Below are 274,677 nucleotides of genomic sequence, written 5' to 3'. Positions count from 1 at the left end.
CTTTATTTAAATTGCATGTTATGTGTTCATAATGCAAAACTGCCTTGGCTGTCACTGGCGCTGCAGGCTATGGGTAAAGAGGGGAGAGAAAGAAGTGTCAGGATTGTCCTGAGTGCAAGCTCCCATGGTCAGATTTGCAGTGTCACCCCACTGGAGTGAGCTCCGAGCATGCAAGCCAGGCATGAAGTGTTCTGGGATTCCCTGGGCATGCTTGAGCCCACTGAAGTGTTGTCTTGGGAAACACGTGGGAAATCATGCCTAGGCTAGGTTTAAGGAGTACAAGTTCCCTACAACAAGCAGCCCCATAACCTGTACAGGGTCTCTGCTTGCTAAGAGAGCACCAGTCCCTGCATTGCTCCCCCATCCAGACTTCTGCTGACATGAGCACTCTCAGGAGAAAATGTGCTGCTCCACCGGTTAAACCGGCCTAATTCCATGGACTTCAGCTGTCCATAGGATCAGTGGCCCCAAGCAGATCACAGAGTGGTGCTATAAATGCCATGAGAAAGTGAGTGAGAGGGGAGCTGTCAGGGGAGATCAGTCCAGTTGCCCTTCTGCTCTGCAGGTGCCAGCCCTCCTGTGCCTCTGTAACACATATTTCAGGCCAAGTATCAACTAAGGTGAATTCACTTTTTGCAGTAGCAGTCACTGGAGTTTGCTGTTTGGCACCAGCCACAATTAAAAGGTAGGGTGTCTAATTGACCCCTTTTCCCACCACAGTGCTCTTGTATTTAATTATTAATTGCTCCCAAATTTGTGTCATCCACCAAAAGGCGTCTCTTCTCCTCAGGCTGAGAGGGTTTTACTGCTCTCCTCTTGCTTCCCACTGCAGTAAGATAGAGTTTTTGTGGGCTGCATATGATTTCCTTGAAACACTCCAGGCACTCATGGTGCACCCAGCACCTATTCCTCTTTTTCTGGGAAACCAAAGAATGTGGTTTGTTGTGTGGACAGAGCCAGGTTTTCCATGCTCGTTGGGCTGGTGAGAAGGAAAGCTGTATGTTCCCTTGGGGAAGGAGGTCCCTGTTTCCTGCACTCAGCGCTGTGTGCTTGGTGTGTGACATGCTGCTGTGCTCAGCTCCCAGCTGCAGTGGGCAGACTTAAAGTATTAGAGCAGCAGAAGAGTAGTTACAGATGCCTTAGCATGAATGCAATAGCACAGCCAAAAGAATTCTGGGGACAAAGAATTAGCCTCTCACCTTCAGCCCTGTTACCCGTACACCACTGCACTGTCCTTTCTTCCTGCCTTTGAGCTCCCTTATTTCGCACACTCCTATACCAAATGGAGACTCTTTTTTTTAATAACTAGTCTGGCGAAGGAAAAAGGCTACAATGCTGATGTTTGTAAATAGCTTCAGCCCAAAGTGTTCTGAAAGTATCTAATTTTTTTTACGCAAAGTGTATGATGAATCAAAGCTCCTAAGGAGTCTCAAGCTGGCTCTTTCTAAGCTTGGTTTACCCCCTTGTGTTCAACAAATGCTTGAGGCCAACAGAAATGACTGTGTTACCAAATATAATAAATAAAACAACCCGCTGACAGTAAGATTTTTAACAAGAATAAAATATCCCCTGGAATGTGCACAAGACAAGTACTCTAGCCATGGGCTAGGGCAAACATGTAATGAAAATGGCTGGCAATGAGCACAAGATTTCAATGCTCTAGGTACTCTCACAAGAGGGTGTGTTTGTGTGTATGAAACTGATAATTAAATTGGAAATGCCCTGTGTTGACACAATATATGACAATGTTCAGAGTCTAGAGGGCTCCACAAAGCTGTTGTTAGTTGTTGCATGTGATTATATTTGTCTACACTTGGAAAGTTTTAGTAGCATAACTCTGTTTTATGTCTTTTTTCAACTCGGGTTTGTTTTTTATATTAGCATCAAGATGTTTTACAGTTGAATAGCTTAGCACTGAATCAGAAAAAAGCATTAGCATGCTTAAGACTTTTATACCAGTGTAAATGCATCTACCCGAAGGGAGACTTTGCCATTTTGTGTTCGTATTATGAACAGCAGTGAAACCTTCCAAAGGGCAGACACCACCAATTCCCTCATCAAAAACAGCTCATGGGTACGAAACAAAAGTGATGCTTGGTTTTGGTGTCCAAGCTTGAAAAAAGTGCAGAAAAGGGAAACTGATTATTAATGTGCTTTTGTCTAAACATTGTGAACACCCTTGACATGGGAAAGATCATGTTCCCTGTGTATATTGAACTCAATTGCTGCTGGAATACAACAAGAAAGTAAAGATGCCTCTGTCTTGCAGCTTCATCTCTCATCTGGCAGTGAGAGTATTGTCAGAAGTCACCATTTAATTGGGAATCTTGAGGAAGGATGACTCCTTTTTCCTGAAGTCCAGCTTGTTGGTGAGGGGAGCATGGGGTGCTGGGGCTGACCTGGGACAGAGCACAAAGATGGGAAGGAACCAGCCAGGCAGGGAAATGGACTTGGGATAGCCTGGCCTGGGGACTGGGGCCACTGTGGCTTTTGGCTCACACTATATCTGCCCTTTCCCTGCAGCTGTCAGTCCTGATGCTCAGTCTCCTTCCCATTCACCCATGTGCTGAGAGTGTGGGATGTGTTCTCTAAATCTTGACTGGGCAGGAAATTCCCTCTTGAGCTGCAGAGGATGTAACAGGAAGAGAAAAACCCTCTTAGTCAGCATCAGCTTAGTTTTTGATGGATGCATCAATTTCCTCAGTCATGAGAAAACTCTCCACCCAAACAAGTCCACAAGTGTGCAAAGCTGTTGTGTCTCTGGATCCCTTGGGTGTACAGCTGCATCCTATGTTCCTTGTCATCTCTGTCAACTTGGAGCTTGTGGGAAGCATCTTCAGAGCAGAGAGGGTATTCCTGTACTGCAGAGAAGTCAGGCACGAGCTCACAGGGAGCTGCTCGCACCAAGGAGGGTGGGTGAGGGGGTTGGGCGAGGTCTGTTTGTACTACAATTCTTAAGTTAGGTACCTGGAAAGCAAGAGAGATACATTTAGTGGTGACTCCTAAAACTATTGTGTTGTTTGGGCCATTGTGTTCTTCCCTCGTGCCCCAATTACTACTGCGCAATTCCAGATCTTCCATAAAACTGACTGCTACAGTGTCCACTGAGATGCTCTGCAGTTGCAAAGGAGGATGCCTGTCAAATGTGAGCCTTGTTTCAAAAAACTCCCCAGGAGCCCAAATATGCGGTAGCAGGATCCCTGAGTAGCAGATCCCTGAGCAGGTGCAGCTCTGCATAGGTGTGAGCTCTCCCAGCTGGGAGAGGTGCTCCTCTGCTGTTTGGCTTTAGGTATGTCCCACATGCAAATAACTTCATCTCCTTCTGCCACAGCTCCTCTGGGAGAACAGGATTTTTGCAAGTAGTTTCAGGGCCCGTCTTCTTTAAGTTGTGTAGCCCCCAAAGCACAGGATTTCTCATGTGTGTAAAAGGTCTCTCCACCTGGCGTGAAGTATTTGTGGTGACGAAAACCACATTCCAGTATCATTGTCACTGTGGTTTTCACACTGAAGCACACAATGGAATGACTGTCAACCTTTCATCATACATACATATTAGACCTTGTTTTCCATCCCATTCCATGACCCCTTAGTTAAAGGCTGGATCTGGACAGATTGCTTGATTACCTCCTGGTTTGTTTTGTACACCTGCAGCATGGCACAAAAGGACCCTGTGCAATGCAATCACCTTCTTGACTTAAATATCTTTTATTTCACTCTGGTGCAAGCAAGGTTTTGGGAAGAAGCATGCAGAGGGACATTGGAAATCTGTGTGACAGTGTGGGAAAAGGGGTGGATTTAATGTTGTGTTATAGGGGTACTCCCCAGCAGCTGAGAAAGGACAGGGAGGATATGTTCTGTGCTGCATCATCAGGGTTGGCTTGGACCTGTGCCCGATGGATGACTGTATGGGTTTCTTTTCTTTTTTAGGTTTTAGCTACCTTTGCCTGATCAGCCATGCCAGCAGTGCAATATTAATGTCATTTAAGTGAGGACTTGCAGCACATTCTGCATGAGGGTGTCAGGGCCAGTCTGGGGGTATTGTGGGGCTGTTGCCTTCCTGAGCCCAGTGCCAGGCAGGGTGTCCGTGGGCATGGCTCAGGGGAGACCGTGCTGCCTCAGCCAGCAGCCCCTCGCTGGAGGGACAGGTCAAGGGAAAAAAAAGAGGTGTGGGTTCAAAGAGGAATTGCATGGTATTTGCATTCCTGTATATGGAAGTTTCCAGAAGACTCGAATTTCCTGTGAAATGGTTCTCTTGCTAACTTGGCAGTGGCCTGCATGTGTACAGCTTGTCCAGGTGAAGGTTTGGGGTCATGTAAGAGGAAGTTGTTTCACTGTAGTGCATTTATGGTGCAAAAAATAGCTTCTTGGGGTAGTGAGCAGCTCTTGACTTTGTTAGAGGTAATGAGTTAACTCTTGCAAACCTTGTGTCTTGCTCCAGACACTTGTCATAGTCTAAATATATTTCAGTCTTTGCTCTTTCTTCACTTAATTAACACTTATTAACTTAATACTCAAAATTAGCAAACCCTGCCTATACAAGCAAAACCACTCTTCATCTTCTCTGCCTCTCTTAAGGATGCTGCTGCCCCAGGCAATTCCCCAAACACAGAGCAGGAGAAAAAGTTGCCACCCTAGCTCACCACCAGTTCTGCTTGTTGGTGTATCCACCAGCCTTTTAAGAGCAGAGGAGGCTCAAATGCCCAGTGTGTTTGGATCCTGGAGCAGGTATGTGGTCCCCACTCCACCCTGCTGTGAAAGGAGCCCTGGTGAACCACATGGGAAGCAGCTGCCCAGAACTCTGCCCTGGGAAGTCAGAGCCAGTGGCTTGCCAAGTACATTACTTCCTCTGGTGCACAATGGAAGCACCTTTGTGCTCACTGAATTAGGCTGAAGGGCTGATTTCAAAAGATGTTAAAACAAGTGCTTAAACCCAGTCACTGCTCTCTAGAGCCAGGACAGTTCCCCTCACTTTCCTGTGGACTACTGGCCCTCAGGATCCATACTTCTCTCAGCCAAGGGACAAGCTGGCATAGCTCATCAACGCCTTCTGAAGGCAGGCTGAGCATCATTGTACTGTGCTGTGCTGGCTGCTTTCTGGGTTATGGCACAACCCAAACCCTCTGTTTTCCTTCTGTGGTGCTTCATGCTGGATGGTGGCAATGCAGGGACAGAGGGGATCCCCATCAGCAATTCCTCACCCCACAACACCTGCATCCCTCTCCACCAGTGGTTTTAGGTCAGGTGGGTGTCTGAGTCAGTGTGCACCAGGTCTCAGCCGAGAGAGGACAGTGTCTGGTTTGGGATGTGATGGGCAGCAGAGCAGTGGGCACCTTGGGGCCATACACTGGTAAGGCTGTCAAGTGTGAGTGGAGGAAGACAGAGGAGTGATGCTGGAGAGCAGGTGAGTAGCAGGAAAAGTAGTAGAGGTGCTTGAGGACCAGTAGCAAAAAGGAAAGAAGGAAGAAAGCAGGAAAGCTGAGCTGGGTGTGAGGGGGAGGTGCCTTACTCTTCTGCTGGGACCTTGGTGTCCTGGGAGTGCCAGGGGACTGCTTCTGTGGTCCTAACAAAGGACAAGTCATGATCAGGGTCACTTTGGAAGGGCAGGAAGAACTTTCATGTTCTGCTTTGTCATGAAGAGATTTGTAAAACTAAATGGTAATCCAAGGGACCGTGACAAAAAAGATAGAAGATAGGATGGAAGGATCGAGGAGTTTTCCACCATGAAATTGTGTGAAAAGGTGATGAGGAGGAACTCAAAAGAGTGGTGTTGTTGACCCAGGCCTCCCTTTTTGCTCTCTGAGGTATTAGCAGGCCTGCAAAGCTCCAGCCAGGCCTGGGCTTGATCTGTTTTTCTATCCCCATCATGACTCTGCCCAGTGCAGAAAAATGGGTACTCCCCAGCCTCGCTTGATCTGTTGCTGGGAAGCAGCCAGGCTGGGCAGGGTTTGCCAGGCACATGCCAACACTGTATCCTGGCCCAGAGATGGGGTGTGAGAGTATCCAGAGCATCCCTCAGCCTCTTTGTTTTTAATGCCTGGAGAATCCCAGTGGCTGTGAAAGTGCTGCTTAAACCTTGCAATTAACGGGGCTGAGGGTTTGGCGATCACTGCTTCATTTACCTTGTTGCAAACACTGCACCATTGTAAATGCTGCAGTTGCTTTAGTTTGGAAATGCTCACTCTCATTTTAGGACAATCCCTTTCAGTGGAGTAGAACATAAGAGTTAGATGTAACTTGCTAAAACATCACCAGAGTTTAAGAAGTACAAATAGCACTTAATGAGATCCTGGACAATTTGCATTGCTTTCACCCTGAATACATGTGCACTCACCAGTAGACTAGATCTTTTTCCCGTATAACAATTTAATTAGAACTGATTGAAGTAAACATGTCCTGAGTGTTTGAATATGGTAGTAATACTGCATTATAAATGTCATTTTGATTAAATAATGGATTCTTTGCTTGAACAGGATAACTATCCACCTGAAACACAGGGTGAAACTTTAGTTAATAATAAAACTCCCACCAACTTCAATAGAGCTATATTTCACCTTAATTGCGCTCATAATTGCACCTCCACAGTTTGATGACAGAATTTACTGTTTCCTGCTTGGAGGGGGTATACATTGTTGTACACCTTCTAAAAAAAAAGGGATTGTTGACATGCAGCATGTGAGCCTGGACTTCCCCCATTCAGTGAAATGATGGAGCTCACTTGTCTCAGCATTCGACAGAAGCACTAAGAGTTGCCACATGGGTTCTCACTAGAAAAAGATACTGTAAGCACGGCCTTGTGCAGTGGTTCTCAGTTCCTGTGGATCTGGCTGCTCCAGTACTGGGGAGGAATAACTGAGGAAAGCAGGCTGACTGTTAGCAAATTTAAATATACTGCATGAGACCTGACCTCCACTGGTAAAGTATAGAGGGGCTTCCCAGGCTGAAAAATGTTGGAAACAACTGTCCTTGATGAGCAGATGGGTTCAGTAGTCAAGGACCTGTCTGGATGACCTCAGGACATACTTTACAAATAGCATGTGTTTCTGAAAACCTGTTGTTTAAAAAATCTCTTGCTGAAGCCAAATCAATGCTCTTTCATTTGTGTACAACTCTGATATCCAGTTCTTGGGTGTGTATTTCCTCTGGACATCCTGAAGGATATCTGTGGCTCCACTGTTTCTAAACTGAGGTTGGTAACGTGACTATGGATCCCACATCACAGTCTGTGTATGACTGTGGGCAGCACCAGGTGACTGCTGCTGTCTGTCCCCACATCTGGCACCTTTTTCATGTGACAGAATGGGCACAGGAGCTCAGATATGGCGCCAGCACTGAGGTGCTCTCCCTCCTTACCACATTGGTTCAGTGTTCTTTTCATTTCCCTAGCTGAGAAAAGGGGATTAAAACCTGTTTCCCTTTTGTAAAGCTGCCTGAACATTAAAGTTGTGAGCTTGTATTAAACTGTTTCAATGAGCAGTAAGTGACCATGGCTTCCCAGAATAACTAAGCAAGTTTGCCATGAAGACATTTCTTCCCTTCCAAATCAACCCCAAAGCAGGGCTTTTCTAGGTCCATATGTGAAGTGCCAGTGATATATTCATATTCCCTCTGTTCAGATCTGATCTAAGCTCACTGTAAAAAATTAAATACTACCAGGACTTTCAGAGATTGGGACTTTTGTGATTTTTATCTTAGCAGTGCTATTTGTACTTTTATCTATACAATTCTACTTCTGTTTGTATGCTTGTTTGGTGTGGGATGAGTGGAGACAGTCTGCTGTTTTACTGCAGACTTCCCTGCACTTACTAATTTAAGACTGCTGCTCAGACTGAAATTTCCAGGTTGGCTCACGATGAATCCGTAGACTATATACAGCACTTGGGAGATATTTCCGTATCCTGAAATAACAGGAGGTTTGTGATAGATCATTTCATGACTTTGTGGTGTTCCATGACTCATGGGATGGAGGACAGATGTCACCAGACTGTTGTACACCAGAACAGTCACTGCACAACTATTCTTTTTGAAAGCCAATACAATTGAACTGACACACAAGTTTCCGTGCCAAGTAAAAATAATGGGCATGCGTATTTTTTGTGGTTTTATATAAAGACAGCTTTCACTGGTACCTTCCCCAGAGTTCTTGGTAGTGTTCTTAAAAAGCAAAACAAAACAAAGAAACCCTGACCTCCAGATGACCCAGCTTTGAAACTTGGTGAATTAAAGTCTGGTAGCACAATTTGCTTGTTCCCAAGATAGTTGCAATGTAAAGCAACCTGCAAAGACACAACAAAGTATTGTCCCAAGTTTGCAAACTGAATCAGTCAAGTCCCAGTCCGTCAAAATCCGCAGGGGCCAGCCTTACCCTTGCCCTGATAACCTGTGTTGTGCAGGCTGAGGAGGCAGCAGGAAACCAGGGAAGGGCTTGTAAGAGCTGCAAGGGGCTGCAGAGCAGATTTCAGGTGAGCTTGGCTGCCAGAGAAACACCAGCCTAGAGTCTGACTTTTCAGCAAGGGCTCCACATCTAACTGTTTCAGGGATATTTAAAGAAACATTTTCAAAGCACGCCGTTAGAAAGAGCCCTCTTGGAAGAGCTGGCTTCTCATTTTAGTGCCCAAAAATGCAGGCTAAGCTATTCTGAAGACCTAGTTCTGTTTGTGGCTGCTGAACTGTTTTAAAAGCCAAACCCTTTTTTCATATAAACACCAAATTGCCTGATGTCAAGTCAGTTTGCAAGATAAGATAAGAGCGCTTCAGCGAGGAGTAAGTGGAGGAGATTTTATGGAAACTGAGTTACTGCAAATAGATAGCATCAAGAAGAAGGAGGGTTTGTGTGGTGCTGTCAGAAGTGGATAGGGAGTGAATACATATTTTTTAGAGCTGTGGCAGAAGACAGTGAGTGGGAGGTGAGCATTCCCCCACCCCTCTCACTACAGTGGCCAGGAACCCCATGGCACAGGTCTGAGCGAGGGGATCTGGAAGCTGGTGGACGGCAGCAGCACAGGCTCAGCGTTTCAGAGGCAAGCTCAGAGGGCGATGAGAGGAATGGAGGGAATGTGATAAGGCTGGGGGAGGATTTGGTGAGGGAATGAGCAGGGAAAAGGAGGAGGTGTGGGAAGCCAAGAGTGCCCCTTTCCACTGTCTCCCTGTTTGCCCATGCTGAAGGCAGGTTTGGAACTAAAACAATAGGAACTACTGTACCAAGGGATGTCCCTGTTACTCTTATGGATGAAGCAGATACCCTGACTAGTGTCCTTTCACCTATCCCTGATAGCAGGAACAAGGGACAGGGTGCTGTCAGCAGTCACTCATCCTGGACAACAGGAACCTCAGAAACAGCAAGACTGTTGTCATTGTCCTTGTATTTGTGGGTGACTTGGCCCAAGCAAAGATGAAAGTCAGTGGAAATCCCTAAGCTGCTGTGGATATTCCTGTGAAGACAGAGCAGATCTGCAGGATCATACTGTAAAGGGTTTTATTAGCAGAAAACTCTTGCTTTTTGAAAAGGTGGAACAGTGCAATTCCACAGCACAGAAAAAAGCTCAGGGGATCACAAGTAGTTATGCTGGGAAGCTGCTGAGCTGTGCTGGGTGGCCAGGGTGCTTCTGAGTGCTGAGGGCAGAGCAGCCACAGCAGTGCACCCTCACTCCACATCAGATTCGGTGTAACGTTCCTGGCTCCAGCACTAACCCAAGCGTCTGCACATTCTTATCAGCAAGACTTGCAGGTAGCATTACATGTTTGTTCACTTGGAATACAAATATTCCTTAACTCTGAACATCCCTGGCCCTTCTCTTCATATACTAGTCTCTATTGGTGGACAATAGATTGATATATTTATATTTAACCTTTTTGGCTATAAAAATTCCTGCCTGCAGTGACTCACAACCATTAGAATTCAGAAGAAAGCAATTAGAGAAAATCCATCATGGCACATGTAGGCATGAGTTTGTAACTCACCTGCTATCCTAACACATGAGAGCTAATAACCTGGCAATTTTGACATATGAACATAACCCAAGCCCCATACGTGAACAACTGAACATTTTCAGAGATTTAATATGGATTTGGATTGTGTAGCTCATTAACACTTTGAGAAAGCTCTAGGAGAAAGAAAGGTAATCTTTAAAGCCATAGGTGGAGAAAGAGGGATATAAGACAGATAAAGCTAGACAAGATAGACAGTTCTAGTTAGTAGCTGACTGTAGTTTTTTAAAGGATATTCTTTGTCATAGATAGAAACTTTTATGGTTAATTGATCAGTGTTAACTGCTGGTTTCTTGCATTCCATCATACTTGTAGCTGAAAGCTCTAGAAGGATGGTGCTGACCTCCCAGAGTAGATCAGACTTCTCTGCTGGCACAGAAAATATTATGTGGAAAGAATTGTGGTTAGCAAAGATTTTGCAATGTCAGTAGTACCCAGAGAGAGGAGGAGGTGGAGCTCTCCATGAGTAATATGAGGTTTAGTACCAGCAGGTTTAAGTATCTCAGATGAAATTTCCTGGTATTTTGGTGAAGACCTGGGCACCCTGCTTTTTTCTCACAAAAAGAAAGGAATAGTATTCCTTCCTCTGTTACCAAGATGCTGGCCTCCTGCAAGGGAGAGCTTTACATCCCTGTTCTCAGTCCATCCCACAAGCCACCCAGCAGAGCAGCCTCCTGATTCTTACAGTGGTGCTTCCCAGACATCTCTTCCTGCACTGAGTAGGCACATCTTGGGCAACCTTTACCTTTTCAAAACCACCCTTTTCCTCAGAACAGATGCTGACTTCCCACCACTTACAAACTAGCCATGCTCTCTGCCACAAAACACACTAACAGGGGTTTAAGTCAACGTCAGGTAGGTCCTGAAATGTCACACCTGTCTGGGAAGCAGGCAGCTGAATTCTGTTTGTGCTGCAGCAAAGGGCCATGCAGATGGATCTAGGTGGTATATTTTGATTCAGTCAGATGATGTGCTGCTGAAAAATACATGTGATTGGTATTTGGTTTTGAGTTGGAGGAAAAAATGGCAAGGAGCCTGAATTAATTAGTATTAAACCACACTTGGCAGACACTAATTCCTCCAGAGAGTATCTGTTGCTAGAGGGTATGAAAATACCTGTTGAGTTGGATGGGTGAGATGCAGAGATAGTGCCAGGAAGCAGGACTTACACCAAGACAGTGTAAAGAAAGCAGCATAATGTTCTTGGGTGAAAAATCATTAAAAAGCAAGTAGTGATGTGCATGAATTACAGACCCCCTTTTCACCTGGGCACTGAAGTCAGCCATTGTTGAAGAGAGAATGGTTGGCCTGTTCTAGGCAGGAAAATGCAACTGTGATGCTGAATGTCTGAGAGCTCTGGGAAAAAATATCCCAGCATATGCAAGAGACAATATTTTTCTACTGCTGTTTCACCAGTAGATCTCAATGTGCTTTGAAGCAGTTTTTAAGAAGTCCCCAAAGTAATTTCCACTTTTCTGTGGGGAATACAAAGTTCAGGTACCTGAGGCACAGGGAAGGGAGGGTAGTCAGGTACTGTAGTAAATCTTCTTTAGGAACATGATAATTAAAGCAAACATACAGACAGCCTTTGCCTGGCATGGGACCTCAATAAACTACAACCAAGGTACCTGTAATTTATTGCCTTGATTATGAGACAGTCATCTGAGTGTATGAGTGAAGAAGAATGTACAAGAATGGGTCTTTTTTTCCTGCTTACCTCTTCCCACCTTGTGAAAACTAGGGTTTCCAATTGAAGGAAGGAAAAAAAAAAAGGCAAGGTACTAGCATATCTGGCAATAGCAATAATTCCCTGGGCTTTCAGGTTAGTCTTCAACTTTTTGGAGCCTCTTCCCTAGTCAGTCATGTGGGTGTAATCAGTGTTCATATTCACATTCTCATGCGTTTCAGGGGAAATGAAGTGTCACTTCAGCTTTTTTCCCCACAAACCTTTGGTTTTCTCACCACTACCCTAACAAACACTGAAATTAGATCATTAAACCTAAATTGATGTGTTCAGTATTACTGCAATAAAGACAATTTCAACACAGCATTAAATTATGTCACTGACATGACTTCTTATTTTGTTTGCCCATGGAAGGGAACTGTCATTTTCTTTGTTAAAATATTTTTTCATTGGATGGAAATCATTACAAGTGGAACAAAACAAAATGTTTGGATTAAATACAGGGCTGGTCCTGTTTTTTCCAGTAAATGGTTCATGTTTTCAATTATTTTCCCCCTCTCCCAGGGATAATATAATGGATAGTTAGAGATCACCTTCCATCTCAGAAGATCCTAGATTTTCCACAGGGATCCCTTCCTTTGCCACTGGAATTTTGGTTCCCATGAAGCAAACACCAATAAGTAATTTATTCCCATGGGGTACCACAGTGAAGGTGAGTCATCTGCTGCAGAGCAGGGGAATTTTCAGGAGACAGGACTCCAGTTCATAATTCATGCCAAAACCAAGGGTTAACACTGAAGTGTCAGACCTGGCTAGCCCATGGCTGAGGAATGAAATCCAGCAGCTGTCTGAATTCCAGGGATGGTGCTGGGAATAGCTGCGATGAAACAAAGTCTCACCAACTTTGATCTTGGATCTCCTGCACAGGATTAAAGGAATAACTGAGTTTGGGCCTGAGGCACAGACATTTGGGGAAGCAGCAGGGGGAATTTGCTACGTTTTCATGGGAGTTTACTAAGCATATGAGGGTAAAGCAAAGATAATTCTCTTTTATCATCACAATCCATTTCTTTAAACCGTGAGTGCGCTTCGAAGCCCCAGAGAGATCACAGCGAGGACATCAGCAGAATCACAGTGCTCCCTGCATGGTGCTGCTTTGTTTGGGTTGAAGAGGTGATGTTTTGTCCTGGATCAACCTTGTAAATAAGAATGGAAGAAGGCAAAATTTGTTTGTGCAAATCCAAGTATTTTTCTCATTTCCCGCTTTTTTCCAAAGTTTGATGAGATTGGTTCATATAGCTGCCATTTTCCTGGAATATAGGCAGCTGCCAGAAACCCCTCTGGCTGCTGTCAGTCTGGCTTAGGACATCTTTGCAGGAGCAGCTCCAAGACAAGGGAGTGCAGTCCATCCAGATATAGCATTCGATTTCCACTATTGTCAGAGCAAGGAATCATATTTCCCTCACCCCTGCCCTCTAGGTAAAAAAGGCAAATATTTCATAAAGGTACCATAATAAGTCTGCTAGAGTTGTCTTCACAGCCTCTTTCTCCTCCCCAAACTGGAATGTGCCTAAGCTCCTTCTGGTCTGTTTATTCCTTTTTTCTAGCAGCCCTTGGGGAAGGTATCTAATACCTTTTCGTAAACATTATTTATGGATTCAGAACGCCAGAAACATGTCTCTACAAATAGTCTGCACAACATGTCCTGAACCCTCCTACTGGAACCTCCTTATGTCAGTCCTCACTGCTCAGATTTCTTTGTCTTTTTGCTGCAAGCCAGATTTACTGGTGTGGGGTTGTTTCCACATGAGCACTACTAGAGTGACTGATAAGCTGCTCATATGGCTTCCCCTGTAGTGTCCCAGTTGTTTGTGGTTCCTGGTTATTCCTGCTTAGGTCCTAGGGCCAATGTTTAGTGTTTCTGGAAGAAAGAAAGGTCAGTGCCAGCCCTGCAGTGCCTGTGTTACATTGCACAGCACCGTAGGCTGCACCACAGAGGATGAGCTCCCTTGATCTATAGTGGACCACCTCTAACCCAGCACCACTCCCTTCTGTGATGTCTGTATTAATTATCTGTACGTGGGTGTTCTCCCCATGTACCCAGCACTAAGGTTAAAGAACACCTTTGTACCAGAGAACCAGCTGTATGTATACTTTTCATCAAAACCACTTAAAAATTTTCCTTTGGAGGAAAATCACTGGCTTTGTTAGGTTTTTTTGCCCATTCAGGATCAAAACTACAGCATAATATCTTCTGAAAGAAGCTTAGTGGGTTTTGCCTCTTGTATTACCCAAAAGAAAGAGGAAAAGGCTGCTCTTTCATACTTTTATAGTGTTTCCCATTCCCTGTGAATCTGGAATTCTTTATAAGTTACATAGATCTTGGTCTCAATATAACAGTATTAAAGGAAATACCTCACTTCCAGTCAAGAGTTTAAGACAAAATGGAAAACAGTGTGTTCAACTGAAACCATAGGGCAGGAACTGATCTGAGCAAGAATTTTGTTTGGGTGCAAACATTAACAACTCTATTATTCAGTGAGTACTATATGACTCTTAATGACCGTAGTTGCATAAAAACTTCAGTTTTACATTTAAATCCAAGTGCAGTATCTCACTAGCACAGGTCTTGTAGTTTGTCCCGTGTAGTTTCCATATGTGGTTTGTACTGCAATCCTTTCTGTGACTTGGGGGTTGAAAAAGCACAGCATCACTAGGCCACCACTTACCATGGCTTGTCTTCTACTCATCTCTTATGTGGAGTCATTCATTCTTGGACTGTACAGCCTGAGTGGGTCACAGCAGAAGCTTTCATCAACAGCAGACTCCAGAGGTGCAAAAAATATCTGGTGAAATCCTGAGAATGTTGACAGAAATTTGGTGAGCAAAGAATATACTCTGATGGGGCAAAATATCAGTGGGTTCACTGAGGCTGGGATTCCATTCACTTACCCTTAATGGGCCAGCTCAGTCCCTCTCCAAGGCTTCACCTACAGCTCCTCCTCAAACACTGTACTTCTTGGTTTGTCTTTAAGGAAGGTTCTGTTCTCTAGTTCTAGTGTTTTCTGATGCTGGCAGAAAGGATATGACTTCCTGACTTTAGACAAGATGCCAAAGCATGCAGAGGGGACTCTACTGTAAACAATCTCTTAGAATTAATTTTAAAAGGAGAAAGGGATATGGGGAGGAAAAGCAAAATACTTAGAGATGCTGACTTGCCATCTACAGTCATCCTCCCTTGCTGGTGATTAATTATCTCCCCTTTGAGCCCAATGGAACAGATACACACATTCCTCATTTTCTCTGTTGATGGAAAAATTTGATTTTTGGCATGCCTTTTGTAGGATTCAAAATACCTTTGTGCTGTGGTGAGTGTGAGGGAAGGGAGTTTCACTTCTCAGCAGATAGGCTAAAACCATGTATTAAGAGCTGGGCTCTCCACCCCACCAAGGTTGCAGGGAGCCATTTGTGGCTGCCTGATCCCAAATCTCTGACACACGCTAGATTAACCAGGCTGGAGACTCTGTGTCTGTGTATGCTCTTGCCGAAGATCAACATATTCTTGCATAGTGGAAGTTGCTTATGAGTCAGCAAAAACTAAGCATGGAGGAATCAGAAGGAATGGAATTTTAAGTGAGCTAATAACTTTACTGTCTGCGTGCTGTGAACTAAGTGAATTTTGGGTCCTATATTGCAAAACACAAATAAATCACATTAGTTAATACAATTGCAGGCAACCCTTGTACAAGTAGATTCCCCTAGAGACAATCTAAGCTTATTAATGGTGTTGACTATCCCTGGGAAAAAAAATTCTTAATGGCACTGACAGATCCCTCACCACCATGGCTGTAGTTCTAGAAACCTTTGAGAAGGCAATGTGAATATGAATCTGGCCCTCCTGTTTGCTGAGGTTAAACCATGGGTTTGCTGATTGTGCAGCATTTCCTGATATTTGTCATGACAATGAAATGAGTAAAAAACTTTAGCTGGTGATAAATACTGTGGCCAGCCCAGTTCTGAAGGAGTTACCAAAGACAAGGCTGTCTCGTGCAAACCAGCTGTCATTGGATCCAGCTGAATCCCTGCAATTAGAGCCCACGAAAGGAGCTGATTTATTACCCACGGACAGTTTAGTGAACATTGTGGTGCTCTGATCACTCTCGTGTCATCAGTGCTGTGTTTGCCTGTGCATATGTGTCTCCCCACCCTGTGCTCTCAACCTGTAGTAAGATTTCAACATTCATGTTTGGTATACACTGAGCTCACAGATGTTTGTGCTCTTCCTTTGCCCGCCAGCAAAAATTTCACAAGGGGTGGTTTTTTTCAGTACGACTTAGAGTTCCTTGTCTCATGTGACACTCAAAAATGTAATCATTCCTGGTTAGAGCTGACTCTGGCTGTGGGGAGAAGCGAGGAGCTGGCATGTTCAAACCGAGGTGAGGACTCCCTGAGCTCACACATCTGTGGGTTCCTGTGCAGCACATGCAAAGCTGCATTCTCTTATCAGCTTTTCCAGATCCCTTAGTCCGTGAATTCCCAACATCCAGTGGGTCACAGGCTGCAGTGGGTGAGATGTTAGGATCTCCAGGCTTCACTGACAAAGTGGCAAGAGTGATGGGCAGGTAACAAACTAAAGCACAGAAGAATTTCTGTTCTCTTCCTCTCTGCCTGAGCTGCGACATTTTAATTTCTTGCAGCCACAAGCAAAGAGGTGTTTTATGTACCAGGCAGGAGCTTTGTACAGCATGGTTAGCACCAACCTTCCAGGGTTTGGTTCCACCTTACTTTTCTGGGGTGCCTCGAAATGAAATTGTAAGCTCTGATCCTAGTATGCATACATGTCAAGGGAGAGCAGAATGTAATTTTGAAGCAGGAGGTATTAGGTCTCATTGTGCATGAATTTGGTGCCTGCATGGATGCACAGCCACGAACCATGCACAGAGCCAAACAATTATGGGCAGAGAAACTAGAAGGGGATTTTGTGACAGTTACCCAAATGTAAGCCAGGGAACACATTGCTGACTGAAATTATGCTTGAAAGATTTGGACTAGGTGATGAGCTGGATAAAATTATAATTTCTCAGCAGATGTTGTATGGTCAGTTACAAGCAGAGATACTGAAACATCCAGACCTGGTCATGGTGAGAAAACACAAGCAATCTTTCACATGATATATGAATAAAAGTTGTGTATTCAAACAGCAGTTTAAGAGCTCGCTGAAACTGTCAGACTGCTATGGTAATTATTTTGTCACTTTCGCAGCACCTTTTAAGGAAGGATCCTGCCCCTAAAGAGAAATTATTACCTTCTGAAGCCTAACATCCCTCTAACAATCCTTTTCCCTGACAACCCTAATCCTGCTCTGTCTGGTCTGGGCTACATGCTGCAGCAGGAGCTAGAAACATGAGAGCTGTATGCTGGAAATCTTTGGGATGTTGATGAACAGAATGGTGGGTGGTATTATTTAGATGTCCTTGTAAACAAACAAATATGGTTGATTAAAGCTAGATGGCCACAAAGGTTTCTGCCTCTCTCTGCATATTCCACCCTTTGGCAGTTTTGGGGATATCAGGTTTCTCAAAAGGCCAGGTTGGAAATTAGTATCTCAGGAGTTGCTTCACATGTGATTTAGCTCCTGATGACAGGGACATAGCAAATCTGGAGGAAGGCTACCCCACCACAGTGTGATATTGATGTCATTTAGTGTGATGCTAAAGTCCAGCTGTCAGCAAATGCCCACCCTGCAGCTCTGCCTGCCAGCTCAGAGAACTGGATTGCCTACTAACACAAAGGGGCTGGCACACAAACACACCCCACTGATCAACACATCTCACCGTGTGTATTTCAGGTGCACGAGCTGCAAAATCAGACTTGCAGACAACAGCAGTTTCTTGGAGACTGAGCAGCCATCTAGTGTTATTGTATATACAGCATGCTGGTTACTTGCTGAGACCCCAGACACTTCCCTACCTTTTTCCTACACATCTTCCAGCTTGATGTATAAACTTTTAGTTACAGGAGTTTTAGTTAAACTTGCCAGTCCACTGGACTTGATCTCTGAAATTTCTGACCACCTTAAGATTGTGCCTGTAGATGGAGAATAGAATCCTACTATAGTATTTATTTTACTCATAACAACGTTTGTTACTATAAAGAAGAGCAACCAGTCTCTTGGCTTCTACTACTATGTTTTAGCAGTCTTTAATTCTTAAGGAAACAAACAACAACAACAATGGAAGAAAAGAGAGAAAAAACCCAACATTTGAATTTGAACATCAGCGAGCATATTTCAGGAATCTACTGCTATCTGCTGGAGTGTTTTTGAGACTTTCTTATTTTATCAGGAGTAGGAAAGCTTTGTACACATATTGTTAGGGAATAAGACAAGGACAAAATAGCCTGAATTTGTATGTCTCACTTTTCTCATCTAAAGAAAACCATCTTGTTTCAAAGTCCCAGCTTCCTCTTTGGTCATCCAGCAGACAAGGCAATTAGTACAAGGAACTACTTTTATAGTTTGTAGTAAATTAATTAGGTAACTTGTGCAGGCAGGGAGCATGATGAAACGACACACATTCTTGTATTGCATACCAGAATGACAAGTAAAATTCAAAGGTGACAACCCAGGGTTACTGTGACTTAGCAGCAGCCACTTGGCCAACCTGAGAACAGAAACGTCTTTGTTTACAATCTGCATTTTTCTAACTATTATCTGCTCTCTTGCACTGTAATTTCCCCCAGCCCTCTCTGTGCCACTAGGTTCATCTTTCTCTGCACTTTGCATTAGACTACAGAAGTGTCCAGGTGTGTTATGAGGGACTTTCACCTTCTGAAACAAAAGCTGATGGACTAGTGACTTTCTGCACTGTAAGAAGTCACTGATTAAGGAGGTAAATAAATTGCTTCTGGATAGAAGCTACATGATACAACTTCTTTGCTTGGGCTAAATAGTGAATGAAGAGTTATGCCATAGAGACATAAATTTTTGGATCCTGCTACACTTGTAGAAGGCACTCTCAGCTCTGTCCATTTAATATCTTTTGTTGGAGAAATAGTCCAAATTCCTAAGAATCTACTCCATGAACAATTTACATAAGGACTGCCTTATTCCCCTTGTTACCTCAGGCTTTTAATATCAAATACTGATGTCTCAGTCTTGAGAGCAGTTGGAGAGGAGCAGTGACAAGCAGCACATACTCATTCCACAGTAGTGGAATCTGGTGGATCTGGAGGAGGATGTTTGTTGACACCACCTTACTCACGTGTGCTGAGCCGGGCTAATTGCTCTTGTCTGCAAGACTGGACATGAATCTTTTGCACACTCCCCTTCTACGTGTCTGTCTGTAGGATGTTAAAAACAGACAATGGTATGTGTCCAACAGGTTTCAACCACAACTGATTGATCTGGTAGCACTTACTTGAAACATTTTTTAAAGGCATATTTAACAAAGCTTTAACTGCATCATGTTTTGCAGCTGTTGGATATAAGAATGTCACCAAAGAGATGGCTAATTACCTTTCAATCAATTTTTTTCCTGATTACTTTTAGCAATAAACAGGGAAAATAATATTCTAGATTTAAATTACAACTAGTTGAACACAGAAACACACTGCACACAAAGGCAAATAAGAGCTCACAGAGCCTCTCTCCTGCTGCAGGGCATAGTGGCAGCTCCATGGAACATGGATGTGGATGCAGCCACGGAAGCTGCCATGGGAGGGAGGATGAGAGTCCCTGCACAGCAGCACAGCCTCTCCCTGCAAAAATGAATGGCAATGGTGACGCTGAGCCACCCACAGGGAGCCACAATGCCACCACCCACAGGCAAATCCTTTCTCATCCCAAATTGCTGGCAGACAAGGTGTTGGGCAAAGCAGGAAACGGCTAAAACAAAGCCATCCCATTTAAGTGATAATCTGAGGCAAGGTGGAGTATGTGCGTCTCACAATTCTAAAAATGGTTTAAATGATGTTACAAAATAACGTGTATGGACACAGGAGTGAGATGAAACATTTGTATTCTATTATGTATTTTGCGTAGAGGTTTATTCTGTTTGGATAAACACAATTTCTGGGAAGGAAAGATTTAATGGTGGTTTTTCGTTAAATGTAGTAAAGGTATTATCATTCATATCTCAGACAAAATCTTTGCAATTTTCCAAAGTGCTCCTTAAGTTCTAGTGGCATCTTCATCCCTGCTTCCTGCCTGCAACAGTGTTGAGAACCACTGCAGCTACCACCATATTCCAGCCTGAATGCCTTTCAGTGGTCATTTAGTTGATTTTTCTACTTTAATGTTAAAGTTCTGAAAGTACATTAGGTTTTACAGAATGAAAGGTGCCATAGAAAATAAAGGTTTTTATTTGTTTATGCACTATGATGTCTTGAGAATATTTTCAAGTGAAACAGAGGCTTGAAAAAGGTGCATTTTATTGCCACTATGCCTATAAAATAACTTTATTTGAGATTAATAACATTACTCCCTGCTAACATTCCCTCAAAGGGATGCAGAACCATCTCTGGTTAACCTCTGAACTATGCCGTGGAGAACAGAATCACTTTTCCATAAACCACATTATCCAGAATCGGCCTGTCAAGCTTTGGGAATGAGAAGAATGCCATCCACCTCAGTTATTACTGGACTTGTTTGCCTTTCTTTGCTTCTTTTTTCCTCCCCCCTTCCAGGACTCCTGGCGCAGGTCGTGGAGCCAGTTTAGAATAGTGGTTCGTTTGACAAACAAGCGTAGACAATTGCCAGCACAGCATCTGAAGCGATAAGCTCTTTTATTTTGACAGCTTGTGTGTCATTTATGTGGAGCTGAAGTGTTTGTGCTCTGAACACTGGAAATATTTACTTTAGCGCAGTGCCTGTTTTTTGGGAAGGCGCGTTTCCCGTCGGCTGGGGTACGCGCGCTCCCGGGCGGGTTCCCAGCGCTCCGCTGCCCTCTCGTGGCACAACCAGCCGTGTCCAGGGAAATCCGCAGGCCCGTGCTGGAGCCGAGCGCCATGCCCCGCTCTCCAGGTGCCGAGGCAGCGGCGGGCACCGGCGGAAGGGGGCGGGCCAGAACCACAGAGCCCATCAGGCTGGAGAAGTCCTCTGGGATCATCGAGCCCAGCCGGTGACCGAATATCACCCTGTCAGCTAGACCACGGCATCAAGTGCCACATCCAGTCTTACCACGAACACCTGTAGGACAGTCACTCCACCTGCTCCCTTGGCAGCCCATTCCAACCCGAACGGCGGGCTCGGACCGCTTCTCCGGCCATGCCCGGCCTGTGCCCGACGCCTGCCAGGAGCCAAGATGGCCGCGCGCGAGCCCTGGGGCGGAGCGGGCGGCCTCGCGAGAACGGCTCCACCTCTCGCGAGGCTTGGGGAACGCGCGGTTTTTGTTCTCGCGAGGCGGGCGGTGAGGCGGCGCGCGCGGGAGCGGTGCAATGCCCGCCCGCGACTCGGGCAGCGGCGATAGCGGTGAGGGGCGGCCGTGAGTGACCGTGGGCGACAGTGAGTGACCGTGAGCGACAGTGAGTGACCGTGAGCGACCGTGCGCTCGTTGCAGAACCGCTGAGAGCCGACATGGGGGAACAGGCAGAGGCGGCGGTGATCACGCCGGCCATGCTGGAGGAAGAAGAGCAGCTGGAGGCGGCGGGGCTGGAGCAGGAGCGGCAGATGCTGGAGAAGGTGAGGGGCGGCGGGCGGCAGGGTCCCCGCGGGCGGCGGGGTTTGTCGGCGTGCCTGGGTGCCCGTGCCCGGCAGCTCCTTCAGCTTCAAAACAAACAAACGTGAGGAAGGCCGTGCTGTGGTGTATAAGCACCTTTTGATCATCCACCGGGGGCCTTCATTTTTCTCTTTTGTTTTTAAAGGCTAGCGGTGGACTCTTGCCCTTAGGGAGAAGCCTGCTGCATTTTATACTCATTGAAATTTGCAGTGAGAAGATTACATATTTGCTTTTGTCGTTTTGAGCTTAAAAATATGAGGTATAATGCCTATAAAGTGAGGTGATTTGAAAAAGGATAGTAAGTTCACATTTTTTTTTTACTTTCTGGTTTTGTTTCTCAAAGTGTACATAATACTTTTTTCCCTCCTTGGTTAAAAAACTTCACCATCCAAACGGCCTGAGTGGAGTTCTGCAGATCCTTTCTAGAAATAAGCCTGGTTATGTGTTTCTTTCAGTAGCAGGTATAGTTTATGCAGAAGTGATGAAGTAGTTTAGCCGAGAAAGCCCAGCTAACAAGGATGGGGTTTATGCCAGTCCCTGTCTTGGTCTGCACTCCTGCTCTTCCCTGCACACAGGTGCTGGAGCTGCCTTGACCTGGCTTTGCTGCCAGGAGAAGCCTACATGTGATCGACCTGGGAGGCGATGTTTGGTTTGCCTGTGCTGCAGGAAATAAAGACTGCTTCGGGGAAGTGGTGCCTCCCCACCGCAAGTGATGTAATGATTACTATGCTTCATTTCCCTCTTGCTGAGAATGTTTTCAAACGCTGATTTTAAGCCCTGGTTGATACTAACCAGTCTGTTATGGAGTGAGAACATGAGAAGCTTGATGCTTCTAGACCTAACATGATAATTTGTATTGTGTTTCAGAAGTAAGGAAATACAAGCTTGAAAGAACTGTTCTCTTAAATGCCTCCTCGGGGAATTGTGTTCTAAGGAATCACAGAATGGTTTGGGTTGGAAGGGACCTTAAAGATCTCTTTCAAGGAGCTAATGCTATTATTCGGTATGATAGAGAAATTAGGTGAGGGGATTTTTCCTCTTAAGAATTGACACATTATTCTAAGGGCCTGGATCTAATTTTGATTGCTCTTTTTCCTTTTTCTGAGACAAGTTAGAATTTATAAAGATATGTTTTGATGATGCATTATTTTGTGATACTGTAGTTAGAAAGGAATATCGATTCTCCTGGAAGACTCATAATATTCTTTGTTGCAAACAGTAAGTGATGATGTAGCCTGTTGGAACTTCAGGTATTCCTTGATTAGACTAGGAACTAAAAATTTGAAAGTAATACTTCTGGAAGGTGAGGAGGAAACCCTTGTAGAGCAAATTTTCTCATTGCACAGGAACTATTGAGAAAAAGACTTAAAATTTTAATTTCTTCCACAATGACCACTTCTGTAACGATGCTGTAATGCGGGGTTTTTTTTTTGTATTCTCCATTTCTTGAGAACCACAGGACTTAACCTGTAGCAAGGATATAGCTCCATTGTCCTGTGTGCTTTATCACCTTTTCCCTGGGCAATCGGGGGCCAGTCAGACCAAGGGGATTTACTCCTGTAGTTACCACAGGCTGACTGGGGGCAGCTTCTGTGTTTCTCATGCTTGTCACTTCGGCAAACCCTCTGCCAGGTGATTTGTACAACAGTTCAGCAGAGGAGTTTCCAGTTCTTTTTGAGGGCTAACGGTGAAATAACACTGTGCAAAAATGTGTGTATGTAGGATGGTGACAAAGAGTGACAAGTTTTCGACCTTTTCAGTCAAAAAGGGGGAAAAACCCACTGTCATAAGGCTTGAAGGCTTGAGTCAAAAGGCTTTGTGAGATGTCATTAGAGTTAAGTGCTGTTCATTTTTGAGTTTTCTTTTTTGTGCTTGAAATTTTTGAAGTTGGTCGAGGAAACAGTCTTTCGGTTTGACCTAATAAGAATGCTGTGGTCATGCCAATAAAAAGTGAACAATAGCAATTTGTTGAAAAAGTAGGTTAGTTTTAATTGTATTCTCTCTTGGTATTGCCATCAAGAGTTGATCTTTCTGAGCTCAGCTACTTGTCATCTGAAGGTAAAAACCTTTAGTGGAGAGAGCAGAAGCAAAGAAAATCACTAGAATGCAATCTCCTCCCCTAGAGAAATTGTGGGGACAGATCTTCTCTTAAAGAAAAACACAATTGCTGCCTGATTGGAATTACTTGGAGAAAATCAAGTGGACATTCTTCACCTTTTCAGTGTCTCATAGTTTGTCCCATGATTCAGGAAATATCCCATTTCCCTGCCTATCAGTGTATTCAGTTTCAGAAGAGTCCCTTGTTTTTCTGTGTTGGCATGCTCTTCCCCCTGTGTTTCTTCTGAAGGCAGTGACATAGATAAGCATCTTGTAAAGCTCTGCAGCTTGTCTCTGGGTTTCTCTTGGAGATGCTAATTGAAAACTTTTCACTTTATAACTACTGTAGATAGGTGGGGGGGGTCGGTCCCTTCCACGTATGAGCAATAAGACAAGAGGAAACGTCCTCAGGCTGAGCAAGGGGAAATTTAGATGGGACATTGTTGGAAAATTGTCTTCACTGAAGGGTGATCAAGCACTGATACACTGCCTGGGGAAGCAGCGCTGGGGCAGCAGCACTCAAAGTAGAGATGCCGCACTTCTGAGGCATCCTTAGTTCAGTGGTAACTTGGCAGTGCTGGTTAATGCTTGGACTCGATGATCTTGGGTCTTTTCCAAATGAAATGATTCTGTGACTTGTTTGGTTTCTCGGTTTTGCAGGCAGTGTTAGATGAATGCAGAAGGGTGCATGGTTTTTACTTTTTGGAGGTGTTTTGATTCAAGTTTTAAAGAGTAATTTGCAAACTTCTGAATGCACAACCCTGGCTAATTCAGCAGCAGTTACTTTGAAAAGCATGTGTGGATTTTGTAAGCAAAGTGAGCAGAAAAGCAAAGTGTTTTCATATGGGGAATCGACTTGAGCTCTCTAAAACTGTGATACTTTTGTAGCTGTCTGTATATCTTGTTCTTCATGAGGAAATAAGTTGGTGTAATTGTACATGAAGGGATATAATAATAGTAGGGAAGCTGTGCTGAAATTTGCCGGGTAGGGTTTTTTCCCCCCTCACAGATTTTGCTGACTACAAAAAACAGATTTCATTTTGCTCTAAATCTATGAATTGGAGTTGAGGCACCTTTTAGCCCTTGAATGCCATGTGCTGCTATACTGGAGGTGTGTATGGTGCATATGCTGGTAAATGCAGCCTTCAGTTACTTTGATCTTACAGCACTTTATATCTATGTATGTGTCCATACAGTCACAAACCACAGATGTATGATGGCTGGAAGGAAAAGGGTGTGTGTGTGAGGCACTTCAGAGTTAATGATTTTAACACAAGGAACGGGTTCTTCAGTATATTCACAATTGTATCTATAAATGCTTGACATCTCTCTTTGTTGGCCAGGCTCGCACTTCTTGGGACAGGGAATCAAGTGAAATGCGCTATAAGAGGCTTCAACATTTGCTTGAGAAAAGCAACATCTATTCCAAATTCTTACTAACCAAAATGGAACAGCAGCAGCTAGAGGTAGGTGGATTCTTAAGGTGCTGTCTGTTTGGGGTTTTTTTTCCATCCAGCTGTTCGAAGTAAAATTGCATTAGCAATATTAAAATCTACTGGAATCTACTGCACAGGAATTACATGATACTTTACATAGTGTTCAGAATTTATTCTGTAAATTAAAAGATAGACATAGAAGAACATGAGTTATAATTTAAAATCACAGTGTAAAGGTGGCACTGATGCCTTTACAGTTCTTTTGGCCTGAGTGCAAAGAAAGCAGAGTAAGTATTTCAAATAAGAACTGAAGTTTAAGGGAACTAGAAAACATGGAGGGACGATAGGAGGTGCAAAGAGCTGACAAGTAGGAAGTTGAGTAGCCTGCTTGTATTATTAACTGAAAGCTGTGGATGAAATGTACCTTCAGTACGTCCAAGATGCTTAGGCCTCCCTCAAACGAATCAGTAAATTACAGTGATCTGAGGCCATGCTGTTCCCAATCAAGAGCTTCCATAAAACAGTGCTGCCTGTCTTTTTTTTTAATCCATGGGCTGCTGAGTTCATGCCTAGCTTTGTCTTGGCTTTCTTAACTGTACCTTTATGGGTAAGCTTGCAAGATTTTGGAGAGAGGGAAAAGATTAAGAAAAATAACATTTTCCATAAAGGGACACTGATATACTGCAGGAACCTCCCCTCCAGAATGCTTGTCAAGTTGAACTATCAGTTTGATTCGTGCTTATTGTATTGCTAGAATGCGTATTTCAGTACTAAATCTTGCTCCATCTGATAAATACCATGGTCTTTTTCTTCAGGATCCTTTTGCTTCCAGCAAGTAAAAATAGTAGATGGAATGAAAATTTTAAGTTCTTCAAGACATTAAAGCATTTCTTTGTTAAAGGCATTCTAGGCTGCTTAGATTGCTGTCTGTTCTGCAATGGATATGTAGTATGTAGAAGTTGAATAAGTTGAAAACTTACTGAAGTAGATGTAAACTTCAAGAGTTTGCAATTGGGAATATTTTCGTTCAGATCTTTCTAAATTACTGTATTTAAGTGTTTAAAGTATTTACTAACAAGCAATTTAGAGCAGTGGCACTTTCTTGTCCAAATTTTGCTTTGTTTTAAACTACGTCAGAATAAACTTTGTGGGGTTGCAAAAACAAAGTCTATAGAGTACATGGAACTCAGTATTAGCAATGTAACCTATCACTTCTGTAGTGGATTGTACTACTATTGTGGGTGTTATGGAAAGGTAAGAATTACATGTGTGGTTTTTATTTTGTTTAGGAACAGAGGAGGAAAGAGAAGTTAGAAAGAAAAAGAGAGATGATGTTAAAATCTGCCAAGGTAAGATTAAGTAGCTACTTTATGCAATTTTCTAAATAGAAGTTGGAGAAATTGCAATGTTAGTTTTGATCAAGGTAAGTAAAATAAGTAAGTTTGATTGTCCCATATTTGACTTGCAGGATCTATCTAATACACGATATTTATTTTAACTGTAGTAAGACTGTTTGAAAGTGCTTAAAAATTGTATAGCATGACAGTCATTTTAGGGATGTTTTTGACTAGTTTTATTAGAGAAAATGGTTTCAATTTGTCTTGAGGAGTTTTTTTGTTATAGCAATGATTGCTTTGTTCAGCCAAAATACTGAATAAGTAACAAGAAAAAATAAGCAGGAATATTTTTTTGCTGTGTTCTTGAAAACTGTTTAATAGTAGAAATGTTTCAAGAAACTTTCAAAGGTAATGGTTGCAGTCTGATTACATCTTTTTATCTGTGTCATGATAGTTAGAGATGCATAAGATGATGGACCTGTTCCTATGGTTTTTTCCTAGGGTCAAAACCCAGTTGATGGCAAAGAAGAGAAATCAGGTAATGTATTAGGCTTTGCCTTTTTTCAGTACTGGTGGATTTGATTCCCTTAATGTTTGATGCATTGTATAAACTCAAATATTATCTTATAGGTGCAAAAAAGAAGAGAGGAAGAGAAGATGGGACATACAACATATCAGAAATTATGTCCAAAGAGGTATGACTTAACTATAAATAAGTTGTCCGGATTTTTGTAGCACGGCTTTTAATGGGTGAGTCAGTTTCTGTGACATCGATGTTTCAGAGCACTCCATTCTCATACATTGCTACCAGATATTATCAGCCATCAATAGTCTGTCCGTGTGCAAAGATCTATGTAACAAGATCCATGTCACAGCTGTAGAGGCTGGATATTTTGTTTTTCCAAGTCTTTAGGGGAGGCAAGCTGTGGAGAGTCTACGTTGCCAATTGAATTTTCAGCTACCCTTTCTAATTGAAATGTATTACCTGGTGTGTGGTCTTGTTTTAGAGTCACTTGTATGATTAATGATATTGTATGGAAAGCTTTTTAAAGTATATCCAGATTGCAAGATGAATGAAGAGATTACATGAAATACAAATGACAGTAGTCTTTGAAAAGAGCATAAGCATGTTTGTTTTTTTTTTCCCCGTTTGTTTCCAGGAAATATTATCAGTGGCAAAAAAAAGTAAAGTGGAAAATCAGGTATGTTGACATATGTTATTGTAGTTTAAGAGGGCTAAGCTTTTTATCCTTTGTAGCGTATCTCTAAACTTTACCTGTAAATAAATACCTTTGCTAGTTATTGAAGTCCTGAATTAAAGTTTTAGAAAGGTGGTATAAATGAATGCACTTAAATACTTATTTCAGAAATCCAAGGTAAAAACTTCTAATTTATTTTTTAAAAACTGAGTTTGAAGGTATTTATACTTTATAGATTTCTAGTAGCTCCAGAAATAAAGGAAATAGGAATTTATTTAAAATATTTATGTTGGTGTTTAAGACCTTAAGACAGTAATTTTTAAGCAGTCAAGCGTGGATATAACAGGTGAGGTCTCTTTTTGCTTCTGTAGTTCAAGAGCTGCATGCACAGTGTGTATTGCTTCCTAACATTAGAGCAGCTTACAGAAAGGAAAACTCTTCTGCTTACAGAAGGGAAATAGCTGCATTGAATGCCAGCCTCTGTGAGGAAGGTTTTAAGTCTGTTTAATGGATAGAAAATTATAAGCCAAATAGCTTTAGTAGCTGTCACTGCCCTTGAATTCTAAAGGGGAAAAGGATCTATAAAGTCTACTCTTGAGCTGACAGTTAACTCAGAAGAAGTCTTTGTGTCAGTGACTGAATTACTTCACTGCACATTAAGGCTGGTGTAAATTGGGAAGAAGTATGTCTTGGCAAGCTTTGATGTGCATTCAACTTATCACATGTTCCTTGACCTTCCTTCTGCAGGATGAAAGCTCTGCTGACAACCTGCATCCAGAAGACCTGCAGAAAAATGGAGACTCAAACAGTGTCATCAAGGACAGATTGTGTCAAGCTGTACGACACAGTGCCAAGCAGTTTCTTGATCCTGTGCGAAAATTTAATGGACAACCAGTGCCTTTTCAGCAGCCAAAGATTTTTACTGGTGGTGTAATGAGGTGGTACCAAGTGGAAGGCATGGAGTGGCTAAGGGTATGGATACAATTGAATTTGATCAGAATTGCTACTGGTTGGAAACAGGCGTGGAGAGGAAGAGATATTAGAGATCTCTGATTGTAGTTGGTACAGGGAAGGTGAAGAGGAGAGAGTTAGTTATGATCTTTCACGGTACAAGAATCTGCTGTTATGAAAAGTTACCTAACAGCAAATAAAATGTTTCAGTGTAGGAAGGATATTGGTGTTTCTAAGCCTTTAGACTTTCTGGCTGGTGTTCTCCATCTTCCCTTTTTCTATCTATTTTCTTGTTCAGCTCAACCTCTCCTTACAAAGAAGTTTGTGAAAGGAGAAGGACTGTACATCCTATGGAGGGACAGTCTTATTTTTCTCTCTGGAATACCTAGCCCAAAGGTATTCAAACACCTGTTACCTTTGCAGGCTTGACAGATAAGTTTTCAGATAAGTTTTTATTCTCTGTATCTTGGAGTCTTAACTAGTAATATTAACACAGTGTGTTAAAAATGTTGTCTTTAGCCTCTGAAAAAACTATAGGAACTTGCCATCAAAATTACCCTCATACATTTTTAACTTTACCTGTTTCAGCATACAAACCAAATTTAAAAATTAATAACAGTCAAAATAATTTTAATTCTGCTACTGATCTCATAGATTTTTTTCTTTCTGTTTTTCCTCCCTACAAGCATACATTGTTTCAACATGCTTAGATTCACCCCTTAAATGAGTGCCGCTAAACTTGGTCACTCACTTCCTCTTACTGCAAAGTGCCTAGTGAAGACAGACCTCTTCTGGAGGGAAAACCAACTTACTTAGTTGGGCCCTCAGTTATAAAAACCTTTTTATGTATCTTTATTGAATAGTAGAGAGTGGCTAAAGAGCACTTCTTTCTCTTCTTTTGTGAGAGGTTGCTCTGTTATTTGTCAGAGTAGGCAATGTCTGGCCAAAGAACTTTGGCTGGAGCAGGTGCTGTGTTGGCCAAGAAGTGCACCCTTTTCTTGTGGTGAGGTAGCTACAGGAGCTCCGTCCCTACAGAAGCTCCTTGAATAGATACCACTGAAATGTCAGCACAGTCATTTGGTCTTTTGGAGAGCAGAGCTGAGTGAAGTTTTGGAGCTGGGATGAGTAAAACCTTGGGTAATGTAAGCTGTACTTGCAGATGAAGTGCCTTCTGATGCAACACTAAAGTTACTAAAGTAACATACTTTTCTTTGATACTGTTCTGTTTTTTGTGCCCTAGTCAGGCACTTTTCCTAGCTTAGTTGACTAGGAATGCATACATCTGTTGGAAATATCTGGCATTTACAAGGTGCTTGTATTTATTTTTATCACAGAGACAATCATCTTCATCTATAATACAATATGGGCCTAGTAGAGGGTGTCCACAGGTGTAACATTCCTAAAGATCTTTGTTTTTCCAAATGTATGTTGATCATTTTGCTTTTTTTTTTTTTTTTGCATGTGCAGATGCTTTGGGAAAATGGTATTAATGGCATATTAGCTGATGAAATGGGGCTGGGGAAGACAATCCAGTGTATTGCAACAATAGCACTGATGGTGGAGCGAGGGGTCCCTGGCCCATTCTTAGTATGTGGTCCTTTGTCTACTCTTCCAAATTGGATGTCTGAATTCAAGAGATTTACTCCAGAGGTAAAAGAAATGAAGGCTTTTCTTCTTCTTTCTTAGGTTTAAAAGCACAAATTGTTTAATTTCTATTCTAGTTCTTTGCCTTGAAACTTTCTCTATATAGAACACCATTTTAATTGTAGTTGTTTATGGTTACTACAGACTGTGCCATGACTTGCTATGTATTTACAGCCTTCTTGTAAGAGATCTCAGTATTTTTACTGCCTTCCCATTGGCTTAAAATGGGCATTGTAGTCCTGACTTGTAACCTCTTTTTTACAGATTCCGCTAATGCTCTATCACGGAGCTCAGCAGGAGCGCCGTAAACTGGTTCGTAAAATTCACACAAGACAAGGATCACTGCAAATCTATCCTGTGGTTGTTACTTCCTTTGAAATAGCAATGCGAGACAGAAATGCCCTCCAGGTATCCAAGTTCTCTTAGCCCTAGGACTGTGTTGTGCCTCTGTTCTGTTAGCAGTGCTTTTGAAACACGGTAAAAAACCCACATGCTGCCTGTACAGTACATTTCATACTGTAGCATGTATATTGGCATTCACTTCTGTTTCCTTGGTAGTAGTAGCTCTGCAATCCAATGCTTAAGTTCTTCAAACAGAACATTATTCTAAAAGCAGATAGTTATAGCATACCTGCTCTTTTTGTTACCTTTCTGTAGATGATGGTTAAGGATGTTTAGAGTAAAAACTGTACTTAGTGTATAAATATTGTGTTTATCATCACAGTGATTGTTTCAACAAGATGAGCTTCTTGTAGTTCTGTTTTAACCATCTGAGTTTTCTAAAAGGCAGTCACCATGAAGCAGATGTGTGACATGAACTGTTTGGTGTCAGCTCTATTAGTCTGGCAAAGTGAAAAAGAATAAATAGAACCTTTGTGACAGGCAGTATCAAACAGTCTGATTAGTGTTTCTTAATTAATCTGACACGTGTTTTGATGGAATAAAGCTGAAATACCTTTTATTTTTGTAGAGCTGCTACTGGAAATACCTGATAGTAGATGAAGGTCACAGGATTAAAAATATGAACTGCCGCCTTATCAGAGAATTGAAACGATTTAACGCAGACAATAAACTCCTGTTGACTGGCACTCCCCTGCAAAACAATTTGGCAGAGCTTTGGTCATTGCTTAACTTCCTGTTGCCAGATGTGTTTGATGATTTGAAAAGGTAGGTTGCAATCTGATGATGGAAAGCTATTTCTCTTTGTTCTGTTTGAGTACTGTTATGACTCTTTAATAATGAAACTTATCAGTTTGTGAAGAGCTGTTTTATGGTATGGTTGTAATTCAGTATGATTAAATGATGGCAAAGGCTTTGAAATGGGTCTTGCCCCACACTTGGTTTCAGAAAAGATAGAATTAATTGTGGTCTCCCTGGATACTGGAAGCTCAGCTGTGAGCTGACATAAACATTTGTGCTGAGAGATGTTTGTTTATCACAAATGTTTGCTGCTGCTTTGAGATTCTCAAAGGTGCTGGATGAAGCTGTGTGAGGCTGGCAGGCACAGGACCCACAAATCCTTTTCTGCAGCAGTAGGGTGTCAGGTGGAAGAGCATTGCCAAAATAGTGTTTAGACTAATTTTTGGAAAAAGCTATAGCCTAGATGGATTATAATAGATGGTAATAAATACTCCAATTAATTCAAGTGTTTTTACAAATCACATAAGACCTCAAGCTTCTGAATTGACAGGTATATTTGAGAAATTCCTCCCATACACCTTCTATTCATGATGGATGTGAATGCTTTATGTTTTTTTTAATCACAGGATAAGAGAATAGATACTAAAATAATGAAGAATAATAGCTATGAAGTAAGCTATTTTTTTCCTTGCTTTGTTTTATAGCTTTGAATCCTGGTTTGATATTACCAGCATTACAGAAACTGCTGAAGATATTATTGCTAAAGAAAGGGAGCAAAACATCTTGCATATGCTGCATCAGGTTTTCATTTATCCTTCATTTTGTGTTTTTGTGATATAGTTGTAACACTGACAAGCCATGTCATGAAGTGTGTCAAAATCTTGTTTGTGAAGCTGAATTCTGGTCTGGGGTTTTTATTGTGTAACTTCTGGACTTTCTTAGACTTGTGGGGTGTTTTTTTTCAATTTTTGCAGCTCTTACGAATGCTATAGGAATGATACATCTCTTTGGTAGCCACTCAGTTTTATTCTTGAAACTGAATTGAGTTTAGTCAAACTTAATTGTAGTTACCGACTTCCATTCACTAAGAGTGAATGGAACACAATCCATTTTTTTTGTTTTTATTTATTTTTTTTTTATTTTGTTAAAAGATAACTTTGAGGGAACATATGTAACTTTTAGGTGTTGAGCAGAATACCTTTTGACAAACCAGTTATACAATATGGCTGTCTCCAAATTTACACTTAAAGCTCTTTTTTTAAAGTGTGTGGAAGTAAATGCTTACAGAGCTATCATTTTTCTATTATAAGCTGCTGGTGAGGGATCCAAACTGTATCTTTTATGTATAATTGTTGATGACTATTTATTTTGGTTAAAAGTTTGAGCATTTGCAGAAAAACTTGATTTAAGAAATATAACAAACAAAATTAGCGGTTTTGTAATAAGATTACTTTCAGTACTGGCATTTGTAAGAAAGGTCTGTAAGGCAGTTACTACTTCACCCCTACTAAGTGCTTCAGAATTTTTAAAATGTCTTGAAACAACACATCCATGGACATCTTAGTACCAGCATGTGCATGAAAATATTGAGTAGGCATGCATATTAAAAAATTAAATATATGCAAATTGATTCTTGCTTTAAATTGGCAAAATAGCATTTCATCAGTAGGCCTGCTGTGTTGTTGTCTTGTTTTGTTTTTTTTTAAGCTAGCTGTGTTGACAGTTTTGAGTAATTGTAGCATCTGCTCACCATTTCAGATTCTGACACCTTTCTTACTGAGAAGGTTGAAATCAGATGTTGCTCTGGAGGTTCCTCCTAAACGAGAAGTTGTGGTGTATGCACCGCTGGCAAAGAAGCAGGAAACTTTCTATACTGCCATTGTCAATCGCACCATTAGGAAACTGCTCGGAAATAATGAGGTATCTACTGATACGGATGTTCAAAATGTGCTTGATTTTAATAGTTTGTATGCAAAACCATATTGGTACTACTTCATCACTATTGTAACTAAACCTGCTTTTATTCTTAAGTATTTAGTCTGATCTATTTGTTATCTATTTCAGTGGCAATTACGGTGATAGGCCTGTGGCACAGAATTAAAACAATATAAGTGTAAATATATTCTTGATTACTGGTAGCTTGGGAGGGAAAGAACTATTTTCATAGAGTTGACAGTTTCAGCTTAGAATTGGTAAGGTATGAATGTAGCTTTTTAAAATCAAGCAGAAACTTTGGAAAGCTACTGTTGCAGACCTTTATAATTTGGCTGCATATTCTACATAGCCAAAATTTAAGTTGCTGAGTCTAAATAAGTGTTGCATGATGCACATCACTGAGGCCTCTTTTCAGTTTTGAGAATGCTTGGATCATCACAGGCCTTGGATTCTGAAGCTGGCTGCTGTTGATGGCGATGTTCTCATTTCCCACAGGAAGAAGTAGTTGAGTTGAGCTCTACAGGCCGACCAAAACGCCGTAGTCGGAAAGTGGTTGATTATTGTGAAGAACATAATGGTTCACCTGATGACTTGGAAAAATTAATCAGCAAAATGCAAGAGGAAGTAGAAAAAGAGAGGTGCCTGTCTTGAAAATTTTTTTGTTGTTGTTGTACTGTCTGTCTCCCACTTAGTTTGCTTCCAGAGTTTTGCTTACTGAAATTGATCTGAAAGAAAGGCATTTAGTTATTCTAAATATCCTTGTAGCTTTATGGTTTCTTTCTTTGATTTTACCTGGTATTCACTGAGCCTTGATAGCAAGGATCATTGTACCATCACTCACTGGCTCATTTGAGTTGCAGTCAACTTCAGGATACTATTGTGGATTAATCTCAGGCAGCAGCCAAGCACCACTCAGCTGATTGTTCACAGTTCCGTCAGTGGGGCTGGGGAGAGAATCAGAAGGGGTAAAAGCTGGAAAACTTGTGATTTGAGATAAAGACAGTTTAATAGGGAAGGCAAAAGCTGCACATTCAAGCAAAGCAAAACAAGGAATTAATTGACTGCTTCCCATGGGCAGGCAGGTGTTCAGCCATCCTCAGGAGAGAAGGGCCCCATCATGCATAACAGTTGCTTGGAAAGAAACACCAGCACTTCAAATGTCCTCTACTTTTTCTTTCTGTTGGTGGCCCTAAATTGGTTAAAAATCCCTTGGGCATAAGGAAAATCTTCAGGTTGAAAGGTGCTTATTTTGCTAGATTTTTATTCTAGTCCAGTGTAGCCTGTGAGAAAAGATAATTAAATCTATGTTTGTGTTAGATTTATGGTATGCATAGATCCCTTACGTTGGAGACAATACTTACATGAAGAAGACTAAATAGCGGTATTCATTGTGATTCCTGCAATGTGGCCAAATTGGGATAGGCAGAGAGCTGATTCTGGAACATCTTAGATATTGGCTCCCCAGGAAATCTGACTGTGGTCTGGTGAGGGCTTGCTTCTGTTCCCTTTTCTGCTGGGTGACTTGCACAAGTCAAATTCTGTTTCTAATTACTATTGACTGCTCTTTTATATTTTTAATCAGTAATGGCAAACAGTTATGCCTTCGTTGCCAAGTGTGGCACTCTAAGAAGTTTTGTCTGGTAATAGCTTTACAAACTATAAGGGATTTTGAGGACGTCACAGCATGTGATGCCATTGCTTGATTTTGTTGTAGGGTTTTTTTTTCCTCAAGTATTTGTAACATAATAAGGGCACACTTTCAGTTCTAATAAGATGTTGTATCTTTTTAAGGCCAGTGGTAGAAGTCAGCATGCCCATGGATTCGGAGGTGAACCTTAAACTGCAGAATATTATGATGTTATTGAGGAAGTGTTGTAATCACCCCTATCTTATTGAGTATCCTTTGGATCCTGCGACTCAACAATTCAAGGTACACATTTTAAAAGCATTAGATAATTTATCCCAGGCATTAAAAAGCAATAAACTGGCACCTGATGGCAGTAAAGAATGACCTTTTCAATGTATTTGGCATATGCCTCCTATTGAATTCCACCAGCATACTGAATCATTATTTGAAGCTTTCTGCAGCAGCAGTTGCAGGGACCTGTTCAGCTGCTGTGCCCATTAAGTCTTTGCACAGTGGTGCTGTGGTGTTCTTCATTGTGACAGTGCTCTTCTGCTGGTTGAGATTTACTCATTCAAAGAGTCACTGGCTTCCATTGACTCCAGGTGCTTTCGAGGCTGCCTCAAGGTCTCCTCACCAGGGTTATTTTTCAAAACAAATGCTAACCTTGGTGAACTGTTCATGAAGTAAATTGTACACACTGCAGGAGGTGCAGTGGTAACATTTAAGTGTGCATCATTGAAGAACTGAACCAAGTACAACAGAGTTGTCTGCTCAGAGAATACAGCATCCTTCATCAAAAGGGAAAAAAAATCAAAGTTCTATCACAAAGACCAGCTGGCAGTTTAATCTACACAAAGCAGATGGAAATATAGGGAAGTATGAAATAATTTGAATTAAAAGAATCCTGAAGAACTGGAAGTTGCTTGTACATTCTAAATGTAGATGTAGGTATATGTAGTCATGTTTCCTATTTGGTGAGTGATAATAGCACCTCCTGTACTCCAGAGTGTGTTGTTGAAGTGTATCAGTGTAAGGGCACTGCATAAAAAGCAGATTCCCCAGTCAGGGAGGATTCCCCAGTGAGGGAAAATTAGTGTGTAGAAAATGGAGACTGTTTGACAGCTGACACCACGCACAGGAGTTAGTACTTGCTCAGGAAAATGTATTCATAATTACCACGGTGGCTGCTGTTTGTTTCAGACCTTAGAAGTTTCTATATCCCTGCCCTTAACAAGAATTAGATTTAACAAGCTCTCTTGAAGAGGGGTTTATGGCAGGCAGCAGTGTGAAAACTTGCTGTGAATTTTTACCACTTGGCTGATGTTTAGTAACTTGTTCAGCGGTACCTCTCAGTGTCCAGTAGGTGGAAGCCTTTTGCCTTAATTGCAAGCTGGGAAAGAAATAGCAACACTATTCCATGAGGAAAAATTAACAACATTAGGGTTTCTCCTTCCAGAAATGGGGTGAAAGCTAATTAGTTTTAAGAAATAATTATTTGGGCATATGAAATGGTGGGGTTCAATTTAGTTTCATTATGATTTAAGTGATTTAGTGTTGTTTGCTAAAATTAACAGTTGTTTGCTAAAATCAACATTACTTCCAATATTATGGCTTTTAGTTAAGAAAATGGTGCACACTTGTTTCAATGAGATTTCAGACAGCTTTTGTTGATGCTTCTGAGTTGGGGAAGCCATTGGTCTCCTTCCCTCCTAATATATGATCCCCTCTTGTCTGTTCCAAGGTTGATGAAGATCTAGTAAAGAATTCAGGCAAGTTTCTACTCTTGGACCGAATGCTTCCAGAACTTAAAAAGAGAGGACATAAGGTAAAGCTGAAGATTATTGGAGGGATGAAATACAGTCATCTTCTTACAAACAAAAAATGTCATTAAGGAATCTTTCTGGTTTTGTAGGTCTTGTTGTTCTCACAAATGACTATGATGCTTGACATTTTGATGGATTACTGTTACCTGAGAGACTTCAAATTCAGTCGATTGGATGGCTCTATGTCTTACTCGGAGAGAGAAGAAAATGTAAGTACATGAACATGCCCCGTGAGCACATTAGCAAATTCTGCTTTTGCTGTGACATTGGGATATGATTTTGCACAGCACTTTGCCTTTAATAGGCAAAACAACTCTGCTGAAAATTGTCTTCTGCCTTAGCATCTGCAGCTCAGAAATACTGAAGCAGTAAAATGTGCTGCTAAACATTACCTTGAGGTATACCTAAAATGCAGTGCTTCTTAACACCTCTGACAGCTAATGTTGTATTTTCTGTGTTCGTCTTTTTGAACAGGTCTCTCAAAATAAAGCATTAGCCATGTTACGTTTGGTCCATTTACTTTTTTTAATAGATGAAATCTCTTCCAGATGAACCAATTTAATACTGACCCTGAAGTCTTCCTGTTCTTAGTGAGCACAAGAGCTGGAGGCCTGGGCATTAACTTAACTACAGCAGACACAGTTATCATCTATGACAGTGACTGGGTATGTTGACAGATTGTTAACCTAGTGATATGTGTCAAAAATGCTTTCTCTTGCTGGTTATGATAATAATTTATGAACCCATTGTGGTATAGACCATTTCTATAACTTTAGCGAGGTGTTACATGAAGGTAATAGTACCATGTACAGACATTTTGTTTGTGAAATAATACAGCCTCATTTGAAAAGTCCTGGGTTACTGAATGCAACATTAGAGTTAGTTTCTGAGTTTGCCCCTGAGTTACCAAAAGCAGGTTTTTCTGTGTTGTCAATACATTTCCTTATTTTTATTACTTAAATTTGAGTGTAGCTGGACCTTTTATGACTTCCCTGTTTACAACAGCTGCCATATTAGTAGCAGCTCCATGAATTTCCTCTGTGACTTGCCATGTGTTTTAGCTAGCTAGGATTCTGCTGCTCCTGTAAGTCCGGAGGCTGGGCAGGAGAGCTATGGAAGGAAAGGACTGAGGACCTCTGCATCTTCACTTTATTTTAGTAGACAGTGCTGTTGTTTTCAACTTCAGCTAAAAACTTTTAGAATACTTCTTCTTGTCCTCCAACAAAGAAACTCAACTACAACTGAAATTATCATCTAAATCTGTCATATTAATAACCATGTCTATCTGTAGAAAACTGCAGCACGTGTTGCAGAAACAGTCCAGGCTGGTTGGGTTTCTCTACCTGTGCAGCTATAGCAGCAGAGCTTGTCATGGATAAGCTTAAGAGTCAAGAGAGGTAGAGTTCTGCTATACCATGTCCCTTCTGCTTCTGCACTGACACTGAGCTCCCCATGAAAAATGCTGCATGTGATATGTCCTTTAAAAAAAGGATAATGGCATAACTAAATTGTTACTGCTTTATTTCTTTATCTGCTCAGAACCCCCAGTCAGACTTGCAGGCCCAAGACAGGTGTCACAGAATTGGTCAGACAAAGCCAGTAGTTGTTTATCGTCTTGTGACAGCAAATACTATTGACCAGAAGATTGTGGAGAGAGCTGCTGCCAAGAGGAAGCTGGAGAAGCTGATTATCCATAAAAGTTAGTGTCTTTCTCTTAGGACTTCATGTCAACATGTGTTGCTTCTTTAAATCTCAAGCTGTAACAAATTTCAGTATCCTGTTTGCCTCTGTCCAGTGTTTTATAACCACAGAAATCCAGTCCTGTTTGAGCAACTGGCCAGAACAATAGTCCTTGGATTTATGAACAGAATAATGGTGATTTTTGTGATGTTCTTGATTATATGGCTTGTCATACTCAAAAGCCTTTAGAATGTGATTGCTTTGAAGTGTCCCTTTTGGGGGATGAGTTTTTCTTGTACAGATAGGATTCCTATAGGAATCCTGCTTTGCTTCTGTAGCTTATTCTGTTTGTGACAATTGGACTATAGCTCTTTATATATAGCAATTTCCAAACATTAAGCTCAATTGAAGAATTGCAATTCTTATAACTTGGCTTCTGAGCAATAACTAGTTCTATATTAAACTTCAGAGGTTAAAATCTTCTCATCATTCTTGTATTCTCATATTGAGGGGATAAAAGCCTTTTCATGAGGCCATAAAGGGGCAAAAAGGCCACACCTCTGTCTACTGCACAGCCAAGCCTAAGATGTGGTTTGCCTCTGATTCTGGATTATGTTAGCTAGTCTTTGATAATTACTTAATCCTAGCATTAGCCTTTTTCTTTGTAAACCTTTTGCACTTCTGTCTTGGTGTGACTGCCTGGGCTGTCTCTTTATAGGCATGTTATTGACCAGTATACTTTCTTGGTTTGATTTGGTTTTCTTTATAATGATTTGATAATGGTTCAAACGGCAGTTAAAACCTAAGCAGCAAGATGAGCACCGAATGGGCTCTAATAGACGACTGCCGTGTACTAGGGCAGCACTGGAGACTGGGACTACTTGTACTGGAAGGAAGCTAAGTGTCAATGCCTTCAGTTTTGCAGTAAGTTCAATATTTATCTTGGCATCAATTGGTGTATCACACGTAGATCTTGTTGCTTAGGTAGGGGTGTCACTTCAGGAACCTTTGGATTCATGGTGTAAATGTAAAGGTAATGTTATGGATCCTGTTATTGTGAATATCTAAAAAATGTTGGGACTTTGGAGAAGTAAGTGAGGAAGGAATATCACAGAACTAACCATGTAGGGTATATACAGTACAAATACTGGAACTTAAGAACTGGAACTTCTTACAGTGATTTTTTTGTTTGTTTTTGGCTTTCCATCTTGTGCTTCTGTTACATTGAAGGAAGTTGCTTAGGAAACTATATTTTTCTCATATCACTGTTATGGCAACTTGAGACCTGCACAGCACTAATTTAATACCCTATGGTTTGTGAAACTCTGGAAAATAAAAGGGAGAGACAACATCACTAATGAAATGCATTAAAGGAGGACTTGGAGCATGTGTGTCACTGCTGTAGATGTTAATGGGGGAGAGAATCATACAGACTGCTCTGGACCATGAATCTGATTTGCACTTCACAGATAAACTCAGAGTTCTTGAAGGGAGATGGGAAAAGATGTAGGGAGGATTTCTGAAACCAAGATACAGGAAGGAAGAACAGTGTGATGAAAGGAATCAGTGAAGACACATTAATAAAATAGGTACATATGTTGATAAAAATTGAGGAAACTTGGCACAGAACAGCCAGTCTTGCCAGTCTCCTTGGAACGTGTAAGACCGAGCTTGACTTGATCCATGCTGAGCTTTGGTTAGGTAATGATCTTGTGTAATGTTTTTTACAGTTGGACTGACATCCAGATTTGCTGTAAATAGGTGCTAGCATAGTCTCAAAAAAGCAGCTTGAGTCAGGGGTATTATTTTGTCATGTCTGTCTGTTTCATTAAATTGAGGCTGCTCTCTCTTCAAACCACATCTTTCACATATTTCCTGTCTCGTGGTTAATACTGCTTACTTTGTTTTAACCAGCTTACAATACAAAGGGAACAAAAAAAACTTCAGCATCCACCATCTAACTTTATTTACAATCTTTTTCCTGTAAGTAGAACTAACGGCTTTTCTGCTCTGTGTGTGCATGTGGGCATGTTGGTGTTTTAGTTCTTCATACTACATATATATCTACATACATACACATTATAGAAAGGCCTGCATGCAAACCTTCAATGTACCTCTGAGTTTGTCTCCATTAGTGTAAGGTGTGTTTATCTGAGGGCTAAAACAATGAAACCTAGCATTAGTTTTGATATTCAACAGTAATTTGTTCCAGTCTCTGTGTGCTTTCTTAAAATTTATTCTTTCTACAGATCAGTTTAAAGGTGGCAAATCTGGCCTAGCACAGTCAAAAAGCTGCCTGGACCCTCAGGAATTAATAGAATTACTGAAATCCAGAGACTATGAGAGGTATGCAGATTTCGTGTTTTCTTAGACCACGAGTTTGTAACTTGTAACTTGCATGCAGCTATCAAGGGCTCTCTTGTCTTATGAAGTGGCATGTGGATCTTCATAGAGGAAAGAATGTCCTAGGGATTCTGCTACACGGGAAAACTGACTTCTATGCAATATTGCTTCTATGCAAAATACGCTTTTTTCTGTATTGAGAGATTATTTCTTCTTCAACAGGGAGGTTAAAGGATCTAAAGAAAAAGTAATCAGTGATAAAGATCTAGAATTACTTTTGGATAGAAGTGATCTTATTGGTAAGTCTGAGTTCTTATGTTTTCTTTATTCTGTTCAACAGTAAATTCATATTTTGTAAGAGTCTTTATATGTAGAAAGCTGCCATAACTTCATTTCTGTACAGCTGTGTTGTCCATTTGACAAAGGACCCTTTGGTCCCTTTGTTGACATTTTCAATATGGTTTGCTGGAGAAGAAATAACAGACAAAAGTATTCCAGAAAACCACATTCAGGCATGCTGTGCCCTGAGCATACTGTGAATGACAAGCATAGATTAGGAGGTGTTCTGCACAGCACCTTCAAGGAGAGTTCCTGTAATTGATCAAAATAGAAATTATTCTCAAAAAAAATGTATTCCAGCAAACTTATGACAGTACCAATGTAAGTTTTTAATTCAAAATACAGTTAACCTAACATTGTCTAACATTTTTGGGGAAAGAAGTCAAGTCTAATATTTGGAGGGAAGAAATTAAGCTTTTCAGAGTTCCCATGGCTTGTCAGTGGATCAGCTGTTATACCAACCAAACCACAACTCTTTTTTGAGGTTGTCTGCAAATTCTAGTGCTTGATCTGGCCAAGATTCTATTAAAAACCCTTAACTTTCCTGAGAGGAAAAATTCTTGTCCAGTTCATAGATCTAGAATGCTTTTGTATGATTAGTAGATTCAGTATGCCTTGTTTCCCTCAGCATCTTTAGCAGAACAAGACTCCAAGCATAGGTACAGAAAAAAACCCCAGTCATTACAGAATTTAGAACTAAATTTTTTTGCCTTAAATAAGTATGTTGTGTGTAGTTTGTGTAAAATGAATTTGCCTTAGGAAACTTTGGCTATAATTTAGATAATTTAGGAAAAATAAGGTATTGTTGTGTAAAACTGCTTAATGGACTGATAATATACATAATACACATAATATATGTATAGAAAATTGTTCTTAATGAATGAGTAATCAGGTCTGTATCTTTACAAGTTCAGACTGTGAAACAATCTGATTTCTCTTTCCAAGTTGAAGGAGGTGCTATTTATCTTGTGTTATTAGTGTGTAACGTATTTATTGTAGTAGCTTTCTTTCTTATTTGCTATGCTAACCAAAATTATAATAAGGTTGTCAAAATAATAATACAAAATATTAGTCTGGCATCATATACTGAATATATGCTATAGCAAACTGCACTTAGTGCTTTAGAAAGTGAAATGCCAGCTCCCACCCTGGTAGGCCATAATTATTAAATTTATATAAATATAATACTTTTTCATTAGCTTAATATTCACTGGAAGGGCAACAAAGTGGTTGCAATTGCCAGGAAAACAAGTTTGCAAATCTTTGAATTTTTGGAAAGAATATTACTTACTGTTACCTTTTGTTCCTCCTGGTAATGTCACTAAATAGGTTTTCTGGGTATTTTTATCAGGAAAATGAGACTAGTTCAGGCAACTTTTAAAATGGCTTTTATCCATTCACATTTAGCCAGAGATGTTGGATTTTTTTTTCTAAAAGCATACAGCTGAAAAATATTTTCAAACACAAACTTCTAGTAGCCAGCTGTTGATGAAGGAGCAAAATGGTTTTATCAACTTGTTCTCCAGTGCTGCAAAATGGTTTTGTCAGTTTGTTTTCCAAATATGTTTTCTACTACACCTGTTATTGTTGACCTTTGATTTGTTTTAATCTTAGATCAAATGAAGACCTCTGAAAAAATGAAAAAGGAAAAAATGGGTGTCTTCAAAGTCCTAGAAGAGTCATCAGAGTCCAATGCAGAGTGCGTGTTTTAATATGCAAATGTGGCCTCTAAGCAGTCTTTCAGATCTTCCAGAGATGTCACTGGTCCTTGATGCTGACTTTCCTTAAGGCCTTGTTCAAATCCCTTGTGTTCTTCCAGTGAATTTTAACCTGTTCTAGAGCATAATGCAGGTGATAGTTGTAGCTTTAGTAGGCTTTCATAAAGAAGTAAGAAAACGAGCATGTTTCACATTTGCAGCTAGTTCTTGTGCTCAGTGGTATAAACTGGCAAATTTGTTAAAAAAAATCTTCCTGTGGAAGTCCTAAGCCCCTGTTTTTTGGTTGTTTTTTAAAATGTGTCAATTACAGTTTTATTTGGAAGAGAGAGACGTGCGTCTTTGCTAAAGCCATTTGTGTAGCTGCTGTTTTTAACTTCTGCAAATTATTTTGGTTAAATAAATATCTGGTTTGTTCTAAAAGTGTGGATTTTGGCTTCTTAAACAAGCGAAGCTTATCTTGTGTCCTTTAATTCACACTTTTGCTACTCCATTTAGCTCATTAGCCAATGTCATACATTTAAAGAAAAACACCCCCACACAAACCAAACAAAAAAACCCCAGAAACCAAAAAGTAATGAGCCCAAAAAAGCCTAAATCTTTCTGGTGCAGACATTACTTCTGTATTGATTGCTGGTCAGCCTGTGCAGCTGAGTTGCCCATTTGAAGCATGTGCAGGGAGCTACAAAGTTGTTGAAGAGTCTGGAGCAGAAGTCTTAGGAGCGACTTAGGGTGTTTAGTCTGGAGAAGGGAGACCTTATGAAAGGAGCTTGTAAGGAGGTGTTGGTCCCTTCCCCAAGTAACAAGCAATAGGACAAGAGGAAATAGCCTCAGGTTGCACTAGGAAAGTTTGAGATTGTATATTAGGAATTTTCTTCACTAAAAAAGTGAAGCACTGGAATGGGCTGCCTAGGGAAGCAATGGAGTTGCCGTAGCTGGAAGTATTTAAAAGATGTGGATGTGGCACTTGGGGACACGATTTAGTGGTGGATCCAGCAGTGCCATCCTGATGGTTGGACTCTGTCTCAAAAGTCTTTCCCAATGAAATGATTTTATGATTTTAAATTGAAAACCCTTGCTGACACCTAACTCTTACAGGTTAAATATACATGCAATATCCTTTACCTCTTGACTGCCCTTCTCTTCCCAGACAGTACTCCTTGGCATTCACAGACCCACACGGACATTCTGCACTTTCCTCTTCCAGAACACTTACTTACCTTCACTACCCTTCTCTGGACACACTCCAGCACCTCAGTGTCGTTCTTGTAGCATGGGGCCCAGAACTGGATGACTCAGCAGCTTTTAAACTTTCAGCTCTGGTTTGTGAAAATGTCTTTTAGGTGTTATTTAAAAGCTGCAGTCATGGAATTGCAGCTGGAGCTGTCACAGTTGCAGTTGTGCTCATTAACATGGCATAGATAACACAGATGAAAAAAAACCTACCAACTCAGACTTCAGAAACCTGTTTTCATTCACTTTATGATCATTATTATTCTATTGGCCTGATAAAGAAAAGGGAATCTTTCAATAGCTAGAGATGTTTATACTTACCGCTGAGGGAACAGATAAATCTGTTAATGAGTAAGCTGGCTTTGACCTTTGTCTGGTGAAAGCCCTGTCTTGCTGGTAATTGCTGAAGACAAGAGTTCAATTTTTCTGTTCGGTTACTTATTAGCCTGAGTAATGCAGTCCAGCATGTGCTGTCTCCACATGTTACATTCACACACTGTGCTAGTCTCCTTCATGCCTCCTTTAATTCCAGTGAAGAGCTACATGATTTAAGAAAAAATGATTGTGCAGGTTTTGGCTGAGGTAGAGTTAGTTTACTTGACAGTGGCTGGTAAGGGGCTGTGTTTTGGATTGTGCTGAGCACAGGGCTGATAATGCAGAGGTTTTTTTGTTACTGCTGAGCAGGGCTTACACAAAGCCAAGGGTTTTTTGCTTCTCATACTGCCATGCCAGTGAGGAGCCTGGGAGTACGTGGGAGGCTGGGAGGAGACACAGCCAGGACAGATGACCTGATCTGGCCAAAGGGATATTCCAGACCAGGTAACATCATGGTCACTGTATGAAGGGGGGAAGGAAGGAGGAAGGGGAGATGTCTGGAGTGACACTGTTTATCTTCCCAAGTAATCATTATGCATAACAGGGCTCTGCTCTCCTGGAGATGGCTGAACACCTGCCTGCCCATGGGAAAGAGTGAATTAATTCCTTGTTTTGCTTTGCTTGTGTGTGTGGCTTTTGCTTTCCCTATTAAACTGTCTGTATCTCAACCTAATCTTGTTAAAGACTTAATAAGTGACAGCTGCTCCCACACAGCCTACATAACTTTTGAAGACTGATCTATCCTGCTTAACCTGCAATATGGTGCAAAATCAATTTAATCAGTGTTAAAAATGACAGACTGTGCTTTGTACTGTGCTGCCCACCTTTGTGAGACAGTCCCTCTGGCAGGATGCTCACCCACTCAAACTGCCCAACACACTTCACAGGAACCTTTTATGTATTCTTACATGATTGATAACTTCCAAAGCAGGCAGCTCAGTGTGGTTGCAAGGCATGAGTGACCCTATTTAATCTATTTTGTTATTGTTGACAGACTGCAGATGCCAACTGTTTAACTCCTGAGGAATCTGGAAAGTCAGACTACAGTGAACACTGCAGTTGTCAAATATTTTGCCCTGCATCATAAAAGATAAATACATAACTTTTCTCAGCCGCTACATTAGAGAGTGATCAAAGTCCTCAGGTAACAAATGCGAACTTCCTCACCTAATCCATTCCCACATAATAAACTGGATCAACTCTGGTATCCACATTAGAAACCTATACTTTCAGACTACTCCACAAATCTTTTGTAGTCCCCTGCAGTCAGTTTTCCCAGCTGTGCTGCCAGCCTGGCTGCAGGAGCCTGGGCCCTGCACAAAGCAGGGCTTGTGGCTGTTTGTAGTGTGGCACTGGGTGGGAGGGCAGGGAAATGCCAGACACAGGCCAGGCTCTAAGGCCCTTGCCCCCAGAATCATGAGGTTTTCTGGAATGAGTGCTGTTTTGCTGACAGACATTTGTGTACAAAGTAATGTAGTGACTTTGTAGGAACTGGAGTGCTCAGCCCAGGCTCTGGGGCTGGGACACAGCGCTCCAGATGGCCTCAGCAGGCGGCATTTTCCTGGGGGAGCCCTAAGCCCCCAGCCTGCTGAGAAAGCAGGTGCTGTGGAGCAGCCACAGTCCTACTGTGGCTTGGTCCACAAAGCAGCCAGAGCAATTTGTTCCTACAGGGTCACTCCTTCACCCCTGCAGGTCTATCCTTCCCACTACTGCACCGGATTATAGTGCAGACCCTCCTGCCAGCACTGCAGCACAGAGAGCCTTCCCCTGTGGAAGTGTGCTGTGGAGAGAATTAACCCCCATAAGCAGTAGTGAGGGGAGACATCATCCCAGCAGGAAAAAAAATCCCTCCACTCCACTCTCACCTCGAAAAAAAGCTGCTTGTATTTCTGGAGTTCGTGCAGGTGTGTGCTGACGTGCCAGTGGCCCAGAGAAGCCAAGCTTTTCCCAGGGATGATCCAAACAAAGTTTGGTGGTTGAGCTATGGCAGCCTCGCTTGCTTGCCTCATAGAAGGAGCTTGAGAGGATGAACTAAATTTAGCTGGGTTGGTGAATTAGGTTCCTGCCCAACCTGCCCAAAAGCTGCACAGTTTATCTGAACAATCAGAGGCTTATAGCCTTGGTGTCAGTTCAGCTTTACCTCAGATGAAGATTGGGTTTGGGGTTGTGGTTTGAGCTTGGTTGTTTTGGTTTGGTTTTTTTGTTGTTTTGTTTGGTTTTTTTTTCTATTTTCTTTTACAATGCTGCTGTGCTGTGATATGATTCATTGTGACGGAGAGGAAACACAGGTTGCAGCAGTACAGCAGTACAGCACTGGTGAACACAGACAGGACTTTTCAGAGCAGGGACACGACCCTGTCTGTAGCTGTTGCAGATGCAGCCACTAACTCCAGGGGCCCTGTGCTGGCCACAGAGGGCCTGTGTACAGCTACAAACCCACCCTGCTGATTTCCACTGGCAATCCGTTTTAAAGGAAAGATGACACATCTTAGAAACCATTTATTTTTACATGATTAAGAACAGCCAACATCTCATTTAGAGGTGAGAGAAATAACCACTGCAGGGCTCCTCTGTACTCTGCACAGGTCGAGGTTCTGCTCCTCAGGCACCATCAGCCTTTTGCCCAGGGCACGATGGGCATGTGCCCCCTCCCCACATCACCCCCCAAGGCACCCTCCAGCAGCTCTGCCCTGCAGCAGCACCAGGAGCGGGGTGCTGCCTTGGGCAGCCACACGTACTTCCCCCCAGAGGGAGCCAGAACCGGGACTGTGGCCACTCAAACCCCCTCTTCCCTCTCAGATTCCTTGGTTTCCAGCAAGCATCATGTGATCATTTTTCTCACAAAGCTCAGTTTGGGACTGTGGGGAACAAAGGGGCATCTGTGGTGATGCAGTAGCAGGAAACACTGATGTGCCCAGCCCCATCACCATGAAGCAGTGCTGGCCACAGAGGAAGCAGCTCTTGGCTCCTTGCAGTGGGTACAGGCCACCAGTCTGCTCTGAGGCTTGGCTATGCCCACCTGCCCCTTGCTGGGTGCCAGCAGACAGCTGCTCACAGCTCAGCTGGCACCAAAACCAGTATGACTCAACTTGGTAAATCCCTCACACTGTTCTCCAGGATAAACACAGCCATGCACTGGTCATCTCTTCTGCTGCTCAGGGAACCACAATCCAGCAAACAAGGACAACAGCAGAAAGCAGACACTTCTGCTTTGTGGATGCACCCCTTTTATTGAAGGCAAACAGACGGCAAATAACTAGAACACAGAAAAGTTGTAATCTGACTTTGGCCTCTGATTTTCCTGTGTGATTGACAGTGCAATGAAGGAAAAAAAATTCCTGTGTATTAAAGGAAAAAAGAGTGAAAGAGAGGATGAAAAGAATGTTGAACAATTAGTGACATCTCATGTGAACAAATGGAGGATTAATAATGACAAGGAAATTCAAAGCCATGCCTAGCATTCCTTATTGCAAACGACATTCTGCAGGGGGTAGGGATAATGCTCTCCAAGGAAAGTCAGCAGAGGATAAATCATCCACACTGGCTTTGTGAGCAGCTGTTTACTTGGGGAAAACGGTGACCACCTCGTAGCCCTCCGGGGGAATCACCCGTTCCCGCGCGTGCTTCTCGCAGTAGATTTTATCCTCCACAAAGAAGTGTCCCTTCTGCTTGAGATTGGTGCCACAGTCGCTGCACACGTAGCACTCGGGGTGACGCTGCTTGTCCCGGATCTTCACAAACATCCCTCTGGGGAGGAACCAGCACCCCTCAGTGCCCATCATTGTCTCCCTCCTCCCCAGCCACCTCCCACCCAGCCCACGCCCAAACCAGTCCCAAAGGTGAACAGTTTTTTTCTGCTCCTGACAAGTCAAAGTACAGGCCCTGCCTCTGGTCAGGCAGTTGTTACCAGCACTTTTAGAAGCCCAACATTGCTGGCATGGCAACTCTCCTCTAAAGCGTTTCCCAGCATTGACCTGAGTAAGTTACACAGGGACAGTCCTATTACCTGTGGTAGCATCTTTAGCTGGTGGCTGCAGACAGCCCAAAGGCATTTAAATGCCCAGAATCAAACGGCAGGCAGTAGCTTGAACAGCTGAGGAAGCAAAATCCAGGTACAAGCCAACTGGATGGCAAAACAAATGCAGAAATGCAGGGATGAATGCACAGCCAGTACTGCCCTTTTGCTAGTGACTGACATGTGGGAGAAGCACAGAGACCAGATCCTAGTTTTCATCTCAGACATTGCTTAGGAGCTGCAGTGAACAGACCCAGCCAAATGTGGGCCAGCTTTTACTGGAAAACAATTTTCCAGTATTATTCTGTTCCAGCAGCCATCTCTATTTTCTGTAATTCATTTGTTTTGAGTGCTATTCAAGGCCTTGTGCTTTCTCTTCAGACCTACCCAGTTAGTTGAGTAATTACAGGGTTTGTCTCATTCGTATTTTACAGGGTAAGGATTGCCTCTGTAATGAATCTGCCAGTCCAGATGCTCCAGGCATGCCAGGACCATGCAATCACAGTGTAGTGGGTCTCAGCAACAATCTCATAGCCTGTGGCAGGCAGCATCAGAAAAATCAGAGTTCTTCCATGACAATGCAGTACTTGACTGCTGTATAGTCAACTGTTAAGTTAAAGGGGCTGAAGGGAAGAATTTGAGGTTGAAAAACTGAGCAACTCGAAGACATGGGTTTTTAATGCTGGATCCCCCATGTGGTCACACTTAGGAAACAGCAGTTCTGTATTAAACCCAAACTCCAGGTCTGCTGGAGTTGGATTTTACCCACATAAAGAAAAAAAAAAAAGTCTGCATAGACACAGTGGAGATGTGAGGTCCTATAGGAGAGTGGGGAGCAGAACACAGCTCCGCAATCCCCACTGCCTCTGACCACCAAGGCAAGTCTCCATGCCATGCCTGGGAGCACCAAGACAGGAAATGCATTAAATACACAGGCCCTGAATGGAAAGGTCATTTTGTTTCCAAATGCTGTAAACAAATTTCAGGTAAGCAAAAGACTGCAGCAACAACTGCCTCAAGGTTTAACTTGCTCTGGTTTCCATTGATACAGATCTGTAGATGGAAACCCAACTCCTGCCTCCCTGCAGGGAACTGCAAAGTTAGTGTTACTAAAGCTAGTGAGAATAAATGTGCCTTGAGTCTCCTGGATGCACTGGCTAAGTGAAGTTGTTTGGGTGCAGTACCTCAGCCCCTGGCACAGGCATGGGCTGCTCACCTGCAACCCCAGGGACAGGTTTACTTACACAATGCCAGTTCCACACTTCTCGCACATGGGCAGCTTCTGGGCATTCCCAATCGACGAGGCCACCTTTGTGGTGGGGGCTTTGACGCTCCTAAATCCAGATGGTTTGGTAGGGTCTCCTGGGGGTGGAAGGAGAGTGCTTCAGAGCATGTGAAATGCGTGGCTTGAGGCTGCTCCTCCCAAGCAGATGCTCTGCTGGGGGCATGATATTCTTTAACCCCAGCTCTGAGGCAGGGATTCATGCATGGAAAGTGGGCAGGGATTTAGGGATGCGTGGGGAGGAAGGAGAGGAGAGACACAGCTGAACCTCGCCCTGGAAATGTGAGGGCTTGAGACGGTGGGCAGTCAGATGAAAGTATTTTCTCATCTTAAAAGCCCATCAGACTTCAGCTGATGTGTCTCACATGCACAGATGCACAAAGCAAAGCAAAGCCCCAGCCTTGGCAGAACTGAAGTCTGCCTGATGTGTCCTGATCACACACTCAGAGTCAAGCTGATTCCCAGATTTGAGCTCAGAAAGAGGTGGGTGTTCTGCTGGGCTTGGGAGGACTGTCAAAGCCCTTTTCCAATCTGCTGTCTGCTTTACAGTGAAGCTGGTTCCCCCAGGACTCCTGGAAGATTTGGTTAACAAACTCCTTCTTCCGGAGCCCTGGGACACTGTGGATAGATAACCTTGCACTCCCCTGCTGTTGCATTGCATGCTCCAGGTATTTCCCTATTGCAACTTCTCTGGGGCAGGGAACTCCTGCAGGGCCTTTGCAGGAGACATTGTGCTGACCTGGATGCCTAAACCAGCAGTGGATCCTAGATGCAGGATACGAGGCAAGCCTTTAAATATCTGCAGGGAAAAAGGAGCCTTTTATAAAATGACACCAAGGATGGGACTAAGATTATATGACTTTTCCAAGAGGTTCTACACCAGTTAACGAGGGAAGGAGGCTGCTGAGACTCCCAGGATATTTCACCAGAAATACCTTGGACTGTGAGGGACACTGATGAAACCCTTCTGATCAGTGTCAAACTGTCAAACAGTGTCAAGAGCACACTTACAATGGGCATTCCCAGTGCAAGGGGCAGAAAAGCCCTCCAAAGACACACCCTGGTGATCAGCAATGTCAGCGACTCATCAAAGCCCAGGGCAGCATCACTGACAGAAGAGCTGAAAGAAAAAGGTGGGAAGTGCCTACCTCAGCTGCCCTGGTTTGCCTTCAGCTCAGAGGTTTGCACCCATCTCTGTGCAGATGCTGGTCCAGAGGTGCAAGTTCCCTAACCCTCAAAACATAGCAAGAGCCACCTGCCCTCCAAGAATTGCTGCAAGTGACCCTCAGTGGGAAGCAAGCAGCAGCAATCACATTTTCAGACTCTTCCCTATCACTTCTGTTCACTCCCTTTGCCTCAACCAGCACTTTGCTCTTACCAGCAACATTGACAACACTCTTCTAAATCTCTCCTAATCAAACACCCACAGGAAACGCGGCATGTCCCACCCAGTGGAACACTCTCCATTTCTGAGTCCAGGGTAAGGTAAAAGACCAGCCGTGGTGCTTGCAAACACCCACACAGGCGCTGTGCCTGGCCCAGGCTCTCAGCTGGTTTAAGTCAGAGATGCTGTCAGCCCACACAGCCAGCGGTGCCCCAAGGGCCCCATGGCTCAAGCTGCCACTCACAAGCCACTGCCTGAGCCAGGCTGGGGGACTGGCCACCCAGTGTGCCATTTATCCCACGGAACGATCTGACTCGCAGCAGTTTGTGTTTGATGCTGGAGCAGCACGGCAGGCTGGGCCATGGGGCATTATCAGCTCACTGTGGAATAATGCCAGAGCCTCTCCCAGCCCCGTGATTGGGCAGGCAAACCTTGTGCCAGGGAATCCCAACAATGCTGCAAATCTTCAAAGAAAGATAAAACAGAGACTTTTGCTTCTTATCTTCTTCACCACTACTAAGCCCAGGGGAGGACCTTGGCTTCCTGAGAAGTCCGGGCTACTCCTTCCATGCAGGAGCTGAACCCTGAGGGCAAGCTGCAAACACTCAGTATTTAAAAGACTCTTTCAGGTAGGTATTTTAACAGCATATTAAAGCCTCAGTGATTCTGGTTTCTTTCTTCCTATTCTTTCTTTATTTCCTTCATTTTGCTGTTTTCTACAGATCCCTCAGACCCATCAGCACTTGGCTGATCTGTTTCTCTTTGTGGTGAGTATCTCAGCACCAGGCATTTTTTGGATTAAACTGAATGTACCACTGCCAAGCTAATAACACAAAAGACTGGCCTCAGGACAAAAAAAAAAAGTCATTCTTGGAATTCTTTTCCCATTCATTTGTTTATTTTATTTTATTTAAGGGAAGAAGAGAGCACGATTTAGCCCCCAAATAAGTTAACTGGCTTTTTTTATCTTAAACTCTATAGCTCTGAATTGTGCAAGTCCAGATGTCAGATCAAGAATGCCAAGAGTGAATTTTCGGAAGTTAAAAGCTATGAACTGTTCACTGTAACCCAGCTTCTATATTTTTGCATTCAGCTGCAGAAGGGAATACTTCTTGTGTAGGGGGATGGAATTCAGAAGCACTAGGACTCACTGAAGAGCACTATCTTGTGATACCATCTAAAATGGTATTTAATCAGTGAATATTATCTTAAAGGGGGCAAAACTTTATAAACTATAGGAGGCTTTGTAACTTCAAAAATTCCTTCTTGATAACTAAGTGTTGCAAGAGTTTATTTCTGGAGCACTCAATGATTAAGCAATGATATGGGTCCACAGACACTGAGACTAACCAGTGAGAGACTATGAAGGAATCAAATTAGTGACAGTTTGTAGGTTTCTGTAGAACTTTGCTACTTTGAACAATCAACAGCTACATGGAAAATAAAGTTTTAAATGTTACTCGGCAGAAGGGAAGAGCACACTCAGATCAAGTGTGCAGTAGGTACTCACCTTTCTCCTCTGACTCCAAGATCTCTTGCAACACAAGAAATGAAGCAGATTGTCTGGGTGGCTCATTTGACTCTTGATTCTCCTGCAGCATCTTGTAAACCTCAGATTGTTTGTCTATGGCAATGTTGCCTGGGGTCTGGTTATGCTGATCTAAACTGAAGAAGGAACAGAGAATCCTCTTGTTAAACAGATGAAAACTAAAGGCAATCCTCTAGCAAAACTTTCCCAATGCATCATATGGCTGAAGAATGAACGTGCAGAGCACAGGCACGACAGGAGGCCACAAACACGGAGGTGCTGGATGAGCTCAGGGTGGGACTGGCACGCTGGGCTGTCTGCCCACGCTGCTGTCAGCAGCTGCTCACAGACTGCCCCCGGCCAGGGTTCTCCCTGCTCCACAATTACCATACACTCCAACTAAAACTTTCTGCCCAGGAACAGACAGCTCTGTTAATAGGAAAATAAAGAATTCATGTGCTGGGATGGGAATCCTACGTGGTAGCTATATCATCCACACATATTCCTTGCACGCATAAACTATCTTACACTGCTACCATACATCACTGTGAATCTCAAACTAAATAAATCTTTGCAAGTAGCCTATGAATTGCTCGGAAATGTCACCTTCACAAAGTAACAGCTGTAGGATCTAACTAGAAGATTCTCTGATTGGCAGTAATTTAGTCTGGTTTTCAAGTGAGTGTTACTATTTCCATTTCCTAGGTGGAGGCTCTGAGCCACAGCCCATTTACAGTATTTTACTAAGGTTAATGAGCAGGTCAAGGGCAGAGATTTCTGCAGGCTGAGGCTAAGCTGTCCTGAGGTGCTGCCACCCCTCACACCATGAGGGATTTGCATCCTCGACTTAGAGCCCAAGGTGCTTCGGGGGCAGCTTTTCACAGTGCAGGGGCTCAGAAAAGGTGGTCATTGTGCCACTCGAAGGGTCTTTGGGGACAAAAAAAGAGTCTGGAGGCAGTACCTAGGATATTCTCCACATGCAGTGGGTAAAGGATAGGCAGGAGGATATTTAGAATATTCCTTGGGAAAAGCTTTCCCAAGTGTCTATTGACACTGAAATAGCGGAGGAGATTGTTGTGGACAGGTGAGGAACCTCCAAACGAAAGGATTTTAAAATAGTAGTCTGGACAAATATACAGTGGGAATTCTTTAAATCAGTGTTTTAAGGTGCCAAATGCTGGACTAAAGGACACAGGAAGTTCCTGCCTGCCTTGTGTTCTGTAGCTGCAGTAAAACATATGATAAAATGAAATAGCTGACAAATCTCCTCTGATAGCTCAATTCTATAATGTAGTCTTACAAATATAAAGGGTCTACTCGGTTTCATCATTCTTGCACTCTGTGATTGCATGAAAAGTACATAAACATCCTGAGATTCCAACTAAATTGCAGAAGGAAATCTTTTTCTTGAGGAGGCAACTGCATACTTTCCATGCCAATGACCGATGGAGACATTTGGGAGTTACTCCACATAATAAACTCTTCAAACATCAGACGTAAAATCATCACGAGTTATAAAATGCTATTTCCATAAAAAGAATTTCATGAAATGTTTCCATCTTTAGCAATTTTCAGTGGAGCAGGAACCACATTAGACATGCAAACAGTAGAACCTTTGAAGCCTGAATCTCAGTTATTGAAGCTTCTTACCCAAAATAAAATAATTATGTGCCCTCTATTAGACAGAAGATGTCCCATGCTCCACATTACATTAATCTCATGTAAACTCATATACTCCCAGTGCTCTATCCACCCATAAAAACATTATGCAAGAAGCCTTTCATTGCAGTTTGCATACTAAGAATGTCTCAATAACATGCATCCAAAAAGCAGAGGCTGAATCATCTTAAAAAGCATTAGAGTCAAACAAAGCCATCACATTTCAACCATGCATTGTGGCAGTGCAAAACACACACATCAGCTCTCCCACGTATGGACCCTATACATTCACTTGCATATACAAGACATCCAAAAGGCTATAAAAAACATCAAACTCAGATTTGTACCAGCAGAGTAAAATACCTTAAGCTGTCAGGGCAGAAGGCTATGCTGCTTAAATTAAAAAGCATCTCCAAAAAGCATGAGTATCTTTTGAAAGGGCAAGGCCACAGGCACAGAAATTGTACCTGCAAGATATTGAGTCTCTGTATGCCAGCTGATTTTTGGCACCTCCTGTTACACACGTACTTTATCTGTAGCAATCACCAGCAACTGCTGTCCTTTTCCATACACACGAGTTTCCTCATGCAGAAACTTTGTAGGGAACAACCCCAACAACATTTATCAGATCTTAGACTTACATAACCATTACTGGATCTCATTGCTGCTACCATGGGCAACTTGCAACACTGACTAATACTGGATCACTGAGCCTTAAATATTATCAAGAAGATAGCAGTAAAAACTATAATGACACAGCCTTGCACAGAATCTTCAAAAAGCACAGTTTATTTTTTACTAATGATATTTTACTATTTTATGCCAGTCTATTTTGCAAAGCTCACAAGGCTATGGGAAGGCTCCGTGCTTGGAGCGCCCCTTTTTGCTGTTAAACAGTTGCTGATGTCTGGGGCTCCTTTGTGAGCACTATCAGCTCTCCAGGCCAGCACAGAGAGCTGGCAGTGTGACACTTCTGGTGTGCATGGTACTGACTACAAGCCAGAGCACTGACTTAGAGCAACTAACCCCACTGAGTAACAAGGCAGGAGTAAATCCTCAGCCTCTCACTACCTCGTGACTCATGGCACATGGCAAAGCTTGGCTGTGTTGGCCCAGGGGTGAGGACACCAGCTTTTCTGCTTTGAAGTACATGGTTCCCAGAAGGGAACTTAGAGCAGTCCAGGAGCCATGAGATCTGGCTGTGTCCTCTTCTGCCCCATGGAAGCCTTGGGATTGACCACTGTCCGGGGCCACATGTCACACAGCTGCAAGCTGCTTGGTCACATGGCAGAAAGTTCACAATTCATCCTTGATTGGACTCCTGTGAGACAGCTAAATGTGCTTTCTGTTTCACCTGTCCTGATACTAAAGTCCTCCCTGGAAAACCCAGAGGCTGTTACTTAGAGGTACAGGCCAGGGGGCTCCCAAGTACCACAAAGATATCAAACAGCACCCAGGCCTTGAAATGCTGAGGCTCACCACAGGTCCTGAGACCTCAGGGCATGCTGAGCATCTTCCACTCCTTTGGGCAGAGGTAGCCTGTGCTGCAGCAACCTCTGCACAGAAGCAGAACATAGACTGGTGCCTGCCAGGCTGCTCCACACTCCTGAGTGTTGTCAGCCAAAGACGGAGAGCATGGGCACCTGCTTCAGCCTGAAATGAAACATGCTCAGCACACACCCACAGCCAACGAAACAAAAGAACAAAGACTGGCAGCACCTATCAGTCACAAACAATAGAAGTCATTTCAAGTGCAGGAAAAATACCAGCTTTCAGGATAAAGCACTCTCCTACCCTCAGCAAACCCATCTGCTGCAGGTGGATGGTCCAGAAAAGCCACCAGTTTCTGTCAGGTCCCGCGGTGTGAGTGTGCACGGGGCAATGGACATACTGACATGCTAAAGACATCTTTTGGTGTTTCCCGTGGTGTTGGGCACAGACACAAGGCAGAGAAAGCTCCTGTGAAGAGTCATGCACTAACATTGGAAAGGTGAAATGTAAATGCTGTTTTCTTGTGACCGGACAATGCCATGAGCCACAGACGGGGACGAGGGACTCATGGACACCAAAATGCAGATGAACAGATGTGCTGAGCTGGCTGCAGAGGCCGTGGACAGGTTACCTGGGGAAATCAGGGCTAACAGAAGAGATCTGCCCCTGCAGGGTGTCCATGATGTTGCTCTGCGAATAGAGCTGCAGGGGAGAATTGAACTGCACGTGCAGCACTTTGAGTCCCGGCACCTCCACTTCCACAGGGCTGTTGGGGCAGACCTGGGCTGCATGCTTCAGCTGCTCGGGCCCCACTCGGACCTGGCTGGGGCTGGAGGAGGTGCTGTGCCCACGCCGCAGCTCGGAGCTCTGCAGAGGGTCATACACAGAGGCCACGGGAGCCTGCATCGCACCCACCGGCGATGGGCGGCTGCCAGCCCACGCATCCACACGGGCAGTGGCACGTGGGGTTGTTTAAGGTTTGTTTGGGGTTTACATTGCCAAATTGAGGCGAAAATGCAGAGGAGGAAGAAAGGAAAGAAGAAAGAAATTAATGAAGGACAAAGCGAAATACTTCAAGCCATCAAGCAGCTGCAGAATACCGTCTGAAGGACACACCACTGAATACACAACTTTACAGGCTTCTGGCTAATGCTGTGCCTCTGGTCTCACACTCCAGGTGTGTCCACACAAAAACTAAAAAGCACTCCACTGATAAGCAAATGCATGGGTTGTAAAAGCAATGAAGAAGTGGCAGGGGTTTCATTGTAAACTAACTCCCTGAGCACGCAGGTCCTACTGTCCAGACAAGGAATGCCATTGTCACTGCTGCTCTTCTCAAAGCCAGCCTTGGCATCCTACTGAGCAGTAATCTCACCTCCCATCCCAAACGAGATGTGCTCAGCAGTAGGACTTCTCTGCCCCCACCTGCTTTGTGACATCAAATCCAGTGGAGATATTTGCTTTTATTTCTATGTGTACTACAGCCCTGCGTTTATACTACACACCCGCTAAGGATGAAGCAGATACTAAGTCTCCAGTCACATCACCATGTGCAGTGACAGGATCAAGTGCTGGGTTCAGACAGGCTGTGTATCTGCAGGGTGCAGGATGAGGATGCAGATAAATGTCAGGTAAACCCAGAGCAAGGTCAGGCTTGTACCAAATAACTCAGCAAAACAGATGGGCAGGAATTTAAAGGCAGCTGGAAGGGTGTGTGAAGGGAGAACCTAGACATCTTGTGCTTGTGCACTGGGGAGACCGGGTTTTTAACAGCAGGCTGAGGTCCCTGGCTCTCACACAAACTCAGCAGTAACTTATTTGCTTTTGATGACTCTGTAAACTAAAGCATATTAGCATAAAGCCTCATCCAGTTTTCCCAGCATTTCTTTGCAAGTTGCTGTGTTTCAGCAAGGAAAAGATGAATGAGATGTCATGTATCCAAAATGGAGCAGGGCTGGCAGTGGATGCTCCTGCTAAGGAGGAGCAGAGTGAGCCACAGCCCTAGAAGGAACCCACCTCTTTGCTGGTCCCTGCAAGAGAAAGGGATCAGCTACGATTTTCCAGCCAAATCTACCTGGCTTCCAGGGGAAGCTCTCACATGGAGAGGATGCCAGACTAGACCAGGGATGGTATCTCACTGCCAGATGGCCCCATTTGGTTAATGCAAAGTCAGATTTTCCTTGTCCTTGCTCTGCTTTTGCCCAGCCCCTGAATGAAGGCTGCTGAGTCTATCAGAAGCAAATGAAGAACAATCTGTCACCTCATCTGGCAGCTGCAGCACTGTAACTGCCTGGAAGGGACCATGCTGCAGACTGGGCTGCCAATACAAGGAGCTGGTTTCACTCACAGGCAAGTTGTCAGGCTTGTGTTAAACCACAATCAGGTGTTGTACCTTGCAACAGCAGAGGCTGAAGTTACTTTTGCCTCCCCAGAAATTTAGTCAAGTACTACCAAAAGCACTGGTCTTCCAGCTTTTATTATAAAAACAGCCAAAGCTGCCTAGGCAGTTTGATATTGCTATGCATAGATTTAGGGCAGTTAAGCAACCTGACCATCACAGACAGAAAACTTCCAGATAGCTCCTGGTTTATTACGTCCAATGAAAAAAAGGGGAACTTTGAAAATCTAGGATAAAATAATGCTTTGGTGAGGCTCAGTTGCAAACACAAAAATAAATAGGCCTTTTTAAGGTTGGGACCCTTTCCAATCTCATACATAAAACCCCTCACATAGGAATAAATGTTTCAGCTACTTTTCAAAACTCCTGTGAAAAAGCAAAGTTTAATAATAAAACACAGAAATATCTAAACTGAGGCAGAGCCTGTCTATGAATCCCAGGCCAGCTGGGAACAGGGATGGGTGTGCTTCCTGCACTAGCTGGTGCCTTTCCTGCCCAGCATTGCAGTGAAGCCAGCACAAAACACTAACTTTAGGAAGTGCTTGTAACAAGCTATCAGGCACCTGTTCAGACCAGCGGGCTGGTATGTCATGCTGAACGCACACGGAAACTGCTTCGGTCTCTGCTAAACAAAGAAACACAACAGCATTAATGTCATGTCTGCACCTCATGAAACGTTCCCCACTTCTCTGAGCCCTGTCCCTGGCAACATCCACGTTTGTGCCTCTTCTACTTCCACTGTCCTGAAAGAAAGCTTTTCTTGGTTTAACAAACTGGTACCTCTGTAGTGAACTCGTGTCTCCTGAAATCTTTCCCTGGAGGCCCGAGGAGGGAGGGGAGGGGAGGGGAGGTGAGGGAAGTACTTACGGCTTGGTGGGCTCCAGGGCCCCAGGTGATGTTTTTGTCTCCACCGCACTGTTGAAGGTCTGGATGTTCTCTGAGGAGTAGAGGCCTGCCGGGCTGTTGTACTGAGCAGTGATCACCCTGGGGGCAGAAGCTGTGGCAGCAGTGAAGGGCACTGCACTCCGATTGTGTGCACTTCCTATGTGCCTTATTTCCTGCATGCAAAGGAGCAGAGGCAACAATCAGAGGTGCTCAGGCATGCAGGTGGATGTGACAGGGCAACCCCAGAGCCACTGCAGTGGTGGCCTTCATGTGTGGTCTCAGGTGAGGAGCAGGTGACCATGACCACCAAAGCACGTGAGCATCCTCCACACGGCATGAGGATGGCTTCAGGATGACCTTCAAGACATTCCAGTGTCGACCTACTGGTAACATAAGAGCTCAGAAACACTGCCAGAGCTATTAGCTCAAGGTGCCACACACCTGGGAACTCCTGGAAGCCTACGGTAAGCCACAGGACCAACTTCCTCATGCAAGACTACAGATTTTAAACGTTCCTTGCAATTCCCGAGAGCAAGTTTGATTTCTATGGAAAAGTGAAGATGAGGGGCAGAAAGAAGAGCCCCTCAATGACATCTGAAATTTTGGCTTCCTTTAGATAAGACAACCCAAAAAAAAGGGATTTGTCCTTACTACAAGTGCTCTGGGGAGCACCTCTGTTCCTTCATCTAAGACCACTGTTCATAGCTGTCTCTGATGAACAACTTTGAAATTTCTGGACAAGAAAATCCACAACAACAGTGTGAAGATGACTTTTAAAACAAAAGATTGTTTACAGGCAGTGACAGCTAACTTTCAGCAACTTCTTCAGTATCAGAAGTACCATTCAGAAATATCACCCAGAGGTTCTGGGTTTGCTGCAAACTGGAGGCTTCCAGAAGTAGTAGTGTATACTTAGAAACACAGGTGACAATCTAATAAGAGAAGAGGCAAATCCAAGTTAAATAAGATTCGACTGCTCATAGGCAGTGCTAACAAAAATGAGGACATTTCTAAGCCCTACCACCAGTTCAGCAGGCTGAGAATTAGCAGCCTTGTGGCAGAGATAACAACATCCAGGGCTTATTTCTCCCCAGAAAAGATGCTTGACCAAAGCAAGAAGAAATTATAATTGGGCCTCACTAGATCAGGCATAAGAAAGGACTAACAGCCCCAGAGGTGGTTGAGATATCGAGGGCTAAGAGATGGCACCAAAACATGATTTTTGAAATGTTTCAGCCAGCCATAGAGATTGGGCAAGGCTTCAATACAGGGCTAACAGCCAATGGCACAGGATGAAAGGGGGCACTTCTCAGCCTGCTGGGCCCATGGGTCCCAGCTCTAATTAACACAACTAGTTCCCACTCCCACTCCAAACAGGCACTGACTTCTACAGCAATGATGTGAGCTTTTACTGCCCTACGAACATCTCACAGCATTTGTTTGATAGAGATACAGTTACAAGATAAACACTCATTAGAAAAAAAGTATGACTTAAATCCCCCTACAGATTTTATTTAAATCACATTTTTGTCTCCAGACTTCCTTAGGCAGCTGGCTAGCCTTCCCAGACTGACAGATGGGAGTCATCTCACTTCATGGCATTTGAATGCTATTTATGGCATCAAGCAGAGCATAGAATCCCTTGGAGAAGAGCAGCTTGGATCCAAACGCCCTCATGAGTTACAAGTCATTTGAAATCAGTGGGGTAGCTCAAGATGTTCAGGTGTGGAGTGATGGAGGCTGCTCTCCCACAGTTTCCTGGCTAATATGTATGGATGTTAGCCATGAAACTTTCTCACACACCAAAGGCAAAACGACCCCAGAGTAATTAGCTAATCTCCCTTTGCTGCAATCTCATTCAAACCACATAACAGGACTTGTGAAAACAGTCTTTCCCATGGTAAAAATGTGGATTTTAGAAAAAAAATTACTTTAATGTGTATATCAAACCATGGGGAACAGTTATATCTGCATAAATACATATGGTAGCCCACCATTCAGAGGCCATGAGTGGGAGAGGATTACAGATGTGCACATAAATAGTTGGCTTCATGAAAGACTGAGGCAGAAGGTTTAGGCTAAGGGGGTTATATTCTTAGGTCAAACAGGCTCCAAGTTGAAGTCATGTCACAATATGCACTGAGGAAGCATTTAAGCGTTAACCAAGAATTAAAGAAAGGGAAGTAATTTATAGTTTGGTTGGGGCTTTTTTTAACTCTGGTTTCCTAAGAAAGTAAGGTGTCTCAATTACATACCCAACATACACATGGGCATGTTGAATCTTTGAACGTGTCAGCCAAGCTGAATGCAGTTTGACAGTGATGGAGGCCTCAAGGATCCTTATCTTCCTGCAAGTGCTGAGAAAACAGGGCAGCTACAGGAGAAGAGAGACTGACATCACATTAGTGCCTTGACTCCAAGAACTGCAACACACACTCCAGCACAGAATCCACATAGGAGCTTTTGTCCTTCTTTTGGCCACCAGGTAGGTTTTCTGCTGTGTAACACCAAGATCATAAGTCAAGCTTTCAAAAGTTTTGGGGCATCTCCAGGAACTCTCAGGTGTATACAGGTCACTGACTATAAGGGAGTTTATAACAGTTAAATGGAGAAATTGGTGCAGAACCTGGTGTCTGAAGATTAGAAAAATCCCATCTGGAGAACAACACAGAAGGCGAATAATCCAAGAGTCTACAGACAAGTACTACAAGAGCAATAGCATTATAAAGGGCATTGGGATAATCTAAATTCTCCAGCACTTCCTGTTACACCATGCTGTTCTTTCTGCTCGAGCTGTGGAAGGAATTTGCCAAGAACAAGTGCCTTCATGATCCCAAGATCAAAAGATAATGTGTTCTCACTGTCAAATATATTTATCTAGGGATTTTCCAGAACTGCCAACCTAGGTCTTGTGCTGTGCAGAAGTTTTGTCAAAGCCACAGCTCCTGGAATCATGTTTATGTGACAGTCTCTCACTTAATACTGGGGAAAAAACAGGGAAGTGACACTCCCAAAAACTTGTCCACAAGCAGGCAAGTGGAAAATGTTAGTGCAAAAACCCAGCTACACTGCACGTATGTGTGGGGACAGCACCTGGGTCATGTATTTGAGATGCCTAGGGTTTGCAGTATCTCTGAGGCTGGGACAATCCCAGGATAACACAAGGAAAAAGGGGCAAGTAGCATTAAACAGCATCCCTGGCTGGAGCACAGACTGCAAGAGCAGTAAGCAATGATCTGTTTGCAGAGGAAGAACTGGCAATCAGCTAAAAGGACATGATCTTATCCAGTCAGGACATGACCTGCTCTTTCTGGGAGAGTAGTACAGAGAAGTGTGATTAATGTTAGATCTCTTCAGAGACACTTTCTGTTGGCACCTGCAGGCAGAACCGGAAGCGCTTGCCTCACTCTCCCTGCAAGCTGTGGCACTACCTCAGTCCCCTTACACCAGCCCTGTCATCAGTGAGCAGGGATACCACAGTGGTTATTTTGGTCTGAAGCTGGGGTATGGAAGCTCCCAAGCTACCAGATAGGATATTCAAGAGCATATTTTACCACTATAAACCGATACTATAACAGTTAAATTGCTTTGTCTGTACAGACATTCATGTCTGCCTTGCTCCCCCTTCCTTCCTTTGCAGGGGTTGTCTCCAGAGGGCCCAGCAGAGTGACTAGACCAAACTAAACTACATGAGCAACTGCACAGACTTCTCTGCCAGCTGCTTCTGAACTTTGAAACTGAAGTGATTCCTTCAACAGCCCCCTCCCTATGTGAAACTACCCCTTCTGTAACAGCAAGCTCCAAGTGGCTTTGGACCACAACCCCACGTGCTCCCACTGCAAATGTCCTCATCTCACAGAAAAAAAGCTATTTCTCAATCCCAAGGACAAATAACCCTAGTATCAGGTCAGACATGCACATCTCTGCCAGGCGAGTTTTCTGGGTGCTGGCTGTTTGTGGCAGCAGCCCTCTCCAGGGGCAGGTGGGACACAGCCGTGTGCTGCAGGCAGTGCAGCACAGCCATTCTAGCTGGGTGCTAAGGGCATCCCATTGCCACCACTACAGCCTGCCCAGCACAGAGCTGCCAGGCTCTGAGGAGGGGGAAAACATCCCTGTGCCAGGGCAGGAAGCAGATCAGCATTTCCTACTTGCACCAGCTGCAGGCTGCGTCATGGGGAGTTATCTGGGAAAACAATGGCCCCTTCCTCTCTCTCAAATGAGGCCATCCTCAGCGACACTGACGTCCAGGCTGTGAAATCTCCACAGCCACGGCAGCTGTCAGTTCTGTGCCTGGGGCCAGCCAGTGGCTTGTGATATGGGTGTCTGCTTCCTCTGGACAAACAGGTCCAATAGTGGAACTGGGGCATGCAACTCCAGGGAAGTTCCCAGCTGTCAGTGAGGCAGAGAGACAGCCAGCCCAGGATGAGCCACCCCTATTAGCTGAGCTGGGACTCATCCTATGCACCAGTGGCACAAAGCCATCTGGACACCTCCATGGCCTCGTGCCCTCGAGCAGGTTGGGAGCAGACTGGGGTGAGGGTGGGCTCTTGGGTCCCTTCCACCCTGCAGTGACGTGGCCAAGGCCATCCTGTGCAAGGCCTGTACTGACCTCACCACCACCAGAAACAGGAAAAAGCTGGAGGCTTTTTGTACTCACTAAATAAACTAAACCAAGATGTGAGGGGTCAAACAGCCTCTCCTGTTAAGTGGGGTTTTCCTCTCCCCACGCCATGGACTGAAGGCATTCAGCTGGGCTCGGCCCTCTTGGGGACTGGCTAATAATACCCGCTGCCAGGGCACACACAGCACCCTCACTCCCCTGCCTGCCCCTGCCCCTTCCCTGGCTACCTCTCTGCAGTCTCTGGAGGAAAGAGAGGTCAAACTTGGAGCAAGAGGCTGCTTGAAGCCAAAAACTAGTTTCAGGTGTGCAGTAGTGATTTACAGACTGGCCAGCTCTTGGAGTCAGGGCATTCACCTCGTGTCACAAACAAACAAATCAGCACTCAGACACCGCAGTTGCAGGGAAAAGCAAAAGCCCTCACAGGCGCCTGGAGCAGCCAAGTGAGCCAGCAAAACTTGCTGCCTCACAGGGCCTCAGAAACGTGGGATGTTTTTGGATCCCATGTCAGAGCTCAGGGCAGGCGATGCTGGATTGCACACCTCGAGAGCCACGCCAAAAGGAACAAGATGAAACATTCTCAGTGCAAATGTTTACTCAGCTCTAAGAAAATGGGCCCCTGACCAAACCTCAGAGAGTGAGAGCACTCTGGCCCTGCGGGCAGCAGAGAGTAGAGACTGGCAGGCAAATCCCCAGAGCTCCCTCCTTGCCCTGGCAAAGCCACCCAAGGAGCAAAGGCCAGCTGGTGTGTCTGGGCTAAGGCTGATTGTGCCAAACACACAGCAACAGCTCAAGAGAGGAAATCTTCATGGCAAATTCTACCCTATGCTATCAGCTATGTTTCATCAGCTGTGATCACAAGTATGAAGAAATGCCTTTACTTTCACCTCTCCCTCTGTTATTGTTTGGGGTTTTTCAGCTATGGAAAGATCTTTTGCAATGCTTTGAAATCTGATTAAAAATTAGGAAGGGTTTGGGATTTTGTTATTGTAGGGGGGTAAAACAACAAGACTAGCTTCCCACATCCTCTCCCTTCACGTCCCTGACACATTCCACACCCATGCAGTAACGCCTTTTAACCAAAACCAGCAGGTCGCGATATGCCAGCACAGTTCCCAGTCTCAGTGTTGTTACTTTATTGCTTCATGCATTGCCCACACATGCACAGCCTTATCAAAGGCCAAGGCAGCCACACACCCAGTTTCTATAGCCCCCGCCTGCTTCGTATCCAAGGAAATAAAATACACAAGACGGAAACAATGACATCACTCTGCAAGAATAAGGATGAGCACAGGACAGACACTTTTAAGAAACTTTGGGAAGACAGAAGTGGTTGTCTGTTTCTCTCATCCTAAAAGTACCCTGAGTCACCCTCAGAGCTCCTCCAGCTGCTAACCTCTGTCTGAAGGTTATTTCTATTAAAAAAAAAAATCCTTATGTTTGAAAGCCCTTACTTTTTGTGATTAAGAAGAGCTGCACTATCCATCTCGAACCAAGAGTGCTCACTGACACTCTCCAGGTCTGATGTTAATACTTGTGCCTTATTGCAAAGCGTATACCTAGCCTTCAGGAAGCTGGACAAGTTTTTGGAGACAGTCTGGGTATTGAGTGCCACTGAAGCCAGACTCTCTCAGCTCTTTCTCTACATTAGCTCACTCAGCAAGAAAAAGAGACCTGGACCTCACTGGCATCTGTGTCTTACAAAAAACCCCAAGACAAAACAAAAATACCCAAACAAACAAAAAACCAAAACAGACCCCAGGTCTGACAAGACCTGGCACAATCAGAGGATACAGAGTTTTATTGTTTATTTTACCAAGAGGCGATACAGCCCCTTGGGTACAGATTTTACTGCATGGCCCAAGATCACCAGAGGGCACGGATGACTTGATGTTGTGCTGGTCTCTGGTCAGTATCATAAGCATTAAAATTACCTTAGTCACCAAGTAACTTGTTCTCTCTTGCTGTGACCACTTTTCTCAAGAGACATTAAGCAGAAGGGAGAGGCAGACATGTTATTTTAGTCTTTCCCACTATAAAAAGGAGGAAAAGATCTTGATGGGAAAATGCCACTGAGCAATCAGCCCTAGGGTCTGGGTTATAAGTGCAAGTGAACTAACTGAGTAAATATGCTAAGAAGACTGTCATTTCCTTCCTCTAATGTTGCCATGGGCACCAAAACAAAGCTAGCTGCTGAGCCATCAACACCAACAAGCTGCTGCACCTTTTGATGAAATGCAATTTTGTCATCACTCTTGCCTCAGTTTAAATTAATGCAGAAGGATAAGGATAATGGCAATGAAATAATACTAAGACTGTAGCTCTTCCATGGGCAGAGATCGGCTTAGACAATGAAGTCAGTATTTGGACTCTGGACTCAGGGGAATGCATGGGAGGTTGTAGAATGCCTTTTTATTTTCCAAAGGCAAATAAAAGTATCTTGAACATACATTCCAAGTAAGGGAAAACACTTCCATAGGCATGACGCAGCACGTCACCAAATATCAGCCTCCAAAAGGATTACACCAGTAAACAGAGCATTTCAAATGGGGCAAAAAATGTGTAAGAAGGGATCTTAAAATACGTAGCTAGTCTCAGACAAGCTCTTAAGCACTGGCTCCTGAGGCAAAATGAAAATTAAGTTATTTTGCAAATTTTTTTGCAAAGATCTAGCAGGTACATCAGTAAAACAGGAAGACAAAAAGAAGGTGGACAAGCATGAAAAATGTCTAAGATACCAAAGGTAGGAGACACAACATCTAACAAACTAATTCTAAGAAAGATGGTAATATATCTGAATAAGTCATTTCCTACAGCAAGGGTTTTAAAGACTTTTTTTTGAGCCTGAAGTAAGGCTCTTCACAGGTATGATTTTATGTCTGCATTCGAAGGACTATGGGCAAAGCCAATGAGAATGTTGTCAGAGGACCCTGGACCAGGACTTGAACAAACCGCTTGGACTCAGCACGTCCTATTTTCTTTGGTAAGTGAATTAATAAGTATTCTGCTCTAGACTGTTGCCAAGAAAAGCAAATAGACTGTTTTCACTGGCCAGCAAGTCAAAAAACCTGAACAGCTCAGCTTTGCCTTCGAAGATTCCGCTCTACTCACAGCTTCAACCAGTTCTGCTGGAAAAATGGTATCAGCACCTTTGTGGCAAAATTTATAGCAATTTGCCACGTTGGTATACATACACATAGCATTTTCTGCACTCTGCTACTGCTGATTTGCAGCAGGCCTGGCCAAAACCTCCGATATGCTGCAAAGACACAGCCCCAGAGTGACTTGGCCAACACTTGCCACATGTTCTGTCAGGAATCAGCATGATCCTCTGATTTCATGATCCAAGCAGGAAGACCTCACACAAAACTTACTTGCTGTAGTCAGCTACTGAAAAAGGAAATGGGAAAAACCCCCAAACAATCCACCAAACCAAAAGCCCCACAACCTTACAACTTGATGGTATTCCTGACACTTCAGTACAGCAGATTAGGATGTTCAGGGACTGCTATGCCTTAAAAGTAAATAAGAGCTTGTGGTTTGGAGACATGATGCATCTCCCCTCATACTGCTGAATTCCTGTCTAAGTATGCAGCAAACGAAGCCCTTTAAAACTAAGCCCAGTGCTCTGAACAGCAGCAAGCTCCACTTACATACACAACTGAAAATGATTTAATCTGCTTTAATCTAAAGGAAGGGAATAAGAAAAGGCAAGATTTCTGTGAGTTAAAATGTTCCTTTCACACCAGGAAATAACTGTTCTAGCATCAGCCATCAAAGGGGTCAAAGCCTAATTTTCAGACAACCATTGATTCTTAGCACAAGATTAGGACAATGGTCACTGCTCAGAGAGAAGCTCTGTAACAAGAATTTCTCCACACTCAGTTGTGCATCAAATTCTCCTCAATTCAGTTATAGGCTGCTACCAGTAAATTCAGTAGTACTATACTTACAAACTAGAAATATCAGGATATCTATCCAGTGGCTACAGCTAGAACCAGGACTAAGACTGAGGTTAGGGTTTAGGAGAGGATGTTTTCCACCACCAGCATTACTGCTAAATCCTGACCATCTATCCAGGCTGGACTGGGGGAAAAAATGTGGTGGGGCAGTGAGTGACAGGGAGGCTGCAGCAGTGGGTTTCTTGCTGCAATTAACGAAAATTAGCAAGCTACTTTAAAATCCTGCTTAGGGCACGTGTTGTGCCATATGTTTAATTTTATGGCATTTAGCTAAATTCTTGCTAATGGCTGCATTGGGAAATTGGTCTCTAGGATTGAGTCTCCTGCTGAATTAAATGACAGCTCTCTGCATCCTTGCAGCAAAGCCCCAGAGGAGACTCGGCCTCACTCCTTTGGCAACAGACAGCCCTCAAGTCTCAAGGCTGAAGCAGAGCCTTTCCAAATGGGCAGCAGAAGACACTGACCAGACCTCAGCTCAATAGTGTCACAGACAGGTGTCACCACATGGCTCCAGCTCAAACTAAGTCCAAATGGCTCAGTCTCACACTTTGCCTTGGCAGAGTTATGAAATACCCGGAGAACGCTGCATGGAATTCTTGGGCCAAGCAACACAGAGAAACTTGATGAGAAAGAGAACATGGACAAATCCTAGGCCAAGGTCTGGGCAGGGTGTTGCTGCACATGTGCTGCTTTAGATTCAGGTCCTTTCCAACCAAAACAGCCATGTTAGTGCTGAATTAATTGCAGAGTCAAACTAGTTTTATAATCTACTATTTTGCTAGAAAGACTCACGTGGGATGTGTGCTTGTGCCAGAATCCACCGGGGCCACGTCACTGCCCCAGTGAAAATCCACAGGAATGCCACTGATTTTAGTGTAGTTATTACATATTTTTTTCAGTGTAATCCTCTAAATCTAGGCCAGGCAATGCCCTTGCACAGATTGCTGTTATTACTATATTTACTTGACAGAGGAAGCAGACCAATGAAGAAAGGCTGTCAGCAGGTTACAAAACCAACTTCCTAGACAGAGGCTGCATGATCTGCCACACAGATAAAAATGTAAGATGCTGGTGTATTTCTCTTCCACTTTCTCCACAGCTAGACTGCTAAGAGCTTACTGAGTAAGAGAAAAAAATCCAAACCAAACCAACAGGAAACACTGAGTGAATAATATTCCTCACCCCTCAAATCTTCTCTATCCATGAAAACCAATTGGCTTAGCACAGTAGCAATGATTTACTGAGCCACATCTCTACAGTGCCTCCCGTGCCCTGTGGTAGGTGTGAGCATGCACATGGCAGGAGACACCCCTGACCCAAGCAGGTTACTTTTGGTACCCAGTTAGCTCTCCACAGCAGCAGGCTTCTCACCACAAGAGAGGGAGTCTGTCTCTCAAGGCCTCCAAGGACCACATGATCTCTTGATAGTATGGGCATGATGTTACCCCCCAACATGATTAACAGAGTAGTGTATGTTCAGCTCCTTGAAGGATCAGGCTCAGAACTTCTCTCACAGGAATAAGAGGGAACAAGAGCAGACAGGACTTACCTGTGGCTCAGAGGCCAGATTCATCTTATAAGGATGTGTCTTTCCCTCCTCGCTTACAAGTGGTGACCAGACTTTTGCCTCCGTTCTGCAACACAGAAATTTTGAATCGTTAATCTGTTTCCATCAGTGAACACCACTATTATCATTATAAGACTCAGAGTTCATCAATTCCACAAACATTTCTGCAGTCTCTCATATGTAGCACAATCCACATCAGGAGGAATCTAGACAGCCTCATTTTAGGTACACAACATAGATGGCTTAGATATGTGAGGTCCTTGGAGCAAGACGAGATCTCAGCAGTGACTGAGCTTATCCTGTGTGACTCCACAGGCAACACATCAGGCATAGGCTCCCACCTAGGCTGTCAAGCTGGGGGGTAGCCAAAAGCAGAAGCTGGAGATATCCCTTAGATGCAGATCCCTTAATTAAGTGGGACAATTAAGATTGCTGTGTGTTTCAGCTTTTCTGGGTAGCCTGGAAAAGGAATGATTCTTGTCTGTATTCACTGTACAGAGAACATTTTGTTCTTGAGGTTGGACTGCCCTGGAGATAAACTAGAAATATTTTTTCATTTGAGTCTCCCAGATTTTCTTCTTATTTATAGTGGTATCCATGTTGAACAAACAGAAGCTTTTTGGAATGATGAGAAAAAAAATAAAATCCCCGCCTGCAATGGGACTAAGAATTGAGATGACCTAATGTGACAGAGAAAGTCTACGTAACCTTTACTGCTCTGTGGTCTGACCCAATTACTCATAGTAGTCTGAAACACAAGTCAAGATCTGCAACTAAAACCAACTGCTTTTGCCATCATCATTGTGGAATTTTGCTATGTCCCAAAGAATGACAAACCACTGGTAAGGAAGAAGTGGAGTGTTTGGATTTGCTTGAAATACATGGTGGGAAACATATGGTACCTACATTTCTCAGAAGTAAAGACAGTAGTTAGCATCTCAGATGGATTAAACAGTGCCACTTTTCCCAAACTTTTAATAGTAGGGAATGAGTGACTGCAGCACTGTTGAATGAAAACTGCTGTTCAATGCTAAACACTGCATCATGCAGCAACCAGATGGCTGATAAACTCTTAGGATGAGGTCTGAAGACCATGTCCTGTCCTGTTGACAGGTGCCCTTTCTGGAATCTGGAACTGCAAATAGATGGACTTCCTAGGTATTTGTGGGTCAAGGACTAGCTATAATTTAAGTACTTTGTTAGCAAAACAGGAATGTTTCCACTGAGAATTAACTGGATAACTGGAAAGAGATTTTCCAGTTAAAGAAGAAGGAAGAGACTAGAAAAAGAAAAGGCTTCTAAAACTGACAAGGATGGATAAACAGGGTATAGAGCTACCCACAATATGTTCAGTCTGGTGTGCACTATTCCTCTATAAGCCCTCCAAAGTCACCTGAGATGCACATATACATTCCAGATATTTGCTCCATAAATAGTATTTTAATATTTGCATTCAGAGGACAGTGGGAAGAGATGAGAAGCAGCATTCTCAGTCAGGAAAGAGGAAGAGCTTTATTGACCTGCTGCTCCCTTTATTGCACTGTGGACTTCAAAGAGAAGAAACCTGAATGAAGTCTGCTGTGCTGTACCTCCTTTCACAGGAAAAGTACAAACACCTAGGTTACACCTGATATCTTTTATGAGTAATTCAGGTATAGCAAACCTTTGACTCTTGGTTATTGCCTCCAAGCCCAGCTGATATCTGACAACCCATGCCACTCAGATGCTGCAGTCTGGCAAGCTGGGGCACAAGCAGACAAGTATGACTGTAACAGCTGCGTGGTATCAGATCCACACCAATCTGGTCATCACCTTATCACAAAGGCTGCTGTTACTGGATGTCCAACATGCCTCAGGTGAGTACAAAACAACCATTCTCTCCTTGCTTCTGGCAATTTGTGCTTTTAGATGCCTGAGGAAACAGTAATTTCACCCAGTTTATGGCTACTGAGCCTCACAAAGCCACACCCATGTCCAGGATGGTTTTATTTTCCACACCTGAAGACTGTTTGCACATAGGGGAGCAGCCTGCTGACCAATACAAAGCCTTAATCCTTGAAAGTGTTTGGAGAACATGTATGACCAAGTTTCATCTCCTCTGGAAAAACAGTGGACACAGCAAAGTATATGGAAATGAGACACCCAGCCAGCCAGGCTATAAACAAAGGGACACTGGCTGGAGATGAAAGAGCAGCTCAGAGGGCATTAAACACTTCAGCTGATTTCTAGCATGAGGCATCTCTGTGCCAGTTCTCGCAGCAGTGATCCAAGAACTTTTGAGGTAGCATTTTCTTTTACAGCAGTTTATTATAAGCTTTTAGAAGCACAAGAAGGCTTTATTCACATTGAAAAATTTAAGCCTAGAGCAGGCCAGTGTATGAATACAGAACAGAAACTTCCCCTCAGGCATTTGCTTTCATCCCAGTGCCCCTCAATCTGTCTGAGGTGCTGGTGACACAGCACACTGGTCTCCAGAGGAGGGGAGGCAATTATGTCCAGCTACTGCAGCCCACAGGGAGTTTGACCAGATTTTTCTTCTTTATTTATAAGCAAGGCAAATAGCTCAAGTTTGTTCCCCAGACTGCTGCCATTCTGCTCTGTCACTGGATAAAAATGGAAGCAGCAAGGTCACTCCAAGCTTTACTTTCAATCCAGTCTAGAAGTTATCCAAACAGAAATGTTAAATAGGCCATGCATCTGCCCCTCTCAGGCAGGGAAGATAAAGCTTCCCTTTGTCTTCACAACAGCTGCAAAAGAGCCCCTCAGCCACTCTCAGCAACGCATTTATGGCCCCAGTGAAGCGGCAAAAAGGACACAGCTTTGCTCTCCCTGCCTTTACCCAGCAGATCTTTCAAGGCAGGTGCCCCATCCCACTGCACTAGCCATGGAGCCCACGGTCTCTGGGTCTTAGGTAGGACCACGATGATCCCAGCTCTTGGGAAGGGTTTCCTGGCACTGCTTCTTGTGTCAATGCCTGTAATTCTACTGGTGTGGCAGGAGGAAGAAAAATACCACCTAAAAATACATCTTATGTCCCACTGCTGGCCCAGGGCTTACTTTCTGCAGTGTTGGAAGTGTGGGCACCAGGCACAAACAGCAGGGCAGATTAGACTCGCTATGTTTGTATCTTATCCATGTTTTCATACCTCAGTTATATGAAGGAGGGAACAGGTGTCAGAGCAGACAGCTAAATCCAGCCTTGGTAACAGTACCTTCAGTTCACACCAGGCTGCTGCTGGTAATGGCTTTCTGGATCATTTGTTCCCAAAATTTGAGGGAGAAGGCCCCCAGCCGAAAAAAACAGCTCCATGCTCCCCTCAGCAAGGCTGTACCCCTGCCACTGAGTGTGGCCATGCTAGCAGGGCTGCCAGACCTGCCTCTCTACACTGGTGGAGGGGTTGGATGTCCAACAGTCTGCTGGGGAATCCCACCCTGTCTGGTGAAAGCCAGACGCTTTGGCATCCTTATCGGATCTCACAAACTCCTGATAAGCTGATGAATATTTATATCATAGTGTGGTTTCTAGTGCATATTCTTTCAAATGAGACTTCAACAGAGAGCAACACTCAAATGGTGCAGGAGACAAAAACCATGACATGAACAAGCTTGAGAATGAGGGTCAGGCAAATTAACTGCAGGCTTATGTTTTTGCAGTTTACATTTCCATGTTGTTTCCTTACTACAGGATAGAGAGTAACTAAGGACCAGGGAATGAGCCATGCATCTCCTGTTTTATCCAGGCAGAAACAAAAACCCAGGATCAGAAAGAAATTTCTCTGATGCTAGTTTGGATGCAGAGGTACTGGTAGGAAAAGAAGGAAGGAAACCACATGCAAGTTAAGGCAGGAATATGGAGAGGTATTTTTGAAACAACATTTTTCAAGCAGCTTGGCTTGAACATGATGTAATATAAACATTACAAGAGCCTGGATTTTGCTATCAGTGCTTTGCATGCAAAGTTGGGCCATAGCTTCAAGGGAAAATTCAGAGCTGGAAAATGAGGGTCTAATTCTTTGTGCCAGGAACTGTGTAATTTCCACAAAGACGAAAGGCACATCTACATTCATTTACATCTCATTTCAAACACTGAGATGGACAAAAGTAAGATACCAAGTAGCACATAAACCTCAAAAGACTGGAAAGCTTCTTGCACAGCACAAAGTTTTTTAGTTGAAAAATAAGGAAAGACCTAAACAATTTATTTTTGACAATCCTCTCACCAGAGTTTTCGATGGGCATTTTAATGTTTAGAAACTAATGACAAGAGCTCTCAGACTACCAGGAAGGTACCTTTTAATCAGCCCTTTAGCTACAACAGCTGTCAAATACAGGCCCTTGGCTTTAAACATGACTAGCCACTTTTAACAACCATCCACTAAGGGACATATTCAGCTTGGCAAGCAAAACTGTACTCGGGCTGCCTACAGCCTCCTGTCAATTCAAACAGCAATGACAGTCACAACTTCCTAGAGACACGAGGCCCCAGATGCATTTCTCCATGCATGGCCCTCTTGCATTTCAAGTGTCTCCTTATACAACCACTAAAACCAAAAAGGCAATTCCGATTAAACTTCTGTTGCTTCTTCTGTGTATCTGAAGCAGGTTCATGACAGCTACAAAGGCTAAGACACACTTGACTGCTCAGACTCACACTGTTCTGGCACCAGCCAGCTGCAGAGTTAACTGTTACTGTCAAAGAGATGTAAAATCACTGCAAATGCCAATCTTGATTTGCCAAAATTACTTTGAATGTTGTTAGTAAAAGCTGTTGGCATGCACCTGTGAGGGCTGGAAGCACCACACTGGCCATGGAGAGGTTGGGAACAGCCACAGAGGGCCAGGCAACCTGCATGGCCTTATATAGCTGCACACTGAGCAGCTGGCTTCTCCCAGGGCCAAAGGAATTATTAGTAAATGACAGAACTGGAAAACTCTTCTTGGCAGGGAAGCAAAAAAGCAAACATAAATGAGTCAATGGATTCCACCAACTTCCTAGAAAAGAAATTCAAGCCTATTGTGGCTTTGTGCAACTATTCCCCACAGCTCAGACCTGGGAACACACAGAGAAAGCAAGAGTACAACCAAACCTACCACATAAAATGTAAAGGACGGGACACACGTGCTCTCTTCTCCATAAGTATCTACACATGATCCTTTCTGACAATCCATTTAACAGGTCCTGGTATCAGATCTGACCTCCCTGATCCTACCACTAGTCAAACAACACATACATAGCTTAACTCCTTGGCAGCAGTTTCAACAAATCAAAAGACTATTTTGCAAACAAAAGAGGCGCATTAATGTATTATAAGCTGGCAGCAGAGTGGCTTGAAATTTGAGGAAAATGACAGTAGGAGCAGAACAAAACATTACATATTTGCAACCCTTTTTCACAAATATTCCCCTCTATCACCCCCAAACTGCCTCCAGACATAAACGGAAGGACAGACTCACTACAGGAACGCTTAATTTGTTGAAAAACAACCCTATATAAATATACACTTTACCTCCAAGTTGCTCAGGGCTACACAGTTCCACCACCCATCTGGTGACTACAGCCACAGGCAAAGATCCATTTGTTTTAGAAATAATTTTCACCTGTGCTGCAATGAACACTTGTCTGCTTTTGTACATCTGCAGCTACAACAGAGCTGTGTGTCAAATCCATCATGAGCACTTCCACTGACATGGGTGATGCCTGGGTCGTTTGACTATCATGTGAATTTTATGGTAGGAGTATTTGTTCCTCCTGCACCTTATTTTCTTTGAATGTTCTTTGTCAGGGGAAGCATCTTACTCAAAATACACTAAATTTCCAAAGAAAGTTGATAGTTGTCTCCAATTTGTCAGACACATCTTGCTGCTTATGCCCATTAATGGAGAGCAGCCCCAGGCGAGGCTTTGCTGAACCCTAACATGTCAGTGCAGTCATGTTCACATCCTAATTTGAAAAAAAAAATCATCAGGAAAAAGAAGTGTAGCTCTTCTCAAAGATTCAAAACTTCATTTTTCCTATAGAAAGGCTCAAAAAATCTCTCTGTGAATTTCTCAGTTCAGCAACCAGGTAGGCTTGAGTTGACTGAAGCACTGTCTTGAGATTGATTTTATACTGCTGAAGACCATAATGGAACCTTTACTTTGGTTTCTTGGTAACTACACTTCTCTTGAAACAAAAAGCAAAAGGAATGAACAGAGGCTCGGAAAAGAGTGGGAGCTGCTAGACACAGTGAATTCAGTGGGAATTTGTTATCTATGGCAACATTGTTGAACACCCACTTTCCAGGTAGAAGACAGACCTTTCCAACTCTGTTCACAAATCAAACAGCAAAGCACCTGGCACTGCCACTCAGTATTCAGAGAAAGCAATTTGTGGCTCAGTCTTAAATCCTAGGAAATTAAGAGATTTGCCCCTTTGGGTGAAAAAGCAGACCAGGCATGTTTTCTTCAGCTAGAAAGTTGATACGTTTTTAATGGTGACTTGTGTTAGACGAGATTTCCTGCCTACAATCTGATCTGAAATATTTTTGGACTGTTACCATCACTAAGAAAAATAGCGAAACAGGAAACATTGGAATGCTGTTGATATACACAATCAAGCATACAGTGCAAACAGCATTTCCTTTACCAGAAGCGTTTTTCAATTCTCTATATTTACACTTCTCTTAAATAATCATTAGTAAGCCAAACATGAAGACATCCTAACTGCTTGGCTATCATTAAAAGAGAAGAGAGTTGCCTATTTGAAGAATACACATGTATAAAGCCTGTTTTGAGAAAAGAAGAGCACATGAAAAAGACAAGCATAATACTTACATGAAACACTCTCCTAGCTTCGAGCTACTTGCAGCTTAAAGGCTTTCTACAGCAAAGATACCTCCATTGTATATATTATCCCTTAAAGATTTGTCTTGCACTAATTTGCCCACTAGGCTCTTCAAACCACATGCTCACATTTATAGCACAGTCACAAATGAAGTCTCCACTGTCACAATGGTGCTGATCCTTTGATGAAACTGAAACACCTGGTGTGAGCTCAGACCTGTGTCTCAAATCCACCTGTCACAACCTTGTTGCCACACTAAATGCAGGTCAGAGAATATTTAGCATGGGTAATCATTTAAATAAGTAACCATTAAAAATTCATCAGCTAGCAATTTAAAAATCAATAAGGATTTGTGGTTTCACAAGACATCTCTCCAATGGCGAGTAGAAAAGAAGGAGTAGAAGACTTCTCACTCCAGAAAACCTAGCACAGCTGGGCACATCCTCACACCAGCTGTGTGATGTTCCAACCCACAGAGGTGTTGCTCTGTCAGAACAACAACCTGTGCCAGCACAGCTCCTTGGCAAAACTGATTCAGCTACAACTGCACAGAGTGGAGACCAGAACCAAGAGTTGGTGGTGCTGCAGTGCAAGTGATATACATTCCTTTTCGTACTCAGCTAACTACTTACAGAATTACTTTGACAGAGAAAAAACTTCCAGCTCTGACTTTGATTGTATTGTGAGCCTTCCTTGCCAGCTGTATGATAAGTCTAAGTGACAGAGCTGTGCCCACCAAAGCTCAGGAAGCCCAAGCCATACCACTTGCCCAGGTGGCACTCATTTTCCCCAAGAGCCTTCCAACCTCTCCACCTCTGTGGCCATGCCCTTCCCTTCTTCATGGAAGAGGGCTCACCACCACATCAGTCCGCTTTCCTCACCCACTTCCCCTACCTTAAGTTGAGCAGGAAGATGCAGCATGGCTCCAGGTATTTTAAAATGCTTTCTGTCACCTCTCTAGGCATCATCTCAAGACCTTTCCTTTTAAGGCCTTAGGTTGCAAAGTAAAGAAGTGCTCCTGCCTCAGCAATAGAGACTACGTAGCACTTCTGACCACTGTGTGAAACTGCATTTAGACCAACATAATTATGGGGGCCTAGAAGGAGACACTGGGCCTTAGGAATAAAATATTCTCAACACAGTACAACCAGGAAAGACAACATGATGCACACATATCTTCCATAGAGCAACAGGTAGTAATATCAAACTCTAAAGTGGTATGAAGTCAGATCATTGCTTTCACATCCTTGCAGTTTTTACACTCTTCTTGGCCTTCTGTCAGCAGATCTCAGTGATCAGTACAGCAGCAGAAGCATCTAACACACACTCATGCTACCTCATTGAAAGAGGGTCTTGAAAGAGTTGAGTTGTGTAAACTGAAAGCCCCTACACAATTTTACATAGCTGCAGATCCAGCTAGAAATCTCTCCCTGGGCAGCTTCCACGCCCAAGGCCAATGAAATGTGCATAGGGTAGCTATAAACTTAACGACTTTGTAATTAACATTAGCAAACACATTTTACAGACTCAATGATCTGTAAGAGTGAACTTGCCTGCAGGCTGAAAGAGCCCTTGCCTCCCCTTCCTCTTTCCCAGCCAGAACCATATAGCACTGGTTTGCCAAGTCAAGCAGCTGGATTTTGGAGAGGAAAAGGAACACTCCTTTGCAGGAACATTACATGCTGCTAAGTTCAAGGCCAGTATGAGAAACTCTGGGGTTAACAGGCTGCTGCAATGCTCACTACCCATTCACACTGCCTGCACTGTGCTCTGCTCTTCCATCTGCGAATTCCCTTAATGAACCGTCAGGAATTTTTTTTGGCCAAGACCCATCACTTCTTCCTGAACTGGGAAATGCCTGCTCAACTCCTGGCATTGTCTGAGCCACGGTAAAGACTTCTGTTTATCAGAGAAAAGTCCTGAACAACTGAACTACTGTGTCATTTAAGGCATGCTTTTGCATTCCTTTTGAAAGCACTTCCCCTGCATCTGCCATGAAACTGATGGATGATCACTCTGAGGGAAGGCAGGCACAGGAAAAACTTGCTCCAGAGCAACTAGAAATGCCACACTGCATCTACCATCTGACTTTGAAAAGTGTCAGTACCTGCAGCTGCAATTCACACCAAAAGAAGGATAAATCCCCAGCATCCTCAAAAAAACCAGGCTCCAGTTCTTTTAAGTAGCAACAGGTCAAGCAGAGCCCTGCCTTCCCATCTCTATTTCGTCTCTATACAAAGATGGTCCCATGGCTGGGGAAAGGAATGAAGTTGTCCATTGCTCCACAGTTCAAGATGGTGGGAAGGCTGAAGCCAGCCTGTGCTCTACACTAGTGACAGAAATTGTGGCTCAGCTGTCACCTGCCTTTAGTTTCTCAGGACTTGGAGAGACTGATGCCTAAGAGGAACTTCGTCGCACCCTGGGTCATCACTGTTTAAGACTGACAGTGCTGTTTGATCAAGAGGCTTCAAAATGTACAACATTTCTGAGTCTGTGCTTGGCAAAAAGCAGGCAATTAATTGCTTGGAACAACATAAGGCCTATATTTTAATTGCTAAATGAGTGCAACAGAAAGGAAGGTCATCTCTGGTTGCACCTTCTCTGCCACGAGTGAAGTTTTCATGAGACCATCTTTGGTTTCTTGCTGTCAGGAGCCACAGAGTAAGCTGACAGACCCTGCCATAAATTATCAGCCAGTTCCTCACTTGGAAAGTTGTTTTCCGAAGGTCAAAGTTCAGCAAATGCAAGCAGCATTAGGATTAAAGGATGAAATGCAATTCCCTCTTGCTAGCCAGCACCTGCCAAACAAAGTACTAAGAGGTCAAATTAAACCAGTCAAACTAAAACACAGCTACTGCCCACCCCACAACGCTCCCTCTCTCCAGCCCCAGTGTTGCTCAGCTACGTACCTGCTGACTGTCAGAGTCAGCTCATCTGCGCAACTCTTGATTTTGTTCTGTGCCTCAAGGTGTGTCATGTTGTCTGTGCTCACTCCATCAATGGCTATGATCTGGTCTCCTATACACAAGTTGGCTATTGCAGCTTTGCTGCCTGGAGTCACCTAAGAGAAAACAAAAAGAGTGAATGGACTTTCCAGGGAGGAGATTTCCATAGCAACCTTTGAAAAAGAGTTGGAGAAGTTGTGTTTTTTCCCACTGGTACCTGGAAGCAAACAAGTTAAAATAAATGAAAGTAAATTCTCAGCAGAAATCTATCTAGGTCTTTTAGACAGGGGATTTTGTTTTGGCACCCACAGACAGAAGTCTGGAGTGAACAACAGGTAAATAACAAAAATAGTATTTTCACTCAAGACAATTCTCATGCTAGAGAGCAAGATCATACAGAAAGCAATTATTTTCTTTCCTGGACGGAGAAGTGCTCTCTGAAACAGAAGGTGCTGAAGACAAACAGAAGTCCAAGTGTCTAAGAACAGAGGTGACAGAAAACACTATCAGAGTCATTGCAATACCAGTGCCAATCACAAACAGCTTTGCCTGCATTACAGTCTTGCTTGTTTTCTTCCTTGAAGGAAAGGTTTGGGCTCAAGATTTTGGATTGCTTCTTCAGTTGTAACAATATGGTTTTTCCTAGGAACAGGTACAACACACATTTACTGACTTCAGCAAGATCAGTCCCAAAGCAGTGTGTGATCTATGCAGAGTAGAAGGGAGAAAGGCAACAGAAACTTCATCTTTAAACCACAAGCTGCCAGTAGTGTCTGAAAAAGAAGAAGCACCAACCTCCCTGCCTGACCACAGCTCACCTTGGTACCTTCTGCCATGCTGCATCCCCCTTTCCTCTCCATGTGGTCCCAGACAGAAGACACTAAGCAGCAATGCCAACAGTATAACACTCCTCATGAAAAAGATCCCAGCTAAAATTTGGCATTTTCAAGCAAATCAGCTAAACAGCTTCTTCATTTCACACTACTTTTAAAGAGGTGTCCTCTTAACAACTGAGACCTCTTTGGGCCAAAATTATTGCCTGGGCAGAGGGTGAATAACATCATGTTTGTGTCTTTGCAAATACCATAGAAGATTTTGTGCAGTTTTAATGAGTTTGTGAAAGGAGTGTAATGATTTCTATGGGCTCTCTTCCATTATTTAATAGGCAGAGGAAATGAGAAGGGTGGACTGCTCCCAGACACGAGTACAGATTAAAACATGCCTTGCAGCTGAGACATACCTCATTTATGAGTCCATTGCAACTGGCATTCATTCTACACATTCATGCTAGGTTTCAGCATGCTGGAAAGCAGCTGAGCAAACCCAGCAGAGCTTTCAGACATAAATACCATTCACAAGATTTAGAGATCCCTCCTAACTAGGGTTTGGTTGGCAAATCATTGCCCCCAGGGCAACACTCCCCTCCTAGAGGTGTCACACATTCGCAGCAATCACTGTTTTCCCTGGGTCAAAGCTGAAGCTGTTCAGCCTATCTCCTCACAGCTGCAGTGGGCTATTTTCACCAACCAGAGGAAAAATCTCCAGATATTTTTCTTTTTTCACCTTTCTGCTAGGAAAGTATTTCATGGAAAAAGCAAGGACATAGATGTGGCTCACAGATGTCCAAGCTGACCAAGGTGCTCAATGTTAATCCAAAGAGCTTCAGATAAGTCAACCAACAGTGAATGTCTACCTGCACACCACTTTGAATGCTGCATGCAGCAGTCTCGGGACTGACAGAGGAAGTGCTGATAAAAATATCACACAAAGCACCAAATGGATACAGAAAATCTGATTTAAATGTGAAGATCATCACCTGCCAAGCTGCAGCCCTGAGCTGACCAGTGACCTACCAAGGCCATGGAGTGCAATCTGCAACCACTCCACTGGATTCAATGCCTTGACAGAACCTCCTGTAAACCCTGTGACAGAGTGTGTGGTTCAACCCCAGCCATCAGCCAAGCCCTACTCAGCTGCTCACCCACTCCCCCACTTGCACAACCAGGGAGAGAATTGGGAGAGTAGAAGTGAAAAAACTTCTGGGTTGAGATACTGACAGTTTAATAGGGAAAGCAAAAGCCACACACACAAGCAAAGCGAAACATGGAGTTAATTCACTCCTTCCCATGGGCAGGCAGGTGTTCAGCCATGCTTAGGAGAACAGGGCTCCATCATGAGTAATGGTTACTTGGGAAGACAAACAACATAACTCCAAACATCTCCCTTTTCTCCCTCTCTTTGTTTACTGGGCATGATGTCATGTGGTCTGGAATATCCCTTTGGTCAGTTGGAGTCAGCTGTCCCAGCTGTGTCTCCTCTCAGCCTCCCATGCATTCCCAGACTCCTCACCAGCATAGCACTGCAAAAAGCAGAAAAGGCTTTGGCTCTGTGTAAGCCCTGCTCAGCATTAACAAAAACATCTCTGTATTATCAACCCCGTGCTCAGCACAAATCAAAAACACAGCCCCTCACCAGCCACTGTGAAGAAAACTAACTCTACCCCAGCCAAAACCAGCACAACTCTGAAGAAGTCCTAAGCACTGATAGCTGCCTATAGTCCCACCAGATCTGGGAGCTGTCATTATAAAAACCATAAGACATATCTCTACGGATATCATTATATCAAAAGGAGACTGCAGAAAACTCAGTGTGGGTCCTCTCCTGCTCTCTGGACCTTAACTGAGTCACTTGGTTTCTTTATTTCCTCTGCTACCAAAGAAGGAGAGAGACACATTACTCACCCTTGTAAGGAACACCAAGCTCAGTTACGGTGACCATGATTAATTTTCAATCAGACAAGCTGCCAAAGGGTCAAGAACAACAGTGGATTAACGCCAGCACTGGAACCCTGCTGGAGACTCAGCCATACAGATTGCATTTCAAGACTGATAATTATACAATATGTGATAGGCTGGTAGAAATTATGTGTATCACCAGGAACAGCTAAGCCACAGCAGTCAGGGACACTGAAATACTGAAGCCTACTGAAGAACCCCCAAGAGCTACTAGCAAGAGTAGCTGGCATTCACAGCGACATCTCAGTGTATTGCCAGTACTCGTGGTGTCAATTCCCTTCTGTATCCACTTCAGAGAAATTTGAAATGTGAGCACTATTCTCCATCAGATAAGAGCCACTGGTAGCACAAGGGCCATTCCATCCACTCAGCTACTCACATAATCCTCTCTCCTAAGGACAAGCTACAAGGTTGCACAAAAATAAAAGAGAAGCATATCTGCCAAAAGTAAACATGCTTTAAAATCCAGCTTCTTCACGTCTGGAAATAACTTGCCCTGAAATGCAACCTTGCACAGACTGCTGCCTACAACATCCAGCTCATATTGTCTGCCAGGACTGTTCACAGCAAACATGTCTGCACACGGGCAGGGTATGGAGGCAACCCATCCCCCACTCTTTTAGGATGATTTATAGCTACCAATAATGTTCCCTTCCCCCCTCACAGTAAGGTCTGGGATTATCTCAGTGCTGTCAAGCAAAAGGCGTTTCTGTTATTAAGTGAGGAGCACAGACCTGCCACTGTGACGTTTTTCTGCTTTTATTTTTGTCACATCCCTGCCTGGTCCATGGGAAGCAGCAGGGGCAGGCATGTGGCTGGAGGGAAAGCAGGCAGACGTGCTCAGAGCACTGGCAGCTATCAGCCAGCTTACACACAAGGACTCCAAAAATTAACAAATGCTTCAGACTAGCAAGGATCCAATAACTTTTGCACCTGAATCTGCTTTGCTCCTGCTCTCGGATGATCTAAAGCTTTGCCCCAGCCTCTCTTACCCTTCCCTCTTGACTGAGCACGAAGCAGAGACAGCAGGAGCCAAGGGAATGGGAGGCAGTGCCCTGCACAACTCGTACAGGTGGGTGACACGGTATTGAGCAGACAGAGCTGCACTTCTGCATGGATAGGTGAGAACGGCTGAAAGACTGCAAGGAACAAAACCAGAAAACACAACCTTGCACAAGTCACAGCTTGTGCAAAGGCATAGTCTCTTGTGTCCTTCAAAAGAGCTGCCTGACTTAGTTTGGGCTTCCTCCACTGGGGTTGAGCAGATGGGAACATGGGCAGACTCACCAGGCACCGGGAACCTTCCAGCTCCAGAGACACCATGCTTGGGTGAATAAAGCTCTGCACACCTTATAACATCATGCCCAAGGGCTTCCTTGAAAGGAGCCAGGCCCTACCTTGAGGTGATTGCTCCCAGGCAATTGGGTAACACTGCCATTAGACCATTTTGCTGCTGAACAGACAATGCCGAGACAGGCAGAGCAGCAATGATTCATACTGTGTCCAAAATAGGGCCCAGAGTGTGTTTATGGTGATGCTCTGTTTGGGTGGTGTTCTGTGCAAGAAATATGGGCTACTATAGAAATAGACCAGACACATCAAACTATGTCCTTGATACCAGCTCAGACACATGCACCAGCATGTGGAAGAAACAAATAATCCCCACAACTTGTGGGTTTGATTGTGCACTCTTTATTCATGCAAAACCCAATGTAGTAGATAACCATTAAGACCAGTTATAAGCTGTTTTTAAATAGAGGCCCCACAGATTCAGGATTGGCTTGGATAGAAGAAAAAACTACATTACTTTTTTACAGTACGAAGTGAAGCTTTGTGCACATGTGCCCCCTTGCACATACACTTTGGGCTCCACCTTGCCAACACCAGGACTTTGCAAAGCTCAGATGACCACCTCCCAGGCAGTTTGATTGCTACTATCTGCTTGCACTGGTGGCCAAGCAGCAAAGAAGGTACTAGGAAATAGTAACTCTTCAGAAAGTCTTTGGGCAAGTGCATTTACAATAGAAAACACTTTGATTTAGTAGCAGGAGAAACATTTGTCTGCTTATGCAGCTTTCAGGACTTCTTCATAAAACTTCTGTCTGTCCCAGAGCTTGCCAAACACAACCACATTTTATATTTGATGTAATTCCCTCCATACATGCTACCTAACAAGCTCTGCAGTCCCTGGACAGGGATATATGGTGCCTTTTTTCCTCCTGCAGGCAAGGATCCAAGAGGCAGCAGTGGGTATACTGAGGGAAGCTGCTACCCACAGCAAATGAGAGGGAGGAAGGGTGGGAAGCATTTTTATAAAAAGCAGCATAACTCAGCTCCATGTGAGTCAAGATAGATGGGTGGGTCTAAAATTCATTCAATTTTTTCTGGCCTCCCCTCATCCATTCTGGCACCCTACACACTCACTCTGTCAGCTCTTCACAGTTTCTCACAGACCCTGCAGCCTCCGGCATCACTCATCACTCCACACCTAAACACATTGCAAGAAATGATGAAGAGATAAGAAACAAGAAAATTAACATCAGCCAAGAAAAAGATCTGGAGAAACTGCACCTATGTGTGTTTGAGAAGAAAACTCAGCTGGATCGTTGCTGGAAAGGACAGATATGAAATAACATACTTCCAAGGCCACCAGTGACAACCAGACATCTCTGACATTCAGTTTAATCCTTCCCACCCACACACACTGCTCTTGTACCATGAGTAATGTCCTCAGCACTGGAGTATTATGCTAAGCAGTCAAAGTTTCTCCCAGCAAAAGCATGCACTGGGTCAGCAGAGATCAGAGGCTATGAGAAAATTCAGACAAGCACATTCCCCACCTCTTCTCTTTAGGGGACAGGGAATGATATGCCTTACAACTGGCTCCAGTAGAGTTCCCGTCAATGCTGCTCCCGTTCTCTGCACCATTACAGCCCAGCAAAGCTGCAGCCCAAACCTCACTGGCTGCTCTGTGCTGGCCCAGATCACACCATCACCAGAAGACAAGAAGGAGAAGGGGGTCATACCTCTGGCCAGTGAAACCCTTGAGCATCAGCCCACCCCAGTGGGGTCTGGGCTTCCACAGCACAAGCACCTCTGGCAGCTCAGCCCTTACCCTCCTGCCTGCCTTCATGCCCTACCCTGACAGCCAGAGAAGCTTTGTTAACACAGAAAGGGGAAGGCATCAGACACTGCAGAGAGGGCTCTGTGACCTCTGTAAGATGGTATAAAAAGACATGGCTGAGAGGATTTGCTCAGACAGATGCCCAAATGGTGGTCAAGGAGGGTCCCAGGCTCACAGCTTCTTTTGCAATGTCCCACATTAAAACAAATAAACGATATTTTTTACAAGGCCTCAAAAACAGCTGAGTCTTTCCTGATGGTTTATTTCATCCTCTAAATAAATCAACACATCTTGTAATGAGCAAACATCTAAGATATGGTACTCCAGAACAACATCAATTATTTATACAGTTTAGGGCTCCTATAATTTCCCTGTTGATACTGAAAAAAAAAATTTCTCCTGTTATTTTGATGTTCAACCCTTGAAATCCAATTCATTTTACATACCATATATATTACTTGATGGACAAAGTGATTTTTGAGGGTGAAAGGTGCCAAGGAGCCTGCAGCCATACATAACTTGACATCTGGGAAAGAAAAGGACTTTCTTCCTCCCAGAAGTACATTTGCTTTTGTCATCTAAATCTTGGAGCTGGTACATTCACTCCAAAAAAGAGTTCTCTCTTTAGGCTCTTCAGGGAACTTGCCCAGAAGAAGATGGGTCAGATATCATCAAAAACGATTATACCAGTTACAAAGAAGAGGTACAGAGAAAAGGGAACTCCAAAGTTTGGGTGACATCAAGCTGCTGCACAACCAATGACAAATTACTCTGAATATGTGAACTGAGGAAAAGACAACCCTGGCTCCTAGGAAAGACAAGAGTCCTGCTCCTGCATGTAGCTCTGGTAGAAGGCATTTGATTAGTATCCCAAAAATTGTGAAAGTTTTTTTCAAGGTAAAAGTGCCCCCCACAACCTCAGGAAACCAGACTGGAAATGATCAAACCTGTCCTGTGCCCCAAAGCACTTTGCCTTTACCCCAAGAATATTTGCTGCTTTACCCTTGCTACAATTAAGGAAGATCTCTTTTCATCCAAACCCTGGCAGTTGGGGAGATCAGAAAAGTCTTTTCCTCTTCTCAGCAGCCATTTGTTCCTTTGAAGCACAAGATTTTCCAGCAGCTGCTCGGGAAACTGCCAGGATTGATGCTGGTTTCAAAGTCTGTAGGGCCACAACCTCTTCACACCTGGCGTGCTCTGACAGAGCACACAGGACTTCTGCAAGCAAAGGCATCCTGCCGTCCTCTAAACACCAACCCAGCCACTTCTGCAGGGCCAGGAGCTCTGGGCAGGTGACACTAATGAGTTCCACAGGCCCTTATCAGCTATGCAGTTCTGCAGAAGGGCTGCTGCACCCACAGCCAGGTAAACATCCGAGCAGGAAACATAAAGCCATAAAACCTTCACCTCCCTATAAAGCCCAGCAGCTTTCCCCAGCTGCCTCCCTCTTCCCAGCCAACCTTAGAACAAGACCCCAGCACAATGCTGAGATTTGCAGCCACGGGCACAAGAGCTGGACTGCATGGCAGAGGAACTGCAGTCATAGGTGTGCACGATGGGGACCAGCCAAGGCTTTCCAGGCTGAGGAGGAAAGCCAGCCCAACCCTAAATCCTATCCCATTCACCACACCCCGTGTTTCCTTTGGCAAAGGGCTCCACTCTGGGAGTAGAGGGCTGCCCGGAAAGCCCCAGCTCTCCTCATGTCTCAGAAAAATAACAAAATAACCCGCAGCCACAGTCTTTTCCACCTGGGGAAGAGGCTGGAGCCCAGCCCAGGGCAGTCACTTGTGCCACTCAGCTGAGCCCTGGCATGCACCGGAGGGAGGACAGTCTCCACCCATCCCATCAAGGAATGCCATTAGCAGGGTGTCCCGTACCAGCAGGGCTCTCTCTCACCTCTGTTTCTGGGATGCCTTTGCTCAGCTGCTTCCTACAAGGGTGACTGGTGACAGGGTAGGGACATCAGCACCAAAGCTAAACCTGATATCTTCTCACACCACAGGATTCAGTCCCATGCTTGATTTTGGACCATCAAGTCAAATTTCACCACTAAATCAAGGTTTAAGTTTATAAAGCTGGTTCAGAGGGCCATGCTTAAAAAGAAAACCAACACACTCAAACACCTAATTATGATCCAATTCTGTATTTTATATAAATTCAGTTTTTAAGATACTACAAATAGATAAAATACCAGACTAAGCAGGGATAAATTCACATAACAGTGGTCGAAATCATCAACAAGCTGATTGGGATTTCATCTTTTTAATGTATTTGCATAACTGGTCTGTCTTGAAGCCATTTTTTCATTGGAAAACTGGTTTTATAAGAAAATGTCCAGTTTTACAGACTCTGAGACACCCATCCTTAACGGGGCTGGGAGGTTTTTGACCTGACAAAAACAGCAAACATTTGCTCTGCCCATATTTTGGGTCAGATGTTTAAGATTGCTACCACAAACCATAAAAATCATCTCAATAACAAGGTTTATCAGACAGTTCCACGTACTCAGCTGGAAACAAAAAGCCTCAATGTTTATCAAAATCAAATGCAACCAAACAGGCAACAGCTCATGTTACCTGAGGAATGGAGGGGGATGGGGTCTGTCACTGGCACTGCTTTTCAGACAGCTCCACTTCATCAGCGTCTGCTTATACAACATGCTGCTGGCTTCCTCCAGCAGCTCCCAGCCTCAATGGGATTTAACTGGGAACTACCCTGTGTATAGATCAGCTCTAAAGAAACTATTATCGTGTATGTATTGTGTCCATTCACATCTCAGAAAGAACTTTTCTCAAATTCCACCCCACTGACTCACTGCAGAATATCACACTAAGAGCAGTAAAGACAAAGGCCTTTCCTACTCCTGTAGGGCAATCCAGCAGGCTTTGGCCCAGGGTTCATTACACTGATCAACACAAATTTGTTTTTTTTTTTTTCTGACCAAAGATTGCAATAAAATGTCCACCAGAACCCTACAGTTTCAGAAAGAAATGTAAGCCAAAAACATCTCTGAAGCATCCATCCTAAAGAGACGGGAAACTCCACAAGAAAGTCTCACGAGCAGCACTTGTGAAATCCCCACTCTCAGCCCTCACCAGGAAGACCAGTCCAACACAATCAAGAAACCAGAAGTGTTCTCACAACAAGGTAACAAGGTGCTCGTGATGTATTTGAACCTGAAGCAGTTTTGACCACATATTTCAAGTGGAAAGTGAGGTAGGGCAGCGACATAAGACAAGGTAAAAGCAGTTCTGGAAATGCCACAATCTTTCATCGGCTGCTCCTCTAAGGCACAACCAGACATTGGTACCATGCAGCCACCGTCAGCCAGAAGCCCTTGGCCAGGCTGCTCTAGTGGCTCCCACGCTCATGGCACCAGTGCTCCTCATCCATCTTGGACCCTGGACTGCAATTCCAAGCCTCAATGACTTCCTCCAGAGAACAACTCAAACGTTGCTGCCTCCCACCAACAAAGCTACATTCAAGTACAGCTGCTCCCTCGCTGACTGGGGAGCTTGAGAAGCCAAAAGCCACTAGCAAGAAGCTGAAGCACAATGGTGATGAGGGCCATAAATACCAAGATAAGCTCTAAAGCTTAACAGCACAAGGATGATGGTGCCAGAAGTCAAACATGAGCTCCTGGCAGGCAATGCAGGCTGAAATTAGGCACCTGTTTCAAAGAGAGCTGCAAGACACCCAGTTCAGGTCTATGCCTGGATGGATGTCTCTCCTGGCATCCCACCATGCCAGCACATTGAAAAGCACAGGGATCCCATCAGTGCATCACTAGGACAGGCTCCACTGGCTGCATGGGACGGCACTGACCCCATACACAGCACACCCAAATTGCAGTGCTCTGTGTCAGGATGCTGCTGCTCCCCCACGCCAAGGGCAGGCAGTCCAGCCCTGTGCACCCCTGCTTGCAGTGCTCCTCAAGAGCACATCTGTGCACCCACACACCTCCCACACAAAGCAAACACATCAGTGCTGAGGAGGGAGAGCTGCAACCTCCCATGCTCCCAGGGTAATGCCCTTATTACAGGTTACAGCCTCCCCACCCTCTCACTGGCCTCTGGTAACCCCCCCATCTCATAGCACAGTGGGACCAAGGCCCTCACAACCCCTGGCAGATGTCAGTCCTACGGCCAGTGCTCACCCCGTCCTGTGAGGGAAGAAGGGCTCCATGCACGGAAAGGCCTCTGGTGAAAACAAAAGTATCAAATAAAAAAGCAAGAATATCGAAGTTATAAAGGCCCCATAAAGTCATCACACGAGGAGGAACAGACTTTTTAGAACAGGTCAAAACTTGATCAGATTTTTTTTATTTTTACATGGTAAGGGGAAGACTAGCCAAGAAATTTCACTCCTGAGCCGAGGAGAGAAATCCAGGAGCCTTATGAGCAAACCACAGGAAAGATTAATGACTTGAAGTCTGGGAGGGGAAATTAAAAGTATCAGAGGGGCCACAAGAGAAAGCCCTGATAAGAACTGCTAATTGTCAGCATTTACGTCACCACCATCAGAGAGGCTATTTTATTCCATTTTAGTCTCCAGAGTCACAATTTCTCATGAGGTGGTTATTTTTCCTGCTTTGCTGATCTATGCTCCTTGGTATGTGCCTATAAGCATTGACAAAGGCGACCAAGAAGAGGTAAGAGCAGGTAGGGCTTTAGACACACTTCTGCCTGAGAGTCTTTTGCTGGAAGGAAATGGCAATAATTACCATAACAATGAAGTAAATATCACTTCCCTTACAGTAAAGCTGCTTTCATGTCCCAAAAATGCTTTAGAAAAATGAGGTATTATTACTGTAATTGAAAGAGATTACACAGAAAACTAGTAACTCACCCCCTACCCCCGTGAGCACAATAGTACTTGTGAGCTTTGCCCTTCCTGCAGCTGACAGCTTCCCCCGTGGCACCTGGGCTCCTCCACGCATTGGGACCCTATGGCAGGAGATCCCATGGAGGCATTTATAAAAATTCACAAGTCTGACCATCCTGGTCTTCTTTGAGGACAGCTCACGTAAGTTCAAGTTCTGGCATATTCCACTTCCCGCAGCCCTTCCTCACCTGAGGCGGGCGGGCACTTCAGAATTGTGCAATGGTGGCAGACGCCAGAGCCCAAGGCTAACAGCAGCTCGCTGGATGCCTCTGTTTTAGCCGAGGGACTGCTGGAACGAGGAGCAATTCCTTCATTCCTTTTCCCATAGGGGAGGCCTGCAGCCAGCCCTGCCAGGAATCTGTGCAGTGCACTCCACGCAACCAGGAACAGGAGTTTGGGGTTCAGGGCCCCACACAGGAGCCCGTGGCTCTTGGGACACATGCAGGGACAGGATTTTAGGGCTCAGGGCCCTACACACCAGCCCGTGGCTCTGGGGACTCGTGCAGGGACAGGATTTTAGGGCTCAGGGCCCTACACACCAGCCCGTGGCTCTGGGGACTCGTGCAGGGACAGGAGTTTAGGGCTCAGGGCCCCACACGCCAGCCCGTGGCTCTGGTGGCCCGTGCAGGGACAGGAGTTTGGGGTTCAGGGCCCCACACAGGAGTCTGCCCGTGGCTCCGGTGGCCCGCAGGGCGCGGCGGGGCAGGGCCCAGCTCCCGGCCGGGCCGAGCACCTGTGGGTGAAGGTGGGCACAGGACAGGTCAGATGCAGCGAGCACCGGCATCTTACAGGCAAACGCTGGGGAGGAGGAGGGAAAAGCCATGTACAACGCTAAAACTGTTTCGATACAAAATTTTTGCCATTTCCTAACTAATTTCTCTTTAAGTGGGGGGGCAAGAAGAACTTCGATCAGAGACGGGCAGAGGCACCAAATATACCTTAACATGGCTTCTGTAAACAAAGGCTCCTAACTATACATGGCAAGCAAAGGCAGGCGAGCCTTCAGCCCACGTCGGTGAGATGGGATCCCACAGGGTGGGCTGCCAAACCTGAACCAGGGGCTGAGAAGATTCCAGCTGCCGGCAGGATCCCTATGCAGGCTGAGAAGAGAGGATGGGTGGGAAGCAAAGACCCCGGTCTGCTACAGGTAAAGGGGCTGCGTGTGCCACCACTGATTTCTCCGTAAACATGAAAAACCCAAGCAAACTACAAAACGGAGGGGGGAGAAAAAGACAACATCACCCCCGGCGCCGGCTTTGCCGCTGTCCCACCTGCCAGCCCGAGCCGACCCCGGCCGCCCCCAGCACCGCCCGCTGCCGCCCACCCTACCCGGGAGATGGCGAGGGGCTGCTCGAAGTCGCGGCCGCCCACCAGGCGGAAGCCCCAGGGCCCGGGGCCCGAGAGCACGATGCGGTGCGTCCCCATGTGCGCGCTGCACCTCACGGCTGGCTCCGACAGCCCCGCCGCCCGCACCGGCCCGGCCGGGCCCGGCCCGCCCCCAGCCCGCCCCGCCCGCCGGCCCCGCCCCGCCCCGGGGCAGCAGCGCCCGCTCTCCGCCGCCTCCCCGGTTGGGAGCCGCTCCACCGCGGTGCCGGCATCGGGAACCTCGGCGCCCCTCACCCGCTCCCTGCTGGACGGCAGGACAAGGCTCTGGCACGCAGCCGCAGGCAGGAATGCCCCGGTATCTCCCAGGCAAATGCTCTCTAGCCTGGAGCAATGTTAACTCTAAAACCTGACGGGGGCGATGGAAATCAGCGGCCCTGCCTGCAGTTTCCCCGCCAGGGTCGGATGGGTGAGGGAGGAGCCTGGGAAGGGTATTACCTCTCTGCTAATTTATCCCAGGTTCACTGATTTAGACAGCGTTTTGTTTATCTCTAGCCCCTTAAGCACGGTACCACCAACAAAAGGAATTCTTCTATACAAGTTTTTCAGCCAACCTTCTTATCTGTGATTCAGGAAGAATGGTTGTTCCAGTTGCATGTTAAGCCCTCAGTAATCTGATGGTGGACAAGTGGGAGAGGTTGATAACAATAAGGGGCACTGGCATTTACAACTGGAGTGAAGCATTGCTGCTCATTTAGCTAATGAATACAGCTCACCCATAAACAGAACACCAACGAGCTGCAGCTGGGGAGCATGGAGCAGGCAGCAAGCACAGATCATGGAGGTCACCCAGGTACTGGTCCTACAAAACACGGCCACAAATAATCCCATTGCAAGGCACACCCTTCTACATTCCCCTTTTGTGGCTGTGCCCTTTTTCCTACATTAACTTCTCTTCTCACAGGTTATTTCTTTCCAGGGTCTGCGTATCCAGATTGTTAATCTCATCTCTAGGACAGAGAAGTAGTTATTCCACCAGATCACTGGTGTGGCACTCGTGGCAGTGAAGAAAGTGACACCGGGAGCTCCTTTGCCCCAGCAGTGTGTGGGATCTCCAGAGGGCTGTTGCACACTACTGGGTCACCTTCCCCTCTCTGGTTGCCCAGCTTCTGCTGTCACTAGCACCTCTACCTTCCTTACCTTAGATTAGGTTAGAGAGTGACATCACTAAATACCAATGTTCAGCAGACACAGATAAGTTTCTCCCCTCCTTATCTAGCCTGCTGTAAACAAAGGCTAGCAGTGCTTGTCATTGCAGCAAAGCCACAGTCAAGCTGCCCTTTGGCTTTTATATAAAGTGACCTGTGAAACAAAAAAGGGCTTGTGTCTGTGTCCTTTCTAAAAACATGTAAAGTAGCCTGAGGCTTTTGCTGTCCAGGTAGTTTGGTTTTAGGATCGGCTTGTTTACAGTTTGACTTCCTAAAATCATTGTGAGTGTAGCCATGACGTTTATCTGTCTGCCAGGCCATCCAGTCACATCATCACAGAGTTTGAATCCATTGCTCAATTTTGGCATAGTCTGAGATGGAGGTCTTTAACAAGTTAAAACTCCTTGTGAAATACCAGTCTTTAGGGTGAGCACAGTCCTGCACAGGCACCATGCAGGAGCCAAACATGTAGAGGTGCAGGATGCATTTTTTGGGTAGTCCTGTGTTACCGGGCCCCAGTGAGCCCACCCAGGCAGCTCAGCTATTGCCTTCCCTCACTCTTCTCCTTCAGGGACTGTTCTTTTACACAAGGCACACCCAAAAAGTCCCAGGTAGGTGGGAGCAGCTATTAGAAGGCAGTCTTAAAGCTTTTGACCTGAGTCAGAATTAAAAACGCATATGTAAGCCCAACAACAACTGACATCCCTTCCCCCACAGATTGGCATTTTGAGCTTCTTGTGTGACTTAACCTGGGTGGTCTTTTCATCTGAGGTCACAAAGACTCTTTGTAAACCAGTGGACAGAAGTGTACTCCTGACTTCCCAGGTCTGCGTGCATGCCACAGCAACTGTACCCTGACACCATATTACAGTGAGATCTGTGTGTAAAAGCTTCTCCTCTGGTTTTACATCTTGGTTTCTTTAAGCAAAAGCCACAGCCAGCCTACAGCTCAGGAAGGACAGGTGAGTTCAAGCCAAATCACAAGCAGGATCCTCAAGTGCAGGACAGTGGAGAAACCCATGGCAGACACCTACACATCAATATGGATACAAAGCCACAGCAGGGCACTAGTACAAAAGTGCATTGCTACAGGAACAACCAGAGTAGATTTTATTTAATAATTTGTACAAGGAGCACAATAGTAATTCAGTAATTCCATTTATTAATTGCCAAATAGTAATCCACTGCAATAAGAAACAAAAAATCAACACAAAAATAAGTTGCAGTTTGTGTGGATATGTGTGTTGTGTGTGTGTTTGTGTTTAACTTAAACTGGCAAGAGCAAGAACAGAAAATTAACTTTTAAATGAGTATGTTATATACAATCAATATCAACATGTTACTTTGCTGAATAGATTTATTTGGTGTTATCCAATCTTACCAACAGGCCTAAACATTGTTGCAAATAACTGGAGGGCAAACCCAAAGCAGAACAACAAACCCATAAATAAGATGCAGGATTCAAGAGATCTCCTGCAGAAAATAAACAGTGGTGCTTTGTGATATATCTGAAACCCTTTCATAATGAATATTTTGTGCTAAAACTCTTTTTGTGAACATACGTAAAATTCCATCGCTTAAATTAAAGTGGAAAAAAATCCCAACCTTTCACAACTGCCTTTTTTTCCCTCCCTTCACTCAATGTGTTTAAATTATTTCTCTATACAAGGTAAGTACATTGTCTGTACAAAGTCAAATATACATATTTACAGTCAAACTTCTGAGACTTAGAGTCTTCTCTTCCGCTGACCGAGACGGAAGACAAGCCTGCTTGATTTCAAACCCAGGAGCATGGCTAGTTTATCAAAACGTTGCAAGTCGTGCTAACAGTTAGTTGTAGTTTACTCTTAATAAATCTGTATAAAAGCATCAGCATAAAAATAGGCATTTTATATTATTAAATACGGCTTATGACAAAATAGCAATCTAACCCTTTGCTATTTGTACGGCAATTGTAGGAAGCAGAGTCTGATAGAATTGGTTTTGTTTATGCTTTTTCTTAATAACAAAAAGTCTATCAAAAGAGTATTCATAGTGGATTTACAGGCAAGCATACAGCCAAGCCATGTTGTTGGTTTTTTTCCCCCTAAAGGAAATACAAATCTATGTAACTGGTAATAACTGCTGAGAACAGCTTTCCAAATTGATTATACTTTTTTTGTATGACTAAGAGGCAGCCAAAATGCATGTATTTATTGGACCTACCATCAACACTGTAACCAAAATGAAAAAAAAAAGGCACCCTCAGTGATACATTGCTCAGATTTATCAGAGCCTCTAAGATTTAATGCTGGGAAAGAAGTAAAGTCTTCATCCCAAAGCACATACTGGAAAAGGTGTGTGATCCTTTAGGGCCAGCGACAGGGCAAGAGGAGCAGAGAAAGTGAACAGGCGTAGGACTCATAAACAGGATTTGTCCTCACGGGGGTTCTGTATATTGGTTCTATTCTTTGTGCAGAAAAATGTCACAACTAGGCTGATTTCTCTTTAAAAAAACAGGAATTCTGTTCATTTTGCACACAATGCACTCACACACACCCTCCCTGCACAAAAGAAAAACCCTGCAGAGATCAGTAATATGCTATTAAAGGGTTTGGGATTTTTGAGCACTTGCATTATGCTTTGGCTGACTTCTCTGGATTAAACCACCAGTCCCAAACTCCTTTTCCACACAGAGCTCTGCAATTCAATTGTATCAGCTGTCCTCTGCCTCTGCTGGGTCTTAAGATGCATGACATGATGGAAGGGTTTTCTATGGAAATGGAAGGCAGAATCAGGGCAGCAAGCCTGGCCTCCTGAACTGTGCCAACGAAGGTGAGCGGCTGCAGGTCTGAGTACTGCCCCAAAGCACTACCCTATCTCAACACACAAACAAAACCTATACCATGTGCTTCCCTGAAGCCTTCTCAGAGGTAAGTACTCCGTACAAATTAAGATTATCATTAAAACTCTTACTGAGGAAGGGAGAGGAATACACAAAGGCAGCACTGTAAACTAGAAACTGTCTCTTCTTCAGCAAACGAATCACACCCTGACTCCATAGAAGCAGGGCTACACATTCAACTCAATAGTGTACCACTTAACCACATCCTCCTAACACTTCTCATTTCTTGTCTATTACATTCATAAATTGTCTGTTTCTTCACTGTTTAAAAACACCATCTGGAAAGGAATCCCGTCCTTGTCATGGTGGGATCACTGTTATTTTACAGGTACAGAAGCTTCACGTAGTTGCCTGGGAAGGTGCCAAATTGCCTTGTTCTCCTGGATGTACCTGTTGCAAAATAAAACACAAGGAAGACAGAGTAAGATGGAGACATGCAAGGAAGGCTTTGGAGTTTAAAAAGGTAGAGGTGGCAACCTCTTCTGCCTGCAGGCATTGATTCCTAATACTAAATAGGAGCCCTAGTCAAAGAGTCTTTTGGCACAAACCAGATCACAACTCGTTCTGCTACTAATCATCTTTGGTTATCCCCTTTAACAATTAATAAGGTGCTGGTGAAAGCTCCTGGGCCGGTAGGTTAGAAGTCAAACTCCTCTCAGTGTAAATGAGCTTATCTCCCTTAAGAAGAGATGGCAAGCCTAGATATTAAGTGTTGAGATGGAGAACACTGTCCAGACTTGCACTCCTTGAAGGTAAAGGATTTTGCTAAACATGCACTTGAGGCTGGATTTTCAGGGACTGCAACTCCTATCCAGGTGTTGCCTTCACCCCCTACTTGCCACTTTCTGTAACTAGTCATGGCTCCCTGAGCTTTGGAAATGCTACAGAAATCCAGTTTTACTTGGTTCCCTCTGTTGCTCTGCCATCTGTGTAAACAAGAAGGATCAGGATGAAGAGAGCAATGGAGATGCTAAGATAAAGGAAGTACTAGAGACCTAGCAAGGAAAACAAAACTCCAACACCTTGCAACCTAATTTTAATGTTCTTGGAGGGAAAAGATGGAAAATTGTGGAAAATTTTAAGTCAATTTTTTTCACTATTTTGACCCCACAAATGAAAGCAACTTCCAGACACTCTGCAAAACTGCTCATCCCAAATAGCTCTGCTGACAGGCAAGTGTCATACTCACCCACAAACCAGCCATCATCACATTTCTCCATGACATCAACAATGTCACCATCCCTCAGTTCCAGCTCATCATCATTCTGAGGAGTGTAGCTGTAGAGGGCTTGGTAGCTAACTCTAAAATCCAGAAAGATACTACATGTTAGCCACTGGATTTCTTTAACATCCCTTCAGGAGATGTTCCCCTTCCCCTAATTCTTATTACATATTGTTGAATGCAGTCTGGATCTGTGTCTGCCTTTTGACAGGTGGAAGCCAACGGCATTGAACTCACTGTTGTCAAAAGGTCATGGTAGTAAAAAGTGTCATGCCTACATGTATAGGATATGTGGAGAGCTGCTCCCTTTCTGCCATAGTTGTCTTTTTGTAGTTGTCTGCACAACCAACCAGAGTCTTCCTAACGTGTAGCACCTGGACAGTGTCCAACTGCAGACACCCTACTGAGTGCAAGCCAAAACCTGGATACACTCATTCCAGGGCTACATGAGACAGCTGTTCCCTTGCCCAGGTACACTGGCAGAGCCATAATTGACCAAATGGCAGAGAAAAGAACTTTAGAAAAAGGTATTGCCTATGCTACTGCACTAAGGTTGCTGGATAAATCATGGCTGAAGAGGTATGGTAGAAACAAAACCCAAGGCTGAATCCTGCCCTGAGATGTCACCTGTACCTGTATTCATTGGAAAGGATCCTTATGGAGTGGAAACAATCTTTGGGCAAATTTAGGGAGGCTTGGGTGCCCTGCCTATGGAGCATGACAATAGAGCTGATGTGAGATGTTCCCACTCTGCATAAAGCAAAGGCTCCTTTCACAAGCCAACTGCTGAGAGCATCAGACCCCAGCACAGTGCAGGCTGCTATTCCCAAAACATCAGTGTAAGGCCCCACCAAACTTAGAGGCAGCTCCACTGAACAGCTTTAAAAATCTCTCAGCTACCAATCCACCTGTGGAACTGGTCAGCAATGCACTGAGTAGCTTTGGTGTTGGGACTCACACCGTACTGTGAGGAGCTAAGAATCCACGTCATATGATCAGGTATAGCCAGTGGATATTAACTTGCTGCCAGCTTCAGGATACAAAGACACTGAGACAGTCTCTGTAATGGAGACCCAGTCCAGGATCACGATGTCATTGTTTCAGCTGACATTTTAATATTCAAATTCATGTTCAATTCTAATTTAATTATAATTGATTCAATAGAATTCAATTCTAATTTCTTCTGAAACACAGAGAGCTCTCATACCTCCCTATCTTCACCCCCAGTCAAAAATATGGGCCCTGGAAGAGATGGGAGCCAAAAGAACTTACATGTCTCGTGGTGTTTGACTTCGCTCAGGGCTGGCTCCTTGCTGCTGTGCTTGAGGTTGCTGAGAAATGATGAGAGATGATTTATGGTCATTAGAGGTCACCTTGTGGCGAGAGTCAAGAGGCTGAGAAATAGTACTGCAGTAATGAACAGACTTTTCTGCAATGTTTATGATTTCATTGCAAACAGCTTCCTGTGTGGTAGGCAGCATTGACATCCAAGAACACCCAAAGGATAGTCAACAGGGGGAAGGGAGGGGAAAATATAGATAAGAAGAGATGGGACATTCCAGTTGCAGCATATAAGTCCAGTAAAAAAAAAACAAAAAAAAACCAAAAAAAAAAAGGAGTTGTAGATCCAGGTAAATATCCAGGTAGTGGAGTGCAGAAGGGATCCAGATGTAAGCATGGAAAAACAGGCAAGACACAGAAGAATTTGGCATTTAGTTTGAAGATTTGTAACATACATTTACACATATCTTTAAAAGCAGCAGCATAAGAGGTTGCAATTAGTTATGCAGTGGCACCATTCCAAACGCTATGAAGTCAGTTCAAGAATGCAAGGTGAGGCTGAGCTGCTCCATTCATGCACTTGGCTTCATTTAACTTATACCCAGGGTCTGGCAGCACAATTAGACCAACTTCTCATTGGCTGTCATAGTTTTCCTAATTGTTAAATTCACTTTCTTCTGTTGCAAACAAGCAATATATGCAAAGAGATAAATATGTACCTACTTTGCAACTAAAAATAGTGCTGGCATTTTATCTCTTACTGAGGTGTTACTGTCTGGGTGAAGAGTGTCTAGGACTACACATCTGAGTTAAACAGGGGCCTTACCACATAGCTCTTTTCAGACTCTGTGAGATCTGGTCCAGCTCTCAGTGAATGGTGGGAAGGCTGTGTGATCACCAAGCAAATGATAAGGAAGACATTTTAGCAGATGTTATATTGGTCAGAATTTTAAAAATGTAAATGGAGTGCAGACAACAAAAGAAAATGAACAACTCTCCCCTCCCCACCCCAACACCATACTTTTTGGACAGCGAGATCCTTCATTTACACAAGAGACATTGAGGCTACAGTAACACAACAGCACTGCAGCACACAGAATGCTGCCAGGGAAAGGTGACAGCAAAACAGAAGCTAGGGTAGGGAATCAGAGTGGAAGGTTATGGACACTGCTACAGCCAGAAATGGTACCACAGTATCACACTGCATTCCTGTAAGGGAAAAAGAACACAGACAGGAACACATACTTGGGAGCATCAAAATTGAAAGGCCAAAAGCATGGTGGAAGGCACCTGTTGCTATTTCTAGAAAAGCCCTCGACAACTTTGACACAGCAACTTGGTTTCTTTTTAAAAAAAAATACAACAGCTCAGGTCCTCAGAAGGCACAATGTCGTGTAGCCCCAACAAAATCACTCTACCCTGTACCAAGCAAGGATCTGAAATGTTTGATTAATTCCCACAACAAGGCAGAGCTGCAGGTCAGAGGAGGCCCGGACTGAAAAGCCCAACTCCAAACACCAGCACCAGTGAAGCTGCTGGACTCTGCCCTGCCTCACTCCCTAGTCACAACCCTTCACAGGGACCATGTGTTCCAGGACACATAAAAGGAAATCGGTGTTTGAGGCTGGAGGTTTTATAGGGAAGGGGAAGATCACTGAAAAAGCCATACAGGTATCCACAGCCTGGTTTTGCACATTTTTCCATATTCAAACGCCCACTGAAAGCAGGGTGCATGCTGTGAGCAAACAGCATGAATGTCCGAGCTAGTGTAGTGCCTGCAGGGCTGCATGGCAAAGCAGATTGAGATGGCCATACAATACAATACAATTTTCAAACTAAATTTCACAGGCCTCAATTTTAAGCTTTGTGCCCTCCCCTTTATGCACCTCAGCAGTGTCCTCCAGTAAAAAACCTGCTTTTTCATGGCACACTGAGACAGAGCAGAAGCAGAGAGCAGAGAGATCTGTAACACCTTCAGCACAGGCATGCTCCAAGACTTTGGAGAAGTGCAGGGTGATGAGCTCATTCCTCTCAAAGCTCCACTCAACCACATCTTGGACATCTGGAGCTGTGCCCGTCACTGTATTAAAGCAAACCATCTCTTTTCTCGAGGACTGTGACCCACTCTAGGCCAACCCAGCCCCACAGCAACTCCTTTGTAGTCAGCTCTACTGTCTGGCGCTGGAATCTGGGATCGCTGCCCTATGAAACAATGCTCTGTTACCATGTATATTTCTAGAGAAAGAAGCTTAAATGTAAGTTCAATGTACTAATTGCAGTGGAATTTGCATTCAAAGCATTTACTGTGGAGCCTGAAATCCTCACAGGACTCCTGGAAGTCCCTCCTGCCTATCATCAGCCCTGAAAGGCAAATGAAAAAATAACACATTTAAAGTTCATACTGTGCAGACCAACTGGATATAGTGCATCAAATCTGATGAGACCAGAGCTAGCTCAGGTGATTAAGTAGCTGGAAAAAGCACTTTCCAGGCTGAGGCAGCTGTAAGAATGTTTTAGGGTGTTTTTTTTTTTTTTAATTCAAGAAAGTGCTTCTCTGTTCCATACCAATAAATTCACTGCTGAAATTGCTCCATGAGCTCCTAAGACCACATGGTCTATTTCCCATTGATTACTTGTGACCTCCTTGTGCAGCTTTTCCTCCTAAAAGCATTAATATCTTGAATTAAATTAGTTATTTGAAAGCTAAAAAATTGACACTGCCTCTGAATGTTCCACAGTGCAGGTTTCTATGTGTATTACCAGGAGGTGCAGCATCAGAATCCTGGTCACATTGACTTTCCTGGCAGGATCCTCATGGGACTGCCATTTAGTAGCTGACAAGACACATGAAAAGTGGATCCCCTCTGGCCTCTGCTCCAGAGATCCATGCAGCTCCTACCAAAGCACTTCAGCAGAGCCCTGCAGTGAGGTGGTGAAACACCCCACAGTTAGCAACTATGCAGTATTAGCTAAACAGGATGAAAAACTGACCAGACCAGATCCCATGATTTTGGACTGTAAATGTATCACTTCACTAATGTAAATAAGTGACCCTGATAGCATGATCTATCTGGCTTTTTAATTTTTTTTTTTTAAATCAACCAACCAAACCCAACATTATTCTTTCAGGGAAGAAAGAGATTAAAGGGAGAAAAGAAGTGTTATAGGTCCAAATGCTCTTCAAACGTGGGTTTAGACAGTCCATGTACTACCTACAGTGGTGGCTCCCTTGTGCTAGAGGTGGTTGAGGAATTGGGAAGTGTAAGCTCCAAAGTATAAAAGACTTCCCCCAAAACACTGAGCCAGCCCTGTAAGTGTTGAGGGTAAGGCCCTAAAAGTGACCAAGTATTCACAGCAACTTCTACCTGCTCAGCCACACTACGTGCTTTGTAAAGACTAATTGAATAAACTTAAGTGCTTAAGTCTCTATGTCTCCATGTCTACAGACTGTGTATACAAATATGCAGTACAGTCAGTCTCAAAGCACAGCTGGCCAGTGTTTCCACCTCATATGGAGTTTGGAGATGGACCTAAAGAGCACCACAAGTTTGTAAAATTACCATTAAAAAGTTCTACATTAGGAGTCTAGAAAAGCTCTAAGACAGCTTTTAAATGTTAGGAAGAAAGACGCTGGGACTGCTCAACAGTGCTCTCCCTGCTCCTAGTGAAGTTCAGTGCATCTATCCACTGCAGCTCTTGTTTATGTGTCTTCCATCCGTTTCAGGGGGGAGTTAAAGAACTGCATAAGCAAAGACAAAGCTAAACAGAACAGAGTAATAGACACACAAGACAAACAAACAAATTGGTGTTCCCTCAAAGGAGGGCACAAAGAACCAAGAGCAGGGAGGCCTCCCCAGCCCAGGAGAAACAAAAGGAAAAACCCTGCACACACCAAGCCCAGCTCTGGTGAAAGCAAATGGAAATCCAGCTGAAGAGCTCTCACAACGAACACTGAAAAGGCTGCAGAGTGGAGCAGCCTGACCTGAAGGCTGTCATCCCTGACCCTGGATCAGAAGTTGGAGGATGTGTCTACAGCAGAAAAAGAGATTTCCCTTGGAAAACAGTTACCAATACCTGCTGCAGGCTGGCCAGTTCTGCCTTAGACAGCAAGCACTCGGCAGAAACATTGCCATGCTGAATCTGTGGAGCAACAGAAAACCACTGGAGGAGGTAAAAGCTGACCATGAACACGGTGCAAAGCAAGGAACCCGTTGGTCTGTGCTGGAGAACATGGGGTCTGAACTCCCACCTCATATGCTCCCCTTTCTACCAGCCAAAAGCAGGTGAATTTACCACTCTGACAGAGTGGTTCTATACAAGTGCAAAGGAGCAGATGGGTCCCACCAACATCCCTCATGTTGCTGATACAGGAACAGCAATCCTGTCCTTGTCCAGCCAATCCTGCCTTCCCCCCCCCACAGCCACAGTCCAACCCCAGGGCTAAAGCCACTGCACTGCTCACACTCTTGCTGGCACCACTGCTGACTGTCACTGTGCTAATAGGATCTCTGAGTAGAACAGGAATTAGAGTGGAAAATTCCTGCAGGTCCCCTGAAATAAATTAATTTGATAGGTTATATTAATATGTATTAATGACATATTTTACTATAGTACTGAAACAAGTTATCTGTAAGTTATACTTGAAATACCTTCACATGCTGTGAGGTAATTATATTTTCTTTTTAGTTCAGACTGTGAAAGCAAGCAAAAGGAAACTTCAGAAAAGTTTAAAGAGGCAAGGCAATTTCTATTTTTACTTAATGTAACAAGTAAGAACACAGGCCTTATACCAGTCCTATACCAAAGGGTCTTGAACCTGCAAATAACCCTGGGTCAGAATTTCATAACTGGAGAGGTTATCCACAATGAGGAAAAAAACCTAAAATTCAAAATCATAAAGTATCTCAAACACCAGAGATGGACACTAATGGAAGGAAACCCCAAATGCAATGTCTCATTTCCATGTCTGCTAAGTGCTTTTCTTATTTGATTAAAATCAGTTGAGAGGTACAGATTTTTGAAGGGCCTCCAGGGTATACCTGAAGTTCGGCTGAAACCATCAGCCTCTGTATGGATTACTCAGATAATGAGAAGCCATTTGCAGATATAAATACCACTCCTGCTCCCTAAACAACTGTAGACCTAGAGCTGAAAAGGAGGTCAAGGCTACTGCTAATGTCACACACAGTTTTAACTTGACACTGACAATGCTCTGATTGTCAAGGAATATAAAATATAAATATTGACTTTGACTCCAAAGAAAGGCCACGGGGTCTTATTACAACCAGGTGGAACACCCAAAATAGAACTGCATGCTAATCATCACTGGAGAGAAACATCTTTGTCTAAACGTGTCTCTTTGCTCCTGCTCTTTTGTATCACGTATCCAGTGCAAGCACCAGCAGGACCAAGCAGATCAGAGCTCAGGAGAAAGGTCAACACAGGAAACTTCTATGAATTTTTAACATGAAGCAGAATATTATTCTATTGGATTCAGATATTGAAAGAGAAGCAAGAGGTGGTTGTTCAGTAAAAAGTTGTGCAAGCTTCAGGTGGAAGAAAACGAGTAAGAATAATAAGAAAATTTCAGGGTTTAAGCTGTGCCTCTCTCTTAATCTAATCAAGAAAGTAAGTAACATTGGCAACTACTTCCCAAATTCATCCTGCATGAGCAGCTTGCCTGGTTCACTGATCAAGCCGAAGACTGCTTCCCCAATACCCATCACGACAAACTCAGTTCAGTTTTTGCTAATTGTAAACTTTCTGTTTCAAATATTGCCATCTTGTGGAAGCTGCCTCGAAGGACGGATGAGGCACCAGCAGATGTAAGCATTGCTCATTCCCACACTCTTGGGCATCCCCAGCCACAGTGCTGAGGCTGGGCTTTGCTGCACAGACCCTACTGCATAACTTTTTAAAAACGTTTGTAGCCCTCAGCAATAGAGCTAAGAACCTCTGAATCCTACCTGAGAAGACCAGAGCAGGCCCCTGGTATTGTGGATACCAAGTTGTGGTAAATGCCTTATCCCCAGCTCTGAGATGCTCAAACCTTGAATCCTAATATCAGGTGGTTAAGCAATACCTGAATCAAATTTTCGTGTGCTACACCATTCCTACTAAGAAGGGTACCAACACTGTCTTATAGTGCAATCAAGCTATAGGAGCTCAACGTCAGAACTAAGCAAGCTCTGAGTTAATCTTTTGGAAGAACTGATAAACAGATCCTCAGCTGGCACAAACAAGCAGAAACCTAGACTTGATCTATGTAGATTTGCAGCAGCTGAAGATTTTGCCCATGCCTGCCCTGCTGCACAGCCTGGAAGTAATTTTTCTTTTTTTTTAATAAAAATTCTAAATTAGTGGAAAATTATCTCACCTGTGTAATCAATGAGTGGCTAAATAAGCATACGACAAAACAATGGCATGGCATGGAAACAACTCTAAGTAATGGAAGAGTAATCAGCAAAGATGATTACCTGTGGCTTATTGACTCTGCGTGTAAGTCTGGGAGGTGGCTGTGTTGTGACAGTGGAGGAAGAGAGGGTAGAGGAAGAGAGAGGAGCAGATGAAGAGAATACTTTTGAGTCTGCAGTCTTTTGAAGAAAAGAAAAATTGGTCAGCTTGGCACATACTGTCTTATCACAATCACTGCTAGTGATAAGAGCATCTACTATCTAGTAAATTTGAAGCACACACAGCAACAGTAACTCCATGCAAGGACAAGTGCAGTTTCCAGTTGGTTTGTCAGAGCTGACTACCTCACTCTGTTTTAACATGCAGGTTAAGTCTAAAAAATGCTACTAAAATATATCTGGATGGTAAACAGTACAGTCTTGACACATCTCCCAGAAGACTGGTTATAATTCAAGCAGAAATCAAATTATTTGTCATAAGTTTTCCCAGTGTGAAACATGTCATCTTGGAAACCCTGTTTTCTCATTATTTAATGTTGGCTAGATGGGGTATGTCATGGAAGCTATTGCAGTGCATCCAAGACATTATTTAGAATGCTATGATTTCAAATTCTCCAAACTTACACTCATTGGGGTACTGTAATGTAATTGGGCTGGCTCTATCACACAATGGGCCCCAGGGCAACGAGGAGCTGCAAAGTCAAGCATACATCCTATACAAAGACTGAGGGCTGAAGATATGTTGTAGAAGCTGCTCGAGAGTTCCCACTGTGCTTCCTCTATTTGTAACATACAGCTACATATAACTAAAAACTCTAGGGGGAAAGCATCACTAGGTCTAATTCTCATTTGTGGCTAGAGCCGTTCATATAATTTTAGAACTGCAAAGGTAATAACTTCCTCTCAATACATAGATAACAGTCAAGACTCCCTTAGTCATGCACATCCCAGACTAAGGTTCACTAAACCATAGGCTCCAGGATCAACACTCCAGGGGACACTTTTTGTGATTCTAGGAGCCAGGCTTATGTTTAAAGTGCTTTTCAGTCCTTGGCTTTAAGAAAAACAAATTTTATAACCAAAAATTATTCACTGCACACTGTAAAATTTCTGATTCACAAGAAATTGCCTGTATTCTACACAGTGGGCCTGTGTGATGCTTTCATCTGACACATCTGGTAACAGCCACTATGTGGGATAATCACCTCATTAGATTAGACTGATTGTGTCAGTCCTGTGTTATCTACTCTAAAATAATTTCCTGTACACTGCTCTGCTCTTGAGCTTCCAAAACTTTTTGATCTCCTATCAAGTGAATGCCACTGGTGACCCCTGAAAAAATGTCTTAGGATCATCAAAATGACATGTGGCAGCCACTGGCTCTGCTTTGCCAGCAGAGCAGCACAAACCTCAACCCACCAGTTAAACAAAATCAGCGATTCAGAGCAGCACACACACATGCAGGAGAAGTACCTTCTTTTCCCCGCTTTGAAACTTTCCCGTATCACCTTTCCTCATGTCTCTTTTTTCTGTTTTACCTCCCTGAACAATAGCCATGAGCTCCTGACACAACTGGTTGTCCTCAGAGGAACCCACAGGTCTCCTTTCTGGGCTTGCACGCATGTCTAGCTGGGATGGTTTCAGGCAGCGCTCAACAGAGATCTTGGGGACAGCATGAGCACTCTGCTCAGCGTGGCTGCTGCCCTCTCCTGTCTTTTGGAGCCAGGCTTGGCTGGCACTGGTGTCACGCTGCTCTGCGAGGATGCTTTCAGGGCTCTCCACTGCCCAGTGAGAGGAGTTAGAGTAAGTCACGCTGGGAGAAGGGGAGTCAACAAACTTTTCTTCGCTTTGTGGAGTGGCCTGGTAGAAACTGCGGGCAGAGGATTGAGGTCTGGATGAGGAAGAGGGCAAAGGGGATTTAATGGACCTGGGAGTCGAGGAGCCAGAGAGATGAGAATGGTGGAGGCTGACTGTGGGGGAAGGGCTGGCTGCAGCAGAAGGCGAGAGATAGTCAGTGTGAGAGAGGGAGGCTTCAGGCGGAGGAGGCAATGGAGGAGTTATGGCAGGAGTGGTGCTGGGAGACACTCCCACGGTCAGAGCAATCCACTCGGATGTGACCGCCTGCACCTCTGGAGACAAAGCGCGGCGCGCAAAAGGCAAAGGCGGAGGAGTTGGAGTATGGAGCAGCTCAGAGCTGGGAGACTTGAAGGAGACAAAAGCAGGAGAGAAAAAGAAAGAAATGAACAAAAAAATAATAAAGGAAATACAAACCCAAGCAAAAGTAAAAGGAGAGAAAGAGCAAGTGTGGAAAGAAGCAGATCTGTGACCATATGCGTAAGTTTTCTACAGATGCTGTGCTCTGTTGGAGAACATGCTGTTCACAGCTACTCCACAGAGTCCAGCCTGTATCTGTGCTGCTAATACCTTCCTCCAGCCTTTGCCAGGATCCCAGACACAAAACACCTTGTGGCCTCTGACTTCTTACCATAAGCCCTAAGTCCTTCAGGGAGCGGTTGAAGCCACCATCATGACGGCAGAATGCAGCATTTGACTGGCCTGGAAGCAATAGCTGGGGACCTAGCAACTCACACTGCGGATCCAGCCAGAATTCATTGCTGCAATGAACTCTGACTTTATCCAACTCTAGCATGAGCAATGTCTGCTCCTCAGGATACACACATTGCAGAAGCTGTGCAGGAGAAAGGGATCAAAAAAGCCACCTGTGGCTATTTGCTCTTCAGATCACTTTAACAGGTCCTGTGTTTATAAGGGCAGAACATACTACCAAGTCCTGCCCTTAGCTTTTACCACCAGCAGCACTGGTGAGAACAGCTACATTAGCACTGGTCAGACTGTTTCTCAGTCCTCAGCCAAGTCAGGCAAAAAACTAGAGGGAGTACTGATTTTGTAGGGGAGGAATCAAAAGAATTGCAAAGGAAACTAAAAAATGGTGGATATGATCCCTTCCACCAAAGGGAGAAGCTTTCAGGAAGCTTGTGGAAGATAGGCCACATCTATGGAGAGGCTGCCAAGCTCATGGAAAAGCTCAGCTGACATCTACTTTGACTGAGAATCCCAAACAAGCAACAAGTTTTTCCTCTTTACTCAGTGGCTAAGACTAAAACCACTCCTTTTAGGTAAGATCCAGACAGACAACAGGCATGAGTCATGGCATCTTTTTTCCTAACCTTTCTGTACCATATATCCCTTCCTCCCAATCCCAATTCTCCATTTATATTTCTTGCAGTCTTGACCTTGTCTTAGTCCCATGGTTGAGAGGGAGATGCACCTTGTGGCCATGACCCAGACATGTATGCTGTCCTTCCTCTGGCATGAATATTGGCAGGATGGGAGCTAAACAAAGGGATTTAGAGACTCACTATCTCCCTGATAAGTTTGCCATGGCAAACATTCTGGTATTCCCATATAATTAATTACCTGCTGCCATTTTGATTTCTGCTTTGAACTGCATTATGGTTTATAGTGAATCTAATATTCATGGAAGATCCCAGACTGACCTGCTCTCAAAATGTGAGTTCATTTAGCAGCAGTTTCAAATAATACAGGCTGTTCTCCTGACCCTGTCTCCAAAAACCTTGATCATGAGTTAGATCCTACAGGGGCAGGTATACAGCTTAATTCAAGCTGACTGGGATCAATATAATGACTCTTGCAAACCATAGCACTTCTTAAAACCTTACAGACTATGACATTTCTAATGTAAAACTCCCCTCATCACAGTAAAGGTGTGTGAAGTATAAACACATAATCAGGAGAAGCTGGATCACTAATTCATTCAATCTCTGGCAGTGAAATTTAATCCCATGGCTGTGAACTGCGGCCCTTTCAACCTGGCCTGGATTCAAGCTACATATCAGAGATAAAAAGCTGAGTCTCCAAATCCCCAAATGATCCGTTCATTAACCTTTCTGGTAAATGAAACATCACCTTTTCCTGCAGTTGCAGCTTACTGCAGGGAGAGTGTGGCTTTATGGCACCAAATTCTAGTTTTAAATATAGGTTACTTTCAGCTATTGCTTCTTGCACAAGAATAGCACTATCCCAGTGTTTTGCAAGGTGTTGAACCTGGCTGCATCTAGTGGCAGTACCTGTGGTGAAGCTGTCATGCTGCGGCTGGGGGACAGGGACACTGGTGGGTCAGGATAGTCAATGGCATTTTTGACCACTGGCCGTTTGAGAACCTCCACGTAAGTGACAGGGAAGATGCCTTGGCGACTGGTGCCAGAGATTCTTCCTTCATACCAGTTCTCATCCACTCGTCGAATCAATGTGATCCTTTCACCCTGTGGGAAGGAACAGCAACGTGGCTCTGATTTTAACATGTTTCATCATTCCAATGCAGATTACATTTTTAATCTTGGTGCAGCTGACCTAAAATAATTGGTGGTTCTCAGCCTATTTCCAATTATCCTAACCCTAAACTCGGGGTGGGAATTATATTTTTCAGTTCAGAGAAAGAAAAAAATTACAGATCTTCTGGTGCTGACTTGGTCTGCCTGCAGACTCAGTTACACTGACATTTTCAAGACCCTACTTGCTAAATACAGTTCAAAATGGAAACCAGCAGCTTCAGGCTGACCATGAGATTTTCAGGTGTATGAGGTGTATAGAAAATATGCACATGTCTGCAGTTTAACCTAGGTCTCTCTAAGGTCTCTGCAGTTTTGCTGACAAACTGACTTCCAGAGCCTTAATATATACTGCAAGCCTCACCTTCATATATAATTAAAAGAGAAGATAGAGAAGATCTAATCTGAGCATCAAAACAGAAAGCTGGTTGAGATGGAGAAATTCTGCTACTTCATCTAAATATGGCTGACTTTGCTCTGAACAGCCATTACACAACCCCTTCCCACACCTTCACTCTGCAGTCAGGTTTAGCCAGTCACTTCAATACCACAGAACCTGGCTAGCTCAAGAATTTGGCTTGTAGTATGGGGAAGGTGAATCCAGTTTCCTTCTACTCTAAATCACTACTATCACGTAACTGTGTGCACCTCCACTGAACCTAATCAACCTGGAAAGACCTGTCACCAAGTATCTAATTTGCCAGAGCCAGGTTTGCAGCCCTTGTATTCAAAGTATCTTCTCAGTTCGACCTAAGGAAACAATTGGCACTTCTTGATTTAGCCCACCTGCAACAAAAACTGCAACGCACTACACAATGACTGTGGATTAAAAACATGGGTGATGAGGAGGAATCCTTCCTGAATAGAGAGTTCATTTTACTGGAGCGTTCATCTGGAAATTGCAAGTGCTAAAAAACATCATCATGTCTGGATTCAATTAATCAACACAACAGAAGTCCTACCTTCCTGAAGGACATTTCCACTTGGGTATCCCCATTGAAGTTAAACTTAGCAATAGCATCTCCATATTCCAATACTTGCAATGGTAACGGTTTTTTGGGTTGAGCCTTCTCAGCTGGTGGAAGGAACTAGAATGAACAAACAGAATCAGCTAAGTCTCATACACAAAGCCCATAAACTGGTGTCTGGCAGAAAGGGAGTGGACAAAGAACACCTGCAAGGAAAGCAGCTACCTCTACATATGATCGTGGGAAGATGCCAACTCTGCCATGGTGTTCACCTTCGAGCCAATTCTGGTCAATCTGCTTGTAAATGTAAACAATATCTCCTTTTTGCAGCGGAAGTTCCCTGTTAACAACACAAGCACTCCATCAGAACTTCATTGGAGGAGAACAGATGTGTTCTTTTTCTGTCCAGCAATCCCTAGGTACCAAGGTGTGCATAAGCATGTTGATACACATCATGATCCACCCAAAGCACAAGCTAAATGTTGAGGATTACTCTGTTCATATTGTGATGTGCAAGACCTCTCTTGTTCTTCGGGCATTCTGTCAAAAAAAATTGGCCTGTGAGGGCCCTACTAACCACATACTCTCCAGAAGCAACAGGGTCAAGCTCAAGCCAAATATGACACTGGCTACTTTCCATGTTGGATATGATGAGCAGCCCTCAATTCTTGTTTTGAAACAGTCATGTCACAAGTGCCTTCCAAAGAGACACATGATTTTAATCTGAGCTAGTTTGCTGATTAGATTAACATACTCACATGGCAAAGTTGATCCTGCAATGATTACACTGACGGTCAGCCTGTGGTTGTGCAATCACTGGCCTCAACTGGGCTAAAAATTGGAATTTCAATCCACAGGCTTCAGTGCTAAAATTATGAATGTCTGTGGCTTGAAGAACTGTGGCCAGCTCATACTAGGCTCATAAACTTACTACTTGGGTCCCCAGAGGAAAATAAACAACACAGCCTTTTCTAAGACAATTTTTACAAGCTCTGCTTTACTTTTGTCTGGCACTCTGGTACGTTCTACTCAAGAGACACAACAGCTACGCCTAATCTGCCTCAGTTTTATTATAGGTGCTGAGGAGATGCTATTTAAATTATTACATATCATCGCCTATGGAACATATAAAAAATATTCTCAGGACATTAGCTCATGAGTCAAAAACCAGCAGGTCCTTTACTGAATTCTGTTCTTCTTTCTTCCCTCCCTAGCAATGTTAAAATGAGAGCTTCTCCAGGCTTATGTTGAGAGAGAGGCTTTCCACACCTTCTCTTCACAGCAGTCTTCCCAAAAAAGAACAAGTAGTGCCATGGGATTCATCCAAAGGACCACAACAGGGCTTGGAGGTACAACAATGACATCTGAAACATCTGCTGATGTAGCCATAGACGCCAGGAGAGCAGTGACCACTCTGCACACTTCTATGTCCTGAATCAGGAAAATGCCAAGTCAGGGGCTCACATGCTTAAAGTTAGGCATCTGTTTAACTTCTGCTCATGGGCTATCCTTCCAACAGTGAAAAGGATGTTCCTCTCCTGTGGCTCCACCCACCCACAGGGCAGAGCATTCACTTGTTGCAGTAAAGAATGTAGGTTTGTCCTAAAAATCACGTGGGATAGAGATGCACTAAGAAAGAAGACATTTTCCTAAAGGTCCTTTAGATGCTATGACCTGCAAGGTTCATATTACTTTTCCCTGCCTTACTATGGATAACTTGCTTTGAGAACTGGAAAGACACCCTAAAACGTGAATCCAATTACATGACACTTCAAAAATGCTGCATCATAGGGGAAAAAGGAGGAAGAACACTCCAGGTAGGAACAGCAGGTTGTGTACTCACTTTAGTGTTTGTGCTTTAAAGTCAAACTTGGCTCTAGCAGGTCTCATCTGGAGATTAAAAAAAAAAAGAAGGCAAATCAGTATATTAAATTAATAATTAGGTTTTTAACCATCTTCTGAGGAAAATCACCCAAACTCTTCTAAAGCTAAGATTAGCATGGGGAGGAAATTGAATGCAGGTATTCTGCTACAAGCTTGTGTGCAACTGATACTACAGTCCAAATATGCTGGATGGGCATCTCCCACAAAGTGCCAACTTCTGGCACAGCAGTAATTAGGAGCTCTACAGGAAATGGATTTTACAGCAGTCAACTTTTAATGTGACTAACCCTGATGAATGAAAGCTGCTCCAGTAACTATAGTTACTGGGGCTCCAGGACCAAATATCTCTTGACATTTGAATGGAAAAGCAAAATATACTAGCTCAGAAAAACAGTAGGGTATTATTTGATAAAGCTCTTATTATTACCTGGCTCTGCTGAACACTGCAATGTGACCCATATACTCTGTATCAATTGGCAGGAAAGAGACAAAGGTGAAGAGGAAATATGAAGAAATTAGGTACATGTTTAAAAAAAGTCTTCAGTGGCTAAAGAACCAAAATGTATGTTGACAGCAGGCCAGGGCTCTAAAGATTTACTTGGTTGATTTTCTAACGGCCACAAAATATTCAGACAATTTTAAAGTCATTTTGGTAACAGAGCATAAAATACAAAGCAGTCACATTGATAAGGCTCCAGAGCATTTGAAACTAAAGGGCAGACAGGTGTACTCCATCCACATGGTGAGCACCTCACCCACCACTGCAGTGCAGCTCCTCTGGGGAAACAGAGCTGCTGTCAAGAGCCCAGCAGCAATCCATATGGGGCAGGAAAGACATTTGGCCACAACACTTGGACACAACATCCAGCCCTCCAGAAAAGTGCCTTGGGCTCATGGAAAAAATATGTACCTCTTCCTTTGTCTCTTTCAAAAAGTCCAACCAGGTTGTACGTAGTGAAACATGCAGACACTTTTTTCTGATTGCTTCTAAAGGACATTAAGCATATTTCAAGAGAAGAAACAATTTCTAAATTGTAATATTTCTAAAAAAAACCAAACTATGTGACAGCCGCATGGCCAGGATCAACAAGACATGAAGTTTCTAAGCATAAGGCACAGACAAGAAGACAATGTAGCAATATGATGCAAAAGATGTAGAACGCCTTTGATTGACTAAGTAGCTGATATTTAAAGGCATGCATCACAGGTGTGCACCAGCAATTCTCAGCAGGCATGCTTTAATATATGCAGCTTGGTATAGAGATATCAATTAATTTACCAGGCATAAAAGTCAAAGCAGATCTAAATGAAGCCAGAATGGGAAAGGGGAAGGTGGAAAAAAAAACAACAAATGACATTTCTCTGAAGAGCTAATGTCGGCCTAAAGCACAACATTGTGAGAGGCAATTATTGCTTTGGGTCAAGCAGCAGACTGAGGTAACTAAAACAGACCTCTGACCCAGATTTCCTCTTTGCTGTATCGTCTACATTTAGGAGGTCCCCAAATCGTTCATTAGTGATAAACTGATGGTGCGTTGGAATAACCCCTGTGTGCCTTCTAGCGGCAATATCAGCTTCTTCTTGCTCACGTTTAAGCCGTCTCTGGTCCTCTAAAAGTTTCTGCCATAAAATTGCATAAAATGGGCAGTAAATAATTTAGTTAAAGGCATTCAAAAGCTGCCATAAATGTGACTTAAGATTCATGAGGTCCCTGCAAATAGCTGGAGCTTTACAGTTCAGTATCAAATATTGTTTCTACTAACTAAATAATATCCTTTCGTTTTACAAACACAGAAGGTACATCACCATATGGCATAACTGAAATCTAGCTCATACAGAGGATCTGATCCAAAGCTCATGGAAGTCAATGAGGAGTTTTTCTAAGTTTTGGGCAGGTCTTAGGAGCTTCTAAGAAGATTGCTGATAATGCAGAGAACTGATCCAAACTCCCTTCAACCAAAAAGAAGTATCTCTCCTTGACTTCCAAGAGACCTGAATCAGTCCCATTGAGTTCTGAGACCAAATTCTCCTAAGCCTTGCAAGGAGCTTGGGAGAGTGCCTAACCACATTTAGGTTCTCCCATACTTCTTTTGGGCTCATGTAACACACTTTGTAAGATAAAGTAAATAAACACCTAAGAATTATTTTGGATTTCTAAAGTCTCTAGCACATTAAATGGAAACATACATTCTTGTGTATCTGCACAGAAGGTTTCTTCCACCTTCTGAGGCTGACTGTAGGCTGAAGAGTTCAGCTGTGTGCTAACTCATTTGAAACCAGAAGGTCTTTCTGAATTCAGGTTTTTGATCTTACATGAATTTTCATGCTGGATTTTGGAAGTGGGGGAACTACTAACTTTCACAGGAGAAGACAGCAAAAAATTTTTTTCACATAGGAATAAGAGCAGGTTTTACCTATTTCAAAGCACATATAAACATCATCTGAACTCAGAACGTTGACACTAAAAGCAAAACCCCCAGTCAGGAGAATTTAATTCCACCTTCCAGGAAAGTAAGCACTTTATAACTTCTTTAACTCACTTGAATACACTCAGTATTACAGTATACAGTCAGTATAATACACTGCTTAAAAGTCTATGTGGCTTTCCTATTATTTCAGCTTGTCCCACTGTTACCCAGCCATTTCAAAAAGAACTGCTACATTCTGTTGACAACAATTTCAGACACCATAAAGAATTCTAGTTTGCACTGGGGGAAAACTTAACACTCTGATAGCTTAAAACATCTTATACTTGCTGTTCAAAACTTGAGGACCCCCACAGGAAAAACAGTGTTTTCACCAGTTTGATTAATACTGACTCAAGTGGCTTGCATGAAGAACCATTACAGATTACCAATCTTTTTCTGCAAGTACTAGGGTGTTGTACCACTTCTCACATACATTTCCAACCTTTTTATATTACTTAAATCCCCTATATGTAATTTTGCAATTGATAAGAACTATCAGGTTTATTTGAAACAAGCTGAACTGGATTATACACATTATACAACAAATCAGTGGCAGAGAGTATTGAAAGTAAAACATACTAGTTACTACTTGTTACTCTAACTTCCAGGACACATAGCCATGGACATATAAGCTGTCCTTATGTAAAGCTGAATGCTGTATTTATTGCTACGACTGTTGCAAGGCCATAAAGGAGGGCATTACCTCTTTATCATCATGCCGCCTGCGGAGAATTTCTTCTGGAGTTTCCATGTAATCAACTGGTGCAAAATACCTTGGTGATTCTGAATCTACTTCAAAACAACATAAGGAAGTTAAAATACACATGGATTTATCTAACATAACCAGAAAGGAAAAAAATAGATATTTTTAAACAATTTGTTTCCATTATGCCAGTAAGCATTCTCAATTGCTATTGATGATATTGCCAATCAGATGTTGAAAATTTATCCATTTTCATTTTTTTCCCTTTTGGGCTGTACATGTGAACAAAGATCCAAGAACAGGGAGAAAATAATGATACAGGAAAGAGTAAAGACATAGAACAACTTTGTGAAAAAAAGATTCACTGCCATCATCATGATTTGGCATTTTACTGTTGAGAAAAGTTTAATACACACACGCACACACACACACACACACACACACACAACTAGACCTTGAGAAACTACTCCTTAAAGCAAATCATCTGGGTTTGGTTTATAATTCCCACGTGTGTAAATGATACAGGACTAGAAATATCTCATGTTGAGATTCTTGCATCCCCAGAGCTGCTTGAGAGATAAACTGAACCTGATGTGATTGGAAAAGCAGCGGAAATCGTTTCTCAGAAGTGCAGCTGTTAACAAGCCTTGAACAAAACTGCTCAGCAAGACACGCGAAAGGACATTAGACACACTAGGGGGAAAAAAAACCAGAGAGTCAGGGAGTGTGAAGGTGGGACGTAAAAATGCAAGGGTTATGGAAGAAAGGAGGAGAATGGAAGAAAGAAGACAGATAAAGGGACACCGGTAAAGAACACAAAAACCACCTCCTAGGTACGTCCCAAGTTCACTTTGCGGGTTGTTGTTTGTGTCCAGGCTGTGGTAGAGGGCATATGAAACAGGGTTCCCATTGTTTAAGGAATCAGGAGTGTCAGCCCGGCCCACGAAGCTATCCCGGCTAGATCCCATGCTGGGGAAGTAGCTAAGCCTCTCCACAATGTCAAAGGAGGACAGGCGCCTGGGAGCAAGAGGCCCGCTTCTGGAGCAAGCTTGGTGCTGGGAGTGCTGGCTCTTGTTTCCTACACTCCCCTGCAGCTGCATGGGGTCGTCTGGGTTCTCAGGGCTGGGCACTGCCAGGCTTGCCAGGCAGTCTGGGGGCGGAGTTCTGCAGGCTTTGTGTTGGAAAGGCTTTTTCAATCGGAATGGGAGTGGGCTCATTAGGTACACATTTCTGGGGAGCATGTGCCTGTCCCCATAGACATCCCCTTTAGAATCAGGGCTCCTAGAGGACTGCTGCTGTTCATGCCTTCGGATGGTAGTGAACCTGGTGTAGGAAGCCGGGCATGCGCCTTTGCATCTGTTGGTTTTATGCTTCTGAGGCCCATTCAGGTTGCTGCTGCTGCTGCCACTGTCATTGGAGGCATTTGAGAGAAGATCTATCTCATCAGTGCAAGCTGAAAGTGTGTCCATAGGGATGACATCACTGACATCCGAAGCCGTGTCCTCCACGTTGCTGCAGGAGCGGGAGGATTTATCTGCAAAGCTGGCAACATCCTTCTCTTCTTGATGTGCTTTTGACAAATCCAGAAGAATCTCTGCAGAGTATGCAGCGCTCAGACAAGTTTTAGACTGAAGAGAAGTGGTGGGTTTGGTTTGCCCAATGGAAAAGTCAAGCGAGGGCATTGATCGGGATCTCTGGATCAGCTGCTCAAAGGCACTGATACGGGAGGAAACGGTGTCTTTGGGGATCTGCTCTGAATCCTCTCGACTAAGGCTGTGCTCTACCCTGTCCTTGGCTTCACTCTCAAACTGAGATGCAATATCCTTCACGCTGCAGGAGACTGTGTCCAAATGGATCCTGGACCTGTTGATCTGGTGCATGTCTTTATAGAGTGTTGTAAATTCCATCCCACTCTTTTTGGAGGCAGCAAACAGGTAGCCTTTCCTAGAGTTGGTGCCATACTCCTGCAGGCTCATGGTACTGCCAGACTTGATGGCATACTCTTGCTTAGACTTCATCAAGATATTTTCTATGCTTTCCCCTATGTCTACCATGAAAGCCTTTTTATTATCAAACAAGGCAGTGGAGCTACGAAGGTTTTCGCAGCTTTGAGCTTTCTCATGAGACAGCAAGATACCCGTCTTGTCCTGCACAAGAACAGCTGGAGCTGCTAGTTTGGGTTTGAATTTGGAAGGGAGGATTTCAGTAATGCAGGCTTTGGCAGCTGATAAGGGCTTCTTATGTTTACATGCGTGACCTAACATACCGGTATGACTAGCGTTAAAGGTTCGGCTATTAACTGAAGAGGGTGCGGTCATATGAGCATTCCCACCTTTACGATCCACTGGTAAGCATGCAGAATAAAATAAATACAACCTGTTAGCTTAAGTGCTAGAAAGCTTTTGAGAAAGGAGAAAGAACATGCTTGGATTTCATAAAATGCACCTTAGAGAAACAAAATTCCAAAACATAAAGAAAAGCAGGAAGAAACTGCAAAACAAGCCACGCTTACAGGAGTAGGTGAGTGCTGCTAACATTTCTAAAATGAGAGGCTTGGCCAGAAGCAAATCTGGAGCACTTTTAAGGTACCCTCCTAAAAAGTGCTAAGCATCATGAACTTCCAGGGAAGCTGTGGCACCATGGAAAAGGGCAGCTGAACTCTGGGCAGGATCAGGGTGTCAGCAAGAATGCAGAGACACTAACATTGCACAAATGGCTTAATACCAAGCCTGTAATCACACCTACTATGGTCTCACCACAGTGCTTGCCAAACAGTTTATTCCTGGGAGGGAGAAAACAGTCGGAGGCTGATTGTGCTAGCACAAGCGCACCACATCAGCTGACCTTGCCCAAGAGATGCCTGCTTAGACATTCCCCATACTAGGAATAAGCTGAATGTCCTTCAGACAATGTGGTTGGCAACGGTTGCTTTAAAATTCAAGGAGTCAGATCAGGACATTCTTTTTTTTTTTTTTAATAGGATTCAGTCTGGTTTCAGCTTAGACTGCAGTTTTTAGGTCTGTTTCCGATTTGAGTTCAAATTCAAATGTCAAAATAGCCATTCAGATTCAATTGCAGTTTGGGGAACTGTTTGAACAGATTTTTTTGTTTAGATCCAGTTTGATTCCCTGCCCTACAGGCCTGACAAAATGCTGAAAACCAGCTGGAAGATGGAGACAGAGAGACCTTTTTGGTATGATGTACTATTTTTAGGGAGAGCAGTTCAGAAACCCAGCACATTCCTTCTCCAGTCCTCTCCCCATCTCAAGCCATTTTTAGGTTGAAGCTGGCTCAGAGATACATTCCCCAGTACAATTCCCTGATGGGAGTCATGCTCTTCCTTGTCTCTTTTTGAGAGTCTGCAACAGGGAGGGAAGAGGAGGAGATTGGTCTCTTCTGGCTCACATTCCTGGAGCCTGCAGGGCTGGTTCAGCCAGCAATTGCTGGTTCAGTGTCAGCAGGTTCAGTGTCAGTGCATTCTCTGCACACCTCTGGCAGGCAGGAGGCTGTGGAGCATAGGGCACCAGCTACACCAGGGTAGCCAGGCCAGCAGACTGACATGGCCTGCTGAGATACTGCTGTGGGAAGAACAGAAAAGGCAAAGAAGGGCTCTAGAATGGTAAGGAAGTAGGAGCAGATGGATAGCAAGGCCAGCCTAAGCAGCCTTGAGGAAGAACGTGAGGGTGTGGGCTGTGGCTGAGGTGCTGAATGGAGGGAGCTGGTCTCTCTAGAGAACAGGAACCTGGATCAGTTAAAGGCATCATTAAAAATATTGGCCATTTTGGTCTGAGAGAAAAAAAGGAGGGAACACTGGGGATGGCAAAGAGGAAGGACAGCATAATTCTCAACTGGCTTGAATAGTACTCTAAATCTTGCAACAGTTTGCCCATATCACCTGGCTTTGGACACTGTGCAGAACAGAGGAGAGGTTAGTGTTCTAACCACCCACCTTTTGTGGAAGCAGAGCTTGAAGGTCGCTTGAGACCACTCAGCCCCTGGAATGGGATATCTCCACCCTCCAGCACACTCTTGTAAATCTGCCTTTCATTCTCCAAGGCAGCAGGGTCCCCCAGAGCTAGCTCTGACTCCCTCTTCACTGCATGGTAGTTGGGTGAATAAGTGGAGCTGGAATACACAAAAATAAAAAGGAGAGGGACACCAGGAGGTCACACCTGTTTGCTGAGAGCTTTCATGTAAAGTAAGAGAAAACCACACTTGTGAATGCAGAATAGACTGTGTATGAAGAACTGGTGCTGATGAAGAGGTTATGAATACATGGCAATAGTGTTCTGCATTTGGCACTACTGAAGCATCCTCTTCCACTTGAGGGAACTCTCCAGTCTTAGTCCCCCAGGAAACAGGCAGCAGGAAAGCACTCCTCTATTTTACAAATGAGACAAAGTCCCAGAAATGATGTACAATTTCTTTGCAGACACAATGAAATTCACTGGCTAGCTGGAAGTACACCAAACCTTCCAGCTTCCAGGTCTCTCTCCTTAAACACCAGCCATGCCTGTCCCATGCTTACAAAGCACAGCTGCTCAGGAAGTCATCTCACCCAGTTCTGCCTCCCAGTCAACACTACAGCTCAAGATTCCCCAAGCAGTTTCTGAAGCCCATTGGTGAGGGACTGTAGAGAAGCAATAGTAAAGGGCTGTAGATTCTATACTGTTTTAATTGGCAGAGAAATTCCCAAATGCACACAGTTCTGTTCAGCTTTGCCAGAGGTTTCTACTATAGGCAATAAAAAATACTGGACTCTGGGTTTACCATGCATATATATAAACAGAATGCTAAAATTAGTACAATTTAAATTTCTTAGGTTTTTAAAGACTGGAAATGTATTGCAAATCCCTTTTCTAGTCATGAACCTAAGCACAAGTATGCTCAGACATCTGATTTCTAGATTTCCCTGTTTTCTCTCTAAAAGAATGACTGACAATGCCATGGTATAAATATCCTTTCCAGGTGCAAAAAAACTTACTAAGCAATCAGGCAGACCGTTTTCCTAAAAGCTAAGCTAATCTGATACCAGTTCTCGTACTCAACCAGGCTCTTCAGAATAAGATGGAGTCTTACACAAAGCTATTCTGGGGCCAAAGCATGATGGCTGCACAATTTGGAAAAAAAAAAAATACAGATTTTCCAATTAATAGAAATATTTGACATTCTGATTTCCAAGGGTGATTCAAATTTATGAGAATTTGGAAATGTTCTGTTTGCTGCGGATAAATTTGTACGTGTATCTGTTTATTTTGGATAGATGCTGTACTTCTGGGATAAAGAGAAAGCTTTAAACACATCAGAGGACTGGCTATGGAGGTGGAATTACACAATGTCTGGATCACAAAGATGACTTTAGTTTCTGGACAAGGAAAGCCAAGTCATATGCAGTCCCACAGATTACTTTCTGGAGGAAAAGCTCATGAAGAGCACCACAAAAGAGAAAGGGAATACTGTCAGTTTTTCAACCTAGACAATACTCAAACACATCCATAGCGACAAAGCTATTGTTTATCAGGGTTATCTCTTTGATAAAGAGTGCATCTCTTTGTCAGGTACCTGAGGAAACACAGCCAGTTGCTGCAGGGAATAATGACTGTCCTGAGATTAGTTGTTAACCTACTTGTAAAAAAACAAAGGGTTAAAACAATCCTCTTTTTGGACTAAACCTGGGGGAGATAGAGGAGGCATTTGGCAGAATCTCTTTACTAGCTGCTCCCTTATTCAGGCCAGCAAGCAGTACTGTATTAGAGCCAAAGCAGCCTGCAACATCAGGTGAATGAAGGGAGAGCAACACTGCAAAAATCCCCCCAAAACAATAAACTCCAGCTATCTTTTCTCTCTGCTCTCTAATGGCAGGGCTGAGAAAAATGTGCAACTCCACTGGGCCTCACTCTTGTGTCCCATTCCCAGCATACTCAGCTTGTTTCCTCTCCACTGGCATTCCTGAATGCTCTGTGTGGCACAGATAGTGCTGCCATGAGCAGAAACCTTACCACTTGCTTGCAAATATAAGATATTTATGCTAATCTCTGAGATTTCCATTTATTTTATTGCTGTCTTCCTACCAAAACAAAACAGTTCAGCAGTTGTGTGGGTTTGCCAGCAGAATGAACACAGACAGAAGGAAACTGTGTTGAAAGAAGTACAGGAGACCTCTAAGGCCCCCAGAGGGGCAGTGAACACACATGGTATTAATGGATATCTGGAGGAGAATCTGCCTTTTTTAACAAACCATCCTCATAGAGGGGATCACTGTGCCTATGACCATTGAGTATTTAGTACAATTACAAGGAGCAGGAGGCTCACAGTAGGGGCTGCTCTGTGGCTCAGATAACTCAGGATGGCTCAAGTAACTCAACACAGCTCAGCATCTTGCTCTGGATTTTGTGTGTGTGTGTTCCTCTTCTAAAACAAACCAACTCCATGTACAACTCATTTACACAGAATATACTGTTCATTACATATCCCACTGAAAGGGAATGCCCAATAGATCTTTGAGAAATATTGTTACTACTACCACTGTTCCCTTCCTGTAGGCTGGAAAATTACTGCCTTTCATTAACTGCATCCATCTGATCTGGTGCATGCTACATGGAATACCTAGGAGCAGCAAATCTATCACACATGTGTAACAAACAATTTTTGTGTATTCCACACAATAATGTTACTTGCATGAAGATACAGTCAATTTGCAAAATTCATCAGATGAAGTTAAAGGTCTGTTGTTTTTTTTTAAAGCCACTGCCTAGCACAATCAGCAAATCTTATTTAGACAATGTAATCACTCATGTAATCACTTCAAAACTCATTCTGGATCAAAAAGCAGACAATGTACCACGACTCACCTAAAGCACACATATAATTCTTATGGTACATGCATTTGTCTATATCCATCCCCCAAAAAGCCAAAGCATTTCCAATGCCCAATACCTTGTCCTAGTGACCTCAAATTGTAAAAGAGACATCAACAAGCAATTGAAAAACTTACTAGGAAGAATGGTCTGTGGAAGTTTCCAGAGGAGCAACACCTGCTGTATTCTGCAAAAGTCCAAACAAAGGAGTCATTGATATGCACTTAAATGTGAAGAGAAAGAAAAAGGCTTGCTTAAGTAATTTTCCATCTATTGCTTCAATATTAGCCTATAGGAAACATTGAGGTTTAAATCTAAATGCAATTTAAGCTGTCAATGCCTTTGCAGAAAAGCAACAATTTCCCTGAGTTCCTTCAGGGCAGTGACAGGTTTTTAGCACAGCCGATGCCTTTTCACAGTGCCTATTCTTTTGTCTGCAAATGAGTCATTGTGAATAAAGCCAAAAGCAAGAAGAGATAACCAGCTGGGCCATGACCAGGAGACACATGCTCATAATTATTTCCCCAAGCTTTCCCCCAACCGGTCACTGCCCGCCTTTGCTTTAAAGGTGTATTACATTTCTGCAGCACAATACATTCCTCAGCATTCAAAAAAATATCAAAGCTCTAAAAAGAAAAGCGATGTTTCAGTTCAGTTTCCTTACTTAAGAGAAGCAATGCCAGCTGCACAGGTTCAATAGCAAAAGCCAGTTCTTAGCCGCTTGCTTTAAATCCATCTAACGCTTCTTAGACATATTATTGAAAAATTGGAGGCAATTTTAGAAGCAATTCTCTATTTGGTGTCCCCTCATCTATGTGAGGATTTCTATACAGGAAGAAAAAGCAAATCTTGGGTTTGAAAAAGCAGCTTTTCCAAGTCCTCGTGAAATGCCGCAGCTTCAAAAAAAAAAAATCAGCAACAGAAAAAGAAAGAAAAAATGGCGTGCTACCAATTAATCTATCATTTCATGGTTCGAGTCCTGCAGACCCTCGAAGCAGCAGCAGCAGCTGACCTGCCCTAGAAGGCCATGGCAAGGTGCAGCATAAGGAAAATTGTGTAAAATCTCTCAGGAATATCCAAAATCTTGGGCAGGCGTGAGCTCCAAGCAGAGAGCAGGGCTTGTATGGAGGGAGAGTAGATGGCAACACGCTTGAAAGGCACGAGATGATGACGTGACACGCCAACCAAGAATTTTAAGCTGATTGCTGCTGCTGCCTATTCATGTGAAAAATAGAGAGGGTTTTTTTTGCAGACACTGAACTCTAAACCTGAAACGGGGACTGGGATGGGGGTGGGGGCAGCTGAATGTGAACGTGGTGGTGGGGTGAGAGGGGAAATCACTGTATCTGAAATGGATTTCAAGCTGGATTCTCAGCATCACATTCTATTATTTCTGACAGCGACACAGCAAGCCATGCAGTCAGAATGCTCAGAACCATTATTTATCCCAACCTCATTTAATAATCATCCAGCAGTGAATAGATTAGAGCAGAGAGTTTGGAAACGGGGATTGGCAGCATGAAAAGAATAGGAAATACCTTCTGTGGCTTTTTATGTGGTGCTTTATAAAGCTTCTCCATTTTTTCTAAATCTGCCTCTAACTCAGTCTGGTAGAGGTAGAGGTCTTTTTCTAGATCACTCTGGTTAAAGAAGGAGAAGAAGAATGGGAAAACAATGCTTAGGGTTAGGGGAAACCAAAGGAATGTTAATTTTGAAAAAAAAAAAAAAAAAAGAGAGCCTTTTTAATCAAAAAAAGAGGAAGGTGGCATGGAATACACAGAAAATCACTAGCAATTAATCATGTTTCAATCATCACAGAGGAAATAGTTTTAGGCAATTAACATTAAAATCAAGAGATGCACAGGCCTGCTAGAATCTATTTCTACAAACCATAAAGTTATAAAACCACCTGTAAAGAAAAACAAAAAGATACTGTAATAATATGCAATATGCTGTTAGTATAATTATCATTGTAAGTCAAGATAGCAAAACAACCACTCTAAATTATGGCTGATTATGATTTAAGAATTGTTTATTAAATCAATTTACTAGCTACTTAATTGTTAGGCTAATGAGCTCAAGCCCAATTAAAAAAAAAAAATCACTCACAAGCACACAAAACTCAAGCAATGCTACAAGAAAAAAAAGGAAAAGAAAACCACATACACACATATATACGCGCTAGATGCTGTAGTGCAACGTACGTGAGACACAATTACCTTTCTATCCTCTCTAGTAAGGATAGAGCAATCTCCAGGAGTATAATCCCAAATCTTTTTTGGAGGCTGATGGAAAGCAGAGGAAGGAAATGAGGAAATGAAGATAAGGAAAGACATCACAGAGAATATGGAAATTGGATTAGAACAGAGGGGAAATACAATAGGGAATTTGCATCAACACTGAAAAGAAATTATAAAATAACAACAAACCACAACAGAGAAAGAGAGAGAGAAAGAGGGATAAATCTGCTATAGCATAAATATCAAGAAATCATGGGAGGCAAAAGGGAACATACATGCAGTGTGGAAGGGGCTGTTTTCAGTAATGTTTTTGGAAATTTTTTTGCAAGTTGCTCTAAGGGATTTTGGACTTTCTAGAGGGTGCCCACAGCTGTTGGTTAAAGCATTCTTAACAAAAAAAACCAAAACAAAATGGGGAGAAAAACCACACAGTCATAAAAAGCATTTGTTTTGCTCATTCTCCTTTTCAAAAGGAAAGGGTAAACCAAGGGCCTTTGACAAAGAAAAGGGAAAATCTTTCTCACTTCTGTCAGCGTATGAATACATACCATGTGAACAAATGGCTGATTTTCCCGGGGTGGCATTGTGGGGCAATGAGAATGCAGAGTTGTTATTTTTTATTTCATTGGTTTGGGGGTTTGTTTGTGGGGGATTTTTGGTGGACAGAGTGGGACACAAGAAAGTTTGGGAACTAGTTATTTAAAATTCATCCTACAGCTGAAAGTGCTGATTTCAAAATGGATTTTTTTCCTGTTTGGATGAACATGTAAGTACAATGCAGGATTATTCAAATTAGAAGAATGAACAGGACTCCAATGACTGGAGTGAGCAAAGCTACAAAAACCACGTTCTTTGGGCTGTGGCAACAAAGCTCAGAAAAGGCTTTGCCAGCTATAAATTCTGAGATAGCATCCTGAATTCAAGTGTCTGACACCCACGCACTATTTATGGAGTTGCATGTTCAGGAGCTGGCACAGTTCTTGGGGAGCATGGCTGCATGGGCTTGTAACAAAAGTAAGTTCAAGGCAAGCCTCATAAGAGAGAGCAGCACTCAATGGAAGTGCCCTGAGCAAGGTGGGGAACTTGTCACCAGAACAGATGGTCTGCTGAACATGAGACAGATTGCCCTGAGATACCCTCTTCTGGAATGAGGCCAAGGCTGCATGACTAAAAGCACAAATCCGTGCTTCTAAAGAACAGGTATATCCCCATATGTAGAAAGGACCAAGGGCATAAATGCTCTTCTTTCTTTGACATATATTCCATTAACTCACACTAACTTAAAGGACCACAGAGATGACAAACCTTCACTCATTGCAAAAGCAGATGGCTATTAATTACATGGCAGCAAAGATAAACAGGTTTCTTCTTACTGTGGAAACCTTAAACCATGACAAGTTGTGAGGAGTTAAATCCTTATATTGACAACACTTAAAAGCCTCAGTGATGTGAGATTTATCTTTTACTGCCTAAACATTAGGAGGTCTCATCTCAAACAATACTGAAACTTCTTCAGCATAGGACGGAAGGGCTATAGCTATAAAACATAGTTTTCTATGAAAGACTGGACTACTCAACCACTGTACATCCTTGCTTTTCAGCAAAAATTACACTATTTTTATGATGTGATCAGACTGAGCACACAGCTCCAGGTAGCTGCATTCTGTGCAGAGGAACTTTGTCACTTCTGTCAGAACAAAGACTAGATTTAAAGGAAACCTGCTCTCTAGTGTCTCTGTGCAGTTGCCTTTGAAGACAGTACTGAACCTTAAAACATACTTCTGTTGTACACACATGGAATCTCAGCAGCACTCAAAAATCCTGTGCGTGGGTATTTGACTACTGACCTCAAGGGGAAAGCAGAAATGACAAACCACCACTATGTTTGAATACATGTGAAAGGCTGATACTGACCCCCTGGTGCAGGAAAAGTAGCTTATTAAACAGTATTTAATAACTAAGTTAATAGTGTTTAATCAGTAAGAACCAATCCATAAAATGCTTTAAAAGTCACATTTTTTTCCCAGTAGCCCCACTGATGTGTTCCCTCCATCTAAATGTTCTTTGTCCTATTGAATAATTAAGCTTTAGTTCATTTTTTCCAGAGGGGAAATCAAGGCTTTTTTTTTTCTCCACACATAGCAACACAGCTCCATTTGAAAAGAAAGAACACTATTCTCAGAGTCCTTTGGCTTCAGGGAAGGGCAAGGGGTATTCAACACAGGCTAATGTCCCCCATTTTATGCAATGGGCAGCTACATGCATAAGGAAATAAGCAGGAAACAAGGTCATGATATGTTTATGGACAGCTGGAAATGACTGACCTACAGTTCACAAGCCAGGGACAGGAATAAATCATTCTCCTTGACTTAGAGCTACCTATTAGCCATCCTAGATCTTGTTAGGCAGAAGGAGAAAAAGGGCTTTGAATAAGGACTTTCAAAAATGAGAGCAGGGTATTATTTCTAACATTAACAGCAAAAATGCAGTTTGAACTATGGCGTGTGAAAAAATATTACCTGGTTGATACATAGTGCTGGAAGGTGGGGAATGTTTGTAAATGGCTTCAAAACACTAAAAGTGGCCACAGAACAGCTGCTTTATGTTAGTACCAGGATGACATTATGTACAATCACATCTTTAAATGAGTAAGGCAGCTGTTTCAAATTTAGGGCCTAGGAAAGAGATGTGACAATCATAAAAAAAAATAAATTAAAAAAAAAAGGCAGGTTGACTTCATTGGTCATTGCAACTATCAAACTTACCGGTTTCCCAAACTCCAATTCCGAAAAGAATTTATACCAAGGTTCATTCTTTAAATCTATCTCTTCTGGGCTTATATCCCGAGTCTAAAGGAGTTGGTGATAGGGGAATGGAAGAAAGAGAAGGATAACATTATGCAGAGAATACACAGAAAGGGACTGTTAGAGATGCAGATCCCATGGCTTCCATTCTGAAATGTAGATATTTAGCCTTATAATTTGGAATTTCTATAGCATGTTTCTCATAAAGGCTATGAACCGCTTTGCAAACATCAGTTAAGCCAAACAGCATCACTGTGAGCAACATGAATATGAATGAATTGCATTTTACAGGTCAGGAGACCCTCACAGAGAGGGAGAGATGATGCAGCTTGCTCAGAGTCACAGGGAGACTCAGTGGAAGAGCTGAGAGTCAAGCAGTCCCTCAGTCCTACTGTCGGACACTTTTATCAAGTCCAAAGCTGCATGTACCTTATTTTTTTTTTTCATCTTCATTTGGTCAAAAAAAAGACCTTAATCAAATAATACTGCATCTTTAACAGCACATGAACATGTGAGAAACCCTGTTCTATACACTGCAAACAGAGTGGAAGGTGGTTTTCTAAATCATACGAGACACATGTCAGAGAGAGTGCATCCTCAAAGATCTTTGAAAGGATGGACAGAGTGACAATATTACATGTTTCTTCACAAATAAATGTTAGAGTATCAGACAAAACTACAATGAAGAAAAATCAGACAGGACAGAAAACAGTACAGCTGAAAAGTAAATTCCCTTTCATTCAGACCATCTGTCTTAATGAAACAAAAAAAAAAATTGAAATAGTTGCAGTTCTTTGAAAACACTGCTGTTGAGGTAAGACAATAAAAGTCCATTGCTAAAGCTTCTGAGGTGCCACTCCACAAAAGACATCTACCTAATTCTTGCATTTCAGCATACCTAGTCTAAGAGAGAGTGGATCTCAGTGCATTAAAAATATAAACACATTATGTCTGCTGTGCCAGTATGATCCCAAGTGCTCCATCAAAGGAAGAAGGAGCCACACAGATGCAGAGTATCCTCATAGAAATAATTTTGTGATGGGTTTACTAAGGCAGTTGACAACAGTGCTAACTTGGATGTCCCATATTCTGCCATAGTCATTAGCATCACACAAAGAAAACCTCTAGGAAAAGAGCTCAGGATTGATACTGAATGAGAGGCAATGCAAGATAAACAGTTACATCATGTTTAAGGCCCGATGGCCTGGAGAATGATTTGGTTATTTCTTCAAGGCATAAAGAAATCAATACCTCTATTTTTTATTTACTGCACTACAACTAAAAGCACTCAACTTATATAACTGCATTTACATTAAAACAAAGCCCCCTGATGTCAACAGGAGGCTATTCATTGCTCTGAAATGGTTTTGGATTGGTATTCTGATAGCCACAGCTGTGGGTGTGATTACCAGGAGATACTCACAAATCTCCTGCACCTCCCTCAAAGATGTCATCACTAACCACTACAGTGCTGTTATATTTAATGAGACTGATGGAGACTGCAAAGCTGCTATTCCAAGGCCTTCAAATTAAAGCTCATAAAATAACATTGGAAGTAACACAGCTGTCACTTTCATCTTGGTTTTGTTGAGCTCTGTACATACAAATTTTTTCAATTATGCTGATGATGGTTCTGCTTGTGGCTTTTAGACTCTGATTCCTCAGTTCAGTACCTGATGAAGTCTGAACACGTAAAACAGTGCCACTGGTGATGACAGACCTTTTGCAAATGCTTAAGTACACAGATGAAGTCGGCCTTTTGCCACAAGTTTTAATCTTGTCTGTTTACCGTGAGACAAAATTGATGTTTAAGTCAGCAGAAATCTGGCTCCAGGACGGACTGCAGGAATGGAGGTGTCATACCATGCTCAAACCACTCCTCATTGGCACTTCTCTAATGGGATGAGCCAACACCCAGTGGTATCAAGAGGGAGTCATCCACCCATTGCAATAGGCACTAGGATCATGCTCCCATCAGGAGCAACTTTGTTGAAGTCAATGAAGGGACACAGGTGTGAAAAGAAGTTGGTTGCAGGATCTTCAAAAATTGATGGACCTTGATTACACTTGGAAGGAAAAAAGAAAACCCACCAAAATACTAAGGAGAAGCATCAGGTCCCACATCAGACTTGATTCTTACATTTCTATTGATTTAAATTGCTATTCACTCTTGTGTAAAATCCTTGGCAGGTTTTTCAGGAGCATTCCCTTATCTATTCCATGCATGGATCAATGTCTGAGCTGTTGAGGTACAAAGTCCAGTTTACATTTGGAAACTCACATGCAATTAGCACTTCTAATTGAATCCTTCAAATTAATGCCTTTATAGAACCATTATATCTTTATACACTATCTTTATACACTACTAACATAATTCAGTATTTTCTAGCAGTTATAGTGTCACACTTGCACCACAGAAGGACATCTTCAGTGATTTGTGGTGATTTATATAGGACTGGCTAACGAGGTTAGCATCACCTCTCTGCCTGTCCCTTGTCAAGTATTTTCAGACAAGGCTGAAGAAAGAGACTTTTGTATGTCCCTAGCTGTCACAATTCACAGCATTGCTTACTAATTCAGACTGAAATTGGTAACAGCTCACTTAATATGCGAGGTTACATTCCACCATAGCTGGAGAGTTCACATTCAGTCCTGTCACTTCACAGAAGTGGTGAGATCCAGCTGAGGAAAAAATCACCCCAGGGAAGATGGCCATGTCCTAATGCATCTCAGAGGCACCCACTGAGACACACTAAAGGCACTCAAAACTACTTTCATGTTTAAAGCATCAGAGGAACATAGAAACTGAACCTGCCTTCTCTGTTGCATAATGCCTTCAAACCTCCTGCATCAGCTAATGCTGTGCCCTAGAAAAAGTACAGCTGGCAAAACAGCTGTGGAACAGATCACAGTGTCAAACATGGATTAAAAACTAGGGTTAGTGATCCATACTTAACACGGAAAACAACACGTCCAAAAGGAAAGAAGTCTCTCAATCCCCCTGGATCTTGCTTTAGAGAGAACAAAAATGTTAGGAAGTTATGCAGAACAGTTTTCAAAAAACATCACACGAGCACCGCAATATAAGCCTAAGGAATCCCATCCAAATAGAACCACACAAGCATTTAGAGAGTATTTCATAATTTCAGGATAAAGCCACAAACAAGGGTAAATCAAACATTACCATCTTTTCGTTGTTCAGAACAGAGGACTTCCCTGGCTGATAGTCATAAATGCTCCTGGGTTCTGCACGGTATTTTCTGGTGTCCACCTTCTTGTCTGGAGGCTCCCAGTCAGTCCTGGGGAAAGAAAGATCAATGAACTCAAAATACTGTGGTTTCTATGGAGGCAAGCACTCCATTCTGACAGATGCTTTACCTCATTAATTATGGTTTAATCAGGGTACTTTTTTAACCTAGGAAAAGAGACTGCTACAAGAGGAACAGTTGAGATAGGGCTCTGGACATGTATTTGATTATCTATTGCAGGCAGAGCTGGATACAGCTCAGCAGCTGAAATAACGGGAGCAGAGGGGGGTTATTCTAAGGACTTTCAGTAAACTTCCAGACTTTAAATCTTTAAATTTTTTCAATCTTTTCCCCATTGGAAACAGCTTAATGATGGGCTTCAACTAAGCTCACAAATATAAACACATCCAAACTTTGAGCAGAACTCAGATTAAATTCCCTTTGCTAAACTTCTGCCTTTTAGCCACATCGCTGACTACCTGACTACCACTGCTCTGGATTCTGAGGGCACTCTGGATTCCAAAAGGAGTTTTTTCTAGAGACATGAATGAATTATCTCAGGCTGCTCTATTTTCATATGGCTAAGAATAGTCCATTGACTATCCAAACCACTATAATCTTGTGCAGTGCCCATACTGACACAGCTGAAACAAAAGTGACAAAGCATTCAGGGTCCATATCCTACAAGGTCCTGCTAGTCTGAAAACTGGTATCATCAAACACCTAATGCAAAATAACAAATGCTCTTCAAAAAGTCAAGAAAGCAGCCTTTTTAAGATGGTAAACTAATTCTGATTTTGCTTGGCATGTTGTCTTTGATGGGCAATGCATATGTGGATTAATCTCACCCAGAATTCACCAAATCAAAGTGAGGCATCTATCCCAAACTGCTGCTCCAGGTTTCATCTCTCTTACCCTTCTGATCTGGTTAGGACAGAAACAAACCACTGAGCTGTCTAAACTCTCTCCACTGGCTGAGGAGAGACAGACAACCAATTTAATTTTTTTTCTTTCTAAAGTAAGGCAAGATGACAGCCAAAATGACTGGCATACAAACAGTGTACAAATTTCAACAAGGATGATCTTTCCTGACCAGATTAACTTGATTGCTTAAGACTCCAAGCACAGAGAAAATTCTGGTGAGGCACTGGTTTACCACTAGATAATAGTAAGCATTAATTATGGTAATCTTTCCATTTGCAAGAGTTTTCTCAGAGGGCAAATACACTATGTCTTCAATTCCTGCATCTATACTTTCTATCAGTAAACTTTGTCTCCTGATCCAGTGACCTGAGATGCTCACTAAAGCAGTAATGTCAAATAACAGCTTTGCTCATTTGATGCAGCAAGTGAAAAACACTAAGAGCATGTAGAAGGTGGTAAAGGAGGGAGGAACAGTTCAAGAGCTGGGAAAATTCAGCGGGACAGAAAATATTCTTTGCTCATTCTGCTTTCCCTTCATTTGGTAAATGCATTCCTTTCTGTTATTACCATAATAAACTAAGTAAAAAACCAGGAGGGAAAGACCAGAAATGACACTGCTGACCAGAACCTACTTGCAAGAAAGTTCATGTGGGTAAGACTCCTCAGAGATGGAAAAAAGTAACTAAGTTTTTACCAAGATTCAACATAAATCCTAATTTTGCTTTTCCACAATTATCACTACTTGCTTGTATTCTGAGGTGCCTTTACAGTGTCACACTGAACCCAGAGTTTTCACTGTGCCTATGTGGTAGGCACTATATAAGCATGACACCCAACTCTTCACCCAGGCAGGAGACTCTGTGTGATGCCTGATAAAAAAAGACAGAATGGGGGACTGGGCTGTGACAATGAAGGAATCCACTGCCACCTAATAAAAGATTCAGAATAAAAACTATATATCCAAAAAAAGTTTAACTGGAGTTGTGGACCTAAGGCTTCCACTTTTATCCCTTTCCTAATGACAGCTTTCAGATATTCTTCCAGAACTGATCTATATACAACTTAGCTCAGGTCACCTTTCTGGGCTTGATTTCAGTGATGAGGTACGGTTTGGCAGTGGCAAAGTGGCAGATCTCTTCACAACCTTCTCAGAATCAATGTTGTCCATCTCACTCTTGGAGCGGGGAACTTGGGTTCTGCCTGTAGGATAAATCACATACAGGAATACTGGTGACCTGGATAGGAGGCAAATAAATACATGCTTTACATGCCCTTTCTGTCTGACAGAATAAACAAGAAACATGAATTACTTACTGTCCTCAGAATAGGAATAACGAGGAGAGCATGAATCAGAATCTTCATCTGAAAGACAAAAGCATTTTCCAAGTGAGTTGAAAAAGCCCCAAAGAAGAAGCACCAGAGACCCTTTAATTTCTTCTACTAATGCATTCACCATAATTTGAGTGATATGCCCAATACTTACCACAGGGAGAAGATCCTAAAAAATAAAATTCCAATGAGGTTTAAATTGCATTTGAAAATAATTCCTAGATTAGATATAAATACTAATATACTACTTACACTAATACCTTTCTCCAGATAAATGCACACAGTACTTTAAAAAATAATCCCTTTTTATCATAAAGCTCCTCTATAGCAAGGGTTATAGATCCACTTTATCAAAAACTGAGAGATAAATAGAGGATCCAAAAGTCATATGATTAAAATCATTCATTAGGTGCTAGACACAATGATACAGCTGAGGAGTCCAGCTAACAATCACATATGATTTTTGTATTTAGCTATTAGAGAGCATCCAGATGAGCAATGAAGGAGCAATAATCCAAAGCAATGAAGACAGTGAAGAGCCTTGAGGTGAAGCCGTATGAGAAGTGGCTGAGGTCACTGTGTCTGTTCAGCCTGGACAAGAGGACACTGAGGACAGACCTCACTGCAGGTACAGCTTCCTGGGAGGGGCACAGGAGGGGCAGGCACTGATCTCTGCTCTGGGGTGACAGGGACAGGACTGAGGGAATGGCCCGAAGTTGTCAGGAGAGGTTTATGTTGGATATGAGAAAAGATATTCTTCAACCAGAGTGTGGCTGGGCACTGGAACAGCTCCCCAGGGCAGTGGTGACAGCACCAGCCTGGCAGAGCTCAAGCAGCGTTTGGACAATGCTCTCAGGCACAGGGTGTGACTCTGGGGGTGTCCTGTGCAGGATTAGGAGTTGGACTTTGATGATCCTTGGGGGTCCCTTCCAACTCAGAATATTCTGTGATTCTGTGACTGCAAAGAGAATTGTGAGCTGACATATTACTAATACCTCTGCAAAGAAACCACTAAATGCGACAGAGAAAAAGACATAAAAACAAAGAAGATGAAGCTAGAATAAACTAGATTAAAAAACATTTTTAAAAAGTGTTATGTGAATTTAGTGATGACAATCAAGGCTTGAAACAATTACCAAATTTTCTCTCAAGGAGGACATCAATCAGATGCTACAGCCAATCTTATCTGCTGGAAAAAACCAATTTGGCTAACTCAGCTGACCTGAAGTTGCACTCAAGCCTTCATTAAGCCTTTCAGAAGGTTCAGGATCATCTAAACTTCTAGCCTATCTGCTTTAGTTCTCTTGGTGAATGAATTAGAAGGTTAAAATTCCAAAAAGATGGTTATTGAGTCTTACTATACTTATCATAATCTTCAGGTTAAGAAGGCCAATTCCCATGTTTTAAACCTTAATGAGGAAACTAAATATTTATATTACACTGAACTGTTGACAAAAATGACTTGTATTCTTAAACACAAGTTTGGTTTACTCCAATAGAAAAATACTTGGTAAATCATAAAACTCTCAGCAGTCCCTACAAATACAGATAAACAAATGTCTAAAACTACCTTCACAGCTATTCACCTCTAATAATCTTATTTAGTGTTGGTAATCAATAAAAGACAATTTCATTTACTTACTTGATGAAAACTATCAATATTCATTACAGCTCATCACTCAAACAAGAAAACCATACAATAAAAAATTCACTTCAGATAATGGCTATTTTCCAATTTCTTATATTTTAATATCTACAACAATGAGGAAAATAGGCATGTTTGTCTCTGAGTATCTTACGAAGCAGAGTGTCAACATTTCTTTCCTTTTTACACAAGAAACACTGAAACAGAAATCTGGAATGCTTTGATAACGTTAAAGAGTAAATTAGAATTGAGTATTAAAACATCTGTTTCTCAAAACTGCATTCTATCCATGGAACTCTTCTTCACAAAGCAGGTTATCACAAGTTTGTAACTTCAAATCTGATTCCTTTAAAGAAGAGAGGCTGTTTCCCTCTGCAGGGTTGGATTCCATTTCATAGTCTGGACATATTCAGTATGTTTTTAGAAATGCTGAATATATTTTTGAAGGGAGCCCAGATCTTGATGTATCTAGGAGATCTTATGCATCAATCAATTCTGACATTAATTGTATGAAAGTGAGGCTCCAAACCATCTCTGTATATACCCTGCCACTGATTATGGATCTTTGAAGTGTTTTCTAAACATGAAACGTGTACTGCAACCCCTCCAACTCATCTACATAATCAAATCTTTTGTATTTCTTATCAAGGAAAGAATCCAAGCAAATATTAGAGAAATGTTTCCCAATATATTGAAAATAAAAATTAGTGTTTAGTCCAATAAAATTTCAACTATATAAACCAGCAAATTACTTTCATATGCACATTTCTAAGTACATAGGAGACATTTATGGGAGAACAGACTCTTTAATATATTGTCATCACGGGGTTTGCAAACTATTTTAGTTCAGATGAGTAAAATGGATTTTCAAACCTCATTATGAACAAGGAAATATTCTCTGTAAAACTCTTTTATCCATTAATTATTGAAATTGTTTCTCTCTCACCCATGCCCACATACAATTCAGCCAAGAGAAAATAACTTACCCTGCATTATGAGTGGCAAGACAGGGCTCTTCACCTAATACACTTCACTAAGAAATTATCAAGTATCTTAGATATCTGTATGACACTTCATCCACATTCGTTTTAACAATGAAATACACCTTATATTTCCTTGCCTTCTTTGAGTATCTCAGCTCATATTGCATGCTTTCTTCTTACACAAAACCCAAAAACATTGAATAAAATGGTTAATTAATAGTCTCACCAGGGTTGGCTTGAGGCACAGGCTAAGTAGGCAAGTTTCTAAATTGTAGGATCTAAAGTGTCACCAAAGCACCAAGTCAACGAGGCTGTCACCAACAACTTCCCAATCAGGAAATGTCTATACACCCAATGTGTGCAGCAGATTCCTGTGTTTCTCATATATAAATATTTTGCACAGTCACACAATTATCACTGCAACAGACACTGCTTCACCATTCCTCAAGTATGACTACAAAGTATTCTGATTTGAATATGAAGTCTAAAGGAATCTGCTGAGCACATGAAGAGATAAAGACAGTGTTATTTCAAGTTGCAAGATGTACTGATGGGACCAAACTCTGCCCTTGCCTAAATATGCCAAGTGCACCTAAGACCAGCCCTGAAACTATGTTACCAAGTTATTTTTATTTTAAAAGACTATACAAAGGGACTGATCCAAAACTCACTGAAGCAAGCAGCCTTTTTACTAATATGCTCCAGTGACATTCTGGGTCTGGCCCTTATATATGTTAATGTTAAAAACCAGAAGCAAATAATTAATGAAATGTATTGATTTGAAAGGGGAGGGGGAGAAATCTCAGTCAAACCCATCTTTACATGTAAAGTCAGCAATCTAGACATGTTAAATAATCACTGCACACGCAACTGATAAGTGCATAGAACCAAGCAAACCCCAAGTTTGCAGCATTAGTCAAATACTAGTTACAAAGCTGGAGGTGCACTGCAAAACCAAAAAGCCATCATACAGTCAAAGCAATGCTTAGAGTGCAGCAAATCATTATGAGGCAGCATAAAGCTCAGCAACTAGAAAGAACTCCAGGAAGAAAATAAATTGATAAGGCAGCATTTGTGCAGAAAGTAGATATATATGGACCTTTATTATTACCTTCAGAGATAGGACTAGGAGTAGACGCAGGAAACTGGTATGTAGGAGAATAAGGATTGTCTTCTGCAGCAGAGAAAAGCAGCGGATTTTGAGACTATCCACAATGAAGTGGAGGTTCTGCTTCATGCCCCAACTTCTATCACCATATGATTTTATTCCCTACTTTAATAACACTAGGGTAAATGGTATCATACTTTAAAAAAAGATTAATGGATTAGCAAAGATTTAGTTATTTTATGCATCACACAAGAAGGTATGCTGGGCATAACTGAATTTCCAGGTAGTGTAACAGAAAACTAGAACCTCAATCTAGTTAATATTAGGGCACTATAGTACAGTTAACTCAAAGCACAAGACAACAGATACTCTGACTAAACTTCTGGTACCTTCAGTTTTTTGCTGGATTTCAGGAAGTTCAGGAAATGTGTAGGTAGGGCAATAAGGGTTTTCTTCAGGATTGTCTAAGGAGAGGAACGTGATTTGCAAAAAAGAACAGAGAGGACAGATTTTAAGGGGAAGAAGGGTGAGCCAAGAATCCATTCAAGCTGACTACAGTCCCTCTCATGCTGATGTTCTAGCATGACACAATCTAGAATGCCTCTTTGTTCACTGCTGCCTTGCATGTCTGGGCCTTGTGAGAGATCCTGGAAGCCAAGGCAATTGAACTCATTCTCCTCCATCTGAGCATGGGCTTTAGCTGAGCTGAAGAACCTCTGTTAGGAGCAGCAGGATTAGGAAACAGTTGAACTCCTCCTCGTTCCATCCACTACAGCACAGCATTTATCTATGCATAAAGCTCATCAGGACAGCACCTGCAGCAGCAAATACAGCTCCAGTTTTGCATGCTCGACATTTTGTTACAGAAGCACAGATCTGAGCTGTGCTTGCCTGCATGTCAGGCTGCTCAGACGGTTGCAAGTGCTACTGCAGCCATTTCTCACACAGAGGAAAAATGTGAATGTATCAGCAGTCAGGTACAGAAGTGCCCCAAGGTGGGAATCCCCTGAGAGTTCACCACTACGAAGTTTGTAAGTGCTCACCACAATTCTAGGTTTTCAAAGCAGAAAGATTAGGGTTTTGAAAAAGCAGAGTTCAGATTCTGAACTCACCAAAAATTAACAGAAACCTTTCCACTGGTTTCAGTGAACTTCAAATCATGCTTGTTGCACAGGTACTAAAGTGTAACCGTGTAAAAATTTTTCTCTTATGCACAGAGGAGCTTCAGAGATAACCTACTGTATTTTAAAAGTGTGTGGATTGGGTTAGCTGGTAAAACTGGAGTTCAGGGGTCTATTTTCTCATGGTATGGAATCATTGGCTCTTTTGGCCTCAAATTGTAGAGTTGATTTCATGAGGGCACTGCAGTTCACCTTTCAGAACAACTCAGGTATTTCTTTGGACTTCACTGTTCTCCTACCTTTGACTTCAAAGATTTCAAACACATTGGTTGAGTTCTGTGGTGCAGAGCAAACACTAATTAACATAAAATGTTTTTATTCAACATCCAATACAATTCTTCACATGAATGAAACAAAATGTCATCAAGGTGGTCTTTTAAAGTAAATAAAAACCATCTGTACTACAGTACCTCTATTTAGCTTGTGGATCTGTTTGAACATCGTCTTGTACCAGTCCTTCGATCTGTCTGTATTCTGTTGGAAAAATAAATATACATAGAAATAATCAACAGTGACTTTCCCAGCCTTTCAAAGTTATTACAAATCTTCCAGCAATGAAAAAAAATTACACTCTGTGTGAAAGCTGTACGGTATTAATATTCTGAAATATGAATTATTTCACTATATTTCAGATATATCATCTCAAGTGATGTTTCACTCAAGTAAGTAATAATGTAAAAGCTTTGCAGAGGCAGGTTGTAACCTCTCTAAAACTGCAGATTGTATGAAATGTTTTGTATATTAATCGGGTTTGACATCTAAAATTAAGCAACTTGCCTGTTTTAGTCATACATACCAATTTCCTAAGTACTCAGTGGACACTTAGAAACACTGAGTGTTTAAGTCATTCTAGAAACTAGTTGTAAGAATAGGTTAATAAATCTTTTCATAATTTCCCTGAACACTGAATGAATGTAATCACATTTAAAAGAGGTATCTGCCTCTAAGATGGCTAAAATGAGACAAAACTCTCCTGCTAAATGGGAAGGAAACAGAGGAGCAGAAAACATAATTTTCAGATATTATGAGAAGAAATACTAATTTTTAATTTTCTTTCCCCTGAAGCAGCTGAAACAGGTCATAGATAGCAAATGGAATAGTTAATCATAAAATATATTAGAACTTGAATTCTATCTTCCCTTAAATCTCTGCAGCTTTAGTGAGGTTCCTCAGTCCTAAGGTAGGCAGAATCTAGCCCAGGTTTTGTTTATCAAGCACATGCTCAGTGCTGTCTTACCCTCAGTGGAATCCCAATATCATCAACAGAGGTATCAGCCATGTAGTGAGGGCTCTTGACAGTGCTTCTCTTTTCTTCCACTGCCCTCTTCTCGCTGGCCACAGTCTCCTGAAGTGGCTTGTCCCGTAGCAGTGCTGAATCAACTTTATCAGAAACTAATCTGTCTGGCACTGAATCTGCAAATGACAATGGGGGATTTTTACCTCATCCCAGCATTTCACAACATCACCATATTCTGCTCATTTAAGGCAAAAATTCTAGCAAGTAGTTGATGAGACAGACTGTGTCACTGCTGGTTGTGATTAGCAGCTAGACTGAAGGAAATCTCCCAAGAAAATTCCTGATGCCAGTACAAGCAGGTGAGCATCTCTCAGGTAGTTACCATCACACATCTCTTGACAGTCTCAGTTGTCATATAAGACAACAATTTTGATTTCAATAATTGTTTCTTTTGACTAAATTAATTACTAAGTTAATTAGTAACTCTACAGTGTCAGTCTTCATCAAAAATCACAGTAATACAGTCTCCTGTACACCTTTTTTTGCCAATTTCAACCTAAAGGAGCATGGTGTGTGGTAGTGGTGCACTACTTTATAACAGATTGCATTCACCTGTCTGACAATCCCATTTGTTGCAGACAGGATATGATGTTTCTAATTCATTTCCATGCCCTAATCAGAGTATGTGAACAACAAATGTTGTTTAAGCATACATTTATGCACAGGAGTCTGCATAAAGATGGAGGGAAATAACTAATTTCTTCAGATTGCCTTGCTTCCAAACTGGAATTCCTTGAGACTGCCCAACTGACACCCAGAATTAGCAGCAGGCATCACCAAAGGACTTCAGGTTGTTCTGAAGCTCTACTTGGCTCTGCAGAGCTGCAGTACAGTGACCCTTAGACTCAGTGAAGGATTTTTTCCTATGTGGATTTCCTGCAGAGAAAACACCTGCAATTTTAGTCTGCCTCATCAAGACTTTAGCAAATTCTATAATTTTTACATCACTGCATGCATTGAAGAGAGAAAGATAAATTTATTCACATGCACATCACCATCCTGCTCAAAGCCATTAAATGTGTAGAAATCTGATAGGGGCAGACAGTGGAGGAAAGGCTCGTGCACAGCAATGCATTGATCTGTTGGTACCATGAGCAAACACAATTCTGCCCTGCAAAACTCAGAACTAAAGGACTTGTTTTAAAAGGTTGGTAAATTTTATTACTTAGGACAAACAGATGAGTAATTTAGGTGTTTGGTATATTTCTCTGCAGTTTTTGGGCAGTGTGTTTGCTAAAGGCACCCCACAAGCTACCAAAGCAGCAGCTTTGCTCCAGCAGAGACAGCAGCTGGGGGGTAGCAGACCTTTCATATCATACCTGCCAGGCTACTAAGCCTTTTTTGCTGTTCTGTGGTAAAGGAAGAAACAAAACAAAAAGAAATACAGAACAAACGTGTGAGACATAAACAGCAAGTGCTCTGGTGCTGCATTTCTGACAGGCAAGAAATACACTGTAGAATGATAGCAGCTGCTGGAGAGAATCTGTTTGCAAATATCCTGCCAAAGTGACAGCCCACTGTCCCTTCTTCACATAGCAGCCTTGTGGGAGAACAAATTTCATGATGCAGTGACCAACACATTTGCAAAAAGCACTTTTATTTAAATTTTGGTTTTTTCATAACATCAGAGAATAAAACATTGGACAGAAGACAATTTGAAAACCAGTAAAAATTCACAGAGCCACGCAACTTGATAACTAACTCTGTTACCATTATCATGAAAGTATATATTGTTGGTGCTTGCTGAGTCTCATCACATATTACTGAGCCACAGATTCAATGATTTGTGCACAGACACAGCTTGAAGGCTTTGATTCTCAAAACAGTCCCCTTGGTTAGAGGCTTTTCATTAATGACTTCCCAGACTGGAGTATTTGTGGTATCTCTCAGCAGGTTTGACCACCCTAAAGTTAGTGCTTTCTAAAAGGATGTCCAAATGACTTACCCAAACCACAGCTGGGAATAAACCAAGAATGCTTAACACTCTGTTCTCTGCTTTTTTTTATTCCCTAGCAATTAATTTTTTTCTTTAAAGCATGAAAGCCGTTTGAAAAAAATAAATTATTTTACTGACATAAAAAGCACAAACACTTTTGAAAGCTCTTATTGTTAGAGCCAAGATCAAAAACCTTTAATATATTAAATACAACTGTTATAAATTTATGATAAACCATGCCATGCAATGCCTGCACTTTGGGGTGGCATAGAACACTTGCCAAGCAAGTCTGCCTTAGTAACAAACCTGCAGGTGTGTGCTGTTTTCTAGAGGAACCCACCTTCACTAGGTATTTGTGCTAAGTGGATCATCTCAGCAAGGGAGACTGGTATTTCTCCTCGGTGTAGCTCCCCCATCAATACCTCTGAACTTTGACCTTTAGCCCCAGCCCTCTGCTCTGCTGACCACTCTTGGCAAGCTGCTCCTGTACACAATGTTCACACGATAGCTGCCAACAAAGGGAAAAAAACCCTACATGCACTGGGTAAAGGGAAGGGTCTGCACTCTGAGCCAGAAGAGTAGATGGGAACCATCTGCAGGGCTCACTGAGGTAAGCAGGCCACCACGAATAGGTTGCTGTGAGAAATGCAAGTGAGAAATGCAACAATGCCCATCTCCGGAACGTGGGAGGAAAAAATGTAAGTGACAGTGGTGTCACCAAGGAGAACTCTGTTGAATGAATCACTGAGCTATTCTGACAAGAACATGTAGTTTAAGGTGTCAATGCTTGAGAGTTTTTTCCACAGAGAACACCATGAATTAATACACTTTTCATGAAAAAACTCATACGTACATTTTACACAAAGGGGAGATTTCCTTTTCCTTTGTATCTCTGTGTAGGAAAGGGAGCAGCTGATGGATAGAAGCAGGAGGAGGTGTCTGCTATTTCACTCTCCTGCCTGACCAGCCAGACTGTAGCCCCAGGCACACACCAGCTAACTGAGGCTTTCACTCCTCCTCTTGTGCTCTGGGACCATAAGTAAAGGCCAAGAACTTGCAGGCTTTTCAGACAAAGGGTCAAGCAGAGGGATAAAACTGCTGGCAACAGTGAAGGAATGATTATAGTTGCTCTCAGGGGCCCCCAGAGGAGGCAGCACTGGAGGAGACTAAGACTTGAAAAAAAGGGGAAGAGGAAATAAATATTTGAGAACATGTTTGGTGCAAAATAAAGGTGTTGAAAAGAAAATCTGGTAGAAATAAACAAGAGGATCTGAAATTACTTGTTTATAAGTATGAATATTATTCAATTGAGATTAATGAGATCCAGGAGAAAAAATTCTGAGATCTTTCATCCTAACTTGCTGAGATCACACAAACAAGAAAGGATATAGTGTGCTGCCCTGTGTTTCAAATGCCATTACCTGTTTCTAAGTCTCTGATGGCTCCAAATCAAAGGGTCTTACAAGCAGTTTAATGAACTAGCAAAGAAAGTACAAAAAAGTAAGAAGTAATAGCAAGAAGTAGTTGATGTCTGGTACAACAGTCACTTCAGAGAATAAGAGAGCTAACTCCTTAAAAAGCAATCAATAATCCACTGAGGACAAAGGAAGTCCCATTATCCATCTGGGAGACCTCAGACTTCCTGCATTAAAATGACCTTGAAATTTCTAATTTACAGGGTATTTCAGAGCACACAAAAGGATTTTTTACTAAACATCATCTTGACATGAAGGAATTGATTTCATCACAAAACATAATTGACCATTCAGGGGAAGGTGGAACTTAACCTAGTAACAATTTGATAGATGCCATGAGAGCAGCCAAGTTTTGAACAGATAAGGTTCATAAATATGAAACCAAATATGAATCATATCAGCCAGGACAGAAATTCAATAGATAACTAAGAGCTGAGGATCATTTAAAAATACTAAATTAGTAGAAAGAAATCTGAATGCTATGCTGGGATAAATCCTAGATAGGAATGGAAGCATAAGAACTGCAGGAAACCCTCAACACAAAAAAAGATGGGAAATGTGCACCTACAAGAAAGCAACATATACTGGGGAATGAAAGAAAATTACAGTGGAATAAAAGCATTAACAGAATGCTTCAGACTCAAAAATAGGTTTGAGGCACAAGAAGAATATACAGAAACTAGCAATGATGTAGTTCTTTTACAAAATTTATTACAATAGTAATAAAAGGGCAGGAAAGATGACACATCTGATTAGTATTTCCATTCTGCATTTGAAAAAAAAAAAGCAGAAAAAAATGTATGATGTCTTACTTTGCCTGGTGGAGAAATACTTTCCACTACAACAGTAACTAAGAACTATGCTGAAGGACAACTGAGGTCAGATAAAAATGAACATGTTCATATAAACCATAGTAAAAGTTTTAGAGCAGTATTCTGCTCTAAAGGGAGCAGCTCTGGAGATTGGGCCATTCCTCCTCGGTATGTCTTGGAACACTCCAAGGAAACTCCACAGGACAAGGAAGAAAGCAAATGTTGTGACAACCTTTGGAAAAGATTATTCTGATGGCTGGGACATCTGTCTGTCAAGTCAGCAATAATGCCATAAAAATGATTTATATGGGATCTCCTAATAAATACATAGTTTGACACATACAATGTCAATCAATGCATATTTGTGACTATGATGCCTTGTCAAACCAACATGACACATGCAAATTATAAATTGGACTAATATATACTGAAAAACAGGGATTAGAATTATATACTTCACAGACATGATCAAATGGCATATCTGGCCATGATCTGTATCACAGAAAAAAACACGATGAGAGAAGGCTCTTCAATCTATTAGGGTAAAGTATCACGTGTTCTAATGGTCAAAAGCAATATTTAGACAGGACAAACTGTTTACCATGAAGGTAATTAGTAAACAGAATAATTCAGTTCTCTCAGAGCCAGTGTGCATGTACATGGTACAACTTTGTCTCTCATGCTCTTCAAGTCTACAGAGGGAAAATATCCTTGTTAAAATACTCCAAATTTGATGGAAAATACTAAAAGTATATCGCACCTCAAGAAAGTCAACAAAAAGCTTTGAGATTTAAAAAGGCTGCCTCAAATCAGATTTTCTCCTCTTCAAGCAGCTGAGGAATTCAGACATCCTCATTCAGAAGCACACAAGCAAAGCTGTTTCAGATGCTAGCAAAAAGGAGGAAATAATCCACTCATAACCCCTTTAATCTGCTGGGCTACAGTAAGAACACTATCTTCAAGATCAAAGACCGAAGCCTGTTTTTAAAAGGCACTGATAAAAATCTCATGAGGTACTGCAAAGGAGCACATCAATGCTGTAATTAAAATGGCTACAGTATGACAATGCAGGCCTTGACCCCATGTTCTAATTTTTTTTCTTCCCTTTGAAAAGGTAAGCCACAGCAAGTGGCTAGATTCCTGAAGTTTCCCAAGTCCACTAGAAATCAAGGCAAACTGGACTGCATTTCTCTGGCCTGTCACAAGCTACAGTCTTTAGCAATGCACAATGAATTGGGAAGCTGTGGTAATGCCAGCCATCAGGAGAACTAAAAAGGAGAAGCAAAGTTTCCCTCCAAATCCAGAGGCAGAAAGACAGAACTATCCATTCAGCTTGTGTGAGAAAGGTTTGATTCCTGGGAGTTCTCAAACAAGGCTGTTTTGCTCATTTGTTAATCCAGAGCTCAAGGATTACTGCAATATGAGTTTGAGTTGATCCAGTTACTGATAGAGGAAAAAACTGCCAAGATCAAACTTGTGGGAAAGTAGATTATGTACTGTTGGGCAAATTCTACAAATTCAGTGGTCAAATCTCTCCCACAACAATAGAAAATACAGCTGCTTTCACACTGGAGTAGCTGAGAAGTAGCAAATCACCTTTTCAAGCTACCTTGCTCCTACAGACAGATTGATGGGAGCATACAACATTTTCCACGACAAGACACCTGACAGCTGTTATCTTGCAATGGCTTATTCATGTATCTACAGCCCCATTAAAAATCTCTCCCCAGCCTCAAAGAGCTTCTGATCCACAGGTTTTAATTAGAAAAAACTTATCACTCTCACTTGCCTGTTGCATGTTCCAGTCATTAAGACTTTTTTTGAGGCAACTTTGTTAGTTCTTAGTAGTCTGGACCTAATTATCAACAGCACACACATTCTCCAGTTCCTTATAATAGCATAACAGTTTGCTCATTTTGAGCCAAAATTATTTACATGCAAGTCTCCTTACCTCGATTGTGCTGCAAGAGGACAATCGTGGGATTGACGATTGTGGTAGAAGGATAGGCAGAGGCAGACTTGCTGATGGAAGTGATGGAAGTTGAATAGTCAGTGCCAGGCTGGGGCACTTCATTTAGCACAGGACCTGGGTCCTGAAAAGAAGAGCAACACATCATTAGCAGCATGAAGATGGGTGCTACGTTGGGAAAATCTGGAAAAAACCCCAACATTTTAAGCTGAATGAGAAGCATAATCACAGAAAATTTTAGTAAAAAAGGCATAAGCACAAGTATTACCCTGCTCCTTGTACATACCCTGCTCATTGTTAATGAAATTAGTTTGCTAAGGCAGTACTATAGTTATTTGGTGTTGGGTTTCACAACTCCAACTCCAAAAGAGGGCACTAAGCTCATCTAGCAGACACTTTGGAGCAAACACAAGGTGTCGGAAATGAGCAAATCTGGTTGAGGGGAGAGGGGAAAGATGCAGACATCTTTCCTCTGATACATCCACACACAAACATCTGTTCCAAGAGTATTCCTTTCATAGCAAGTCAGACATGCAAAACTCATGCAATTCTGGAGTGAAACAGTATTACTGCAGCTGGTTTGTTAAGAAAAATCTAAGGAATTAAGTTGGCACTATCACTCTGGAGATAATGTGACACCTACCTGATTAAAGTAATGACATAAAAAGGCCTCAAAACTGACAGAGAGTAACAAGTAGGACTCTAATAAGGAAGATGGCTTTGCTGCTGGAGCACAGGTAGCAAGCTGCACTTGCTCTACTAAAGCATCCTGCTCCATTATTTGCTTATTTCAAACCCACCTCTGATATCACCACAGCTCTGTCTGCTCTGTAGAACTACAGGCTGTGTCAGAAGGGAGACTTTGAAACCTAGCTCACCTTTGAAAAGCCTCAGTCCATGGATATTGGACTTCTGGTGGTGGGAAGGTGGCTAAGATAAAGAAGGGATGATGACTAAAGACTGTGCGTGCATCGGTTTAGACTGAGATTCTTCAAAGATTCTGAAGGAATTTGGACACACAATTACCCTTAATGGGGACTGAGCATCCAAACAAAGAGAATATGGGACAGCAAACCAAATTCCAGCACTCCTGCTGCTCCACTGTCAGACTCAAATGCTGCAAGCCACTGATCCGTAAAATCAGCTCAGCATTCAAGGGTATTTTCATGATTTTTTTAAAAAACCCCTGAATATGCCCAGAATATTGCTCCAGAAAAATTCCTACTTCCAGCTTTTCTGGCTAAGTGCAACTGCAACTCAGTGCCCTTCATACACACCAGCACCAGACAAAAGGACTTCCAGCATCAGGCAGGGGACTGAACAGGGGCCAAAGTGAGGCCTGGCACCAGAGCTCAGAGATAAATCATAGTGACAATTTGCCATGATCAGAACAAGCACCTACAGCCTCTCCAGCCTGCAGGGGAAATGGGGAAGAACAATCTTGTTCTGTTGGATGAAGGTGAACTTGCTTCAAGCAGCAGCTGGTCAGGCCATAGACATTTCATGGGGACAGAAGAGAATCAATGGTCCTTAGGAACAGAAGATGTCCCCTAGAGAGAGACCAGCCCCATTTTGCTGACTGCAATAATATTTCATACAATGCAATTAGTAAAAAAGAGGAAGAGTCAGGGAAAAGTGAGAGAATTGGCTTTGAGCTTCACTTTGATAACTAAAATACAAATAAGAATCCCTCAAAGAAGAGGGATGCTGGATCAGGATAGGCTCAGCAGCCCCAGTGAAGTCAAAGAGGGTGAACAAAGACCATTTAAATCATTATGGAAAACAGATTGGTGACTACATGCTTGAACTGAGCATGTCCAAAAATGTTTCAACTCTCATCTCAAGAAAGTCAGGTATAGCAAAACTTCCACTGCTCCTCTATGATTTGGATGCCTCCTGATTTTTTTTTCCTGGAATCTGCAGATAGACTCCATTAAAAAAAAACAAAACCAAAACAACACAAAAAACCCCTCCAAAACAGAAACAAACAAAGAACACCAAACAAACGAAAAACAAAGTAAACCCAAAACATCAAATCCAAACTTTCATTCATTGCTCTCTGCAATAAAAAACCAACCAATTTTAATAAAAGTAGAAAGGCCAATGCTGAGAACTTTTGAAAATATCATCCTTGGTTGTTTTTTCCTTTCCCCTAGCCCACATGCCTGTTTGCTAGATCCCCATAGAGTCAAAGGGCAGAGGAAGCATCATCATGAGAGAATGTAGTTTCTGCTGAACTTCTTGTCCTCACAAGCAAACATAAAAAAGAAAAGATGGCCCTAAGACTTTCAGCACGAGGAGAGTAGGGTACTTTTTGCTTCCCCTGCAACTTTAACTGAGAGCTACTTTTCTTCCTTGTCCTCGAGGACTTTTTAAAATAGGTGATGAGCTTAAAGAAAAACAAAATCTAACTCAAGAAGAAAAAATACTCAAGAAGAACACAGTAAATTCCAAGTTCAAAATCTTGTGGACTGAATTATTCATATTTTTCAAAGACAAGCAATTCCAAAATGAAGACACTCTCTGCTTAATCTATCACATAGCACCTCCACGCTTGAAGGACTCTTAGTACAGTAACTGATAACTTGTAGGTCATTGGATACTGGCAGCAATCTTACACTGATTTTATCAGGGATTTGTGTGGAGACCATATGGTCTTGTGGCTCTAAGTGGAACAGAAAGCCAGTCCTAACCTTTAACTGGCCTGCTGTTGCTGCTTTAAATATTATTCAAACACAATTAAGGATGCTATAAAAAGAGTTTGAAAAGATCAGTTAGTTGCAGCTATTCAGTTTATGCAGGATTCATTATTCTGAGCAAATCCTGTTAAGACTCTTAAGGTGTACATCATCCAGCAGAATGGGCACAAAGGGAGATAGTCAAATGTTGTGAGAAGTCAAAAGAAAGTCCAAAGCTGCACAAGGCAGGCAAAATGCATGCACTAGCACAGGACGCAAACAAGGTCTCAGTTGTCATGCTGCTGGCAGGGAGTGAGTCATCACTCCTCCCTCAAGTTTAGTATTGCAAGGAGAAAGTAATTTTAATCCAGGAATACAAATTTAGGAAAAGGGCGAGGAGGGTACTTGGCAAGCTTACTTTATGTGAGATGACTCCAGTGATTTCAGGCTTCAAGCCCCTGTGCAAAGCCCCCGTGACTGGAGGGACAAGTGAAGGTGGTGATGAGAAGAATGGCAGTTTCGGGTAAACAGAGGGTAATGTGCCAGATGTGGAGGGTGCTTGGTTATGGTGGGAGCCCCTCTGGAGATGTGGGGGAATGAAATCGTCTAGAGTTGGAAAAGTCAAGGGTGAGCCAGGAGAAACAATCTCAGGGAATACGGAGCCTTGCCCGAAAGGAACCAGAGGCGGTGGTGGAGTGCTGGAACTGCCTTCTTGTTGTCTGTCTGGATTAACCTGGAGGAGGGGGACTACTATAACTCCAGGCTGAGCTGAGGTGGTGGCAGTGGCATCCTGTAGGAAACAAGGTGTTGTTATGCATTGGGGGAGATTGTTACTTTAGTCTAATGCAGCCATATCGTGTCGTGCAAGGAATGTACCCAAAATGATACAAAGCCCCAGCAGATCTTCTTTCGTTAAGGAAACATACTTCTTCAGGCTTGCAGCCCTGGCCTCTATGAACACAATCCTTTTTCCTCAAAAATCTTTATTCCCCCTCACCACCCCTCTTCTCCAGTTCTGTGTAGTGAGGCTAAATCAAACCAAAGAATAGCTCAGCATTCACCATCACTTGAGAAGCTCTAACCATTACACATTACAGAGTTTGCTTCTTTTACATCTCCCTAAATTAGAAAGAGCCTCACCAGTCCAACCCAACTCCCTACAAATACCACACACACACACACACACAAACACACAGATCAACATTGAGGGGACGCATATGGGGTGTTAAATATTATCAAGTAAAAGACCACAAGACTCAGGGTGGCACAACAAGTGCTGAGAAATTAAGGTAGGAGGGGAATAAAGCATTAAGGGAAAACATTGTAATGAACTAAAGAACTGTTCGCTCGGCTGAAAGAAAACAAGGTTATGGAGAAAACATGTACCATGCTGCGTCCCATTGCCTTGTATGGTGGCTGTCGCTGCTGGGTAAGGTAAGGCTCTTTTCTCATCCTGTCCTCTGTGGCAGTTGTGCTCTGGGGCTCTAGCACTCTGTCCCTCACAGCTTGCGGAGGTGATGACTGAGTCCGGGAGGGCTGGCCTGCACCATAACTAACTGCGTCTTTGCTGAGGACAATGTAAAAGTACGGCCTGGGAGGAATAGGAGGAGGAGGAGCAGCAGGAAGAGACTTTTCAGTGTCTGTTACAGAGGAAACAATGTTGGTGGCTGGTGCCTGAGTGAGCTCAGCGCCCAAACTGGTGCTGGCTGCTGGGTCATGTGTGGTGCCAGTGGAATTTTGAGATGCGCCTGAGCAAGTGCTGTTAGATAAACAAGCTACATATAGTTTGCTGACCTTTTTATCCGCCTTCGTCTCATGACTGGAATTCATTCCAGCCTTACTACTGGGATCTGCCCTGTCAGGGTTGTGTTGTATGGATGCTGCACCCGACGAGGAGTGACTTTCCAAGAGTGGCTGCCCAGCATGCACCTCATCTTTGGGGCCTGAAGAGGGAGAACGCCCTGTTTGCCAGCCTTGCTTCCCACTGGGGATGGCCCCATAGGGGGTAGGTGATGACAAATAACAGCGTGCACTGGTGCTTGGTGATGCACGCTGTGTATAAGGCTTGGGTGCATTCAGGTACACACAGTCCATGATGGGCACTGGCAACAGGTTGGTCGCTTTAGTGTCAGTGCGAGGACGCCATGCAAAGCTCTCCTCTTTGGGAAGAGGAGGACGGGGAGGAGCAAGGGCCTGATCAGGCAGAGTCAAGAAGGTAGGAAGGAGAAAGGAAGCAGCATCAAATGAAAGGAAAAAGGAAGGAAAAAAAATTACATTCTCAGAATGAATTTGATCATTAGACTTGGGTTAAGCAGGTTTTAATACAGCAAGAATAAAAAGCAAATACAGTATCTGGAAGGCCAGTGCAGAACTCACTCACATCCATCATCTCCCACATTCTTTCTTAGCACAGCTCACTGCAGCACACAGACTTAACCCAGCCCTCATGTCCCTGCCCACATTAACCTCTCTGTGCTCAATAATTCTCACTACTGTATTGTTTCAGGAGGCTGGCACAGCAATACCCACCATGCCCCTGGGAAAGCCTCAGTCAAGATTTAACATCATGGCTAACTAAATTCAGTCTCATGATTGCATAACTAAACACTTCCTAGCACTGGAGACATTTGAACTGCAAAGCCAAATTCAGAGATCTAGGCCATCTCTGCATGTTAAGTGCACTGCTGAAAAATGAACATTGCCAAGTTTCACCAATGCTAATGAAAGCAGACATCATGAGAGTACTGTAGCCTACCACAGCTGGCTAAATAAAAAGTCAGCATTTCTTCTTTCTAAAGGCCAGCTCTTTAATTCTCTTAAGGATTTTTCCATCCTGAAAATGCTTTTCAGAATAATTAAAGTTTCTTGAGGACATGAGATCATCAGAATTTGCCTCCAGAATCAAGATCACCATGAGAGAAATCCTGCTTCTAGTAAATAATAAGAAAAGCGTTACTGGTTTTGGTACTTGGCAGCATATAGCTTGCTAACTCCAAATCACCTGCCTACTGCAACTCTAATTACAGTGAATTTTTTCTGAAAGCCAAACTGTTTTGAGATAAAATAAGAATATAGAGGTTTCATTTTATTTATTGCTTTCTTGCCAGTAGCTGAAAACTATGATCTACTGGAAAGAGGAAAATACTCACCTGGTGAACAGCAACTCCCTGAATTTTTGCAAATTAACCCTTTGGAGACTGTGAAAGTAGGTTTTACAAACACCCTGTTGTCATATCTTTATGGGCAAATGCTGCCACTGCTAAAAATGTCAAAACCAGAGAATGAAGATGTCTTAACAGCTTTCAACATTCAAATCTGGAAAGAGACATCCTTTAAAAGTCATCCACACACGACAAGTTGTGGCAAGCACCTATTCTTGTTACATGGATATAGATGTAGAAAAGCTTCATAAAATTACAGCTGCTGTTCCAATATCTGCTGTCTTCATGCTGCCCCTCTGCCCCTCCCCACTCTTCCCTGAAGCATAAGGGAGTGAAGTGGGTTGGTCAGAGATGTTCTAAAGGGCTTCTGCCCTTAGGTTCATTCCTTTCAAAACTTCTTCCATTTCGGCTCAGTTTGAACAGGAGTTCTTGAGACTTCTGTAACAAGTATTATGTGCACCAGTGCCCTCTCTGTTCATAACGACATCAGGAAAGGACCACAAAACAGCTCTAAGTACTGAGCAGAAATGGGTGTCTCTTTGGGGTGCTGCTCCTTCCCACACCTTCATTGGAGCTGCTCCTTCTTCCATTTTCACTTATGGTACCTGGTCTGTAGCATTGCTAAAGGGACCCTGATGATGGGAGCAGTCACACTGACAGGGGACTGGGCTTTAATGGGACTCTGTTCCACAAAAGAATCCAGTTTCTAACGAAGGGTTTCCTTACCAGCTTCCAGACTGCTGCTGTGTGGACTGAGCACCTCCCCCCCCCCCAAAAAAAAAAAAGGATTACATTGCACTTCTCTTAGCAGACTGACTGCAACAATTTACCTTTAGGTACAAATAACCTTTCCCTTATCGGCTCCTACCAGTTACAGTGTTAAAACTGAAAGGCATTTCCCCAATATCTTATTTTTAAGGTAGGGTGCAACTCTGATTTCAGCCTGCAGCGATTTCTAGGAAATAAACCAGCATAAAATACAAAATAATTACAGATGATTACTTCACCTTTTTTTCTTGCAAATAGCATTGTCCTCCTCCTTCCTCCACCCAGGAAACACTGTGGTGTGCCTGAATACATGAGCTCCACAACACTTCGCTGACATCGGTGTTGCCCCCAGTTTAAAGGTAGGAAAAGCTGAGGCACAGCAACTTACCCATCTGCATCCAAGTTTGGAGTTCAACTCAGGACTCCTGATCATGAATCCAGTGCTTGAACCCTGGTGATCACCCTCAGGGTCACAGAAGAAAGGCTTACCTGTGGCTTGCTGTCTGAAGAAAGGTTCGGACGCACACTCCTGTAACCCTTGGCAGCCAGAGAAGACGGCTGGGCATCCCCATTGGCATCAGTGTTAGACGACGGCCTCCAATCATCTGCGAGGGGAAAGAAAACTCAGATCACAGATTCCCTCTAGTTGCAGGATAAGTGAAAGGAGGGGACTCTTTTCTTCTTTTCTCCCCCCCTTTCTTTTTTTTCCCCCCAGGCAACAAGAAACAATTCCAATAAAGCAACAGAAGTAACAACAGAAGCAGCCAATGTTTATACCTGTTTCTGAGTTTTCTGACTCCAGACCTAAGTGTTTCACAGGAGAGGGGGACAGAGGAGGTGGGGGTGGAGGAAAGGCATAGAGGAAAAGGGAAAAAAATAAACCATTACATTTCCAGAAAACATGTACCAATTGAAGTTAAGAGTCAAGCTACTTCATTTCACACATAAAATGCTTTCTGACAGGGCTGCGTAATTACCATAGAGACCAGCCCTAAACATGATGTCCTCCTTGTTTCTGACCTTTGTAAACACAAGGCAATTCATTCAGAGCAATGAAGAAACAATTGTTCATTGACATTCTTATTTCAGAGGCGAAACGGCTGCCCAGCTAGCTACTTTCTAAAGCTGCAGCTTGACATCCAGACACCACAAATTACTGGCAATGTAGGCACCCTGTATTCAGATTATGAAGACATATCTATCCTTAACAATATCACTATATGTGATTGAGATAAAGGATTATCAACGAATAGATCAAGTTTTGCAGACTAAGTGCATGAAGGGAGTTCTAAGATACCACTTTACAACCCAGTCCCTGCAGCTATATGCAGTGGTCTCATCACATATTTACCGGCTTCCCACTGGGCTCCTCCCCACTCTGTACCCATTCTGCTGTTTAAGTTATATGCATGAAGCTCTCCCAGCTCCAAAGTGCATTCCATAAAGCGATTGAGAGAGTAAGCAAAAGAAGTATTAATGAACTGATTTCCATAGTAATGGGCCCATTGCTATTCAAGCTGCTGGAAATTTATGAAGCCATCAACAGAAAGGAGAGAGGCAACAGCAGGGGGTAGGAGTGAAGAAACAGGGAAAGGCAAGCATAAAAAGAGGGTAGGTCATGGGTGGAGCAGAACGGGAGAAGACAGAGCAGAAAGTGACACATTAGGGCTAGAATTAATGGAATTGCCCTTTCTCCAACAATACAGTCAGAAACGATGGATGCTTTGCTTTCAAGAACACGTTTTACCCCCTCCCCCTTAACAGCATCTTGCCTTTGAGAGTTCATCCTCTTTGCCAGACCCACGACACTGGCCAGGTTTGCTATGCTTTGCCTGTCTCCTACAATTAAGTAATTACACGTCTGCTATTGAAAGACGCAGAGCTCTGTGGCCACGCTGTCCGGCTGGGGGGACGCTATCCCTGCTTCCCTGACAACCCAGCTGAATGCTGCAGAGGCAGCAGCACCACTCAGCTTCTTTCTGTTCCACCTCATGCCTGGCATAAAAGGAGGTGACACAGGCTGCCCTGGGGGTGGTGGGGGTGGGAGGGGAAGAAAGAAAAGAACTGAGAGGTTTTGGTGCTCGTGACAAACTTCAGTCAATGACTGAGTGGTCATGAAACCTGCACTAGAGTCAGTCTCTCTACTGGTCTGGTCTTTGCAAGAGGTTTCCAACTATGCTATGGAATTCTGGGCTTTAAACCACAATCATAAAGTAAGCCCAAGACCCTGGACTGACAGGTCTTGAAGTTACTGTGAGTAACAAATTCCAGTTAACCTTCTACCACTTACTTTCAGGTTGCTCAGCATCCTGAGGACATGGTGAAGTGATATTCCGATTCCCTTCAGTGGATGGAGTTGCCCGGAGGGTTACAGCTCCTTTTCCACTGCAGACTTTTGTGGGATCCATTTCTACAAGAAATGCACATGCACAGAAGAAACACACAGAAAATGATGATGCAAAGCTATCAGGATCCATTAGAGCTTTAGAGTAATTTTGGCATGGCTGCCTCCAGGTGTATCAATCTAGTAATGTTTGTGCAGATGAAGATTAGCTCCATAAAGCATTGAGAAACCAAAGCAGTTCTATATTCATGTAATTGATGAATGTAGCAGTTAAGTTCTGAGTTGGTGCAACAGAGCTAAGAAAGGAGGGGGGAAAAAGAGTGTTTGAGCCAAAGGTTACAGGTCCATTTGCTTTATTTGTTCTACTCTGTACAGAGATACTGCACTAGCAAGGACAGTCTACATTTCACCTGTGGCTCTTCTATAGGGATGTCCCAGTGACATAATGCACACACTTTGTGTGCCAAAGCTTAAAAATGCCTTCTGTGGAGGATTGAAAGATGAAAAAAAAATAAAACTTTTGACCACTGGAAGATAAAATCTTGTAATGATGCTGAATATGATCTAAAGGCAAGGCACTGCAAGCCACCTCTCTGCCATCTCCCCATTTCATTGCAGTGGTTCACCTTCTGACACAGGAGCCCAAACCCCAGAAAGCAGGAGGAGATTTAACACAAGCCTATTCAGATCAACATGTGAGCCAGATATCAGATCATGCCAGCATCCTTGCTGAGGAACAGTTCAGCACAGCTTCTGTGCAGGCTTACCTTTGTGTATTTCAGTCCATGATCTGGGTTTTCTCCTCCTGTCATCCTATTAAGTAATAACAAACCAGTACTTCAAAGCTACATCTCTTTCTCGTCCTACTTAAAATCTTTCTGGGAGAGTTGTTTCCTTTAAGATACCTCTGGAAATAATAAGCCTGAAAAGTGTCTTGTTTCTCTAGGCTACTTCCATGGACCTCCTCTTCTCATGCACTATTAGTGACCCTGCAGCTGCCATCAGACTTCTCTTACCTACACAGAGGTACCAGCCCTACCATGACTGCACAGGGAGTGTGAAGGGGTACTGAGTGCATGCTGCATTACAGAAGTGACAACACAATAATTTTTATTTTTATGGGTTGAGGATCACACTATCTCTGCATGGGGAAGGATGCAGCTCTTCTCCAGGAACTGCTGTTATAACAAAAATGATGCCTTCAGACTGGACAGAGGGGGCAAAAGTGGTTGTTTATTGTCCAGACCACAGCCCACATTTGTGCAGATCAGTATTCCTTGGCTGATTTCAGCAAGGTAATGTCCCACCAAATTCAGACCAGTACAGTGCCTACAGACCACAGGAACACTTTGGCTAAGGTTGCAAACCATGCAAACCACAGCCAGTGAGGCCACAATATGGGGAAACATCAATATGCCAGACAGACGGCGGCAGTAAGAGGAGAAACTCAATGAATGCCAAACTCCTGGCTCTCACAGAAAGCCCTCTGTGCTGGAATCTGCACTGCTGAAGCCCTTACATGGGTTTAGGGATTTCACAAAAAGCATGGTTTCAGATCCATACTTAGGGCTATAAAAAGGATGGAGTAAGCAAGAAATCAGAGAATACTTTCCTATAGTTCAGCCTTTAGCTAACTGAGGCAGCATGGAGGCAGCCTCTGTGGGGAGAAAGACTATCCACCCAGACATATCAAAAGCTGTTTCATCCTTTAATATACCACAGCTAATCACAACTTAAGGTGACCCACATTCCTGGTGAAATAGAAGTAGACTTCTCTGACTAATTTTTACATGATTCAGGTAGGGTCAGGATTCCTTTTGCTCAAGAGTGCAGTCCTGGCTATCATTCCCACCTGCACAGCACAACACAGAGCCCAAGGACTCCATGGACTCACTTTCAAACCACAGGACAAAGGCTTAAGCTCTGAGACTCCAGTTTTAAGAGTGTTGTAACTGTAAAGCATGGACATGATGCTGGGAATCACTGGGCCTGATATAAATGTCACAAAGAGTGTAGGGTAGCTGTCCTCCTACAACCCTATGCCTACACTTGCTTCACAGGCACTGGAGAGAAATGGAAATAGAGTTCAACATATATGACATGTCAAAACAGTATCTTCGTCGTATTGGAAGAAAATCAAATTTGGGAATCAATGCATTTTTTTTTTATTTTCCATACAACAGATTAAACCTGTATACTGAACCAAAAGAATAAGAGTCGGAAAAAAAATGCTCTGAACTAAAAAAAATGTAAATGCTTTGAATATATTTGAAAATAGACTCTTGCCAGACTATCTCACCTTGGGAGATGAAAACAAATGTCTAGAATGATGAATTCCCTCACAAATGACAGAAAACAAGAATCTGAATCTCTCAGTACAGAAATCCAGCAGCTAGTAATAAACAGGACATTAACACTGTACTAGTCCAACCAAGCACACGTATGACAGATTAGGAGAGACAAGCAGTATCAGTCACACTACTCTGACTGTCCAAATCCTACAAAGTACAAGCATAATCTTGTCCTTCTAGTGGGGAAGCATGCACTGGGGAAAGGGTGACAGACAGCCTCACATCCTTACTTATTCACATGTGGATTAAATTCAGTGCATGTACAGAAAAACAAAACCATACTACCAATGTTGAACTATGCTTGAACCATTTGTTTTCATAAAGACCAAAGATATGCAGGAAACATTCGTTGGTTCTTCAGGAGTTTAGTTCAAAATGAGTCTATAATAATAATAACAACTATACTTTTCATAACTGAGCATTAGTAGAAGAGCTTACAATGATCCCAAGATTCAAGCAGACATAATTACGTCTGCAGAAGAGCAGTATAATTGAGAACAGTGTATTGTGCCATCAAGAGCTAACTGTGTTACCTACTGATGAAATCTGCAGCTCTGGGAGGAGTGAGAGGAGCATGAAGCTGAGAATTAGCCAAAGCATGTGGGTGAAGCAGAGAGACAATGACAGAGAGAGGAGAGAGACAATGATGGCTAACTAAGGTATGGCAGGGGAGGAAAGAAGAAGATACCTGTAGGCAGCACTAGGTGAGGAGAACTTTTCACTTTCTTCACAGGGATTATTTTAACGGCAGAAATAGAACGTGTACATAAAGGGACGTCAACAGCTGCAAACACAAAAGTGTAAATGGCACATCCAAAAAGGAAAGAACAGAGTTTGGGAAGCATGCCACAAAATTTTCTAACACACTTGGAGACACAATTGCTGGAAATTTCAAATACAAAAGCAGTCTAGAGAGCAATGATGCAACTGTTAAAAATATCCCTTCATTTGCCCTAATTCAGGATGTGTCTGTTTTATGCAGCATATAGAACTGCTTACTGAATGGACTAATGCTGACTGCCACTATGCTGCAGGCAAAAAGAATCTGGAAGCATTAGTTTTTAGAAGCCATCAAAAATTTTTAGTGTAATCACTTAACTGAGGTACACTACATGCAAAAATAAAAATGTTAAGTAAAACATTAATATGGTTCAGTAAAAACAAAGTGGAAAAAACAACCTAATACTGAAAGGTTGAGAGAAGAATGTTAAACTAGCCACATTACATGAATTCTGAATTTCATGGCTAGTTTTTTACAAGTTCAACAACAGAAGGAAGTGAAATAATCTTGAAAAAGGTCCCATGCTAAAGGGTAGCATTCATATAGACATGTCAGAAAAAAAAATCCACCCATATAAACAGTAAATTGAAGAGATTTCTACCTGACTTCAGCAGGTAGCACACTAATTATACTATATGTGGTAACACTGGGGAAAACCATATGTAGCACTATGCAAAATTCTAGCAATTGTTACAAAGCTGTTCAAATCAACGGGTACAAAGAGGGGTCCTTGTGAAAAAGGCAGAACTATTCAGAGGTGAAGTTCAACAGGAGCTGCCAAAATAAAGATCTTGTATATCATGACTCTACCAGAATAATTTAGGTAGTGTTCTCGATTTCTGCAGAGCCAGAATTTTCTTCCATAAAACCTATTTCCTGTCTGTATTAGCTGGAAAATGATAGATGTCACATTCCACGCCATCTCTCTCATGCCTGCAAAATCAGGAGTAAGAGGACCCACATTTCTAACATTTCACAGACTAACCCTGAGCACTGGGCCAGCTTGAGGGAGACATTGACAGCAGGGTGGTGTGTACACCCCCTCTTGTGGCAGATCTTTCTGATACCCGGCAACACCGGAAAGCACAGATTTCACAACCTAGAAAAGGAGTTCCAAGCAACAAAAGCCTGGCCAAAGAGCCTGACAGACTTTTTTCAAAACTCATAAAATCATTAGTTTTTAATTTGATAGGATTGTTAAAATTTTTTTTTATAAAATAGGAACCCAAATCAAACCATGTTTTCCGTACTTCTTCCTGAGTAGAGACCCTGTGAATATAACAGATCCCAAATCAAACAGCCTGTGGCTTAGGAAACAATCCTGATTCTGTTCTGCTTTGAAACAGACTGAATTCATCCATCCACAATGCAGTCAAAATACTAACCACTAGAAAAAGGCATCAAAGGAAAAGAAAGGAAATTAAACCAATAGAAAAATCAACCCATACCCACATACTTCCTGCCAAAACAGACACAGTCACTCTACAAAACTGAATGCTATAAAGCACACTGCAAACGTGCTGATTTTAACATGAAGACTGGTTTGTTTCGATTTTTTTTCATCACATAAATGGTTGGCTCCTGCCTTTTAATCCCAGACTCAAACCTTCACCTGTCCCTGAAGTGAACACAGTTCACACACAGGCACCACAAGCCCAGGCTGTCTCAGCTCACTGAGCCACCGATTCGCAGGTGCTCACAAGTAGTGTACAGCTCTCCTCAAAACAGCACTACAAACACACAAAGAGGCAAGTCCAGCCTGCCACTTTAAAGAGACAAAGAACACTTGTTGAGCTAAGAAATGCTGCTACTAGCACGGTGCAGTACAAGGCTTTTCTTGTGTCAGTCGCCAAGTGAACTCAATTTGGAAGCCCCCACTATAGTGAATTTCTGGGAAAATCAAGCACATCACCAGCTAACATGCAGGAGGAGCTGTGGAGGTGTCTCTGGAGATTTTAACCCACCTTTTTCTTGTCCATTGCTGCTCAGCCCATTGACAACAGTTTTTGCAACATCAATTTCTTCATGTTCTAAAAGAGAAATGAAGAAGTGGTTTTCAATAAAGATTTTTGCAAGTCCACAAGGTCTTCAGCTGACACGAATAAAACTGGCTCTTGTAAATTCAGGGAAACATAGGAGACAGTGTAAGAAGGAAGCTCCAAAGGTCACCTAAAGCCCTATTTCTGAACCATGAATGAAACAAATTTACCTCTGTCACCCCTGACAAATGTTTGCCTAACGAGTTCTTACAAACTTCCAGCACCACCCTAATACAACCTGTTCCTTGTAAGGTTATCAGTGCTTACACTGAATTCCCAGGTCGTGTTTTTCTGGACTCTCTTCAAATAGTTCACATTTTTTTCAAAATGTTGTGCCAAAACCAGGACATGATACCCCAGCTGAGACATGCTAAGATGCTAAAATTAAGTGGGAATATCATTCTACAGATCTTACACATGGCACTTCAAGTCTGGCATCTGCTTTATTTTTCACTCTGATTTAGCCTGTTACCCAGACAAGCCCAGAAGTTTTCCTCTTCCCAACCAGCTCCCATTTCCTGCTCCCTTGTTTTTCTTTGAACAGCTGATTTTTTCTATCCAAATGTCAAACTACGTTTTCATCTCTACTAAAATACATCAAATTCATATAATTTTTTCAGGTTATCAGCAATTTTGAATTCTTATATTCCACACTGAAATAAGCTAAAAGGGCCTACATTCAGTTCAAGATGCTTCTAGCTACTTTTTGGGCCAAAATTCAAGCAATAAATGTGAATAATTGCATCAGAAACAGACAGGAATATTACTAGTAATAAAAAGGCAAGCCAATGAGTGCAAGTAGAAAATAACACAGAGACTTACCAGAGCTCATTGTGGCAGAGGGACTTGCCTTTTTCACTTCTGGATTTTGTTTATGTCTGTTTAAAGTGAAAGGCAGAATGATTACATTATGTTTCATGTCTGCCCAGACAGCACTGGACACAATGCTGAACATTCAACACAAGAGTCAAGGTAACAGTCATAGTTTCTTAATGCCAAGTGGACTCATGTTAAGCACCAGACACATTTTTTGCTGATAATGATCAGAAATTAAATATTATTTCTACCCAATACAACCACTGCTTCCAGACTTTAAGTCTAATCTTCATATGAAAGTGAAAGATAGTAATTTAAATCTAAGAGTCTATAAAGGGCAAAGTGCAAGTCTAACTGGTTTCTAATATATAAAATGTGAATCACCTTTTAAAAGAATTTTTAAAAAAAATCAAAGCGACACTAAAAGCTTTAAACTAAAATCTTCAAATTAGAGCATTCCCATATTTCAAGGCAATCTGCTGCTCCTATCAAAGCTAGTCTATCCTTTGAAAGATGTAATAATGGAGAAGAGATGCACTTGTTAAAATGCATATTATAACTTCCACAGCAATCATTTCCAGCTGTGCAATGCTGCTGATATTTTCAGGATCAGACTCCTGTAAGTGAAACATGAAAGCTGGAAGCTTATTCTCCTGGTACCAAAGGCAGTGAAATGGCCAAGCCCAGAGAAAAAATACCAGATGGGATCAGAAGAAAGAGTCAGGACAATTGTGAGGCCTATCTGTCCTCACTCCTGTGGGGACTTGATACCTGCAGCAAACAGGTTTCAATGTCACAGATGTTGGTTTGAATAACCAAAGAGCATTTTTACAATAAAAAAAGGTGTGTGTTTGACAAGATCTCTCAACTCTCTAAAGGTCCTAGGTTGAATTTAAAGTCCTTTAATTTTGTGTTCCAATCTCCACCTCTTCCCCCTACCAAAAAGTTAGCCCCAAAGAAAGTGGGATCAAGTGTAGCTCCAGACCAATTAATGGCTTTCATGACACAAACAGAAATATCCATCTGAAATCACAAAATCATGCAAAACCAAGAACCCCAATCTGAGAAGTATAGGAAAAATTGCTTGGGGAAACAAGGAACTAAACAACACAGTTGGAAATACTTTTTCTTTTACATGAACTGGAGGCAGCAGTGGGACATTGAAAGAGGTGAATATTCCCTTCAGGGAATTGAATTTGTTCTCCTGCCACAAGCATCCCCTTTCTTAATCAGCATTTGCTTCATGCCAGCCAGAATATAATGAGCATGTTCAACAGACACTCAAAAGGAAAGAAAACCCAACAAGCAAGTATAGTAACAGATGAGTCTATAAAATGAGACAATATCTGGGCTCCTCAGCAAGCCCCCCTAGGAACAGCTGCCAACACTTAATTGTTTAAACATTTCCTTCACTAAAATACTCACATAAGATATACATTGTGGGTTCATGAAGGCTCAGCAGGATTCAGCCTAGCACCAAGCTGATCTTGGTAAAATCCAATATAATGTGGGGGGTGTAGTATAAAACCAGTCAACAACAAAAAATGAGTCCAACTTGATAGGCTGGCTGTCTGATTTTGCCTGCCCATACAGTATCTGCTTTTTGTTTCTACCATTTCATATTAGAAGTGAGTCCCTGAAATAGTAATAGTTGACACAGCCTGAAAATGTAGATGAACATACTTAGTAATAATGGTCCTTCTGATCTCCATACATTTCCATTCCAGAAAAATGCCTTAGTTCAAGCAAATCAAAGAGAAACAGTCTAAAATTACATTATCCAGCTTAAGGAGATTTGTAGCAGTATCATGCTCTTCTAGACATAGAAAAATGTTATATATTAAACTCACTGGGATAAATACCAGTTCTTCCACAGGGCCAGGAGAAAACCACAAGAAGGGGCAATACTGCAGTAAATCTCAACTCAGCTTTAGGATCAACCCCTCTCTGAAGCTGAGGAGGTTGCTGATACCCAGATGTTTTAACTCAGCACTGGCTCTCCCCACGGGCTTCATGCAAGTCAACACAAAATTTCTTCCACTCAGCCATTCCCAAGAGGTTGCAGTGCTTTCCTCTGGTATACAAGATTAAAAAGGAGTGGGAAGAAAAAAAATCAGTATATTACGTTTTCAGGAGAGGAAAGAGGATTTACTGGCTATAATGTCTGGGCAAAGGCAGGGTCCACTGCTGCTGCCATGCCAGAGCAACACTTCCCCTCCACATTGGCAGTATCTGATGTGACCACATGCTTCACCCTTTCAAAAAGTCTCATTTGTTCATAAACAGTGACATCACAACTGCCATGAAACTGATTTCAGTGATGTCTTTTTGATTCAAGTCTTAAAATTGCTTACAGTGTGAAGCACTGACCTTCACTGCATTAAGAAAACCATTTAGGAAAGAATTCACAAAAGAATTCACCAAAAAGAAGCATAATTATTTAGCATTAATAGATTAAATTACTTTTTACAAACAAGTGATTTGAGGGTAAAAATAAAGTGGTAGTTAAAGAAGATTGCTAAAATTAAATGGAAGATGTATACAAACTCATTAAATCTAGATTGGATCTGGAAAAATTACTTTTCCACATATCCCCACACTTACTAGCAATTATGGAATTCAATTAAAATAACAAGCATCCAGTGTTCACTTACTGTGAAACTAATCAGCTTCCTTCAAGCACTCAAACATGTGCTTAGTGCAAGTTCCCATACACAGAATGGATTCAGTGTGCTCAGGGTGAGAGTAACCAATCCTGAGTCTCTGCATTGGTCTAACTCCAGAAACTCCATTAACTCCATTTAAAAGTTGATTTTGATCAACTGAGAATCTGCACACAGATCTGCTCCATGCCAGCAGAAATAACTCCTGTTTAGATTGACAAAATTACGGTGCATGTTTGGAGTTGAGAACATGATTTGGCACCTTATTGCATCAGGGCTACAGAATTATTCTCTCTTCCATATCCTTGACCAAACCACATACTGAAGTCCCATTAGGCCTGTCTCAGTCCCAAAGCTGCTCTTGGGATCAGATGGGCAGTACAGCCAGATAACACATCTGGCTCCACGGTGCCAGTGCAGCCAAGTATTGGCCTGTAACAGCTGGGGAGGCACATGCTGTAAGCCAGTGTGCTATGCACGTTTGGATGGTATATCCTTAGGCAGATTAGTCCCTGCCAGGCTGGGCAGGCAGGCTGTCCCTGGAAACAGGTGGGAAATAATTTGCTGCTCCCAGTTCCCCTCAAGAACTTTCTGTAGACGTGGCCAAGCCATTCCTGTAGACACATGCAGTACTTTAGAAGGGAGCACTTCAAAGAGAACCAAGAATGAGGACCCTCATGTCAATGTTAAAATCTGAGAACTCCCTACTGCCAGATCAGGCAAACAAAAAAAGAAAAATACTTGAAAAAGTACTCCAAAGCAAAACACCCAAGTGTTTCCTTCGAGCTCCCTGCTCCAGCCAGCTAACCAGTGTGTCCTCGCCAGACTGGAGTTAGTGCCTTTCCTGAAATGTGACAGACATAGCAACAAAGGCTTCAAAGCTGCACACATGCAAAACACAATGAAAAGCAATGAATTCCTCAGGGCATAAGCCAGCAGTTGTAACCCTGAACATGCCAATGTCCATACGTAACATCCACCAACTCCTTGTCAGTTCGGTCCTACCTCTAGACAGATGTTTAACTTTTCCTTCCTCCCTTTCCCCCCCAGCACATTTCTCCAAGGCTGCAGTCCCTTCCCTACTTGGTGTGGAAAAGAGAGCAGTGCGTTCAGAAGCCTATTTAGGAGGAATGCAGATAAGTGGCAACCACTTCTGTACAGCCTGTCTGGATTATCTCACATGCTCTAAAGGTTTGAATACTCCCCCTACAAAGGCAGGGCTAACAAACAGCTCATTAATAGTTCTAAGCAAGGACACATGCTCTTAAGTCACTGGTATCTCAGCTAAGAGTTGCAGGCAGTGGTTATTTTTGATGTTCTAATGTGAGTGTGGGGAAAAATAACTTCCTTTCTTCCCTTGTTAGTACTGAGTGCTCCAGTGGCTCACATAGGATTTTAAAACAATTGCTAGACATGAGATAAACATTCAAAACTTATTGTGCTTATATATTTCTGAGATGTAGACTACTTCATTTTTCTCATTTTCAAGTTTTTTACATTTTCTAAGTTTTCTCGCTAAATACAAGAGCTTTAAGTGTTTTGTGACTGCATTTAAATGAAAAACTGTAAGCTTTCAGACTGAAAGAATGATTAGCAATCACAAAACTTACTTTTCACCTGTTCAGGTCTTACACATCACTTACAGCACTCATTTGCTTCACCCCAGCTCAGACATTTTTCCACAATGCCATCAGTGTCCCTGACCCAAATGCTCCTCTTCAACGAGCCATGTCAGCAATATGGAGTCCCAAATCTGGAAAGTGGGCAAAGAACTGCACTGCAGTGCCTCCCACCAGCAGGTTCCTCTGCTTAAAGGAATTTGCTGGAAAACACATCTCCTGTGCACTTCTCACCTTGCATGACATAAAATGTGACAAGAAAAAAAATAACTTTGAACAGAGCAGGCAGCTCAGGTTAACCTAGGCAATCAGCTCTCTCTTCAACTATCATTATTCTTTTATTCTGGAATACTGAAATATATTGTCTGTCATTTTTATTTTAAGGGTTAGAGAACATCATGTCATTCCTTCAGAAGACATTAAGCTCCTAAGAGCAAAAGTCATGAAAATACTATGAGTAAGCACACAGTGCACAGAGAATAATCATACCAATTCTGTACAAGACAACAGCTTCTACACATTCTTCAGCAAGTGTTAAGACAGCAGAGAGAGAGGACTGAAAGCTCACTAAATGAAACAAATGGTATGATTACACACCAGCTTGGATAAGGTGTTCTTATAAATAATGGAACTTACAGCTGTTACAATAAACAAACACAGCACATTTCAAATGCAGTACTGCTTCCTTTTTTTCTTTAAATATAGTGTCTGTCTGTTGCCTTCCAAATGAGCAAAATTAAGTTATCTGGGACAGAGGTGCCAGTTTTTGTGCAATATATGAGGAATGTGCCTCTCTTAATAATAGGAAATGTAAACTAGGAGATACAGCTTTAAGAATTCAGAGATACTTTTGAACTAAGTCATCAACTTCAGAGTAAACAAAGTTTACTGCAACCTGAGTTAACTCAGTTCAAGGTCGCCACTTGTGGAGCAGGGGGCAGAAAAGAATCTCCTGGGTCATCCAGCCTACTCCCATGCTATTGCAGGCAACTGTGTCATACAGCCCTGTGCAAGAACACTCCACATTCCAGCTTAAAACTGCTGAAGTTTCCCGCCTCCACTGCTCTTCCTGGAAGCCTGCTCCAGAACTCATTCCTCATATGGCATGAATGCTGTTTCTCATCTGCGACCTAAATTAAATTCATGAGCAGTTACAGCTAAATTGTTTTGCATCAACATAATTTTTCTGTTTAAGCAGGTCTTTCTCTTTGCACTCACCCCATCCATGCATTTTTAGAAATCAATTGCACCTCTGAGTCTTGATTTTGCAAGCCTTTAGACAAGCATTCCCAAAGAAATTGGCCGGCATGCTGTCACCCATCTCATTAAAATCTGGCGAATAGTGAAAGACTTTAAAAAGTCAACAGGCCAAAGTCTAAACTCAACTTCACAAAGGCAGCGAGCAAAGCCTACAGCTGAACAGCAAGGCTGAAAAGGTAAATCATCTCTTTTTGTCCATTCTAACTCTGACCTGTATACTAAAATGAATTCCACGATTAGTGCTAGTTCAGACAGTGATTTGATGTCTACAGGAACCCCCCTGCAAAGAAATAGACTGCAATAATTTCACACTAGCCACTAAACCTTCATGAAACAACACTGACTTATACCTGGAAGACTGCGTGCATGAAAGGTGGCCCCTGCTTGAGCCATCAATCTCCTGCTCTGCTGCAGACTCAGGGCTTGGAAAATGGCTGTACAGAAGGTTGTTTGGCTCACAGCATACTTGACATGCGGTTTTATCACCGGTTCCCTCTGGATAAGTAACTGCTCACGTCCCTGCCTTGCAGTCAAAAACATTTCTTCTCCTGCAATAGACTCTAAATACATTCTAACCGGGCTTTGACTTCCTCCTGAGTCTGTCGTGACTGCCCTCTGTCTTCAGTATTTGACGGCTGCGATATGGTGACAGCAGCCCTGGCTCACGTACCATGGGTGTCAGCTGAAGAAACAAATGCCTTTCTGCCACACCCATACGCCCAAGCAGCTCACATGAACATTTTGATACTTCAGAAGAAAAGCAAAATTTTCCAGGATATTTTAAATAAAGTCTCATCTCCATCTTAGCAGAAGACACAAAGCACAGCACTTGACAGCAGCAGAAGTTGAGATTTCTGTTCAGATTTATCTGCAATACGTATGATCACATCTCATAGATGGAAGCACTTTACAAACAAGCCGATGTACATCCTATAAAAGGAAGCTCACTGGGCACAGCTCTCAGGCTGCCAGCTCCGGGAAGGCTGTAAACAATCTAACAGCATACCACAACCCGGGACTGTTCAGGACACTTAACTGAGATTCACACAGGAATTGGCATAAGGAGCACACAACTACTGAAACTGGAATTTATTTACAGGTAAAGGTAATTCGTTCCATGACACCCGATTTACCTTTGTTGCAAAAGGAAAATCTTTCAATCTGCAATGACCGCACCTAGCCAAGAAGATGCTGGTTTTATACTTCAGCTGGAAGAAATGGAGGATTCATTGAGTTCAAGCTGTTGTGAGACTACTTGTAAGAGCTGTGCAGCTGGGCTGCTCTGGGTACTGCACCTAACTCTCTGCAGATCTCTGATATGGGGCCACTTGTGCTTCGGCAGAACAATTGCTGTAAATAAACAGACCCAAATTCCAGAAGCCCTAATTATGTATAACAATGAATCCATTCAGCTGACTGCAGGATTGAGGGACACAAACAATGCATTGCATTTACTACAGTGAATAGCATTCTATAAATACAAATCAATTAGATCATCTAAACAACATCCAGAAGCTTCTCTTGCACGATTTTGTGTAACAAAGACTAAAAAGGCTGTCTTCACCTCTATCACACACTCTCAAATGGTAAACTAGTAAATAAGAGGAAGTTGCATTAGGCAGAAATACTAATTAGAGAATGACTAGTGTCTCAAAGTTCAAATCCAGTTTACAAACATGTCACAAAGATTAGGGCAGAGAGAAGACTCTGATGAACCTTTGGCATATAAACCAGATACTGTAATGCTGCAGACCTCCTTATATCATTCCAGACACATCCTGAGATTCCCAGTTGTGTAAGGCAGAGGAATTGTGCAGGCCTGAATGAGTGCTCACTGTGGCAACCACACCAAATGTTAATTTTTAATTACAACCTCTTCTAGCATTAGCAGTCCAAACACTCACTAAGCAATAGCTAACACTTGTCAAGACATATAGGTGATAGTCTTATTTTACACCAAGATGGAAGATGTGGGCCTCTATCTTATACAACATCCACTACTAGCTGATCTGGCATAGTGTAACAGGGCCTTACAGGTATCAGTCTTACAGGTTGCTTTTTATAGTTTCAAAATAAGAAAAATCAGTTTGAGAGTTGGTCTCATTTACACACAACTGCAACAACCTCCAGAGAACCACACAGAGCTAAGTCTAACCAAAGCACATGGGGAGCCAGGCATACAATACTGCCAACACATCTCTGACAAGCCTAGTTGGAAGCAAGCTGAAATGAGACAGGGTCATTTTCTTTAGCTTTTTCCAACCTGGAAGCACTGCTATGCTAACAAAACTGCCAGGGGACTAATTCATCTGCCTGGATATCAGACACAAAATGGTCTCAACAAAACTCAGAAGGCTGGCCACTGTCACATAACCAAGGCCAGGCAGCACACTTGTGCCTGCCAGGGAATTCAGGCTGGAGCGCTGGCTTGCGAGTCCTGACGGACTGTGCTGCCTCTAGAGTCACCTAGATGCTAGAAGGAAGGACACAGTGACTGCTTCTCTACTCACTATTAAAAACACCCACAGAAAACCAAACTGATGGGTGAAGCAATAGTATGACATTCCATGTGTTTCCAGAAATATCAGACAGTTACATTCCAGAAGCCAGTCCTCATCTTTACTTCCCTCTGACTCCTCTAGCCTCAAGTGATAAATTCATATATTGCTGAGAACTCTCCATTCTCTTCACTTTCCTCTAAGTAACTGTCTCAGAATCTGCATTCAGGAAGTGCTTTCAATCTCTCCTTCCCACAAAAGTAATTAGGAGAAAGATCCAGTCACTAGGGTAAGGAGGCAAGGACATGCCCATTTCCCCTAATGAGACCACAATCCCATGTAATGACTACCTTGACATTGCCTCTTTTCAATCAGCAACTGGAAATACCTATCCAAATGAAAGCAGCATTCTGAAAATCAGTGTGCACTGCCCACCAGACCTACCCACTCATTGAATATTAGCATATGCCAAAGTCATATAAAGTCCTGGGAGTTCAGCTCACAGCAAGCCTAGCAGAGGTAGATGTGACTAACTGACTAAAAACCATACTGGTGTCCTTACCTCGATTCAGGCTTTTCAGTCAATGGAGCCATTTTCTTAGTCTCTTGATTTCACTCCATAAGAGGCACGAAAGAGTTAAGAAAACCATTCACTGGGATGCCCAGTCACTTGGCTGCTGAAGTGTAAGAAATTGGTGGAGGCATCTCTCTTTCTCTCTGGCACCCTTAAATATTTTGCTCCTCCCACTGCTGTGCTTTAATTAGCCAGCTGCTTCTTAGTCACCCCATCCTGTCACTAGGCTTGCTCACCAACAGCCACCCCCACCCAGCCTGCCTGTCACTCCCCTGCCACTGTCATCACCGAGGACACTGTCTCTTCCTGCAGCTCTGGAGCTGAAGAAGTGAAAGAGAAAAAGGTTGGAGGTGACACTCCAGGGTAGAATTGGTATGGGACGCATTTCAGAAGTGACAGAAAGACCTTGAAGGGATTAAACTAATGTTAAATTACAGGGAAAGTACTTGAAAAAGCACTTTTCTGATTTTTTAAATCAGGCAGCATCCACTTGCCAAGGAAATAAGATTTTCATTAGCACTGGACATGGCAGATCCTATTTCAGTGGCTAGGAGCTGAAGGAGCAGCTAAAGTTTCTGCTCTTGGCAGTCGAGATTTGTAGCATAAATACCTGACATGACACAAGGGCAAACTAACTGCTTGTATGGCTATGATGTATTATATGCCCACTCCATGAGCATTGTAACAGGCATCAAAGAAGCTTCTGAGCCATCAGCTGAACTGGGGTGTCCCTAGAGTGAAGTGTCCCACCACAGTGTGGCTTGGCAACCTAAAACTTGCCCTGGAGTGGAGGTGATGCCAGCTTGTAGGAGAGCAAGGGTGCACTCACACATCCCCAGGCCTGGGCAGCCCGTTGGCAAGGAAGGCAAACTGCAGCTGAGAACTGCCTTTCCTTCCACAGCCAATGTCTACAACACAAACAACTTCCAAAAACTTCAACTCAGACCTTGGAGGTTGGAGGTGGTAATTTAATAGTGGAAATAATTTGAAGGAGGCCCCCCTAAGCCTCTTGGCACTATCCTTTGTCCCCAGCACTGGATTCCATGAGTGACACTCCACCGCGTCTCTGTTTGCAGCCTGTCTCTGGATTTTGATTCCTCAAACACACACGTATGGGCATTGATCTGCTGCCAAACTTACAGACTGATAAAATGTACTGAAAATTATGACCAGATGAGCATCCCAGCATTCAAATGAGACCTAAAAAGCAACACAGATGGCAAGAGCTGCTGACTGCAGAAGGGCATAGAGCAAAGTTGACTTTGCAGGTCATAGCTTACATTACTGATTCTTTCAGCAAAATGCTAGTAAAGGACACAGAACAAAGGTCTCCAAATACCTACACATATAAACCCACACTGATGCTCTGATGCTGACTCAGGTTTGTCAGCAATACAAGCTCTCCTTTTTCCTCCCCGAAACATCCTTTAGCATCCAATACTTACCTCCCACCAAATGAAGCATTTCATTGTAAACCAAAATAGGCACAACTCTGACTTGGTATATGGGCTAAGGGGCCAAAAAGGGCTGGGAAATGGTGCTCTATTTTACTTCATTTAAGACCAATCCCAAATCTCAATGTGAACATGGTACTGGTAGCTCTAATTAGGGTAAACAAAGGGCTCTGGAGCCCACATTTACTACCATATCCCAAAGACTAATGTTGGGGAGCTTGTACCTGAGCTTTTGATTTCATCTACCACAGCAGATACCAGACACTATCAGCAAAATTCAGGCCTGGATCTAGGTTTAGAATCCAGTCCCTTTACATTTGAGGGGTGTTTGGTTTGGGTGGAGGAGGAAGGGGGTAATTTCAGACATCAGAATAAAGGGTGATAGAAAATAATATGTAGGTTTTGAGTGGTCAGATCCTACTCTGCTCTTTACAAAAAAATGCAAACCAAATCAACCAAACAAAAAACCCTAACCCCACGTGGCCCTCAAAAACAAACCAGAAAAGCCAACAAAAAACCCCACATTGTCCAAAGTAAGCTGTGCAGTCATTACCAGTTCAAATTATTTGAAACATACTTATTTACACAACACAAAACACAGTTTACACAGTATGCAACAGGAGATACACCTCACAACCCAAAGACAACCTCCTTGATCTCCTTCAAGTCTGTTGTGGAGCCTGAACATGAGAGCAGCTCAGTTGGAAGCCCTATTTGCTGTGTAGCAGAGGTTTATAAACAAGCCCCTGAAAGTTTGTCTTCAGGTAAGAAAAATGACTGTGATTAAAAACAAACATACTGTAAAAATAACAGCTAGTGAATGAAAGCATGGCACCCAAGGAGAGGCAAAGTAAGGAACATCCAGAAGTTGGCTCAGGTCCAAAGTTAGGATGGTCAGGTTACGATGGGGTTTGAAACATGCCTGGTGTTTGCAGAAACCAGCTTAGAGGATCTTCAAACAGCTTGGCAAGGAGGGAGGAGATTCTGTTACAGACTACCACTTGATTGGAAAACGGAATTTTCACAAAATTCCACTTGGGTCAAAAGCAGCAAGCTTTGACTAGCTGCAGAGCCACAGAGCTTGGTTGTTTCTAAAGTCAACCTTGACTGCAGGAAAAAAAGCTTTATGAAGTGTTGATGTTTTACCATCAACCCACTGTACTAATATAATGTGCACTGCAATTTTCCTGGCATCTGCTGCTGCACAATCTCTGCTGTGTTTTTCCCCATAATACCATGTCTTTGTGAAAGATAGCTTCACCGTGGTGGCTGAAGGAAATAGCAAAAAGGAACAAATTAATTTTCTCAACAAAGGAAGTCTTTGGCATAACAGAAGCAGACACTGGTTCTAGGATATTCTGGACGCCTGCTGTAGTAGCCACTGGACAGAGCAATTTTACCAGTTATAAACTACCCTGGAAAGTTTTGTTGCACAATCCATACATTTTTAAAATATTTTTGATAAATATCATACAGCTATACTAGTTCTTTTATGCCATCCTAATATGATATGGGACTAGGCTTTCCAGCTACCAGAAGAAGGCGGAAGTGCTGTGACATACAGTTTAGAAAAGGAGGTATTTTTGAGAGCTCTGGGAAATGCTAAACAAAAGCGATTGAAGTTACTTCATTCTGCAGATGGAGCAGGAAGGCAAGCAGACTTACATCATGCTAGTGCTTTTAGTTCAGTCCCAGGGTTTGAATTGCAAAACAAAACTCAGCCAAAATAACACGTTGCTGCCAGAGTTCCACCCAGCACTGTCAATGAGCACAAACTCATTCACCCAACATCCTCGCCCTGCTTTGTTACAAAACCACCAGGTCCTGGTTAGGATAGTATTACAGCACCCTCCCTGCTATAAAAGATGAGCCCTACTTGCCCCAAAGCTCCCAACATACGGATCCCCTTGACCTGAGCCTGAATTCTGCAGCTCAGTCCTGCCCAGCTGAAATCCAAGGGAAGCAGCACCACTGCAGAACCAAATACTGTCATCAGCAGTCCCTACAATCTGCCAGGCTGCTCCTTCCAACTCCACAAGGACTCGGGAAGTGCTTCCAGCTGAGTCTGCATGGCATGAGGGGTTCAGACTTTCAAGAGAGAATGAGCAAAATTCCTTGGAAAGATGATTTTGAACTTAATCTGTCAGTAGCATCAAGTCTTCAGGACAGAAGGGCCAGCAAGAGATCCTTGTAACAACAAGGTGTGTATTAATCTAGTGAGAGCACATAACCTGCTATAGAAAGAGAAGAAGAGAGAACACAAAACAAAGTGCTCAAGAATCTTCTAAAATGGCTGAGAAAAGCAAATGCAGAATTTGTCTTCCTTGCTGAAGACTGAAGAACTGGCCTAGTGTCCCTTTTGGCTGTTGAAAATAAGCTATAACGGAGACTAGTGATTCCTCATCTAAAACAGAATGAAATACCACCTGGTAGGAACACAGTTTACCTGCACTCAGAATCTACAGCATCTTAAGGCAAAGTTCAGTGAGAGGCATGGCACCTGCTGCTGTTGTCTTCTGACTGCAGAACTCCACGGGAGCTGGACAGACTCTCTTACACCAGCACAAGCTGGGAGTGATCAGCTGCTCAGCAGGCACCTGAGCAGCACTTTTTTTCCAGCTCCTACTGATCTGCTGACCTATTTTAACTCCCATGCATAAAATAAAATATAACCTTGCTCCTCTATCTAGAATAGTTGCTGACCCTGGTCAAAGCAATTCTGTGGAATTCAGAACCTGCTAACTGCAACACTATAGGGGCAATACTTGGGGCTCAGCTATGTTTACTCTAAGGAAAGTCCTAGGAAATGAATGGCAGTTACAGAATGCTAGTGACAAAGCATGCATCCTCACCTACACATAAGCATCTCCAGTCCTTTGTACCCTGTGCTGCCACATGCACTCAGCAAAATGGAAGCAAAACTTGCATGCTGGGAGTTGTGGCATATGTGCCAAACTGGGGTGTGGGACACAAGGATTATACTCAATGATCACTGCATTGCTTGTGGCAGGAGAACCCAGGCTTGTGTTCCTCGACTACAAAAGGACAAAGGCACTTCATAAGTTCAGTTTATGCCAGAGCTGTGCTTACTGACCATGAAGGTAACAGAATACACCCCAATCAATATTAAAAGCTTTTGTAAAGGCACCAGCTGTTCACCACTGCTCTTAAACTTCGTGCTGTAGAGCTTAAATTAACTTTAAGATACTGTCAGGAGAAAAACCACCCCCTATATGACACAGAAGGAGGCTGATTTTTGCAAAATTCTCTCACTTTTCTTTAGACCCAAAATACTCAGATATTAGCATAATCTCTGTGCCAGCACCTGAGTTTACTGCCTCTTCCAATAACAGCGATTTGCTAAGTTGCTGAGAGTAAAAAAGGAGATATGAGTGCAGTAAAGAAGGGAACTTGTAAAAGCAGAAAATTCAAACTATGATCTCTCTCTCTCCATCTCAGTATTTTCTTGCAATGCTTTTTCCTGTACCCTAAGTGCTAAAGACAAATGAATATCAAATCAGACTACCCACAGCTGATCTTCTGTTCTCCAGGAACACAGAACTACAGAGCCAAAAGAAGCAACATGTCTTCCAGTAGACAAGCCTGGGCATTCACAGAAACTAAGTCCCAGCAGTTCTGTCCAATGTATTTGCTGTGTGTGTCACTAATAAGCAAAAATCCAGCCCAAAACACCAGGCTGAGGAGAAATTTGGATTCTAACTTAGCCAGCTGGCTGGAATTATTAACCAGTTACATTTGTAACTATGAAAGCTGATGAGAGAGTAATCATATTTCACAGTTCACAGCCGAGAGTAATTTCCTTTAGGAGTTAATGATGGTTTAAATTTCCCCTTCTTTTTGATTTCTCTCCAATAAACTGTGACTGTCACAGAGTTTTGAAGGCCTTACTTTAAGTTTTCAAAGGGCAACACTTTGGTACAGGTGTATTGAGAGGAAAAGTGCTTGAACCTCTCCAAGGGGAAGAAGAGAAAATCTGATCTTCCCTCATCCCTCCACTCCCAAACACACAAACATTTCTTGTCACAGCAAAGAAACAGCAACTGGATGACTAAGCAATGATAATGACTTCTGCTCAGTGCACTGCTGGGCTCTGATTAGATTCTTCTTGGCCTCTAACCAGATTTAAAAAAAAAAGTGAAAAACAAAATGCCAAAGAAAACACATTGGCCGTTTAGAAAAGGCAGGACTGATCCTAATAGGATGAGTACAGTGCTCAGTTAAGATGCTCCAGGGTCATTGTCCAGAAAGACCAGATCCTTCACTTCAGTGACTTGGAATGAAGTAAACAAAGACATTGCCCATCAGGCCACGAGCAGCTCCCACGGCCCTTTGCATCAAAAGTTCCATAGCCCAAAAATACAGCTAAACAGGCCTTGGGGAACATCCACCTCTGGAAAGTCCGGGGGTGTTGAAATTTTCACATCCTAAACTAACTGCCCTGTGCCAAACAGGCAGGAGCTATGAATGTATGAGCAGATTGGGAAGACATTAAGGGAAACGTTTGAAACACAGACCCTTCCAGAATCTCTGCCTCATCGATGCTCCATCTGTTCCCAAAAATTCAATGGAAAAAATGAAAACTCCATTTTCCTGATTTCTTTAAACTCACTGTTACTGCTCTGGTTTCTGGCACAGTGCTGCATCATTAAACTTCTATTACAGTCTCTGATGGGCAGAGCCAGTGTGGAGGTGGTGTGACCAACCAGCTGGAACCAAAATTACATTCTGGGCAACACCTTCCTCTAGAAGACATTCTGCTCTGAGCCATAGGAAAGTTGTGAAAGAAAACTTGTTACACCTTACAGCAAGCAGTTTGTCAGAACAACATTCAGCACCCACTCGAAGCAACAAACTGCAGAACTGAGTAAGGCAGCAGCGATTGACCAGCAGGTTCTGGGAAAGCTGGCCATCAGTAAGAATATCTTTAGAGCAATTCTCCAACACATTCTCTGTGTGTACACTAAGGGCACTTGTTCTCAGTTATTGAGCCTTGGACCTACTGCAGCATTTTCCACGCTTTGACTCCCTTACCTATGACAACAAATGATTCAGTCAATATATATCCACTGTGCTTTCACAGATTAACTTTGTTTCCTGGTGCATTGGCTAGATATTTTCCTTCCCCTTCTGTGCCTTTGGTCCATCTTGACAGGCCTGGAACTGTTTGGCATTGCAGATCAATGCATACTGCATTGATGTATTATGCATTTTTCTCTCATATAAAAAAGTTAATGTAAAAAGGGCCATTTAGGGCTCCACCTAAGCTAGAATAAGTTGTTCTCCTTCGAAGTCCCATATGGGCTACTCAGGCCCTGGTACTCAATGCTATGAACTCCCTGAAGAACAGATGTGCTATGCCTTGATGCCACACGACAGCCAGTAGGACTGAGCAGGCATCATGAATAAGGGAAGAAAGAAATGCAGATGTCATCACTTGACTGATGACACAGGTCAGCCATAGCACAAGCATGAGGCACAGTGACTCCCAGGCATGCCTCTGAGAATCAAGGCTTCTTGGAGATGCTCTTTCTCCAGATCAATGACTGACTGCGTATTTCTGCCTGGAAGAGAACCAAGTACCACATTCTCTTCCTTCTAAAGCAGTCAAACTGAGGGGAGGGAGCTTCCATCCCTTTTGCAGCCAAAGTACAGGCTCATAATTAGGCTGGGTGTAAAACAGCCCATTGTTCCAGTTCAACAGTGGGGTCAATGTGATTTTGCTCATAAGGAAGTAGTAGGAGAATGACACAAAATTTGGCTTGATACATCCCAAAAGTTTCTCCAGCTTCGTCTCCAACAGCTTGAACTTTAATTCCTTAGAGAGAAGTAATTCATAAAAGACAGCACCATCAGCCTCTGCATGTTCAGCATACAAGAGACTGATGCAGCCTCATTGGAACAGTTGTTATCCCCAAAGGAGATGAACTTAAGCAACCCTTGAGAATCATAATGCCATATGGATGTGACTCTGGCATAGAGACAAACCCCAGATAAAGAAAGAAGCACCCAAAAAGAATTCTATGTGCCATTTCTGTAAAGCCAGAAATTCAGTCTTTGGTAACTGCTGTTTTGACCTCTGCCTTCCTGATCACAAACAGGCTCCCTAGAACAGTTGTCCTAAGGAGAAATTCCAAAATCCCACTACCTCCATCTGTTTCTAACCTGGAATAAGGCACAGAATATTTACTAGCACTAGCATCAAAATAAAGATAAAAGGATGTCACAAATGCAGATAATAAACAAGGAGGATGCAACAAATGCACATAGTAAATATTATGTCACAAACACAGATAGGAACACATCTGATGGTGGCAAAGGTGAATTTAATTCTTTCTGGGACTACTATGTTTTATCTAATGCATCCATGAGTCACCACAAAAGCAGTGTTTGGAGATTGTCTTTCAAGAACTGGAGCTTTTGACTGGCTCACATACCAAACAAAGGCTCAGTAATACAGTGGTACTCTTTCCATCATATAGCTTTCTGCTGCACAACCAAGGTGGGCTGCTGCTAGGATGAAAACTCCTTCACTGCAAGTGATAGAGACAAAAGTGATTTTGGTGCCTCAAGTCAGGATAAGGTCTCCCAGTGTAATTTTGGTGCCTCAAGTCAGGATAAAGTCACTCAGTAATATGCTCCTTCCCCTCACTTTCAGGCTACTCACACCAGTCAGCTGGATGAACTTTCAGGCCCAGCCTAGGACAGGATCTTCTGACAACAACTTGTACTCTGTCTTCTCTTCACATGCAACTGCTACATAACAGCTCATACCTGCAGAAGTCAAAGAGAAAGAAAATGCTTAGTGCCATTAGTCCTGCCGTTGAACACATCTACAGAGAGGGCTGTACCAAAGCAATAAGTCATTCATTGAAATAATGCTACTTTTAGATGTAACAATTACCTCTGCTTACCATGCAGGAAGCATAGCATAGTTAGTATAAACATCAGCCTGCCCAGATCCTCATCCTAGCATCCTCTGTGTGAGAACCAGTATTTATGGTTGTCTCCAGGGAAGGCTGAAACCACATCCGTTTTCCTGCATTTCTGTTAGAGATTCCCCCTCAAGCAGCAAGGAAAGCTGAATAGCACAAATATTCACCCCTCCTTCCAACCTACAGTCTGTTTACCAATGTAAATTGCTGTTGATTTCAGCTTCGTTTAGTATACTAGGTTGCAAAACACAAAAAGAAGTAAACACACATCTATGCTGCTATCTCTGATGTGTGAATAGGTTTGTCTGATACAGAGCCTGGGCTGGGAACAAGGGGAATCAACAACCATGAAATGTGACTCCCCACTGCCAGGAATAAAGAAGGAAGGGTAGGTAGTAAATGTAAATTAAGAAACATACACATTAGGTTGTCTTCAGACAAATTCCTTAGTTAGATACAGCTAGACAGACACAGAGGCAGAATTCACACAGAAAACTTTAATGGTTTTTTTGCATGCACTGATAGTTACTAAATGAAGTTATTTAACTCTAGTTCAATGTAAAGTCTAAATGCTAAGTCCTGACACAGATTTGATAGGCGGCTGTGCATCTTTATTGTTTCACTCAATAACATTAACAGCAGTCTGCTGTAGTGAAATGCCTTTGCAGTTTGACTTATAAGGTAAGTATTGACACCCTTCATCTTTAATCATGTCATTCATCAGGCTGAACTAGTCAGCCAGTCACCCTGAGCTCCTGCTGTACCGAGAGGGGTTCTTCCAGAGGGCAACACAACTTTTCTCTACATTACCTTCTTCATACTTCTCTGTATTCAAGAACTTTAGGAAGAGGTTGAGGACACCAACTAGTAAAGTTTGATGCCTTTGCTGGATGACTGAACAAATCCTCACGTGTTTTATTCAATCTGAGGGGAGTGAAGTCACATTTCTTTCAACAAGCAGTGCAGGACCAGGATCTCCAAGGGCCCTGTACTACCAGCCTGTCAGCTAGTAAGCCTCACCAGTTAGATATTCTCATGGCAGCACACATGGGGCAAAAACAAGACCAATGATATGATGTTTTTACAAGCCTCAAGACTTCTTTTAACACACATGAAGACCCCAAGTAATGAGCCTAGAAGAACCATGACAGTTTTTCAATAAAACTAGAATAGTCCTAGGAAAACACAAGCTGAAACAAATTAGTTTTCTGTTGAGGATGGTCTAATAGTTCTCTATCTCCAACAAGTAGAAAGGGATCAGTGAAAGGACACACATTTGAAAGGCCTATTGCTAGTACTGGAAAGAAAAGTTCCTATAAAGATGTCCAGAGTATGCAGCAAGAGAGAGTTAATATTCCAGTGGCAAGGTCAAGCCCTGGTTTTCCTGCAACACAAGAAGCTGTCCTGCTGGCATTTACTGCAGTTTGTTTGCTTTCCCAACCTGCCTTGTCCTTGTGAGTTGGCAAAATGCTGAAGCTGGCCAGAGTCCCAATTACCAAAAGCTGCCCAAAGCAGAGAACTGTTATCACATGGACTGAGAGCAAGACTGAGAGGGGGAGGAGAGAGTAAATGGCACAAAACCCAACGGATAGAAACTTCTCTGGTGCTCAGAATTGCTACAAGTAAGGTTCTATCCTGGCACATAGCCAGGGAGCTCAGCAAGTGAATACAGAGGAAGGTTATGACTGGTCTGTGCCCCAGTCTAGAAGTAACACCTAAACATTTAAACTTTCCCCTTGGAAATATGCCCCACTTTAGCTCCTGGAGGACCGTAAGAAGCTGTTTTTACTGAATAAAATCTATGCAGGACTCACAGAAAGATTCAGTTTAGAGAAAATTTATACCCACTGCTGTTGGAGTACTTCACTTTCTGTCAATGGCAGCAAAATTAGGGAGCTGGAAGTGTCAGAGAGAAAGGACACCATACCAAGAAGTTTTCAACATGTTTTAATTTTAATTCTGTTAGCAGTCAGCTGTGTTCTGGCTTTGTCTGTTTTTAAGAGTTTGATTTCCACTATAAAAGAAAAGTCTGATGAAAGTGTTTCTAATAATACAAAAGGTACTTGGATACTGCCTGCACAAGAAGCCAGTGACCAGCACCAGTGGTAACTGAGCTGCTCAGTGAGCTCCAAAAGCAACTTCCACATGAAAACTGAATGAATGCAGCAGGTGAGCAAATCAAACAAATGGAGAGAAAACAAAACAAAAAACAACCCACAAAACCAAATTAAAATCTCACCATACTGGTAATAAGAACATTTCCCTGCAGAGTTTAGAGTTTTTCCTTCTTTTTTTTTTTCCCTTTAATTTTTATAACTAAGGGATTTTCCCTAACTCCAGACACATCTTGGGTTTAAAGACAAATCACTGTGGCTTAGAGCAAACTGCAGATTGTGTAGTTCTGATGCATTGAGCAGCAGCCTCAGTCTGTCCTGGTATAAGAGGCTTTTCAGAATGACATGGGAAGGGAATAGCAGGAACACCATGGGCATGAGACAAAAGTAACAAGGTCTACAGTTTTACCAATGTTTCTGGAGGCTGTTTTATTCCATGCTAAGGACTGATACACTGGCTGACAATACTGTGGTAGTGCAGAACCAAGCTCTCTTGCTGCTTCTCCCTTTTTCAGATCAACAGCCAGGCACATCTTAAAAGACTTGGACACAGGCCACACTCAAACCACATCTCTATGGAGGAAGGAATGCTGCAAAAAGGAGAGGTGAGAAACAGGAGAAAACGTCTTGTTGCAGACAGTGGCCAGGCATGATCCAGCAGGACAGATCTATGAATACACTGATGAGCCCTGATAAGGACACCTAGTCCCAACTAACCCACTGAAGACATGAACATCAGCTCAGCATGCTGCTATTCTTGCAGTAATTTTCCACACTTAACAGCCTGAGCTCACACACAACCAAGCAGACAGCACAGCTTCCAGTACTCCCTTAGGCAGCAATGGAAAACTCTCCAAGTGATCTCACACCTGAACACAACAGGAGGGCAGAGCACACACACACAGCCTCCAGCTCAAGAACTGGAGGTGCCAAGCAAAAGAAACATAGGAGTCTCACATTGTTTTCAAGGTAAAAGGAGAAAGGGCCTGACCCTGCTTGACTTCATCATGTTGTTTGTACAGTGCTCTGTGCTTTGGGCACTGAGCTGCAAAATCAAAGCAAGTACAATGGCAATGAAAATATAATCAAACACATCAGTGTGGGACCAGCTTTGCAATGGAAAAATAAGGAGCTGGAAACTAAGATCAACAAACAATACTCAGATCTAAAGGCCATTTAGAAAACAACAAATTCAAGCAGCTCTGTAAAACTAGTAGGGTAAAAATATTATATTTTGCCATTGTTCACATAAGAACAGACAGCCCCTTTTCAAGGAATTTAAATGGACAAGACACGTGAAGGGGAAAAAGATGCATGGATGAGTAGTGATTTGACCTGATCACACCAGAATCAGTGCCAGGAACAAACTGTGACTCCAGCTTTCCTAGCACAATGCTCTTTTCATGGTCTATACTGCCTCTAAGGCCGAAAATTGACACCCACCTTTTGAAGGCATTTTCCCTGAAAACTGCTTGTCACCATCCCACCTGCTGGAGCTTATAACTCCCTGCAGTGCTCGTAGCAGAGGAGTCCAAGTGAGCACAGAAGGCTGAATCCACCAAGTTAAACTGAACAACCAGTGACAATAAATTAAGCTGATCTATTTTCTCAATGTTGATCACACAGTGCTCACATGCACCCTTCAGCTGGCAAAGCTGCAAGTGAGGCCAACCATCAGTACTGGTAAAAAAACAAGCAGCAGTGTCAAAGGGAAGACAAGGGTCCCTGTCCTCAACCTGAGCAACTCTTTGCTAAGCTGATGCTTATCCTTGGTCTCAGATATAGTTATGGCCTTCCTCTCTGGAAGTCCTAAGACTTGTCATTCAGCTCAGAAGATATATCAACAGATCTTTTGGAAATTTCTTACCTGAGCCACTCCATCACAAGAGTTCTAGCTCAATAAATACCAAAATACAACAAAAATGCCATCCTCAGCTAGTGCAGCAAAAATAAAATTCGGATAATATTTTAACTATGCCAACTAAAATTATTAATAATAGTAGTAGTAGAAATAATAATTATCATCATAATCAAACTTACTAATAAGTCATCTCTAATATCCTTGTGTTTTGGATAGTTTATTAGATTTTACAAAACAAACGGCCTATATGCTATGAATATGGACTGCTTAGGGACAGATGGCCAGAGCTCAGCCTGTCCCTATGGACTTCTGAGAATGGCTCAAAGAATATTGCTTTAGGCTAACAGAAATACTAAAGACAACAGTGATGCTGTTACTAATCTACATGCAAGGCCAAATCCTGCTAAAGCATGTCATTCTCAGTGAAGTCAACAAAAGAGGCACAAGTACGTTTCAGGGTAGATCCTGATTTCTCAAGATTGGCTTAGATTTTCTCCAATATAAAAATGAACTTTTCTGTCTGGTAGACCTTTCATCTTCGTGAGCTTATGCAAACCAGTGGCTTTCTTCACCCACTGCTCAACAAACACGACCTATATAGTATGTGACCTCCAAATGCAAATTCCTTACATGGACTACCTGGGTTCAACTCTTTTGAGAACTGCCAGCACATAACAGATTAGCTTGAGCTGCCTCCTCAGAAGAGGCTGCTGCCAAAATTCCTCTTTCAGGTTTGTTCAGTCCGTGCCCACAAGACTGCTTTTACCTGTCCAAATGATCCAGCAAAATCCATTTCCCCTTGTCTCCAACACAGTTCAGGCAGCACACACCACCATGGCACAGGCAGCAGGGCCAACCTGGTGAAAAGCACCCCCGTTTGCTCAGGTGTGGCTCTTTCTGCTTGGGCATACAAGCAGGCAGCATTCCAGCAACACTTTGCAGAAGAAAAATTGCCCAGAAGCAACTAATACATACAAACCATTAATACAGGCTTCCCCCCCAAAGATACCCCTTAAGGCATGCAGGAAGCTGGAGAGAATGGTAAAGTGGCAGCTCTCAGTCTAGCAGAATTTAAGAGCACATCTGCACACAAAGGGAGAAGTGGATATCTGCACAGCAGGCATCCCTGTTTCTTCTACATCCCCATCTCAAAACTGAGGTCGGGAATAGAGAGAAAACAAACATCCAAAGGAACAAGGTCATGGTATATCTCAACAATCACCAAGCCTGTACGTGGTACACTGATCCGCTCTCAGATCCTTAGAGATGCAATTTCAGCAATACACATTTGATTACCCCCTACAATTCACTTGATACCTCTTGAAAAGAAAAAAAAAAAAAAGGTGTCACCAACATGTAGATGGTGATCAGAAAGAACAACACCGCAGTGATGCCAGAGCTCAGGGCACATTCTCACTTTGTCACCATTTTCCATTAGCCAGTACTGTCAGCTCCAGAGAGGTGAGATATGACTTCGCCCAGAGTAATACCATCCACATACAGAGGTTACTCTCGACTGACCCCAACCTAAGTGAGATTAGAGTCAACCCCTCCCCTTCCCACCTCTTTCACCACCTCTATATTTAACTGCAGATTAACTCATTTCCTCTATCCACATGTAAGATTAAAGTGCACCAAGTGCTGTCAGCTCAAGCAGAGCCTCAATGCATCCTCATGTAAATCACCACTCAGTGCGTGTTTTAAAGTATGTCAAGGAAGAGAATGAGTCACACCTTCATACTCACAACCACACTCTTGCTGCTCAAGAAGTAAAACTGGCTGGCAGCCCAGGTCCCCAGAATAGTAAGAGATATCTCCAATTCTAATCTTTCCGTGTCTGTTACATAAATCTCAGAGACATAAGAAGTACCACTATTTACCAACGTGTTTGAATGAAATGTGGGTCAGTGACCAAAGCAAAGGGTCGAACACAGTGACCTGGTCTTCAGGCACTGCATTGATTACACTCCTCTAGGAGGAAACAATAGACCCTCATTCCAGAGAGGGAAAAATAATGTAACAAAATCTCACCGAGATCTCATGCTCACTACGTTCGGTTCAAAGAGGCTGAGAACTACAAAACTGACAAGAAAAATGAAACGCCAGCAGGGAAGCGAGAGAGAAATAGAAACCAGTGAAAGACTTCTCAGCCTGCAATGCCATGAAAGGCTTTGAATACGCATGAAAATACTTCCCTCAGACTGTAGCTCTCCACCCAGTGTGAGGCAGACTCACAGGAAGGAGAGAGGTGCTCTACACTGCGAGGGGCCAGCAGCCATAGCTCCAGGGCTGCAGGGATCCCACCCCTGCCTGGCCACAGCACTGCTGTGCTCCGACCCCTCAGGGCTACAGCCACCAGCCACTCCCATGGAAAGCAGGTGCCTTTTGCATTTGGATCCTCCCTCTGCATCTCAAGACACTGCAACACAAGACAGCATTTTATTTCTATCTGACCTCTCTGCAAATCACTTGGAGCCCTGCGTTTATCACAGCTTGAAGCAAACATTAGGAAGTTGCAAATAAAGCTGGGACTTTAAATCCAGCCACATGAGTTAAGTCCATAGTGCATATAATTTTTCACACTAACAACTATGGTAATGAATTTTACCTCAATGAACACAGAAAGGGTGAAGCATGCAGAATTGAGAACAGGAATAAGTTTCTTGCCTTAGATTTTATATCAGTAATCCTTTAAAGTAAAAGCACTTGTTTTCCTCATCTCCCTAATCTTTCTTGGTCTAACACTTCAGCAATGAGACTCCCCTTAAAATCCAGTGGCTAAAAAAAGAAGCCTCCCTATTTTTGCCAAGAAAAATAGAAAATCAATGTGGACAGCAAGCAGGGAAACATGTAGAAGAGCTACTGGCACTCACTTCAGCTGAACAGCTGGAATAAATTGTCAATTCCCCTTACTGTGTCCTCCAACTGCACTGCCTGGCAAAGTGGGCTACTAAAAAAGAAAAAAGGAAAGAAAATGCTTACGACAGGCTTATGACACATCTCAAAAGCAATCACTGCATCTCCATTATTCAAGAAACTCTGGAATGACAAACAGATGGAAATGAGAAAAGAAACAGTGGAATGACAAAGAGGATTCAGCCATAGATTGCAGGAGCAATGGGGCATGTCAGGCAGATGTACCATTGCCAGAACAGAATCTCTCTGATCTAACACAGGGAATGCATTGCCTGTGAATGAAGTCAAAACATGCCGGGCAAAGACAGACACAACTGTTAATATTTGGTGCTGCTATGCACATACCAAAACATAAATGAACATATACCAAAATTCAGAGAATAAAGAGTGAAGTGGCTGAAACCTCCCATGAAAAGAAAGATCTACCTTGCAGGGATCAAAAACTACCAAGGTAGTGGTGATTCTCTTTCAGCTCAGGCATTCCCAGAGGGCCATAAATAGATTGTCATGATTTTCCATTTATTAAAGAATGTATTTTGGGGTGAACATGTGTCAGTTTTGTTTTCTGGCAGTATGAGATCACTATACAAAATTTATGGCAAACTTAGAACACATCTAAAAATCAATAGCAGGCTTCTAGTGAGATGAGAAGCCGAAACACTGAACAGATGGAAAGGAGAAAAGGAACAATGCACTGCATGGGGTCACTATCAGTTCACAGAAAAGCTACGAGACACACAGTCCATGAGCTGTGTAATACATGGGAAAGGCCTCTCTGCTTTCTCTGTACATTGGCTCCACATTGCAATGAAACTGCAAGCGTGTCTCATGGAAGCAAGTCACATTTCTTGCTTCTCTCCCTGTCTGCCTTCTGTCCCTGTGCTTACACACCACTGCCCCGTGTTTGCACACATGCTTATTTTATTTTTCTGCTGAGACTTTAAAAATTGAGTTCTTTTTTGTTGCTCTTTTAGAGCTCTTTTTGTTGCTCTTTTTTGTTGCTCTAGACTTAGACCCTGAAAACATGGTCAATTCTTGGCAAAGCAAAGGGTAAAAGACTCTTGATCAGGTCTACAGGAAAAGAAGAATACTTCTAAAGAACAAATTAATGTTTCATGTTTCTTTAAGCTTCATGTTGTTTGGATGTCTTTATACTTAACAGAAGAAATGGAAATTGATTGTAAGCACTATGAGATAAATTCTAATCAGATTCCACTCCAATTCTGTATTTTGTGACTGAACTGCACAAGTGACCAAGTGGCTGGCAAAGTTACATCAGGTATGACTGTGGCAACGTTCGTAGTCAGGCATCCTTAAAAAAATGGATGAAAACAACTAACAAAGAAACATCTTCTGCTCAGACAGCCTTTCTGAAAGTCTAACCCTCAATCAATCATCAGCTCTCAGAGGGTCAGTGTTTGGGCCAGACCATGGCAAGTCACAGCCACTTCACACTGCCGGGTACTGCTACAGGACGCTGAAGGGAGAACACAGGAGACAATCTCAAGGCTGCTGTTTCTGCTGGCTAATGCACCAGCCTGCCTAGGGTGGCAGGGTCTTACAAACACGATTTAAGACAATTCTTCCTTGTCTTAAGCACAGGAAGGGAATAGTGGAAGGAGCAGCCTGAACCAGGTATGTGGAAGCTGTGGAAGTCCAGGGACCACATCATTACCTGGGCTGGGATTCATAATGATCCAGGCAAAAGTCACAGTAAGAATCAGGAAGACTCTTGAAGCAGCAGCCCAGAAAACCTGACTCGTTAACCAATGTATAATTAAATAATACCAAGGAACTTTGTAAGATAAGACAACTGAACCAAATCAATATTTAAGAGAAAAGGTGACAAATATACATTGAGGTTACAAAGAAGGATTAAAGGACTATTTAGCTGAAAAAGATGGAAGTGTAGAAGAAAAGCTGATTAATTTCAGGCTGCAAGTCAAGTAATGAATGAATAATTGTGAAGCTGATTTATCCTGCTCCATGCCAGAAGAAGGCACTAGGTGTAATAGATATTATTTAATAAAAATAAATTGTAGAAGGTGGCATGAAAATCAGCCTGAAGAATTTATTACCACAGGGCAAGAAGGGAACACTGTAGGGAAATATCTTTACTGGCTTTCAAAAACGATTAGACAATTATATTAACATAAATAATAGCTACAACTGGCAGAGCTACATGAAGAGTTACAAGAATAATCTGCCCAAAGGCACCTCTCTTTTCCATTTGCAGCCCTATACTTGTGCCTTCAGGGAAGGTCTGCTCTTTCTGAGTCATTGCTGGAATTAAACAGGCTGTAAAATCCCTATTTGGCCCTTACATGGTTTTGTGTGTGAGGGATGCTCAAACCATGGATTCAGATTCTCAATAGTTTTGGGATGTGCCAATGCCAGTGAGCAAGGCTGAAGCTTTGTCTGGTAGCAGGACTGGTAATTATACTCCTTTAGTGAGCTGGAAAGCTAATGAGCACACCAGCAAGTTGCTTACTTTAGCTCAAGCATCGTCCTGCTAAAATCTGCCCTAGCTATGACTCAGTCTGCTCTTGTGAATGAAGATGAGCACCAAAAAAACCATCTTTGGTTTTCATACCCAGACCTCCCCGAAGCCCACAAGATTTGATGGATTCATTTCTCATATAATGGCCTTAAAAGCCACCCTGTCTTCAACAAAGCCCCCATGCTAAAAAACAGCCCAACTTTTCCAATAACTGAAATAATTCCAAAATGTCACTGCAAAAATAATGAATTCTTCACTCGTACCTCTATCTGAGCAACAACATTCAGTCTTTAACCAAAAATCTCCTGGGGAATTCTTGAAGCTTGAACCCATTCAGAATTGCCCTCCCAGACCTCCCAGTCTGATAACACCCTCGGGCACTGCAGGTCTAGTACAGTGTTGTCAGCTCCTACAGTGTGTGATGTTTTCCTACAGCCACACTAATGGAAATGGGAGATGGCATGAGACTCAGCTTCCAAGTAAGATAAATAAAAAAACAACCCCCAAAATAAAAAACTTATGGTAAAGAAAAAAACTTGGAGAACCAGGAAAGATCGGAACAATGCAGCAAAGAAAAGTAATTCTAACATGTATTCTTGCATAATAGAGATCGCTTAATTTGGGATGGGGGGACCCACATTCTGATTCAGGAACATCTGAAGTGGCAATACCATACCATAGAACACAGGACTTCACACAGTCCTGCAGGCTTAAGAATACTCTTAGGAAATACAGATCCTACTTTAGACATAGGTCTACAATACAAAGGACAAAGGAGGGGAAAGTCAAAAAGAAGCTGAAATGCTAAAAAGCTAAATGCTTGGTGACATTCCTCAGGAGTCACTGCCTTCCTTTGACCATCACATGAGTGCTCTGGGTGCTGTGACAAGGTGATGCACTCAGTTGAGGACGCTCCAGCAGAGCTCAGTCAATTCTGTCTGGGCACACTGAGAGCCAGAGCAGCAAACACATCAGACTTCTGCTACATACTGCCAGGTGTTTGGCATAGCTGGAAAAAGCCCAACTTGAACAAAATCACAGGTTTTCTTCAGGCTCTTAGCACTGAGCCTGTGGTGTCCAGTGTAATTTCAACAGCTCAAGAGGAGGAAGAGTTGAATCCTCACAGGAGACACTTGCTTTCCCATCTGTCTTTCGTCAACATACTTGATCAGAAATTCTGTCCTCCCCGACACAGGAGGATGTGCCTTGGTCAGCCAGAGAAACATGAGAATGGGATGTTGAGCTCAGCACAAAGAGTAGTAGTAGTAGTTCTCCTTGGTGCAGCTCCTTTCACAGTTTACTCTGTGGCAGGCATGAATCAGAATTTGATCCTGCCTCACAGGAGGGCTTCCTTCCCTGTGAAGTCAGGGGTTACTAATCCATAGCAGGTTAAATGTGGACTGAATGCAGAAAGTGCAGTCATGCCAACTCTTGCCTTGACTGTGATTCCCATAATAGCTGAGTTTTTCTGCAAAATTTGCATCTCATGCAGTAAGCAGGAATCTTAGGTTTCAAGTAAACAAAAACCCAAAGTTCTGGGAATGTCTGCTCTGCACAATGCAGGGTTATACAAAGACTCGTGAGCAAGCTCTGAGCTAGCTGCTAGCTGGCTATGGCAGCACCATGCTCCTGGGCACAAGGAAGGCTGCTGCCAGCCCCAGTTGGGATCAGCCAAGTGTTTCATGGGGGTATTTCCAGTGTAAATCTACACCTGGCCGAGGCAGTTTTTGCCTCTCACATTCCTACAGGCTGACTTCCCTTAAAGACCCTTTTTATTGCCTCTGAAGGTCCAGGTTGGGCATCATTCTTCAGAGCCAATAACTACTTCATTTTCTGCAAAAGTGAGCACGTGCTTCCACTGCAGAAGAGCTGCAATGGCTCCAGCTTCTTGCAGAGTAGGTACAGCCATCCTCCATAAAGAGCTAATAATTTATTTTTCTTTTTAATTAGTGGGCCATATAAATATTTAAGAACCTCAGGCTTCTTTTTGACTACAGAAAATAAGTTTCAAAAACATAATCAAAAATTCAGAAGAAATAAACAAAATGGCAAGAAAAATCCTGGTACTATTTAAAAACCCACATACCTAGTAACAGATTACATACAACAACCTTGCTATTGCATTGGAAGTCCTTCTATTCATTTGGATTCTATCAAAATGCAGAGAAACATACACTTCATACCTAAATACCTCACAAAATGTGAGCTATAATGGTAACACAGTTAAGAATGGAGCACATCTGCTTAGGTTGTACAGAACATCCCTCAGAATTTCTGTCACGTGAACATCAATGTTTCCTTGTCCTGCACTGGCACATTGGCCTCTTTACATTTTAGATGGTCAAAGAGTATAACAACAGCATGACCTACTTTCTAGGTATCTTTGTACCTACTCCAGGAGTTACTTTCCAAAATAGATGCTATCCTTGCATCTGAATAAGTGGCCTTTTCTTGTCTTTCTCATGAGATAATATAAAACTTTGTATCTGTGAACAAGCCAAGCTTTGATTACTCTCCTCTTGTTTACAGCTTTGCATGAAATGCAAGACCATCAAGTCAAGTTGTTTTTCAAATTCTGTAATCATACTACACTTTCAGAGTTAATCCTATAAACTAGCTTCTCTGGGCTTTCAGAGATTCCCTAATATGGTCATTAAATATCTAAGAGATGAGGACACCTCACAAAAACCCAAATGAACTGTAAACTCCTTAGACTTCTCATTAAAAAAAAAAAAACGTTAGAGACAAAAGATATGGCAGATTACAAACTGGCGCCAAGACACAACCAAGGCACAACTAAGGCTGATGAGAGCAGCAAAGATGTCCTGGATAGCACAGACAGAGCTGTCAAATATGGGTGCAGAATTTTGAAATGGAAAAGGGATACTATTTGGAAGACTGACTAAGACAAGATTATCCAATACTCTAGTGATTTTTAAAATGGTCCTAAGGTGACATTACTCCATGTTTTTCACATTTAAAAAATCAGAAAAGTATTAAAACCTGAGAGAAGTACATGAGTAACTCTTTTGGCATTAGACATCCAGATCAAACTCAGCTTGTTTCTTATTTAGTGCTGCATAAGATTCTAGCTACTCTTACTGATATCTCTGCAAATATTTGTACATTTAATACAAGTCAAAACTTCAGCCTCAGATAGTGTTGCCACTTACAAGACCACATCTTGGTTAGATGAATTTTCTATCAACTCTGTGATGGATTTTACGAAGAACCTCTTCTCCTTAAGACCCAGGAACTGAAATTTAACCTGGACTTCATGGAACTTCATTGGATAAACCAAATCAGAGCTGTGAAGAATCAAGTGTCCTTTCACCCATCTGTCATCTCTCACACCTGCCCTTTTTTAACACTGGCTGAGAATTTAGCAGACAGTCTCCATGTAAGCAGCTCACTTGTCCTAGAGAAGGGGCTGCTTAGTAGAGCTTGGCCATGCACTGAGAAGCAGAGGATGATTTGGTTCAAGCAGACAATTTCCTCTGGATGGTAAGAGCTGAAAAGACCTTTGGAACTTAACCTCATAGCAAAAGTGACCCATATTTCAGAAGACCAGTAACTCATCTGCTTTGTATTTGACTATAATAAAAGAAATATTTTTTTCTATCCACCCATTCAGATAACACAGGGCTTGGCTTGATTAGAGCAAAGCTCAGTTAGCTATAATGATGCTGGGCCAAAACATTTTCAACAAGTTGTTTAGACATTATTAGTTTTGTCCTGAAAAGAGCAAGGTACTCACTTGTCTTGGAGATTACTCACTGAACAGATGTTCAAGCACTAACAAAGACACACAGCATCCAATTGCTAAGCCAGGATCTTGGGAACTTCCACTGTACTGTACTCCTGTTCTCAGCAAGCATAAGCCAGCACTTTCATCACATTTCCCTGCAATTAGAGTAAACAGAACTGCTCCCATCATGGTAGGAGTGAAATGAATTAGGAAGATATCCCAATTCCAAAGATCAGTATCAAGAGGCACAAAGTGTTACAGGCTCAGTTGTTTGTTTCCTGACAGCTAAAATCTGTGAGGCCTGTACACAGTGAAGGTGACTGTGATGAACTGTTATGCTGTCATTTGTAATGTGTGCTCACGGCAAAATATTTTTGAAACAAGTTCAAACTACAAGAAGAACTATTTCATTCTAAATTCCCCATAGCTCACGTTATAGAGCTCCAGCTGTATTACTTGCCAAAAGAAGCTGAATAAGTTTTCACAATAATTAAAAATTTTATCTTCATTTCCCACCTTTTATTGAACCAGACACTTCTTGTGTTTTTTGAAGTGGGGAGGGGGTCAAACAGAATAGTCTTAGGAGGCTCTGTAACAGTTAGAAGTTGCTTAGACCATCCATGTACATGTATGCCAACTGCATGAACAGTCCCCGTGTGTTGAGCCTTAGCTTCATCCCAAAGTCACCTCCACACTGGAAGAATTTCTTAACCAGGCCCACAGATTTCCACAGCCCTGTGAGCCAGCAATTACCACACCTCTTTTTCTTGTGGATGATGTAGTGACAATAAACCTTTTGTGTGCAGATGAAGAACATGGCCATGCTCTATGGCAAAGCATCCATTGATTTCAAGGCATTTTTATGTAAGCGAATTCTTGAGCCCCATTTCAAAAGTAATAAAGCAGCAGCTCTTTGTTTAACAGGCATAAAATCAAAACCCTTGAAAAAGGAAGGAGCTGATGAAATGAAAGTTGATCTGCTGAGGAACTAGTATGAAATATGATCCATTACTAACTTTACCAAGGTTGTGTCAGTGCAGTTATAGCCCTGCTCTGGGATCCTGCTGTTTCTTTTTAGAGACTGAGGAAGGTGGAGTGATCTGTGTCCAGAAGGTGCAGTTTTCCCATAACTTACATTCACAGCATGCACACATCTCTGTCACTGCATACCAATTAAATGTTCTTCTCATGGACCTGACATTGTACAAATTAATCCTCTCTTGCTTTGTTATCAGGAAACCATGTAGCAAGAAGAAAAGAGGAATGCTGCATGCACTTTGTGAAGAGGAAGGGGACTTAGCACATTTTAATGCAGTTTAGATTACATCTCTCAGAGTGAGTTATCTTAGTTGTAGAGAATGAGATCTCCATAGAAGACTGACTGATTCACTGAGGTCTCTGGTACATGCATTTCATGGAAGGAGACACAATTCTACAAGGCAAACAATTTCTACTCTAGTAACTTCTGTGAACCAAATCTGGAGGTATTCTGGCCTGTTTCATTCTCCTTATCATCAGCGTAATTCACAGGAAAGCATTCAGGAAGCCTAACCACAGACAAGCAAAGGACAATTCTAATTTAGAGCTTTCAAAAGTCTAAAGTCCATACAACAGATGATGATTCAACAGATTTGATACTGGTAACTAAAATAGTATCTGCAGTTAATTAGCAGTTGCAAGTTCCCACAGCACTCCATGTTCCACAAAACACTGCAGGAGCTCTTCTGAAACAGAAGCCTAAGCTCACTTTCATCTTCTACCAAATCTTATCATTCCACTGTGTCACACAGAGAAGTGTCCTAGGGGTTCTATCCAGAGGTAGGTCTGTCACTGCCACAGGCTGGCAATAGGCACCTCCTTGGGAGTTCACAGCTTTTCCACTCTCCATTTGCCATTCAGAACTCTGTGCTTTCCTAGCCCCAGGGTTCCTCCTTAGCTCAGACTGAGTAGGACGTATTTCACATCTTTGCTGAAGTAAATCACACAAATGCTTTGCATATTTGGCAAGCAATGTCCTTCCCCAACGTTTTCTATATCTAGATGCCAAGTCATGCTGTTTTACTAACTCAGCTGCTGAAAATTAGAACAGCACCTTCTATAAAGCCTGCATCACTCCAAGACCTTGGTTTGAGGGGCTGGACATTTTATTCTGAGAGGGTGACTTAAAGTTAATTGCCTCACCATGAGGCCCTTTTGGCGGCATCAGCAGCCTTGAAGCAGTATTTTGTCACATACTCCAAGTATAAACCAGTGCTCACTCTTGGCTCCTGCACACAGAAAAGTAGCCATGTTGCAGCATCTTGCAGCAAGTTGCCTTCCACCAGCATTCTTCAGGCCACAGAAGGCAAAAATCAGTACAATGCTGGGGTTTACCTATGACCATTCATTATGCTACATCTTGGAACACACATGGTAATTGCTCAGAGTTGCAGAGAGGCAGTGCTTGATTAGGAATTGTTCCTGGCAGGTGAAAACACTGTTGGCAATTAGTGGGGATTGCCATGCAAATTGCCAGCGGCAGGCAGCCTATTACCAGATATAGGCCTGTGAGAAGCACTGTGAAAACAGACTGAGTGCACTGTCACCTTCAGGGCTGGCTGCCAGTTCCAAATGTCAGGACTGTGCTACTGCAGATCTCAGAATCCTGTCCACTGTAGGAGCCACTTGACATCTTAATAGGCTTGCCAAAACAAGAAGCATTAGCTATTCAAACCCCTGTCTCTCTCTTGCACCAACAAGTCTCCTGTATTTTAAACACTGCTAACAGCACTTACTGATGATGCAGAAGGGTGATCAGCACTCAGGAAAGCAGCCTTGCTTCTGTCAATGCCAGCATGATAAGTAAGGTGAAGAGGAAACAAAATGAAAATATTTAAGCCTTATTTAGTCTCAGCAAAACCTCTGGTAGTTCAGCCTGATCTACTGCCAACCCGCTACATCTGGACTTGGTTTCTGATGAAAGCATCTACGGAAACAAATAAAGTGATATATTCCAGTCCTAACTAATGAGCAAAGCTTAGAAATAGTCTGTCATGACAAATGGAAACTATTCTGTTACAAACAGCAAGAACTTCCACAGAGATGGGGTAAGAGAACTGCTGTAAGTGCTGAAGTCCTGGAACTCTCCTCTTAAAGATAATTACAAGGGGAAGGGCAACGCTGCATTTCAGACAGAACAAAATTATAATTTCTCCAACGTATGTCATCTCAACAACTTCATAGCAACTCTCATCTGAAAAGTCCTTCTTGCTGTGACTAAGCAACAGTTGTCCTTGCTCTGTCAATGGAGAAATTTGAAGCAACAGCAGGATGCTTTGTCTCAAGTCCCAAAGGAAATCACAAGTGACCCAATGAACTAAGTCTACAGTGCACTAAATTGTCAGTAGACTCCTGGAATGACAAAGAGCATCCTTAATAACAAAGCAAACCCTCTGCAGGCTCTGCTTCTCTAAATAAGCAAAGTGATTTGGGGGTTTCATGTCTATAATAAAGATAATAGGAGTTAATTGATATGCTTATACAGCAAAGTGTTGATTCCCTTCAACAGACACACTCCATAAGTGTGCCTTGAGGAGCACATAAACAACGTAATGAAGAAATTAGATGACTCTGAAGAGAATCACTCTCTACACAATAACTGCTCTATGACAATAGGATCTTGAAACCAGTCCAGGAGTGAGCAGAAGTCACCTCTGTATCACAGCTTTATTGGACTGTGTGAAACAAGTTATCTGCCCAGTGTCTTGTGAAGAGGAACTCATCATACACGCATGGAAGCACCTTCCATCCAAACGGTCCCTACCAGGAAACAACTCGGGTCACATCAGTGAAGTAATTCAGCAGACAAGAGTGAAATCCACCTCTGCTACTAGACAAGGACACAGTACCTTACTACAACTCCTTCTTCCCACCTCACAATAAGTTAATAAAAACAGAACACCAGCCCTCCTGATGGAATGATAAATTGGATCTCCTAACATTCTCTATGTTAAGGGAAACACAATATGGCTTGGATACCAAGCAGGTACAGGTTTCAAAAAGCTGAAAAACAAGAATATATCCCTGCAACTATTTAGCTCTGTGTCCATGATCTCTTTCACCGAACAGAATTAAGTAGTACTGTAACTTTAAGGATGTAAACAGCTGCAATTATGGGCTTCTGAAGAAGGACACCCCATATGCAAATGCCATTTGACTTACTAAATAGATTTAACTTTACCCCAGCTTGCTATGGAGACTTATTATTTTTGAAAATTCACAATGATAGCTTTTCACAACAATTATATGATGTGTTCAGAGCAGAACTGTCCCTTCCTAATTAACAACTTTACATATGCTAGAAGGTGAAATCCCACTCAGGTCTAAGTAACCACTGAAGATATCATGCACTCAAAGCATTTGTAACACAAAAAAAATCTAATGATTTTAAATTCTCAGAAACTTTTGGTCTTGCAGAAAGCTGTAGTTTTCATTATCTCTTCATGACCCAGTACTTTCTATTTCCCAGCATGACCAGCTGCTCATTGCTTTCCCACTGTGAGAATCCTCAAAAAAACCCATGTTGTCAAAATGTGACTTGCAAATCAGCACATACACATACAGGACACTCATAAATCCTCATTCAAGATGCTATGATTCTAAACAGGGACATTTCAAATGAACTAACATGAGAGACAAATAGTAGTGGTAGGATCCACTTCACCTAGCTGGAATTAGTAAAATGTCAGGCATGGGGACAGTTGCCTCTGTAGTCAATGGTGAGCAGCAAGGGCTTCGAAGGGACAAGTAATACTGTCCTACAACGAACACATAAGCTGGAACAAATTGGCAGGGCTTTTCTTTCTCTACTCATTATGGAAAGAGCCTGGAAACTTAGGGGTTTTTAACAGAGGTGTGAGTTTTCCCTAGGAATCACAGCAATAAAATCTGTCACAGCCTCAGGTGGCAGTCACCAAGATCACGATATCTATCTAGATGTGGATCACACCACACAGGCAGCAGCCCATATTTACAGGGCTGTTCTCATTCCCTGCTACATGGAGACACTTAACCCTTTACAGAAAGAAAGGGAACAATTGGCACTGAAGAGCCACACATTTCTTCTCCCATCAGAACAGTATATACAGAGCTGGCTAGCAGCTGGGTAGCATTGGCTTAGTAATAAACTTGAATTTATGGGTTTTAAAGTTGTGGTTTGTATTTGGAGTAAGATCGTTTGAAGCCAAGCATATCTGAGGGAAATACCAGAGCTAAAGGGGTCAATTCCAGACTGGAAATATGATTGTACTTAAAATATAGATCAGGCTATGCTGGAATATTCAGGATCCTGTGGCATTAAGATAACTAACCAAATAGGAAACAGCACAGTTCCTTGGTGAAAGTGGAAAGTCTGGAATGGTGAAACAGCAGTTTCATAACAGGGTCACCCTTTCGCCTTCCCAGAGTTCCCATGGGGACTGTGCAGCTGTGCACTCAAATTAACTAAAATCCTGGCACCCCTCTCTGCTCTGACAGAGACGAGGTCACAGCCCATCTCATAAAAGCTGTGTTAGGGTCTATGTTCCTCAGATGAAAAAATCCACACCCTGGTTTCAGGCATAGTCCTAAGCATGGTCACTAACTGGTGGTCTCTGGCTGCATCTTTGGAGTACTGGGAGATCTGGACAGCTGTACAAATTGTAATAGCATAGCCAATAAAGTGTAATGCATTTAAACATAAGCTGCTTAACATATGCTGCACTGGACACCAGAGCTGGTAAGGAATCCTCTCAGCTGGCTACACAGTTACCAGAAAAGTGCAGATTCACTCATTTCCAACCTGCTTTACTGCTCCTGTGCTAACAAACTCAATGTACCCTTCACTAATTGTGAAATCAGGTTGCATTCCAGGAACAGTCAATATCAGCTGTATTTAATAGGCCGTTCTGGTGGATCCTGTTAACAGATTGCGATGTCGATAAATAAAAAAATACACCACCAAAAGAAATAGATTATGTCCATGAAAGTTTTATGTACATTATTGATCATGTAAATCCAGAGACAACATTACAGAATGGAAATGGAATGAGCTGCTTCCTGAAGTAACGTTTTAGACCATGACCTTTTTTGCACCATACTCGTCTATTTAAAGAGATGGCAAAAGCCCTGTGTCACAAGGCAATCCCACATTTGCACAGAATAATTATGCTGCATTCTTTAGTTAGGATTTGATTTTGCAATTTTGCATATAAACAGCCTTTTCCAAGTAAGTCCACTGACTGCAAGGCAGTCACTCATGTAGGCAGAGGTTTCTCTTTCAGGCAAGGGTTTTTAGGCATCTGTTAGTACATATTTGTATGTTCCAATTAAATTGAACGCTTACTATTGTAGTCTGAACTTATATAACAACTATTTCAGCTCATGTCACAATAACACTTAAAATAAATTTTTATTTTTATTTCTGTTAACAGTTTTAGTATAAATTGAGCTATGTGATCCTAAGCTACAGAGTGGTATTAATTTGAGCTCTAGAATGTTAACAGGAAAAGAAAAGGCAGTTCATTGTAGTAACAAAATGCTTCATTATCAGTCTGCAAAATACACATGACATTTAGAAGACTGTGATCCTCACATCCTTTTGAACTTTTGCAAGGATCTGTTACAAAATGCCATTAGCAACTGACAGATTCTTGTAGCATCGGGACAGAAATAAATTGGCTCCCACCAAGAGTCTCATGACCTGCAGCATGGTTAACACGGACCCAACACCCTCCTGCAATGACCCAGTCCTGCACAGCAGAAGTCCTCATCTCATGTGAGGCTCTTAAATTCATGAACAACACATCATCTCACTAAGCTGGATTACTTGGATTTACAGATATTTCTCATCGAGGTAAAATACAATACAAAATTTTCACTGATGAGAAAGTTAGTTCAAGTTAATGATGCAAGTGGACACTTAGGTAGTCCTGGACATCTTCAAACAGCTGGACAAACATTAAATTAGCTTTGCTGCATTTGTATGTACATGAAGTAGGTACATGACAGTAGGCTCATTTTTATATTTGGAAAATGCAGAAGCCGAGGCTGAAAAATATTAAAAACCGGTTCTGTTTGTTTAATCTTGCTTCCACTGAAGTCAATGGAAAAATTGTCAGTCACAGATTTGCATTTCCACAGAATCCCTTTCTATTTCTGTGGTAGGGCAAAAAGCCTAGTTTTAAGTACCTTGACCCTGTCAGGCAGTGTAATGGAGCCTTAGTGGAAATAAGAATTAGGCCTCCATCAGCTTGAATAGGAATAGATTTACATAACTGCTCTATACTTTTGAAAATTCTTCCCAAAACAAGCAGATTATTTGACCAATATGACACAACAGGCTTGTGACAGTAGAACAACTCAGTTCATCCAACATTAGTGAGCACTAGACCAAACCAGTCCCTCAATATGTTTCTAGCTTGGAAGAGGGCTCAGTTAACACAGAAATGTTTAAATTATTTTAAAGGACATTTTAAAAATAGAAATGGTATACAACATTTGATCCAATGCTGATGACCTATTACCAAGCTGCTCAAAAGTAAGTGCTGTCCATGACAAGCTGCTTTACGGGGAGAACAAGATAGGTATGCAAAGGGTTCCCACCATTAAAAGATGGTAATATCAACCAAGTTATTTAAATAGTGTGTATAGAAGATGGACAAAGGCAAAAAGGCTGAAGGAATCTTGTAGAAATAGGATTCCAGAAAGAATCCTGGCTAAGAAGATGGGAGAGAGAGCATTGAGGCTATCTACCCTTCCTGGATACCAACCCACTGCATGCACTCTATATGGATACTTAATTCCTCTAGTTTCCAGCATGATTAAAAGTGAGAAATGCCCTGAATGTGAATATATATGTATGACTTGGGGCTGAAACGCTGTCTCAAGAAAACCACCCAAGTTTGTTTAAAATTCTATCAGCTCAGTAGTTGCTCCCCCCGTCCTCCCCCTGCCCCCCCCACCAGTGGTTACACTTTAACCATGTATGGAAGAGTTTCCAGAGGTCTGAGCCATTAAAACCTACAGAGAATAGAAGAACTTGGCAAATATGAAATAAAAGCGTTTTAAATGACTCTGAGACAGTCTGCTTCCCCTTGCTACTGAAAATGTGATAGATGTGCTGCCATTTCAGTGCAGGAGGTCACGATCTGAGGTTTTAGACAAGTCTGTAAATTTAACTACACACAATGTGCCCCCAAAACTGTCCGAATACGGATTAGCACATCAAAACCGGCAGGGAATCTTTTGATCTTATTTAAAATAACAAAACAAACAAACAGCTACACCAACAAAAAACCCTACACCCCAACACTTGTGCTGTGTGTAATCCACACACAAGCTTTCTGCCAAGTATTCTTGTACATGCCAAAAACTATGATTATTCTTGGACAATTTCTTATTTGCAACCCATTAGTGTGCACGAAACAGTGATGTTATGCCATTTTTAAGAGTTGCTGATCACAAGAAAACCTCTAACACATCTCCTCTCACAGCACATGATTTATGGGGAGAATATTATAGCTGACTTCCTCTCCCCTATAAGAAATAAACATTTAAGAAAGAAAAAATAAATCCAACACAACAGTAAGAAAAGACGCAGGATACAGGAGACATTGTATAGAAGCTTACAAATGATAAGCCATTACCCAGGAGCATGTGTAATTTACCATGGACAACATCCTGCCCCTGGTAATAGCGTAAGGTGCAAAGAGAATTAATGGATATGTTTGCTCCCTTCCTCCATATTTTACAAGACTACCAGATCTGCCTTTAGAAAAACAGATTTTCTGATGATGCTCCCTTACAAACCTTTTAGGATGTTCCGATTCATAGAGTTGCTAAGTAATCACAATTCAGTGTGAACATAATTCAGGGGGACTCAGATTCTCACAGAGCTCATCAAAGAACTGGAATTCAGGAAATCTAAACTTTATCTCCAGTCTTTTGCAATCATTCCACTAGAAAGCAGCATCTCATTTTCTCATTACAAACCAGAACTAAAACTGCCCATCTCCTTTTCAAAAACTTAAAAACTTGATCAATACCCTATAAAAGCTTTGCACTTCTATCTGTATTGAGTACTTAGTCTCTCCACCTGAAACCAACCAGATTTTGACATTTATTTTTCATACTCTCCTGGAATATTCCAGACAATATTTGTATCAATTCCATCACAGAATCATCATTCAAGAGCAGAGACTTAGTGCTGTATCAACCCAGAATTATTGATTTCAAATGTTGTTAGTCCAGGTCTCAGTTCTGTTGCTGTAAATCCAAGTCACAGCCCTCATCATGGAATCTAATCTGGGCCACTACTTGCAGCCATACAGATCTCAAACAGAAAGTGTGCCTTTGTCTGTCCAATCACAAAATAATTTAGCAAGTGTAACACAGAAAAATATAGGTCCTAAGTGATTCCCACTGATTTGACTTCTGACAGCATCATTAATGACTTCTAAGAACCTGACCTTCTCTCCTACCCCAGCTGTCCTGACTTTGTGACATGAATAATTTGGGAAGAATAAGAATACTCTGAGCATTGAAAGAAAAATGCACCTATACCTTTTTATTACTTCATGAATGACAACCTTTCGATGCATTCTACTCTTCAACAAATCCATTAATTTAATGAAATCTTTAAAGTATCACTTCTACATTAAGTAGAAAATCACATTCAAGTAATATTGTCTATAAATCTTTTACTATTTAGCCCCCTGCCCATTACTCACTGATGAGGACAAACTTGATGTTTACCCATTTTTCTTCAACTTTTTTACCTCAAAAATCAGAATCAGCAGAGTTGAGAACTATTTTGTCACATAGAACATATTAGAGCACTGAGTGAGGAAGAAAATTCTGAAGAGGTATCTGAGAGCAAGCTGCAAAACAGGTTAGCAAAGATTTGAGTGCCAAAAGCTTCTTATAGCCTGGCAAAATTATGATATATAGACAGACAAAAAATCCCCAGACTTCACAGTTTATTCTCTGTGAAAATTAAGTGGGTCCTAAAAGTCTTGGTTTCTCAGAACATACAACTGTGGGAATTCAAAAACTAATCAAGTCAGGGGCTGGATGGGATTTCTTACACAACAGGACAGCCCTGAGTTATGTGCTCTTGGTCCTGGGGAACCTACCACATACAGAGCCAACTGATCATAATGAAATTAAAAAATAATTTTAAAAGTTACATTAACACATGCTCACGTGCTAAACATTACTGCAGTGTGCATAGTAAGGGACATCAATATATAAATCTGTGCTTCCCTCCCTTCAGATATTGCCAGAAATTACAATAAAAAATAAGAGACAAATCTCTCATTTCTATGTATTGATTGAAGAGAAGAAAAACAGACATGCTCTGTGTGACAGACATGACTCTTTTCTAATACAGCTTTCAGGAGTTCTTGAATTAAGCATATGTCTTTTATATGGATAAATATAGAAAAAGCAGTTACCTGAAAGGTTTTCATATTACAGTATTTTTTATCACAACATTATCTAAAGGTCCAGTCAAATCCTATCCCTAATGTGCTAGATGTGTATAAGTCAGCCACCTTATCAGACTATACAGACAATTGAAGCATCATTACTCCCTCTCATTCTGAGGTAGGGAAATTATATGAAGACAGAGGAAATAAAATGCTAGAGATCACACAGAGTTCGATATTAAGCTTACTCCTTTTGGTGAGCCAAAGCTCATTTTCAGCTGCCACAGGGGAGGCTGGACAAGGCTGCTGTGCCCAGTTATGCCTCCATGTAGTTATTTCTCTCACTTGCTGGCCACAGACTATAGGTGTGCAAGACAGTAAATCATCATATGATGGCCATATAGAGAGGATATTTTACATAAGAGGAGACCATTCAGTCACCTCAAAGGAGTCTCAATGGAAATCTCTCCTGCAGAGCAGACAGCAAGCTCTCTACAAGGTGCTTTAAAAGCTATTAGGCACACTCTGGGTTCTGGCTCTTCCTCTAAATGACTGCCTCTGCTGAACCGTATGCCTTAGGAAGTTGCAGAATAACAAACTTTGTCATTTAAATGTCAAGAAAATATTCTGGAAACACTTAACAGAAAACTGAGTCATGATGTTCAGGCTGTTCAGCCTCCTGAGCTCAGACCATTAGCAGCCATCTCAAGTCACTGATGGGAGAACTGGGAAAGCACTTATGGATGCTGCAGAGTGGGACTCTACGTGGGAGCAGCAGCAGACAGCCCTTTATGTGCAAGAATATATAATGTAGCTCCAGCCTTTCAGGATGACCATAAATTACTAACCAAGATGATGAATACCTAAAGGAAATATTAAAGTTTAAGTCAATTATAAGAAAGATACAAGGTTACTATCTTCAGCTATCACCCAAATCTACCTAAATCACTGTGGTTTTTAAATGATCTTGGATTTACTATAACCTCTCTCTGCTTAATTTAATCTTGGTTTTCCCAACTAGAACAGAGGGGCTGTTCATAGCCTGGAGCTATGCCAGAATGAAATCCAGATTAGCTGTAGTTTTAATTTCTTAAACCAGAGCATGTGGAAGAACTCCAGTACCCAAGAGCAGTTGCTGGGCTTTCTCCACAGCACAGGCTACTTGTGGCCATGCTGCCATGCCAGTCCCAGGTGAGGTGAATATTGCAAGGACAGATGCAGGTGATTACTGGAATAGAATAAAATTGGAAAACCAGGGTGAAGAACCTGCCCTGATATCAACCACAATGCCTGTCTTAAAGTCCAAGCATCTGCATGCCCACAGGCCTCAAACTTTTGAAATGAAAGAAATTCTCCCATATTTTTGCCAGAATAACTAAGAAAGACCTAACCCTAGGTCTCATTCAAAATGTTTGAAATGTGTTACTAATTATTGAGTCAAATCATCAAGTTTGAGTCTGGCCCTAAATTGTTCCAGCTGCAACTGAGAAATCTAGAATCAAACCCAAACGATAAGTTTCAAAGGCTTAGGGTCAGCCTTGACTTTCTGTTAAATTAAGACAATCATTTAAGCCACAAATTAATTAAACATTAAGCAGGCTTGAAAATGAGCCCATCTTAATTCCAGTTTTAGTTAAAAAAAATCTGAACTTGAATTTGCAGTTTATGCACGGCATCTCTTACTTTTATTTCAGGATATTCATTTGGGGAAATTTAACAGGCAAGAGATGCCTATCTGAGAATGGAATTGATCAGGAATGCAGTTACAACAGAAAGAATTTCAGCAGACCATAAAAGAGAAAGAGAAGAAAAAAGAAAAAGCCCACTACAAGAATAGTCCAGCAAAATGCAACTGTAGTGAGTTTGGGCTGTTTCCCAGTATTCCAGGGGGAATTCTGCTATTTGCTGAGTTTAGTGAACATAATCTAGTGCAGAAGGAAAAAAAAAAAAAGTGCCGCCGCTTTCACCATTTTCTCAGTTCAGCTTCATATGAGAAATCATATAAAAGACAGAAAAACTATTGTATTACTATGAAAGCACACAGAAGCTTGCAAAGCAGATGTTCTCAGCACACATAAGAGGGACTGATTGGATTCTGAATAAATCTACACAACCAGAATGAAAAAAATAAAGTCACTCAGCAGGCAGAGATAAATCAAGAAATAGGGGACTAAAAGAGTAGTGTGGAAATAACATCTGTACTGATAACTCAGTCTCATTTTGTTAAACAGTAAAAGGGAATAAATGCTTTCCACTATACTCCATAGACAGCACTATTTGAGTTACTTTCCTCCAAGAATCTCAATATGCAACTTCAAGGAAATTAAAAATCACTCAGAACATACACAAACAGTTAACAGGAAATATAAAATGAAGTAATTGAAACAGAATCTACCTCCAAAACCAGCAGATACTCCACAAGTTATTTATAGCAGAAAATTTATAAGAGATTGGAAAGGTCTTAAACCATCTGAAGTTTTAAATACTTACTTCTTGCAGCCAAAATCACATTAGTAGAATATCCAGGAAAATTTTTAAAATATTGCATTAAGGAACTTGATTAGCTGAGAACATGATTTCCTTTGGATTGTCCAGCCATAGGCATTTACCCATTCAACAGAAGCACAGTGTGACACTGTAGTGCAGCCTTTTACATAGGGATACCAAAGAGGGGGAGGGAGGGGAAAGCCCTTCCCCAAAGACTTTAGTTCAGCCCACTCATTAAAATACTAAGAGTGGAAACAGCTGCTGTAGAAAGGAAGAGGATGTCCAAGCAATTTTCTGTTAACTTTCTTAGGTGTAAACTCATTTCATTCTGGAGTCTCAGTAAGAAAAATATTTTTTTCTTTTGAACGTTACTCTTCCTCTGGCATTGCTCTTTAAAAAAGTGACTCCAGCTCCACTTAATAATACAAATAACAGTGGCTAGTCAGCTCTCCGTTTTCAAAATCATTCCATCTCACTAGGGGAAAACAGATCCCTAACACATCTCCCTCTCCACCATGCAAACTCCAGTATAAGAACACGTGTGCTTTACAGCACTTGTCTTCACACAATGTAGTATTATTCTAGAATGACTTCCCATCAAGAAGTCCCAAGCAAACAGCAAATACAAGCTCACCGATAGCAACATTGAGAGTTGATAGCATGTCTCTTACAGATTAGCACCTCAAAGTTAAAACTAGATAAAGAACAGAGGAAGGAGGTAAGAACAATGGAAGCTCCTCATGTGTGTTTGATCGGGAGACTCTGGATAAACAAGGATTCTTCACTCTGAGAAAGAGCTGGTAGAGGGGAGATGAGAGAGAATGTTCTATTAAATCATGAAAGGCACCAAAATTGCTAATCTGGGAAAGGCAGCCCATTCCTCCTGGTAACAAGAACTAAGGGACACTGAACTCAATATTTAGGCAGAAGTTTTAAAACAAACAAAAGGAAGTTATTTTTCACATCATTCACAGAAGGATTGCAGAGTTTGTTGCCCATGATCTTGTGGAGGTCCACTCTGTGAGCAAACTCAAAAAATTAAATTTTAAAAAATGAAAGAACAACTCTAATCCTAGAACTTTTGGCCTGGGAAGCTATCAACCACAAGTTACTGGAAGATATGGATATGTCAGGTGTGATAACAATTTGAATTTGCTCTCTGCATTAATCCTTCCCCTAAATCAGTGACACTGATCACTGACAGAGGAGAAGTCTACATGAGAAGGATCTTTGAGCCACAAGTGTGCCCATTCTCATATTCCCATTTATCAAGTTTTCACAATTCTCCTTAATGAGAAACTCTCTGTATTATTAGGTTCATTACACAGATGGGGAATTAACTATGTACATCAAGGCCCAGGGTAGCACACCTTTTTGGAAATTTTGACTGGTAACCACAATTCAGAAGTTAGGTACTGTCCTTAAAAGTCATCCTGAAGTGACTTTGTACTTCTAAAGGGCAGCACCTTTCAAACCTCTGCACTTGTGACTGATCCCTGTTAATTCCAGTATACCTACTCCAGTATCTGCTTTCATGGGCAAATGAAATGTTTACCAACAGGAGCTTTTCCACAAAGATTTCAGCAGCCATGACTCCTATTTTCTGCTCTCTCTCTGCCTACAGGTGCAAAAACTAATGCATGCTGATAGTGAAATCTTACTGCAGCAAACCTATTTTAAATACATATGTACTTTTTATATATTATCAAATAGCATTTTTTGATGTAAGGCAAACTGGGTAACTAGCAAATCAACAGTGCAATCAAGGTTGTTGTTTTGTTGTTTGCTTTTTGAAAAAAAAAATCATATTTAAAAAAATCCTCTCAGAGTGGCCATTGTGTGCTAAAAGAGTAACTGCCCACAGGCCTTGCTGGTACAACAGCTTGTCTGAATTAATACTGAAAAACAAGACACTTTTATGCAAAATAAGTAAATTGACTTGAGATTCTTTTCATATCAGGTCTGAGAAAAGCAGACAAAAACCTTTGTCTGTTTCCCTTCTCTGCTCCTAATTTTAAACAGGGGCTTCATAGCTTTTTGTCTGTCTCAGTGTGTTTAATGTTTCCTGGAGGCCTGCAAAGGCATGCAAAATATTTTAGTTCAAGGCCTCTATATGGTTGTAATAGGAAATAGATGTCTCCCTTAAAGAGAGAGGTTAGTATAGAAACAGATTATCTGAATGACAGCAGAGTCTTAAGTGTTTATTTCAAAGGGAAGGAAAGGACAGATAAATATTTACTGTTTTCTGTCCACATTGTAAAATACAGACGCTGCCCATTTTCAGTTACTTCTTGTCTAAGTAATCCAGGTTATTGTCTGTTCTGTTCTCTTGGTCAGAATTTGTCTTCATGTTAAAAAAAGTTCTGATCATTGCTAGATACATTCTTTAAGCTGCAGAAGAGTTTAACAAAGAGAAAGCTGTTTTCTAAAACCTGGGCTAGTCAAGACCTTTATGTTTGTACAAGATGCGTGGCCACCAGAACCGAATCACAAACTTTCTGATCTACCTGGGGAAATTCCTGTGTAAGGTTTCACTGAAATATCCTTTTGGAAAAAAATCTGAGAGTTCCAGTGCTAACAGGTTGAAAAATGGTGGAGACACAAATGCAAAGAAGGGTTTAGTTCTTACTCCTATCCCCTCTCTCACTGCACCCAATCTGAAAGGTGTCATCCCCTCCCTGGCAGGGTAGAGGATGATAGAAAAAGAACAGATGTCCTCTTTCCTCCTGCACAGACCTTAATCAATAATCTTCAGGTCCTGAGCTTTGATCCATTTGTGGCAGGAAGCTTTGAGTCTGAGTCTCCTATTCCTGACAGGTCCATCCTTTCTCCTTTTCATTCCCTTATGTATCTACTGCTAGAGAAGCAACAGAATTAGCAGTAACTTTGGGCCAATTATAATTTCCTAGATGCAGTCTTACCTTCCCTATTTCACAACTGAAACTGGTGAGATCTCTCTCTCCCACCCCTTCTTTCTGTCTTTTAATTAAAAGTTGCATGGAAATCAAGAGAAATCCAGAGGGGCTTAGAGCAAATCTTATTATCTTCCTTTAGCTGCAACTACACTCTTATATAAGATGACATTAAGGAAATGACTGATGGAGTTAAGTGCAGTAGCTGCAACTCAGTGGAATGCTGGTTATCAAAACAACAGCCAAGGGGCAATCATACATTCTGTTCATTAGATGAATGAGAGATCAATACCAATGGGACATATTCTGGGATGCTTCTGTATGCACAGGCATTCCTCTCAATAAAGCAACTTTATTAAAATCCCCTAAATAAGCAGACTTCTGACAATTCAATAGCTGGATAGGAAGTCCCTATGGTGTTACAGAGGAAAATGATCATTTAATAAATGCTGTTTTCCTCCAAACAAGTACCTTAGCACAAAGCCTTCAAACACAAGGGCTTTTACAGATCAGGAAAGTTGCTGTCATGTTTGAAGGTGCACATGGATAACCTTCAGCAGGCCTAGCTGATGAGAGTTACACCTGCGTTATGAGTTGAAACAGCATAATAAATTTTTGCAGCAACTGCAATCTAATAAGATTTTCTCTGCAGTTCCTCAGAGTTTTCATCTTGTCTCATTTTAAAAATACGTATTTTTTAAAGTAATAAATCAAGTTTGGGATACCAGTGAATTTCTCCCAATCCTATTTTATCTTTATCCTCTTTTCCATTGGGTAGAGCAAAGAGATGAAAAGGAAAGGAGAAGAAAGCTATTTAGACTGAGGAAACAGAAGAAAGGAGAACAATTTTTCAAGGAAAGGAAGGGATTTCAAAGCTGAAAAGTAAAAACTTTGTCTCATTCTGGAAACATAATGCAGTTCTTCTTGACATTAAAACAGAAGATTTTCTTTTGCCACATTTTGTTACAGTTTACCTCACCAATTGTTTCCTTCTGAAAACATTCACAATTACTCAAATTGAATACTGAGAGGGAGAGGAGAGTTGCACTATAAATGGACTAGTTGGCCAAAGGCACCAAAACAGCAACCTTAGATTTTTGGTTCTGGAATGGCACACACTTTATTACTAGTGATGCTATTATTTCTGGAAAATTCAGTGGTTTTATTAATACCTGTAATTATTAACTTAAGATACATAAGACTATTAACTTTGGCTTTAGACCAATGTTTCTATGACATAATCAAGGTGTTCATGGGATCTTTCCAAAATTCTGCCACATTTGACTTTTTCAAGCCATTTCTACAGTCTGCCTTGAAAAACAGCTTTGTGTTTCCACAGAGAAAAAGATCACTGAAAACTGTGGATGAACAACATCTATCCTGACCAGTCTCTCACCACAAACCCCTAAAAACTGGTAAAGGGCTACTGCCCTTTAACCAGCATCTGTAGGCTAATCAATGGGTCTCAGAAATCAGACACAACCTAGATTCGATGCAATACTTTTGGACAAGCTCTCAATTCCCACTTTCAGCCTAACATGTACTAACACATTCCTCAGCAGTGGTATATTTTAAAGAAATAAGCACTTTCTCAACAGAGAGCAGCAAAACTGTCTGTGCCCAGCATTTTCATGACTATGGAAGATAAGGTTCATTTTGACTGAGGTCACCACAAACTGCAAGGCTTAATCTGAAGTTCCATGGGATATTTTAACACCTTCCCTGAGCAAAGAAAATTCATATTTCTCAGATTCCATTTAAAAAAAAATGGACACACTTTATGGAACCAAACTGAGATTGACCTAACTTGGAAAACTGGCTGGCTGAGGCAATGGGATCAAGCATCTTAGATGCTGAGCAGAACCTCAACAGTCTCAATCTGTTCACTGGATTGTGAAGCCTCTCCCTTCCCACTCCCTTCCCCACCCACCCTGAAAGCACTCTGCTTTGGGAGTGGCTTTTCTCACCAGGGAAGCAAAACTTTCTTTTCATGTGGTTCACGGAAAGTTTAGCTGGTTTTCTTTCTCCAGCCCACCTAGGCTGGAAAAAGACATTAGTCCCAACCAAAATCCAGTATAATAACTCTGCCCATCTGTGGACAGTTCTTTTCAACTTGCAAGGAAGCAATCCCACAACTGCAATTTCTTGTGTCTCATTATGATAATGGTGGTGTAGCATAACCGCGGAATGAGCTGTACTGGAATTGTCTGAATATATTGTACAAGCACTTTCATCCAAAAAAAGGAAAACAAGGATTAGATCAATTCTAGAGGTCCTCTAAGTATAGGAAGAACTGTCTGTAAATTCAAGGGTAATAGAGACAATGGGCTGCACAGGATGAATTTTATTTTAACTTGTCTTTAATGATACAGCATGGGATATAGAAACTGAGCTGTGGAGTATAAACAGTACAACCACGGGGCATAATGAATGGATTCATTTCTAATCCAAAGTCTGCTATCAGTAACATATATTATGTTACTGCTTTCAATGAGCTTTGGATCAGTCTCCCATGAGCACCATGTAAAGGATATGAAGTCAGACAGCAAGAGAAACAAGGACAGCATAATTTCAGCAATGTATGTGGGGGGAAAATTTACTTTCCAGAAAAATAGGACCTGGGAGATGCCACATATTATCAGATCACTGATTTACATAATGCAAAAGCTTTTATCAGTACCAGAAGCCTCAGGGCCACATACAAAAAGCCAATCAGCAATTCTCGGAAAGCTGCAGCTTGGTATTCCTCCTGTTTGACAAAGGCACACAGTAGCTTCCCCATGTCTGCAAGGCACCATTTTTTCTTTTCTGGGTAAATTTTCAGCTGGATTCGTTCTCAGTTCACCTGATCATGTCACATCAACATTAGAGCTAACACAAAGTAAGGGTGAAGCTGGGATAGGGCCATATTCTTTCAGTAGCAGCCAGGACTTGGATCAGTTTACGCCAGTCCTGAAAGTACAGATCCACATAAGAACTTAAAAGATCTTTTTCAGTTCACTGCAACAAAGTAAAAGCCAAGAGAACAACTCAGGTTCAAGAAACCAGGTATTAGGAAACAAGTAAGATTGTACTTCCAGAGTAATGCACTTGGCCCTTCTAAAGAGTAAGAAATAAAGATCTGAATTGACTCCCAAGGAAGAGAGGAAGGTCTGGAAGCCCTAACCTAGCACCATTCCTCTTTGGCTGGCTTAATGTTCTCCAGGCAGATCATTTTCCTCCTGATTGCAGGATGATATCTCCCCCTCCATGAAGGACACACCACTTCTGATAAAAGGTTCTGTATGTTTATCACCTGTTCTGCTTTCAGCACAAAGCCAAAGAAAGCACCCAGTTCCTTTCCCTGGGATGAGTCAAAGGCAGTGCAGTACCCACAGACATTCCAAATTTACATTTTCATTGTAGACCAGAGAGGTCCCTTGGTCACAAAGCTGCAGTCTGCCTGTGTCTTTGATTTGGCTGAAGCCTCATCCTAGTTCTGCCTCCTTTTCTCTCCTGTTTATCACTGCAGCCCTGGTGGTCCCTGCACACTGCACAGCTGCTCTTCCTTCCCTCCTGCCTAAGCTAACTCTAAAATGCCTCCTTGGGCCAGATGTTTTCCACGTGTGTCACCCTCTATTTTCTTCCCCACCCCCATCTTTTCTAAGGCAAGTAAAAATCTATCTCCTTGATCCTTCAGAGCCAATCCTAAAGTATCCCTTAATCAACTTGTCCAGCTTAGTTCTGTTTTTGCCTCTGTTTTTTCCTCCATGATAATACATGGGCAGGAGACAAAAATAAACCTTAACCTTGGTACTGCCTTTAGTTTCCATTTCACCTTCAGATGATCAGCTTTGGCATTTTTTTGGCTTTCTTTCTAGATTAAATTTTATTTCTTGGAAATATCAGCACGATTAGTATCTGTATCACTTGCCACTTTTCCTTCTAATCATCCTTCTGTTTATTAGCTGCCACTGAAGGCTTATTTACAGGTACAGATCTTAAGTTTATAGGTACTTCACAGGTCCCATCCCCCTTCTCTCCCCCATCTGTCTTTCCTTGGCAACAGTGCCAAGACATTTATACAAATTACCATCATTCTGCTTCATCTCTCAAAAATCGGTTTTGATATCAGCCCAATTCAAGCCAGTTTCACAAGCTCATGTTAACTGTAGATCAGACCTAAACCAATAAAGTCCAGCTGGACCAGTACTGTAACACCACTGTAAACTCCAGTACTGTAACACCCATTCTAAGGTACTACAACTTCCAGTCACTCGTATGTAGAGATGGTTTTGCAGGGAAGGGATGGGTGCAGCGTTTCCATCCCCTCCTGTGCAATGTTCTGTTTCTCTACTCACTTTAGGCCAAGTACTGAACATGGTCATCAGTGTACCAAAGGAGCAGTAGCCACATTCCATGGCCAGTGGGCCAGCCCTGCCACAAGGAATGGGTGAGCATCTAAGCCAAAACCTGCCAAGAGAGAGACTGGCAGAAGATTCCCAAGCACCTACAAATCTGAAACTAGAAACTGAAGTCATGCAGATTTTGCCTAAACCACAGACAATCCACAAAATACCTGTCAATAGGGGTTTCATTCTTTAAAATCCTGACTCTGGTCTTGGTCAGAGCAGGGAGTAGCCGTGGCTGTGCTGTTTCTGCATGCCCTGCAGCCCTGGTGCTTGTCCCTCACAAATGGCCTAGAGCTGGCAAGAGGGGACAGGGCAGACAGCGTGACCAGTCCCCTCGCTTCACTGGCAACCGTGTCAGAGAACAAAAGCTGGTGGCAGGACAGCGTTTCTGACAGCATTACTCCTGAATTTGCTGTCTCTGTAAAAGTAGCTCTCCAGCATGTGATTTCCCACATACCACAAGGGCTCCAGTAAAAGCTATTGCATTCAGCCAAATGTTTAGTACTCCTCTGATATCTGTATATTAAAAATTACTGTGGGGGTGAGGGAGAATAGTCTTGAGAATATTAAGTGTAGCACTGGGTGAAGAAAAGTTTTGCTTTCCAAATGCCACATGCAGATTTATTGCAGGAACAAAATGGGTGCGTAGGCACTGAAAAGCCCTAGGCAAAGTCCTGCACTTCATGTTCTGCACTACCCAGAGTCTCTCTCCAGGACTTGAGCTGTGTCACTTCACTTTCTGGTGAAAGTTTTCATAAACATGCAAAAGTTTACATTAATGCTACATATTTTTAAGGTTTTATACTCGGAGTCTTTCATTATGCCCAGATCTCAGATGAAACTTCAAGGCACCACCAATCAAAATTGGCAGAAACTTGCCTGATTTTGTAATACTGACATGAACTACACTAAGAACTTGGACTCATTCATTTTAAGAGGTGAAAAGTCCCCCAGCAAGATGGTCAAGTTTGTATGTGATATGAGATATGGCTGTGTCAAAATTGCTGGGGAGTCCTGCTGCTCCCAATACTGCCAACAGACTGCAAGGAGGAATGTAACAAGTGATGGCAGTTCTTTCTCAGCACCAACTATTTCATGGCTTCGTGTACACTTCCACTTGGACAGGTTTGGTTTCAAAGAGCAGAAAGAACATCAGGGGTTTTGAGGGTGTATTTTTATTACTTGTCGGGTTTTTGTGGTTTCTTGAATTTTTTTTTGGTTTTGGTTTGGGGGGTTTTTTTGGGCTACTTAGTGCCCTAGACAGCTCTGCTCCATGTCTGCTCATGCTATAACACCACTATTTTTCTCTTCCTATACAGTTCACTAGACTTAGGGATTTATTTGGATTTCGTTTGGCAGGAAGCTCATTATGCACTGTTTCCTGTAGCTTCCATATAGAACATATTGCAAGCAACAGATAAAAATATATGTACCACTCTTTGGTTTTCATTCCTTGATAGTGCTGTTAAAAATAAAAAGGAAAAGCCGCGAAAAGTCTCGAGAATTCAATATTAATCTAGGGAAAAGAAATTCAGTTCTGGAAGCACCAAACAATAAATGAAGCTTCCCAGGTGGAGCACAGAGAAGGAAAAAAAAAGGTGTAGAGCTCCAAAGACCAAAAAGTAATAAAGAACCTGCATTTTGATCAAGACATACCAAAGAAACTATACAAACTGCTTTTAAAGGCAAACACGTTATTCCATTTTGTCCCATCCTCAATACCTGCAAGACACTTTCTATCAGATCTGCATACTGAACACATCGCTTGAATGTTAAAAACTGGCAAGAGAAAATTCTCCTATCCATTCCTGGCCATTTCATATTCAAGCTTATCTCATAGTTAACAATTTCTTTTCCATTCTTTACTACCTCCTAAACTCATTATCTTGCTTCATTTCTCATTTTCACTCTTTTTACACCTTCTGATTTGTTAGTTCCTAGACCTGTAAATCCCCTTCTCCAGTCACCAGCTTCTAAGAAATCACTTTTCCTTCAGACATTTCTCACCCTTCCTCCTCTAAGCAGCTGTTCTCTATGTTATTATCTAGGCAGGATTGAGACTGGTGACTCCACAGTGCAAAGAACAGGTCTTATTTATGTTTGTGAATCCTTGTCTAACTTTATGCTGCTGTGTAAATGTTTAATAGGTACTAATGCATTTGCTGGAACAAGCTGTGTGCTAATACACAGTGAACTGTTTGGATACAATCCTTGCTGACTGTCAGAAGCTTCTGGAATAAAACAAAATGCAGTTTTTCGTGACACTGCACTTTCAAAGCTAAAGGATCCAACAGCTGAAGTAGTCTAATGAGCCATCACAGTACCGGAAATGGCCTTATCTACTCTTTCCATGTTTGAAACAGGATAGAGTTTGAGAGCTTAGCATTATGGATGTGTTTGCATTCAGCTACAGCCACTGTACCTTATCTCCTCTCTGTTATCTATCTCCAGACTCCCAAGGTCACAACATTTTAAACAAATCTTCCATATCTTCGCTTTCTCCTTAATGATGGCTGAAGAGCATAGAATGGTCTTGTCCTCTTTTCACACTGGTCTTGGCATGATTTTCCTGTGGGCTTGACTGTATCATGTCCTGAACTATTTGTGAAATAGAAACCCTACTGGCAGATCAGATGCACAGTTTTCATTTCAGGCACCAAACAGGAGCTGAATGATTCACCAGCACAAGCACATCACACAAGCAGCAACTGCTCAAGCAATGAATGAATGAATGATGTCTTGGCCTCAGGGCCAATGAAAAGTAATGCTAATGGAGAAAATGCAACAAGGACAGCAGGAGTGTCAGGCCTATGTGTCATCGAGTCTCATGCTAGAACTCATGGAGACAAACCAACCACATCACAAATTTCCACAATTTGTGTGAAAGGAAAACTTTGGGGTTTGTTGTTTCTATATCAGGTTGTTCCTAATGGTGAGACTGGTGATGACAAGTCTTATCCCATAATCTTAACAACTTGTGCCCTGTTGCCATGAAATCCAAGGATATAAAGATATACTGTTGTGGTGTGCCTGTAGGGGCTGTGAAATAAGGAGTACTGGGGGGTGCCCATCCAGCCATCCACTTCCAATACTGCATCCTAGGATCAGGTTCCCTTTCCTATTAATTATAATACAGTTTCAATAATAGTACTCTTGATGTCTTAGCCTTGAAAGAGAACTTGACTAAGAGATGAACTGAGAAGGTTTTCCCAGCTGGCAGTGTGCATTAAGAAAGAAGAATAGCTAAATCTGGTAGGAGCAAGTTCAAGCAAAAGACAACTCGATTAGGAAAAATAGCAGTGAAACCTGTTGCACTTTATACAGTTTCTTCTGTGACATAAAACATATGTCACCACTACAGTCTTGAAAAGGAGACTGGACCAAGCAGTACAGAAATACATTGCAGGACCACAGCTACATCAGCCTGGCAGTAGAACAGACAAGCTAATAACTATCTCTTCTCTCATGCTCAAGATTATGCATGGCAAGATTTCAGTACTAGTCAACATCTATTTACTTGTAACCAACACAATTTCCAGAGTTCAGATTTGGTGTAAATTATGATCTGCTTGGGAGGAAAGGTGTGCATAATTCATCAAGTGGTGGTTATTACAGATCTAAAGAAAGGGGCAGGGAGGAGAAAGGCTGCTTGTTGCAAATGAGTTAGGAACAGAGGTTTTCAGAAAGATAAGTACAGAAACACTTTAGAAAATCTGTCCCTATATGACTGAAAGCTGAATTCTTTACAGAAATTCCCACCCAGTTGCAAATGTTCAGCACTTGCACCAAAACCTGTCCCCAGCTCTCTACCTGCTGTAACTGGTGTCAGGAACATTTCTACTAAAGATGTAATAATTTTCATGAACTTTCCAGCTCATCAAGTATCAGGGCTCACATGTGAGAGGATTTTCACAGGAGAATGTAAATCTTTTGGTGAAGCCCTCATTGTTTGAGGAACATTATTTTCAAATTATATTAACTACTGCATCATGAGCTGGGAAAGTGCTACAATGCCTTTGTGCTTAATGCAAATGAATTTGAAACAAAGAGAAGATGGAGATCTGTTTGTTGTTTTATATTGCCTGTAAAGAACACAGTTTCAAGTACTCAAATAAATAATCAAAAGAATAGGAAACTGAGCAATTAATCTTACATGATCAATTCAGAGCTCACAGCTTGTAGGAACGCTGAACCTGCTGCTGAAAGTGTGCCCTCCACCCATGAATTAGTTTTGTCAGGGAATACACACCTAATTCACAACAATGTGTTTCTTTAGAAACCATAAAACTGCTTTCATAGATCTTTTGCTTTGTCTCTGGTTTCTTTAAAATGCAATCAATTTGGACTCAGATATGATTTGAGTATTTTGCATTCATTCTGGTATGAACTAAATTATGATGCCTTGTGTGTTCACAGAAAAGTCATGTCTTCTAAAGGTTTGTTTCAAGGATGAACTGGTAAGCCTTGGGGACTAAGAAGCCCTTTAAAATTGGGGTCAAGCTAGGCATTTAGATTCAAAAATAATAAATAAATCCATTTGGAGACAAAGGCCTATTGTATACCAGTCTTCCAGGAAAACCCATGGGTGGCTGAGAATTACTTGGGAAAACTTTGTGGAAATGAATTCCGACTCATTCTCAGTTCTTTCTTCCACACTGAAAAGAGGGGTCTGTGGAGGCAGAAAAACACTGGTGAATTCATCCAGGGTCAGGGAATATCCGGCATTGCAAATGCAGAGCTAGAAAATGTTCACATTTCCTGTACCACTGAAAGAGAGAACCAGAACCTTCCCTTCCTATGGCTCATTGAGAACCCAGGCCACCACCAGCTCCAGCTATAAGAGGGTAGTGTATACTTAAAATGTACAGAGAGGAATAAAAATTGCAGTCAAAGCTTATGTGGTACAATAGTTCAAAGGAACCACTTCCCACCCTCTGTTCAAAGGGAAGAAAAAAACCTCAAAAATATGATTAAACCCAAGAAAGAGTCCTACTGTTCCTCATCATATATTGCTTTCTGTTACTAAGCAGGCACTGTCAAGCTGACATGTACAGCTCATTAGAAATTAGAATTTTACTCAGGAATTTTGCTTTTATATATATATATATTTATATATATACATAAATCATTAGGCTACATGGCACTTTACATTTGTTAAAAAAATTATTATGCTGTATTATGGGCATTTACAGTGACATTTATAGAAAAACACTATTCTTTACTCTTAACTTTGCAATCATATGTTAATAATTATCACCATAAAAGCTATTTCAATTATTCCAAGTTATACAACCAACTAGACAGCAAAGACAGCTTTGAACCTTTGAACATCGGGTTCTTATTTATCATATTATCCTATTTTTAGGTCAAAACTTTACACATTTTGCTGAAACCACTTTCTCTATGTTAGGCAGTTCTCCTGGTAAAATTCCTTCAGGTACCCAGTTGCTGAGGAGGAACAGTACAGTCTTGATTCAGTGCCCAACTAGAAACCCAGACATTCTTGCAGAGAGTGAGGAAGACTCCCAGACTTGGCAAGGGAAGGAGACAGTGCTTCCCTTATGCCACATTTTTTGCTCAGGAGTTAGAGTATTATATGTGGAATCATTAATTAACAGACACTTTGAAACCAGTGTCCACCTGCTCTTAAACAGCTCTGTTCTTGTTCTTCAGCCTCTGAAACATCTGCCATCTATTATCAGAGAGCTTAAACTCGAATGCCACTTACAACAGTGTACAAGCAGCATGATGGCTGTTGTATGCATTAACTTGAATTCTCAAGCTTAGTTCTGATTCAATGCAACTCTCTGGAGAAGACCTTTGAATTGTGTTTGAAACACTGCATTCAAAAATCACGGAAGTAGTCATATCCTGCCAATAGATTTGAATGTTACTTTTCTGGAAATTTCCATAGTGCAATTTAGATGAACACAGAGGAGAATAACATACATTTGCATACCTTTGGCAGAGCTCGGAGAAACAGAAGCTGCAGCTCTACAGGTATGTTCTGGAGTCCTCCTGGAAAAGAAAAAAAAACAGCAAGTGTTATAGAATACAATAATCTTATGCAACTGTTAGGAAAAAAATAAACAGTAAAATGCTCTCTCAGTTTAAAATAAAAGAAACTACCACCCTGGGGTAAGCAAGAAAATTTGACAATTATTTCTAGCCCATCAGTTCAACTAGCCTTGTTATCTTTTAAAGCTCACAGTCACCATTTGTCTATGAATCAGCTTTCATAAGACAAGATCCTCCATGTCTATATGAAACCCAAGGCAACATAATTTGTGTTTATCATTCTGTAAAGAGAAGCAGTGCCAAAATTCTGCAACACCTACTTTAGCTGCTGAAATCCAGAGAACTGAATGTGCTGCTGTTAGCATTTGGAGACAGGAATATGTTTTGATCTAATACATCTTACTCAGACTCACTTGGTGTCAAGAAGGTACTAGATTCCGTAACAGGTTAAAATAAAGACAAATATGAAAACACTCTGCATGCAACTTATGCAAAGTAACTTCTACTCATTGTATTTTAATGTTTTCAAGAGTGTTTTAAACTTTCTAAAAATACCATAGAAATCTGGAAGAGCTAAATTTTCCTAGCTTGCCACAAAAATGACAGCTTGACTGATGTATATGAATGTTCTAATATTACTTTTACTATGTTGTGTTTAATTCAAAGTTACTTGAGAGGCAGGATAGTACAAACATTCTCATATACAAAGAAATCTGTCTCAGAACTTTGGCCTTTACTATTTAGTCGGGTGCCTTCTTTGGCACTTGCCAAGGACACAGCCTGTGGATACCCCTTTGTACAGACACAGTGGGTGTGCTACTACTCCAGTGGAAGGTCTCCCTGCCCATGGTGTGGGGCTCAGAACTAGGCAATCTTCAAGGTCCCTTCCAGCCAAACCATTCTAGGATTCCAATATTTTCTAACCTACTGGTCCTTTTTTCAATCACAAGACTTATGCATATGTTGATATATTCTTACTGGTAGGCCAGTCAGTGAAGAATTTTTCCCTCCCTGTCACAATGTTGCTATGGGGGGTAAAATGCCCTTCAACTTTCCCACCTCTTCCTCTGTCTCAGAAAGCAACATGCCTCACTGCTTTCTGGCTCCCAAGACTGGGGCTAGGAACACCTTAGTGCTCTTCACCCTGTCCTCAGTTTCTGACCCTTGTTTCCCTCGAGTCAGTACAAAAACCCCACCACTCTGGATAGTGTAACCCGCAGCCATGCCATAACACCACTGGGCATACCAGCCAGGTATCATTTGGCACCACTGACACCCTAAAGCCTCTTCTACCAGCACACATTTTGCCTGCATGCCTGGCCTGGCTCTCTGTCTTCCTGTGTCATTCAGTGCTTAATTTCTCACTTACTGTCAGTAAAGTGGGAAGAGGAACCCTGTTCTACCCATGTGCTGGCCTCCCTGCAAAGGAACTCTAATAACAAAAAAAAAAAAAAAAAAAAAAAAAAGAGGCACGCTACCAATGGCACAGCTGTATTTTCCATTTCTGTCCTATACTTACTCTAGATCATACCTATCCAATGTCTATTTTTTGCTCTGATGCCAGTGCTGTTAAGGAAAATACAGTTTCACCTCCACCCTGTATTAATTTCTGAGGGGCAAATGCTGACTACACGTTGCCTATAATGTGACAGACTGTTTACCTGCATAAAAGCTTTTAAACTCAAGTCATGCCCTACCCTCAGCCACACAAATAAATGGGTCTGGAAAGAGAAACAAAACAAGACAAAATAAAATTCAGACCTCTTCAGAAAATAAAGTCCTGGGTGGTTTCTGCTAGAATATAGAGTCAAAAGCTGAGAACAGTGAGTGAGACACATATAGCAATTCCAGCAGGATTGCTCAAGAAAAATCATGGATCGTCCATGCACCACAAAACAGCCACAAACCTGGATATAAGTATACTGGAGCAAACATTATCATGAATAGCAGCAATTGTAGGTGTTGCCATTAGATAAGTAACTCTGACATGAACCATTCTTATCTAATGTTAATTCAGAGTGGCAAAGGACTGTTCTTTCCATTGGTCTGCAATGAAGGAGAAATTCTTTGAAAGTCCAATTAAGTTCAATCAGTAACACATGCTTCCTACGGATATCCCTGAAGATCAGACACACATTGCAACTACATTCCAAACAGCCAGAAAGGCAGTAACAGCAAAATGAAATTCTGCTTTTAAACTGATTTACAGCTTGAAGAAACAGTATCCAGGATGCCACCCATTCCCTGTAAAAGGATCTGGTGAGGGCAAAATATGCAGAGATTTCCTTTCTGGCAACTACAATAGTCTTTTTGGTTAGGTGGCAACTATGCAGCCTCCAAACAATTTGAGCAAAATGAGAGTACAGTGTATCCAAATTATCAACTTTTAAATTAAGGAGCATGCAAAATGGAGCCAAATCAAAATTTCTAAATTACTTAGAAATGTGAAATATTTGGATATCCAGGTTGAAGCAGCAAAAATACATATCCTAAATACCATCACTAAAGATGATACAGTACTGGAAGTTGCTGCAAGTAGGAGGAGCTATTCTGGGCAACCTTCCTTCATGAAGAAACCTCATTCATAACTATCAAATCATCTTTTGCTGTACCTCCTAATTATTGTTCACTGTGAGCTTTTCACTTCTCCCTTGTGCACTGTTCAACCTCCCAGATGATGCTTCTGTTAAGCACAGATGATACCTGTTAAGTATTCAAGCATAAACCAGGTAGAAGACCTGGCAAACAGAATGTATCTGACAAAGCTGGGTGAGACATGGTGAGAGCCCTGGAATAATCACTAGAACTTTATGAAGCTGAACTCCATAGCTCAAACATGCTGCCAAATATGATCCACGTTTAAAAGAAACCAACAAAACCAAACAACATCCCCCCCCCCCAAAAAAAAACCCACACTGTACAGAATCACACATTTATTAGAAAACAAAGACCATGTGTATCCATCCTTCTACCCACAAGAGTCTAACACAGGGCCAACTCTTGCCTGCAAAAAGTAGTTTGGCACATGAAAGAATGACTTCTGTACCACTTGAAATAATGTGATGGCTGTCATTTTCCACACACTGCCTGTGAAAGACACATGCCTGGTTCTGCAGTGTATGTGACACATCAGAGTCAGCATCCATGTCTGTAAAACCTGAGTGCTGGGGAGAAGGGAGGAAGGAGATGGAACAGAGCAGTGTCACTGCCTCTGCCATTTTGGAGCACTTGTACCTTTTCATCACAAAGCAGTCCCTGTGCAAGGTACTGAAGGTTTTACTCACAGTATACAATGAGAATAAATAATTTTCTCCAATTTAATCGCTAACTTTCATTGCCTTTTTAAACAAAAAGCTAGGAAGAGCATCAAGAAGCACAGCAGTAGTGTTTATGTTGAAAGGTATTAAAATGAACATGAACATGCCTTTGGAAAAAATTACTTATGTAATGCAAAGAACAATAGAAGATCCCTAAAGGAAGATGAAGGGACACTTTTTCCTCCCCCTCTAGCCTTGTGAGCACTGTAATCTTAACAACCATAGTTCTTCAAAAGTGGGTGTAGGACGATAGGGGGAAGAAAGGATAGCATTGTTTATAGTACAGCAGGAGCCAAATGAGGAGAATAACTTCTGTGCAAGAACGGAAGAGTGAAAGGAAATGGGTAGGTAAAGACAATTGTAGGATTTGTACAGTACAGAAGAGAATCCCTTCCATGTAGGATGCAATTTCTTCCATGGAAAAGATGTTTCATCCATGAAGCCAGCTGACGTAACTCCTCTGGAATAGTAACCTTCCAATGTTTGTTATCTGTACTTCTGTTACTAGACAGGTTGCTGTTCTTATAATTAGCACTTTATCAGCTAAAAAGTCAAAACATTCCTTGCATCAATGTATTTAGTCTTTTGTCACCTTAATGAGATGGGTGTCAATTAAGATTGAAAGGAGTGTCTGGTATGAATCATAAATACTTTAAAGGGTTCTCAAAGTATGAATAATCAACACTTTCTGAAAATAAACTTCCTGGAATAAGTTTCAGGGTCACTTCACATCAACAAGCCTTTCTGATATCCTGGCCATTCCCCCTCTTTTATAACTAACAAGATGGAGGTGCTTAAGGCACCAGACAGCTTCTTTAAAGGAATTATACTTATAAACCTAAAAGGAGGGAGTTGTTTTTACACCAGTTGTCAAGTACTTTAGACCTCCCTAGGAAAATTACATTCCACCTGCAGAATGCTATACAACAGTTTGAAAACCCATTGAAAGGTATAATAAATCCCATGGGATTAAAAAAAATGCCAACAGAAGCCCCCCCCACTGCATTCATCTAGCACCCACACAAGCTTCTATACAGACAGGTTAAGGAAAGTGCTTGTTGACCTGCATAAGTATGACATTAAGTACTCAGTCCACAATCAGGAAAAATGAATTGTGTCAGGACCAGAAATACATGCAGAGCCCATATTTTCTGACTAATAGCTTTATTTTACCACAATTACTTCTATGTGGACTCTTTCTCTACAGCAGCAGAGGAGTCCAACCAGGCTGCTATTTATACGTGTTTTTTTTTGTGGACTGCTTCAAGGTGACCATGAATAAAAGCAAGTCTGTTTTCAATAGATTTAAGTCAGATAGAGAGGGATCTGCTGCTAAAAAAAACTCCTAAAGGATCCACACACAGAAAAGTGTTGGAAAACAATTACTTAAAATGACGGTATGTTAATTATTGTCCTGAAAGTTATTTCTTTAAACTTCTTTACACAGTCTAAATAGTCACACTACTGTATGGTTCTCTCAGAAAAACAGCGAGATCATCTGGACACATGTTGCAGCAAGGCAAAAATACACCAAAACAAAGTGAAAAAGGATCCCCAGGATTTGATGGAGCTGTGACAAGCATCCAAAATAAACACATTTCATCATTAAACTTCATGTTATTTCCAACTGATTTTTGACACTAGAACTGACTTTTAATAGATGCGAAAGAGATAAATGTCTCATTACCAAAAATAAATTTGTCTGTTAAGGATGACAGAGAGAGGCAAAGGCATTGCACTGCCTATTATGGTATTGAGCAACAGATTTCACTCCCTCTTCTATATGCCCATTTATTAAAAATGTGGCAAGCTTTACGAAAGAATTCCTGAGCTTCTTTGGTCCTCTCTTTAATTCCACCATAATTCTTTGTATATATAAACATGTCAGGTCTGGAAAGAAGTGGGGCGTGGACATAATTTACCACAGAGCTCCTTTTCTATTCAAATACTGGTAAGGAAACAATAAAAGACAAAAGGGGAATAATGCAAAAAAACTAAAGCAATGAAACAAATGTGCCTGCAATTCTCAGTCCAATCACCAGATGAAGTTCCTTAGAACAGCAGCACCAACATGTTTTTCTGCCTTTCTGACTGCAGAGATCTTCTGTCTGTGTCAGAAGTAGATGCATCAGCTCCCAATGAGCTGAATCACGCTGCATCGCTGCCTGTGCTCCACGAACATGCGAGACACTACTTTAATAGGAAATGGGAGCTGGCTTTAGCATTACCAGTTGTCACACACGGCCACAATGCAGCGAGGCCTTTGTTCTCCTCCCAATGGGTTACCTTTGTAAAATCCCCTCCTAAGGCCAGGCAAAGTGGTAGAATTTATTCTCACAATTGATCTAACACAGACAGACCTCTTGCTCTGTCAAATACACACATGCACACACGCTCTCATAGATAGCCATACTCACAGATTTTTGCCTTTCTTCCTGTTCTCCTTTGATGAGGTAAAAATCACTCCATAAAGCAAAACTGCACATCTGTGCAATCAGAACAGTTTCTGTTCAGACCACTGTTACACTCTAAATAAAAAAGCCTGGAAAAAATTTCCTGGAATATTGCTGCTTATGAGGTTCAAAGCTAGATGTACATGTAAAACCAGAAGCATAAAAGCCATATCATACAGAAAACGGGATTCTGTGTTTTACTCAGCTATTCATCTACCCTTTAAAGCAAATCCAGCTGAAGCAATTCCTCACTGGCATGCAGGAGGACTAGATAGCCTAATAGGTCTCTTCCATCTCTAAGCAATTCGTGCCTTGCATGGCTTATTTTTATTGACTGGCTGTTTGTGGGCAGAAGCATGTGCCTCATGCAAATGCCAAGACCACTCTTGCTTTGGGATGCTATTGCGTAAATGGAAGTGAATCAGACTTAAAACAAAAAGCATGATTTATTTCTGAAGGATTAAGTCCATATCATCAAGCATAGTTTTTACATATACAGAAAGAAGCTTCAGCAATACCACCCTACCATTTCATTAATCAATCTAGTCCTTTCTGGGCTTTACTGCTCCTGCTTTACCACACCTGATACCTGAGCTCTCTACAAAGATTAGAGTTTTAACACCTTGAGAACACTTTGAGCAGGGATTCCCAGTGCCCTGAGGCAGAAGTCTTGACACCTGACACAACCAGCAGGACAGAATAAATACGTGTTCTAAATATTTGAAACTCTTAAAAGTGAAAGAATCCTCCTCTTCCTTAAAACTATTTCCTTTGTGCACATTTTTTATCTCAGCAGAGATTGGTGGTGACATTTCAAGTCAGCAGGAGGAAATGCTGCATTTGTGGCCTTAGCTGATTAGGTCCTCAGCTAGTACAAATTTGGGCAGCTATGTGTGTTCATAACCTAAGAGGAACACCACTTCTAAGTATGCTTTCTGCCTTAAGGAGTTACTGTATCATCAATCTCAAATCACAACATTTATTAAAATGACATTTCTGACCAAAAGAGCAAGAATGGAACTTCTATTTGCAAGATGAAGTACAGAGGGAAGGAAAAAAAAAAACATTCTCTTACCTTGAAAAAACTTATTATACATTTCAGCACTAATTCACTGCATGAGATTCTTGCCCTATTACCTGGAAGCAAGAATCAGCCTGGGTGAGAGCACTTAAGAAACAGAGGATTCCGAATTTCTAGTTTTAACTACCTTCAATTACCAGGCAAGCTGTAGTTTTGGAAGTTAAGCAGCAAAACTTGACTACAGGAAAGGAAAGTCTGCTTTCACTGCTTGGAAACGTTCCTGATTTTTTCAGTGGGAACATTCAGTAGTGGACGTTAATATTTAACTCTGTGTTTTTCCAGTATTACACCAATCTTTCTCCAGGGATGCAGAGAAGTCAGTGGCATAGCTGAACTGTTATTACCCTTTAAAAACAAGAAAAGTGACCACCACAGAAAAAACAGTATCAAAAAGTCCAAGAAGAAATTTTCTGAAAAGATACTTTCCATATACATATCATAGAAGAGCTCAATGAATCAGCAATTCACATAGACAGTAAGCAATGAAAAAGGAGTAAATAAAAATCATTAACTGTCATATTTAAAGCTGCTCAGTACTGCTTTACTTGGTCACTTAATTTTTCTAAAAGTGCAGTAAGTCAGTCTCAAGAAAATCTTCAAACATTAGCCAGTGAACACCTGCTCTTATCTATGCCATTGCTGCTCAGCTGCTGGGGCAAACATAACAAGCTCAGTGGAAAATGTCCCAGATGCCCTACTGGAAGGAATTCCTACTGTCTAGTTCTCTCTAAACTTGTTATGAGACATTCCCTTCTGCCTGCCCACTTTTTCCCTGAATGTTTTCCAAGTCCATTTCCTTGTTTTTGGAGTTAGCTAGAAACAAGACCTTCAAACCAAATGCCAAAAGGAATCTGTCCATGCTCACAGTGAGACATAAGCAAGGAGCAACTGCGTGTTCAGAGACAGTAGCACTGAGGTCTGCTGGTGAACACATGCCCCACATGTGCCACAGCACAGGGATACTTGCAGTTCTTCAAACACACTGGACAAGAGAATACAGTTCTGACATTTGCTATGGAAACTGGTGATGAGTGATAGAGCAGTGACCATCATCTTTAAAAAAGAGACGAGCTGTTTTGGAGCTTCAAAGACTCTGGATGGAAAATGCCTTTAATGGCAGAAAACACAATGAGCAAATAGAAATTGGCATGTATTTCCAGATGCCCACTTCATAGTAATGAGATGCACAGGGGAAAGCTGATACTCCTACAGACAGTAAAAGCCTCATCATATCAGTGCCTTCTACCCCCACCATTCTATTCAGCATCTTTAAGTGGGAGGTATTCTGCAGCCTTTCACACTTGACCTCTTAATTAAAGCATGATAAAATTAACATTTCAGACGCAATAGATCTTTTAACCACCTACATCAGTAATTAAACTAATTCTCAAGGGAGCAAGAACATTTGTTATGTGTAATGTAACTTTAGCTGGGGTACTCCAAAGAAGGAAAAAGAGCTGATGTAATAAATGCAGTCATTTATATTTTAATGGAGCCATTGTAAATGAAAGAAGAACACCTGTGACAGCTTGAGGCAGTCCCAGCCAAATGAAATCTTTTGTGTCATGCAGGGACAGCACACTGCATATGGCCTCCTCATCTCCAGCTGCAATATTGAATAACTTAGTGAAGCAGACAGGCCTTATGCCCTCTCTGACTCTCAGATGCACTATAATCTGCTTTCAAAACCAGTGGAACTGTACCATATATATATATATATGAATTTCATATTCATTCTACACGAAAAGCAAGATAGGCCAAAGTAGGTCTAATGTCTTTCTTCTTGGCAATACACACTTTTGGACTTGTGAAAATCCATGCAGACCTTCAGACAAGTCTAAGACACTACCACAATACAAATAATTGAACAATCTTATGCAAAGGGTTTATGTAATTAATGATGGAAATGACACCACATCAGAGTGGTAGAATTGAATATTCTCTTCAACCTGATCTATAAAAGATTAAGCAATAAGAAAAAAGGTCGAAGAAGGTAACAAAAAATGTACATGGAATAAAGGAGATATTGAGGATACTTGAAGAGCTACCACAGCACAGACAAGACTGACTGGTGACATCTCAGATGCATGTTTTAGGGCTTTGGTTTGTGCTTGAGCCTGAAAGCATGACAAATATTATTTCAGTTGTCAAATATGGTCCTTGTTCAAAGGGTGTATTTACCCAGCTGAGGCATAACTGTTGAGAAACATGGCCTGGCAAAGGTCTGGGCACTGACTAGGTAACCCTGCTAAGGATTTGTCTTAATTTGCACACAGGCAATCCATCCTCAGGGAGCTTCAGTCCTCCCCCTCCCAGGCATCTCCCCCATCCAGGGTTTAAATAGTGCTCAGATTATAAGCACACAGCATGCATGTGACATGCTGTCTCTCCCCAAATCCCAGTCAAATCCACACCAGGTAAGATCAAAATTCCCCCCAGTCCTTCCCTGCTGTATTACTAAGTATTCAAACAAACAACAGTCTAAATACTCATCTTCAAATTTATTTGATCCCATGACTCATTCATTCACAGCTACTCAGTTAAGATTTATTGATTGCCTGTCAGAATAAAAACAAACCAAGCCAAAACAAAACATACCAATATATTATTTCAGAAAGAGACCAACAACCTGGTAATCTCCCTGACAGAGAGGCCATTGCTTCATCTGCTTGGAAGTCTATACTTTTGCCTCTGCCTGGGTTTTATCAAATGAGTGGCCACCCCTCCAATCCCAAGGGAAGCATTTGCAATTCTGCCAGATGTATTAAACATTCTGTTTACTGCAATCTCGTCAAAGGCCAAGAAACAGGTTCAACAAATTTAATCTTGCATATTTAAGAATTGCTCTATTGCTGCTCATCCAAATTTCAGTCACAAGAACAAGTCATTCTGGTTGTTGTGCATTCTGCACCAAGTTATCAAAATATTGAGTCCAAGCAAAACATCATGAAGAAAAATCTATTTCAACTGTATTTTTCTTGGCCTACACTGTTCTCTATGATTAATCTTTAAAATATTACTGAGGAAATGAGACAGCTAAGTGGTCATTGTCTTAAGTACACACTGAACATCTTATAGCACAGCCAGTTTATTCCAGTTCTACTATGCAAAGCATCAAATCCTGAACACACAACGGCTAAAATAATCAGAGGCATTCAGTCGTGAATAAACAAGGCCAAAGCAGAACATGAATATAAAAAGAGAAGATTTAAAGCCTTTAATAAACAGATTCTTATCAGCCCATGGAAGGCAAAATTCATTGGGGAAGTTTCTGTCATATCTGGGGCACCATCTGGAAAACTAAGGGAACATTTTCAAACATAAGCTAACTTCTTATATTAGCAGCACTAATTGGAGTATGTATAGGCTCAAAAGACTGAATTTTCAACAAGTACAGTTAAGAGTACCTTCTTCAGTCAACGGCTTTACACCAGTTTATAGTGTAACACTGTATTGTTATTACAATAGACACATAGTTCTACTTCTCCTCTTTCTGTTTTTACTTGCCAACACTAGAGTTTCAACCTTCAAATACATCTCTTAGCTATAGATCCCACACAAACTTCTATCTTCATTATAGTGTACCCAGTACCTTCCTTCTAAATTTTATTGCCCTAAACTTACAGTAGTGCGATTACACAAAGTCACAGAACCAGCTAGGTTGGAAAAGACCTTTCAGATCATCAAGTCTAACCTATGACCGAACACCACCTTGCTAACTAGACCATAGCACTGAGTGCCACATCCAGTCTTCTTAAAGACCTCCAGGGATGGTGACTCCACCACCTGGGCAGCCCATTCCAATGCCCAGTCACTCTTTCTATGAGTAATTTCTTCACAGGCTTCTTCATTAGGCTTCCTAATGTTTAGCCTAACCCTGCCCTGGCACAGCTTAAGGCTGTGTCCTCTTGTCCTGTCACTGGTTGCCTGGGAGAAGAGACCAACCCCCACTTGCCTACAGACTCCTTTCAGGAAGTTGTAGAGTGATGAGGTCTCTGCTGAGCACCCTTTTCTCCAGGCTAAACAACCCCAGCTCCCTCAGCCATTCCTCACAGGATTTGTGTTCCAGACCCTTCACCAGACTTGTTGCCCTTCTATGGACTCCAGCATCACAACATCCTTCCTAAACTGAGGGCTCCAGAACTGGACACAGCATTTAAGTGCTAAGTACAGTGGAAGACTCACTTCCTAGTCCTTCTGGCCACACTATTCCTGATACAGGCCAGGACACCATTGGCCTTCTTGGCCATGTGGGCACACTGCTGGCTCCTCTTCAGGCGGCTGTCAACCAGAACCCCCAAGGTCCCCTTCTCCTTGGCTGCTGTCCAGCCACTCTGCCACCAGCCTGTAGCACTGCATGGGGTCGTGGACAACGTACAAGACCTGGCACTTGGTCTAGTTAAACCTTGTATCACTGAATTAAGCCCATCTATCCAGCCTGTCCACGTCCCTCTGCAGAGTCCTCCTGATCTTCAGCACTCTTGAAACTTGGTGTCATCTGCAAATTTGCTAATGGAGGACTCATCCAGCTGCTCAATGAAGATGTTAAACAGGACTGTGCCCAACACTGATCCCTGAGGAACACCCCCAGTGACTGGCTGCCAGCCTGATGCAGCACCTTCACCTCCACTCTCTAGGCCTGGCCATCCAGCCAGCTCCTGACCCTGCAAAGGGTCCACCTGTCCAAGCCATGGGCTGCCAGCTTTTCCAGGAAATGGTGTCAAAGACCTTGCTGAAGTCCAGGTAGACAACATCCACAGCCTTCTCCTCATCCACCAAGTGGGTCACCTCTCCACCAGGTGCATCAACTTAATTTTTAATTCTTATTAAGAATTAGATGCAATATCATTAATACCTTAAGTGTTGTAATTTCTATAATTCCTTAAATTGTTTCAGGTAAAACAATTTTCAATACAAATGTACCACGGGAGTACTGCCCACATGATCTAGATTTTACATTTGCAGATTTGACTCTTAACCCCATACAATGGAAATGCACCAATGCCAAGAACTGATATCTTCATATGTTCACCTCAGTACAGAGTCAATTATTTGTGACTCAAACAAATCCTATTAATTATATGCCAGAATGATGTAGTCCTTATATTCACAACACTGAATATTCAACTTTTATGTTTTATTTCAAATTTTATATTCACATAAGCAAGAAATTTGTGAAGAAAAAACTGCAGTAATACAGTAATGTCAAGAAATAAGTCAATTTTTTTTCATTATAAGAGAATTTTTGAAAGTTTCAGATATTAAATGACATGTGAAATTTGTTCCTAAATCTTTTGACATATAACAGTAGCCACTGATTAGGAGACAATTTAATAAATAAAAGAATTTCAGTGGTCTGATTAAAACAAGATAGAGAAAGGTTTATATTACGCCAGAGGATCACCTGCTCTCCATTTATTTACACATAGGAAACTGCTCCAGCTTCACAGAGGGAGGGTACCATGGCATGAGGAGCAAAATTCATCTCTCCACTGTGTCTGGAGTGACTAGTTTCCAGCAGATGCTTCTAAGGTCATGATTTCTGTTAAAAGCATCCCAAAAATATGTTAGAAATGAAAGGGAGACTAATGCTCCAAAACTACATTGGCAAAAATGCTGCTATCTCCATCCAGAGACACTGGAGTGCATTAGCTTTAAGGTCATTAAATTTCTGCTCTGTTGGAGAAGGAACAGGGCAGGGGACAGTAAATCATCCACTTGAGAAACTCTCCCAAAAAATCTTCTGGGACCAAAAGGACTGAGGCTGTCTATAATCACTGTATGGAATGCAATCACCCTGAAAATATGGTCTGAAGGAAAAAATATCCTGAGATGGACCACAGAGAACATTTGAAAAGTAATCACTCTGTACAAGGCATAGCTTAAGACCTGTAAAGATACTCTAGACAAATCTGCTTAGGATTTCATACCATCCTCCACTGAAACAAACCTCCACACCTTACATCCTACCTGGCAGCAACTCTCTTAAGCTGGCTGCTCTGGTTCTATCAGCCTGTCGTCCACACAGTCCAGAGAGCCCTGACTACCCACCTGGGTCACCAACAACTAGCTCTTCCCCATCTTCCCATACTCTTGTGTAAGGAAGCCAAAGGACAGGGCTCTCTTAGGAGACAACTGCAAACTGTCTGTGATCTACTATCACAGACACCATTACAGCTCATGTCCCTTTCCCCATCCATGAACCCAGCTATCAGGAGAACAGCACAGCAGGAACACACACCGTGTTCAGGCTGCTGGACAGGGATGGGAGTCCTGCACCAGAGACATGCTACAGGATGAAGATTATTTTGCTAGTCTTGGAACACCACAGAAACATAGACTTTTGGTGGTGTCGGATTTGGAGGATGGATGGACTGAACTTTAGTCAGTTGTTCTACAGTAGTGTAAACTAAGCCAGGTCAAGGGTATTATGATCATTTCAATCCTGTTAGGGAAAGGACAAATTATGTCTCCCACAAAGAGATTGGGTTTTCAGAAGGGGCTACAACTCCATCTGTACAACATGCTTGTATATTACATTTCTGAAGGTCAAAGAAGAGAGAGTTGTAGGTACATGGCCCCTTCACTGATTACTTTGCTAACACAGCTACGGAGAGCAGTGTAGCCACAGACAGCTCAAAAAAATCCGGTAGTCCATGCTAAGAAGTACAATGAAAGCTCAAGACATTAGTCCATTCAGAATGCCTGCTATGTGACCTGGACAGGGTCATAGGAGGGGGCACAGAGGGACGTCAGAGGAACACACACAGTTTGTTTCTCTTCTGGCTACTTTTCTGAATATCCTTCATCTTTTCTCAAATAAGAAAGGGGGGAAAATAAGTAAGTTTCTTGCCACACATCATCCTTGGAAGGACACAGTGATGTCACTACACTTGAACATGATTCTATGCTAATATCCTAATTAGATCCCAGCTAACCATCAATTCAAGACAGCCAAAATTGTCAACCTTTCCTATCAGAGACAACAGCTTAGGGACATTAAAGTGCAATTTAGTTTCCTTTTTACTCTGAGGCTGCCAGAAACTGAAAATTATGGTTGCAAAATAGCAGTATTTTTCATTTAAATCCCAGGGCATTAATTATATAAGTATTATTATATACTGCATTTCATCGTCTCTCCCCAGCAATCTTGTTAGGCTCTTTTAATAATGCACAAGCATCATTTTATTCCCATTAAATGGAGGAAACCATGTTCAGCACAACTACAGATGTCACTGTGAGGTGTTCCGGCACAAACGTGACAGGCATCAACCTCTACACATATCCAGTGGCAGGAACTGGCCTTTATTACAATTGCATGTCCAATGATATCAGAAAGGATAAAATATTTCATGAGGACAAGGGCAATGGTGTCCCAGTCAAGGACTTGTCATCACTTCTGATTAGAAGTTCATGAGCACAAAGCCTGTTTTCATTTTAGAGATGCAGACTCGGTGATGCAAGTGAGAAACAAAACTAAAATTAAGGGAGAAAAGGAGGAAAAAGATCTCCAAATTTGAAAAAGGAGAGCCGTGTAGTCACACTTCTACAGTGAGAAAGAAAACACTGCTAGTCTCCTTTAGGAGCTAAGTGTACAGGCTCAAGAGAATGGAGAGTGTTTTTTCTTTTTTCTTCCCCCAAGCTTTGTTTTTCATCTAGATTACAGTTCATTAAGATAGAAGAAGGAGCTAAAGAACAGAGGAGCAGAAAGAAGTACATTTTCCCCTCTACAGCCTAATAACTCCTGCCTGGTTTCAATCTTCTATAACTACTGGGTATCATTACATATTCCCTCAGGAAGTTAGGACAGCTCTAATTAGTCTGTGATAGTGAAAGATACCTTCAACTGCTATATCCTTTCTATCACATCCTGGAGGCCAGCGGAAATTTTAGCAAACTAAAGCATGGAGGGATTTGACCCAGACCAGCAATGCCTGCATTCCTATTAACCCTAGTGCCCATACCCACCAGATGGGACTACCAAAAATTCCAGGCACTGTGACAGTGAGAGGACACTAGACACCAATTAAAATACCCATAGCTATCTATCATCACTGTGAGCACTAGAGCAGCTTAGGGAAGGGAAATGCTACTGTAGATTAGGCCAGCTGCTACAATGGATGTTTCCTGGTTTTGCCATGCTAAGTTAAAGCTACAGAAGAAATACAACAATAAAAAAGAGGTTAAGCTTACAATTTAGTTCAGAAGCTAAGAAAATAAAAGCTTTTCCTACTGCGCCCACATGCTCCATTTTATGACTGAGCCAAAGCACATAAGTTCCCTATTTTTATAGATGAAGAAACACAGGAACAGAGCTTCTAATTTAGTTACAGTTCATACCACCTCCCAAACCCTTAACATCACACCCACATGGGCACCTGGAGCCAGCCTTCAAATGTAAAGAAGGTGATTCCATTTTGCAACATGATCTATTCAATTATAGCTGAAGAGACCATCAAATAAACAGACTATTGGCAGCCAGAGGCCATACTTGTCACAGAGGTAAGTTGGGGGACCCTGTTGTGAAGATCAGAGTTCAGCTTCCTTGGTAGGAAGCTTTCTGAATAACTTGCACAAGTCACTAAAATATATACATAATGAGACACTAAAAAACGCAGTGCAAGTTTGATTCTAGGAGAACAACCATATTTCAACTCATAATTTTATCTGTCCTGTCCTGTGGCTCTGCACACACTGTAACACGTATGCTCATGTATGTTGCAAATGGAACCACCATAACAAGATGAGGAAAGACTTCCAAATCGAGTTATTTCAGGAGGTGATGAGTTTTTCTTTCAGTTTTGGTGATGAGTTTTTCCTTCTTTTTTTTTTCCAAACCCACAATACATCCAGCATACTGCTGAACTGATAACAACATACTACCTTAAGAACACCACTGCTGTGGATGGTTTACATGTAGATAAACTTAGATCCAGGTTGCAGATGTCAAATAAAGTGAGAATAAATGAATTGGAAGAGGTCTGAAAAACTGACATTCAGCAGCAGCCATTGCTATGGTTTGAGAGTACAAGAAACCACTCAGTAGTGTCATAAGGAAGAATTACACAGCACTGTTTTAGGCTCTGTGCTTTCCACTTCTTCTCAAACTTACACTTCATAACATGATCCTACAAAGAGGTAGGTAAAAAAAGACACTTTCATTTCATACAACCACTGATAAAATGTTTATGCAGGACAATATTTGTTTGAAATGCAAGCTTTTTGGGGCAATAACTAAATTTACTTTTGTTAAGAGTCTGAAAAATGGAAGCTGTGGTCCCATGTCCTACCAGCACTACTGTAATATGAATGTGTAATAAAATAATTGTCTCCTTTCTTCCTATGAGGTGCTACATCCATCAAATGCAGCTATATGGAAGTGGGAGATACAACATCCTTTCATCCTCACCACCCTTTGTAGACATCCAGGCTGCAATAAAAGACAGTTTATCATTTCACTTTTAGCAGTCACAGGGCAGTTAAGTTAAATGACCTGGGGAAAACAGGTCTTGAGGAAGTCTGTAAGCTACTGAGAAAATTAGCCTCTTTGACTTTGTCTCTACAGAGAAGATATCATGGACTTTAAGATAACAAATAAAGTTAAATACCACTTCCTGACTCTGGATCTTGTTCTTGGCACTACAAAAAGAATAATATCCACAGATCTTCACAACAATAAGGCTTCTTTATTGGTGGTGGTGTTCTTTTTAGAAGCTGTTTTTCCATGATACACACATTTCCCACAGCTCATACTGAGGTATCTGATCAGGTTTTAGACTCTTATCTTACAGTCCCTGTCTCTTGTTAGAGAGTTCATCTCTGGGAATAGTGCTACAAAAAGTGCTGAAAAGAGAAAGACATTGCAAAGGATCTTGTGTGAAAAGTATTTTGATTTAAGTGTTTTAAATCTAAAAGGCTTTTCATTCTGATTCCCCAAAAAATCATTTTAGTTCATGTCTAATGGAAAAAAAGTTGAAGGTAGATGATTATAGATTAATTGCTACTGCCAATCAATCATTTGAGCTCTCAATAGGAAAGCATAATGCCTGTCAAACAAATAAACATAATATTCAGAACACTCAAAGCATGCTATCAAATGGACAGATTGCAACACTGCATGTATCACCTAACCTAGCAGACACACACAGGAGTTATTCTGTTCTCAAGCTGCAATGTCATTTACCAAAATACTTTCTTTGTCTGAGCATCAAATATCTTATTTGTGAGGACTTTGGGCTAATTCAAGATCCCAACCAGCAAGCAACCTGATGCCTGATACACAGTGAACTGGACTAGTCACATCACAGCACAACCTTTTGTTCATACAAAACAGAAACCATCTTGAAGGACACATTCATCTGAGGGCTTAGGCATTAAAGATACACTTCCATATTTCTAATGGTTTGCTCTTCATCTACCTGTACTTGCATCAGATACTACACAACTTTAATTTCTGCTCATATTTATTTCTAAGCCTTTAATACTTGGTTCATCTCCTGCCTCCACATGACTCTAGGCAGTAATAAAAGCTGGAATCTATTGTAGCCCCTAAAAACACTGTCTTAAAGAATTAAAGCCTAGGAATCAGTCATCACAACCCTTTCCATTATATTTTTTCTTCCCCATTTACCATGCTCAATCTACCACCACTTTGCCTTATAACAGTCACAATAAAAACCCAGTAAACATGCAGTTTCCATATCTAACCATTTCAAGGGTTACTTAAACTACAATAAATGTAAAATTTCCAGAAGCAGGCTTACAATAAATATTCAGACTTCCATTTTTAGCGTGAGAATGGGTCTGAAACTTTTCTTGTACAATATATTTTCCTACATTACAAGAGTCTCTGCATAAACGGAAATGAAATATTCATTAACTAACTGTACTTGGTTTGTAAGTGAGCAGAAAACAAAACTGCCTATTGTAGAAAAAAGGAGACATATCCAAGAACCTGGAATGAAAAACTTTAAAGGGGATATTAATGGGCTTACATTTAATGGCTTACTAGAGCTTCAGCATTTTCAAGTGATAGCAGCATGCCATTACAACTATGAATGTAGTAATATTTTCCCAGCTGTATTTACCACCTTTGCTAACCACTGCTCAAAAACAGGTGCTTTGTTCTCTCCATGTGGTACATTCTCAGAAGAGTGTTATTGACTTTTTTTACTCAGGATATTCAGAGAGGTCCAAGGTATTTGGGAACCCAACTGTTATTAAGAATCTCATGCCTTTCAGCACCTGTGAAATTCCCAGTAAAATAAACAAGGGAATTTGTCTTGACATTTCAAACTTAGCTTTTGAGACAAAACAGCTCTTTGAAATTTGGGGCTTAAATTTTATGACGTGTGCTTCTCTCAACACCAATGTCCCTAACCAATTCCACTTTGTTGTGTTTTGCTACTCATTATCCCCCTTTGTCCTAAGAAAAGAATATGCTAGGAATATCATTCCCAGACAAAACACTAAGTTAGAAATACGAACCTCTGCTGCTTCAGATTAAAAGACTGTCCATCAGCTCTAAGAACACAACAAACACAAAAAGCTCTACCAGGTGGTCCAGCCCTGGGGAATATAGAACCACACTTTATTACTGAGAGCTACTCTACCATGGCATTGCTGCATGTTAGTAAAGGTTTCTCTGACTTATCTTCCTTTACCACTTTTAATGATAAGTGTTCTTCAGCATCCAGTAAATTTCAGGTGTATTTGACAATGTAATAATTTCCAAGGATTACAGAGAAAACCAAATATTTGATATTTAGAAGTAAATAAAGAAAAACTCCTCTCAACATGGTTTCTGATAAATTGTTTTGCATTAATCCTCAAAGAAGTCTTAAGAGAGAATGAAAAAATGACCAATGTGTGATGCTAGAAGATGTAAGATCCAGACAGACCACCCAAAACATTCCTCTTGGAAGTCACTGCTCACTTTAAATAACCTTGCTGAATGGTAAACACATGAATCAGAGATAGATCAATCTCTCTCAAACTTGTTCAGCAGCCTTGCTCAGACTGTCCTTTATTACGTGCCCAACTCTGGTGTTGTGACTATTGTGCATTTTAGTTCAAGACCACAATAAACATTTTAGTTTACCTAAAATTCAATAAAAGCCTGGCTCCGTACACCACCAATGGAGGAGAATAAACATAATGTCTGTATAGCATACCTGTCACTGCTATTTGAACAGAGCCCAAAGTGATATCCCAACAGGTCATAAGATTCTCAGCCCACATAATCTGTACAAATTTTATTTCTGATATAAGTGGACATAACACCAAAGTCAGTGGACAGATGATGGACAGATGAATTTAAAAGTTAGCTGAATTTAGCCACATGCTTGAAAACAAACTTCTCCCTTGAGCAAGAACCATCTCAATTGACTGTTGAGAAATTAGTGCAAATTCTCTGAAATACATAAAGTTGATAATCATCATATACCTAAATGTCTCCAAAGATCTAAGTATCAAAATGTCTAAAAATCACACTGCTGCACAGCTGAATTTTTGAAGACCTATTGAGGATTTACACGACCCAATTCTTCAGCTTCTGAAGTTTTTGCATGTTTTCTCATTTCTCTGCTAGGAGAAACATGAAGCTAAGTAGCAAGTTTAAAGAATAATTTTAAAAAATTTTCAAGAAACTTCATTGGAAACAAACAGGAGTCCCTAAAGGACTGTCTACTGAACATGTGCCCAAAAAACAAACTTGCAAGAACTCCAAGCTGAACAAAAGTAGTCCAAGGAATGAGAGTGTTTTGAGGAGATACTAAGGTTCGAGCTGATGAGATCTCAAGCATGGATTTCTCTGACAGTTGCTAAGTCTTTATTCATATCAATAGAAGAAGTGTGAAATAGTTCCAGACTAAGGCCAGCTGGTGCTGGAAGTGGCACAGGCTACATTAGTATCCTATCAGCCTCACATCCACTCCAGCCCAGCATTGAAACACAGCTCACAAACTGGTGACTCACAGCACGTTGAAAAACAAACATCAATAACAAATTCAAAGCCTTTCACCTCTTCTTCAGTAAACTGAATTGAATTACTAATTTCAAAAGTCGGGCAAGAATTGTTGTGCTTTTGCTATTGTTTTGCCAAGGCCTTGAGGGATGCTTCCAGGCTGGTTCCCTGTCTCCAACAGGCAGCTATACAAAGGTGTTTAGGCACCTGGAGATACATGAAGTCTCCTAACAAGATCTACAGTGTGAATTAGGATTCTAATTTGCTTAGGCAATTCTGAAATCCCATTTAGAGTCTAATGGTTCTTAAGCAAATAAATACCTTGAAAATCTGACTCCAGGTCACTTAAAGTATAAAGATTATAACAATGGATGTCAGCAGTCAGTAAGTAGTCTCAACACAAAGGCTGCATGTCTTGCCAGAGGTGCAATTTGCCCTTTAATTCCAGAGACAAGTCCCCTAGAAGAAGAATAAAGGACTTTTTAGAATATATATGGAGGAGACTGGACAGCCTTACTAGTGTGTAACCATTTGCTACTTATAGATTCTGCACTTTCAAAGGATGGCATAAAAGACTACTCTTTCTAATTATATCTATTATTAAGATATACAAACACCACTTTTATAACATTTCCTCCAAGTTAATAAATCACATCATATCAATTATTACCAGGGAGGATTCTCTAAACAAATACCGAACAGTGCTTCACACAGAAAAAGACTGAAAATTATTTCTTAAGCATTGAACAGTGTCAAAATTTAGATAAAGTCAAACATTTATCAATGTTTGATTGATGCCTTACCACCCTTTGGGGATCCTTCCTTTTGGGAAGCTGTCCTGGGAGCAAATATCCAGCTTCTATTCCCAGAGTAGTACAGTTCTATCCTATATCCTTACATCAGATTTTTGCATATCTGCCACAATTTAGTCCAAAAGATGAAAGCTTAAAGAAAGGTTTTTGATTCCACTGTAGAACCAGTGGATCTTCTTCACCCTCCTGTCACTGTGCTCTAACAAGAGAAATTAATGCTTTTCTGAAGAGTGAGATGTGAAAGCTGGAATCAGTGCTTGCAATGGTTTAAAAACGGCTTGGTTCTGTTAAAGGCAACGTTGATTAACACCAATAGGGGATGTTATTTTTTTTAACAGAGTTTCTTCTTAGGCACAGAAGGTTTTCATTCTTCAGTAGCTAAACTTAAAATACAGTGATTTCAAGATGTGGTTTTTTAAAACTGTTTAAAAAAGCACATAATCCAGCCTGCAAACAAAAATTCCTGTTTTTTCCTTGAAATAATGCAGAGCAGAATTGCAGAACAGTGTAGCTCCCTCATTAAATTGGCCAATGCACGTAAACACAAATGAAATCATGCCTCACTAAAAAATATTTTCTAGCTACTCACTAAAATAGCTTTGAGAGACCAGGTCCATACATGGAATAAAATGGCTTTCTCTGCCTAGGAAAAGAAGTCCTATGCCAAACTCTCCTCTGGAATGACATTTTAACTATTATAAACAGTTTAATGGCAAATGTAGAGCAGAGCACTGCAGTTTTATACAATCACAGCAACAACACTGAGATTTGCTCTGTTCTGAATTCAGCTCTTTATATTGTTTCTACTTAAAAAGGAAAAGTATCAAATACAACAATTTCTACAAATTTATCTTTCACAACAAACATTTTCATATTCTATTTGCAATTTCACCACACAAAAGCAGGCTCAAGTCAAGTGGCAGAATTTTGGCTGTACTCATCTGAAAACACTATAAGCTTTGCCCTTCTACCACTCAGGCAACTTAAATGGGGACAGTCCTCCCACTATTTTTCCAATAAACTTTGCAGCAATAGCCACACAAAACTCTTAGAATACATGACTTAGATACAAAGAGATGCTTTTCAAAATATCTGTTTGAATTCTTCAACTTATATCAGAAATGCAGAATCTTTATGCAGAGACAAGCACTCTGTAATGTTCAGAGCATAGTGGGGTGAGTCATTAACCCTCACAACTTCCTAGTACACTGTGTACCACCATTCTCATTTTATCTGGGAACACAGGGGAGAAACAAGAGAAAAGGGCTCAGCAGCAGCACACAGCATTATGACAAATTGTAAATAAGACTTTCACCTTTTAGTTCCAGCTCCCAAGTGGTTCTGAATGTTTATGAATAAAGCTTAACACAGATTTACACAGAAACTGAAGGATAAAAATGATCAAGTAGAAAGTGTTGCAAAACCACCTGAAACACAGCCCTTGGCAGGGCCTGTTCCCTACACCTGACCCCCTTCCCAGGCCTCAGATCTCTCTCCTCATGGTGTCCTGGTGCAGAATCATCATAAACATTTATCAAAGCATGTTTCAATCCATGATACGTGTGTGGGGGTGGATTTGGAGTGACAACCACTCCTCCCCATTACACCTTCATTAATTCACGTATGAAAAGTGATGGGCAGACATCAACAGGAGCATGGGGTCAGCAAGGGGTGCCAGCCAGCCCAGGCAAGCTGGGGAGAAGCTACTCAATAACCTGAATCTCAGATGCATCAGAATAATTGCTAAGAGAATGAAAAGCCTGACTGAAAAAGAAATCAGAACAATAGTGACAAAAGAGAAAAATAAGCAGATGGCTATATGTTAAACTAGGATAGAAGTGTTTAGGCAAAAATGGAATGCCTAGGTTTAGCAAAACCAGCACGAAAGAGTTGCTAAGTATTACTTCAGATGAAATTTCAGAATAGCAGCACTGCCAACAAAGAATTACAGAAGCAGGGTATTTTGACTCTAAGCCCACGGATGAGGAAATTCAACTGTAATAGTTTAAAGGAGAAATTTCACACAGAACATTTGGATACAGAAATTGCAATCACAGGTCCTGACCAGCCTGGGTCTGACACATATTTTTATCATCATCACTGGACAACTTTAATGGATGATTTTTGTGCCTCGTAACAGTCACTCAGAGCACCACCTGCTTTTAGTACTTGCATTATAGCTCATTAGGGATACAAGAGCTGCAACAATAAGCTCTGAATTAAGGTTTTTGTAGCACAAGTAATTCTGGGCTTCAAACTGCAGAATTTGGCTACCTCAGGATATTTATGCAATTTATCTTTAGGCAATAAAAGCTGACTTTACACAATCACTTTGAAACCAGGGCTATGGCTAAACATTCACAAATCAGGGCAGCTGCCTTTCTCAACTCAAAAATTTTGTTTTAATCAATGTTTTGCTTTGTTTTTCAGATAACCTCATATATTAGACATTTTGAATCTTTATTATATTTCATTTTTTCTGGCTTGGTTCAGAACTTTTAGAAATCCCATTTTAATGCTTCCCTCTGAAAATTCCTTTTGTTGTTTTCCAGAGAAACAATAATCCTGCAATAGGACATCTCGGTATTGTAATGAAAATAATTCTTCATTTTTCCTTTTCCAAATATGTTAAGAAGGAGGTTGGAAAGGAGAGAAGAGTTCATACTTCATCATCTGAAGTACTCCATAAATAATTTTAAGTGCCTGAAAAGCACCAATAACTAATTAATTAATTTAAATCTGAGCCTAAGCCATTCCATTTTTATCTCCATTTTAAAATACTAGATAAATATAATCTTAAAGGATGCTCAGATTCTGGGTTCAGACCTTACTCATGAGAGAATAGGAACACAAAAAAGAATTCTGAGAGCACTCACATTACTGAGACACTATTTTGAAAGAGAGGAGGGATCAGTTATAGAGATAACCACATCTGAAAGTTACCCAATTTTTGTAGCTACTTTTGCCTGTCATAAACAATCTCGTACCATCACTGACCTCTTTACTGGCTGCCAGCATGCTGCTCAGGAGAGGAAATAAAAAGAGCAGTGTCTAATGGTCCAGACAGAAACCATGACAATACATTAAAAAATGCTGAATTTAAATTCTAGTACAGACTGATTAGATTGAAAGACAAGTTAGAGTGAAATGGTGTCAGGTTCAGTGAACCAAGTGTAAAGGTCTTTATGACTACATTGGCATTTCTGCCTCAGTTGCAGGCATCAGTGACTATATTAGATTAGGTCACCTGAGAATTTAAATAAAATCACATATTTCTTATGAAAAAAATGGCCCATGTAAGTAATATAGTTCCATCTCAACTCAATTGCATATTGCAATTAGAATTATAGCAGCACTGCTACTGGGATGTAATTAATTGCAACTGAGCTTCTCTATGCTTCATGCAGGCATTTTCATGGGAGCTTCATGCAGCATTACCTGAACTTGCATTAGAAAATCAGTGACAAGGACCAGAATTTGAGCTGTCCAGGCATAAGGATGGGGCTTTGGCTTCTCTGAATTGGCTCAGAAATAGAAAGAACAAAATTTAATTTCTATATAGAATGCTATGCAGGTTCCTTGAAGCAGGAGCTAAAAGCGAGTGAAGGCATTTTCCCTCAAAGAAAATGGACAGTCACTGTATTCTATGGAAAATGTACTTCAGTGATCATTCCAAATTCATCATGATGATGGCCCTTAAGGCCAAAAACAATCAACTGAACTAAACTCACAGAATTCTTTGTTCCTGTGCTTCTTAAAAATAGGGATCTGAAATTCTGGGCTATCTTGAAGTACCTAGAGAGAGCTTTCTAGTCGATTACCAGCCTTAACAGCACCCAAAAACATAATACCCCACCATAGGGGTTTTTTCAGGGCATGCTGGTATGATGAATTTCACACAGAGAAGACACTACAGTCCTTTTACATTAACTTTGCAAGGCTGTTTTCCTCAATTTAGTGTCAGTGTTCACTAGAACCACACATCTGAAAGGTTGCACTGGAGTATTTATATACAGCCTAGTGATGGCAATTTGCTGAAATCCAGATCAAACTTCTACTTCTAATCTTGCCTGAACTTAGGCCCAAATAACATAAACCAGTACAGGAAGAAAGTGCCACCTCCTCATCCATTTCCTAAAGATAGCAGCAACAATGTGAGGAAGAGCTGAGGCTGTAAAGATTCGCATTTCTCCTTTTCTATTCTTGCATTCTCCTCAATGTGTTCTCATGGTTGTTCTCCCTCTCATAAAGCAGCACTTGAGAGACGTGTTCCCCATGGTGTTTATATAGTATTTATAAACCATCAGCTTGTGCAAAGGAGCACTTTATTACACTAAGACTGTGCAAGGTTCTTAACTATGGCAACAACATGAGTTACCTGTGCCTTCACTGATGGCACAGTACTCACATCATTCCCAGTTCTTCAGCAAGGACAGCAGGCACATGCTCTTGCTCCAAAAGCACAAATCCCTTGACAAGCAGACAATAATTTTCAATACTCTCCAACAGCTACTCCAAAGGCAGCAGAGGACTTAGGATAATTCTCACAGTTGAAACAGTTACCATTTATCCTACAGCGAGTACGTACACATACAAATCAACCAAAAACCAGCCCATCACAAAGCTCTAGTAGAATACTTTATTATCCCCAACAATATCTAAGGGAAAATGCTTTCTGTTTTATAAACTAGTTTAGGAAAAAAGATCTAATTTTTATACTGCTCTAAGCTTCTCAGGGAATCAATCAATTAAATTGGCTAGCTATGTTGAGGTAATTGAGAAACAGTTCCCAGAAGATATTACATAGCTACAAACATAGTATGAACCAAATACATTGAGTTAAGCAAGACAGAAGCAGGAGTCTAGAGTTTGTTTTCTGTCTGGAACTGAAGGACAGGGTGTGACTGAGTTCCTTTATTTCCTAGGAAAGGAGGACAGTCCTGGTCTGTATTGCCAGACAGATTCTGCCAAGCCTTCCCTCCACTTCAGCCCTGCACATCTGCATCAGCCCCAGTAACACACTCATACCAACACTGATCCTTTATCAAAGGAGGGTTTTACACAGTGAGACAGAGTGGCTTGACTAGGGCCTGATAAAAACTTAATTCCTCTGGCAGAAAGAAATATTATCATTCCCTAAAGCCAGAGTAATTACTAATCATCAAAATAGCAAAAAAAGATATTTCCCAAACTCCTCCATGTTCTGTGGAACAGAAATTATGAAGATATCTGTACATGGTGAGGGAAAAAAAAGAGATTGCAACTCAGAGATTATTTTACTCCCAGCAAACAGTGGCTGCCTGGCCAATTTCATACAGAAATATGTGTTCAACAAATTAGTCAATATTTACTACCATAAATTCTGTCTTGCTTATCAGTCTAATATATATAACACAGACTTCCAAGGTAAAATACATAAAAGATGACCTTTTCAGTTCTGTGTCCTCTTTTTTTTTATTTTAATCCCTGAAGGCCTGAAAACTTTAAAATTAGAGGGAGAGGTGTTCAGATTCTTTTTTTTGCAACTTGCTCCTTTCATTTAAAATACCCCTTTTCTTGTTTTGTAGTCACCTTAGATGTCTTAGACATAGACTTAAAGCTCCTTCAGCCATCTATCTGAGCAAGCTGTTACATTCTGGCAAGCAGCAACTTTTCTCCCAAATATTTATTCAGGTGTTCAAAACCTTGGAGATTTTGTTTGTTTGTTTTAAACTTTTAAGCAGTCAAAATAAAAATATTTCTTCCCTGGACAGTTAGTCAGCTTCCATTCTTATAATAACCCTGAGATAATTCTACCAGATCATCAATAATGCATATACTCTGGAAGAAATTATTTTTTAAAAAAAGGAAAATAAAAGGAAACGGACATGCTTTTCTCTAGAAGAAAACCAGAGGTACAAAACAGAGGGGCCCTTTGGCCTTTCTTATATAAAACAGGAAAAAACACCCATAATAAATCACAAACACAGTTTTTATCTTTCACAGATTACTTAATGATAGCTTGCAGAAGTCCCCAGAAGAACATTAAATATTTCATATATTTAGTGCATCCTAAATATCAGGGGATTATAGAAATTAAAAACCCTCTGGTAGTGGACAACCACCTAGCAGGCAGCTAGCTGCCCTGCAAGCATATCATACACACAATTTTTAGATACAAAATTATATTTTCTTATTAAATATTAAAGTGGCAGAAAGGGAAGTTATAATAAGTTTTGCATAACAAACAGAATTGCTATGTATTAAAAAAATCTAAAAAAGATTTTTAAGATAAAGACAGAAAAACAGTTGCTCATAAGTCTAGCTGAAAGGAGTTTGTGTGCTGAATTTCTCTTTCTCCCTTAACTAACTATTTGTTTTCTGTTTCCTTGTGCTCCTTTGCTTTTGTGCTTCCAGCTTTCCTAATTTGGACATCCAAAACTCAACCAAGGACTAATCACATAGATGCTTTCTATAGTAAATGGAGTTGGATAACTAATGGTTCAGAGCAACTAGAGAACATAGGATGATGTAATCAGAAGTAACTACGATGAAATAAAGAAGAAAGCTGCACAATTGATCATTCTTCTGTTCTTTGTCCATGCCCTCTTATTCTGGCTGGGTCAGCACAGAGCCCAGGCTCTCCTGGTCCACACTTGGGAGATCAAGGCTCAAGAGCCCAACTCCCAGCAGGGAGACTGGCCACCTTATTGTTATAGTTGCAGTGAACTTTGTGCACAGTCCTTCTTTCAACATAAACCCCCATCTGTGATACATGCTAGGCCAGCTGTCACAACAAAAACTAATTCTGCCACATCCACATCCCTGATTGATCTGGAGTTGCCCTTTACAAAAAAGAAAAAAAAAAAAAAGAGCTAGATGCAAACTGATGGACCCAAATACTCTCTAAGTCACTGGGTGGTCAACCTTAATAATGCCAACAAAAATGGAATAAACTTACATAAGTGTTTTAAGAGGGCTTGAGCATGTAATTCACACCCAAGGATGTGAATACTGTGGCATACTGAGTGAATTCAGCATCATCCAGTCTGAAATTCAAGCAACAGTGGTTCTTCTATAGGAACTATCAGAGTCCTTGGGAAGATCCATGGCACTTGTTAACTTTACCTTCACATATACAGTGGGTATCTGAGGTCTAGAATGGTTGGGAGAAAGTGACAGTCTTATTTTAGTTATTTTAATGCTGGGGTATAGAGTGAATTGAATTGTGTGATTAGTTATTGAATAGCTGCTCCTCTATTGCATGGTCTGTTTGGCCTAGAGATTCCCTGTGCTATTGCTGTTGTGTGAGCATAACCAACAGTCTTCTACTCTTGATCACATCAGGGCACTTTTTGCATATATCTGTTGCATACAACTAAAAAATAAATTTTTCTCACTCACACTCAGATCTGGCATCACGTTAGGCTCCAAATACTCGAGCTTTGGGTTCAGGTCTCAGGATCAGCACTGTATCCAGCTGGGTTACAATTCAGTTCCTCAAGTCAGTGTGCCTTACAGCACACACACAGAACAGCTTAATGGAAACAGAAGACCTCAATGGGAAATTACAACTTTTACAGGAACATATGGTCCATAACCACTCAGTGTCTAGAAAAGTGTTTATCTCAACACTGCAGAGAGGGGAAAGCAAAATAGAAAGATAACATACACTGCTTCTGAAAATCATGTCACTAGCAGACTTGCACAGAGCACTGACCAAACAAAAGAAAATTTAGAAAGTTCCAGCATTTAGAGCAGAAGCTTACGGAAGGGAAGATGATTAAATCAATGCCAGCAATGACTTTTTTTTCCCACAAAGATAGCGTCCCACAGTTCTATTGTACTTTCCACTCACAATGACTCAAAAGTCACTCCCATAAACCACACGTGGTGAAAGTTCCTGTACTCACTACAGGGAGTGTAGATGCTTCTGGGATAGAATACAACAGATGCTTGGAACTGAGAGTGTGTGGCATATCTAAAATTAGTGGATGTTGTCAGAGTTAATGGCTCTCTACATTTATAAAATGCCATGTAAAGACAACCAGATCTCTTGCTCACATTATCTCTTACGAGTTCACCAACTACTTGCTGTGGATGATACTACAACCAGCATGCAGCTAGCAGGGACTGCCTTGCACTGAGCCATCAGAATTGCTTCCCACAGAATTTATGTTTTCAATTAAGTTCCTGTATTAGATGTGGGCAGGACGTCCCTCTCCTGTCCCAAAATCATCTTGGACATTAGTACAAATAAACCAGGATTCCTACTGTACAGTAGAAAGCTACCCTGACTGGGCTGGATCCTTCAGCCACATGGGAGACGAGAGAGTGGAAGCATGAAAGAACATTGTGTAATTTACACGTCACCCTGCACTATATCAGTAACAGAGCTGGAAATAGAAACCTCCCCTCTTAGACACCACATCAAGAGGGGTGACAGGTGCTTCAGAGAGCCCTGTTCCAAAGCATGTGTCAACTAGAACGTGGGCATAACACTGCAGGGCAGCAAGGATGGGTGCTGAGACAGGCTCGGTTAAGCTTGCTATTGAACACTTTCCCCTGTATCCACCCTGTACTCAGTCACAGCTTGCAGAAAGTGAATATTTATCACCTGAACCTATGCATGTATGACAAGAGGAGGTAACATGGCAGTGACTCACTTCTAAATAGAGCCTTAATAATGAAAAGCAGTGATCCCAAAGCTCCTTATTGAAGCAAAATGGTCTTCATTTCAGTGGTAGCCTTTCCAAATACAAAATTAATTGCATTCTCAGACTTGGCCTTAGTTTATTAAGCCATTAGAAATAGAATTAATTAATTAAATCTGAATTAATAGAAGGATGGACCATGGCTTGGCAAGATGCCATGTAAAGCAGACTTTTCACAGGTTTAAGCTGTCTGAGGAGCTAACTGTCAACCAAAGGCTACCTCAGTATGAAGGAGTCACCCAAGACAAGGAGATCTGTGACATCCAGCAGCTCAAGTAGCAAGGATTTCTTGTCACTCCATGCTACAAGGCAAACAGAGGCTTTGGGGTGTCCTTGTACTCAGAACTCACAAATTACTTCTGTTGCCAGGTGACTGAATTCTTATCGTAGCTGATGTGCCAGAGAAGCAGCATGATATTTTTGAAGGTCATGAGTCTACATACAATTATTATGGTTGATTTTTTTTTAATTCAACAGCAGATTTCACTTCAAAAAGCTTCACCAAATTGACTTATACGAGTGTATAACCTGGATGAGATCCAATTGCTGAGCACTGAGCTAGTATCCACTAACAGTGATTTTGCTTTAGCTCATGTAGCAGGGAATGTACTAGAGCACATGGGTCTTAAAGCCTGTAATCAGCCTGAGACTCCTATAGACTTCCCCAATCTTCATCAGAAAGGTGAGAGACCTCATGGTCTTTGTGCAGCTACTGTACTGCAAAATACTAGTAGAGAGATAAAACTCATGATAGGCATGATCATAAAATTTTAGTTTTCCTGTAAAAGAAATGGAACTGGCTATGAAATATCTATCATGTATCTTAGACAAAGGCTTGTAAACTTTCATAACAGAGCAAGGAAATACCATGAATTAGTCACAGAATTTCACAGGGCTGAACTACAAACCTGTATGAATACCAGACTAGGTAATTTAGATTATATTGTTCTTAAAAACAAAAAACAAACAACACAACACAGTACTTCACCTAAAAAGGCAGCAAGACACTGTTTGAGAAAAAGAAGGAGAAATGCCACATTCAATAAAAAGAATAAAAAGAAAACTTACACAGCTCCAGTGACAAGAAGAAGTAAATTAAAATATTCATTTAAACACATTAAGATTGAGGAATTTTCTGTGTCAGAGGGCGAGATAGAGATGCCTACGTTGTCTTTTCTTACTGGACTGTGTGCTGGTATTATCTGTGGCACTCTCCAGAGCTCCTCTATCATCTCTCTTCAAGGAATCTATACAAGCCCTAGAGCCACAGGGAACACTGAAACACTCATGAGGACCTTCCCTTTAGGCTGACCTCTGGAAATTGCAAACATCTTCTCTTCACAGCAGGGAATTTTTCCAGTGGTGGACAGAAGCACAGCCAACCAATGTGATGTTCAAGAGGTATTTTTGTCATCTGCTATGAAACATGTCAACTGTAGCACGGCAGTAACGGGGCTATATCATCCACTGAGCCTCAATCATTGCTCAAAAGCAACAACAATTCCAATTGCAGCATTTCCACAGTCTCCCTCACTCTCTATTAATGCCAGAGCAACGTACTGAAATTTAAATATCAAAAGGGAGAAATTATTTAACATCTATCCTGACAACTCAGCCAAAAATCCTTGTGGATGAATCTAGCTGATGGAAGGCAGTGAGATTGTTTCCATCAAGTCCAATAAGTTTGGATCAGATATTAAATCCCTTGCACTGGTAAAGGCTAGAACACAGCTAACAGTTCCAGTTTGATGAAGCATGAGTCACAAAATACCACAGCTCACACAGTGTCTGAGCTCCAGTGAGCGCAGTATCAGCAGCAGGACATTTGTTCAGAGCAACACAATGAGCGCACGCCTGACACGATGGTTTTCACTGGGCACAAATAACGCACATCTGAGCGCGCTCATAGCCTGCTTGTTCTAGTAAAAAACAATGCAAGACAGCAAGAAAGAACAAAAGTGAAGGCTGTGAGATGGCAAAGGGTTGTTGTTCTCTCTTTAATGAGGCCTCACAACATAGCAGGTGATTCTCCAGATGCTATCTCCCAATCTTACAAATGCACATATTAGGACTCTGTAAAATCCCCTCCCGAAGGAGAAGCTGAAGGAGCTGAGGTGAGATGTTGAGGTGCTTCAACTCCTGCCAGTAAACTGATTGCAAAACAAGAGACTTGGATTCTTTTTAATCAAAATTCCACACAAAGAAAAACAGCCACAAAAAATATGTACATTGAGGAAAAAGACTTATTGGCAGGAGTGCCATGAGTTAAAGCCAGCTGTAGGGAGAAGGAACACCTCTGCCTCATTCATTTCCTGCACTGAACAGAGTGATTTTATGTGGAACGTCTGACTGCAAAGTCTATGCCACTTTCCACCCTTCAGAGCTAAGTAACAGTATTCCCTTCTGTACCTCCATGGCTGTTAACCCAAGGATCTCCACCTAGTTTACTTGCTTGATCAACCCTTTCTCTTGGAGTTCTTACTGTTTGATTTTAGCACCAATACAGATACCAACTAGTGTTTTATAAAAAGATCACAACAAATATGTAAAGATACATCACATCTCTCAGCTAATTAAAAAAAAAAACCAAAACATGAGTAACCTGATTTAAGTCTAATAATCATTCAACACCATAAACACAATGACTGATGGCCAGTCATTTACCCTATTCATATTCATTTGTTATACAATGGAGTGAAGTGGCACAGAAATTGTAATAGGAAATGGTCTTTGAGGGCTTTGTTTCCTTTTTTTAAGTATAAATAACTTTTAAGAAAACAAGCACAGCCTTGTGATTAAAACACAGATATTTTTAGAACAGTGTTCTAGAGACCACATTGCAAACTAAAGCAATAAATGATACATACTTTAAGAACACTTTCATTAAAAGCTTACTGTTAATAAGTATACCCTGGATTGAAGATCTGTTCTGTCATGAGTATGTCATACATCCAGTAAGACAGCAATCTCTCTGTGAAGCCGTTTCTTTCCAAATACTTTCAGGCATTTTTAATGGATAATATGTCTCACAATTGAATAATCAGTGCATTACTTATAAAAGTTCTCACAAAGTCTCACAAAACTATATGAACTGCTAGGAAAGAGAGATTAGAATGTCTGTGAGGTTTTTTCTGCTACCTCATACCTGCCTGAGGCAGGAAAGGACTCACTATCAAATATTCAAACTCCCCAGTAATGCTAGATCACAGACCAAAGCCAAACTATGAAGGAAAGCAAAAGGTGGAGCCCACCAGGCCCCATCTCATTCCCCATGCAAGAGTCCATGTCACCAGCACTATGCCCCATTGCCTTTTCATCCTTCTCCCAGTCTTCTCACTTGCTTAGTCCAAAAGCATTCTGGGTCGATGCTGTCTCTGGTGTATTTGCACAAGCCTGTTCCTATGAGGACTTTGATCTTAGCTGGTGCCAGTGTTCTTTGAATCCAGGCAGTAAAATAGAAAAAAGGTCCAGAACAGCAATACATTGTTTGTGTGCACATATGTACACTGCCATATGTGTAACTAAGCACCACTTTTAGGAGAATCACAACACAATTTGAAACATCTAGATGTTAGAACAGCAAGTAAAGTATTTTCTTGCCTTTCTCAAGATATTAAATTCAAATCCAAATGTCTTCAGTGTCTGAGGAAATTTGATTTCCAGGTTTGGAGTCTCTGATCCTATGATTTTTTGGTACACTTGTATAGTTGGCTGTAGAGACTCACAACTCACATATCCTACGAGATGGTGCCTAATAATATGGCAAGGTAGGACACAAGCCACGTGTTCTTCACGACTGTGTGTCTACCCCAGTCTTAAACAGTACTGTTGCTTGGCACATCCTACCTTCTGGAAAGTAAGCTTTCTGCCACATGGATTGTACACTCATATATCATCTTACATGAGGGGAGCACACATCTGCTGGACATATATGTTCCAAAAAAGAAACAGTTATTTGGTCACTTACCCAACTAAAAGATTCAGAAAGGTACAATAGAGAAAGAGAGCAGAAACTGAAGCAAAGAGAGAGTGAGGAAACGAATATTTACACAACCTTCACACTTGTTAATCTTTTATAGGAAGTTATATCAATTCTTAGCTTACTACATACTGTAGTAAGGTTTTCCTCTGATATTGTAATCTCTTTGAAGAAAAATATCAATAGGTAAGATAAAAAAAATTAAAACACGTAAAATATTTAGGGGGTTGTTTTAATAATTAATCAGCCTAAAAGCTTTCAGTCTAGTTGTACTGATAGCACAAACAGACCTTTCAAGACAAGAAACAAAACCAATTATCTAGTCATCTATTAAAATGTATAATAACAGTACTATTTCTAGCTCTTCAAATGTCATACTGCATCAAGAGAAACTGTGATACCTAATGATTTTTTTCTGGAAGCTGTAACTCTGGGGCATATACAGCTTTTAACAGCCCCCCAGTGTGTTTGTGTATGTGATATATTCCTTTTCAATTTTGCAGACTTGTGCCCAACAGGTTTGTGAGAAGATATCTTCTTGAAACACATTATACTGGCACAGGGCAGTGAGCAGAAATTCATTGCAATTTTTTCTGCAACAAAAGACTTAACTGGTAATTCTAAATTGATACACTGAATAACACTTGCCATATCTCTCACTCTAGATGATGGGGGGAACTCCACACAAAGATCTTCTCTAAGGCTTCTGGAGACAGAAATTGTATTCACAACTGTGTGGAGCACTGAATTCACTTATGTCCTGGAAGGAACCTCAGGATGAGCATTCAGTGACTCTGCTGATATTGCTAGAGAAAAACTTAAGACACAGAGAGCACTGTGAGGAGACTCTCCACAGTACAGCCTCTAGTCAACTATTCCACCCCTGCAGTTACAATTTCAGATGGGCAAGACGAAATGGAAATCATCTGAAAGCAGTCCTCAGTCTCACAATATCTGCTGCAAGGACTCACAGCCTTTTTAGGCAGCCTCAACTCACATTCAGTTCAGACTTTTTGCTAGGAGCAGTATGAAGTCACTCCAGGTGCCAGTGCATCAGCCAGCATCTAGGACCTGGGTCATGCTCCAAGGCACAGGTACCAACATTAATCTTAAACATTAATCAGGTCACACGAATCTACCTGGGGTCTTCTCTCCTGCCAAGCACTGGCTTGTCTGCCTCCTGCCATGATCATACAAAACTCAATTTGGAGTTAAGCAAAAGACTGCCAACCACACTGTAATATCCAACGAGTGTCTGTGGAGCTCAGTGCTGCATGACAGGCAATTCTCTCAGTACAGCTTATATTTTGTGACTGGCTTGTCCCAAAACACAAGAATGGCTTTGAATGAGGATTAGAGGTTCTTCACGTGCAAATAAATTTCAGCCAAGTCTTCAGAAAAATAACCATTTGTTAAAACCAACACTTCATTCCATAAAATTCTACAAAATTGGGCAATAGAAGGAAGTTACAAGTACCACCACTGCAAAGACATGTTTTACTTGAACAAACAATTTGTTCCAGTATTTAAAGAGCTCAGTCAGAGCACATCACAACAGAATAGACAGAGTAGGAAATAGACCTAGTTCAGTCTTGTACTCTTTCTTGCTTAAGTAACACCAATGACAAAAGGATAAATATCCATAAATTCACCTAGACTGTTTTTGTAATTATATCCTTATCTACTATAAATGCTGTACAAATTTCAGATGAATTGATATGAATATTTTTAAGATAACACCAGCTATAACTCCATATTATGTCAAACAAGATTCTGGGCTGATGCTCATTGCTTTTTCTTAGCTCTTCTAAATTGTGAGCTTGATCTAAGTGAAGGCTAACACTACCTCACATGTCCTTACTGCTATTGATGTAGCTGGCCAGAAGTCTAAGTGCACAGTCCCTAAATCTGGCCTTTCTCTCTTAGGGCCTCACACGACTAACTCACCCTGCCTAACTCAGGAAAACCATTCCTGTGATTATAAAAAGGCATTTGACTGCAAGGTCAATTTGATTTGGCCTTCCTGGCACCACTGGTGTGTCTCTTGTAATGGCAACACTGCAGAGACTGGAGAGTCACAAACTCACAAAGCTCATAACAATAATTCATTAACCACTACTTTTGACTCCTAAATTATAGGATCAATACAGACATAGAGAAAAAGGAAAATGAACTCATATTCTGGTATCAGTCTCCTTTTCCAAACAGTCATCTTCATTCTAATTATGTTCATTCTGCTCTAAGAAAAATATAACTTCTGTTCCTTACATGAATGAGGGTTGCAGTGTTTATTCAAAACCAGAATAGCCTTCTGGTCTTGGGGCAGATTTCATTCATATTGCTATTATATGCAAATAATTGATTCTCTGAAAGACCATTATAGCGATAAATCAATTCTGTAGACAAACTACATTCTCCTCCATGCTGCCATTTCCTTTTTACCCATTTTGATGGAGGCATTGAAAACCCCCAGCTGTTACAGTACCAAATGCTCTTCTCTTAGTTCTCAGTATAAGAGGAAGTGGAATTATTTCAAAGAATAATTTTAGCAACAGTTTGCTTTCTAAGATAAGGTCACTTACTTCAAAGTTTTTATTGTTTATGAAGAGGGCAAACATCAATAAACTGTTACAAGATTGCCTATGGATATAAAAGATACATTTTTTTAGAAATTGCTTTACCTCTCCATATCTCATTTCCTTCAACTGGAAAGTGATAGCAGAGTTGCCTGCTATTCTGACATTTGTAGATAAGAAACAGATTTAGTGCTACACCATAATTCTGTGGCTAGAGAGACTTCACATAGGATATGGAAGAAACTTGCCCAAAAATCAATCCAGATCATCTCCTCTTACTCTGAAGAGCTAAGAAACCTAAATACCCAGGCTTAGATTGTACACATTAGATAGTTGTCAAGATGTAAAGAAAGTGAGAAAGAATTAAATACCAACTGACATATAGGCACTCACACCCCCAAATTCCAATACAAAGTGTCTGATCTGAGAAGCACATCACAAACCAGTTTTTCTACCTCATTATCTAATGATATTTGTTTTCCTAAACACACTCCAAAGAACAGCATCCATGACGCAAGAATCCAAAATGACTTAATCATGCTTCATTATATCTTAGTGAAACCATGAAGAAGGATATACAGAAATGCTATTTCTTCCAGTATTTAGATAGTATTTCTCTCTGTGACAGCAGGTAGTGTCTGTTTTAGCAACTCTCATTAGAGTGAGGCATGACTGTATCTAGTTGGCAGAGTTATACAAAGTGTCTGACCACCACTGCCCAAGCAGTTTGGCATGGATCAATGTGCATGCAAAAAGAATTCAGAAGTGCTGATGAACCCAAGCACGTATGGCATCAGTATGACTGACACCTTCTTTGAAAGACACCTACAGTAGCACATTTGCCTTTACTGTCATGCTTGGGTAAGCACTCTCTTGGCTGAGTGTGAAGACATGACAGCATCACTTCCCAAACCCTCTCCTCTAACTAATCCCTATACTGACTCCAAAACCTGCTTATTCTGGGACAAGCAGAAGGGTCACAATACAGTCTGCAAAGGAGCAGAGGCTGAAATCATACTAAAGTCTAAGGTCAGGTTCATAAAGCCCTATTTAAATATACAGACTAAGTGTCAGTCACCCAAGGAAAAGGCAAAAGTGAAGGAAAGCATCTGGGCATCCAGCATTGTTGAAAACCCAAGCTTTTATGTTCCTACTTCAGAGATCCTAAGCAGCAAGTAAAAGCCCTAGCATAGTCTTTTACACAATAAGAGCAAAGACTAAAACAACCTACCCATGACTGAGAACTTCAAAGTTCTGAAGTAAAAACAATTTTCAAAGAATACTGAACTTTATCCATGCTGCCAGCGCATTTCCCAATGCCGAATAAATCCAAATTAAATATCTCACCAAAAAAAAAAAAAAAAAAGAAAAAAAGAGAAAAAGGCAGTTTCTCAGCTGAAAACTTGTCTGTTCTTAAAGGAACAGCAGCTTCCATAATCCTATATGTAGCCTCTGCTCTGATATAAATTACACTAAGCAATGAAAGTGCTGACCCTGTCTTAACTTGCACCACAAACAACACACGCTGTACAACCTAATTCCTTAATGCTCATTCACATATATAGCACCACAGCAGATAATGGGATTATGGAAGAGATTGAAGACTTCAGGATCAGACTAACAGAACCGGTATGGCTCATTGCAAAGGACTCAGCAGAGAGAGAAAATGTCATGATTGTTCATCCATCTTAGGAGATATATATTATAGTTTTTGCTTAGAGCAAACAGAAGCAGAAAGGGCACTGTTTTGGTCTCCCCATCTGCACTGTACTGTCATAAGACCAAAGGGGCATATAGCAAAGTCAAGGTACAAAAACTGAAAAATAACACCAAAGAAACATCAAGGAACAGAGAATGAACCACTGTAGCTCTCTACTGCAGAATACCATTGAGACAAAGCATTCTGTAGTAGGTTCATCAATTAATTAGCACATTGTATACAGTAACACATCAGTATATGTAAATGCTGTGAACATCTGCTGCCATGTTTTCATAGAGACCCGAGTGTGTGCACACATACACTGCACCCACATACACAGTGCATTCTTCAAAATACAACATGTAATTTTCACAAAGGTTTAACATTCCTGTTCTTTCTCAGATTCAACCTTTGCAAAAACAGTAAACTTGTAATTCAACATTTGTAGAGTGCTTCAAAGTTTCTCCAAGTTCTCCTTTCCCCCTACTCCAAATATTTTCCCTCCCCTACAAACAGAAAACACAAGAAGAGACCTGTTTATCACATGACCTTCTTTTGGAGGAATCCTTATATTTGTACTCTTTGAATCACTTATGTATCAAAGAAAAAGGAAGCTGCTAATAATATTCACATGGAGCACATAATTCTTACCTACCTGACTTTCAGATTAGCCTCCTGGGCATGTGAAATTTATTAGGCACTGTTCCTTTCTTCTTCTAAACAGCTTAGGTGTGAGCTTGTGTGTATGTGTGTGTTTCTGTGTCTGTTGACAAAATATCTGATGTATTCCAAAAAAGGCACACGTGATGTGTTTTAACTCTATAAATATCACCACTTATATCACTTAATATATCATTATGAATCTATATTGGCTTTACAGAACAGGATTATCTTTAAAAGTAACTATTCCTTTTTAAAGATAATAAGTATGCCTACTGAACAACAAAAGGGGGGTGATAATAAAATATATGAAATAAAAAGAAATGGGATTTATTAGGGACATTCAAATGTGATACATACATGTTTTTTGGTATGTCTACCCATGCAGCAGAACCAATGTGGTCCAGCCTTTGAAAGCCAAGAGATACCAATTGGCTACTAACCTGAGCAAGTAAAACCACCCCTTGTCTTGCCAGATGTCTTAGAGAGAGAAACATTTGGGACAGATATCTTTTTATGACGAGGTATCAAGACATGCAAGAGAGAAGACTCTTCAAGTGGCATAATCTATAAAAATGAAATACTAATATACCAACTATTTACCCAAAGCAGTAGCAGTAATAGCAATACTATGCAGAATATAAAAGCAACAACCACAAGTAAAGAAACACTGATCTTTGGGCAGAAGAGTGAAGAAAAGATTCCACTTAGAACAAATCCCACTATCAACCATCTGAGTTCCACTCAGGCGCCCTCGATTTGGGGGCTCCTTTATTGAACTCATACATAAAGGAGTAACAACCATGGCACGAGCACGGGGCACTCACTGGTTAAAAATCAAACAAGGGTAACAGCAGGAGCCCAGGCAGTTTTGCTGAAATGAGATCTGCACAGCAGGGCAGGCATGGCTTTTCTTCATTACCCTAATAGCCTAATAAATAAATAAGGAATAGTTGTGTCCATGGCAATCACGCTGGTGATTTTTTTCTCCTTCCTTTCCAAGACACCTCAAGAGCGAGGTAGTCATACCCCAGCTGCAGAATCTGATCTGTAAATAAAAAACTGAGAGCTAAATGAAGCCCTTTCTGTGATTCGATTTAACTAAAACTACTGCATATTCCGACATTTAAACCACCTACCATTCATCAGGCACTGGTGATACCTGAAGCTGTTAGCAATTATTTTTCACTCGTGAATTCCTTATGAGCTGCTTGCAAAAGGCATTTACACCTCTGCAGAGAAGCACACAACATACAAATCTTCAGAAACAATAGTGAGACTAACCAGTAACCTCCTTTGCACTTAAAGACACAACGGTTTCATACCCTGCTATTCCCAGCTTCTGTTTTATCCAAACTACAGCAAGTGTCGGCTTCATAAAGTACAGTATTCCCAGCATGTCGCACGCAGGGCAGCATCCATGCGCCGCTGACTTGGTAATTGCATTATCTGCAGCCGCTGATGAATGAACAACCGTAATGCATACATCCTGGCTTTAGCTCTCTCGGGACAAGTAGACACACACTCCCCACACCAGATTCACTCAGTTTGCTGAGTCCGAAGGTATACAGAAAATGCCCGTGTGCCTTCCCTCTCATTTTAAAAGCAACGTTGTAATCTGCTCCCCCTTCCCCCTGACAGAAATACAGCACCTCTATTTACAAGCACCACAAGCTCATTCCCAAACCTACTTCTCTGCATCTGCAATCTATTCTACCTGCAAATAATAAGCTTGAATAAAGGTTCGCAAAAATTGCGGTGTAACATCGACACCGTCTCTGCATATGCATATGTCTCTGCATACTAGGATAGGAAAAACAGAAAGGAGCTAATACCCCACAGCATAATGGCCCTTTAAAGAACGACTAGTCCTTATGGGTATAAATAATCTCAAGAATAAAATGGAGCCAAGGCGATTTCCATTGCAGACGGAGTGCAATGACCAGCTGCCATAGCTGCGAAAGCCCGGGCCGGCCCGCAAAGTTCCCCGCGCAGAGGAGCTTACCTCGGAGCGGCACGGCAGCTTCCCTCCGTGCCCGCCCGGACGGGACGCCGCAGCCGCGCCGAGCCGAGCGGAGCCGCGCCGAGCCGAGCCGAGCGGAGCCGAGCCGAGCCGAGCCGAGCCGAGCCGAGCCGAGCCGAGCCGAGCCGAGCCGAGCCGAGCCGAGCCGAGCCGAGCCGCCCGCGCCGCCCCGGCTCCCCGGCAGGCGGCGGCCGCGATGGGCGCCGCCCCCCGCCCGCCCGGCGGCAGCGGAGCGGGAACCACCCGCTCGGCGCCGGCACGGAGCGAGCCCCTGCCGGGAACAGGAGGAACGAGGGCCTGCGCTTCCCAGTCCGGAAAGCGACCCCGAGCCGAACCGGAGCAAGGCGGGAGCAGCGCGGAGCTGGCAGCCCGGGGACGGGGGCGCGGCGGCCCCTGCCCGACCTGTTGCGCGTATCGGTCGCCGTTGGCTCCTGGGGTGGTGGAATTGGCTGAGCTCTGGGCGCTGCGGGAGCCGTGCACTAGTGCGGGTGGGGACACGGCTGGGCAAGGGGCTTTCCATGCAGCCATCGGTGTCTCGATTGTGTGTAACACAAGTCATGAAGAATGGGGAGGAAGAGGCGAAGGAAGGGGGAAGAGGTAAATCACAAAATGCTCCATCTGGGGAAAAAAGATCAAATAGACGAGAGGGGAAATCCCTGTCTCATCCACACTGCCTTTCACTGGATTAATATTACTATTAATATTACTATTTTGGTTTCAGTCCTTAGGGCACAACTCCCAGATCAGCTTGGGTACTCCACAAAAGTGGAGGAAGGGCAGTCCAGACCCAAGAGCAGACAGACAAAACACTTGAAGGTACCAATCCACACATGGCCTGACTGTGCTGCCCCTGTGTAAGGGAAGAAACACCATGGACACACAGGGAATATCATCCTTCTCAGGCTAGCATAGCACATCATGTGGAGTTTCTTTAATATTCAGAGGTTATCACGGTGTTTTCTTTCCTTTTCACCTTCAAAGTTCCTGTTGACTTCAATATACTGACAGCCATAAGAATGTGGTTTGTCTTGACTTAAATACTATGCATGAATCAAAGAATCACCAAATAATAGAAACCAATTGCCAAAATAAATTAATTAGATCTCAATCTGTAAATTTGTTTGAGAAAAAAATCAAACATGTTTTATTTTCAATGGCCAGAAGACACAAAGGAAGTTTAACCCCAAACTTTGTTCCCTCTAAAAGCACACTAACCTCTCAAGGGCAGCTGGAGTAATCTCCTTCATTTCAGAGAGATGAATAAATACAAAAGGCAGGCTAGCTGCCTTCCAGATGGGGACAGGAAGTTTGCAGTGATGATCCCGAGCAGCCCTCTGCATCTTGAAATCCCCAGGAGAGAGGAACGTGACCATCATTTCAGAGCAGAATGGACAGCCGGGAAATCTCAAATCTGAAATCCAGCTAGGGCAGAAAATAGATGTCTGTTTCTCATCTGGTGGAGAGAAGGGTGATAAAATTCGTGGCATCCTGCCAAAGCCATTGAACCCACTTAGGCACAAAACCTCATATTACCCAGGCTTAATAGCACCAAGAAGAAAAAAAAATTGACATTTTATTCATTAGTATTCCCATCTCTCAAAAACAAAACAAAACAAAAAACAAAAAAAACCTACACAAAACTCCCCCCCAAAAACAAAACAAAAACAAGAAACAAAACCAACCAACCAAACAAAAAACACACAAAAAACCCCACCAAACAAAAAAAAACCTAAAAAATCCCAAACCACCCCATCATAAGAATAGAATAATTGAGAATAACTGAAAACAAGGCTTGGAATTGACCTAATAGCTGAAATATCCATTTTTAATTTAGAAACTTACTGAAGTGCCAAATGTGTGCAAGTGTATATGTACATCTCCATGCAAAAGAGGCAGAAGCCAGGAGCAAGGTAGGTAAACAGGTAGTTAAATATTATAACCTTGCTCTTTCCTGATGTGTTCAGAGTCTGCAAGCATTGTTTGCCTGTCTCTGCTCCTGAAACAGTGCCTCTAAGACCAGTTGAAGTACCTTTACTTAGACTGAGGACTTGCTGGTTCATCTCTGAAGCCTGGAATGTCAATCCACCAATCTAGAAGAGCTATTCTGTTCCAGGCTTGTACATGGGGAAGGCAGATAGCTGCTTAGCAGGATAGGTTCATTCTTCAGGCAGATCCACCAGCAGCACAAAGTGAACCTGGTTTTGCCTCTCTAGTGCATTAGTGCTTCTCAGTGCAAGAAGTTCTGGACTGTATTTTTTATCTGCACTGTTGAAATACTACTCCTGCTATCCTTAGATTATACAGTTGGTTATGGACACTGGAACAAGTTTACAAGATCACAAGGAATGCACAAATGTAGGTCTTTTCTGCTGGCAACAGAGGAGTCAGGTCTGTTAAAACCTCACACTGGCAACTAGTCCCACCCACAGCAGCAGGCAATTGTAAGTCAAACCATGGAGAAATGATGATTTTAAGTGAAAGCACTCTTACATACACGACCCAATTTTCAAAAGCTGTTGAACTTCTCCGAAAATTCACATAAATAAGAGCAGATATTTTTCAAAATATGCTCAAACATCAAGCCTGTCCCATGTAGCTGATACAGATAAAAGCCCTTCAAACTTTACTTGGGCTATCTGTGAGAAACCAGCATTTCCTCTGAAACAGGAGAGGGCTTTGTACCTCACTGCTGTCAGCAGGTGACTTTACAGCTGCCCATCTGCTATGCATTTTGTAAATATTAAACATTTGTCTCCTGCAATGCCCCATCTTCCTGCTCCTCTCAAAAGCAGGAAGTCTGCCTTCCTGCTTGTGTCCAAGCTGTATTTTAAAAAAAGCATGTAATGGACTGTTGTCTTACTAGCAGCCAAACTAATCACAGCAGTCAGTCTAAGACAACACGTGAACACGAGAGCTCAAAGTGTGTAGTAGAGCCAATGGTTTCATTAGGAAGTGAACTCAGCTTTTCTTGCAAAGAGCTGTGTTACCAGAGGGAGCAAATCTTTCATCACAAAGTTACTGCTTTGAATCCAATACAGAGACATCTCAGGCTGAATGAATGAATGAATGAATATCCCCCACTGTTACTGCATCCTCAGCAAATTGCTCCAGAGCAAGGACTGAACACTATTTTTTCTTAAACAGTGTCTCTCAGGGATAAGCACCAGGAGAAAAAACAGTGCTGATACTTCAGGTAGAGGCCCATGAGAGCAGCTAACAGCCTTCACAGTAACATCAATTGACAGGAATCTCTCTCTTTAAGGGGTTTGTCCTGTGTTCACATGCAAAGACTGCACCACACAACTCTGAGACACGACTCAGGTGCATTGGAATTTTAATGCTAACCTAAGTACCCTCACTGGAACAAGATAAATGTAATGGCTAAATAACTGGTATGAGAAAACAGAGATAAATGGATTATGGGGCAACACAGACAAAAAGCATTCCAACATATATCAGAATCCTTCTTAGTAGGAAGACTTTGGCTACACTGCACACTTGCTCTTCACCCTCGTCCCCTCCCATGGAAATTTTGAGCTGTGAGGCTGAAAGAGAAGTGACCCTTCATTAGGGAGTATTTGAGTCCACATGCTGGTCCCAGGAGCTGTGATACCTCTCATGAAATTTTTCTGTGCTCCCACAAATCATGTAACATTTTCAATTCTTAATGACAGATGTTCATAGTACATGGGCACAAATACTCCTCACTTACTGAAGTTTGTGGGACTTCTGTGATCATCTTTGCTGATGACAAGAATTTATCTCATTGACCATGAAATTCCTAAATTGTGTCCCTAGATTGTGTTAAAGGAGGCACATATTTAGTGCCAGAATCACAATCCCCTACCTGAGGTGACACAGTTACTGGATGGGACGGCTTCTTAACAGCCTGCTGGCAGTGATGTGAGAAGAAGAAAAATCCCTGCTTGACTCAAACTCAGATAAACTTTCCACAGCACTAAAGCAATACCATCTTTTTATTTGTAAAACAGAGAACTCTTTAAAATAAAATCTGTGACATCACCGATCCCAAATCCTGCCATTTCCATAACCATAGCCTGAATAAAAGTGTACTTCATGGTAGAACTACCCTACTTTGTAAGACAGCAGCTTAAACAAGAAAATCAAGTGTGTCTCAGGTCAGTCTCCCAGTGTCTCCAACTCAGTGCAGGTATACTGACTCCAGGCCCCTTCTCTGGGCTTCCCACCATTCTTCATCACACCATTTAAACCAGACACAAAGTCATGCTGATTCTGTGAAGGCATCCAGACAGACCAATTGCAACATTTTCCAAAGGCAAAATCATAGAGTGTAGTGAAAGGGAAATTGTATTGACCTTTTGCATTGCTAACAAGGGATTTGCAAGCACACAGGCTATGTTTGTTCAACCAGAGTTGAAAAGAAAACCAGAATCATATGAAACATCCCTCTAATCCATGAACCCAGTGAACAGGATGGCCCTTGCTATTGTGTCAGGGCATACAGCTTGGCATCCTTAATCCTTCAAATTATTGGCATGGTGCACTTGTTCTGTGACAGCTCTTTCAGATCTTTTCCCATCTCTATTGTTTTGTTTTCTGCTTGAGTATATAGTAGGGCAAAAGTGAGACACATTTGTTTCAGCTGTCATCTGTTGGAATGAGTGGTCTGGAACGTCACCTCCCTGCTCTTTCTGCAACATTGTATCTTGACTACTGCAGGTGAGCTACCATCAAGGAAAGAGTCCTCTCCCATTTAGTCTTGTATGAAAAGTGCAGAGTGAAAATGATGGCACAAAGAACAAAGCTATCAAGAACAAGGATCAAAAATAGAGATAAAAAATGAAAAACTAGAATCCATCCTATTTATATCACAGACCACCATTCATATCCATGGTGGGCAAACACAAAGTGAACAAATTGCCTCCAGTTTACAGGAGAAAATTGAGGCAGAAAATGGCAATGTGACCATGCTCACCCCACAAATCAGTGGCATATTAGCAATCTCAGGCTTTCTTAGTCCTAATTTCATCATCTATCCACTAGGCAGCACTGCCTTGTTTTTGCATCAGAATTATTACAAATTATCAAACCAGGATTATGGTGATTTATACCAACTTGGCACAGACAAACAAGGGAAGCAGAGGAACTACAGTGTGGAAAGTTCAGCTATGAGGTGATCTTGAACAGCTCAGGGATTTTGTGTCATTGTTTTCAACCCTGGTTGTGGTAAATGCTGCCGACTCCTACCTAGTATGAGAGGGGTCAGGACAGCATTGTCTTCTGGAAATCCTTTAGAAAATAGATTTTAACTCAATGACCAGTCTTCATTTGTCCTCAAAAGACTCTGTGTTACTTTTAAACTAGACAGTCCCCTACCTTCATTCATTATAATTTAAATGGAATCATTGTAAGAACCCATGATTATTGTTGTTATTGATAGTAGAAAGGGAAGAAGAGCAGCATTCTGTTTGTGCCTGCACTAGAGCCTCACTGAGAGAGGAGAGACAGGACAAAGGTAACCTTGGCATCTGCTGTTATGTTTCAAATCCTAGGAGGAATGAGAACTGAATGCTGGTTTAACACCTCTCTTGCTGGAAAAAATGAACAAGCAGACTTTGCAAATAAAGACAGGTTTTTTCTAAGCAGAGATAAAATTTGACTTTTCTTTCTCTGCTTTCCATCACAGCCTATTCCTTCTCTCTGTCTGCTAGACAGGGCAGTATGGAGGAGGATGTTTAGATGAAATCATTCCGAGACCTGGCTCTGTTTCCAGCTTTGCCACTACTGCATGCAGCCTTGCACAAAACACTTGTCCACTCTCTTGCATTGCCTGTATTTCCAGCCCTTTCAATTCAAGTAGCAGCTGCCACACACACCAGTGTCCACATATATGTTCTCTGTCCCTAACACAGAAAGTCAAGGCAGTTTTGATTTGTCTAAGTCTACTGCAGACCATATGTGCAAGAAATCCATGCTTCCTCAAAGGGAATGCCTTGCTGTGCAGTTGTGATAGGGTATGTGGCCATATGTTTCTGCTTGGCCTAATTAATCATTAACTTATTTCAATAACCAATTCTTCTTTGGCAGGCTATGCTATCTGTTATTACATTCATGCACATAGAAACTGGTTCACACATACAGCCATCTTTGCTAGTTAAACACAGCTCATCATTTCAACAGGGAACATTGTGCTCCCTAGTAAGGTATAGGTAATGCTTAAAATAAGATTTTCCATAAAAATAGAAATAATTTATGAACCTGAAATACTTGCCATAAATACATTACAATGCTACTTCAACTTTCTGTTGTGATTAATAGTACTGACATCAGACTAGAAAGTTTATGAGTAAATAACAACAACAACATTAAAAGGGTATGGACAGAGTCCAAGCACATTTCACATTTTGCTTTGAACAATTCTCAACATATTTTTACTTTCACTTATAAGTTCTCATCTCTAATCTGAGGGACATCCCATCCTAAAAAGACATCAGATCTGACATAGGGAGCAAGAAGCTTCAGCAGAAGGGAGACTTTTCCCTTCTCTCTGTACAGGTAGAAAAATACCTTTATCTCGCTGGAAAAGGAAACATAACCCAGCAAGATGCATAGTGTCAGGTCTTAAAAGTAAATCGTGAGGAAAATGCTAAGCAATCACTAAAAGTGTGCAATGTCCATGACTAGCTGTAAAAATATACTCCTCAGATTGGATGCCTTTTCTGTAATCCCACTTTTCAAGATTTGCTATTATTTCTACCTTAAAAGAGCAGAAATAGTCTCTGTTTCAGGACATTTTCTTCCCTTCCATTCATGAAAGAATTGAGAGGGCTCTTCTGCCCATTCTTGCCCCATCCACCCTGGAAAAGGAGAGTGAAGAAATTTTAAAAAAATTAAAAGCCTGCAGGAGAAGGTGAGCTGTGTTGTTGGGGACAGATTTAAAAAGTGAAATTGCTGAAACAGTAGAGGGTTAGAGACAGATTTAACAGTTTACATAGACAAATGGGAGAGCAAAAGTACAAGGAATGATAGATTTATTTTTTTTCCTTCATATAGAACTACTTAAAATTGATTGCTTTGAATGAAATAACAATACATCTTCCTTAGCCTAATTTTTAATTTATAGAGAAAATTGAGCTGTGCAGGTTTGGAAAAGTTCTGAAATTTCTTCTTTGCATTACTTTCTGCCTGTTTTTACCCAAAAGATAAATATACAACCCAGAGATGTGCTAAATCTAAAATCATTTGGAAATAAGGAACCAGAAGCTTAGGGGACATAGGAACATAAAGCAAAAAAACCTAAATTTGTAATACTTTAGAGCAAGGCTCATCATGAAATCTCTGACCTGTGGATTCTTACTCAGCACCACTGGCAGTTAAGTTTATTTCTCAGTATTTTCACTTGTAAGACTGATATCTTGAAAGCAATTTGGAAGAGGAGCAAAGCACTTATTGTGTTCTGGGATTTAATTTGCTTTCTGTATTTATTTCTGTCAGCAGCAAGAGAATCTTTATCCACCCACAGCAAGCCTAAAACTTTTGCAATGTGAAGGATCTGAGCAGAGCAACATTAAACAGAAACAAACATAAACAAAACCAGAAATAAAGCAAAGACTGATTTTTAAAAAAGGCAGATTCCTTCATCTCTCCTGCATCAAGAAGATTTAAGTTTGTAGAGAATGTTAGATCTAAGTTCAGACCTCTCTTGCAGAGTAATAGTAAATAGTGGTAAAGTTAACACCCAGATTTTGAAATAATAACAGTCATCATCATCATCATAATCTTCATTTCCATTAAAGGCTCAGAGGGCATTTTGGAACTATTACTAAACTAATATTGCTAGTTTGGCCATTGCACAGGCAGATTTTTTTTTCAAACTTCTTTTTTTGTCAAAGAATTAAGTAATATGATATATAATCACCTTCTTAGCCTTAAAATTTAAGCTAAAATAATCTGGAAGGCTTCACTTAATAACCCAACTCAAAACATTCTCTAGGTGACCTGTTTAAAGCTGCAGAGTTCTTCTCTATTCACAAACTCCCAAAATCTCCATTTCCCACCAGTGCAGTCTCTTATCCCAATGGGTGGGCATTTGACACAAAAACCTGTATAATGCCAGAGACAGAGTAGGTAGCAGGTCCCAGGTATTTGTACTTTGACCAATCTACTTGCAGCTGAGAATGTATTAGCTCCTGCTGAGTCCCAGCCTGTCGTGGGTAACCTGCTTTCAGTACCCAGTTTCATTCTAGGCCTCAGGATCCCTCGTGGCAAATTCAAGTGTAATGCCTTGTTGACTCATCCCATCTCTTTCAAGTACCCGAACTACCAATGTAATCCAAACTCTGAAAATCAGGATTTTCTAGTCTTCTGAGTAACCACCATCCCACTGTGGTATGTGGCACAAAGTTTATGCTGTGCACAAGCTTTAGACATGGACTTGCTTCCCAACAACCAATCTACCAAGTACCTTAAACAAGGTGCCAGTATTAAAGTCCTAGGACAGAGCACAAATCCTGCTGTGCTGTCCCTTTGACAGGATTTTGATAAAGGGCCGAAAAGGAAAACTGAAGACAGTATCGTTTTAAAAGTTATCAAAACCAGTCAACCAAGACCCTCGAGTCCTCACATTTGTGTTTTGCTACGTAGTCTGTCTGCCTCAGTCTGAGGCTTAAAACTGATGAGGGAGAAGTAGGCTGTATATACAGAATCCCTAAGGTTCTGAAATGTTAGATAATAGCAAGTCATTTGTAGCATTTGTTTGAAACAAACATACAAATTACAGAGAATTACTGAAAGACATACCCTGAGTCATACAGCTTTTGCTGTCACTTGTCTACTGAATAAAGCACTCCACTCTGGGAATGTCAGTGCTTCATGTTGAAAACACAAAATATTAACAAGTCATGTCTCTATGACAAATATCTTAAAGGCATATAGAAATACTGCTGTTTAATTTGGGATACCCTTAATGTCCAAGCAAGGAGTCAAGTTTCCTCTGTAGCTTTCAATGCAGTTTCAGATAGAAAGCAAAGCTCAGTTATTTTTGAGACTCTGAAAATTAAATGACTGTCACAGTCTAACACCAAGCTGTGAATCTGGGACAGAAATCTTGCTGCTATGACTTCCATCTGAGGTCTTGTACACCACACATTCCCATCATGGGACACTGGCTGCAATATGTAATTATTTCTCTTAAATTAAGAAATCTGTCCTGTCCTACCCACGAATCACCCTGAAAACTCACTTCATTATCTCCAAGTCATTAAAACAGTCACAGTTTTGTTTTGCCATTGCAGCACTTCTATTAGGTGTGAAACTAGTGCTTTCCTCTGGGATTGCACAGTATTTTAGGAAACCTATCTGTACACAAGCCTTTGTCTGAGAATGTTTATCAATAGAAACCATTTCTATAACAAATCAATAAACATTTTAAATGGGTAACAAGGTGCAGCTGAAGTAGGGAGATAAGAGCTTCCACCTAAGGATTATGAATGTGAACCCTCACGGTGTTAAATAGTAACACAGGTTGTGACTCCTGGGGTATTTCACTGTCTTTATATTGGTTTATGTCCTTATACTGGTTAGGTACCATTTCTAAGAAATAAACACCTTCCTTCTTTAGCTGGTACCTTGCTTGACTGACCCTGATGGAGTGGACAAAGGAAAAGAGACTGAGTATCATTTATCACATGCACTTCAGAGTGATGAGGGCATAACAACAGTGGGGACCTACAGGGCAAAGCCTGGGAGTACTGATTTGGATACTGGACTGTAATGATGAATCTTCTGTGCCAACTCAGTCTGACTGACCCAGAAGCCTGGGGACAGATATTAATTAAGGCAATATATGCAAATGTAACAAGCCTTAAAACTATCAGTCATACATCTTGACCTTAATAAATAAATTTGGATATTGCATTGAGACCATTCCAGCTTTTTTGGCTGCAGCAATCATTTTAAGGACATTGCCACATGCCATTTTATCATACTGCATACAAGAAGTGTATTCTGTGTTTTTCTTCCAACAAGAACTTAATTGTGATAGATTTAAGGACACATTCACTAGCAATTTTGATAGTCAGACAAAATCACAGTCCAAGGTATGTACATTTATAATTCTGCCAGGTACATTCTTGTTTGAAAATCCATGTGTGTATGCATGTATGTATGTACATATGTATATACTTGTTCCCATGCCACACAATGTATTATGTGAAAGTCACCACGCTTTGTAGCATGATCATCTCGTGATACTTGAAGCTGCATAGATTAAAGAAATTGCTCTGCCTTTCAGTGGGCATTTAATTTGCCTAAATGTTATCTGCCATTTCTCTGTTACTTCATGGCAACTTGATTTTGTAAAAGGTGCTTGGTGGCTATGGAAAATTAACTGCATATAGTAGAGCAAGACTATTAATATACAGCTTTCTAACACTTCAAAATAGTAGAGATGTATATGCCTTCATGAGCTGGGTACATAAGAAGAGTCATCCCATGCCTCACCCCATGCAAACACATATATCCCTCTGCATCCCATGCAAACACAGTATGTGGCAGGACAGTGCAATGAGGACTACTGCAGCAGAGTCAGAAAGGGAAATTCTATATGGTTTGCAGAAAATGTCAGATAATGAATACCCTTTTCATATAAAAAAATTACTAGACTAGCTGGTAATGGCCTGGAAGAACTATTGTCAATGACAGAAATTGTGCTACGTTGGGTTTTATGAGATAAATCTTCCAACGTTCATAGAAGAAATTGCAATGCAAAAGCATCTCCTTAGCCAAAGGAATGGAGATCTGATGGCAACTGTTGAGATCAACCTTCAGCCTCAACATACAACTCCTACCATTGTTGCCAGCACTTTTGATGGAGTAATAGTTATTAACATGTTGAAATTTGATGCTAGCAACAACACACTTAATGATTATGCTCTGAAACGTTTTGTCATACCTTTGAGCCAGAGAAGCAGGCCTGCAGGCTAAGCTGTTTGTGCTGACAGAAGTCTCAAGTCTCAGATGAGAAACAGGAAAGGAAAAGGAACCAAAAGGTTTTCCAAACCTCTAGCACCAAGCCAGCAACAACTCTGGGGAAACACATTACAGGAGTACCATGCTGAACTGATGGGTTTATACACATGCTGCTGGCAGCTGAGTTTTCTTCACCCGTAGAACTTGAATAGATTGAGAGGACACTCAGAGAAATTCCTCCAAAAGTAAGTATATGACAACACTGAATTGCATTCCCCTGGGGCCCTAATGGGACATGAAAAGCATGTGCTGAAATAGGAAAGATTTAGGGGGGGGGTTATTAATTTTATGTTGCCCACTTCTTTATTTCTTTCCTATAATTTCTAAATACTTATAAAGTTGTATATATTCCTAAAACAGAGCAATATGTAGTAAGTACACATACATTAATCTGAGTTACTACTATTAGGAAAGAGAAAGAACAGTCAACTTATCATATTTAGCAAAAAATGCATTGGTGACATACAACACAACTAGAATTTTTACAGGAACTTATTCCACTGCAATTCATTCTTTAACTTTCAGGAACCCTTAGGCAAAAATACAAGCATATAAAAAATAAAAAGTAACTGGGATGTGTTAACAGGATAAATTGTACTGAGACATCAGGAGTCAGATTTTAGGCAAACCACCACCTGCACCATGGAAAGGTCTAGCAGAAATTTCAGATTTTAGTATCTTTACTAGGTGATATCCTAAAACTGTTGCAATCTTCAGGCTTCATCACGAACTCAAGAAATTTTCATAAGTTCTGGGTTATTCTTCTTCATTGTGCTTAGGCAGAGCAATCATAGTAGAGCCTATAAAGACCCAGTGTCATTTCAAATCTTGCTAAGCCATTAGTCTTACTGACATTCATCAACAGTAGGCTCTACTCCCTAATTATTGTAAATTAATGCTGTGTGAAAAAAAGTTTCCTTTATAGCTACATCAGCATGCTTCTCTGTGTCTTGTTGCTGCATCTTTGCTGCAGCAGCCAGACACCTTAAGGAACCATGGAATTAAGCAACTTGGATGTTGGAACCAGCTGAACAGCTCTGCAAACAACAGCTTTGAAAGCAACTGCACATCCTGGAATGTGCAAATAGATTTATATCATCTATATGAAGCATATTTTATTTAATGAACAATAGACCAAATCTCTGTCTTGTGAATTCCAGTTAAACTCATGAGCTTAACCTCAAACTGGATACATAATAAAATAAATTCCTAGGGATGTATAATCAACAGAAATCTGACCTGATCTCTCTTTAAAATAATCACCATGTAATCAGTTTCTGTGCAAAACCAGAAGTCAGTGTTTCCCCCTCACTCTCTCTGGCTGTACAAAGCTGGTCCATATTAAATTAACGTGTGCCTTTGACTTCTCAGTCTTTGACCCTGTGTCTGTGTGTGGTCTGTTCTCTCTGTAGAGTATGTCCAGCAACTCATGTGTGTCTTCTACATTTGCTCAACAGCCATGAGTGGCCCAGAGTATTCCTGCAAAGTGAGGCACATATGGCAATGATTAATGGGGGCTGAGAAGTAAATAAATAAGTTGTGGGGAGGACTTTCAAAAGGGCACAGAATGGACAAGAACAAAGCATCCCTTGAGTCTGATAATGAATTCATAACCAACTGTAAGAGCAAATGAAGAGATAGTGCCTACACTTAGAAGCTAGAGAAAACAAATTAGGCAGACACATTATGAACAAGGATATATAACACAATAAAAATGAAGAATATCATATCTGTAAAGATCATAATAAAAATATCAGCTTCCTGGCAGTTCTGAAGCAGGCAGCAGGGCTACTGGACTATTAGAGATAGCTTCAAACAGCAGTTGATAGAAATCAAGGGGAGAGCAAGAAAAATTGTATCCTTTATATTAACCTATAGAGTTGTGCAATTGTTACATTGCACATTGCACCTTTCATCTGTAAATGAAAATACTGACAAATCGTATGTGAAATATGTGTACGAGAACACAGAGCTGCACACAGAAATATCTGCTGTGATATCAATGTCATAGCTGACAAGATAATTGGATTCAAGCTTACCTTTGTGTTGATATTTGAGTATTGGCCCTTTCTCCAGGAAGGATCTGAAGCTGCTCAAAATGCCAGCAGCCTTATAAGGAAAATATGGGACAAAAGAATACAATTGCCTAGGCCAAACACTGGGGATCAAGAGTCTTCAAGTTGTCTTGACCATGGTCTTTTTCTTCCTGCCGTGCTCCTTTTTCATTTCTTGGCAGATGTCATTTTTATCTGTGCATATGAAAGGGTGAAAAGATGAGATTTCACATCTGCTGGGTTTATTTGCCATGCTGCTAATAGTGCAGTGCAGCCCAGCCCTGTGGCATTACCATCCCATACAGCCCCCTCAAGTCTAGAGAAAAAAACATGAGGACTGTAAAACAGCAGTCAAACCTAAGGTCTCTACTCTAGGGACCACTGAGTGCTGCTGGCCTGTCTCTGGGCTTCCTCAAAAGAGAAGGAAATATTCTTGAAACACCTCTTCTTCTATGGAGAGCAGACTATGATTTATGTTTGACCAGACCAAATACAAAACACTGGGTAATTTCCTGCTGATTCCACAATTTTCTCTATCATGGGGGCACAAGGCACTGTTCAGACACTCATCCAATGCACTGATGAGTCTCAGGAGAGATGGAGTCATAAACCTCCCTGAAGCAGGCTGCCTTCTTAAGGAGCAAAACTTCAACAAACCTGAAACAAGCAAACAAATTTTCACATAACTTGGGTTTTCACATTTTTTTCTGCTAAAAAAATCTGTATACAGCAATGTCTGTAATATATATTACAGGTAAAGTTCTTAATACATCACAGTCTACTGCACTCCACCATCTCTGCTACTGGCTGTCATAAGAAGGATTAGGCTATCCAGTTCCAGGATTTGGAGTATTCAGCTTGACTTTGAGTGTATTTCATCCACCACGTGCAGCTTTCCTAATGTTTAGCTGAGAAGGAGACTGTAATTCATCTGACCGTGTGCATTGATCAATTCAGATAGGGAAGAATGCAAAAGGCAAAGGAAATGGTCAAAGTAAGAGCTGTTTTCTAAGGTTTATTTTTATTAACATTTTCAATTAGCTGTATGTTTTTACATCTTTGACTCTTTTGGTTAAATCTGAGTATGATACCACAGAAATAATGACTTAACACATAGGATAATGAATAGAAGAGCAGTACATACTACATACTTTGTAAATATATTCTCAGGTCACTGCTAGGCTGATAAAACACTCATATGCTGCTCTTTGATTCTGTGACACAAGCAGAGCTCCTTTACTGGATTATGATATTGCATTAATTCATTCTAGGTCCAGCTGTTAGGCAGCACAGCTACAGTTCCATTTGGATGTCCTGAGCTTTGCACATGCAATAAATCACTGTGGCAGCAGAGGGATTTATGTGAACAATTCCTCATACATTTATACAAATTTATACATCTATCAAAGACTGTCTTGTTTTGCAGCTCATTTCAAACAGCACCTGCAAAAGCCTGCTAAGTTTCAGGATCTGACACGTTCTTTGAGTCAATTTATGCAATGAGAAATTCAGGACCAAAAACTCACAGGACTTTTTGGAGAAATGCTGAACATGGAGACTCATTGTTACTTCTTGTTCACCCTTTAGAGTCCCAAACACATTCTGTACGCTCAGGTATTGAAATCACAGTTACAGTAATCTATGCCTTCTTGACCCTCCCCACATTTTAAGGCATTCACCATGTCCCAGTTGCACTGGCATGGCAGTTTCAATCAAGCAGAAGAACCAAATACATATTTAGCAAAGCTGATACACCGAAGAAAAAAATATTTCCTGACCCAGAGTTATGCTGAACACAAGGGACAAGTCAGGATTTTCAGAAAAGCTCAGCTCCCATTATACAGCTCCCATTAAATATTAGTTAAGTGACTTCATGGTTTGGTTTTTATTTTTAAATACTAGCTGCAGTTATTCAAAGAACACACCAGTTAATATATTTGGATGCCATTACTCTGGTTAATAAAAATAGGAGCCTAAATCAGGCTCCTGAACCCATACTGAGGCATTGAAGTGAGTGTTCTGGTTTGTAAAAGTGCTGAATACCAGCCACTCCCACTGACTCAACCAATGTGCTCAGCACCTTGCTAGCAAATCAGGCCCAAATTAGAGTACTGACATGCAGCTATTAAACACCCAAGTCTCAAAGCAAAAACAGTTCATCAGGGGAAGCAAGGAATAGAGAAAAATTAAGACTACAGGTGAGAGTGAAGAGATTATTCTACAAAGTCAGCTTTAGATTGCTACAAGAGATTTTTCTTTAGAAGTTTGACATTATTCATGCATGTAACAAAACAGTTCCACAAACAGCAGCTCTTTTCTTGAGTCTGCTTCAACAACAGCAACACCAGTTTCATATAATGCACAATGCATCCCCAGAGATTTGCACTGAATCAAGTTGACAAGAAAATCAAGACAGAAACCATGCAGAAGAGCTTTGAAAAATAAATCAAAAAGGCTATGCTGATTCTGCAGCACAGCTCTGGGCACAGATAAACCAGCTTTCTCCAAAGCAATCTCAGATTGTTGCTAGGGCATGTGAAAATGTACAGAGGTAGGACAGGAGCAATGTAGGCATTATACATCATCCGTGGATATGGAAAAGAAATTACCTTCACTTCCATGAACTCTGTTGTAACTACTTCAGCACTACTATTGCTTCAGCACAGCCAGGACTGGGCCCCCGTTGTCAAATATAGGATGTTCCTCTAAAATGTTTGAACTACCACTAAATTAATTTCATGATCATTCAACACAGGTTTTCCTAAACAATGTCTCTTCTGATTTTTTGCACAGATTTTGCACAGTTTTCTTTGCACAGATCGATGTTTTCCGCTTATGTATTTTCCTATCTTGCCTTAATATGGTTTTATAAAAGGGTAAACATTCAGTCTCTTTCCAGAGATTCACGGCAGCCAAAAAGCTTTCCTAATGTGTCCCTTGAGAAGTCTCTAGGAGAGGAGTCCCACATGGGATAGATCTACCAGAAAATTTTTGTCATACCACACCCCGGTCTCTGCCACCAGTGCTGGAGGTTTAACCATATGAAAGATGTTCATAGGTTCCAAAAATGTCAAAGCTCTGGTGCACCCTGAGAGGTGTGAAAGACATGAAAATTCAGAAAACATTCAATGTTACTCTGAGTTACATGGTGGCATGTTAAGGCCTGAAGTTTATGAGATATTTAAGTCACCAAAACCCTTCCAGTCTTTGGCTGGCTGGATCAGTGATTCCAGCCTACATATTTTGGTAGACATATCCTCCTCCATAATTAATTTGATACAATCTTGTTTTGACAAATATGCACTTCAAACACCTTATTATTTCCTGACATATTTTTCACAAAGTTCTACATCTGTTTTGCACCTTATATTCATTATTTTAGGCAGCTCCCATCCCAGAGTCCTTGCACTTCATGTTCCCAAGACAAGAAATTGAGTGACTAAGGGAAAAATGTATGAAAGAAGGTGGAATGAATAACAATGAAGATGGGTGTGCTCACATAAATCAGGAGTCACCATGGTCACAGATGGCCTCCAGCCTCAACACTCCCAGGTGACAGTGATTTGTAGGCAGTGCAGCAAAGACAGGCCTTGAAGGGGGTTTTGGAAGACAGTCAGGGGGTAGTTGAACTTTGGCAGAAGGTTTTACAGGAGAATGTCTCTAAATTAAAAAATGCAAACAAAAAAGGAGATAAATATTAGTGAAATAAAGCAAAGGCACAGAAAATCAGAAAATGCATTAAATAGTGAAGGAAGTCTTAGCAATGAAAAGAAACTGCTCCTTTGGCTTTAAGTATCAAAGCTGGTATTTTTTAAAATGAAACATGAGTTTTGGTTTGGTTTTAATTGTCCAGCTTATATTACAAGCTTATATTAACAGGCTCGTTGGGTCTTTTTCCACTTGGAAAAAATAGTGACAACCCATGTTCTGAAAATATTAAGAACTTTCACTGGAACATTGGTGAAAGGCCAAGTCTATTAGTACATTATTAAGAAACAAGGTGCACACAAAATCAATCTGATATAATAAACGCAACTTTGTATCCCTGCTACCCTTTATCATGTTTGGTAGCTCTTTCTGAATCATAACTACTTGTAATATTACTAGTAAAATCTTTGAGGGCAAATTTTGTAGGCAAAGGTAACAATTCTTCCTAAATTAACTGACAAGCTTCTGTACTGTCAGTTTCCTAAGCCTTTGACAGAAACACTTCATCATTCCCTGTAGATTTACCTTCCCTGACCCTCTGACACAAACCACTGAATATGCCATTTAACTTGCTATAAAGAATAACACAGTCTTGAGTAAGACGTGGACATGTTCAGACAAGGAATAAACTGAGGAGTCTAAATTTGAAGTTCCAGATAAGCATCATTCTAGAACGAATTTGCAAGCCTGGATCCCGCCCTATTTAGTCTTGACAGACCCATGGCTTTCATTGGCATGTGGGAGCGATTGAAAGGAGGGAGCACATGCAAAGACCATTCAATTATTGAAGATCTTAAAAACCATTATTAAATTTCTCTCTATATCAGAAGAGAAAGAGGAGGGCAAAAAAAACCAAACCAAACCAAACCCAAAACTATTCACCAATTTCCTTAAATCTCTAAGAAAGCAAAGAGAAATTTCATACCTTCCTTAGTGACATGTATTGAGGGCAAGTATCCAAAGTTACAACTTAAAATTCCAGTTTTAGGAGCCACACACTGGCCCATTGACTTCTCTCAATATTATTTATGCTAATATACAGAACCAGCTCTTTCTTTGCAAGAGAGAGATTCTGGGCATGTATCTGACTTGGGAAGTTGGCTGTTTTGAGACTGAGTGGAGTGCTACTGTTTAAAAAAAAAAAATTCAAACAAGCTCATTGTACTTGCAATGTACACAACTGTGCAAGGTTACTGAAAAAAAACCCAACAAAAATTGATTCAAAGAAGAGAAAATGCCTAACCATTAGTGACCTGGTTAGAAGGACTCTTCCACTAACAGGTATCTGGTGGTGTTATTTAATGACCAAGCCTAACTTCAGCACTTTTCATGTGAGGGATGAACTACAGACCATTGCATTGGTCTATTGTGAGTGGGAGGGAGCAGGAGCTGCCCAGGAGGGTGCCAAGCCACAGCCTGCTCTGCCATATCCAGGGGACAGAGCAGGAATCTCTGGAGAGGGATAGCCTGGGGAGCACAGGAGATCCCTCTTCCACTTGGTGTGTCTGAACTGATGGTGAGCACTTCACAAATGCTGTGCAAGGTTCATAGACGAGCTGGAACAAGACCAAAACTTCTCATGCAATCCACTTCCCTCAGCTATTTTGAGTTTGTGTCAGACAGAAGTTTGGACATGGTTAATGCTTTTTCCAATTGTAGACTATAAAATCCAGGGATCATTTGAGAGCAGAATTATTTTATTGGGCTCAAAAAGCAGCTAATGTCATGGTTCATAATGTCCACAAAGTTCTGACCCAAATCTCACCAAAAGCTTACAAAATTCAAATGTCACTTTCTTGGTCTATCTCTGACAGAGACAAGGAAACTAAAGCCACCTAACCCACATGAAGAGTCTTGGCAAACCAGTTCTGTTACTTCATGGAAAGGTCTGGACACAGTTGCACAACGTGTGCTTATCCAAAGCTACTAAGCCATGAGAAGGTGGGGCTCTCAGTAGCAGAAGTATATTTAGTGGGAGGTGTTATGCAGCATGGTGACAGTACCATTTAATCAATTATATTATTACTATTAATATTATTTATATTATTTTATTATTATTTAATGTTTCTAGTAGCATATCACATTACACTAATAATTCATATTTCTGCTCTCTCCTAATCTGTTAATGCTCATCAGTAAATCAGAAA

General features: G+C 41.8%; 3 protein-coding genes and 1 long non-coding RNA gene across 54 annotated transcripts; 1 reads left to right on the top strand and 3 right to left on the bottom strand.

Annotated features, from left to right (window-relative positions):
• Positions 1-21,080: 21,080 nt before the first annotated feature.
• HELLS (helicase, lymphoid specific) lies at positions 21,081-43,073 on the top strand. Its single transcript, XM_014879881.2, has 22 exons — positions 21,081-21,137; positions 21,226-21,347; positions 24,825-24,947; positions 26,207-26,266; positions 26,756-26,792; positions 26,885-26,949; positions 27,415-27,456; positions 28,201-28,425; positions 29,872-30,054; positions 30,313-30,456; positions 31,019-31,215; positions 31,893-31,989; positions 32,947-33,108; positions 33,619-33,761; positions 34,915-35,053; positions 36,492-36,575; positions 36,663-36,782; positions 37,122-37,238; positions 38,113-38,272; positions 40,503-40,599; positions 40,819-40,895; positions 42,550-43,073. Exons 1-22 carry the CDS (start codon positions 21,104-21,106, stop codon positions 42,645-42,647), a joined length of 2,526 nt encoding a protein of 841 aa, XP_014735367.2. The 5' UTR covers positions 21,081-21,103; the 3' UTR covers positions 42,648-43,073.
• A 4,395-nt stretch (positions 43,074-47,468) lies between these two features.
• PDLIM1 (PDZ and LIM domain 1) lies at positions 47,469-91,113 on the bottom strand. 2 transcript variants are annotated; one of them, XM_088169025.1, is made up of 8 exons: positions 90,948-91,112; positions 78,780-78,931; positions 69,030-69,114; positions 58,883-59,073; positions 56,249-56,545; positions 52,450-52,604; positions 49,518-49,635; positions 47,469-48,005 (listed from the first exon to the last, which is right to left on the bottom strand). In XM_088169025.1, exons 1-8 carry the CDS (start codon positions 91,041-91,043, stop codon positions 47,819-47,821), a joined length of 1,281 nt encoding a protein of 426 aa, XP_088025151.1. In that variant the 5' UTR covers positions 91,044-91,112; the 3' UTR covers positions 47,469-47,818. The 2 variants fall into 2 exon arrangements, with proteins under 2 accessions (XP_088025151.1, XP_014735370.1); XM_014879884.2 differs by lacking the exon at positions 56,249-56,545 and having other exon boundaries at positions 90,948-91,113.
• Positions 91,114-93,236: 2,123 nt separating this feature from the next.
• SORBS1 (sorbin and SH3 domain containing 1) lies at positions 93,237-255,956 on the bottom strand. Of its 50 annotated transcripts, XM_088168979.1 has the most exons (38): positions 255,741-255,829; positions 235,638-235,775; positions 215,443-215,501; positions 175,842-175,948; positions 159,095-159,150; positions 158,198-158,263; positions 156,141-156,236; positions 153,048-153,167; positions 151,535-151,561; positions 151,247-151,362; positions 147,247-147,618; positions 144,133-144,274; positions 139,278-139,307; positions 137,899-138,074; positions 137,072-137,135; positions 135,870-135,944; positions 135,484-135,546; positions 131,730-131,777; positions 131,492-131,615; positions 129,428-129,542; positions 126,205-126,288; positions 123,419-123,484; positions 122,738-122,839; positions 121,337-121,386; positions 118,292-118,467; positions 115,169-116,686; positions 114,343-114,428; positions 112,624-112,791; positions 111,131-111,177; positions 109,513-109,627; positions 109,282-109,407; positions 108,059-108,253; positions 105,423-106,151; positions 104,013-104,129; positions 98,363-98,422; positions 97,528-97,718; positions 96,223-96,335; positions 93,237-95,423 (listed from the first exon to the last, which is right to left on the bottom strand). In XM_088168979.1, the coding sequence occupies exons 5-38, from the start codon at positions 159,102-159,104 to the stop codon at positions 95,356-95,358; spliced, it is 5,655 nt and encodes a 1,884-aa protein (XP_088025105.1). In that variant the 5' UTR covers positions 159,105-159,150; positions 175,842-175,948; positions 215,443-215,501; positions 235,638-235,775; positions 255,741-255,829; the 3' UTR covers positions 93,237-95,355. The 50 variants fall into 50 exon arrangements, with proteins under 50 accessions (XP_088025105.1, XP_088025104.1, XP_088025121.1 ...); XM_088168978.1 differs by lacking the exon at positions 235,638-235,775 and having other exon boundaries at positions 255,741-255,861; XM_088168995.1 differs by lacking the exon at positions 156,141-156,236.
• Positions 255,957-256,922: 966 nt separating this feature from the next.
• LOC148223014 (uncharacterized) lies at positions 256,923-269,067 on the bottom strand. The gene is made up of 3 exons (XR_015805144.1): positions 268,808-269,067; positions 262,498-262,597; positions 256,923-257,180 (listed from the first exon to the last, which is right to left on the bottom strand). It is a non-coding gene; the product is annotated as an uncharacterized LOC148223014 (long non-coding RNA).
• Between the last annotated feature and the right edge of the window lie 5,610 nt (positions 269,068-274,677).

Source organism: Sturnus vulgaris, chromosome 8 (genome assembly GCF_052056855.1).
Source record: "Sturnus vulgaris isolate bStuVul1 chromosome 8, bStuVul1.hap1, whole genome shotgun sequence".
Taxonomy (NCBI): Eukaryota; Metazoa; Chordata; class Aves; order Passeriformes; family Sturnidae; genus Sturnus; species Sturnus vulgaris.
The sequence above is the reverse complement of the archived record's forward strand: the minus strand, read 5'-3'. Positions and strand labels throughout refer to the sequence as shown.

Coding starts and splice junctions, on each gene's coding strand:
- HELLS (XM_014879881.2), top strand. CDS start 21,104: ATGCCCGCCCGCGACTCGGGCAGCGGCGATAGCG. Junction 24,948..26,206: donor TGGAACAGCAGCAGCTAGAG/GTAGGTGGATTC, acceptor TATTTTGTTTAG/GAACAGAGGAGGAAAGAGAA. Junction 27,457..28,200: donor AAAGTAAAGTGGAAAATCAG/GTATGTTGACAT, acceptor TTCCTTCTGCAG/GATGAAAGCTCTGCTGACAA.
- PDLIM1 (XM_088169025.1), bottom strand. CDS start 91,043: ATGGGGACGCACCGCATCGTGCTCTCGGGCCCCGGGCCCTGGGGCTTC. Junction 69,115..78,779: donor CTGACTCTGACAGTCAGCAG/GTACGTAGCTGA, acceptor TCTGTGTTGCAG/AACGGAGGCAAAAGTCTGGT. Junction 49,636..52,449: donor CTTGGAGTCAGAGGAGAAAG/GTGAGTACCTAC, acceptor TTCCACCCCCAG/GAGACCCTACCAAACCATCT.
- SORBS1 (XM_088169023.1), bottom strand. CDS start 167,722: ATGGCTCCATTGACTGAAAAGCCTGAATCGAG. Junction 144,275..147,246: donor CTGGAGTCATCTCACATAAA/GTAAGCTTGCCA, acceptor TCTTCTTTTCAG/GACCCAGGTCCTGTGCTAAA. Junction 126,289..129,427: donor TTCTGAACAACGAAAAGATG/GTAATGTTTGAT, acceptor CAACTCCTTTAG/ACTCGGGATATAAGCCCAGA.